This window comes from Macrotis lagotis, chromosome 1 (genome assembly GCF_037893015.1).
Source record: "Macrotis lagotis isolate mMagLag1 chromosome 1, bilby.v1.9.chrom.fasta, whole genome shotgun sequence".
NCBI classification, from domain to species: Eukaryota; Metazoa; Chordata; class Mammalia; order Peramelemorphia; family Peramelidae; genus Macrotis; species Macrotis lagotis.
The window spans coordinates 362,259,466-362,547,823 of record NC_133658.1 but is presented as its reverse complement, the minus strand read 5'-3'; the positions used below and the strand labels follow the sequence as shown (position 1 = coordinate 362,547,823).

Below are 288,358 nucleotides of genomic sequence, written 5' to 3'. Positions count from 1 at the left end.
TTTACAGAATATGGCAAACTGAGGCCTAAGAAATATAAGAAATTTGCTCAGCTTCACAGAGATAGTAAACATAGGTGTCAGTATATTTGAACCCAGCCACTGGACCACACTCCCCGCTCATGTTGTTTCTCTTTTTTTACTTTATTCTCTATTTTCTCTATTTTACTTTATTCCCCTTCATCCCCCCCCTCCATCTCGTCCCAAAATAGACCTGGCAAGACTTTCATTATCCTCTTTATTTCTTTCTCTTTTTTTTTTTAGGTTTTTGCAAGGCAATGGGGTTAAGTGGCTTGCCCAAGGCCACATGGCTAGGTAATTATTAAGTGTCTGAGACCAGATTTGAACCCAGGTACTCCTGATTCCAGGGCTGGTGCTTTATCCACTGGACCACCTAGCCACCCCTCATCCTCTTTATTTCTTAAATAGAATTAACTATTTCAATTTCTATTTGTTAGAATGTTAGATTGTAAAAGAAGCAGTGAGGAAAAGTGGAATAATATGCAGGAAATGAATTCTAATGAAATTGTTTGACTCTCTCCTGTACCTCTGCAGTTCTTTCCTCTTGGGCCTCAGTTTCCCAATCTATAGAATGGAGAGTTGGATAACTATTCTTCCAGCTGATCTTTTTTTTCCCCAGTTACATGTAAAGATAGTTTTCAGCATTCATTTTTTGTAAGATTTTGAGTTCCACATTTCTCTCTCCCTTATCTCCCTCTTTCCTAAGATAGCAAGTAATCTGATATACATATACAATCACGTTAAATTTCTGTATTAGTCTTGTTTTGAAAGAAGAGTCAAAACAAAAGGGAAAAACATGAGAAAGAAAAAACAAAAACACAATTTTATAAAATTATTTATTCATTTATTTATTTAAAAAAATTTTTAAAGTGAAAATAAATAGTATGCTTTGGTCTGCATTCAAACTCCATAGTTTTTTCTCTAGATGTGTATGATGTTTTACATCACAAGTCTTTTGATATTGCTGAGAAGAGCTAAGTCTATCATAGTGGATCATCACACATTGTTGCTATGTATAATGTTGTCCTGGTTCTGCTTACTTCATTCAATATCAGTTCATGTGAATCTTTCCAGGTTCTTCTGAAATTTACCTGTTCCTCAGTTCTTTCTTTTTCCCTACCTCTTCTTTTTTATATAAATATTTTATTTTCCAATTATATACAATATTAGTTTCTACTTATTATTTTTTGAAAGGTTTTGAATTTTACAATTTTCCCCACTCTCCCTTCCTTCCCCCCTCCCCCCACAGAAGGCAATCTGATAATCTTTACATTGTTTCCATGCTATGCATTGATCAAAATTGAATGTGTTGAGTGGGGAAAAAAAATCCTTGAGGAAGAAGTAAAATATTAGAGATAGCAAAATTATATAGTACGTCCGACAACTTTTTTTTTTTAATTGAAAGTAATAATCTTTGGTCTTTGTTTAAACTCCACATTTCTTTCTCTGGATACCAATGGTATTCTCTGTTACAGATACCCTAAAATTGTCCCTGATTATTGCACTGATAGAATGAGCAAGCCCACTAAGGTTGATCATCACCCCCATGTTGTTGTTAGGGTATACAGCATTCTGGTTCCGCTCATCTCGCTCAGCATCAGTTCATGGAAGTCTTTCCTGGTTTCTCTGAAATCCCAACCCTCCCAGGTTCTAACAGAACAATAGTGTTCCATCACACACATATCCCACATTTTGTTCAGTCATTCCTCAGTTGATGGACATTCCCTTGATTTCCAATTCTTTGCCACCATAAGCAGCTGTTCCTCATTTCTTATAGAATAAGAATATTCTGTCATGTTCATATACCACATTTTGTTTAGCCATTCCCCAGTTGATGGGCATCCTCTCAATTTCCAGTTCTTTTTCACCAAAAAAAGAGCTGCTATAAATATTTTGGTACATGTAGGTCTTTTTCCTTTTTTATGATTTCTTTGGGATACAGATCTAGTGGTGGTTTTGGTGAATCAAAGGGCATGGCCAGTTTTATAGCTCTCTGGGTATAGTTCCAAATTGCTCTCTAGAATGGTTGGATCATTTCACAACTCCATCAGTGGTGCATTGGTACCAGTTTCCCCACATCCTCTCCAAAATTAATCATTTTCCTCTGGCTGATCTTCTATAAAGTCCCTTGTAGCTCCAGCTTCTTATGTTGTAGGAGAGAGTTCTGAGAACATTCAAAAATTAATGATTTTAAGGAAATGTTGGTGCTAGAGAGAAAGCCCAGCCCTATTCTTACAAACCCAATATCACAATCTATCAGATGTAGCTTTTTTTGTGACTTTTTTTATTTTTCATTTGGGAGGCAGTTGGGGTTAAGTGACTTGCCCAAGATCATACAGCTAGTGTCAAGTGTCTGAGATTAGATTTAAACTCCTGTCTTTCTGACTCCAGGGCATATGCTCTATCCACTGCACTACCTAGTTGTGCCAGCAGCAACTGATTTGTTTTTGCCATGATATCATAATTTTGTACATAGTAATATCTTGAGAAATATGTTTAATTTTATTGAATTTTCTCTTTGTCTCTCTCTGAGAGCATCTTTGTATGTACCTTATTAGCAACCATATGAACTGGAACTAGAACTGAAGAAGATCCAGGACTGAAGGAAAAGAAAGAAGACTGGGTCTAGTTGTTATTTTCTTGAACCCAACTTTTTATCTATTATATCTATGCCTCTGTATAAACTATTCCCTAAGTCTAGGCCTCACTGCCTCCTTTTAAAAGTTTTAGTTTCTTTCAAGGTTCAGTTCAGGTGAAGCCCATGAAACAAAGTCTCTGGATTGTCCAGTTGTTGGCATTCTTTCCCTCTTGAAATTACCTAGTCTTTGCATGTTTGTGTGTGTGTGTGTGTGTGTGTGTGTGTGTGTGTGTGTGTGTGTGTGTGTATGTTGCAATACTCTAATAGAATGTGTGCACTTTGAAGCAGGTACTATTTTGAGAAAAAAAATTTCTTGTCTTCATATTCCTAGCACAATATCTGACCCATAGTGTGTCCTTGATGAATATTTATCAAGGAAGTTGAGAGAGGAAAGATAATTTTTATTATTTGAAAAAGATTAATTTTTAAAATGAATATTTATTTAATTAAATTGAAAAGGGGAGGACTAAGGAAAGGAAGTTGGTTATGCCTGTCTGGATGTTAAAGAAGTAAAAGTAACAACTATGGAACTGATATTTTCATTAGACAGTTCCCACAACAGTCCTCCCAGGGAATTGACTACCAGTACTACTAATAAGATAGAAAAAAGACTGAGGATCTCACATTTCAAGAAAGTTGGGGAGAGCAGAGAGAATATCATAGTATTCTACACAGTGTATACCACTGAGTAATCCTTGGCTTAAGCATAAACTGCTGTCTGGTCTCCTCTTAGAAGAGAATGTATAGGGGTAAGAAAAAAAAAAGGATTCTTCAATCCAAGTAGATTTTCTGGGAAGATGAAATATTCCTTAAAAATTTGAGATAAAAATGAAATTATCTCAATTTATATACCAGGAGGGGTAAATATCATGTGATTTGGCTTATGCTAAGACAAAATAGACATTTCTAACACCTCTCTCTCTCTCTCTCTCTCTCTCTCTCTCTCTCTCTCTCTCTCTCTCTCTCTCTCTCTCTCTCTCTCTCTCTCTCTCCCTCTCCCTCTCCCTCTCCCTCTCTCCCTCCCCCACCAGGAGAGACTTTGATTTCTCCCGGGAGAGAAAATAGGAGTTGGAGACTAGAAGCTTGACCATTCCACTCTCCTCAGAGAGAGAGAGAGAGAGAGAGAGGAAGTACTGGCCTAGAATTATAATGTCTCCTTAAATATTTTTAGTCTATGTAGGGGATATATTTTTAGGTTCTATCTAAATTCCTGATTGCTATTTCTTAATAAGGAAAATTCATAGTTTTATGGTGTTTTCTGAAGTTTGACTCCTTTCCCATCAGATGCCAGTCCCACAATGAACATAAATAGCAAATAAACCCATTTCTCTAAATTGAGAGCAAAACAGAAAACAGATAAAATATACATGGGAAAATACATACCACACAATATAGAATGAAATAGTTCTCTCATTACAATTATAGGACTCAGCTCAACCAGTATAGAGAGGGAAATTCCCTAACGTCTCTAGCATAGAAAGGTACCAATAAGGAAAAGATTCAGGTTCTATGTCAGCTTCTTCCCAGAGGGTTTTTTTTCTGAGCATCATAATCTGAAGGGAAATTGGGGTGTCACATCCTCTCTTTTAATACTGGAAGCCAGCAGAGTGCAGACCCTTCTTCTCTCCCAATCTAACCAACTCTGCCCACCCCTCACACAGGTACAGAACATTGATCTTCACTAATGAGGACATTGGCCATCTGGCTCAAGTGTTACATCTAGTTAGGGAATGGGGAATTGGACACTAAGCAGCATCCTATGACCATGAGCAGAGCAGAGTGGCCCTGATGTACTTCCTCATTTGGAAAAGAAACTGGGGAATCTGTGGTGCTATGTGTCAGAAATATCCTGGAGAGAAGTGGAATATGAGTGGACATTCTGTAACTGGTTCATCGAAGTGACTCTAACGGCAAACTTCAGAAAAGCCTCGAAAGACTTGCATGGTATGATTTTGAGTGATGCTGAGCAGAACCAAAAGAACAGTGTAATTAATAACAACAGTGTCAGATGATCAATAATGACATACTTAACTCCTCTCAGCAGTTCAGTGATCAAGGACAATTCTAAAAGACTTATGAAGGTGGCCCGGTGGATAGAGCACATAGGTCCTGGAGTGAGGAGGACCTAAGTTCAAATGTGACCTCAGACAATAATTAACTAGCTGTGTGACCTTGTGCAAGTCATTTAACACTATTGCCTTGCAAAAACAAAAAAGACTTGTGATGAAAAATGCCATCCACTTCCAGAGAAAAACTATGGAGTCTGATTGCAGACCAAAGCATACTATTTTTACTTTTTAAAACTTGTTTTATGTTTTCCCTTTTTATCATGGAATAAAACCTTTAGTTCTGATTCTTCTTTCACAACATAACTAATATGAATATATGTTTAACATGATAGTATATGTATAACCTATAACATTAATTAGTTTTTGGGGAGGAAGGAGATGAATGTTGAAAATTGTCTTTGCATGTAATTGAAAAAATTAAAAAAAGAAGTAATTCAAACTGCCTGCGACTATGTAACAGAATTGGGAGTACCTTCCAAAGGCACTGGGAAATTGGAATTTTAGCCTCTTCTCTTCAACTGATAAAATCTTCCTAGTATAAGTGTTTTGGTAAAAGAAGAAATACAGCATTCTGAGAGGTAAGACCTTGGTTCATTTCCTGCCTTGGTAATTATTCTTTCATTTTAGATGGAGGGACATAAGGCTGTGATCTTCAGAAGAATAAATCACTTGAAGTACAAGAGTCTGAGAACTGAGCACACATCTCATTTTCAGCCAGCCTTGCTTCTATGCCTCTAGGAATAAAAGCTAACCTTCAGGACCCTGTCCTAGCTGAGACAAGGACTTATCTGACAGGAAGGCTACATCTGGATATGAATCTGGTGAACCCTTTGCAATTGGAGAAACTTAAAAGAAGTCTAAACCTACTCTCCCAAGAAATCCAAGGGATAAGGAGAGTATGCCCCCAAAATGTTGGGGGAAAAGTTTATACATCTTTCCAGTCTTGTTATAATTTTGAAATAAATATCCTTTGTAAACTAATTATTCAACTGGTCTTGGTGTCCAATATCTGTAATCTCTGCTATCAGGGAAGCTAAGACTGGTGGATCTCTTGAACTTGGGAGTTTTGAATTACAGTGGACTAAGTTAATTGGATGGCTGCATTAAATTTAGCACTGATATGATAAACCCTTAGGAGTAAAGGGACAGGAGGTTGCTTAAAGAAAGTTGATTTGACCCAAGTCAGAAATGGAATGGTTTGAAGGTTCTGTATCAGTTAGAGTAGAATCAGGACCTTTGCTCTTCCAGCTTAGGCAAGATAGGATCTAAACAAAAACAAAAACAAACCCAACAACAAAAATTAATTGATATTAATTAGTTAAATTGAACTGGTGCTATAGACACTAATGGGTAATACTGGAGGAAACCACACCAGAATAAGAGTTAATGCTAATGGCATTAGAAAAGAGACCCAACTCCTTGGAAGTACTGTTAGAATCCCAGAAGGAAATTGCAGTTGATCTCACTCTGAAAGACAGGTTTGAGGTGTTAGTTTGAGAGTACCCAAATTAATTTTTTTTTTTTTAGTTTTTGCAAGGCAATGGGGTTAAGTGGCTTGCCCAAGGCCACACAGCTAGGTAATTATTAAGTGTCTGAGACCAGATTTGAACCCAGGTACTCCTGACTCCAAGGCTGGTGCTTTATCCACTATGCCACTACGCCACCCCCAAATTAATTTTCAACTTAATGTTCTATCAATCAAACTATCAAGGGGTACCTTATAGAGCTAGACAAAACAGTTATACAAAAAGTATTGTAAATGTCTAAAATCTTAATGTCTAAAATCTTAAATAAAATAATGGGGTGGGGAAGAGGAATGAAGAGGATCTTAAACTACTAGATCTCAAAATATATTCTGAAACAATAATCAACAAAACAATTTGCTTCTGGATAAAATTTAGAAAAAATGATTAGAGGAATACACTAGATAAGAAAATCCAGAAGCAATAAAATATCAGTACAACATCTGATAAACCTAAGAACATAAATTACTCAGAGAAAGAGTCCTTATTTAACTAGAACTTCTGGGGAAACTAGAGAGCCCATAGCAGAAAATAAATTTAGACAGGTATCTGTAATACCTTATTATAATAATTAGCTCATCTCAAGCCTGGGGGCAATATAATGGCTCTTCTTCCCACCCCATGTCCATTTGGTTTCTTTCTTTTTTGCTTTAGGGAGTTTATTTTTAGATGAAAATCTCTGAATTTAGTCTCATCACTAAGCCCCCAGTCAAGAAAATTCCTAACATCTATGCAGAGAATGGGCTCACCGACTCATGATACATTTAACCTAATTAGAGTTAACCCCTTGTCTCTTTGTGGTTAAGGAAAAATTCAGTTTCTGGTTAACATTGGAGTAATGAAACAATAGATTATGGTAGAGTTTGTGAACAGAGACATCAAAAGAGGAAACTGGGGAAAGAGCTGAGCTTTTCTTGGGACTTCCTTTAGCCTAAATCCTTTACTCCAAAAGAGTATAGAGCTAATCACATTGTTTTATTCTCCCTTCTCTTCCACAGCTCAGTCCCCGCTAAGCTACTATGATGCTGTAAATTAAGTACCATGCTAGCATAAATCTCTTGCATACAGATTCTCAGAATTTCTCCCTCCATTTTGAAATAGTTTCTTTCTTTATTCCCATAAATTTGAATCAATTCCTGTACAACTTGGAAATGAAATTTTTATCATAAAAACTTGCATATGGGGGGCAGCTAGGTGGTGTAGTGGATAAAGCACCGGCCCTGGAGTCAGGAGTACTTGGGTTCAAATCCAGTCTCAGAAACCTAATAATTACCTAGCTATGTGGCCTTGGGCAAGCCACTTACCCATGTGTGTGTGTGTGTGTGTGTGTGTGTATAAATGATGTTTCCCTTCTAGTTTTAATTGTACCAGTCTTTTTATGCAAAATCTTTCAAAATTTTATATAATCAAAATAGTTCATTTTAATCTTCTTTGATCTTCTCTATCTTCTTTTTTTTTTAGTCATGAATTAATTCTTCCCCTATCCATAGATCTGAAGGGTAATTTCTTTCTACCTATGCAAATATGTTTGTGATATCAACTTTTACATCTAATTCATTTACTTCTAGGGATTATATTCATATACAGTATAAGATATTAATCTATATTTAATTTCTTCTAGCCTGCTTTCCAATTTTTCAACAGTTTTTAACCAAATGTTAAGTTCTTACCCCAAAAGTTGGAGATACTGGCTACTGTGCTTATTTGCTTATATTTTTGTATATAAATGCTGTTCTGTATATTGTATAATTTACTTATTCCCCTGATAGACCTATTTCTTAACCAAAATGAATAGATCTTTGTAGTATAGTTAGAGATCTGATATTTGTGAGTACTGCTAGACCCTAGCTAACAGATGTAATTGCATGTTTGAACACTAATTAACTTGCCTATGCACCAAAAAGTAATATACCCAATAGTTTAGTCAGTTTATTTAGTCAAGGAATGTAAGGCTCTCTTGTTCATGGTCAGTTTAGAAAACTTGACATAACCCAGGCACAGCAAACTTTCCTAATCACAATATCCTTGTGACTGATGGGGTAAGGGTGGGGGATGTGTTGGGGACTGTTGTGTGTGGGAGCAATGTAAACTATCATCACCTGGTGTCCTTGAGCACCAGAGTTTTGTCTTACCAAGTGTCATGGGAATGGGAGTGGATTAGAGAATGGAAAGGTATTTAAGCACTGGTGTTTTGGTAAATCAATGGAGTACTTGGAAATCTTGCATTCCTTGTCTTCCTTGTCTCCAGCCCCTCCAAGTTCACCTGGGGAAGATTGAGGGAGTCTAGAAATGGGATTCAACATAAGAATCTAGGAAAGGGACTCAACATATGGCACCCGTAAAGGGACATAAAATGGTGTTATCTGAGTAAAGTCCAGAAGAAGGACATAGCAGATACAAGCAAGAGAACTAGGCAACATCCCAAAGTGGATGGACGCTGGAGAAAGTAACAGGTTGATTTGTTAATTAGGGGGCTGATTTTAAACAAAATGGAACCAGTGAAAGTGAGAAAACAATTAGGTATTTAACATTGAGTCTATGGCAGTGCCCCAGGGGATGGAGTTTCTTTTCAAAGCCACAGTCTGCAGCAGTCTGCCTGCCTGACCATGCTGTACTCTCTGGGACCAACCTGGGCCCTTGGACCTCTGACCAGCTACAGAGATCTTTCGTTGCTGACAGGGACTCTGATGCAGACTCTGACTTGGGCCTTGACCACTGACCACAGTACAGCTAGTTTCACTTTTCAGCCCACAGCTGGGGGCATCAGACTATTGCTCTGGCAGCAGAGGGCTGTGAATGGAACACTAGCTGTGCTTTCTGTGTGGAGAGCAAAGGTGTCACATGCTATTGGACATTTTGTAATGGTGTTGACTACTGTTTACAAAATGCAACAACTCCAGATTGTACTGTCAACATCTTAAGTAATTTCAAATGCTTTCTCTCATTCTCTGCCATTCCCACCCTCTGCAGAGGGAGGGGGGAGAGAGAAAGGAAATCTTCCTTGTTGGAACTTCAAAACTCAAACCATGTCTCAAAAAACTTATTTTAGAAATCAAGGGACCTCCGTGCCTTCTTTCTGGTTTGGGGAGGGGGGGTTGGGCAATGACTATGTTTTTCAATAGGTTATTGATTGGGAAGCTTCATGGTTCAATTAGTTAAGAAAAAAGAGGAAGAAGATTTTTTTTCTGGGACTAGAATATTTGGATTTTGTCTTTCAAGTGAAGTCTGTGCCTATGGGTTATATTTCTGTTGACCAGTCTTGATTGATTATGTGTATATGTGTATATTTAATTATTTTTACATCTCTCCACTGGCCTGGAGAGGTGGGAAAATGCTTCTATATTTTGAGATTTTGGTGCTGGCCAGGGTGTCCAACAATCTCATTTTGATAAATTTGAAATGCAAAAGAATTGTTTTCTGTGTTTGTGTTAGTGTCTAAATGCTGAAATAGTTAGGTAAAGTTAAATGTTACTCCTTTTAGTTTGGATTTTGAATTTCATTTCTTTGAAAGGTTTTTTGTTGGCAAAAGAAAAATTTTGTAATTTTTGTTTGTAAGTTGGGGATAAAATGTATTTCAAGGAATTTAGGAATATTGGTTTTTACCATTGACATTTATTTTTGAACTTTTGTTTACAACTTATGTGGAATTCATTATGTAATAATTTTTTTCAAAAAAAAACAAGAAGAGGGATATGTTAGGGACTGTTGTGTGTGGGAGCAATGTAAACTGTCATCACCTGGTGTCCTTGAGCACCAGAGTTTTGTCTTACTAAATGCCATGGGAGTGGGAGTGAATTAGAGAATGGAAAGGAATTTAAGCACTGGTGTTTTGGTAAATCAACGGAGTACTTGGAGATCTTGTATTCCTTGTCTTCCTTGTCTCTTGCCCCTCCAAGTTCACCTGAGGAAGATTGAAGGAATCCAGAAGTGGAACTCAACATAAGAGTCCAGGAAAGGGACTCAACAGGGATGCACCACAATCTGGGTCCCTCACTGATTGACTCCTGATTTTCCTAGAGTGTCCCTCCCACTGGATCCCTATGAATCTTCCCAGCTACAACAATCAGATATAAAATCAGAAGCCTAGAGCTCTGGGTTCTCAGAGTATACATTTCACAAATGCCAGTACTTCAGCTGTAGAATTGAAGAGCCAGGAAGCCGCATGCTTGCATGTCTGTAAGGAAAACTTTCTGATCCATAATTCTTTGAGTGCTTGTATTTCAACCTTACTCATTATCTCACAGTGCTGAGTAAGTATCCCTTTGAAAAGCTCTTTGATGTTAACTGGTTACATTTTTATTGTGCAATCACTGTATCAATCAGTGGTATAAGGGATATACATACATATATATATATATATATATATATATACATATATATATATATATATACATATATATATATATATATGTATATATATATATATATATATATATATATATACTTACTGAAACAGAATGGGGACTTGAGCAGATAGCTTTAGAGGAGCCCTACTGCTCCTCAGAGATACCCCTAGATTCCTGAAGGAGGGCAGCAGCCTTGCTCTGGGAACCTAACTTGTAGGCTCCCCTATGGGTTGGGAGAGTGAATCCAGAGTTCCACTATAAAGACATTCTACAATTCTACCAGGGACTCAAGTAAAGTCTTATAGTTTATAAATTTGATACATTTGCTTTCCCCTCCTTGGCCCGCTCTCTCCCCATAACCTGGAAGGCATTTATTTACTCCACAGTTTTTCAGATATCACAAACAATATTTTAATATTCACATCTGCCATTCTTTCAGTATTTAAAGCTATAGTTCATCAAGGTCAGATTACTAATTTGGATATCAATTCCCTAATATCCATTTTGTTTTTGAGCCTTCCCAGTTCAAAGGTCATTCTTCTTGGGAAAAAAATCCAGAAGCAAAATAAATTTTGAGCATCTCTATTCTCTCTTTGATATCAGTTATGACCATTCCATCCACCCTAGGCAGTAGTTTTCTTTCTTTGTCAACCCTCTCTCCTTTTACCTAATATAATTTTTTAAATTTTTAATTTTTCCTCATTTTCATATAAAAATAATTTTTAACATTCATTTTTTAAAATTTTGAGTTCCAAATTCTCTCCCCCTTCCTCTTCTTCTCCCTCATTGAGAAGGCAAGCAATTTGAAATGTTTATACATGTACAGTCATGCAAAACATACTTCCATACACCTAACATAGCAAAACAAAAACAAAATCTTTTAAACTCTTCCTCAACAACCTTTGCAGTACATGCTAAGCTCTAGCATTCCTATTCTTGCTTTTTTATTCATCCTCTGTTATCTGCCCTTGTCTTTTTAATATCTAAATTGTTGAACTTAGCTCCATTGCCTTGCAAAAACCAAAAAGAAAAGAAAAAATATCTAAGTTCTTGGGTTAATTCTCAATACATTGGCCTCTGTCTTTTCAAACCACTTCCTTTTTTCTTCTTAGAATTGTTTCTCTTTGGATCTTTAGATCCTCATTCTTGAGATTCCTAACCCTCCTGGGCTAACTCCCACCACAGAATTTAGTCCAAAGCAAGAGTGTGCTGGAACTAGATCCTACCATATAAGACAAGATTGTTGTACAGAATAAGCATTTGCATTCTCAGAATTCAGTAAATATTACAGATTAGGGCTTGGTTTTATTGTTTTGCTGATTGTCTAGATTTAAAAAAGTAATGGACAAAATGTTTATAGTGAGGATTAAAATTTAAAGTGTGTTGTACACATATTTGTTCCCCCAGGGAATCAACTGTTAAACATTTGCCAGTACAATATTGAAAATATTCTGCCTATGTTTCACTGAACACTACGAAATGTACTCTCTCAAAATTAAGGTTCATATCAGACTGAAGTCATCAGGAACATGTTGACAGGCCCAGTTTCAACTTTTTTCATAAGCTCCTCATATATCTCTTCTTTCTTTCTTTCTTTCTTTCTTTCTTTCTTTCTTTCTTTCTTTCTTTCTTTCTTTCTTTCTAAGTAATCTACTATATTCTCCAATTAAAATATAGCTTCTCTTTCTGCCTCCTTTGATCTTCACCCAAATGTTCTCCAAGATGTTGGTTCCTAGATTTATTAACATAAGTATGTTTTCCTAATATATAATCTTGCTAGGCCCTATCCTTTTTATCCATCCTGATTCTTTTGACTAAGACATACCTATCCAGGACCAAATTTAGTCATGGATCTCATCTCACCAAGTCTCAGTATGACAGAAAGAAAACTTATTTTCTTGAATTCATTTTGTTCATTATACTTTTTATACTTTTTTCTGTAGATGTGTGAGGCCACAGATGTGTTACTCAATGGGCAGCTAGGTGGATAGAGCACTGGCCTCCGCATCAGGAAGAAGGGAGTTCAAATCTAGCCTCAGATGCTTGCCACTTCCTAGCTGTGTGACAATTGCCTTGCATCCAGGGCCATCTCCTATCTTCCTGATTTATATCTGGCCACTGGACCCAGATGACTCTGGAGGAGAAAGGGAGGCTGTTGACTTAGCACAGCACCCCCCCCCCCAATCCAATTTGAGTGATTGTAATGGCACCCCCCCCATGTTGTGGTCTTCTTCAAAAAGGAAGGATGAACCTCATCACTACTTTCTCAAATTTTGCCTCCTTTGAGCTTCTGTATGTCTCAATTCCTATTCTTCCTGTTTCTATCTTCTCCCAAATATGGTAGTATAAGGTAAATGATTTGGGGTTCAGGTTGTCTCCTGGTCTCTATATCTTAATAAGACTGGGGTGCCCCAAGCTATATCCTCCAAAGACTTGAATCTCTTCCTATCAAATATTAGTTACAAAAAAAGACCATCACTAACAGTAAATAAACCCAAATAGCAAATAAATTCAAGCCTATAGCAAACAGAAATCAGAGAAGTTATGCAGATAAAAATATACCAGGTAATATACAGGATGAATGAGCTCTCCCACTGTAAGCCAGATATCATACTCAACCAAAAGAGTACCTGATAAATGACCCATCTTATCCAAGGGGACATTTTCTAAATTCTCTAGTGAATAACCTCAAAATCAGAAGATTTTGTTGAGGTGCTGGCTCTCCTAGATATCAGCTTCTTCCTGAAGTCTTTTCATTCTGAAAGCCAAACAGCAGAAGCAGAAGTCTCCTCTTCCAAGGTCTTTCCAATTCTCTCAGGGTTGAGTAATCAAGTAATAGTTCTCTCAGTCAGGGCAGAGAGTCATGCAAAATACCCAGGCTTGAACCCCAAGTTACATACTCATGCTTAGATAAGTGTGATAGAAGATGGGACAGTGGCAATAAGATGGAGTTTTCAGAAGACTGAAGCAGAAAAGATCATTTCAGCTGTTGGAGATGCTTAAGAAGAGGTCTGGGAAAACTTCATGAAAGAGAGGGTACTCAGGGGCAGCTAGGTGGCACAGTGAATAAAGCACCAGCCCTGGAGTCAGGAGTACCTGGGTTCAAATCTGGTCTCAGACATTTAATAATTACCTAGCTGTGTGGCCTTGGCCAAGCCACTTAACCCAGTTTGCTTTGTAAAAAAAAAAACCTAAAAGAAAAAAAAAAAAGAAAGAGAGGGTACTTGAGTGCAAATAGGAAGAAAAGAATTTCAACAGACAGGGATAAAGGAGAAAAGAGTTCCAAGTAAGGGGAACTGGATGAACAAATACTCAGAAATGTGAGAAGGCAGATCAGCAGTCAGTAACCCAGTTAGGCTCCAGCAGAGAGGGCTTGTAAAAGAGTAATGTGATATAAAATTGGGGTTAGATAATCAAGGACCTTAAATACAAAGCTAAAGAGTTTGCATTTGTCCTATAGACAATAGGGAATCATTGAATGTTCTTGAGCAGAGGAGTAACATGATCCGACTTATGCCTGAGGACAGATCATCATAGGATTTCGAGATGGAAAGGACCTTAAGGATCATGGAGTCAATCCCACCACCTGCCACCTACCACCACCAACCCCAATCCACTATAAGATGAGAAAACTGAGACTCAAAAAACTTAAAGGATTTGACCAAGCACACAGGTGAAATAGAGCAGGATTAGAATCTGGGTCTTCTGTTAACAAATTCAGCATTCTTTACATTATGCAATGCTATTTCTCAGTCAGTAATAAGATACCTCATAAGACAATGAGCTTCCCCTTATCTCATGAGGTCTAAACTGAATCTGACTGACATTTCCATCTTCATCCCCTCTCCTTAGCCAGGGATACTTTAAGGCAGTGATGTCAAACACAAAATAGAAAATGGACCACAGATCACTAATCTGTACACAAGGATTCCTGCTGCTGTGTATTGACTTAGTTTTAAAATATAGCATTCTCTATGTTTTTTTTTTATTCATTTTGTGAAATATTTCCCAATTACCTTTTAATCTGGTTTGGATCCCACTCAGGAATGTTGCATGTTTGTTTGATACCTCTGCTTTAAGGACTATTCTTATACTAGCTGAGAATTTAGACTAATGACCTTTGAATTCCACATATCCAGTTGTCTTATGCCCTGGCTAAGAATTTAGAGTAATGACCTTTGAGCTCCACAGATCTAGTTGTGGTATCCTATGCCCTGATGGTTATCTTCTTAGATTTATCTCCCCACAACATATCAAGAAGGATTTCCTAACAGTCATCCAATTATGGAATGACCTGCTTCATTAGAACGAAAGCTAGAGGACTGGATGTCAGGGACTTTGTGGGGCAGATTCATGCCTCAGGTTGTGGCTGGAGGGAATAGTCTCAGAGGTTCTTTTCGGTGCTATGAATTTGTCATTTTAAGAGATGACTAGAGAAACCCAGCCTGAGTTACATCTTCTTGGCTAGGTCATTACCTCCCTGAGTTCCAGTTTTCTTATCTATAAAGTGAGAGGGGTTGGACCATTCATAGAATGTCAGAATTGGAAGGGACATTTGTTGTTGAACAGTTTTAGTCTTGTCCAACTCTCTGAGATCCCCTTTGGAATTTTCTTGATAAAGGTACTGGAGTGATTTGCCATTTCCTTCTCCAGCTCATTTTACAGATGAGGAAACTGAGGAAAACAGTTAAATGATTTGCCCAGGGTCACACAGCTAGTAAGTATCTGAGGTCAGATTTGAACTCAGGTACTCCTGAATTTGGAACTGGCACTCTATCCACTGTACCACCCAGCTGCCAGGAAGGAACCTTAGAGTATAGACATTGACTTGGAAGGAACCTTAGGCTATACAATGAAGAATCTTTTTAATTCAATTTAATTTTAATTTTAATTTTGCATTCTCTCTCTCCCCCTCCCCCACCTCTCATTCTCTTTTTCCTTTCTCCCTCTCCCCTCCATTAGAAAATAAGAAAAATAAAACCTATCACATAGAACCATAAAGTTAGAAAATCCTTAGAACATATAACAATTGTATCTATTTTACAGATGATGAAACTGTGTTTTTCCCCAGCACTAAGGAGGTTTAAATAGCTTGCCCAAGGATTTAGTTAAATTTAGGCCTTCTGACCTTGATGCAAAGGTGCTTCCCTGGCCTAAAGATTTTGCAGACTTAGTTTTCCAAGTAGTGATTGAAGGGCCAAATGAAAATTTGCTTCAAGGAGGTACTGACCCCAGGTCTGCCTCTCCAAAGAAGGGCGCTCTTTCTTGCTGCCATAGCCTATGAGACAGGAGTAATAAAGAACTAGACTCTCCATGTCCCAGTGATGAGCTCAGAACAGGTTCTCTGGCAGAAATAATTATAATTAATAATAGTAATAATTCACATTTAGGCAGTCAATTCAATTCATTACTGAAAACATTAGGTGCCAACTATGTTTAACTATGGTGTGAGGGGTCAACTATGTGAGACTGGCATAGAGTGCTATTTTTTATAACGTATTTTATTTTTTAAAATAAAAACCTAAATTGATGACCAAGACAGGTGGCACCATGATGGCAGAGAGAAGCCAGGAATTTCCCTAAGCTCTTCAGTTTCCCACAGAAAGTCTCTAAACTTGTGACCAAAAAGTTGGATAAGGAAGTAGATGAAGCATGATAATCAATTCCACTGGCAAGAAAAAACTGACCTCAAACATTTGCTCAAGTGCCAGCTTTTGTTGTTCAGTCATTTAAGTTGATTCTGGCTGCCCTAAAATGCCAACTATGTGCAAACAATTATTATAGAAGGACGAAATACTAAGATAAATTTGAGGATCAAGAAGTCACCTCCTGGAGAGAATCAGGAAAGATTGTGAGAAGAGATCCCAAGAACTAGAGATGAGTGGTTCATTTAACAATAGCCCTATCTCTGGAATGCCCTCCTTCCCCCTTGGCCACTTGAATTCCTACCCAACCTTTAAAAAATGCCCAATTCAAAAGCCATCTCCCCCCCCCCCCAATTCCTCTCAATAATAACAACTTCTCCCACTACCTCCTTTAGCCCTTTGTTTTCTACCCCAGACATTAACTGGGTAGTCTTTTATATTTCAGTTGGAATGAAGATGCAATCACACTTAGTGTATTATTCTACTATTCTACATTATGATTTCTCAATCTTAAGTTTCTACTTCCTCTAGTGCCTGGCATAGGGGTTTTGAATATACTAGGAGTTTTAAAAGTGATTTTTGAAGAATGAATGAGACAGAGCAAAAGTCATTATCCCTATTTTACAGGTGAGACCCTAATTCCTATTCCCCTCCCCCTTCCCCTGTTGTCCCCCAATCTCCAAGACTAGCTTTTTTCTTTTCTGGAGTTCTGGCCAGCTGATCCCTACAAAGGAAGGAATGGCCCATTAGCTGGGAGAATAGAAAGGCCTGGAAGAATTAAATATCTACTCCCAAGAATAAGAATGGGGACAAAATGCCAGAATTTATCCCATGGCCTGAAGCAGAAATTGGGAAAAGCCTGGGCTAGGGGAAGAACAGGCCATTTCCACACACTTGAGTTGGAAGATAGTGTTTTTTTTCATAGATAATTAAAGTTTACGACTGCACTTAGACTTTTGGGACACCCTTTGTGTGTAGATATTTATATAAATATATTTACAATAATGTACATGTGTATGGCTATGTGTTTATACAAACACACATATATGTTAAGTTCACAAAGGAATGTGTTCCTCTAAGGGAATATATTCTTTTACCTGCTTGATAACAAGGAGAAATTTTGTCAAGCTAGGAATGAAATACGTTACACCCCCCCCTTTTCTAAAAAAATGTTGAGAATTGTTTTTACTTTCAACAAACTTTAGGAGTGTAAAAGAAAAATTTTAAAGATGAACTTAAATAGTATAATTTTAAAATTTATATTTGCATATATTATATATATACATATATATGTGTGTGTGTGTGTGTGTGTGTGTTCTCTCCATACATATACATGTATTATAGCTAGATAGATAGATAGGTTAAAAAAAACTCTGGATATAGTCAACAAAATTTAGTTTGAATCTTGTTTGTGAAATTTAGTTTTGGTCCTGGTAAGGCATGTAACCTTTTTATTTAAGTTTCTCAACTGAGAACTGAATAATACAATCATCTTTTTTTTTTTTGTATCCAGCATCTAGCACAAAGCCCTCCATGGAGCAGTGTTAAATTTCATTCATTCATTCATTCATTCAAAAAAAAAACCACATTTATTTTGAACCTGCTGAATGAAGGGCCCAATGCAAAATTTGAGAGAGAAAAAAGTTTAGACAAGAGCAATCTATAAGAGGAAAGATACTAGAAAGAATTGTTCCCCTTTTTGTCTTGTTTTCCCTGATAGCCTCTTATATACTTGATTTATTGATAGATCAGTATTAGATAGTGTATGCATTAAAGCCAGGCCTCCAAGGCCTAGAAAAGTCTGGCAAGGGTAAGAGCCTTGTGAAATGTGTGTGTTAAATTGAATTCCTAGAGGAGGTAGAATTTAAACTGGGATCTCTAGGGCTTTGAAGGATCTGTAGGAATTCAGCAGGAAAGAGGGGGTGGGTGGTAGGAATGCTGACTCCAGGGAGCAGTGGATCCATAGGAGAGCCCATTCTGGTTTCTGACAGCTGCCTCCGTGTTTCTATGTCCACCACCCAGCAGCCCAAGATGTCATAGGGGTCAGAGTGGTCTGGAAGGTTTCTAGTGGAAACCTCAGGGCTTAAAAAAAAAAAGAAAGAAAAAAATTTGTCTTTTTTGAGGGACAAGTCCTCTAGGCCCTGACTGGGGAAGATCAATCAAACCAGTCATAAATTAAGAAATCTTGATCCATGACTCTTGGAGAGTAGATCCTGGCTTTCCCTTATCTCTGGGTTTAAGCCATTTTCCTTTTACATCACCCTTTCCAATGATAAAGAACAGCTAGGTGGTACAATAGATAGAATATAGGGCCTAGAGGCAGGACAACTCATCTTCCTGAGTTCAAATAAGACTCTGATACTTAACAATTTTGTGACCCTGGGTCACTTCAGTCTGTTTTCCTCAGTTTCCTCATATGCAAACTACTCCAGCTTGCCAAGAAAACCCCAAATGGGGTCATGAAGAGTGGACCCAACTAAAATACCAAACATATGAACCTCATCATAAAGAGGTTGGTTTATTAATCTTTTTTTCAAGCATTAGGAAAAAAGTTAAGCCCCCCCTTCCCTCCCTTCTCTTTATTCCCTTTCATGCAGCTTGGACACACATAGTAGATAGAACACTGGGCCTAAAAGGTAATAAGCATTTATATATTATATATATATATATATATATATATGATTTATAAATAAACATTTATATAATCTATTATGTACAGACACAATGCTAAGCTATTTTTAAAAATATTTCATTTGATCCTTACAACATAGGTATTGTTAATATTTTACAGTTGAGGAAACTGAGGCAGGCAGGGTTTAAGTGACTTGCCCAGGATTACATAGCTAATAAATGTCTGAGGCCAGATTTGAACTCAGGAAGAGGAGACTGTACCTCAGGCATGGCTCTTTATCCACTGCACCACTTTACTGTTCATCAAAGGGACCTTAGAGTTCATCTCTATCAAGAGATCATAACCTGGGGTTCACAGATTTGTTTTTAAAATATTTTGATAACTATATTTCAATATAACTGGTTTTCTTTGTAATTCTATGTATTTCATTTTATACAATTAAAAACATTATTCTGAGAAAGGGTCTACAGGATTCACCAGACTTGCTAAGGTGTCAAGGATATCAATCTATATAGTTCATCTCTTTCATTAAAAAAATTATTTGTATCTTTTGTTTTAATAATAATAATTTCTAAACATTTATATAACACCTATTATTTGACAGATCCTGTGCTCAAGCATTTTACAAATATTATCTCATTTGATCCTTATTACAACCCCTGGAAGTAGGTGCTATCCACTTACCTCCTAGGGTTGTAATAAGGGAAACAGACAAACAAAGGTCAAGTGATAGCTAGGAAGTGTTTGAATTCAAGTTTTCTTGATTCCAGGCCCAGACTTTTATCTACTGTACCACCTAGTTTTGACATTACCTTCACTTCTAAATATATCTCTCCACCCTTCCCTGCCCAGTGAACCATTCCCCTGTAACAAGGAATAAAGAAGAAAGGGGGGGGAGTAATGTACATATACTCACATACATATGTGCATATATATATATGTGTGTATATATATATATATATATATATATATATATATATTGAGAGAGAGAGAGAGAGAGAGAGAGAGAGAGAGAGAGAGAGAGAGGTATGTCTATAGTATTCCACAACCATCACCATCTTTAAAAAGAACCTAGTACTTTGGAGCTATGTTAGTCATCATTATACAAGTTCAGTTTTATTTTATTTTACTTTTTTGCTAATGCTGTTTTTTCCTTTTCCTGCCAAGGCTTTCATTGTACAGATGAGGAAACAGAGGCCTTCAATCCTGGACCAAATCCTCATTAACTGTCAACTGGATTTATGCAATTCACCAAGCATTTGCATGTGCATAGATAAGTGTATTAAAAAAACAAGAACAAAGGAATATAGTTATGTAATCCACACATCCTGTTTACTCTATTAGATTGGGAGCTCCTCGTAGAGGACTGTTCTTACTCATCTTTGTTTCCTGTATAACACTCAGACATGGTACTTCATCTGAATCTCTCTTTTCTTGGTTAAAACTCTTTGAGAAAACTATCTAGACTCAAACAGAAGCATCTGTTCTTGCTTGCTTCTAAATCCTGTGCAATCTAACTTCCAATTTCATCATTCTTTTTAATATGTTTTTTTTTTTGGCAAGGCAAATAGAGTTAAGTGGCTTGCCCAAGGCCACACAGCTAGGTAATTATTGTGTCTGAGGTCACATTTGAACTCAGGTCCTCCTGACTCCAGGGCCGGTGCTCTATCCACTGTGCCACCTAGCCGCCCCCAACTTCAACATTCTAATGAAACCACTCTCTCCAAAGTCAACAATGAGCTCCAAATTGTCAAATATGTTGGCCCTTTCTCTGTCCTCATCCTTCTTGGCTTCTATGCAGTCTTTGACCCTGTGGATCACCATTTCTTCTTGGTTACTTTTTAAAGTTTTGGTGACATTATTCTCTCTTAAGTCTCTTACCTGTCTGACCAGTCCTTGGTTTTATTTGCTGGATCTTTGCCCTTGTCATGCCAACTCAGTGAGTATTCTTTCCTGGACTTTTTTCTCCTATCCTTCTACTCAGTTTCATTTGGTGATCTCATCAACCCCCATAAAGTTCAATAACCATCTCTGCACATGATTCCCAGATCTAAATATCTAGCTCTAATCTCTCTCTCTCTCTGGAGTACCGATCCCACATCACCAACTGTCTTTTGGACGTATTGTATTGGATGTCTCATAGGTATTTTAAAATCAACATGCCTAAACAATTCATTATCTCCCCCTCAACCCCTGAACTCTCTTCTCTTTCCAACTATCTTATTTTTGTTGAAGACACCACTATTTTCCTAGTCTCCCAGGATTATAAACTCAGGGATAATTTTTGACTTTCCACTTGAACTTACTACATATACTCAATCTACTGTCAAATCTTATTTTTTTGACCTTTAGTTCCCCCCACAATATTACAATATTACACAATATTACAATATTATTACAATAATCTTCTAATTGTTCTTCCTTCTTTAAGAGCTCTCCCCAGTCTAATTCATCTTCTACTCATCTGCCAAAATGATTTTCCATAAGCTCAAGTCTAATCAAATCTGCTACTCAGTAAATCCCAGTGGCTCCCTAATGCCTTCAGGATCAAGTAGAACATCCTGTGCTTGGCATGTAAAATTTGTTACAACCTCTTTCCTATCAAGTTCCATCCTTTTACACTTTCTTCTACTCATTGGAACCCATCATTTTTCACTATTTCCTTTGCTTGAAATGCTCCCATCCCTCACTCCCACATCTTACTTTGCTTCCTTTTTCTTTTTTCTTTTTTTCGCTAGGCAATGGGGTTAAGTGGCTTGCCCAAGGCCACACAGCTAGGTAATAATTAAGTGTCTGAGGCTAGATTTGAACTCAGGTATTCCTGACTCCAGGGCCAGTGCTCTATTCACTGCACCACCTAGCCACCCCTTTGCTTCCTTTTTCAAGAGACTTTTCTGGCCTCCCTTTTGCCTCCTTCCCAATGATTTTACCTTCTACCCACTTGCTATATAAATGGTGTATTTTTTATAGTTATTTATTTACATATCCCTCACATCAGCATCTAGGCTCATCATGAAGAATTTTTATCTTGCTTTTTTCCCCAGAACTTAACATAGCGCCTAGCATGTAATAAATGCTTAATAAATACTTGTTGACTAAGTGACTTGGTAAATGGCTAGCAATTTATTTTACAACAATAATTTATGAAATATTTATTTTCTGCTTCATGAAATGTTATATATTAGACACTAGAGAACAAACAAAATTCAAATGCAATGCAATCCCTGCTTTCACTCAGTTCACAATTCAGTAAGATAAAAAGATAGAAATATAGTTAAATACAATATAAGACATATATTTCAAAGGTACAAAATAATATGTGAAGCCTTGGGGATAAATTGGGCGGTGAGACTGAAGGAAGGTCAGGGAAAGGCATCTTTTTAAAATGCAAGAATGGGTAGGGGAAAAGTATCTCTTCTCTTTAGGCCTACTTGACTGGCTTACCACAACTTGCCCTTAGGTTGGCATGTGATAAGGGAAGCTCTCAGATAGTGATCTCTCATAACTACAACTCACTCCCTGAGTTGTAGGAGTAACCCCTCACTTAGAGAAATATACTGTTATTTACTCACTATTGCAGCTCCTGAACCCCCACTGGTGTGTTTACCATTTAAACAAATCAGTTAAGAAAATATCATTAAACCTTAATCATGAAACATTTACTAAACAAAAAGGCAAAAGTAAGACTAATAATAGTCCACCTATAAACCTGGATTACACTCTTCCAGTAAAGTACATAGTCTGAAGAGGAGAATGAACACAAAATAGTGGAGACCTAGAAGGGAAGCATATCGCTGGTCAAGATTGTAGACTCAGATGTTCTTGATCTTCTTAAATAATCTGCAGCACACATCTCTGTAGGGCCTCTCATCTTCTGTACCTCTATGCTCTCTGTCTGGTTGAAATGACTTCTCTGATAGGTGCTATTTTTTGCCCAATAACGCAATGATAAACACTTTCAGTGAAATGAGAGACCTTCAGGATGGTGGTTTGGCTTTGGCTCAGCTCTGAGGAAGAGTATTGGTACTCTCAGCAAAACAATTCGCCTAGGTCTGGAATCCACAAAGCTCTCCAGGTCTGCTCATTAAGTTCTAAGGGTCCCCCCACCCCAAGCCAGAATTGGTAGTAAAGAGAAGGCAGACGAATCTCTGAGGGAATTCCATCTTTCAAGTTTTGGTGACAGTCAAGGCTAAGGCAGCCTGACCTTTTCTTTCCCCAGACAGCAATTTAAACAGTGTGTGTGTGTGTGGGGGGTGTCTTTTTTTATTTCAGTCGGCTCTTTTAGCAGAGCTTTCCTCCACTTAGATTAGTTTCCAGCAGCAACTATATAGCCAGTGGTCTCAGGTCAACAGCTGCTTTTTTTCTTCTTCCTTCTTCTGTTTCCAGTAACTCTCTTCTGTCTTCATCCAGACCATGTTTCTCTCCCACCCTCAGCTTCTTTGCCTGCGTTGACCCAGATTCTATGATCATTGACTTCAGTCTCTCACTTAATTGCCCAGTCTTGCCTCAAAACAAGGTTTCCTTGTGTGAAGTGACTCAAATCTACTTCAGATTGAGAAGCCAAAATTCACATTTCTGTCATACACATCTTATATAGGCAGTGTAAAATTTTCCCACAGTTGTTGAAAAAGTTCTAATTATCAGAGTTTCCTAGCTATAACCTTTGGATGTCATATGTAAACAAACTGCTAGGAAACAAGACACTTTGACCACTGATGCCTTTAATAAATCCTTTTCCCCTAAGGAGCTGCTTTCCCTCAGGTCCTTTCAAAACTAATTGTTATTCCTCAAGTACTCTTTTCTAAGAAGAGAATTATATAGCCATAGAGTAATCAAATATATATCATATTCCAATCTTGCATTTGTGAGTATAGCAATAATACACATTACCAAAACACATAAGCAATATAAAATGATTACATAATGGCATATAAATCAATATAAATAGTGAAAATGCATTTCAATAATAAGAATAATGAATAATATGAAATTTAAGCAAAATGTAGTTTCAAACATGCACATGATGCACATAAAATTAAAAAATTATGTTTGACCATATTTGGCCAGTAATCTCTCCTGTTTTTCCTGATGTGTGTTTTTTGGTAAACCCAATCACTGGCTTAAATAGTTATGACACTAATCTTGACTTCCTGAATTTCAACATAGTTATTTATTACAACCATGCTCACAGATAGCTCAGTTTGGTTACAGTTCTCTATGAGTGAACTCCCTACAACCAGGGTCTTAGGGTCAAATGAAGTTTCTTCTTGGTTTAATGTTACCTCACCAGCTGACTTGGTATTATTTCTTTAATAAGCTTTTATTGACATTCTCTATTTTTTATAGTATCATATTAACCCATGTATCCTTTCCCCTATCCCTCCCAGAGTGGATATATAGCTATCTTATATGACAAACAGTAGTTTTTGAAGAGGAAAAATTTGTCGTTCAGTCATTTTAGACTCTTTGTGATTCTATTTGGATTTTTTTTTTTTGCCATTTCCTTCTCCAGTTTTTACAGATGAACTGAGAGGCAAACAAAGCTAAGTGATTTACCCAGGGTCACACAACTGTTAAATGTCTGAGATTCAATTTGTGTGTCTTACTGACTCCAGGCCTAGCACTCTTTCCACTAAGACACCTAGCTTCTCTAGGGGAAAAATAAGTCATTACATCTCATTGATACCTTAAAATAGTCCAAAAATCATGTACAACATATAACACCTCTGGACATCCCATCTCCATGAAGGAGTAGGTTGGGGTGTCTTTTCATATTTTTCATTCAAGTCTCACTTGATCTTTATAATTTCTTTAATCTTATTTGCATGTGATGGAACACTATTGTTCTATAAGAAATCATGAGGAATGGGACTTGAGAAAAGCCTAGAAAGACTTATATGAACTGATGTTGAATGAAATAAACAGAAACTGAAGAATGTTATACATACCAGCAACAACACTGGGTGATGATCAACTATGATGGCCTTTTCATTTAGCAGTACAATAATCAAAGTCAATTCTGAAAGACTTAAGATGGAAAATACCATTCATATCCAGAGAAGGAACTGTGGAGTTTAAATGAAAACCAAAGCTTATTATCTTTAATTTTTTTTAAGGTTTTGCAAGACAAATGGGGTTAAGTGGCTTGCCCAAGGCCACATAGCTAGGTAATTATTAAGTGTCTGAGGCTTGATGTGAACTCAGGTAGTCCTGATTCCAAGACTGGCGCTCTATCCACTGCCTGCCCCAAAAGTTGTTTTTTTTAAAAGAAGTTTTTTTTCTTCTGTTTGGATTTGATTCTTCTTTCACAACATGATCAACATAGATCTATGTTTATCATACTTACATATGTGGAGCCTACATTAGATTGCTTTCTGTCAGGGGGAAAGGGGAGGTAAGAAGAAAAATGTAAAACTCAAAAACTTGCAAAAAAAATTGGTGAAAACTACCATTGCTTGTCATTGGAAAAACAAATAAATAAAAATATTTTTAAAAATTTCATTAACTTTATTTTTGATCTTTTATTGAAATGATATCCTTTTGTGACTGTGATGCAACTGGTAGAGTTCTCTGAACTTTTGAAGGCAACAATATTCAGTTTTATCCTTATCAATATAATAATTTTTAAAGTTACTGTTTAGCTATATGGTTCAGCAATAGGCAAGCACATCCTTTTCCTAGGAATCCATTTATCTGACTATGCATTATTACTGTCTGAAAGCTTATAAGGAAGTTTGATTCACTCCCCAATAAGTAACAGATGGTTCTGGTTCAATGCTTTTGTATACCTCCTGAGCCTTCTCTGGGGTTTGTTTGGAAACTAAAAAAAATTACTTAATCGCTGTGAGTGCAACATGGTAGAACATAGCTTTCCACAGGTTGTGTTTTACATGCATATCAAAGTTTCTTAGCAAGACTGTGTCACCTAGATGAAGATCTTGACACCAAATATGAGTTGTTTCAGTCATTTTTCTGAGCTATGGTCACTGTTTGACAAATGAGCCCTTTTTCAGCCTGAGGTAATTAGGTGATAAAGTAGGTAGAGCACCAACAGTCTTGGAGTCTGAAGGTCCAGAGTTTGAATTCAGCCTCACATACTTGACATATTCTAACTGTGTGACCCTGATTGCCTGGCATCCAGGGTCATCTCCAGTTGTACTGATTAATATGTGGACAATGGATCAAGATAGTTCTGGAGAAGAAAAATGAGACTGATGATTTAGCACAGCTCCCCCTCCCTCAAACCCGGTTCACATATTTATCATGGCATCATCTCCTTCACAAAGGACAATGGGGCAGCTAGGGGGATAGAGTACTGGACTTGGAGTTAGGAGGACCTGAGTTCAAATCCTGCCTCAGACACTTAATATTTACCTATCTGTGTGACCTTGGGTAAGTCACTTAATTCTTTCCAAAAAAACCCCCAAACAAACAAAAGATGAAGGACAAACATCATTTTCACCCTAGCCTTTAATCAAAAAATATGCTGGCTATGAGCTCCACATCTTTTTTATTAGCTTCAGCTCCAAAGCACAAGTCAACCTTTACAAGTATAACAAAAAGAATAAACAAAACCAGAAAGAAGATTGCACATGGAAAATGAATTTTCACTACCTTTATGTTGCTTTTTAAATAGGTATATTCTGAACTTAACATGTTCATTTTTAAGTTTCCTTGATTGTCTGTATCTCTTGAAATTCCTTTTCTTCTATTGTATTATATTTTTATGCTACATTAACTCTTCATTCTTTTCTATTTTTACATCTATTGCTCTTCCTTCTCTCACTCCCAAACCCCTTCTATTAAAACAAACAACAATCTTGCATCAAGTAAGTATAGCCAAACAAAATAAATCTACACTTTAATTTGTATTTCTTAGTAATAGTAGTTTGGAGTATTTTCATTTTACAAAATCAGTTCTCTGAAGTTTCTGTCCTGTTCCTCATTCTCCCGTCTGGGTCAAGAGGAGAGCTGGCTAGGTAGTACAGTGGATAGAGTACCAGCCCTGGAGTCAGAAGTACCTGAGTTCAAATCCAGCCTCAGACACTTAATAATTACCTAGCTGTGTGATCTTGGACTTAACCCCATAGTCTAGCAAAAACAAACCAAAAAAACCCCCAAGAAGAATAAATAATCTTTCCTTTAGATAATAAATAATTTGAAGGGACCAACCATATTCCATCTAAGTCTTTTTCTTCAGGAAATAAGTTAAATAAAATTAGTTTAATTCTTTTTTTAATTAAGGTTTTTTTTGAAACAATCAAAACTCACCATTTCTTCTTCCCACTTCTCTTCACTTCCTTGAAAAAAGAAAAACAATGCATAGTAAACAAACATGCATAGTAAAACAAAACAAATTACCAAACATACCATAATAAAAAAAATTTTTTTTCAACCTGCATTTAGAGTCTCTCACTTCTCTCTTTGGGAGTGGACAACATATTTCATCATGAAACCTATAGAATCAAGTTGTTTGTCTTTACAATGTTGTTATTATTGTGTTCTCCTGGTTCTACTTACTTCAAGTCTTCAAAGGTTTTTCTTGAAACTGTTTCAATTTCATGATATTTTTAGACCATAATTTGTATAATTATTCCTCAGTTGATAAATATACTCTTCATTTCCAATTGTCACTACAAAAAAAAAAAGTCACTGTAGATATGTTTATATAGATGTGTTCTTTTTTTTCTTTGATCTCTTTGGCCTACTATTGCTATTGTTGGGTCAAAAGATATTTAGCTTTCTGGTGCATATTTCTAAATTGCTTTCCATAATTGCTGAACTATTCATAATTTCACCAACAATACATTAATGGTCCTGTATTTGTCATATTCATTTTTGTCAACTTTGTCAAACTAAAGGGTAAGAGGTAGAACCTCGGAATTGCTTTAATTTGTATTTTCTCTAATTATGAGTGATTTTAGAGTTTTTTATATAGTTCTTGATAGCTCAGATTTCTTCCTCTTAAAACTGACTATTTGTAGCTTTTGAATATGTATCAATTAATATTCATTTCAGCAGATGCTTCTGTGGCATAAACCTGAGGATTCTACCCTTTCTGTCACCTGATTTAGGACTACCTAGGGAACTCTGCTGTCAAATGATAGAAAGAGTCCTGAACTGATAGTCAATTTACCTTGAGTGTGTCATTTTCCTCTCTTGGGGTCACAGTTTCTCCATCTATAAAAGAAAAGAGTAAACTGCTTTTTCTTCCAATTCTGACACTTCTGTTCTAGACAGAGAGAACCAGCCCTCAAGGAAGATTTCAAGTAGACTTCAGTAGTCTCTTTCCCTTTTGGAAAACCAGATTTAAAGTTAACCTGTCGGAATTTACCTATAATATTAAACTTTTTAGTTCCCCATCTCCACCCATTGGGGCATCAGGGTCTGAAGGGTCTATCAATGCTTGTAGCAAAGGAGAAACCATAAGAATAATAGTAATGTAAATCCATTATTAAAACTCATTGGTATGGGAGCCTGAATAAAAGATGGGGTGTAGTTGGCAAGAACAGGAGAGGAGAACTCTTTAGATCTTCCAAGTCTATCCAGGCTCATAGTCTTTCAGATTTGAGGGGGGAAATGAATGACAGGATCCCCACTTCAGATTGCTGAAGGGAAAATAAGGCTCTGGGAAGGAGTCAACAGGAGAGGAGCTCAGTCTCCATCATGTCCTTATCCTCAGATTGCTACAATGGAGACTTCTTTCCTCCCCTTGGGTGAGATAAATCTAGAACTGTCTTTCTTGATTGAATGGAATTATCTCACTCCTAGTAGTAGAACTCCTTCACTCTAATGTTTGCTATATGTTCTCTTATATGCATTTTCTCTGATTTCTTTTTTGTTACCAATTTGAATAAATGGTATTATTGTGGAATATTTGGTAATTGATAAGAAAGGAGACAAATCTGGTATATCATAAAACTTGGGGTCCTGCTTCCCCCATTAATGAAACAGCAATCAGAAGTCATACTGAATCTGAAAATCACATCCCATAGAATAATAATATGTAAGGGAGCCGATAGATATGAATTTATCCTTGTACTTCCTTTCTTTTTTTTTTAGGTTTTTTTTGCAAGGCACATGGAGTTAAGTGACTTGTCCAAGGCCACACAACTAGGTAATTATTAAGTGTCTGAGATCGGATTTGAACCCAGAACCAAGTATGAAAATCAAACTTTATTCTTATCTAGTTAAGATTATTGCTTCATCATTCCTCCCACCAAGGTGATTGGCAACTATCTCCACATAGATACAGCACCCTCTTTCCATTCAAGGATTAAAATCAGAAAGGAAGCCCTTTCAATCTTTGAGGTGAATAATCGAGGAAGGAATAGATTGGGAACTCTTTAAGCAACCATTCTGAAATATTAATCACAAATCAAATATTGTTATTTTCTTCTTCAAAATTCATATATATGTTACCTGGAATTATCATGGGGTAAAAAAATACCCCAAAGTATTGGGAGAAGGGGGTTGGAGGAGTAGATCAATTTGACCATTTTTGATGCTTTATTATTCTGTAAAGCAATTTGGAAATATACATAAAATGTTACAACTCAACCACTATTAGGTCTAGACCCAAAAGAGATCAAAGACAGAAACAAAGCAAAGCAAAAATGCTTGTAGCAACTCTTTATAAAAGCAAAAAACTGAAAACTAAGGGGAGGCCCATCAATTGAGAAATGAATAAATTGTGGTATATGAATGAGATGGAATATATATTATGTTGTAAAAAAAATGAGAGCAAATGATTTCAAAAAGGTTTTGAAAGAGTTATATGAAATGATTCAAAGGGAAGTAAGCAAAACAAGGATAATAATTTATATATAATATCACTGTTATAAAAATGAACAATATTGAGGACTTTTTAATCAAAAGATGAAAAATGAATGAGCAAAACCAGAAGAACAATTTATACAAAAATAACAACTCTATAAAAACAAACACCTTTGAAGCCCCTAGGAACTATCATTAATACAATGAGCATCCACTATTTCAAAGGATTAATGATAAAGCACACTATCCATTACAGAGAATGATAGGAACACACAGGAATGGAACTGTGTGTATCTATGTCTATATACACACATTCACACATATACATACATGTGTATATGTATCTATATTACATGTATATATTTGCATATGGCCATTGGGAAAATTTTTTTTTAACCTATGCATAGTTGTTAAAAAGTAATTTGTTTAATTACATGCTTTCTCAATTGAGGGGGCTCCTGTAGGAAGGGAATTTAGAACTCAATGTTTTAACAATGAATGTTAAAATTTTTTACATTTCAGGGCAGCTAGGTGGCACAGTGTTTAGAGCACTGGCCCTGGAGTCAGGAGAACCTGAGTTCAAATCTGACCTCAGACACTTAATAATAGCTGTGTGACCTTGGGCAAGCCATTTAACCCCCATTGCCTTGCAATTTTTTTTTTTTACCATTTTACTGGGGAAAAAGAAAGTGCTAAATAGATTTTTTTTAAAAAGTAATTTGTTTTATGATTGTATATATTTATCTTATACCAGATTACTTGCTCTCATGAGCAGGAGGAAGGGAAGAGAGGGAAGTAAAAAAATGTAGAACTCAAAAGCTTACAAAAACATGAATGTTGAAAACTATCTTTGTATGTAATTGGAAAAAATAAAATAATATTCAACATTTTTCTTTTCTTTTTATTTTTCTGGGTTTGGAAGTTTGACAGGGAAAATAGATTTTTGTTAAATTCTTAAATGTAGAGAGGTATGAGAGAACTCCACTTATGGAATCTTGCCTACACTTTCAGATGAGATCATTGTATGGAGTTTTACTTCACTGTTTTATTTTGTTACAAGACCTCTCAGAAAGTGGAAAAATAAAATTTGTAAAGTAGAAACAAAACACATCAATTTTTTTAAATGAATGAATGAATGAATGAATAAAGCATCTATTAAGGGCTTGGTCCTGGCAAAGCCTCAAACTAAGTGCTGGGGATACAAAAAAAAAAAGACAAAAAAACAGTCCCTGCTCTCCAGGAACTTCCCAGTCTCATGGAGGTTATAGCATATACAAATCAGTTCAGCTGCAAGTCATATAGAAAAGTCCCATGGTCTTTAGTATGCAAAGCATACTAAAGGCAAAGCAGGCAGAAATACTTTTTCTTTAATATGATTGCCAGTGATAAACTCATATCAGTTTCTAAAGTTGAACCCTTTGACAATGCCCAGGACTCTGGAGGCAAGAACTTTCCTTTCTGTTTAGTAGCTGTGCCTGTTGCCTCTGCAGGAGCAATTGCTAGGATGTATCTATCTTCTAAGATGTGGCTTCCCAGGTTGCTTCTCCAATTCAGAACTAAGGAAAGATAGATGAGACCACACCTGCAGTGTGATACTGGGAACTACATTTTAGAAAGGAAGCTAATAAGCTTGAGTATTTCCAAAGGAGCATGAGGAGGAAGGAAGGAAGGAAAATAAGCAATTATTAAGTACCTGCTATATACTGTGATAATATTATCTTAATCTTATTTAACTAGATTATAGTTAGGGGGGACTAGAAGAGTTCATGTCACTTGAAGGACAAAAGGAAATGGAGATGTGAAAGAATTGGTTTTTTGGAGGGGTGGTGTTGGGTTAGACATGGTTGGCTGCTGTTCAGCATCCAAAGGGCATGTGTACTACAGAGTCCTTTTATTTCTCTGGTGATGAGCCAAAGTTAGTTCTATCTTTCCAATTCCTACTTTAGGCTTCCTTCTAGCAGCAGCCAGCACTCTATCCACTATACCACCTTCCATAAATATGAGAAACCAAGAATGGATAACTGTATAGATCTATCATCTGCCCTCATCATTCTTCTAAAATTGCTTTCTTGGAGATTTCCAATGGTCTTCTATCACACTGACCCCTGATACTTTTCCATCCATTCATATTTCATTCTTATAATAAGATGTAGGTTCAGGGTTATTATTCCTTGGTTTGGAGTTGTGGAAGGAGGATATTTGAATCCAACTCTATGACCTTTGGCAAGTTACTTAAACTACCCCTACCTCAATTCTTCATCTGTAGAAGTGCCTCTAAGAGCCCTTCCAGCTCTAATTAGTGAATCTCTGTTTTTCAAGGAAGGAACCCAAGGAAGAATTTGTTTCAAGTCACACAGTCAGTAGCTAAACAGGACTCCTGGATCCTCCTTCTATTATACCACTCAAAGAAAACAAGTAGGGGTATTCTAGTTCTCCCTTCTCTGCCAGGAGCCTGATATCTCAGTACAGAATCTGGGTCTTGAGTAATCCAATTCAATTTAATTCAATTCATCAAGGCTTTATTAAGCAACTGATAAGTTCTTGTACTATACAAGTCTCTAGGAATGCAAAGACAAAAAATGAAACAGTCCCTGATCTCAAGGAGTTTAGAGTCTACTAGGAAATGGGGAAGAATAGAATCAATTGACAAAGTATAAAATACATTTACAAATAAAAAGTAACTTGAGAGTGAAGGGAGAGCAGAAAGTGATCTACAATTCTCTTTCTTTCCATCAAAAAGGAGCCGCCACCTGAGCAGTATTCTAGAGGAAATGAAGTACCTTTCTGATGCTTTTATTGGAAGGAGTCTCCATCTCTCTCCTCACCCCAGTAGTAGATCTCTCTCTCCAAATCTTCCTTTTCGAGGAACCAGGAGAGCAATAAAACTCTTGAATCATTCTGAAGGCTGCCTGCATGCATTCTTTTATCATCCAGCCCCCAGTACCTCAAGCAGTGTGGCTAAAAGAACCCTGGATTTTTGAGCCTGGAGATCTGTCTCATTTCTTCATCTGTAAAATGGAGTTCAACTGCAGATAATGTCTAAAGTGCTTTCCAGGCCTTTCACCCAACCAGGTAGAGCTTATGTTTATTTTCAGTAGCACTCTGTTACCTAGATCATGGTTCTCAAGGATTTTGTAAAAAAAAAAAAAAAATTAAATTAAATTAATATAAAATTTAATTAAAATTTCTCCCCAATGAGCTGTTGCTAATATGAGTTATATTCAGTGGTGCTCTGGTCAGTTTCAAATCCTGCTTTCCTAAACTGTATGATGGGCATTAAACTTTAAATTTAATCTACATTATTAAATTTTTCCATTCTCCATTCCTTAAATCTAGGCAGTCAATAAAGTAACAAATCAAGCCCTGACCTGTAAATCTCTGAGGTTTAAATAGTCACATTGAAAGTTTAACAATTGATTTTCAGCAGCTAGATTGAGCTGGGTCTAGCAGACCCCTGATTAGATCTATTGATATTTTACATCATTTGAAATGAAAATGTCACAACTTTGAAACTTCAATCAACACAGTAACTAACCACAATTCCAGAGAAATCTTTGATGAAAATAGCTGCTTTTTCCTGGCAGAAACCTGACAATGAACTCAGAGTGCTGATTGAGATATATATTTTTTAGAGGAAATGACCAATACAGGAATTTAGTCTACATGACAATACTTATTTATAACAGGGTTTTTCTTTTTCTTACTTCCTCAATGGAGGATGAGGAGGAAGTGAGGGAGAAAGAATGCAGATTTGGAAATAAAATAACATTGAAATTTTAAAATATTGCAATATTATTATTATGAAAATAGTTTTGATTTCACAGACTTTCTCCCAAAAAAAGATCTTGGGGGCCACCTCATTCAGACTTTGAGAATCACTGACCCAATGATACTTAGGATTTAAAGATGGAAGAGATTTTTAATATTGTTTTGTCTAACTCCCTGGTTTTACAGATGACAAAAGTGAGGTAGTAAATGCTACAGAATCAGGGAATCTCAGAGATGGAAGAGACCTCAGAGGCCTGCTAGACCACCTGTACCTGAACAAGAATCACCATCAGAGATCAGCCACAGTTCATTTGAAGATCTCTAATGTGGGAGGTGGGAGGATGTAATTTAAGACTCGTTTTTCCTTTTGGGAGTTTTTCCATTTTTGATGGAAAGAAAGAAGAAAGGGAGGGAAGATTCATGAAATGCTAATTATGTGACAGCCACTATGCTAAAGGAAAACAAAGATGGTTCCTTTCCAGGGATGCTTTTTTTTTTTAACATGGAGCCCAAATCTATGTTTTAGTGACTTCTTTCCATTGGTACTATTTCTATACTTTCTGGAGAAAGACAGAACAAATCTAACCCATCTTTCACATGGCAGATCTCCATTTACTTTAAGACACCTATATGTCCCCTACCTTCCCCTCACTCCCTGTTTTCTTTTCTTTTCTTCAAGTTAAAACATCCCTTGTTCTTTTGACTGATCTGCTTATATAGCTATTGATTTCAATCCTCTTACAATCCTGGACCCCCCTCAGCTGAATTCTTTCCAGTTTCTTAATGTTCTTCCTAAAATGTGGTAGCTAGAATAAACACAATGATTCCTTAATGTCATCTTGAACAAGGAAAGGGTATACTAAGACCTCCTCTACTTAACTAAACTTATCTTTCTTTTTTTAATTCAATTTAAAAAAATTTTCAGGTCCATATTTTCTCTTTCTCACACTCTCCCCATACTGAAAAAGCAATAACAATAGAACCAGTAGTTGTTATTCAGTTGTGTCCATTCTTTGTGACCCGTTTGAGCTTTTATTGGCAAAGATACCGTCATGGTTCCATTTCCTTCTCTAGCTCACTTTACAGATAAGGAATTGAAGAAAACAGGGATCAGGTGACTTGCCCAGGGTCACACAGCTAGTGTCTAAAACCAGATTTGAACTCATGTGTTCATGACTCCAGGCCTGGGGTTGCATCCACTGTACCACCTAGCTACTTTAAATAAATCTCATTACAAACATGTATAGTTAAGTAAAGCCATTCTTTCACTGACCAAGTCCAAAAAAAAGTTTTGAATGTCTCAATCTATCCTCTGAGTCCTTCATCTCTCTATTTGAAAGTGAATAGCATGAAATTATACTTATCTTAATGCAGTCTAAAATTACATTAATTTATTTGGTTCCAGTCTTAGAATGTTGTCTCATTATATTAAAATACTCTAAAAACCCCTAGATATTCTTTATCTTGTTGACATAAGTTTATTTTTTTGATGAAGTTGAGTTTTTTGAGCCAAAGTCTAAGATTTTACATTAACATTCACCCCATCATTCTAGCTAGTTGAGAATATTTTGGATCTTGGCTCTCTTATCCAACTTTAAGTATTCCTCCTTGACTCTGGAAGATCTATCTCCTCCCATTAATTAGTTCCTCCTATGGCCTCCATTTTGTAGAGTAATCCAAGGCAACCTTGAGTCAATTTCTTTCACTATTCCTGCCTTCAGGACTTCAAAACCATGCTCCCTAATAATAATGTTCATTTTGGAAAAAGACTGTGACATCAGGAAGGTGATGCCATGATGAGCACATGAATTGGATTTGAGTGAAGGAGTGCTATGCTAAATCACCAGTCTCCCCTTCTCCTTCAGAGCCATCTGGGACCAGAGGCAGATATGAATCAGGATGACAGGAGATGGCCATGGATGTGAGGCAATCAGGGTTAAGTGACTTGCCCAGGGTCACACAACTAATAGGTAGTAAATGAGGCTAGATTTGAACTCCCTTCCTCCTGAATCCAAGGTCAGCCAAGGGGTGTTAGCCACTGCCCCACCTAGCTGTCCTATGCCATGCTACCTAAAAGAAACTAAGTTGAAGTTAGAGTTCTGGGACTGTTAGGATAGACCTGATTTCATATTCAGCCTCAGACACTCAATAGCTGGTGAGCCTGGGTAAGTCATTTAACCTTCATGGGCCTCAGTTTCATTAACCGACTTCCAGGACTGATATGAGGATCAAATGAGTGAATATCTGTAGTTAACACAGTATCTGGCACATGGTAGGTTCTTAAAGAATTATTATTCCCTCCCATGACCCTACCATGGAGGTACCTTCATGCTTCCTCTTTACTTTTCATCTCCTTTTTTAATGTTGTCTTCCCCATTAGACTATAAGTTCTTTTCAAAATCTGAAAAAAGAATGTTATAATTGTTTTTACATGTAATTGAGAAAACCTTAAATATTAAATTAAAAAAAACCTTTAAGTTACTTGAGGGCAGGGTCTGTCTTTGCTTTTTCTGGGTTTTGTATTCCCCATGCTTAGCATAGTGCTTGGCACATAATCAGCATAGTAAATCAATAAGTGCATCTATACCTTTATCCAAAGCACTGATAAAAATGTTGGGAAACAGGGCCAAGGAAAGATCCCTCAGGCACTTCCATTAAAGCTATCCTTCTAAGCTGACATCAACCCATCAGTCATTCCTTTTTAGATCTAGTCATTCAAACTAGTTCTAAATCTACTCACCCATCAAGTCCCATATCTCACCATCTTGTCCATAAGGACAGCCTAAGGCTTTTGTCAAATGAGATGCTGAAATTCAGGTCAACAATCTTGTATCTAAAGTATTCCAATGGTCTACAAGTAACTTCATCCAAAAAATAAGAAATGAAGCTAGTATGGCAAGTCTTTTAAAAAACAATCTTTTGATGGATGTCATGGCTATAATTGTGCTCCTAGAAGAGGCAGAGACTGGAAGATTTACTTTTCAGGGAGTTCTCAGCTGCAGTAGGAGCAAAGCCAATCAGGTGTCAACAACATGTCTGCTGCTAATATGGCTATCCCAGGAGTGGAGAAGAGCTGCCAAAGGAAAGACAAGCTGGTTAAGGTGAGGGAAACCTGAGCAAACCTGTGAGTCCTGAGGCCTTTTTAGTCTGGGTGAAATAGGGATACCTAGCTTTAAAATAAATGAATGAATGAAAGAACCAACAGATTAAAAAAAAAACCCTAGGTTTTATTGCTGCCTTTTACAACAATTTCTGGTGGTGCCACTCACCCCACAAATCCTGTACCCCTTCTGAATTTGAACCTTACTTTATAAGGACTATAGCAAGGATCTGCCATGTGGTTTGTAATCATGGAAGTGGAATGGCCCACAAAAAAAATTGTGAGACATTGGAACACAGGGCTACCTGCACTGGGTCCACTGGTCTAGAACACTCTATTTACTTTTTCTTACTCCTTCATAAGGATTTACCATCTGACGTACAGGGAGCAAAGAGGTGTAGCAGTTGAACTGAGGCTTCCTGGGCAGATGGTGTTTGGGATTAGAACTCCTGGATTGCCATTGACTGTAATCCAAACCTCTCCCAGGAGTGATCAAGGGGAGAGATCAGGCTGCCACCAAGGCTGAAGAAGCACCTGGATTAGTTTAAAGTGGAGATCAGAGCCCTAGAGGTCCAGTGTTCTAGAGACTATCAACTATAAAATTGACAGATAGCAACTAAGTGGCACAATGGACAGAGCGAAGGACTTGGAATGAAGAAGACCTGAGTTCAAATCTTACCCTAGACACTTACTAATTATGTAACCCCAGGCAAATTGCTTAATCTCTCTATGCCTCAGTTTCCTCATCTGTAAAATGGAAATAACAATAATGGCACCTGCCACATAGAGTTGTTGTAAGGGCCAAATGAGTTAACATATGTAAATGTGTTATAAAAATTATTTGAAGTTTATTTTTATTTTAAGCCTTGGGCTTCTAATCATCAAGACCTAAGTTCAAATCCAGACTCAGACACTTATTAGTTATATGACTCTGGGCATGTCACTTAATCTCTCTGCCTTCAGTTTCCCCAATTGCAAAATGGTTTGCCATGCTAACCAAAAGAGATAATATTTGTAAAGCTGGTTGCTTCAGGTCTGTTCCCTTCTCCCACCTTACAGAGAAACCCACTAAACAGATGAGACCAAGAGCAGGGAGACCAATTTCTCTTCCTATACTTTTTTAGCCTGGTTGGTTTATTCTTTGATGCCCAGAGCAGGAGTCTTGAACTCCCTTATATTCCCTTTCCACTATCTCTGGCAAGTACTTTGAGATCTTTTCAGGTATAGACTCAAGCATGGGATATTGCAGTCCCTTTCTAGTTGGTCTCTATGCATCAAGTCTCTCCTCATTCTCAAACTGATTTTCCTAAGATGAAGGTCTGACTCTGTTACCCCCTTATTCAATAAAATCCAGATTACCTTTAAAAGCTCTTTCTTCCCTGGGCTCCTTCCTATGTTTCCTGTCTTCTTTTCTCTATGCCCTCATTCCTTTCTATGATCTGATGACACTCATGTCTTGCTATTTTTTAACAAAATAGTTCACCTCCTAATCACAAAAATTTTCTTTGGCTGTACTACAGACCTGGAACTCTCACCTTTGTAAGGCTGACTTCCTTCAAACCCCAACTAATATCTTAATTATTAATTAAGATATTAATTAAAATTCCTTCTTAATCTTAGTGACTTCCCTCTGAGGTTATCTCTGATTGATCCTGTTTGTATTTAGTTTGTATATATTTGTTTGCATGTTGTCTCTTTCATTAGATTAGGAACTCTTCAAGTTTCTTTCTTTGTATCCCTGGAAATTAGCATAATGTCAGGCATACCTTAGGGATTAATAATACATGTTGACTTTATCTTCCAAGAGTGAGGAGGATAATCAGGAGGAAGTACAAGAGACTTTAATATAGGGACAGCTAGTAGTGCAGTAGGCAGAGCATCAGTCCTGGAGTTAGGAGGACCTGAGTTCAAATAAATACTTCCTAGTTGTGTGATCCAAACAGGTCTCTTAAAAAAAATGAAAAGAAAGAGGGGCAGTGATGTGGCATAGTGGATAGAACCTTAGATAAGAGAACCTGAGTTCAAATCCAGATTCTGACACTTGATTCTTCCTAGCTGCGGGACTCTGGGCAAATCACTTAACCCCAAAGGCCTTGCCAAAAAAACAAAAAAGAAAGAGATTGTATTGTAGAGGACTCCATGTGGAGAACACATAATTTTCCTTACATTTTTAATATATCTAATCAAATCTATGAATATGGAGAGGGGAATAGAGAGGGGGAAAATCCAGATGCAATAGGGAAAGAGAATTTCTATTTTTAAAAATAATTCTAAGGGTGCCATGTGCATTTTAAAAACTATAGCTCTAGGGGCGGCTAGGTGGTGCAGTGGATAAAGCACCAGCCCTGGAGTCAGGAGTACCTGGGTTCAAATCCGGTCTCAAACACTTAATAATTACCTAGCAGTGTGGCCTTGGGCAAGCCATTTAACCCCATTTGCCTTGCGAAAACATAAAAAAAATTAAAAAAAAAACCTATAGCTCTTGCTGGTGGCTTGGACATACCACCACCTAGTGGAAGACTCTGATATGTATCCTTTATGTGAATTTAGATAAGGGAGCTTGAAGCAATTTGGGTTGCTTTCCTTTTCCAGAAATTTCAGAATGTCTTATGGGTGCATCTACCAAGCATATAAAGTCCTCAAGTGTTATATAAGGAAAGACATTTTAGCAAAATAAACATAACAGATAGTAAGTGCTTAATAAATGCTCATTGACCTTTCCATTGGATAATATATATGACTGTCCTATTTCTTTGGAAAGAGGAGAAAGTTATAGCCTAAACTATTTTTGATGAAATGATGTTAGCTCTTGGTGATCAGTACATCCTCTTTAAAATGTTCATTAACCATCCCTTTAATAATAAGTTCTAGAATTTTAAGTCAATTTCACTGGTCTGTAGTTTGTGGATACTTTTAAAAAATACTTGGAAATTTGTCTTTTCCTAGAATTAAGTATTCCTGGTTTCCATGATCTTTTTAAAAATAAGTTTTTATTAATGTTTAAAATTTTTCAGAACACCATAATTTCCCCCATCCTTCCTTCTATTAGAGAGTTATCCCATATGACAAATAATATTTTTAAAAATAAAAAAATTTAAAATAGCAAAAAATATCAGCATAACTGATCAATATATTAGAAGTCTAAAAATATGTGTAATGTACAATAACTAGGCTTTCCATCTCTGCAACGAAGGTAGAATAAGAATGTCTTTTCATATCTCTTGTTTTGAACATGCTAATTTTTTATAATTTTTCAACATTTACTTTTGATTTTTTATTGTGTTTATTTTTTACTTACTTTATTAGTTATTATGTATATATTTTTTGGTTCTGCTTATTTCAGTCTGCATCAGCTCATGTAGATTTTTCGATTCTTCTGTGTAATCATTACATCCATTACTTCTTACGGCATGCACTAGATAGATAACAATATCCTTGACAATATTAAGTATTCCTGGGGGAAGATAATAATATTAAATAACATTTATATAGGGCTTATTATAGGTTAGGCATTGTGCTAAGCATTTTACAATTATGATCTCATTTGATCTTCACAACAACCCTGGGAGGAAGGTGCTATTGAGATAAGGGGATATTGGAAAATAGATAATGAGTTAAATTGGGTTTGAGAGGTTCATGGGACATTCAGCTTGAAATATCTAATAGACATTTGATGATATGAACCTTGTACTCAGGAGAAAGATTAAGGCTAGATCTGAGAGTCATTTGTGTAGAGATGATAATTGACCCTATTAGAATTGATGAACTTTTTGCAGGTCCTCTATCACATACCCCTATTCAACTTATCTCTTCCTACAGAATAGAGAAAATCTCTGGCCCTTCTCTAAAGAATGTATTGTTAACTTGAGAAAGTCCTAAGAAAACCATATTTATATTTACATCAACTTTTCTCATAGAAGCAAAGAACTGCAAACAAGGTAAATGTTTATTAAAGGAGAATGGTCAAGCCAATTCTACTACTATTGCTACCATAACAACATACAATAACTACTACTACTACTACTATTATTGCACATTTATATAACATTTTAATGTTTGCAAATGATTTGTCCAGAAATTTACCTAATAGGGGTCTGAGACCAGATTTGAACACAAGTTCTATACTACCACCTAACTGCCTAAGAAATGATAAAAATGAAGAATTAAAAGATAAATGGTGAGACAAATGAAAAAATACTGAGTGAAATAAGCAGGATTGTGTATAACAATATACACAAGGGCTAGTAGTTTAAATGGAATGAACAATAACAACAACAAAAATCTGAAGCTGAATCTTCATCCATCATAGTAATCCAGAAGTTTGAACTTAAAATAGAGTTGAGAAAATACCTTTTTTTGTGTGTATTTGGGGCTTAATGGAGGTAGACTGTTGTATATGCTGTCAGATTTGATTGACATGTTTGATTGGTTTTGCTGATCTGATTTTTTTCAAATTTTTGTTACTAGGGATAGTTTGCAAGGCAGTAGATAGAGGAAGGATATAGTCAGAAATGAAGGTGGTAGAAAAGGAAAATATCAATTTAAAAAAAGAAGTAGGAGCAGAGTTAGTCTCTTAAGATATCCTTACCTAGTGAATAGAGTTCTAAACTATTATCTGGGAGATCTGTACTTGCCAAGTTAATTGAAGCAAGTGGTTTTTCCTTTCTGGGGGCCATTTTTCTTCTCTGTTGAAAGAGGAGTTGAACTAGCTAGTCTCTAAATTTCCTTTCAGTTCTTTCAATCTCTTTCCATCTCTTTATATTAATCTGCTGAATAATTCCACAAATAGTTATTAAGAATATACTTTCTGGGGAGGCTAGGTGGCGCAGTGGATGGAGCACTGGCCTTGGAGTCAGGAGTACCTGAATTCAAATGTGACCTCAGACATTTAATAATTACCTAGCCCTGTGGCCTTGGGCAAGCCACTTAACCCCATTGCCTTGCAAAAACTAAAAAAAAAAAAAAAAAAAAAAATCTATTTTCTATAGAAATTTTTTCTTGGTACATGGGTAATGGAAAGATTAGAGAAGACACATGTTGCTTTCATAGCAGTCACAGTAGCACTTGAGTTGAGTCTAGAAGGAAGCAACTTCAACAGATAGAATTGGGGAGAGGGTCCTTTCCAGGCTTTAGGGATATCAAGAGTATGCTGCTAAATGTTTAACAATCAGCTTCCCTTTCTCCCTAAAAAAAAATATGTGTGACACACTTTTTTCTTTTTTTTTTACACTTTTAAGTGTAATCTGATTGATTAAAAATTTTCCATCACATTCTTAAGTCTAGATAATTAACAAAACTATAAATTAAGCCCTGGTTTAGAGCATTTGCTGATTGCCATGATGTAAATGCTTCCCTGATTGAGATCATAAACATAAGATAAAAAAATTCCCCAAAAGAATAAAAACTATACCCCACATAAAATTAAAAATATTCTTTGAACCAAGAATATGTAAAAACTAGCTCAGAATAACAGCATTACTGAGATGCCTTTGCTAAATTAAAAGTCCCTAAATATGAGGCATCTTAGTTTTTTTAGTTTTTTATTATTATTTTTTTTTGCAAGGCAAATGGGGTTAAGTGGCTTGGCCAAGGCCACACGGCTAGGTAATTATTAAGTGTCTGAGACCGAATTTGAACCCAGGTACTCCTGACTCCAGGGCCGGTGCTTTATCCACTGTGCCACCTAGCCGCCCCTAATATGAGGCATCTTGAGGAACATTCAATATGGAGTCAGCTCCCTCTCAGATCCACAAAGCTTGGGAGATGAAGCTTAGAAATTCTCCATGCTCACTTTTGCTGCATAGAGAATATATCTTGTGGAGGCCAAGGAGAAGAAAAGCTTGGTTCAATCTTTGGAACAGGAGGATTTAAAATTTAGGAAAGGAAGTGATTGATGATTTCCTGGGTAACCAAGGAGTAAGCTCCCAGATGCCAGTCTTCAAATCAGCTAGGGAAGAAACCGGGAAATATCTGTAAAAATGCTCAGAGAAAAATTACTCAATTAAATTGAGGCTAAATGTCCAAAGGAGTGGAATTTCAACTGATCCAGTAGGGATTAGGAAATGATGGGGTTACATGATAAAGATGTTCTAGGAGAGGGCAGACCATTGGCAGATAGTGCTTGGGGGCCAGAGTTTAAACTTAAAACTCTGATGGAATAGACTGGATGAAATGAAATATAAGAGAAAGGCCATATATAATCTCTTTTGGTATTCATTAGCTAGTGACATGGGAGGAGTTTATGTCAACTTAGACTTGAGGTTGACCAATCTTGAAGACTGCAAGACCATCATAATCACTTTCAAAATATTGTTGTTCTGGACAGCTAGGTAGTACAGTGGATAGAGCACTGGCCCTGGAATCAGGAGGACATGAGTTCAAATTTGACCTCAGACACTTAATAATTACCTAGCTGTGTGGTTTTGGGCAAGCCACTTAATTGCCTTGCCAAAAAACAAACAAACAAACAACCCAACCTAAAAAAAACAAAACCAAACCTAAAAATGTCATTTGCTCCCCCCTTATATACACATATAAATGCATATACATATAAGGATACAGAGAGAGAGAAAGAATAAACACTTTGACAAATTAAAGACCAAACTTGGAAAATATTTGAAACCTCGTCAATGAAGAACCTTAGAAAATTTAACTCAAAATTTCACAATTGACTCTCTACAGAGATAGCTCCAACAATAATATGGAGCTGGGAAAGAAAAGAATAAGAATGGAGAATGGAACATAGTCCATTTTCTCAGGAATATTGAGTAGCATAAAGGAAAATGGTTTAAGGAAAACCTGAAATGATTGTGGTACTTTTTCAAAGGATGTCATTTGTCAGGATTGAAAGTTTTTACTTTATTTGACAGTGGGGAAGATTTTTTGAGTGATGGGATTTAGAGAAAAACAGAACCTCCAGCATCTAACACAATGCGATGCACATATTAGTTATTCAAATGAATTTTGAGTTGAAATTAATTTAGTCCAGAGTTTTCCAGATTGTGGACATGCTATTTCGGAGTGGCACAAAGCAATGGACAAAATTATTGAATATTTTTAGTATAACTCCCACACAAATATATTCACTTCTTTCAGTGAAAACACAATTCAAATCAATCAACAAAACTGATATTAACATGGCAAATTTGTACCAACAGTGAGAATGAGGTGCAGCAATTATTTACCAGGGTATGTGCAAACAAGGTCAAATTTGAGTCAGCATTCTGTGCTTTATCAAAGATATGATCTACCACCCCAGGCTCATGACATAGATAGTAGTGTGTCATTATGCTGTTTGCTGCATTTCAAGGTAAAATATTTAAATTCAAAGATAAAAAAATTTGTGTAGAAGTTAAAAGTAGGGGCAGCTAGGTGGCTCAGTGGATAGAGCACCGGTCCTGGAGTCAGGAGTACCTGAGTTCAAATCTGGCCTCAGACACTTAATAATTACCTAGCTGTGTGGCCTTGGACAAGCCACTTAACCCCATTGCCTTGCAAAAACTTAAAAAAATAAAAAAAGAAGTTAAATGTACCAGAATCTTTTATATTTCATATGAATTTATTATGGTAAGTATAATATCATAATAAGTTAGTTTTCCCCTCAAAATGCAATTTTTTAAAATAGAAGAATTCAAGAATTACTAGAATTAATGATTTTAAATATTTAACAATCAATTTTGTATAATTATTGATTTTTATCTCTATTTTTAAAATACCCCTTTGGGTCAAATAAATACATGACTAGATTGAAGAGAAAATTTACAGCTACAGCTGAAACTTTAAACTTAAAGCCAACAGAGATAGTATAAATCATCAGAAATAGAGAAACACAATATAAAAAGTCCAAAGTTAGGAAACAACATTCACTATATTTATCATTGGGATTCCCAAATACTAATTGATAAAGAGAAAAGATCACACTTAAAAAGTTTCTCACATCAAAAGTATTGCATAATATAATATTACTTTGAAAAAGTCTCATCTGACAAGAAATATGGATGCTAGTTACTGTTATTAATATGACAAATCATATAGGAAGCAACTTTAGATGACTCCATTTATATGCAAAGGCAATTTACAGATGAGGAGATCAGAGCAATCATAGCCATATAAAAAATTGCTCTAAATCATTAATTATTAGAGAAATGCAAATTAAAGCTTCTCTGAGGTACCACCTCACACCTCTCAGACAGGCCAATATGACCAGAAAGGATAATGATCGTTGTTGGAAGGGTTGTGGGAAATCTGGGACACTATTACACTGTTGGTGGAGCTGTGAATTCATCCAACCTTTCTGGAGAGAAATTTGGAATTATGCCCAAAGGGCAACAAATATGAGCATACCCTTTGATCCAACGATATCACTACTGAGTCTATACCCTGAAGAGATGAGGAAAAAGGGTAAAAACATCACTTGTACAAAAATATTCATAGCAGCTCTGTTTGTGGTGGCAAAGAATTGGAAATCAAGTAAATGTCCTTCAATTGGGGAATGACTTAGCAAACTGTGGTATATGTATGTCATGGAACACTATTGTTCTATTAGAAACCAGGAGGGATGGGAATTCAGGGAAGCCTGGAGGGATTTGCATGAACTGATGCTGAGTGAGATGAGCAGAACCAGAAAAACACTGTACACCCTAACAGCAACATGGGGGTGATGTTCAACCTTGATGGACTTGCTCGTTCCATCAGTGCAACAATCAGGGACAATTCTGGGCTGTCTGCAATGGAGAATACATCCATATCCAGATAAAGAACCGTGGAGTTTGAACAAAGTTCAAGGACTATTCCCTGTAATTTAGAAGAAAAAAACCCAGATATCTTATTGTCTGATCTTGTTATCTCTTATACTTTTTGTTTCTTTCTAAAGGATATGATTTCTCTCTCATCACACTCAATTTGGATCAATGTACAACATGGAAACAAAGTAAAGACTGACAAATTGCTTTCTGTGGGGGGGAGGGAAGTAAGATTGGGGGAAAAATTGTAAAACTCAAATAAAATCTTTAATAGATGACTCCATTTGAAGATAATACACTGAGGAGAATTGTCCATATGTTTGAAAAGACATTTGCAATCAATCGAGAAACTATAATTTTCCTATTGTATTGCAGATTAAGCAACACATGTGGTTAAAGATGCTCATTTGATTACATACATAAAACATGTTATTGAAACTCATGTTAGAGGTGATTTGTTACTTTGCAAATCTATTGATGACAATGTCACATCAAGAGAAATTTTAGCTAAATGATTACTTAATGCAAGAGGGTGATCTTTGGAAGAACCTCTGGGCTTCCTGAGCACCTGAAGTTGAGGCATGGACTCACCCAAGAGAGATGTTGCCTTTGGAACTGAGCTAAATTTTGAGCCTCATTTCTTCCTGCTCCCCACTTTGACCAAAGCAGATTGGAGGGAGGGATTATGTCCCTGAGATTTGGGAGGAAATTTTTATATTTTGAATTATTTTTAAAACTTTGAATTAAATATCTTTTTTTAAATTTATTTTTATTAAAGATATTATTTGAGTTTTATAATTTCCCCCCAATCTTGCTTCCCTCCCCCACCCCCACCCCACAGATTGCACTCTGTCAGTCTTTACTTTGTTTACATGTTGTACCTTGATCCAAATTGGGTGTGATGAGAGGGAAATCATATCCTTAAAGAGAACAGAATTCTCAGAGGTAACAAGATCAGACAATAAGATATCTGTTTTTTTTCTAAATTAAAGGGAATAGTCCTTGTATTTTGTTAAAACTCCACAGCTCCTTATCTGGATACAGATGGTACTCTCCTTTGCAGACAGCCCAAAATTGTTCCTGATTGTTGCACTGATGGAATGAGCGAGTCCTTCAAGGTTGAACATCACCCCCATGTTGCTGTTAGGGTGTACAGTGTTGTTCTGGTTCTGCTCATCTCACTCAGCATCAGTTCATGCAAATCCCTCCCAGTTTCCCTGCAATCCCGTCCCTCCTGGTTTCTAATAGAACAATAGTGTTCCATGACATACATATACCACAGTTTGCTGAGCCATTCCCCAATTGAACGACATTTACTGGATTTCTAATTCTTTGCCACCACAAACAGGGCTGCTATGAATATTTTTGTACAAGTAATGTTTTTACCCTTTTTCCTCATCTCTTCAGGGTATAGACCCAGTAGTGTTATTGCTGGGTCAAAGGGTATGCACATTTTTGTTGCCCTTTGGGCATAGTTCCAAATAGCTCTCCAGAAGGGCTGGATGAGTTCACAGCTCCACCAACAGCGTAATAGTGTCCCAGATTTCCCACATCCCTTTCAACAATGATCATTATCCTTCCTGGTCATACTGGCCAATCTGAGAGGTGTGAGGTGGTACCTCAGAGAAGCTTTAATTTGCATTTCTCTAATAATTAATGATTTAGAGCATTTTTTTATATGGCTATGGATTGCTTTGATCTCCTCACCTTTAAATTGTCTTTGCATATCCTTTGACCATTTGTCAATTGGGGAATGGCTTTTTGTTTTAAAAATATGACTCAGTTCTCTCTATATTTTAGAAATGAGTCCTTTGTCAGAATCATTAGTTGTAAAGATTGTTTCCCAATTTACTACATTTCTTTTGATCTTGATTACATTGGTTTTATCTGTGCAAAAGCTTTTTAATTTAATGTTAATCAAAATCATCTAATTGGTTTTTGGTGATGTTCTCCAACTCTTCCTTAGTCATAAACTGTTCCCCTTTCCATCGATCTGACAGGTAGACTAGTCCCTGATCTTCTAATTTGCTTATAATATTGTTTTTTATGTCTATGTCCTGTAACCATTTGGATCTTATCTTGGTAAAGGGTGTGAGGTGTTGTTCTAATCTAAGTTTCTTCCATACTAATGAAGTAAATATCTTTATAAAATTAGTCCAATAGTGAATCTGGGAGTTGATCCAACTATTATGAGTTTTTAATTTATGTCTATAGAATTATTAAACTGCCTAAACTCTTTGACCCGACAATACCACTTTTAGGTATTTCCTAATGGATTAGGGAAAATAGCAAAGAACCTACGTATTCAAAAATATTTATAGCAGCTCTCTGTGGTAGTAAAGAAGTGGAAATTGTAAGAATCCCCATCACCTGGGAATGACTGAACAAGTTGTGGTATATGTTCATGATGGGATATAATTCTGCTATAAAAAATGATGAGCTCAATGATTTCAGAAAAGTGTGAGAGACTACCATGAAATAATGAAGAACAAAATGAGCAGAACCAAAAGAAAATACAGTAACAGCATTATTGTTTTAAAAACAACTTTGAGCAACTAAGCCATTCTGACCATTATAAATACCCAAATTAACCGCAAAGATCCTAGGAAGGAATATTGTGTTTGAATCTAGAAAAAGAACTGACATATATGTATATATGTGAGCCACTGACCCTCTAACAAATGAGGTAATATAGTCTGTTGTTGCTTGAGTTAATAGCATTAAAGAAAAGAGACATTCCAATCCATTCTTTTGTTTCTTTGGTTGGGTTTTTTGGCCAGGTAATGGGTGTTTAGTGACTTGTCCAAGGTCCCACACCTAGGTAATTACTAAGGTCAAATTTGAACCCAGGTCCTCCTGACTCCAGGGTGAGTGCTCTATCTACTGAGTCATCTTGCATAAAGTTCTTGGATAAAAGCAGGCTGAGGGCTTGAGGACTAGAGATGCGTGTTACATTTGGATTTAGAAATATGAATGAAGAGCAATGTACAATTTTTCAGTTTATTAGAAGAATAATCAACTTTATAAAAAAAAAACACAGCAAAATAGTTTTTCCTGGAAAATTGTGAATGGTATAGTAGAGGAAAGGACAGAGAATAGGGCATTTCTACATTGTTGTCAAACATACTGACTTTCTCATGCCAAAATACTTTGAATGGTAATTGAGCTAAAAAAAAAAGCTTGCCATTTTTATTCATGATACTATATAAAGCTGAAGTAATTCATTTTGTAACAAAACATGAGTAATTGATGGATTTTTTAAAACAAGTAGTCTTAATAAATAAATACAAGATTTTCAAATTCATTCAATCAATCTGTAAAGATAAAATAAATATAATAATGGAAAAGGAGCTATGACTAGCTAGTTTAGAAATTATTATTTTAATGTTTCCCAATTTAAAAAACCTGTTCTACAAATGAAAAAAGAGAAAGTAAGAATCCAATTATTAAACATTTGAATGTTCTATTTTATAGAAAATTATTTCAAAAATCTAGATATGTCTAAATTTGAATGGATAAGGAAGTCATTTAAAATGGAAAAATATGATACATTCTTACTCCACATGAAAAAAATTATTAATAGATCTGTTTTATAATAAAATGTTGAAGTAAGTGGACATGAAAAATCTTGATATGTTTTGAGTGAATAAAGAATTCTCTGATTCATCAAATTGAGGAATATAATTATTAGCTATTTCTTAATTTAGGAATATAATTAATAACTATTTGTTAATATAGGAAAATAATTATTACCTATTTGTGTGTCTTTAACTGTTATAAAGGTAAACTGTTTATCTTAATTAATAGACGAAAAAGAATCATGGCAACTGGGTGGTTCAATGAATAAAGCACTGATCTTAGAATCAAAAGGATGTCAGTTTAAATCTGGCCTCAAAAACTTGCCATTTACTAGCTGTATAACTCTGGGCAAGTCACTTAACTCCAATTGCCTCACCAAAAAAAGAATTACAAATGGTGATAGCATTAATGACATCAGGTCTTGGAAACTAACAAAACACAAACACATTCATATTATTGTGTTTATTATTTTGCAAATTATAAATGTGAAACTTTAAATAATTTAATCAAAGTATTTGCATATTAAAATTCATTTCTAGTATAAAATTTTTTTAGTTTTTTTTTTTGCAAGGCAAATGGGGTTAAGTGGCTTGCCCAAGGCCACACAGCTAGGTAATTATTAAGTGTCTAAGGCTGGATTTGAACCCAGGTACTCCTGACTCCAGGGCTGGGGCTCTATCCACTGCACCACCTAGCTGCCCCTCTATTAAAAAATTATAATAAATTCTAAACTTTTTGATAATTTATTATAATTTTCTTTAGTTAAAACATTATTTTTCAGTTACTTAAAGGTATTTATCTCACTGTGGTTTATTATATAGCAATTATGAGTAAGAAATATTTAAAATATCAAAAAACTTCATTTAATAAAAAATTAAGACAATTATTTGTGTGGGTTATTTTATTTGATAAGTATGGAGTATATATTGTGTATTATATAAAGTAGAGGCATTACAATTTTTTATGGGAAAAAAACTTGTAGAAAAAACCAAAAAGTTGGGGTTTTTTTAGGTTTTTGCAAGGCAAATGGGGTTAAGTGGCTTGCCCAAGGCCACACAGCTAGGTAATTATTAAGTGTCTGAGACACAGGTAATTATTAAGTGTCTGAGACCAGATCTGAACCCAGGTACTCCTGACTCCAAGGCTGGTGCTTTATCCACTGTGCCACCTAGTCGCCCCTCCAAAAAGTTCATAAACCACCAGTATGCTCCTTGAGAGTAGGGCCTGTAATGTATATTTGTGTTCTTAGATTCTTCTAACACAGGGCCTTTCACATAGATGTCCTTTGTTGAATTGAACTGATTCATACTTGTTATTATATTTATTTGTGTACAAGTCTTATTTCTGCTGTATTATCTACCACTATTAGGCATATACAGGAGACAAAGGATCCATAGCTATAAAAATATTTATAGCAGCTCTTTTTTGTGGTAGCAGAAATCTAGAATCTAAAGGAACATCCATTTATGAAGAAATGGCTAAAAAGCTATGTTATATGAATATAATGGAATGAATGGAATGAACTGTAATTGTGAAATGTGATATAAAGTAATTGTTTCATAGAGATCAAAGAATAGTTTCAAAATTAATTGGGAAGACTTGTATGAACTGATACAAAGTGAAGTGAACAGAACCAAGAAAAGAATTTATACAATGACAAAAGCATTATAAATAAAACTAACTCTGAAAGACTTTAGATCCAAAATCAATGGAATATCAAATAAAGATTCCAGATGACTAAAGATGAAAACATACTATCCACCTCCTGACAGAGAAGTAATAGATTTAGCATGCAGAATGAAACACACATTTTTGGACACGGTCAATGAGGGAATTTGCTTCGCTTGACAGTACATATTTGTTCTAAGGGTTTAGGGTTTACTTTTTCTTTTTTTTCTTTTTTCTGTTTTTCATTTGATTGGGGAAAATTGAGGAAATAAATACTAATGAAATAGTATTTAGAAATTTGCTATTAATTCTTTTATATTTGAAACACAGTTGAATCTGGACCTACACTGTTATGATTTGACTCTCCCCACCTCCTTCCCCAGTATTCCAAAGAGATTGGAAATTATCTCTCTTCTCTGCCATTGGCTAAAACTCCACCAGTTTGTATTCCTCCCTCCCCTTGTTTTTAGGGTACCCCAGTGATGAGCAGTTCAGTTACACTTAACCACTTAAAATAAGATTACCTTTTTACAAAGAGGTATATACAAACATTTATGCAATACTTTGAAGTTATAATCCTCAGACAGGTCACTTGAGGATCTGAAGTTTAAGAGAAATGTGGCTCACAGTTTAGGCAGATAGCATTAGTCTCACGAAGTTCAAGTCCAAAGCCAGCAGTGCCAACTTCTGCTAGGCTAGAGGCTTCTGTTGGGCCAGGGTCCAGGACCTGTGGGCATAGCTACTGTACTAATTGCAACATCTGGCCTGGATTTCTGGACTCTCAGTTTGCCATGGCTCATGGGGCAAATTGGAGACTCCACTCTCAGTACTTAGAGCAGAAAAGAAAAAAGACCCAGGACCATTTCTTGGGGCTACATGGACTAAGCAGGTCATGACCTGCTGGCCCTCTTCCCTTACCTTATGTTAAAAATCACTTTCACTTTCACCTCCAGAAATGAATTTAGCAAAAGCTATTGCTATTGCTGAGTCTGACTATTTTAAAGTTGCCAGTTCTTCCACATAGCCAGTGGAAAAAGGCTACCCCTTACCATGTGAGAGGCCAACACACATGCTCCATCTTAGGTGGCCTAGGCATGCATCAAACTCCCATTACATCTTCAATCTTGGCCTTTCATGACCTAGTTCCCAGATCATAGGGGTATGCTCAATTGCCAATATCTCTAGCTAATTTGACTACTGTCTGTGAGCCTTCTCTCAGACTGTTCCCCTCTAATAAAACATTTTCCCCATTTACCACCATCAAAATTCCATTCATTCTTCAAGGTTCAAGATCCAAATCAAAGGGCCACAGAATGAGAGGCAGAGCTAAAAAAAGAACTCTTGAAGTCATTTAATCCATCTTTCTCTTTTTTATAAATGAGTCAACAGAGACTTACAGAAGTTAAATGACATTCCCAAGATCACAGGTAATAAGCAGTAGAGATAGGATTTGAAGTCAGGTCCTCTTCACCTCAAACTCCATGCTCTCGCTACCATATTACTCCTCTTACTTCCTCCATGAAGTAAATCTTTCTGAATATTCCAGAGTTGCAATAATACTTAGGGTCCACAGCACACAAAATTACAATCAAATTAAGTTCAATAAACATTATTAATCTTATTCTCTGTGTATGGGAGTTTGCTCAGTACATGCTAGAAATACAAAAACAAAAATGATAAACAGTCCCTGACTTCAAAGACATTCTGTCTTGTAGAGAAAATAACATGTACACAGATAAAGTATAATATCAGACCATTCAAATTGGGAGATAAGTATATTAGAAGGTAATTTTAATTGAGAGAGAGAGAACTAACAATTTGGAGGACCAGGAAAGGAGTGATTTTGGCAGGAGGGGCACCAGAATTGAACCTTGAAGGAACCTAAGTATTCTAACAAGTGGAAGTAAAGAGGGAGTATATTATAGGCATAGGTACAATTTGGTGTAATGTCATAGAAGCCAGAGTTGGAACAGCTAATGAGACAGTTTGACCAATGATATCTTCTGACATTTATCACTCTACTACACATATGCATACAGGTGTGTATGCAGATATTACAGTGATCTCTTCATGTGGTTTGTAAATACTCTGTGCATATGAACATGTATGTATAAAATGCAGGTTGTATGCATATATATAGGTATTGTTACATATTTGAACACATATGTAATACATGCATGTATGAAGTAGGTAGGGGGTTTCTATACCCATCCCCATAAATTTAATCAATTAATTTAATCTTTAATTAATTGGAAAGGATTAAAATGCTTTGATCATTGAATTAAGACAGATGACCACATAGGACATATCCTGTGAGTGACTGAGAGAATCAGACATATCTCTGGATTGTTATATAAAAGTTAGTCAATTAGGAGGTATGCATTCTAGCAAGAAGATAGTCTAATACTAGAGGAATTTCAGCTAAGCCCCTAAGAAGGAATTATTTGAGGGGAAGAGAAGTTTTTCCTCCTCTGAAGTATCCTAGGTGACTAGGAGATATTGAGGACCTATTAAAGGTCCTATCCATGACTGTGACTGGAGTTGGTAACAGTAAACTAAGGAAATGAGAAATAATTGACCTTCAATTTTGAATTGGATATTTTTTTAAGCAGTGCAGAGTCTGAAGACATTATTAATGACATATGATGTTTTCCTCTTTTTTAGCAATACAAAAGAGAACCAGTCCAGCAGTAAATTGATTTGTCCAGGATAGAAGTCTTGTCTTGGGAAGAGTCAGGCCAGGAAAACAATTCATCCACCACCAATATCATATCACATTATAAACTTCAAAAATAAGAAGGGAAAAAGAATTTTCAGGGTCGGATATATTATCTATACATGAACTTCATTTATTATTTTACTTTGAGTTTGTACTTCTCTACTCAGGTATCATCTTTTTCTTTTTTTTTCTTTTCTTTCTTTCTTTTTTTTTTTTCAAGGCAAATGGGGTTAAGTGGCTTGCCCAAGGCCACACAGCTAGGTAATTATTAAGTGTCTGAGACCAGATTTGAACCCAGGTACTCCTGACTCCAAGGCCAGGGCTTTATCCACTAAGCCACCTAGCCGCCCCTAGCCACCTAGCCGCCCCTTTCTTTTTTTTTTAATTAAAGATTTTATTTATTTTGAGTTTTACAATTTTCCCCCCATCTTACATCCCTCCCCCCACCCCCACAGAAAGCAATTTGTCAGTCTTTACATTGTTTCCATGTTGTACATTGATCCAAATTGAGTGTGATGAGAGAGAATCATATCCTTAAGGAAGAAACAAAAAGTATGAGATAACAAGATCAGACAATAAGATATCAGTTTTTTTTTCTAAATTTAAAGTAATAGTCCTTGGTCTTTGTTCAAACTCCACAGTTGTCTGGATATAGATGGTATTCACCACTGCAGACAGCCCCAAATTGTCCCTGATTGTTGCACTGATGGAACGAGCAAGTCCATCAAGGTTGATCATTGCCCCCATGTTGCTGTTAAGGTGTACAGTGTTTTTCCACTTCTGCTCATGTCACTCAGCATCAGTTCATGCAAATCCCTCCAGGCTTCCCTGAATTCCCATCCCTCCTGGTTTCTAATAGAACAATAGTGTTCCATGACATACATATACCACAGTTTGCTAAGCCATTCCCCAAATGAAGAACATTTAATTGATTTCCAGTTCTTTGCCACCACAAACAGGGCTACTATGAATATTTTTGTACAAGTGATGTTTTTCAGGTATCATCTTTTTCAAAGGGAGAATATGACTTCTGGGAAAATGTTTTGTTATCAATTGTCCTAAATACCTTTTCAAAAAATAAATCATTTGACTGATTATCAATGGGAAACACTGGTGGGGCTCATGAAATACAGTACAAGCAACCAACACCCTAAAGTAAGTGATTGATTGATCTTTGAAGATCCTGACCTGTTAGTTCAAGTGCTCATTTGGGGAAATGGTCCCAGAGGGGGAAATCACCTAAATATTGATTTGTGGGGTTTTTTAAAATCCATTTTCTTTACACATTAATTCCTCACTACAACTCTGTATAGTAGGTAAGGCAAATGTAATTTTTACATTATTTACACATCAGGAGATTGTGCTACAGAAAGGTCAAAAGAATGCTGAAGGTGACACAACAAATTAAGATTAGATCGGAAGCTAGAACCCAGTTTTCCTGAATTCTAGCCTATTTCTTCCACTTTACCCGACTTCTTTCTAGCACCACAAAAACACCTCAATTCTTCCCCTAGCAAAGGTAAATGATCTGGGATGCTGCATACAATCTGTTGCTTTGGAGTTGAGTAGGGAGAGAGGGGCCAATCATAACTGTAATTACCAATCTAATGGCTTTTCTGTAGTTCTCATCTCTCTTGCCTTCTCTGCTTCATTTGATTCTATTGACCATCTTCCCTTCCCAGATGTTATCTCTTCTATCGACTTGCCTGACTCTTTTCCTACCTTTTTTGCTGGCCACTTCTCAGTCTCTTTTCTTGGCTCATTAATTATGGCATATCTGAAACTCCAGGTTCTCTGATGCAGTGTCATTCTCTCTCCTGATTTCCAGCCCCTCATTGTGAACTATCACCCAAACATTTTAAATCAGATATCTCAATGACTATCAAATGCAGAACTCAATATGCATATTTTTTTTTTGCAAGGCAGATGGGGTTAAGTGGCTTGCCCAAGGACACACAGCTAGGTAATTATTAAGTGTCTGAGACCAGATTTGAACCCAGGTACACCTGACTCCAAGGTCAGTGCTTTATCCACTACACCACCTAGCCACCCCCAGGACTCAATATTATCCCTCACCCCATTTATCTAAACAATTACCAAATCTTACTATTTCTTATTCTCTTGACATATGACTTTTTTTTTTTTATCACTTACACAGTCACCACCTTGGTTCAGGCTGTCAATTATGTTTCCACGGACTATTTCACTAATCTCCTATTTTGCCTCCTAAGCTCAAGTCTTTCTCCCTACCTTTTCTTCCACTCAGCTGCCAAAGGAATTTTCCCAAAGTGCAGGTTTGACCATAATCACTTCCCTACTCAAACAACTCCAGTGTCATTAGGAAAATATAAATTTTTTAGTTTGGCTTTTAAAGCCCTTTACAACCTGGCTACCTCTTATCGTTCCAATCTCATATTTTATTCCTTTTCCCACATTCTACATAAAGGCCATAGGCCTTCTCTTTGTTCCTTTTCTAAAGCAACTCATTTCTATGGCCTTTGCTTTGACCTCATGGAATATCTTACTTCCTTTAAGACACCAGTCAAACATCACCATCTACAGAAAAACTTTCCTGATCCCTCTGTATTCTCCCTCCTTATTTGTTCTGTATATGTTTATATATATTCTTGTTTATCTACCCCCCCCCCCAACTTTCTGAACTGGTTCTGACTCAGGACAGTCTCCTGGCTGTTTAGGCTCTATATTGAGGGAAAAAAATTAGGGACTCATTAGACATTCAATAGTTAATAAAAAGAGATTTATTTAACTATAGCTGAAGAAGGATATTCAACAAGGGAAGACAAAGGGGACACTGAATAATCTCCCTTTCCTGACTATCCATTGGGATCCACCAGCCAAGACTGCAAGTATCCAAATGATTTTAGGGATTACTTTGTATTCAGGTAGTGAGTAAGTGACATCAACAGTTTGAATTCTTAGTCTCCAGAGCCAAACAAATCTCCAGGAAAGTCTCAGTACCTTTTGAGGAAAAAAAACTGGCCTGACCTATAGGGAAGGAGGGGAAAGAGAAGTGTGGGAGGGGAGTAGGGGGAAGAGAGGAAGGAGGGGAAGTAGGACTTAGGACAGAAGTTCTCAAACTTATTGACATGGCACCCTTTTACCTTCTAAAAAACTATTTGAGAACCCTTTTGGACTCTTTAAAATTATTAAGGATCTGTGTGCCTTGTTTACCAAATACCTGACTTTTTTTCTGGAGGTTGTTACTGTAATTCACAATTATGGATACTTGAGAATTATATCAGGAATTCTTTTAACTGTTTATTTCTCAATCGATTTTTTTCTTTTTAGATTTTTCAAGGTAATGGGGCTAAGTGGCTTGCCCAAGGCCACACGGCTAGGTAATTATTAAGTGTCTGAGGTCGGATTTGAACCCAGGTACTCCTGACTCCAAGGCAGGTGCTCTATTCACTGCGCCACCTAGCTACCCTCTCAATTGACTTTTTAAAAATATATGTTGAGCAAAGTTCAATACTATTACTCATCATTGAGCATTTTGAAATTTTAAAATGGAGTGCAAACCAAATCACAAACCAAATAACATTTTACTATATTTTTTGTTCTTTATGATTTAAACATTTTGTGTTTATTTGCTTAGATATCTTTTGGTTTGGGAATCAATATATAATTTTGTATAATTAAACTTAGGTGGGCAAAATTTAATAATTATTTAATTGGTCTTTTATGTTATGTTTTTGATTGATAAATATTTCAGTTTTTCAATAAAAAATTTATAAAGGACCCCAATTAGTTGTTATATGAGTTACTTACAATAGAAATTAAAATTAATATAATTTTAAAAATTGTTAATTCATTTAAATTACTAATGAAGACATTACATGTTAACAAAATTAACAAAATTAGTCTTTTTTAAATGAAAAATAACTATAATTTCCAAAATGAAAAAATTAGTGTGGAGTGGCATTGTTTTTACATATTTTTGGAAAACTTTTAAATGCCTGGCTTAATAGAAGGAAGTTGGATTCTCATATCTGCTTTTGCATTCAATCTGTAGCAAAATCTTGTTTTCATTGAACTATATGAAGAAAATCAAACCTCATACAATGAGTTTACTTTCCAAAGTGGGGGGACAAGTACATATAAAATATATATATATATTATATTATTATATTATAAATTACAAATTAATAGATGAAGGAATGAACAGAATCATGTTGTTACATCTGTCCCTCAGGAAATAATAGGTAACTCCAAGGGTTTGCCCATAGACTTAAGAACTCCTCCTAATCATTGTTAGCACTCCAAATTCCATTTTACTTTACATTAATTAATTTTTTAAGATATAGTAAGAACCAGTTTATAAGCCTCTTCTCCAAAATTTCAGCACTTTATCACCTCTGGGGAGGTGAATAGGCTCAATTCCCACTTTTCATTGTTTCCACCAAGGTTAAATCCTTCTGGATTGAGTATTCATCTCAGCTTTTGCTGGACAGGGTCTTAAAGATCACTTTTTTTAGTTTTTTTTTTTTTTTGTAAGGCAAATGGGGTTAAGTGGCTTGCCCAAGGCCACACAGCTAGGTAATTATTAAGTGTCTGAGACTGGATTTGAACCCAGGTACTCCTGACTCCAAGGCCGGTACTTTATCCACTACGCCACCTAGCCGCCCCTAAAGATCACTTTTGAAGGTTATTTCTCAGAACATTGATATTTTGTTGGCTACCAACCCATACTCTAGAACACCTATAAATGAGGTACTTGCCAGATCTTTCAAAACTCACAAGGTTACCAAGGCCCTGTTTTTCCTTTTCACTTGAAAGGAAAAAGCAAATGGTTTGGCAGGAAAAGACCCTTCCCCTCATATCATTGTCTCTCATAGACAGCTCTTAAGAAAGAGGTCACACCTAGTCCAGTGAAATAAGAACAGCTAAGACCTAGGCCAGGTGTGTTCAACCTACAGGCCTACTTGCATTCCTTGATTGTTGTGTGGGTTGCCTTGTGTTCATGGAAGATGGGTTTTTGTTGGGTGATGTGGCCCAAAAGAGCCCAGGAAGAGGTTACTGGACCTTTAAAAAAAAGTATTTTTTTTTTTTGCTAAATGCCCATTATTCACTACCACCAATTAAACAGCAATAAAAATAAAAGAAAATTCTCATGAGCATTCACAGTCCAATAAATCAAATTTCCATAATGACCATATCTCAAAATTACATATCTTTCTGCCTTCATAACTTCACCAAGAGTGGACTAATGAATCTGTTTTTTTTTTACAGCCTTCCAATATTTATCATTTTTCCCTTTTGTGGTCTTTACCAGTCCAGTAGGTGTGGGTTAGAACCTCTGAAATTTTGATAAACATTTACCTAATTATTAGTCTTTTCTCTATGTTTTTTTATATGGTTATTAGTATCTTTGATTTTTTTTTGGCAACTATCTTTATGAACATGTGTCTATTATAAATATGAACCAGTTCCTTATATATCTTGTATGTGAGAAGTTATCAGGAAAACTCATTGCAAAGATTTTTCCTAATTATTGTTTCTCTTCTAATTTTATTTATGTTAAGGCATTTGTATGTGTGTACAAAAGTTTTAAAATTTTATGTGAGCAAAATTTTATATTTTATTGTGAGCAATTTTCTCTATAGTTTTTTTGGTCATGAACTTTTCCCATGTCCATAGAATTGAAAGATAATTTTTCTCTTGCTTTTCTAATTTGAGATATGAACTTTTATATCTAGCTCCACTTTGGAGCACATCTTCATGTATGGTATAAGATATTGGTCTAAACCTAATTTCTGTCATAATGCTTCTGGTTATCTTGACAATTTTTGTCAAACACTGTGTCCTTATCTCAGGAGGTAGGATCTTTAAGTTCAGTGAACATTGCTATGATGCTTGTTTGCTTCTATATGTTGCATCTTGTATCCCTAAACTGTTCTAGTGGCTGTTTATTTTTAAACAAGTACCAAATCATTTTAAAAATAACTACTTTATAGAACAGTTTGGAATTTGATATTCATAGGTACCCTTATTTCCTTCCCCTCCCCCTTATTATGCTTGAGATCCTTGAAATTTTGTTCTTCTACAAGAATTTTATTGTTATTTTTATGTCTTTGTAAAAAATTCCTTTGGTGGTTTGATGGGTACATGTTTGCCCTTGGATTTAATTAGATATTATTTACTATGTTAAAATAAAAGTCCATTTATTCCAATGGTTTCTAGTGCTTTTTTTTTGGTTTCTAGTGCTTTTGATAGAAATAGATGTTGGATTTTGACAAAAAGCTTTCTGGAAACTATTAATATAATCATGGTTTTAATTATTTATATGGTAAACATGATTTATTATTTATATAGTCTTCTTCATGTTGAACCAAACTAGAATTTCTGGTATAAATACAACATGGTGATGTTGTACAATATTTCTAATATGTTGTTGTAAAATACTTGCTAATATTTTATTTCAAATTTTTGGGTTAATGTTCATTATGGCTATTCATGTGTAATTTTCTTTCTCTGCCTTGTTTCTCTTTCACAAAGGGATCAAGAAAATATTTGTACCAGAAAAAAGGAGTCATAAGGATACCTTCTTTTCTATTTTTGTTGTTGTTGTTGTTGTCGTTGTTGTTGTTTTTAGATTTTTGCAAGGCAATGGGGTTAAGTGGCTTGCCCAAGGCCACACAGCTAGGTAATTATTAAGTGTCTTAGACCAGATTTGAACCCAGGTACTTCTAACTCCAGGGCCAGTGCTTTATCCACTGCGCCACCTAGCCGCCACCTAGCCGCCACCTAGCCGCCACCTAGCCGCCACCTTCTTTTCTATTGTTACAAACTGTTCACATTATTTATTTTTTGCATATTTTATTAAATTAATGTCTATATCCTACTGAGTTTGTAGTTTTTTCCTTTGGGAGTTCATTTGTGACTCATTCAATTTCTTTTTTTAAATTGAATTATATAAAGGGTCAGTTTTTGTTTGAATATTTTATATTTTTGTATGTACTGTTTTCTTTTTAATTTATGATTGTTTATAATGACAAAATACTTTCTGATCATTTACTTTTCAAATGTATGTTCTTTTTCATATGAACAATGCGGATTTCCTCTCTCTTTTAAAAATCAGATTATATAAAGGAGAGAAAGGGAAGGGGATTATTAAGTTGCCATGAAATAAATATTCCAGGTACTTAGCAGAAATTATTTCATTTAATCCTTAGCTAATTTTATTTGTTTTGCTAGGAATATTTAAAAATTTGCTATTTATTTATAAATTAATGGTCTTTTGCTTTTAATTTTATTGATCTCTTTAATTTTCACAATCTCTTTTGCTGAGAAATTATTTATTATTTTGTTGGGGTTTTTTTAGTTATGTACTCAATTTACTGATTTTTTCTCATTTCTGTTGATGAAAGTATTTAGAATTTTTAAAAGTTCCCCTTAGGAAATGTGTTGTAATTTTCATTATTGTAATTTTCTTTATGTAATTTTTTCTATTGTTTTTATAATTTATTCTTTGACCTACAAGTTATTTAGTCTTCAATTACTTTTTAAGAGTCCATTATTTAATATAATTATTATGAAAATGATCATAAAATAAATATTTAATATTTTTGTTTTTCTACATTTGTTTGGTGAGGTCTGTATGCCCCAATACAATGTCAGTTTTTGTAAAGGTGCTATATACAACTAGGTAGTATACAAATTCCTTTTTATTCCCATTCAGTAATTTTTTTTGCTTCTTATCCTCTTTTAGCATGTAAATAATTTATATCCACATATTTCCTTCAATTATACAAATATTACACTTTTCTATATTTCTCTTGATCCTTGTGTTTCCATTTCAAAATGTCTACTCGGTTCTGGTCTAATCTTCTATATTCCATTAAAAGTTCATTTTTCCTCTTGTAGGATTATATGTAGTTTTCCCAGAAAGGTTATTCTTGGTTATGACCCTTTCTCTTTTGGAATATTGTATTTTCAATTATTGTATTTTCCTCTCCTTTATAGTAGTTACTGCCAAGTCTTGTGTGAGCTTTACTGTGACTCTTTGGTTACTTGATCGTTGTAATATAATTGTTTATTCCTATAAATGGACTTTGCTGTGATATTACTGGAAGTTTTTATTTTAGAATTTCATTCAGGAGTTAACTAAAGGATTTTTTCTATATTGCTTTGACCTCTTGTTCTAAGAATTTGGGGCAGTTTTCATTTATAATATATTTTTTAGGTTTTTGCAAGGCAAATGGGGTTAAGTGGCTTGCCCAAGGCCACACAGCTAGGTAATTATTAAGTGTCTGAGATCAAATTTGAACCCAGTACTTCCTGACTCCAGGGCTGGTGCTTTATCCACTATGCCACCTAGCTGCCCCCATTTATAATATTTTCAAAAGGGATATAAAAACCTTTTTTTTGGTCATAATTTTTCAGATACTCTGATAACTCTAAGATTTTCCTCTCTTTGATCTTTTTCAGGTCAGTTGTTTATTACAGGAAGCTGATGGTCCAAGGAATAGAGTGCTGGGTTCTTGAGTAAGGAAGACCTGAGCTCAAATTTGTCCTCAGAACTAGCCTTGTGGCCCTTCCGGGCTTTAGTCTTCTTGGGACAAGCCCCAGGAGACTGGCAGCCTCTTCAAATATCTGACTTCTGGCTACATTGTTTCCTGAATCCACTCCTGACTGAAGTCAAAGCGAACTAGACAGAGATCTACCTTCAGATCCTGTACTGTGGAGTCTATTCATTGCCAACAGAGGACTGTGACTATGCCTGTCGTTGCCAAATGGATAGAGAAGAATTTTCCAAATGAGTTTGTAAAATTTATTGTAGAAAATTCACCTAAACAAGAACCTGGTATTGGGGAAGGTCAAGGAAGAGGAAGGAGAAGAAAAAGAAAAAGAGAGGGGAAGGAATCAAATAAAACAAACCAAAAAAGAAGACAGTTGCACATAAGATAGCCAAGATTCTTGAACAAAGAAGAAATAGGTAAGAAAAGTGTGTGGCCTTACAACTTTCAAGATTGACTTTAAAGAAGCACAGTTTTGTTTCTTTTTTGGCCCAGAAATTCTCCTGTGGTGCCTCTGTTAAAAGGGGAGGATACAAAACTATACAAAACTGCTTGTGTTTTTTTTAAATTGCCAAAGTCCAAAAAACTGGGGTAATCTATGTTGCTTATTCATGTAATAGAGATCTTCTTTTTTTTAATTTTATTTATTTATTTATTTTGAAATAGAGATTTTCTTAAAAAAAATTTTGGTCATAAAAAAGAGAACTAGCCTTGTTACCCTGGACAATTAATTTAACTTTTGTCTGTCTCAGTTTTCTCAATTGTGAAATGGGAATAGTAGTACCTAGGTTTCAGATTGGTTGAGAGGATCAAATGAGATATTATTTTGAAGGATTCATCATAGACCTTGACATAAAGTAGGTACATAAGAAGGGTTTGTTTTCTTTCCCCTTCATAACATTTTCATTAGATTTTCTTCCATTTCGATCTTTAAAATTGATATTTTTTATTTTCTTTATGAGTCTTTGTTTTCTGTCTGACCCATTTTAATTTAGCAGACATTTAGTTCTGCTGGTGAGATTTCTCTATTGTCTGTTCTAAATGACCAATTTTCTTTGTAATTCTTTCCTCCCTGGACATTCCATTTTGTATCTCATTTCATGTCTTCGGAGTAATATTATAATTTTTATTGCCAGGATTGTTTTTATTTCCATCGGAAGCTTTCTTTGAACCTGATGTGAGGTGGCTAGACTCTTTAAGGTTTGCCCCAGGCATCTCTTAAACCAAGCTATTTCCTAAGAGCATTCTATTTGCCTCTGTTTTCTGATCTCATCAGATTCCACCTCTAGATTAGAAAGGTGAGGAGTCTGTGTCTGGGTTAAGCTTCATAACTGAATGTCAGTGGATATGACCTGACTGGTCCTGAATATGGTGGAGAGGAGATCCTCCCTTCAAGGGATTCCAGGGCTAGGCTTTACTTGGGCATGTTTTCTTGATAGAGTTCTCAGAGGGCAGACCTATTCCAGGCTGGCCTTTGCCTAGATCCTTTCTCCTGCCCCCAGGGATGAGCCACTGGTGAACAGATCCCATCTGAAACTTTCAAGGGCTATCCTGTATTCTGCCTTCCACCCACCAGGCTTATCTATCTCAGGGTCTTCATAAGATTCCAAGGATGTTCTATGAATCTCTAGGGTAAAAGAGTCTACAAGTGATTCTTCTCATTTCTTTTCAAGATTGGTCATTTCCAATCCCCACTAGCGGATTTATAGTGTGCATCTGGGATAGTCTACGTCTTCCCATTATCAGCCAACCCTTTTAGAAAACTTCCACAAAGAGAGTCTCATTTTACCATGTGAGCAGACCAGAACCAGTCACAGAAAGCCCACTCATTCTCCATAGCATTCCCAAGGCACTTTCATTTCCCTACTCTCCTGGAAACAGGAAGTAGGTTCCCCAATTTCTCTATGTGAAGAAGTATCATTAGAGTTACTTAACACAGGCACCAGACTCCCATTACACACTCATACACATTAGGAGAATCAGGAAAGGATTCATGCAGCAGATGGTCTCTGAGCTGTATTTTTTAAAAATAAATTTTTATTAATATCATTTTTACATCTTCTAAATTTCCTCTTGTATTTTTCCCACTCCCACCCCCAGAGAACCAACCAACAAATATTTTTAAAAACCTGAGCTACATCTTTAAAGAAGTGAGAGTTTTAAGACATGTAAGATCCTTGAAGGAAGAAACTGGTTTGCCTTATTTTTGTATACCCATTGCTTAGCATATATCATCATTAAGCACTTAATAAATCCTTTTTGATTAGGTGAGTTGGAGTCAGATTATGGAGGACTTGAAATCTAAACTATGGAGTTTAAATCTTATCCTAATCTTATCCTAAGTGGCATAGTGAACAGAGGATGGTGCCTGAATTCAAGGAAACTTCTTCTTGAGTTCAAACTTGACCTCAGATATTTACTAGCTGTGTGACTTTGGTCACTTAACCCTGTTTGCTTTAGTTTTCTCATCTGTGAAACAATATGGGGAAGAAAAAGGCCAATCACTCCAATATCTTTGCTGAGAAAACCCAAATGGGATTATGAAAAGTTGGACAAAACTGAACCACAAAATTTTGTCCTAGAGGCAGTAGGAAGCCACTGAAGATTTTTGAGCTGGGGACATTGCTTTTTTGAAGATTAATTTGGAAATTATTTTGTTGGAATTGGAGAAGAGAGACTTTACACAGTCTCCTCCCCTCTAAAGGAGAAGGATGTGACTCAGGGTCACTGGGTGCCAGGACTCACTCCCTTATTCAATCAATCATCCTTATAAGTGGTTTCAAAGACTATGTTTCCACCTAATATCAGGAAAAACTTTGATTAATAATTTTAAAAAAAGATCTTATTAGGTGACAACTCTGGCTTAACATTTAGTAATACATATTATAAAACACTTTATACACTTCTCTCATTAGATCCTCATACACAAGTGTATGGGGTAATATTTTTCTCCAGGGTGTATGGGGTTCTCAGGGAGGATTAGCACCTTTTGGTGTTTACCTGCTCCCAACCCTCACCTGTGGCATGAGCCATGATCACACTCTGGGAAAACTTTCTCAGCAGTTGGTTTAAACCAGGTTTAGGATAACCTAACAGGCCTCAAATCCATCAGTGAGTTGGGGGATGTCTACCCCAAGCATGGGAAGACTTCTCTTGGTGGAATAGGCAGTTGAGAACAATTTGTTCCAATGGCCATAAAGGTGACTGAAGCAGGCAATGTGGAACGCTTGGAGCTTGGTCAGACATAGAAGATGCCAAAGCATCTTCATTATATCCTGGGTCATCAACAGTCATCCTGACTTCTGTGCTGCCATTTCACTTCAAGGATTCTGGAAAAGAGAGTGAGGATGACTTTGTGTAATTCTGTCTCATTTAAATCCAACTACTATCTGATTTTCTATTGTTAGAATAAAGGCTTCATCTGTGGGAACACTTTTTCAGGAAGACAACATCATCATTCTAGCACCTTCCCCCTTTATTACCTCTAAATGATCACATTTTAAAATATAGTTGTATATCTTGTTAGTATTTGGTGGTTCACATACTGTCTCCTCCCTTATGTTTTGCAGTCTCCTAGGGCAGGGATTGTGTTGTGCCTTTCTTTGAATCACTAGAGTACATTACAGTAGGCCTTTAATAAATACTCTTCCCAGCAGATAGAGCATAGGTCCTAGAGTCAGGACCTGAGTTCAGATATGGCCTCAGACATTTAATACTAACTAGCTTTGTGACCTTGGGCAAGTTACTTAACCCTCTTGCCTCACAAAAACAAAAAATGCCTATTTAGTGTTGACTAGTTGACTAGAGCTAAACAATATTTTTGTCTAGGCCAAATATGGGGATGTGAGGAACAAAGGGGAGATATGGCAACAGAGAGGATGGCTCATAATCCACCAGTAGGTAAAAACATGAGAAAAGAGGGACGATGGATTTTCATAAATATTCGGGTCAGAAGGAAGGTAGACTCCAGGAATGAGACCTGAATGAATATGCTGAGAATGGGTTTTATCCTAGAAGGTGGTGTAAGTCAGATAAAGATGAGGGGGAAAAAAAGACTATTATAAATACCCAATTAATTAATAAGGGGCATCCAGAAAAAGAACTTATAAATAGAAGTAAGTATAGAATAATTACATATATATATATATATATATATATATATTTGTGTCTAATGGTGGCCATCTCTTGATCAGGGTGAGGGGGTAGGGAAGAGAAGAAAAAAAGAAAATTTACATGATAACTTTGTTGTATATTTAACAGGACTAGCAAATTATACATAGTAGATTTTTTTATTTTTATTTTTATTTTCATTATTTATTTATTTATTTTTAGGTTTTTGCAAGGCAGTGGGGTTAAGTGGCTTGCCCAAGGCCACACAGCTAGGTAATTATTAAGTGTCTGAGACTGGATTTGAACCCAGGTACTCTTGACTCCAGGGCTGGTGTTTTATCCACTGTGTCACCTAGCCACCCTGTTTTTATTTTTTTTATATTTAATATTTATTTATTCTCATTTTGTACAAATAATGTTTTTTATACATTAATAAAATATTCTTGTTTAAGAGTATACAAAATACCCCCTCCCCCCAAAAAATATAGACTTGCTTGAGCGATAAAGTAAAGGGGAGAGAAAAAAAAATAAAAATTTAAAAAAATAATAGTAATAATTGTAGGTATAGCCAGGTGGTGCAATGGACAGAGCACCAGCTCTGGAGCCATGAGCACCCGAGCCCATATCTGGCCCCGTACATCCAACAATCACCCAGCCATGTGACATGCAAGCCACCCCAACCCCACTGCCCTGCAAAATCAAAAAAAAGGAAAAAAAAGACCCAAAATAAAATAAAATAGTAATAACAGTAGGGGTGGCTGGGTGTCAGACAGAGCATTGGCCCTTGAGCCAGGAGCACCCAAGTCCAAATCCGGCCTCAGACACCCAACCATCACCCTTCTATGTGGCCCCAGGCAGGCCACCCAGACCCATTTGCCCTGCACCCTCCCCAAAATAATAATAATAAAAAATGTGCTTGAGTCTTTGTTCCAACACCAGCAACTCTGTTGCAGGTGGATCACATTCTTTATGATAAGTCTATGGCAAAAGTTACTTCCATATTTTTCCACCATTGCCATTGCTGATCATAACTCCCTCCTTTCGTATTTCTCCACTACCATGTACTATATTTTCTCTCTCCTGTCACTCTGACTCTGCTGTAGGGTAGCTGAGTGGCACAGTAGACAGATCCCTAGCCCTGGGGCCAAGAGGCCCCAAGCCCCCATACCACCCCTTAGGCCCAGCATCCACCTGGCCCTATGGTCCTGGACAGGCCTTCCAATCCCAGCCCATTGCAAGAAGTAAAAAAGAAAATGTGTTATATCTGACCACTCTCCCCCCATGGTCCATCCTCTCCTCCTCCATCACTCACATCACCCCCCTTCCCCCTGTCCCCCCCTCCTTCTTACTCCAGGATGTCTATACCCCATTGAGTATATATGCTGTTTCCTCTCCTAGCCACCTCTGATGAGAGCAAAGCTTCCCTCATTCCCCCTTGCATTTCCCCCTTCCACATCATTGCAATAGCTCATTGTAATAAAGAAAAATCTTATTATATGAAATATCTTGACCTATTCCCCCTCTCCTTTTTCTTTCTCCCATTACATTTCCCTTTTTACTATTGACTCCATTTTTACACCATATTTTATCTTCAGATTTAGCTTTCTCCAGTGCTTCAACTATAAAAGCTCCTTCTACCTGCTCTATTAACTGAAAAGGTTCATGTGAGTATTATCAATGTCATTTTTCTATGCAGGAATACATGCAGTTCATCATCAAGTCCCTCATATTTTCCCCTTCTCCTCCAATCTCTATGCTTCACCTGAGTCCTGTATCTGAAGATCAAACCTTCTGTTCAGCTCTGGCCATTCTAACAGGAACATTTGAAATTCCCCTGGTTCATTGAAAGTCCATCTTTTTCCCTGGAAGAGGACATTCAGTTTTTTTGTTTTTGTTTTTTTTTAGATTTTTTTTTTCAAGGCAATGGGTTTAAGTGGCTTGCCCAAGGCCACTCAACTAGGTAATTAAGTGTCTGAGGTTGGATATGAACCCAGGTACTACTGACTCCAAGGCCGGTGCTCTATTCACTGTGCCACCTAGTTGCCCCAGAGAACATTCATTTTTGCTGGGTAGTTGATTCTCAGTTGCATTCTAAGCTCTTTTGCCTTCCGGTATATTATATTCCAAGCCCAACGAGCTTTTGATGTAGTTGCTGCTAATTCCTGTGTGATTCTGACTGCAGCTCCATGATATTTAAATTGTGTCCTTCTGGCTGCTTGTAATATTTTCTCTTTGACTTGGGAGTTCTGGAACTTGGCTATAATATTCTTAAGGGTTGTTTTTTTGGGATCTCTTTCTCCGGAGGATCGGTGGATTCTCTCCATTTCTATTTTGCCCTCTGCTTCTGGGATATCAGGGCAATTTTCCTGTAGTAATTCTTTGAAAATGATGTCAAGGCTCTTTTCCTGATCATGACTTAAAGGTATTCCAATAATTTTAAAATTATCTTTCCTAAATCTGTTTTCCATATTAGTTGTTTTTTCAATGAGATGCTTCACATTTTCTTCTAATTTTTCATTTTTTTGGTTTTGAAGTATTGATTCCTGATTTCTGGTAAATTCATCAATCTCCCTGAGTTCTATTCTTTGTCTGAAGGATTTATTTTCCTCAGAGAGTTTTCTCATCTCTTTTTCCATCTGGCCAATTTTGCTTTTTTAAAGCATTCTTCTCCACAATAACTTTTTGAACTGTTTTATCCATTTGACCTAAGCTGGTTTTTAGCATGCTATTTTCTTCAGCATTTTTTTGGATTTCCTTGACTAGGCTACTGACTTCATTTTTATGTTTTTCCTGCATCTCTCTCCTTTCTTTTCCCAGTTTTTCTTCTAACTCCCTCATTTGATTTTCAAAGTCTTTTTTGAGCTCTGTCATAGCCTGAGTCCAATTTCTGTTTTTCTTGGAGTCTTTAGATGGAGGAGCTTGTGCTTCTTCCATCTTCAGATTGAGTGTTTTGATCCTTCCTGAGCTCATATGCAAAATATTTCTCAATGTTGTTCCTCTTTTTTCTCTGCTTGCTCATTTTCCCAGCCCAAGCCTGTCTTTTGGGGTGCTTCCTGAGCTTTTGGGACACTCCCACAAGAATCTCAGTATGTGAGGCTCTGTCCTCCTTCCTGGTATGTGAATGACCATATCTGCTCCCCTCTGCCATGGGGCTGCTTCTGTTCTTGGATCTAGGCCAGCTGTGTGCCCTGAGGGCTGGGCTTCATGTGCTCACTCTGGCAGAGGTCCCCCTGCTGTTCCCTCAATTTGTGCCCGGTGCTCCCCAGGGCATAGGTCAGGAAACACCCCCCACTACTGTGAGCCATGGCTCCCAGCGCCCTGGGGTTTCCTCTGGGAGGCTGAAGTTTTTTCGCTCTGGCGGGCCACCCCTCTGGTGGACTGCCCCTCCAACCCCAGGGAGCAGAGCCTTTCTGTTCTTTTCCAGGTTACCTTGAGTAGGAGAACTGCCTTACTGGGTCCCTCTGTGGGTTCTGTCTCTCGAAAATTTAGTTAGAGTCCTTAGTTTTGAAGATTTATGAGAAAGCACCTAAGACATGATCTGTTCTTTTCGCCATCTTGGCTCCACCTCCCCTACATAGTAGATTTTAAGTATCATGTTCAATCATCTTTTTTTTTTTTTAATTCTACTAAGTTACAGAAATGCTTGTTTTATTCCATAAATTAAATATAATTGGTTAAATGAAAAATTTTAATAGGCTGAAAGACAAAAGCATGGGAGTGGTAGTCAGTGGAAGGATCTCTACTTGTTGGTTAGTGTGTCCCATTCAAATCTTAGAACCCTAGGTATCAGTACCCTAAAAAAAAATTTCTATTTCCCCCATTATTATTACCAGTTTATTTTAAACAATATTCTTATGAAAGGGTGGCAACAAGAGCCTTGAATAAATCCTAGGTGTATCCTTTTCAGGGTAATGATTGAAGAGATGGAAAGGGCAAATGATAGGTATTATTTTTTGTTTTGTTTTGTTTTTTTAAGGAAAAAGAAGTCCTAGACACACTCAAATAATTGCTCAATAGGGTCTGTGCCTAATTTCCATCTCATTCATTCAGCAAACATTTTCTTGGGCCTACTAATGCTAAGGCCCTTGTGCTAGGCACTAGAGTAAATACAAAGATGAATGTATTAGTTCTTGCCTAGAGGAGGAAATAAGCTATGGACATAGACAATTATATTAGAACATCCCTGCTCTTTACCAGGCTGCTGTTGATCCTGGTATATCCTGAGTTCTCTTCTTCCTAACCATAATTTTTTTTCTTCCATAAATGTTTATTTAATTAAATTTTCAATGGAAACTGATTTTCCCCCAGATAATATATCTAACATTTCAGAAAGAGTTCATTTCTGGTTTAATATTTCCTTCAAACTATACTATTCTATCCCTTTCCAGCTTAAACATCTGATGTTTTTTGTTCCAACATTCCATTTTCTAAGGTACCTTCCCACTCAATAATGGTTTTGATCAACTATAAGCCATATAACTCTATCTTCTGCAGTTTAAAGCTTTCTAAATTTCACCTAAATAAATTAGTCAGGGTAACATAGCAACCAATCACAAACAATTGAGTTTAGCATGATCTACTTTTATAGTAAAAAAATTGTACAAAGGTTGTAGTTTTTCATCATTCCTCTATTTAAAAATTTTTTTTTTCAAAAGAGCAGATGTTGAAGGGTACCTTTATCAGGGGAGCTGTTGACATATCTTTGAGATTTTGGTATCACTAGACATCTAATGGCCTCTGGAGGAACAAATTCAGGTATATGTGTCTTTCTGTACTTTTTTCCTCTTCTCATTTTTAGTTTCTCCTGATGAAGTACAGACCTTCGAGATCTGATTTTCCTCTGTTTTAGGGCTAAATTTTCGAGTTTTTTGTCATAATTTTTGTAATTTTTTTAGTTTTGGTTGGTTTTAGTTTTGACATTATGAATTACATTTTCTCTCAATTTTGAACCACTCTTGTTTCTCTGGTATAGATCTAACTTGGCAATATTAAATAATTTTTGGTTAAAAAACAAATACTAAAGATTTTTCCCTTGTTTCTCACTGTACCTACAGACTTATCTTTAAAATATATATCACAATCTTTCTTTTCATAGTGATGAAAGGGACTTGTGAAGTCATTGACTCTAAACATTTTCTTTTACAGAGGAGGAAATAGGATCAGAAAGGATAACTGACTGAACTTATGGGTTACATAGTTAATAAATAACTGAGGCAGTATTGGAACCCAGTTCTTTCTAACTCTAACACTCTATATACTACAGCATCTTGCATCTCTGTTTTCCAATTTCCCAAAAGGATTTCCACATCTTTAATTATTTTTGAACCAATCACTTCTTTCTGGACTCATTCCGTTTCCTGCAAAATGAAGGATTTAGGGAAAATAAAGGATCGCTGGTCCCTTTCGGTTCTGACATTTTATATTTTTATTCAATTCATTTCAAATATTTATTTGGCATCTATTCTGTACTTTCATATATTTTAAATGAGCAACTAAGAATATTGCAATCTATCATGTGCATGGGTTAATCGAAGTGAGGGAGCTGTAGCTGTCTCTCCCAGAGGCAAGCTGGAGTACATCTGCCCATTCCATGTACCAGAGGCAACCTTGAAGAGTTGGGTCATCTCTCTTCTTTCCTGCCATCTGTGTGAGCCCTCTGCTAGCTGTGTTTCCCCATTTGGTAATTCCTCATTTGCTTTAACCACTTAACATTAATTGGCCATTTTAATTTACTTATTTATCTGTTTGTTTATTTTTACAAAGATATATTTATTTCAGAGGCAGAGCAAAGACAAAAGTACCAAAACACCTCATCCACCTCTGGGGTAGGTCATACTCTCCTCAGTCTCTAGGGGGATAAACTTAAACCTTAGCTCAGTTCTTAACATTACATTTACCCAGGCAGGGGTCAAGCCCAGCTAAGGCTGCCAGGTGAGTCCTTCCATTGGACTGTGGTCCATAAGGTCACTTCAGAATATTGCTGTTTGCTCCTCAGAGCCTGGACTCTGCCCTGGCTTTAAAACCTGGCCTGGATTCTGATTCTCAGGTTCCTATGGATCAACCTCCTGACCTTTGGAACTCCCAAGATTGTAGACAACACTCCCTTTGGAAGGAAAAGAAGTGAAGGAAGAGATCAAGGTCTGGGGTTCATTGCCCTAGGGTACTCTAGCCTCAGGAGAGGAGGCTGTAAGACCTTTGGTGTCTCTCTGGGTGCTGTGGGCCAAAGTCACCAAATTCAGCCTAAAGACCTGGTTGATGCTGGCAAGCCTTTCAGAGGATGCTGATAAATTCTAGTTATAAGGTCAAGTGAAAACATATCTTCCTGGCCAGGGAGTTTGTCAATTGAGACAGGTTACAAAATGCTCAAGCCTACTCCATACATAGTCTCTCCAAAGTTTTCTCCTTATTTCTCTCCCTCCCAAATGGAGATTGTATCAGCTCAGCCAAGTCATCAAAGTGAAGATTTTTTTTAGCAGGTATTTGGAGGTTGGATTTGGAGTACTGTGTTCAAAGGTACCTCCCAGCTTGGTCATTTTTCTATTCTATATTCCTTCCCAAGTCCAGTATTTTGCAGTTCTAAGCTTTACAAGGTCAAGCTAGAGTTAGAACCACAAAATGCCAGTCCTGGAAGGGATTTCAGAAGCTTTTTTTAGTCCAATTTATTGGCCATTGTTCCTTCTCCCCTTTGGAAAGATGTTAGAGGGCATTAATCTAAAGGGGACCAATTCTTTTTTTTTTTTCCTTTCATAAACAGTCCAAAGAACAAGGTGAACAAAGAGTGTTGTCCTTTTAAGCCAGGAAAGGGTTCTTATTTTTTTTTTTGTATGTGTCACATATGACAGTGGAATCTATGTACCTCCTTATAATGTTTTAAATACATAATACAAAGAAAACTATATTGAAATACGATAATTAAAATATTTTAAAAAAAATTCATGGCCCTCAAAGAATCCGTGTTAAGCAGTTACCTTCTCCACTCAGCTTATAAAGGAGAGAGGTTGCAAAGAATAGGTGTAGAGACCATTGCTTTAATGAGTATTTTGAACAGCAAGTGAATTCACAGTTGGGAATCAATGGATCCTAGGCCCTTAAACCTTGAAACTTGTCCAAGGAGACACCTCAGGACACCTTCCCAGAGAAAGAGGATGAAACCCAGGAAATCCCTGGGTTCCCTGAGGCCTAGTTCCATGCTGCTTGGTAATGCCAGGGGAGAAAACATGAAAGGGTGGAGGCTCTGAGGAGCTTCCAAGCTTCCCTTTATAACTATTTATCTTCTATGACTAGGTGCTAATCTAAGCTGGGTTTTTTTTTTTTTTATCAGTGGGAAGAGTACAATTTTTCCCAGGCAAATCTTAAATTGATGACCATATTTTTGGCCCCACAAAATGAATATTTTTTTCTCAAAGTATACTTTATTTTTCTTGAATTTAGACCTTGAAAGCTATACATAGAGTTTTGTTTTCCTAAAGCAGCACAGCATAACTATAGTGGAAAAAAGCAGCAAGTTTGGAGAAAGGAATTTGAATTCTTGATCTGTTTCCTATGGGACAACTTATATCTCCTGCCCAGGCTGCAATCTGTTCATTCATAAAACAAAAGAATGATAGTAGGTGAACTACACATCTCAGATCCCTAGGCCCAAGCTGTGAAATGCAGGTTGTTTGGTGGTCAGTAAGCATTTTGCTAAATCCTGGGGTGGCAAAAAAATAGTCCAGGTCCTCAAGGAGCTCACATTCTAATGGGCAGGACAACCTCTCTTAAGGATCAACAAGGGAAAGGGTCACAATATACGTGCATCTGATCTTTTCAGTGATATAAAAGAGGGGTCCCAACATATGTGCTCACCTGATGTGAGGAAAAATGCATACAACATGCAAGATCATGGCAATGAAATCTAAGGAAAGGAACATGAGATCATTCTAATGCTGGATGAAAGAAAGGGATAATTATTTTAATAACACAAGAGGGAAAAGGTTCCCATGTATGACTGTATATGATCACTGTAGTGTTGTATTGGGTAAAGAACACACACACGACCATTTTAATGACAAGGAAAAAGGCAGAAACATGTGAGGTTACTCTGAAGAGGAGGAAAAGTGAGCAACTGGCATAGAAGGACTGTATGGTTGCTATAATGGCACGTAAGGGAAAGGAGGGCAGCACATGTGATCGTTTTGATGACACAGACACGAGGGAAGACGCGCGACCCGCACGGCGGTTCTGCTGATTATGATTATTATGGATGTATTCCATCTCTGTGGGAAAGAATCTCTAAGGCTGGCCTTTCTAAACACTGAGAAACAAGGGCCGCGGGCACGTGGGCGGCGCAGGCCCGGGCCCTCTCCGCCGCTCCCCATCCGTAAAGTGGGGACAAGGGCCCTGGCACGTGGCGCCGGGCCCAGCGCTCCCGCCGCCTCCACCAGGATCCTCGGGCCGCGGATCCATTCCTGACTTTCCAGGCACATGACTCAGCAGCGCCGGCCTCGGCCGGCCCCCTCCCCCTCCGCTCCCCTTCCCTCGCCCTCCCCTCGCGGGTCTCCGCGTGGCCCCGCCCTCTCCGCGGCTCTGCGGCCCCCGCAGCCCGAGCGGCTCCAGTGCCTGGAGCGGAGGACCCCTGGCGCGGGGCTGCCCGGGCGCTGCCGCCGCCGCCGCCAGCCGGGAGCCGGAGCCGGAGCCGGAGCCGGAGCCGGAGCCCGGGCCGGCGCAGGGCCCCGCCGCCCGCCCGCCCGCCGGGGTGAGTGCGTCGCTCGGGGCCCGGCCGGGTGGGATGAGCCGAGCCCGCGGCATGTGGGCACTGCCGGAAGTGGAGCGGTGCCCGAGTCCGGGGCGGCTTGGGATCCCGGGAGACGGGTCGGGGTGGGGGCCGGGCCGGGGGAGGCGTGTGCGAGGGCCGCTCCCCTCCCCGGGAAGTCATGGGAGGGCCCGCGGGGACCGCGCCTTCTGCAAGTCTGGCCCCTGGCGGGGCACAGGGAGAAACTGAGGCCCGGAGAGGGGGAGGAGCTTGGCCGCGGTGCCCGGCGGGGGCGGTAGCGGAGCCGGCCTCCGCGGCCCCGCCTGAGCCGGCCTCCGCGGCCCGGCCTGGGCCCGCGGTGCCGCCAGGAGCCTCCCGCCGTGCCCCCGAGCGCGTGCCGCGGAGCCGGCGTGGAGAAGGCCGGCGGAGGGGCGGCCAGCGGCGTGACCTTGGGCAGCGGGCCTCAGTTTCCTCGGCCATAGATGGCGAGAGCACGGCGGCAGCCCCGACGCCCGGCCGGGCCAGCGCTCCCCGAGGGCTGCCGAGAGCGGGAAGCGCTTTAGACGGGCCGCCGGAGCCGGGGCGCGGACCCGCAGCTCCCGGCCCCGGCCCGGCCCCGGGCGGACGAGACCCGGCCCCTTTCGCTAATCGATCCCACCTCCCCGGCCGGGCCCCTCCCCTCCCCTCCCCCCTCCCCCACGCGGCCCTTCTCACGCTCTCCTCCCCCCCCCAGATCAGAAACTCTCGGAGGGCAGGACCCCTTGCCTTCGGGAGTTTAAAACCTCGGCTCCGGGTTCGAGGCGGCGCCGAGCTCCTCCGCGGCGGAGCCCCCACGGCCCAGGGAGCGGGCGTCCGCGAAACGGTTAATCCTCTCCCCAGCAGCCTGCGTGCCGGGCGATGACTCCCCGGGCCGGGCCCAGCCGAGGAGCCAGAAGAGACTTTCACTACTTCCCCAAAGCCCTTGTTGAACTGCGGACCCCTTCTCCCTGCCAGAACCCCATAGGGCCTTTGGCTGAGTAAGTACTTTCAGAAAAGTAGAATTCCTCCGAGTTGCTCCGGGAGGCTCGCCATTAACCAGGCCCCCGGGGAACAAAGCTCCTTTTAACCGAGGTGGGGAGGGGGAGCGCTGGGCCCCCTTCCCCTGAGGAGATCAGGAAAAGTTGGAGCTGAACTGAACTCATTCATTCATTCAACAAACTTCTGAACGCTCAGTCTTAGGGGGGACCCTTAGTCCGGAGCTCTGTGCAGCTTGTAAGAGGCCATCGAGGCCTCTTCCTTTACAGATAAGGAAACCGAGGCAGAGGGTAAGGCAGCGGTGCTTGAACTCGGGCCTCCCTGACTCCCCGGGTCATTCAGCCCTGTGCCCCCCCGGTTTAGTTGTAGTTCATGTTCAGAAGTCACCGCCTGAAGTTTGTGATGTAAACCCTGGGTGCTCAATAAAAGCATTTGCTGAAATTAAGCCATTTTCTGTTGAAAATGGAATCTTATTATCTACTTGAACGGATTTGCTGGACTTCACATAATTTGTAGAAATTACAGTCCGAAGCATCGTAGAGTTGGGGTTAGAAGTTTAACAGCAGTAGTGGTAACTGCAGTCCTTTGAGGAGTGTTAGACTCAGCATGTGGAGTCTTTTTTTTTTTTTCATGTGGAGTTTTCTTGGCAGATACCAGAATGGATTGCCATTTTCTTCACTAGTTTAATGAGGAAACTAAGGCAGACAGGATTAAGTGACACAGCTAATAAGTGTTTCAGGGCAAATTTGAGCATTGGATTCTAATGCTGACTGTTCCTTCCCTGCATTATTAGTGAGTCTTTTGGACCTCAGTTTCCTTATTCCTTACATCCTGTTTTCTTATAAAGCTGGCCTAGAACTCTGGCCTTTGAGTAAACATTCCTTAACTCTTTTTCCTCAACCAAGCTTACTAATTGTGGAAGGCCTCGAGCTTTGTGCCCTAAGTGATAGAGTGAGGACTCCTTAAAGAGTTTGCCTAATAATATAGTTAAGACTCTGATACTACTTCCTGTAATCCAAAAGAACTGTAGCATCAAAGGCAGAGCTGGGAGATACTTTATGTCCCCAGTGGAGAAAACTTAAGGCCCTGAGAAATTCACTGTCTTCTATATATGTTTTGTTCTTGCTCATCTGTATCTGTTACAGAGAATGTCAGCTCTTTGAGGACAGGACCCCAGTGCTTGACATGTATATAGTACAGCTGTGTTAAGGAGTTCTTGTTGATTTGAATTGATTTACTAAAGATTTTGAATATAATGATGGGAACTGGAATTTGCACACAGGACCCCTGATTCCAAATGTGCTGTTCTGTAGGTCACCAACCATTTATTAAGTGTCTTCTGTCTTCTGTTTTGTTTTGTTTTTTTTTTTTTTGGTTACAAGAATAACAAAGGGGAAACAGTTCCTACCCTGAAGATGCTTATGTTCTATTGGAGGGAGAAGAGAGAGTACTTGCCCTTAGAAAATGAAATATAAAATATATACAAAGTAATTTCCTGGGGAAGGAATTGGGGGGAACCTGATAGGCTCTCCCAGGGAGGTAGGACTGAAGGAAGCTGGGAGTCTGATAAGGGGGAGGAGAGGAGGAAGGAGAGAAGTCTGTGTCTGGCTGGGGACATCCAAGGAGTGTGGAGAGAGTTAGTTGTGTGTGTGTGTCTCTGTGACTGTGTCAGTGTATGTCCAGTTTATCTAAAGAGGTGGTTGTGAAGGTGAGTTGTATAATAAGCCTTGAAAGGTCACCTGGATCATCACTGTAAAGGATTTTAAAGGTCAAACAGAAGTGTTTGTATTTTATCTTAGGTTAAAAAGCATCCATTAGAATTTCTTTAGCTGGGGGATGTGACGCAAGTCAGATCAATATTTTAGAGATAACAAGTTGTCATCTGTGTCAAAGATGGAGAATGGAGACACTGGAGGCAAGGAGGCCAATTTGGAATCTATTTCAGTTCGTTAGGCCAGAGGGGATAATGGCCTGACTTTGGGAATAAGAAGGAACCTGGTGTCAGATAGACTGCGGAGGTAGAATTGACAAGACTTGGCTACTGATGGTGAAGAGGCAGGTTCTGGCTGTCTAGATAGCACATGCTGACGACCTGTTTTCAAATCTGGATTCAGACACTTCTTAGCTATGTGACCCTGGACAAGTCACTTGACCTCTGTTTGCCTCTGTTCTATAAACAGGTATTCAACTGTGAAATAGTTTCTCAGCTGTAAAATGGTAATAACAGCATCTACCTCCCAGGGTTGTTGTAAAGATCAAATATTTGTAAAATGCTTCCCATAGTTCCCGGAACCTTGTTTTTTTCTTCCTTCAAGGATGATATCAAAGTTAAGAACCTGGGTTGACTGGAAGCACAGAACAGAAGTATAGGAGGGTGGGAGGGTTTTGGGGATTAAAGATAATGAATTGTTTTGGATACAGTAAGTTTCATAGGATCAGTTCAATAAAATAGCTGATGATGAGGAGCTGGGTTCAGGAAGAGAGACCAGGACTGTATTTGTGGATCTCAGAGTTATCTGCTTAGAAGGAATGATTGATTATATCATTAGGAACTGATAAAATCAGGAAGAGAATGGAGGGCCCAGGACAGATTCTTGGAGTAGATGTGTGGAAATGGTTAGGACAAAAATGATCCTTTTAGGAAACTGAGTAGAAGTGGCTATAAATCAGGCAGCATCTATTTATTTATTTATTTTTAAGAAAGATTTTATTTGTTTTGAGTTTTACAAATTTTGCCCCATTCTTGCTTCCCTCCCCCCACAGAAGGCATTCTGTTAGTCTTTACATTGGTTCCATGTTATACATTGATCTCAGTTGAATGTTATACATTGATCTCAGTTGAATGTGTTGACAGAGAAATCATCCTTAAGGAAGAAAAATAAAGTATGAGATAGTAAAATTACATAATAATATAATGCTTTTTTTTCTAATTTGATGGTAATAATCTTTGATCTTTGTTCAAAGTCCATAATTCTTTCTCTGGATACAGATGGTATTCTCCATTGCAGGGAGCCCAAAATTGTCCCTTGTTGTTACACTGAAGGGATGAGCGAGTCCATCAAAGTTGATCATCTCCCCCATGTTGCTGTTAGGGTGCACAGTGTTTTTCTGGTTCTACTTATCTCTGTCAGCATCAGTTCATCAAGCAATATTTATTAAACTCCTGTTAAATACTGATACTGTGTTAAGTACTGGACAGAAGAGAGAAGTGTTATGCAAATCTAAGGATGAAGTTTCTTTTACTTTTTTCCCCCTTTTGTTTTATACTTTTAGGGGGTTTATTTTGTATATTAAATCAATGGATTTAAGTACCAAGTGTTTGAATCCAGATTTGAACTCAAGACCTTCTGACTCTAGGACTGGTGCTCTATCCATTGCACCACCCAGCTGCCCTGGTCCTTTAGTTTCAAACTCTTCAACTGGGCAAAGTCTTTAGATTTAACAATTAATAAATCATTGATACCTGGGAAAAAGTTATTTCAAATGGAAGTGCTGCATTGTAAAGGTTGAAAAGTGAGGGCAAGTTTGAGGGAGGTTAAGTGGAAACAAGGACTTTCCCCTCATAGACAATTTTTTCCCTATGATCATACTGTCACAGATATAGAACTGGAAGGGACCTCAGAAGCCTTCTAATCTGACCTCTTCACTTTACAGATGAGAAGAGTGGAGAAGAGATTTAGGAAGCTAGCTTGGGGAGATTAAAAGATGAAGTGATTTTTTTTTTAAATTTAATACTATTTTATTTTTTTTCCAATTACACATAAAAGACAATTTTAACATATTTTTTTTTCTTAACTACATGTAAAGATAGTGTTTTCAACATTCATTTTTTGGTAATATTTTGAATTTCACATTTTTCTCCTTCCCTTCCCCCTCCCCTTGAAAGCAAGTCATCTGATCTAGGATATACATACACAACTATCAACTATTTTTTATTTTTGAAAGATTTGGAGTTCTTAATTTTTCTCCTTCCCCTCAGCCCTCCCCAAGACAGGAAGCAATCTGATATAGGTTATACATGTGCAACCATGTTAAACATATTTCCATATTAGTCATGGTGTGAAAGAAGAAACAGAACAAAAGGAAAAGAGCCATGGGAAAAAAAAACTCAAAGAAGTGACAGTACAATGCTTCGATCTACATTCATATTCTATCAGTTCTTTTTGTGGATATGGTTAGTATTTTACATCGTGAGGCTTTTGGAATTCCCTTGTATCTTTGTATTGCTGAGAAGAGCCAAGCCTATCCTAGTTGATCTTCACATAATGTTGCTATTACTATGTACAGTTGATCTCCTGGTTCCTGTCACTTTGCTCAGCATCAGTTCATGTAAGACTTTAGAGAGTTTTCTGAAATCTGCCTGCTCATCATTTCTTAATGCACAGTAGTATTCTGTTACATTCATACATTGCAGCTTATTCAGTCATTCCCTAATTGATGAATATTCCCTCTATTTCCAATTCTTTGCCACCGAAAAAAAAGCTGCTATAAATGTTTTTGTACATGTAGATCCTTTCCCCTTTTTTTGTGCTTTTTTTGGGATATAGGCCTAGTAGTGGTATTGCTGGGTTAAGGAGTATACTAAATTTGATTGCCCTTTGGCATAGTTCCAATTTCTCTCCAGAATGATTGGATCAGCTCACAACTCCATCAACAATGCATTAATTTCCCAATTTTCCTACATCTTCTCCAACATTTATAATTTTTTTTCTTAAGTGCTGGTTTCTTAAGGCTGGAATAGACTCAGGTTTTTTTGATGGCAAGCAAGGAATATATTCTTGGATAAAGATTAGAGAGAGGAGATATTTGTGAAACAGTTTAGTTTACTGGAGGAGATGGGAATAGATGAGATACAAATTGAGGGACTGTCCCTACTGAGGAAAAGATCCACTTCTGTAGCAGAGACTGAGAAAAGGAAAGAATGGGGGATGATGTCATGGAATTTTGAAATGTAAAGAGAAGGGGAGCTCATAGCAGATAGTCTCTTTTTTTCAGTAAAGAATGTATAGAAGTCCTCAGATGAGAGTGTGAGAGTGTGAGGGAAAGGATGTATGAAGGGGTAGAGGCTAATGTACCCTGTTCATTGATATGTAAGTTCCTGAGTTCTGGGGGAAACTGAAATTCATTCCCTGCCCTTAAGAAGCTTCCAATTTAATAAAAGAGAGTAGGTTACAGTACTCAGCACATACTAGAGGATTTCTAATTGTTGATTGATTGACTACCACCCCCAGACTAAAAAATAAAAGGAAACATACAATGCAAAGGAGATTGGCAGAAAGAGAGATTGGAAGAGAGAAGAGGAGAGGACAGATCACTTCTATTCCAAGCAAGTAGGAAGACTTGACCTGGGGAGGAGGTGACCCACTGGCTGAGCCTGCTGTGCTGCTACAGATATTTGGGGGACACAGAAATGGAACTTTAAGAGAGTGACTGTTGCACAGGTCAATCAATTCAATTTGGTGGAAAGACTGGGACTCAGACCTGACTGAAGCAGGATGGAATCATGGAGGGGACAACTGGCATGGCATCAGATCTTTCCACAATCCCCAGCTGTACTGCTAGGCTGGCTGTAGATTCTTGGACAATCCCCAACCCTTGAGCCTCAAGTTTCAGATCACATAAAATGAGGCATTGGAACCTTTCTAGAACCTCTATTGGCTCTAAAATTTCAGGGTCTGTAAAAGTTGGCAGGACTTTGTTATGATCTGTCAAGGAATTTGGACTGCTTCTCTGGGCTATGGGAAGCCATAGAAGATTGTGAAGCAGGGTTAGAGCCTTGGGAAAGTGAGAGGAGCAGTCAGCCTGTGTGGGATCCTGGATTTAGAGCTGAAGGAATCCTTTCTTAGGCCCCTTGTGGAGGCAGGAATGGTTGGGGAGGAGGCTGCTCAAGGACTCCTCCCCTCCAGTGGAATGAACTTGTAGCCTAATATTTTATTCAAGGACAAAAAAAAAAAACCCAGTTAGCTTATCCACTTGGACAGCAGGGCAGAACATTAAATATTAACATAATGGCAAATCTTTTCTATCTGAACCCCGTCAAAACAAAGGGGAATGAGATGACAATACCAACAGCAATAATAAATAATTCTTTGTGGCAGGGATTGGAATTGTCTCCTGTCCTCTTTCCCCAGTTGTTTGTCCTAAAGAATTCCCCATGGCTTTGAGGCTAAGGAAGGGGAACCAGGGAGGAAGAACTCTCCTTTACATGGGCCCAGCTCCTTATCGCTTTTCCCAAAGCATGGCTTTTTCAAGCACTTCTGCCCACATGACAACTTTTCACTGACCAGGGTCTATCCTGTCTCCTACACTTGCCTCCCCTCTGCTTCCCACTTCAAAATAAGATGGAGCTGTGAAAGACATCATCACTGATTATTAAATTCACCACACTCTCAGGGACTTGTCCCCTCTACATAAGATAGTTCTTTTTTTTTTGAAAGATTTTATTTATTTTGAATTTTATAATTCCCCCCCCCAGTCTTGCTTCCCTCCCCCCACCCCTCACAGAAAGTAGTCTGTTAGTCTTTACATTGTTTCCATGGTATGCATTGATCTAAGTTGAATGTGATGAGAGAGAAATATCATATCCTTAAGGAAAAAACATAAAGTATGAGATACAGCAGAATTACATAATAAGATAACTTTTTTAAAAAATTAAAGGTAATAGTCTTTGTTCAAACTTCACAATTCTTTCTCAGGATATAAATGGCATTCTCTGTCGCAGATACCCCCAAATTGTGCCTGATTATTGCTCTGTTGGTATGAGCAAGTCCATTAAGTTTGATCATCACTCCCATGTTGCTGTTAAGGGTCTACAATGTTCTTCTGGTTCTGCTCATCTCACTCAGCATCAGTTCATGCAAATCCTTCTAGGCTTCTCTGAATTCCCATCCCTCCTGATTTCTAATTGAACAAATAATGCTCCATCACATACATATACCACAGTTTATTAAGCCATTCCCCAATCGATGGACATTTGCTCAATTTCCAATTCTTTGCCACCACAGAGCTGCCATGATAGTTTTTTTTTAAAAAGCTTTAATTAAGTGCCTATTATATATGACTCTGACTTATTAGGTCCTAGGTATGCAACCCTGACCTCTCCTCCATCCCCCCCCAAAAAAGAAAAAGAATATCTTTTTCTTGGGGTGGGGGATGGGATAACTGTATTGTCACAAATTATTGGTACCAAGGATATTGAGGAAGGAAAAGTCAGTAACAGTTCACAATATTGTGATCTTGAAGGGATATTGTTAGCCTTGGTGCTAGGAAAACTTGAATTCAAATTGAGCTTCTGGGACTTCCTAGTTTTATGAAACTTGGGCAAGTTGATTAACCTCTCATCTATAAAATGGGATGGTTGGATTAAGTGGCCTCAAAAGTAGTTCCTTTCTAAGTGTATGATTTTTTTTGAACTGGGGTAGGGGTTAAGGGGAGGCCAGGCAAAGAAAGCTACCTAGAAAGAGGTGTCAGCTGACCTGAGCGAACCTTGAAGGAAAAAGATTCAGTAAGATTCTTTTTTTTTTGCAAGGCAGTGGGGTTAAGCGACTTGCCCAAGGTCACACAGCCAGGGTAATTATTAAGTGTGTGAGGCTGGATTTGAACTCTGGTCTTCCTGACTCCAGGACTGATGCTCTATCCACTGCACCGCCTAGCTACCCCAGAAAGATTCTAATCAATAAATGAACCTTGTCAGTTCTTCCTTCCTCAGTTCTTCTCCCCTTTCTCTTTCTGAGATCAAACAGGGCCACCTGATTATTCTAAGTCCCACTTTCTGGACTTTTTCAACTTCTCTGCACCTTTTAACTCTTCCCTCTCCAATGGTAGATTGGGGAAAAGCTCTGTATTTGGAAGTATAGTTATCCCTTCTGCATCCAGGGGTTTGGGACATGGTGCTCTCTCCATCTGGAAATTGGTCTTCCCTTCTCACTAGAGAAATCTGAATTTTTTCTTTTTCTTTTATGGGGTGTTTACAATACCTTATTGTAAAATTGGACTGATATTATACAATACATATATTATATCTATTTCTGAGTTTCTAAACTTTTTCTGTGTCCTCTGTTTTCCTCAGAACTCCTAAAAAAATTACCATTTAATTTCTGTACACCCAGATGGAGAAAGTCAAGATGTGGAAAGGATAACTTAGAAGACATGATTTCAAATGAATCTAAATACCTGTGTGTAGCAAAGCACTTCCCTCCTCCAGGCCTTTAGTTTCCTATCTTTAAAATGAAAAGGTTGGGGAGGGTGGACCTAAGTCTGATACAAAGAGCAGGTTGTTAATGATAGAACAAGGTTCAAAAAATGCATTGAGCTTTATTTGGCACAGAATATAAAACATGAACAAAACCAAAACAAGGCAAGAGAAAGGTAGGGTAGAGTGATAATAGAAAACTGGGAAATAAAGAGCTGACCTGGATGGGTAGGAGATAGGGCAGAGCAGTTGTAAGAGCCTCCTCCCTAGCCCTCAACTCACAGTTCCCGGGTTCCTTCTGTAAAGTACTGCAAGTGAATTCATATTCCAAACTGGTGTTACCCTTGACTACTTTATATATTTATTTCCCCATGTCCGAGACAATGTCTAGGTTTCTTGGGGGCTCCAGGGGCCTCCCAAAGGCTATTTTGTCATTTTTTTCTGTTTCATGGGGTGTCATGGCCAAAGTATTTATCACACAGTGCCTGGGTTTCTGTCCATGAGCTGCTTTGTCTTTATGGAAACTGAAGCTGATAGCTCTAACCATACCACAAAGCTTGTGTTTCACTGGGATGGCCTTGGAGAACCCAGGGCGACCTTAATACTAAGTTGGGGCATCAGAGCAGGTGCTCAATAAATGTCTGTCATCTTAAACTGAGTAAGAATTTTCTGATCCCCATAGAAGAGTATTCTTTGGGAAGAGAAGAATTGAGGAGTACATGGACCCTGTCTTAACTTCTCTGGGGAAGAGAGATTAGATTTCTTCTGCTTGTCCAGAAAATCAGGGCATATAGCTGAGGGTAATGGAAGATTTTGGCTCATGTTAGGATGTTAGGGAACTCTTCTTCAAAATCAAATCTGTCTAGAAGTTGAACAGCTGTCTCAGGAGGTCATCAGCAAGCATTTATTTAGCTCTTAATGTATACTAGTCACTGTTCTAAATTCAGGACTCACAAAGAAAGGCAGAAAAGATAGTAACTGGTATTCTAAGTGGGGAGATAATATATAAATATATAGGTAAATAGTGGAGAGAGGTTGATAGTATGTGGTCTGGAAGACAGTTCAAATCCTACCTCAGGTGTCTAATCTGGTGTATAACTAGGTGTATAATCTCTTGCAGCCTCTGTTTCTTCATCTCCAAAATGAGAGAGTTGAACTCAGAGGGTTCAGCCGTAATGACCATCTTAAAATCTATACAGAGGAACTGATAATCTGAGAGGGGAAGGCCCAAGCAGCTCCCAGGATGGTGAAAGGCCTGCTTCCCCAGGTGAGTCTGCAGGGAAGCTCCTGGGACCCAGGCACATCAGGAGGACCAGGGAAACCAAGGTCCTAAAATTCATGGGGGAGGGGAGGCTGTAAAAAACCTGTAAGTGGTCAGGTTATGGAAACTTTAAATGAGAAAAGAATTTTAAGTTAATCCTGCATGACATTAGGGAACCCTTGGAGCTCATTGAGTAGCAGGGTAACAAGAACTGTATTTTAAAAAAAAAATCACCATGGCAGCTGAAGTCGGGATTAGTCAAACAATCAACAAATGTTAATTAAGTGCCTATGAGGTGTCCTGTGATGGATGCATTGGAGTTTACTGTCATTGGAGACTAAACAACCACATGACCATTTAAAGCTATACAAATAGTAGTAGAGATTTAAGCTTGACTAGATAAACCCCAAGGTCACTTCTAACTCAGAGATTCTGTGATGCTTTTAACTGGGGTCTTAGATAATAGGGTCATTTGCTATTGACAAGGCCTAATTTCCTTGTTAGTCTTCCCCATTGTGGGGGGGGTAGGCAGCATGTTGGCTCAGAGGATAGAGCTTGGACCTGGAGTTGAAATATGGCCCCATACACTTCTAGCTGTGAGACCCTGGGCAAAAAACTTCACCCTGTCTGCCTCAGTTTCCTGATCTGTAAAATGAGCTGGAGAAGGAAATGGCAAACCACTCCAGTAGCTTTGTCAAGGAAAAACCCAGGGGCAGCTGGGTGATTTGGTGAATAGAGCATCAGTCCTGGTGTCAGGAGGACCTGAGTTCATTCCTGCTTCAGACACTTAATAATTATTTTGGTCTGTGACCTTGGGCAAGTTATTTATCCCATTGTCTTGCAAAAACAACAACAACAAAAAAAGAAAAAAACAAATTTGATTTTAAAGAGTCAGACACAACTAAATAACCAATTGTGAGGAAGTAGGGTAAGTAGGATTTAGGTTGTATTCAGAAATAAAGGTGCATTTAGGAAGTGAGAGACCAGGTATTTTTTCTCAGTCCTCCTGTTAACCTATCACCTCAGGCAAGTCACAGCTTCCACCCCCAGACAAATAAAAGGTTGAACTTGATGATGATGATGATGATGATGATGATGGATTCATCATCATCATCATCATCATCATCATCATGTCCTCTGTAGTCTCTTCCAGTTCTGACATTCTCTGTTCTGAGCTTCCTTCTGGCTATGGCTTCCTTCTATGCTCTGTGATCTAAGGTCCTGAGCTGATCAGACATTTATGTTCTAAGGGTGCTTCTAGTACTAACATCCTAGATTCAAGGATCCCTTCCAGTGGTAACAGTCTATGTTCTAAACTTCCCTGAGATCAAATGGTCTTTGTTCTGAGAACCAGTTCAGACATTCTTTGTTCTTAGGTCTTTTTTCAGTTCTACTGTTCTCTCTTTTATATGCTAACATTTTGTAAGGGCCTTCCTGCTACACCTTTGCTTTGTTGTTCTCTGTTCTCAATGTCTCTCATTCTTGTATTATCTGTTCTAAGTTTCTTTCCAGCTCTATTATATGTTCTGATTCCCTTTCTGTCCTGATAGTTAGTGCTTAATGCTGTGACTTTGTGTGCTCCAGGTTCCTTCTAGCTATGACATTTTGTGCTCCAGTTGTGATGGAGAGGGCAGTTCAATGTAGTCTTGACATCCACTCTAGGTTTAGGGAGAATGGTTTCAAAGGGTTAGAAGAAAGCATACATTATAACTCAGGGCCAAAGATTCTACAGGGGAATTTGGGTCAGAAGAAATGGAAAACTCAAGAATGGTATTCTGATGGCTCATAAGCAAATGATTTCATTTAAAGAAAGAAGAAGCTGTCTAAAGAGAATAATAACATCAACCAACTTAGAATCTTTTAAATGAATTTTTATAGTTTGTGTCTTTATATCACCTACATTTCTAAATATCTGTATTTCCTTTGCCTCACAAATGATCCATTGTAATAAAGAAGCAAAGAGATGGGCAAGTTCCTCAAAGCAGTTTAGCAAAACTAAATTAGGTCTGATGGCTGCTAGGAGGCAAAGTGAATAGAGTGCTGGGCCTGGAGTCAAGAAGATCTGAATTCAGACATGGCCTCAGACACTTTCTTACAAGTTCTGTGACTGAGGGCAAGTCACTTTACTCTTTCTTGCTGTTTTTTTTTCTCATCTGTAAAATGAACTTGAGAAAGAAATGGAACCCACTCCAGTACCTTTGCCAAGAAAACCCCAAATGGGATCATGGAGAGTTGAATAAAACTCAGTTGATTCAACCACAAAAACTCTACTTTTCTGTAATGTTTTATAAATGAATTTGAGATATGACTGAAAATTCGTTCTACCATTTCTGACGCATATGCTGTATTCCACTTTGATAGACTCCTTTTCCTTTTATTTTTTTTACAAACACCTGCATTGAATATGGAATCACAGATGGGTAATGGAGAATGAGTACAAAATAGTCACTTGGTCCTTTAAAAATGTTATTAGGAGAGCAAAAACTGCTGTTTGGCTGTAAGGGCAAAACACAACCTGAAAAGGCTTTTTAAATGATGTTGAGGACAACAGGAAGATCAGAGAAGGCCCAGGACTATAGCTAGTGTTAGGACTGTATAAAAGGATGATATTGGATCATGAAGACAAGGTGGGTAGAATAACTCAGTTGTTACTTTATCTTTGTTTCCACAGAGAAAGATGATCTTTGCATTGGGAAGGATAGCTTAAAAATGGTTAACAGGGAGTTTGTTAAAACCAAGGATATGTAAGTAGATAGTATTAGGGCAACTATTTGTCCTCAATGAATTCAAGACACTGGGCCCACTCAGATGAGCTACATTTGAGTTTGTTTTTTTTTTAATAACCAAACCAAACCACAAACTGGTGGCTGTTTTTGTTCAGCCATTGCCAGGAATCTGTGAGAAGTTTTGGATCATGGGAAAAGTTGCAGTAGGATTAGATACAGGCAAAAGATTGTCCTGTTTTCTAAGAATTAGAAAATTCAGATTTTAAGCTTGCTTGATGCCAGTTTGATTTCTGATAGCCCTTGGACATTATTATTTTAAATTTATTTTATTTTTAAAAATTCTTCATTAGCTTAATTTCCAGATATATTCCCTTTAATCCCTCATTTTAAGAAAGAATAAAAAAAAGTGTATGGGAGGGTAGTGGAAGGGAAATGGGCTGGGACTGGGGGGAAGCAGTTCAGCAAAACTAACCAGAAGATCAGTCAATCCTGACAGTATTTGCAACGTAAACCTTAATAAAGGTACAGTTTATGAGAATTTATAAAAGAAAGTAGTTATTAAAAACCAGCATTGTTTCAAAGAAGAGACGATTGAAGATCAATCCTACTTCTTTAAAAAAATAAACCACATATTATAAATTTTTTATATAGGTTTTTGGAGATTTTCGTTTTTTTAACGGCATAAATTTCCTCAGTTCCCTTCCCTTCTCTCTTTCTCCCCTCCCCTCTTTTCATAGGATTAGGTACTTTGGGGATGTTTAGGCTATGACAGTTGCCTGTCCATTCTTCAGGGAGATGAGAGGATGATGAGAGGGATTTGGAACCAGTTGAATGACCAGGTGCAGAGAGGGTAGCCATTCAAAGGTTGATACTAACTTAAGGAAGTGTCTGGTATACCGGCTTCCCCAGGGATACGTTAATTCGATGTTGAAGCTTAGAAGACATGTTTATTATGTTTACAGATGACATGAAACTGGGAAAGATAGTTAATACTTTGGATCTTAACTGGTTTCAGTAATATTCTGAAGCCTCATTGATATGGGCATTCCTTCCTTTGGTGCAGATTGAAACCTCTTCTTGCCTTGCCTCCATGTGTGAATCTTGTTCAGTCTTCTAGAAGCCTTCCTTTAGGTCTTTTCTCATTTAATAAGTATCACTGAAATCCAGTGGTTATCCTGTATTTTCCCTCAATCTCCTTATGAAATCAGGATACCTTCTTTTCTACTTATAAATTAATTTCCTATTTCATTTACTTAAATATTTTTTTGCACATATGACATTATGGAATTTTATTATGGTCTACTTGCGCCTATCCTGAAACTGACTCTTCTGATGTTAAAAAAAAAAATTGGTGTTTTTTATCAGGGAGCCCTTAAGAGTTAGTTGTATAAGATTCACATGGTCTTATTTCCCAAATCCAGTCTAGCCTACTTTTTTCCTCTTATCATTTCAAGACCCAACTCATATCTATATCTATATCTATATTTATGTGGGGCGGCTAGGTGGCACAGTTGATAGAGCACTGGCCTTGGAGTCAGGAGTACCTGAGTTCAAATCCAGCCTCAGACACTTAATAATTACCTAGCTTTGTGGCCTTGGGCAAGCCACTTAACCCCATTGCCTTGCAAAAAAAAAACGATATTTATATCTATCTTATCTATCTATCTGTCTATCTTATCTGTCTATCTTATCTGTCTATGTTCCCAAAGATTAGTTTTTTTTGGTACAATTTTTTTTCCATCTTTGAAAAATATATTAATTTAGGAGACTGGCCATCCTGCTGCATATCATAAACTGGATAACAGCCATTCTTCATCCATTTGTTTTATCTCGTTTGGCCTATTAGCCTGATTTCTTTGGCATAATCATGTATTTCATTGAAGAGGCCCTATAATGTTCTGGGACTTGCACTTGGCAAAGATGAGGTCATCAACAGATGTGAGCAGCTGGAAGACTTTATCCTCTCCAGGGAATCCCACTTTTATTTGGACCTTGCTTAGAATATCCTCTTTGACAGTGGTGATGCCTTTGGTGACATATCCTTGTTTTATGCCTTTTTTTTTGGCATGAATAATCAGATCATTGCTAAACAGTTATCTCTGATAGCATGGCTCTAGGAATCTTGAATGAGATATTACTTGCTGCATTTTTCTCTACATAAACAATAAGCACAGTAGGGTCTTATATTCTGCCTCCTAAAGATGTGGTCTGCCAGGGATAATTGTTTACAAAAACCTTTCTTTTACCTTCTATCATATTTTTCATCAAGAATACCATTAATAGGGGTGGCTAGGTGGTGCAGTGGATAGAGCACCGGCCTTAACCCTATTGCCTTGCAAAAAAGAAAAAAATACCATTAATCAAGATGAGAAATAGGTTGGTAGTGCCCAATGTCCTTTTAATCACCTTTTTTGGGGGATAGTAATATTGTCTCTGATTTCTTCTATTTTCTTCTATTATTAGGCCATCTTTCTTTCCTTAAGTGTGATGGATAATGTGAAGGATTGGGAATGAAAGAACCTTGGTTCAGATTCTTCACCTGTCACTTAACTTAATTGTATAACTTTGGGCAAGGTATTTAACCCACTAAGCTTCAGATCTTTAACTTAAAATGAGCAGGATCTGACTAGATGACCTTGATTTCCCTGTCACTCAAGATGTCTTAAAAGTAAACTTTTTTTTTAAGAACTTAAACTTTTTAAAGTGGATAAACCATTATTTTCCTTTCTCATCTTCACCACTCTAATTGAAAAAGAAAATGAAATCTTTTGTAACAAATATGCATAGTTGAACATAATAGATTTCTATAATGGCAATTGCCAGAAATGTTTGTCTCATTCTGCCTCTTGAGTCCATCACACATTTTTTTGTCAGCTGGTAGGATAGAAGTATTTTTCATCATTAGTCCTCTGGAATTGTAATTGGTAATCAAAGTTCTTAAGCCTCTCAAGGTCTTTTTATGGTGTTATTATTGTATAAATTGTTCTTCTGACTCTTCAGTCTAAATCTGTTCATATGAATTTTCCCAGGTTTCTCTGAAACTATCCCATCCCTTTTTTTATTTCTTGTGACATAATATTTCATTACATTCATATTTCATATTTCATTCAGCTGCTTCATGGCCACCCTCTTAATTTCTAGTTCTTTGCCATCACAAAAATCGCTCCAAAAAATTTGGTTTTTGTATATCTATTGGTATTTTGTCTCTTTCTTTGATTTGTTTGGAATATGGGCCTACTAGTAGTATCGATAGGACAAAGGATATGCACAATTTAGTAACTTTCTGGGCATTGTTTCAAATTGCTTTTCACAATGATTGGACCAATTTATCCTGTACTATTTTATAAAATTCCTCCATGCTTTCAAGACTATGTACTTTCCAGTAGAGATTTCTTTGGTATGCACTTGGTCTGGTTCAGCAACTCTTTTGGACTTTATCTTCTTAAGAACCATTTCTTTTGACTCAGTATAGCTCATTGGGGATTAAGGTGTGTGAGCTGAAGTGTGGCCGTTCCACTGTCATCAATGATGCCAATAGTTATGGAAGCACTGACAAATCTATTCTGTTTTCTATTTGTTCTGTTCTGGCCATTTTCACATAGAAATACTCTTAGAATAATACAACTTAGTGGGAACTCTTGCTTGTTTTTGTAGACTTGTTTTTGCCTCCCCTTTTCAGTTTCAAGGGATGCTTGTTGTCTTCTTCTACCACTGTCTTCTGGGGAACTGGATAGAACCCAGACCTTGAGTCAAGAGGACTTGAGTTCAGAGTCGGCCTCAGACACTTACTTGCTGTGTAACAGGTCTTACTTATCATTCCTCTTGCCTATCATATCTCTACTTGTCAAGGAGAATTGTATTTTTTGACAGAGGCAATTTCTGGGCTCTTTTGGTCTCCTTGTTTTTTACTTTATCCCATGAATCCAATGAAATGAATTGCTAGTAGATTTACTATATATACTTAGATTCAGGAAATCAGCTGTTTAAGTACTTATAGTATTAGGAAATTATGTAGGCAACAGATTTGAAAACTGAAGAAAACTGTGATATGGTGGTTTAAAAAATGCTCATGTGATTTTAAAGTGTTAAGTGAAGCATATTGGTAGAATGTAGTAGGACATTGATTGTCCTGCTGTCCTCTTCTCAGATGATTGTGTTCAGTTCTGTATTGCATTTTGGGAAGGACATTGCCAGACTCTAGAAAATCCAGAGGAAGGGTGACTTAGACTTTTGAGGAAACTGGTAACCATGCTGTTGGAATCCTCGTTGAAGGAACTCAGGATGTTTAATCTGGAGAAGAGAAGGCTTGGTGATTGCCATCTTCAAGTATTTACTAGACTGACTGAAGGACTCAGCACCAGAACTGTTTAGTTTGACCCAAGAGAGCAGAATTAGGAGCAGTGGCTGGAGAGAGCAGATGTAAATTGAATGTCAATAAAAACTTGTTGACAATCAGAGTTGACCAGTCCACAGGCAGTCCTAGTTGATAAACTTTGTATAGGTACTGTGCTTTCAGCAGAGGAGATACAAAAAGAGACAAAATGTAGTCCTTGCTCTCTTGGAGCTCCAAATCAATGTACAAATAAAGTATAAACAAGATAGATACAGGATCAATTGGAGAATAATTAATGGAAGGCACAGGAATTAAGAGGGGCTGAGAAGGGAAAGGAAAAAAATTACACAATAACTATCATATAGTTAAAAGGAATAGCAAGTTATACATAATTGCAGTTTCATGTATAATCACTTTTTTGTTTAGTATTATATTATACTATGTTCAGAAATGCTTGTGTTATTATTCCATACATTAAAAATAAAAATAAATTTAAATAAAGCAACAGAGGGATTGGGAAAGGCTTCTATGGAAAGTGATATTTTAGTTGGGACTTAAAGGAAGCCTTGAGGAATGGGTTGTTTCCAGAGTTAGAGGTTTCTCTTCATAGCATGTCTTCACACAAAGTGTGGATAATCACTTTCTAGGATGTTAAGGTATTGATTTTGGGGTCAAATGCAGTTCAGACCAGAAGTCCTCTTGAGATCCTATCCATTTTTGAGATTTTGTGATCTTTTATTCAGAGTTCTCCATAATCTGACCTTATCCAATTGCGAAGGTTTATTTTCCCTTACTTCTTCCTATCAACTTTGTTCTTCAGTCTGGGCAGTTTTTTCACTGTCTTATTGTCACAGTTTTTCTCAGGTAGAGCTAGATAGATAAATAGAGAATGTATTAAGTACTTAATAAATATCTGGGCTTTGCTAAACTCTTTGTATACAAATGGAAGCAAGCCAAACAGTTCCTGTGCTCAAGCTCAAGGAGTTTACATTTTAATGGTGAAAGATAATGCAACTAGGGAGCTCAAAAACTAGGAAGGTTCATAGAGGGAAGTGATGAGGAAGACTGCCCAAGCTTGATGTACTTAATTGCTTGATGTGAAGTGGAGGATTTAGGCATGACTGGTGAAAGTTATCCAAGGATGGTAGCAAGAATACAATGCCAGTAACATAGTGTAGAATTGAGCAGGAAGTTGAGTTTTTAAAAAAAAAATTATTTTTTACATGTTACATGTAAAAACAATTTTTAACTTTCATTTTTTGCAATTTTGAGTTCCAAATTTTCTCTCACCCTTCTATTTCCTCTTCATTGAGAAGGTACACAATTTAATAAAAATTGTATAAGTCCATTATAATCATATACCACAACTTGTTCAGCCATTCCTCAACTGATGAGCATTTTCTCATTTTCCAATTCATTTCCACCACAAAAAAGCTGCTCTAAATATTTTTGTATAGATAAGTCCTTCTTTCCCTAACTCCCCCTTTAAAAGCTCTTCTTAGGCTACAGATCTTGTAGTGGTATTGATGAAACAAAGAGTTTGTAGTTTTATAACCCTTTGGGCATAGTTTCAAATTGGTCCAGAATAATTAGACTAGTTCACAATTTCACCAACAGTACATGAGTGTTTCAGTTTTCCCACTTTCTCTCCAAAAATTTGTCGTTTTCCTTTTTCTGACATACTAGCCAATCCAACAGGGTTTTATTTGAAGTTTTTACATATAGGACAGAATTTGTTTCCTAATGTGTCTAATGAAGAGGTTGGCCTGGCAGCTCTCATAAGATCTTTTTAGCTCTAAATCTGGTGGAAGTGAGTCTATCCTCTTATTGAATGAAGCCTGAATTGTCTTCATGACATCTTTGGCAAGTATTGAAAGGCCTTTGTAAATTGTAAAGTGCTATATACACATAAAGGATTATTATAGTTTCAATTTTACTTCTCTTATGCCCTGAAGTTGTGGTTTCTAAGGCCGTTTCTAAATCTGGGCCTTCTAGCTCCCCCATTTATGGTTTTAAGTGCCCCATCACAACCACTCCATGCTTGTTGCTGTGATTGGATGCAGACACTGTAAGTCCACTTAGCCCAGTAATGTTAAATTTCTAGAGCCATGAGTCAAGCAAAGAACTTTTAATATTATTCTTTATTCAAACTTATAAATCTAATAATATGCCCAAGAGTTTCTTGGGGATAGGCTTGCCCACTATTCACTCTAAACTTCCACTTAGTTCTTTTTTTCTCAGCTGGGCATATTGGTAACCACTGATTGACTTTTTGCTTTTCCTCTAAGGGTACAAGCCTGGCAGTAGCAAGGTCTACTAGGATCCTGAGAACTTGGTTCTGATTTCATCTTGGTAACTTATAGGGAGTTTTACTTCTTAAGTTTCATAGGACTTTGTGCAAAAGCACTAAATTAAAAGCATTAAACATTAGGTCCTTGGTATGTGTATGCAAGTCAGATAGAGAGGACATGTATCCTGTTCTTAATTGAGGGGGATGTCAGGTACACAAATACTCTTGGAAGAAGAAAGAGAATGACCCTTGTGTAGATTGGGAAGTACTAGGAGAAACTTAACACTTCTGACTTTAATTGTATTGAAAAGGCTTTACTGAGAAAAAGTGTGGACCCTGAAAGAAGAGGGAGGTTTTTTCATTCAATATCATTGTTTGGGATAAGCTCTTTCCAGAAATCTAGATGACCTGAGCAGCATGGGTTGTGGGAGAGAGGTTGTTGTGAGAGTGAGGAATTCAATTTGGTGAGTAGTTCAGTTTGGCTGAAAAGATTCTGAGACTAGGAGGTGTGTGAGAGAAGGCTGGGTTAGAGCCAGCATTTTTGGAAGTACTTGACTGCAGGGATCAGAAAGATTTTTGTTGTAGTTTTTAGAAGTTAGCTACTGGAGATTGTTGAGTGATGTAGTTAACTAGTGTCTTAGGATTCAGAGGAAGGATCTTTGGACATCATTTAGGATAACCATTTCGTTTTACAGATGAGGAACCTGAGGCTCAGAGGAAGTAAGGTCACATATCTGAGTGGTACCTCAGGAACTCTTCCTGGAGTGGTGGGAAGTATGATCTTTAACAACCCTAACTGCTTTCAAATCCTATAATTCATGATTGACTAGGGCTAGGGAAAAGACTTTGGGGGGTGGGAGTGGGGTAGAAAGGATGAAGAACTTTGAATTGTGGCTTGGGGGAGCACAATAGACATGAATAAAGATATAAAAAATTCTAGAAGGTCACAGAAAAGAAACTTGGTAATTTAGACTAGGTAGAATATTTGCCATTGAATTAGGGGATAGAAACTCAACCTCAGTGGCATTGTTAAATTAAAGCCAAATCTACATCCCATAATCTGAGATATGGCTAGAATAGAATCTGCAAATGGGAGGATTGTGAGAACAGACAGTGCCAGAATCAGAGCCACCAGATTTTTGAAAGTCCTCTACTGCAGGGATCTTCATTGCACCCAATTAGGGGGAAAATCACTGGAGGACCAAGAAGTCCCAAGGTTTGAGTTTTGGCCCAGTTATTGACTCATTAAGTCAGTCTTGGGCAAGAGTTTTTCCCTTGGCTAGACCCAAGTTTTCCCTTCTTTACCCCTTGTCTCAAAAGTCTCTTTCATATCTGACATTCTATATTCCCTAGACCCTGCTAGCTCTGTTAGCCTATATGCCAAGGTCTTTTCTAGTTCTGATGCCATAAGAGTGAGCTCTCTGGACCTGGAAGGCACTTATGAGACTATCTCTTTCATTTTACAGATGAAGAAAATGAGACTCATTGAGTGTGGAGTGATTTGCCCCCAATTAGAAAATCATAGATCAGAAATGAATTTGAACCCAGATTCTCTAACTTAGGAGTCAGTGCTCTTTCCGTTGCACCAGACTGCCTTCGTCATCCTTTCTAGCTCTGGTTTTCTGTGGTGGGAATTGAGAAAGAAAACATTGCTTAAAAAAAATCCAATATATGTTGGTGTAGTATCTTTGAATGGGGAAACAGTGTCTTTTTGGGGGACTGGAAAATTGGGAGAGGATTCAGTGACTATGGGGGAAAAAATATCTGTTCAGTTTCTAACATATTAAGTTTCAGGTGTTTTTGCCACAGGGGAACATTCCCCAGAGACTCCTCTCTGAGAAAGGAGGGCCAACATTACTCATCTTTGGGAGCTCCTGAACAAGAGCTATGACATGCCTTAACTGGGAAGGTGCTCCAGGATTCAGGTAAGGACAAATGTTCTTCATCACCACCAAGGTAATGCCCCCAGGTGGATTTCCCAGGCCTGCAGTGCTGGAAGGCTCAGAAAAGAAGGGAGTTGTTACTTGGCATGTTTTTATGGAAAGGTGGTGGTTGACTGAAGTAGAGTGGGCTCAGACTTGGAGATTGTTCATCCTTGAAGAAATCTGTGTAGTTTGGATCCATGTAGTTTAGTGGGCCAACCCCCCCCCCCGTGTGTGTGTGTGTGTGTGTGTGTGTGTGTGTGTGTGTGTGTGTGTGTGTGTGTGTGTGTAGGAATACAGAAGGGAAGATAATCTTTGCCTTTATGGAGTTTACATTGTACTGTGGGTGTGGGTGTGGATACACTGTGTTTACTTCTAAGTAAATACAGGACTTGTACAAAGTAATTTGAGGGTGTTAGACACTAACAATTGGGGACATCAGGCAAGGTGTCCTGGAGATAATATTTAAGCTGATTTTTTTGAAGAGAGTTAGGGATTCAGCTAGCTCTGTTATAAAGACCATACCTAGTTTCAGGAAGATCTAAATTCAGTTTGACCTCAGACACTTAATATGTTGTATAACCCTGAGCAAGTCACTTAACCCTATTTGTCTCAGTTTCTTCATCTCTCAAGAGTGATCTGGAGAAGAAAATGACAAACCACTCCAGTATCTTGGGCAAGAAAGCTCCAGATGGGTTCTGGAAGAGTCAGCCATAATTGAAAAACAATTAAAAAAAAATTTAGAGATTCCAAGAGACAGAGCTGAGGTGGGAGAGTCTTCTAGGCATGGGGAAGTGCTGTGCAAAGATCCAGAGATGGCAGATGTGGCATTGTGTATAGGGAACTGCAAGTAAGTTAGCTGGGTTGTAGCAAAATGTATATGTGAGGGGTGGTGACAGATATTCAACTTCAAAAGAACATTGGAGCCAGATTGTGAAGGGGTTTAAGCTTAAGTTGTGTAGTTTTTATATTCACAATACAGTGGGAAGCCATTGAACTTCTTGAGGAGTAGAATAATGACATGATCAGACCTGCGTTTTGTGATATCCATTTGGCTATTATGTGAATGGTAGTGCACGGATTGGAGAAGGAGTCCAAACAAGCATGGATAAGGACCTGGATCTAGAGCAGTTGGACTGTGAGGAGAGAGAAGGGGTCGGTGGGGTGCCAGAGAGGTTGAAGAGATGGGGTGCAGATTTGATCGGGGTGTTGAGTGATAGTGAAGAGTTGAGGATGCCTGGAAGAACACAGAGATGCGAAGATGAAATTCACCCATTTCAAAAACCACCTACTGTCAAAATGACAGCCCCTCTCCTCAAGCTGCTTACATTCACATGTATTCATGTGAACCACATGTATTCCTTCCTACACCTGCATAAAAATCTCTCCAAGCAAGTCACTTCTTTGGAGCTCAGTTTTCTCCTCTATTATAAAATGTGGGTGCTGGAATATATGACTAATAAGGTCTCTTCTAAGTTTCTCTTACTTCTCTCTTGTGCAATTATTTCATTCTCTTGTGAATTATATAGTAGTGATAATAGAGTTTAAACTATATTATTAGACTGTGAGCTCTTTTAGGGCAGATTAAAAAATTTTTTCTGTATTGTTGTTCAGTTGTGTCTAATAATTCCTGATCCCATTTGGGGGTTTTGGCAGAGATACAAGAGTATTTGCCATTTTTTTTCTCCAACTTATTTTATAGATGAGGAGATTGAGGCCAACAGCTTTGAGTGACTTGCCCAGGGTTTCATGCAGCTTTTTAAGTGTCTGAGGCTAGGTTTGATTTCAGGATGAGGAGTCTTCCTGACTCTGGGTCTTACACTCTAGTCACTGTGTCACCTAGCTTCCCTAATCTCTAAATGTTCCTTCAAAGAAAATTAGATGTTTGTTATAAAGAAAAAAGAAGTAGACTATTAGTTAAAAGACTATTTCAACTTCATAGTATCATGGGATTTAGTGTTGGAAGGGATCATTGTCTTAATTACATCATTTTAAAAATGGAAAAACAGACCCCAAGAGATGAAGTGACTTGTCAGTAATTAAACAGGTAAGTAAATAGAACTGGCATTCAAACTTTCTAATTTTCTTCCTCCTAATTCATTGCATTAGACTATCTCTGCAAGTTGTGTGACTTGGGGCAAATCACCATTGAAATCCCATCTAGTAGCCTATCTTCTTATTTATTGGTGTTAGTCAAATAGATTAGAAAATTCATGCAACTTGACTTAAACTAGAGGGGCTTCGGTTAACTGTGTGATCCTGGATAAGTCACTTAGCCCTGTTTCCCTCTATTTCCTTATCTGTAAAATGAACTGGAGAAGAAAATGGCAAACCACTCTAGTATCTTTGCCAAGAAAACACCAAATGGGGTCATGAAGAACATGATTGAACAACAACAAAAAGGAATTCATTCAGTGAATATATATTAAGCTCCTGCTATTGGGATAATGTTTGCATCATCTCTTTCAGGATTATTGAACACACCCTTATGAATGTGAACCTCTCTTGCTGTGACTAGGAGCTCATGAATGACTGAGTGAATGAGTGAAGGAGGCAGCATTGCTGTCAGATTAAGTCAAATTTCTACCTCCCTGCTCAGGATCTAGTGGTCCCCAAGAAGCTTTGGTTCCCTGGGGGATTTGTTAATGAAATCCCTGACTAACTGGGAAGAAAAAAACTGAAGAGGTCAAAATGTCAAAGATGTCAGTCAGTCAGTAAATATTTATTAACTGCCTACTATGCTTTAGATATTGTGCTAAGTGTTGAGTGAAAACAATCCTGCATTATCGTCTAATGTTTACAAATAGCCATGTATGAGCAAGCTACATAGACAAAGGATAAGTAGGAAAAGCACTTGAATTAGGAGAAGGCATCCTATATAAAGTTGACTTTTAGTGGAGATTTGAATGAACCCAGAAAAGCCTGTAGGTGGAGATGAGGAGGGAGACCAAAGGAAGCATGGGAGACAGACAGCCAGAGAACCACAGGACACCATTGTCACTGGATCAAAGAGTTATGGGGGTATCTTAGTGGTTAGACTAGAGGGGGGGGGAGTTATAAACGAATTGGAATGTCAAACAGGATCATCTGAACAGACCTTACAAGGAAGTGCAATGCAGAATTTGGAAGGGAACAGAAAAGGAAGGGTGAAACTGAGGGTAAAAGTCAGGATTTAATTCATATCAACATTTTATAAACAATCATCTGAGGGGTGAATCATCCTGTGTCACAAAGCCAGTTAGTAGTAGAAGTAGGAATGATTTGAATTCAGGTTTTTACTAATTTTTTTACTAATCTTTTTACTAATCTTTAACTCTTTGAAAGCAGAAACTTTCTCCTCTAGTGCAGTAGTAATAGTCTTGTCAGAAAACCCCAGGGGTTTAAGCATTTAGAGCCCTTTATAATCTGACTCTACCTTATTGACTTATTGTACTCTAATACTGGCCAAAGGGTCTGACCAGGTCTACTTTTCTCCTTTCCTCAGTATTCTCAGTCTATTTGCACTTTCCTTCTCATTTGAATCCTGTGCACAACTCAAAGTAACCTACCTGCTACATGAAATTGTCTCATACCTTTCCAAAAATAAAATTACATCATATTCACATACAGTTTCCCCTGATAGATGATTGAATTTAAGTTCTTTGAGGGCAGTGTATTTTGTCTGGATGTCAGAGCCTAGCACAATAATTGGCCTTAGTAAATGTTTGTTAATCTGGTAGTTTCTGGAAGGAAGAGGCAGAATTATCAGGGGGGCAGGAACTATTTTGAAGTCATTAAGATGCTGAATTAGAAAAATGGGAATGAGTGCAACTATAACAATAATTCTCATTTATACAAGGTATACAAATTTGTTTTCCCTAAAACAACCTTATTGGGCAGCTAGGTGACCCAGGGGATAGAACACCAGCCCTGGAGTCAGGAGGACCTGAGTTCAAATCCAGTCTTAGACACTTAATAATTTATTCCCTGTTTGACCTTGGGCAAGTCACTTAACCCCATTACCTTGCAAAAATAAAAAAAATACCAAAACTTTATTAAGTCAGCATAAATATTATTTGCTAATTTATATTTGAAGCATGGAGGACTTACACATTTTTTTTCAGGGTCTCTTTAATCTGTTTTTTTTTTTTCAATTGGAAGTGCCTTGTCAAAGGTAACACAACTAGTAAAGGTACTATTCCAGTTATTTTAAACCCAGGGTTTTTCAGTTACTCCTCATCTCAAAAATTTGCCCCATAAGGTTATAGATTTATTTGTGATACAGGTACCTTGAATGTCTTTCTGTTTTATTGTAAGTTGTTGTCCAGGGACCATGAACCATAATAATAATAATGTTTGTCCTTCATTCTCCAAGAAGACCATGACTTCAGGGAAGAATTGATGCCATGACAAGTACTTGAATTGAATTTGAGTTGGGGGGGCTGTGCTAAGTCACCAATCTCACTTTCTCCTCCATCTGGGTCCAGTGGCCAGACATTAATCAGGACAATTGGAGATGGCCCTGAATGTGTGGCAGTCAGGGTTAAGTGACTTAGTGGATTATACAGCTAGGGAGTGTCAAGTGTCTGAGGCTGGTTTCAAACCCCAGGCCTTCTTCTAATTTCCACTGTCAGGGCTCTATCCACTGTGCCACTTAGCTGCCCTAAACCATGAGCCATAGAAGAAGACTGAGTCTGTAGAGTCTTGTGTGCTTTTACCCTCCTACTTCAACTCAAAATAGCTCCTTAGGGTCTCAGACTGGCAGATCTGAAAGAGAGCTTTTTAATTCATATAGTCTATCCTACTTCATGTGACAGAATAGGAAACTGAGGGCATACCAAGATGTGTATATAGAGTAGTCCTGTCTGGAAAGTTCTAATCTCTGCTTGGAATCCTGGTCTAGGTGAGTTTTGAGTGGAGTTTACCAGCTGTAGAAAAGCTCTAGTTCCATGGCAATGAAATATGCATTTGTGCCAAGCCCTATTTCAAGTGGTAAGGAAGCGGAGCAGTTACATTAAGATAGATAGGTGGTTGTTTTTAATGTGTTTGGGACATTCTTTGCCTAACCATTGAAGGCTTGCTGGAGGAGAGATTTTGAAAAGTGGATGGTTGTGGGTGCATAGCCAAGGAGGGGATAGATGAATAATAACACATTGCATGATTTTCCCTAGGGCTTGGGGGAGGGGAGAGAAGTTGTTTAAGGATTGTTGGGGGCTGAGTGGAAACCCAAGGGGGACTTGGAATCCTTCTAGGTCCTGAAAAAATCCTTAAACTTTAATTTTCATTTTAAAAGCAGTAAAGGAGGACTGATTCTTTGTGAAAACCATGAATCCTGGGGTTGGGGTGTTGGAAAATGCAGGCTCCTGATTATCCTAGCCCTGATTTGTGAGGCTTCGTTGAAGCCCATTTGGGCCTAGTTGTTACATAACTCGGGGAGTTCCTTGGCTGGAACCAGTGTCTCATCTCCCAAGCCTCCTGGGCCAGTCAAGTCATTAAAGTTGCAACGGGCATTAAGCCAGCGAGGCAGCCCGGCCGGTGTCCCCCAGCGAACTTTCCCTCCTTCCTAAGCAATTTTGGGTATGAGTGGGCGCAGGCCCCGGATGCGGTGGAGGGTGGTAGTGCCCCCCCCCTTTTGCTGTACTAAAAGGCAGCGGCGGCGAAGGCGAAGGCGAAAGTCGGTTCCCAGGAGAAGCCGGGCCCGGCCCTGCCCCGCCGCAGGGAGGAAGGCTGAGCTCAGGCTGCACTAGAGGGCCATCTGCATCAGCGCCGAGAACTGCAGCGGCGGCGGCGGGGGGCAGGCTCAGCCCGCAGCCTCCTCCCGGAGCCGTGGGGGCACCTCCCGGGACCGCACATGCCCTTTGTTTATTCGCCCTCTCGCCCCGTCTGGTGTCTGGGTGCATTTCGATCAAGTGCCGAATAATTAGGGGCCTCCTGCTGTCACCGTGGGCCGAATAGGCCAGGGAGGCGCTGGGGACCGGCAGGTCTTCTCCCTGGGTGGCCAAGGAGCTCAGGCAGCAGATCGCGGAAAGGGAGCGCGAGGGGGAATTAGGGAAGTGAGCAGTGCCCCATCTCACCCGCCCCTGGTCCCTGCAGACCCTAGCCCTGGAGAGCTGGGAAATCCACCCTGGAGGGACCCCCTTTGAGGCTTTAGGGCAGGAGAGAAAGAAATGTGTATGCGGAGGGTTAGGAGCCCCGGCTGAGAAATACCGGGACCAATACCCTGGGCTGGAGGAGGAGGAGGAGGAGGAGGAGGGTGGGGGAAAATGGGAGGAGGGAGACTCAGGCAGGAGGAAGGGAGCCGGCCTCGAATCTGGACCTTGACGAATGAGTGGGGGCGGGACGGCAAGGGCCCGGACCCCGAGAAGGACGGACCGAGACACGGACCTGTAGGCTTGCAGACACGCTTGCAGGCGGGCGGGCGGGAGCTATTTACGGGGAGTGGGACCGGTCGCCCTAGCTGCGGGGTGGGAGGGGTGGGGGATGGTCCCATAAATCTTCCCCTACCACTTCCCCAGGGTTGCCCCTAGGACGTGTGGGGGGGCGGGGCGGGTGGTCCGGACGCCCGAGGGTGGGGACCGCGGCCCAGGCCGAGCTGCAGGGTGGGGTAACCCGACCCAGGCTGCTGGGCGCTGCTGCACCACCATCAGCGGGGAAGGGGAGGTGGGAGGGGGGCATGGGAAGAGCCAGGCGGGTGTCTCCCCCCCATCCCCCCCCTCAGCTGCAGGGGGCAGCCGCCGAAGCCGCAGCCCCTGCCCCGGTGCCCAGCCTGCCGCCGCCCCGAAGGCCCGGCCTGAACTGGGGAGCCAGACTTTGGGGCTGCTCCAGGTTCGTTAAGGGAGACCAGCAGCTGCCTCCATTTTGTTTCCTGCTCTGCTGGGTCGGTGGTGGTGGTATCTGTAGCTATCTAGCTAATTGGGGGGCGCCGGAAGATCACCTGCAGCCGCCACATCGGGGGGGGCAGGCTTGAGGAGGTGGGGAGGCCCCCCCGGCCCGGGCACTCAGGTGGGCCCTAGAGCTCTGGGAGGGGGAGGGGACTGGTCCAGGCCCGGTGGGGGGGGGCAGGTGCCCAGTGGATGGGGAGCCCTGGTTGTAACCTAAGATGGAGGCCGGGACTGACGCGGGCCGAGCCGGGTCAGGCGGGCAAGAGGGGAGGGAGGGAAGGCCTGCGGGCCTGCAGGAGGAGGAGGAGGAGGGAAGGGAGGAGGAGAGGCGTGGGCCAGGCCGCAGCAGCGGCAGCCGCCGCCACCGCCGCCAGGTGCGGGGCCGGGGAAGGCCAAGTCAGGCGGCACCCCCTGGCACCGAGAGCCCGGGGGGCCGCGGGCAGCGGCACAGCCATGTGCGGCCGCAGCCGGGCCCGGGGCGCGGGCCCCCAGAGGTGTGCGGACGGGCCGCAGCCGCTCCTGCCTGACGTCGCCGGCCCTCACCGGGCTTCCGACGGAGGCGGCCGCCACCCCCGCCCGCCCCAGCCGGCCCTCGCCTTGACAGTACAGGGCCGCGGGGCGCAGTGGGCCCGGCCTCGGCGGGCCGGGCACGAGGAGGGTGGCAGGTGGGGGGTCGTCTGTGTAGTGGGGGGGGTGAGGGCGAGGGGCGGAGCTGCTTGGGTGGCGCCGTCGCGGACCGGCCTTCACCCGCACTGAACCCCAAGAGTGAGGAGGAGGGAGCGCGCTGGGAGACGAAGCCCCGGGGGCGGGAGAGGGGAGCACGCGCACACGCGCACGCGCGCTTAGGGGCCCAGCGCGCGCCGTGGAGGGTGGAGGAGGGTGGTGGTGGTGGTGGTGGTGGTGGTGGTGGCGGCGGCGGCGGGGGGGAGTGAGAGGGGCGGCAGGAGGAGGAGGAGGAGGAGGAGGAGGAACAGGCCGGGGCAGGTCGGGCGTTTGCTCGCTGCCTTCAGCCTGGGAAGGGAGAGGCGGGTAGGGGGAGGGGGCGCAGCGAGCGACTTCTTTCTCCCCATTCACCGCTCACCCCCTGCCCCCTACCCAGCGTAATGAGGTCAGCCCCCCTCCCCAGCAGCCAGGCCGGGGAGGGGGCGCCACGGGCGCTGAGCGGGGGAAGGCCGGCCCGGGCCGGGCCTGGCGGGGAAGATGGTGGCGGCCGTGCGAGGTGAGGGGGCCGTGGGGGGCGGGGCGGCCGGGGAGGGAGGGGGCCGGCCGAGCCGGGGGGGAAGGACACCCAGCCCTGCCCGGCCTGCCGCTGCGGCCGCGGCCGGCGCGACTCTGGCCCAGCCCCGCGGGCCCAGCCGGCCGGCCCGGGCCGAACCGAGCCGGCGGAGCAGCAGCGGGAGTGTGCCCCCCCCATCACTGCCAGCCGCGCTCGGGCCTAGCCGGCCCCTGCTGCGAACTTCCTCCCCTCCCCCTCCGCCGCCCGGGTCCTCCTCGGGCCCCGGGGCCCCGGGGCCCAGGTACCCAGGGCGGCCCCTCGGGCCAGGAGCGGGCAGCCGGGCCGGAAGGCCTGCAGCCTGGCAGGTGGGAGGTGTTGTGGGGGCCGGCTGCCGGCTGCAAAGTTTGCAGGCCGCTGAATATTGATGAGCGTGCGGGGCTCTGGGAAGGAGCGGGCTGCCGCGGGGGCTGGGGGCAGGCGGCACCAGCAGCAGCCATGTTTGTCAATCTGCAGCCGCCGCCGCCGCCGCCGCGGCCCCGGGTCCTCGCCGGGCAGCCGCGGTACTGGCCGCCGGGGCGCCGGGGCGGAGGGAGGAGGCCCCCGAGGACTCGACAACAAGGAAGGGAGAAGGGACGAGGGATCGCCCGCCGGCCTCCCGGCGGGGCTTTGCGGGGCATTGCAGGGTTGCAGCGCTATTGTGACTGGAGCTAGAGGGGGGGGGGTCCTTTTTGTGCCACCACACCAAAGCCCACCCCCAGCTTATGTTCCCAATTAGGGAGAAAAGTGGCGCTCAGGGCTCCGTTTGTCCTTGGGGGGCGCTGACTCCTTCCTTTGAGAACCCATTTCTAAAAATTTCAGGTTATTTTAATTTTTAGTTCAAGACCAATTAACCACCTCCTTTTTCCTCAGCACAAGAAAAAGCTGCTGTTGGGAGACCATGTGCAGGCATCTTCACGTACCCCTTTCCCCTGGGAAGATGGTATTACAGGTTCCTGAGCCCAGTTTGACCTGATGGACCTTTTTTTTTTTTTTTCCTTCTGCAGAAGTTAGAAAGGCTTTGAGGAGAGATGTAGGCCTCTTGAGTCGTGCTGCCATTTTGGAGAGCAAAGGAGACATGATTCTCTTCACTCTCATTGATTACCTCATTTTTGGTTTGCAGGTTGATGCTGACCCAGAATGGATCAGACCTGTGAACTGCCCAGAAGAAATCGCCTGCAGCTCTTTTCCAACACAGTGGATTTAGATGCCCCTGAAGAAAAGGACACCCCTTTCGGTAATGGTCAATCCAATATTTCTGAGCCTCTTAATGGGTGTGCTATGCAGTTATCGGCTGCCATTAATAGTGGAACATCCAAAATTACTTATGGACAAGATCCATCATCTTGTTACATTCCACTGCGGCGACTACAGGATTTGGCCTCCATGATCAATGTAGAATATTTAAATGGGTCTGCTGATGGATCAGAATCCCTTCAAGACCCTGAAAAGAGAGATTCAAGATCTGGGTCACCAATTGTTTGCACTTCCTTGAGTCCTAGTGATCCAAGAGCACTTGCTATGAAACAGGAACCCACTTGTAATGACTCCCCTGAGTTCAAGGTAAAAATAACAAAGACTGTCAAGAATGGGATTCTACACTTTGACAATTTTGTTTGTATGGAAGATGCAGATGCAGATACAGATATAGAGTCTGAAATGGACACAGAGCAGCCAGGCACAGAGGATGACAGTATAGACGAAAACTTTGAGAAAACAAGGCGAGACCTAACTAAGACAAATGCCACCTGCAATTACGAGCCCCAATCAGAGAATCATATAGAAGTGCTCATGGGAATTGAACAAGACAGCACAACAGAAAGTTGTGAAATAAAGTCATCAGTTTTACCATTAGCTCCTCCAAACGAAATGCAGAAAAATAATCAAAGAATTGCCATGGACAGCAGAATTGAAAAGCCAGAGCTTCACTCAGGCCCCTGTTCCCTAGGAGATACAAATATTACATTAGAAGAACAATTAAACTCCATAAATTTATCTTTTCAGGATGATCCAGACTCCAGTACCAGTACATTAGGAAACATGATAGAATTACCTGGAACATCATCATCATCATCATCATCATCATCTACTTCACAAGAATTACAATTTGTAAGCAGTTTTTGGTACAACTTAACATGTATTACAGACAACTTTAGGAACTGATAATTGCTAGTAGAGTTTCTGTTGTGTGTCATTTTGTTTTTGAAAACTTGGTCATTGTTGACAAGGAAAAATCTAATGTATTTTAAATTTAGATCTATATTTTCTTTGGGCTTGGTTATTTCAAGTGGTTTTTCAGATAAGTCGGGTTTAGTTTCAAATCTACTTGGAAAACAAAACTTAGAGCTTATGGTATACATTTATTTTAACTTTTTTTAAGTGGCTTGCCCAAGGCCACACAGCTAGGTAATTATTAAGTGTCTGAGGCCAGATTTGAACTCAGGTACTCCTGACTCCAGGGCCGGTGCTCTATCCACTGCCCACCTAGCCGCCCCCATTTATTTTAACTTTTGAAGCTAATACTGATAAGCTTCATTGCCTATCAGTGACACGTGCTTTTTTTTATTTGGTCTCCAATTTCTTAATTGAGTCACACCTTTATAGGAAAGACTGATTCCTTTTTATTAAGGTAGATAAGGTTGCTGTTGCTACACATAGAACTACATCTCTTTGACATAAACCAAAAGCTTCCAGTGCTCATCATTCATATTAGGTCAGATTCCTCTTAAAGTTCTTGGTTGCTGCTCTGAATTTCCTGTTGTTGAAGGTATGATTTTTGGAGACAAGGCACCTCATGGTAATTTTAATACTAAAGTAATTGATTATTTTAGTGCTTAAAAAATGAATCGAAAGTTAAAAGGTTATTACAGAATAGTCCAACTGCCATTGTGAAGACACTTTACACCTCAGTTTCCAAATCTGTCGCAAGAGGATTGAATGAAGTTTTGAAACTGAAAATTTCTTTACTCCTTTATACGCTGTCAATGATCAGTGTTACTTAAAAAAAAAAATTGCTTTGCCAGCAAGTGTTTCAGAAATAACCATTATGGGGAAAGGTTTATCATAAGATAATTTTATGGTGTGTAGTGATTCTTTGGGGCATTTGAAGAACTCTACCAAATAACTGAGCTGTCCTTTAAAGTTACTGAAAGAGAATGTGGGTGTGTCACTTTTGTTTCTGTTGATTCATATCTTAAGATATGTCTCCACTCTCCTTGAAATACTCTTTGATTCCTTAATGTGGCTTTGTGTATATGGGTTTATTTCTAACTACTGCCAATCTCTTTTGGTAGTGCTAGAGTATGTCTTGATTTAAGAATTTGAGATTTATTTGTTATTTAGACTTGTTGGAAATTGAGGCATATGAAATAATATTTCTTGGTATTCATTTAAATTAGTTGTATGTATTAGTTTTACCTTGATCTTCTTATAAAGCCTGCATGTAAGGCCAGAGACATGTTTTTCTTGAATGCATATATTCCTTGGAAGGAAGAAGAGGGAACTATTAGGAGTCATTTCAAGGAAATAACTCTCTAGGGTATTTTGTGTGTTTCTTTGTGTTTTGGCTTTTTTGGAGATATTACCAGATGTTATACATATTCTATTTGAAATAGCCTAAGCTTAAATAAATTTGGAAGATATGGACATTTTAAATGGAGACTTTAAATTGACTTGAAGACTGCTGTGGGGTTTAATGAAGATAATTCCAATCTTAAAGACTTTTGGTTCAAATAATAGGTGAATCAGGTGGTTCAGTTTTTATTTTTGGTCTTGATCTTTAAAAATAGAATTTTAAAAAATATGAAGTCAAATCAGTACCTTAGCATTTGGAATGAATTCTTAGGGAAACAGTATGTTATGTGAATGAATTGTTGCTTTCCTAAGTTGTAAAAACCATAGAGTATATATAGAGTTAGTATGGAAATTGAAGACATTTGAGGAAAAAAACCCTCAAACCAAGTTTCTCTTGTTATTTTGATTGTAAGAATAATGAATTGATTGATTTTCCAGGACACCTTTTTTTTTTCTTTCAGGTTTTTGAGCTAGGTAATTATTATGTGTCTGAGGCCAGATTTGAACTCAGGTACTCCTGACTCCAGGGTCATTGCTCTATCCACTTGTGCTACCTAACTGCCCCAATGAATTGATTTTCTATTTGAGTTTTTAAAAAATACACAGTAGTCAATTATCCCTGAGATACCCACTTCACCCAAGTTGGAATACCTGAAATTAGATTTTTAAGTCTCTCCTTCCCCAGCAGTGAGAATTAAAAGCTACCAATTAATTTAAAAAAGTACTGTCAAATATTAGGGATCACAGTATTGAAACTGAAGGGAACCTCAGAAGTTGTCTTTTCTAATAATTTTATATTTTATAATCTTCATCATTTTACAAATGATGAAACAGAGGATTAGAGAAAATGTGACAGATCACACAGAGAATAAGTGGCAAGGCTAATGTTTGACCCTAGATCCTTTTCTCTTTCCATTGTATCTTGCTGTTTCTCGAATGAATAACAATCCAGTCTTCTCATTTTACAGTTGAGGAAGTATCCCGATGCCAGTGAAATACTACATATCCTCAATCCTTGATGTTCATACTGAATTTTAGAGGAGAGATGATTTAATAAACTTAATTTACTTTTAAAACAGAAAGATAAATCACAACAACAAAAAGACATGATCACAGAGATGCTAAAATTTTAATTGAGCGCAATTTCTATTCCTTCCATCATTTTTTTTGAATATTCAAATATGTGGCCAAAAGCAGGTAGTTTCTTTTCCTAATTTATATTAATCTCTTAATAAGAAAGGAAATTCAACATTACTGGGAATTACAGGGTTACAACTTTAGTTAGAACATAACCTCAGAACCTATATTTATTATATCAGTTCTTACTAAATTCAAACTTTTTTAAAGTTAGTAATAGACACTTTTAACTTTTTCTTTAAAATATTTTAAGTATTAGGTTCTGTAACTAATAATTCTGAATAGTTAAACATAGTTTTTTGTTTGAGAAGTTATGATCAGGTTTCAGTGTGTGTGTGTGTGTATTTGGAGTAGCTATGTGGATGAAAGCATAGGCCCATTGAGCGTGTGTGTGTGTGTGTGTGTGTGTGTGTGTGTATGTACAATTTATTCGAGGTTTCTTTGTTGTGTTTTTATTCCTTCCACAGATGCAGATTACAACTTTTTCATGCTGTAGTTAAAATTTACTAGATAGTGTAATTGAACTGCTGTGATCAAAAAGTTCAGCTGATGGCCATCTTTTTGGACATAACTGTCTTATCTGAGGTAGGCTGGCCTTTGGATAATAGATATGGGTTATCCCAGGTCTCCGAAGTTGCCCTTGTACAACTTGTGCTTTGCTGGCATTGGCTTAGTGTCACCTCTATGGTTATGATGTAGTGGAACATGACTTTAGTGGAAGCAGAGAGTGTACCTACTGCTTGTGTGCACATCCATGCGCTGTGTCTCTCTGTTTCTCTCACTTTCTCTTGTCTGGCATTTAAAACCTTTTAGAACCTGGTTCCCATTGTCTTTAAGATCCGTTACACATTACTTTTCTTTGGGGTGTAGCCAAAATGACCTCCTTGCTGTTCTAACTTACACTGTTTTCTCTCCCATGTCTCTCTTCACTTCCACCTTTTAAAATCTCTAATTTCCTTTAAAGCTCACCTCAAGTGTCACCTCCTATGTGAAACCTCAATTTCTTTCAGTGCTAGTGCTTCCATCTCTTACCATAGGTTTTTTATATTTTTATGTTTACATTTTTTCTTAGCCATTAGAATAGAAACTCTTTGACAGCAGAGACAGAGAATAGAATTTTTACCTTTTTGTTCTTAAGGTATTGCTTAGTACTTGTGGTGCCTGGTAGATAAATACTTAAAGATTGATTGATACCAAGGTTGTTGTACAAATTCAAAATAGACAATTACTAAATATTATTTAGCTTTTATGTAGGGGTGAGTACTTTAATTGATGACCTGATTCCCACCTAAAAGATACGACTAATATGGAAAAGACAAGTGTCAGCTAATTGTATGATTAAAATACTGTATAATTTATTGCTAATTATTACTATTTTACTTTTGATTATTGGTACAGAGATCTCCTGTTACATATCAGCAACTGGTCTACAATTTATTGTCTTAGTGAGTTGCATGGGACCCTGCTTTCTAAGTCTTTGCTAGACTGACTCTCAAATTGTTTGAGTAAGACTATATTTACGGAGAAACTTGAAGAAAAACATCTGAAACTTGCAGAAGTCTAGGAAGACTTCATGGATGAGGTGGGACTTGAAATTGGGAATGGAAGGTTAGCTTAGGTAGGATTTGACTAGGTAGAAGGGATCAATAAAAACAGGACTCTGGCTTATTTATGGGATAGTGAAAAGAGCCTGATTATAGACCTGATGCTTTTGAATGTGTAATGGAATTAGATTAGGAAGGACTTCAGAAACCATGCAGAGGAATCATTTCATGAATTGGGAGCTTTATGTAAGATTATTCTGGCAGTGAGTGTAGAGAATGTATTAGAATGAAAAAAACCTGGAAGAAGTCATCTGGTCTCTTACACTGTAGGAGAAGGGATTAGGTTGAAACATCTGACTATGGGATTGATTGGAAATTAGTAAATTGATATTTGACTAGCTGTGTTAGTATTTTAACACAGAAACTAGGTGTACTCTTTTTTTTTTTAGGTGTACTCTTGTTAGATTCTTCTCTCCCCCGCATATTGGTAAGGAGTTGGAGACAAAAATGGATATGTATGAAGGATGACCCTAGTGTTTTCCAGCATTGGCTAGGACAATGGAAACAGAATGTTGAGGGAGAAGTGCTTTTTTGTTTACTAGAGGAAGATCAGGAATCTTAGACATATGATGGAGGCTTTGACATGAATTTATCCTAGTACTTTTTCTAATGAATTCTTTTTTTTTTAGGTTTTTTTTTTTTGCAAGGCAAACAGGGTTAAGTGGCTTGCCCAAGGCCACACAGCTAGGTAATTACTAAGTGTCTGAGACCGGATTTGAACCCAGGTACTCCTGACTCCAAAGCGGGTGCTTTATCCACTATGCCACCTAGCTGCCCCTCTAATGAATTCTGATAAAAAAAAAAACCTCTTAGTTTCCAGGTGTATTTTGTGATTGCTTATTGTTTGTTACATACTGGTGCTTTCAGCTCTGGCATTATAGAAGGGTTTAGATAAGTCCTTCTGCTTACCTAACTTCAGGAGCTTCCATAGAATCATTTATCATGTCACATAAGTGAGATCCTTTTAGGTCCTTTAGGACCTGCTTATTTGCAAATCTTGTTTTGTCAATGTTTGTCATTAATGATGATTGGTTATAATTCCATCAATAATAACAACAAACTTTGACTTCTTTCACTGAATCTTCTTAATTTATTCAACCTGAATAATTTGCTGTTTGACCCTTACTATTGGTACTTCTAGCATATTAGTGTCTCAACCTTGCGAAAAGTCTTAGGTATGAATATTGCACAAGCAGCCTCTGAATTGGACTGAGGTCCAGGAACAATGGTGAACTTTTTTTGTTGTTGTTGGAGTATGCTAAGTTTCCAATTAACAGGACTATTTTTGAAATTCTGTTAAGCCTGTTAAGGAGGTCCAAGGTCACACAGATAAGATTTAATAAGAGTCAGAGATGGATGGTAGTAGGTAATCATAATCGGATTCTATGTATGGCTGTAGCAAAGAACACTATTCAGAAGTTTCTATGAATCTTTGCAAGAGACTTTAAAATTCATATAGTACTGTACATATTAGGCTAAGCCTGTTAAGCCATTCAAGTTTTTTTTTAATTAATTTCTTCAAAAATACTTTTTTTCATAGATTGAGAAGTGGAAGAATTCCAGAGGTAGATGGCCTTACAGTCCAGCCCCCTCATTTTATAGATGAGGAAACTGAAGTTCATAGGAATTGTTTTGCTAGGGTTTCATCATGGAATAAAGTGCTAGGGCATAGCTTCAAATGCAGCACTCTTTGCAAATCTCGTAGAAATGAGGAAATCATATGTGTTTGTAAATTTTTCTTAATATGTCTCAATTTGTTTTTAAAATAAAAGAGTGTCTTTTAGGTGAAATGTAATTTTGTAAGGTTTCTGAATCCTCATATTTAGTAAAACATTATCACTCATAAGCATTACTAGAAGGAAAAAGAATTCATTTTAGGGGATAAACAATTACATTTGCACTTTGGATTAAATTAAGAATAATTACTGGTTATGTGATATTCCCTCACATCCCAGTAAAAGTGTAAAGGTAGTTTTTTTTTTGGTTTTTTTTTTTTGGCCATATTTTATGAGGGCCCTGTGTCAGCTCTAATTTCACCTACTGATGTAATTGGAGCTGTTCAGTTCTCCCTGGTGAAAGTAGGCAATGTGCAAGTTAGGTATAATCCAATGAAAATAACACTGGAGAAAACTATTTGCCTAATATTCATTGGGATTTTCATTTCAGAGGACTTCTCTGGACATGTCATAGTTCAAATAAAATGTTTTCTGATTTTCTTGATGTGTGTGTGTGGGTGTATGAAATATAATTATATTATGTTACTCTCTGAAGAATTAGAGAACAATAGGTAGATAATGTTCAATTTTTTAAACTGTTTCCAAAAATTGAACTTGGCTTTTCACAGAAATTTTTTTTAGTGTAATAATTATACTGCTAGGGTTTGATATTAATTAGGATTAAAGGCTAATATGTGTAGTGCTATATGAAATTCAAAGCCTCTTCCAAAGATTTATAGGAAACGTCTGAATAGTGTTCTTTGCTACAGTCATACATAGAATCTGATTATGGTTACCTACTACCATCCATCTCTGATTCTACTAAATCTTATCTGTGTGACCTTGGGAAAATTAATTCATCTTTCTCAGACTCAGTTTCCTCATCTGCTAATTGAACATTGAACTAATTGTCGTCTATGGTTCTTGACTATCTATGTTCTTGTGATCTTATGGTATATCTTAATGCCACTTTTAACAGTGTTAATGCTGTTTTACTTGAGTAAAACTCTTAATGGTCCCTAGGGAAGATTTTTTTTTCTTAGTTTTAATAATGTTTTTCAATGAATAGCTTATAATACTTGTGCAGTAATTCTGTTATTGATTTTTCAAACTGAGGAGTTATCAGACAGTGGCCTCCTGATTATATAGAACCAGTTATTACTCTTAAAGTGAATGACTAAAACTCAGAATGATATTGCAGAAGATAACCCTTATAGGCAGAAGTTTAAAAAAAATGACATGAACTTCATTAATCTGGAATTTAAAAAAACAACTTAGCAGAACTTTTACCCCTCAAAGAAAAAATACATTTTCAGGTTTTGTGATAGGGTCATTACCAATGAGAATTTTATTCATTTGTCTTTGAAATCTGTAATTCTGAGTATCAGTTAATTTGCTAAATGACTTCTGAGATTCGTTCCAAGATTTTTGAAATAGCTTCAGAATTTTCAAATAAAAATGAATTTCAGTGTAGTCTTTAGTGTTACATATGTAATACTGTTCTGATTTTTTGAAATTGGTAAACTAGGTATAATAGACTATTAATCAGAATATCCCATTTCCAGACTGTGCTAGATAAATTTGTTTATTATACTATATCTCGAAACTAGTTGCAGTCATTGTCTGAGTCTTTCAAGGAGTGAAATCAATATTTCTCTATTTCTTTGACTCATAATGCTAAAAATATTTTAAAAATTAGTTTGTAAGACTGAATTTTTTAAAAATAATATTTTGTTTTATTTGTTTTTTTAGTTACATGCAGTGGTAGTTTCTACTAATCATTTTTTTGGCAAGGTTTTGAGTTTTTTTCTCCCTTCCTCCCTTCCCCCCCCCTCCCCTCTTCCCCTTCCTTTAAGCAGTCTGTTATAAGCTCTACATTTATAATCATGTTAAACAATAGATCCATATTGATCATGTTATGAGAGAAGAATAAAACCCAAATGAAAGGGAAAAAAATGAGGAAAAAAATGACATAATAACTTTAAAAAAATTGAAGATAATAAGCTTTGGTCTTAATTTAAACTACCACTGGATATGGATGGTATTTTCCAACGTAATTCTTTTAAAATTATTTTTTTGTATTGCTGAAATGCATAAGTCCATCATAGTTGATTATTCCCCCTCCCCCACCCCCACCCCATGTTGTTGTTGATGTGGATAATGTTCTTCTGGTTCTTCTCATTTTACTCCACATCAATTCATGCAAGTCTTTCCAGGCTTTTCTGAAATCCTGTCCCTCATTATTTCTTCATGAACAATAGTATTTCATTACATTCATTTACCACAGGTTGCTTAGCAACTTGTGGTAAATTCCTCAATTGATGGACAACCTTTCAATTTCTAATTCTTTTGCCGCTACAAAAAGAGCTGCTATGAATATTTTTGTACATGGAATTTTTACTTTTTTTCTTGACCCCTTCAGAATACAGACAATAAATAGACTACAAATAGTGGTATTGCTAGATCAAAGGGTATGCACAGTTTTAATTGCCCTTTGGGCATCATTCCAAATTGCTCTACAGGAAGGCTGGATCAATCTTAGGGAATATTTTTTTAAAATTTTATTTTCTCTCCCTCAAACCTCTCCTTTCAAAAAGAAAAAAAATACTACTTGTCATTTCTTATGAAGAGCAATAATAGAACATTTCAGTGGTATAGTATAGTATAGTTATATAGTATAGGTATAGTATAACTATAGTTATAATAGTCATTCCCTAGTTGTTTTTTAATTTCCAGTTCTTTGCCATTATAAAAAAAGAGTTGCAAGAAATATTTTTGTTTAATAAGGATCTTTTCCTTTTTTCTTTGAATTCTTTGGGGTTTTAGGCCTTATAGTGGTAATGCTGTTTGTGCTGTTTAAAGTGTTTCATGAGAAGAGGATGATTTTAATTTTACTTAGAAAAATTGCTTATTTTTTTTATTAGATTACTGTGACATGTCCTTTAAGCTTTCTCAAAGATTTATTTAGACTTTATTCTGAGGGAGATAAAAATTGTAAATGATATTTCTTTTTAAAATTTTTTTATTTAAGGCAGTGGGGTCAAGAGTGACTTGTCAAGGTCATTTCTTGCCCTCTTAAGAATTTATTATTAAGTGGTGGCTAGGTGGCGTAGTGGATAAAAGCTAGGTGGCGCAGTGGATAGAGCACCAGCCCTGGAGTCAGGAGTACCTGGGTTCAAATCCGGCCTCAGACACTTAATAATTACCTAGCTGTGTGGCCTTGGGCAAGCCACTTAACCCCATTTGCCTTGCAAAAACCTAAAAAAAATTTATTATTAAAGAAGATTATGACATTTATATAAGTGTAACAGAAATTAGAATATATTAGCCAGCTACATAGTTGAGTAAATGAGGCAGAATGAATTCCTTCTAGCTGCAAAGAATCATGAAAAAGAAGTAGTGAAACAAGTATTCAAAGAATACATTCATCTCCTTTCCAGTAAATATCCTTTGGGTTACCTATAATTTTGAATATTCTGAGATCTTGTTAACAGTCATATTGATTTTTATCAGAGAATATTGTTAAAAAGTGTCATTAAAAAAAGTAGTTTGGATCATTGAAGATTATAAAGTTCCTAAAAGGTTTGCTCTCCCATTTATTTATTTATCTATCTATCTATCTATCTATCTATCTATCTATTTATTTATTTAGGTTTTTGCAAGGCAATGGGGTTAAGTGGCTTGCCCAAGGCCACACAGCTAGGTAATTATTAAGTGTCTGAGGCCGGATTTGAACCCAGGTACTCCTGACTCCAGGGCTGGTGCTCTATCCACTGCGCCACCTAGCCACCCCTCTCCTATTTAATCTTAATCCTAATTCATTGTTTATATACATTCAATTGCATTTGTTCATGATATATAAATTGGGCTTTGATTCTCCAGATATGTCATAATTTTGGCAGTTTCATCTATTTTTAATTTTTCTACTATTAATATTTAGGGAGCACACTTACAAGTGGAAAAAGTTTGAGTGGTGACTTGCCCCCATGGCTATATGTTGCTTTAGTAACAAATCATTGGACAAATAATAGACTATTAGCAGATTTTCATTCTGTAGCATTTTTCTGTATGAAATTTTTTTTTTCATATTTAATACTACTTTACCATAGACTTTTTAATAGTTAAGTTTAGGAAGGTTTTGCAAATTGTGTGAACAAAAATATTAGGCTTGTGTTTTTTTTTCCCCTTTTAAAAACCTTATTTTTATTTCACTTGATCAATTAGCCAGGTAGAAGGTTAAATGCATACATGAAATTCAATTCTTTATTGTTTATTTAATGTTGTGAGAGATTTGCTAGTTGACAACACATTTGAATTTTTTTGGAAAAATAAAATGTGTTTGAATTTTTGACTCTGTACTTCATATCTTAACTGATGTGATGAAAGAGGGCACTATGTTCATACCCCTTGGAAAGGTGGAATTATATCATTTAAATAGATATATGCTTTTAAACTATTAACCTCATCTGATCCTCAGTTTGCTTTTCTATAAAAGTTACTCTTCTACTTCATGGAGTATAGAGCAGATCAAAATTTGACAAACTTTTTTTTTATCTAGGAATCAGTCTCCTAATTTTTCAGATTTCATGTTTTAATATTTAATAATGTCCAAATATTTTTGTGAGTCGTATAATTAGATTACTGTATATAGAAAAAAATCTTGGAGGTTGAGTCTCTGTGTCTCTCTCAGGCTAGAAGTGAAGTGTCTATTTTCAGGCTTAATCCCACTACTAAATGGCACAGAAACTTTGACCTTTTGTAACCATAGTTGGTTTGTCCCTCCTTATATCCTTTCTCCTGTATTCACACACTCCATCCCAAGAGCCCTCCCCGTAATGGTACCAGACTGAATGGATACCTAATCCACTTTGCCTGCTGATGCTCAGAATTCTTGAGCTCTCAAGCAGTCTACTACCATCAGCAGAGATTACAAGCTACCATATTTTGTAGAAAAAAATTAGTATCTTAAATGAGTTTGAGTATTCTGACATTTAGATTCTCTATACATTGTTTCTGACTCCATTAAGAGAAAAATTTGTTGGCTTGGCTTACACTTGGATCAGAAGGATTGAGGTGGTAGTAACTGAAGTGTCACTTAAGAGTTTTCAGTTTTCAGGCTAAATTGTATCTTCCATTACTTTTCCTTTTTCTCCCTCAAAATTCCTTCAAAGTTAACTCACCCTTTACTAAAGCATCTGGACCTAACCCAAATCAACCATATTTTCTTGTTCTCTCTCATATACCTTCTCTTTGGGAAATCTGCCATTTCCATTATCTAACTCAATTCTCAAATAGTAGTGATTTGGTAATATTGATAGGGTGCCATGTACATCTGGTGACTGGAATTTTTTGAACCTTTTAGTAAGTGATGTTGGATTCTTTCTGACCATAAAATTCCATTCGATCTTTGTGTACTTTGATTAAATCATAAAGATCATATAGTGCAAATTTGACAATATTTTGCTTAAATTCTATAAATGGTCTTACAAAGTAATGATACCAGGTTTTTGTTTGCTTTTTAAAAAAAATTCAGATGATAAAATTCTTTTGTAGAAAATTGTTGTTTTTCAGGTAAAATTTCTAAATGTAAAGTCTTATTAAAAATATAAAGCATTTGGTTGTTAAAGTGGTATTTTTGACCTTCTCAAATCTGTTGTCTTCAGAAACATGCTTTCTTGTTGCTTCTATGAATAGGGGAAGCAGCATGCTTAAGGTAGGAAAAGTGTGAAAATAGAGGTCAGGAGAGAACTTCTGTTTGAATTTACCAAACAGTTTTTGTGTGATCATAGGTCGCTCCTTCTATTGAATGGAGATAGTGTGGTAACACTTGTACTACCTAACTCATTGAACTGTTTGATTGTCTAATAAGCTAGTATATATTATAAATATATATTCGTGTGTGTGTGTGTGTGTATATATATATATATATGTACATATATATGCATATATAGAACAGTTGGCAAATCTTAAAGTACTATATAGAGCTCTTATTTTAGTTTAGCAGGTGGAACAAGGGATTTGTATGGGATCCATTGTTATAATGAATGTCTTCTCAGCTTATAATTTTCAGAATGTAACCTCTTGGTTTGAAATACTACAGAGAGCAGTTGTATCCTTTGTTGTATCCTTTGTCATTTAAGTCTTATATCTATCCTTCAAGATAGTACAGAACACTGAGGGGTAGCTAGGTGGCGCAATGGATAGAGCACCGGCCCTGGAGTCAGGAGTACCTGAGTTCAAATCTGGCCTCAGACACTTAATAATTACCTAGCTGTGTGGCCTTGGGCGAGCCACTTAACCCCATTTGCCTTGCCAAAAAAAAAAAAGATAGTACAGGACAAGTTTGATTTTCTTTATTTTAGAAATGAAATTGGAACCTCTGAAGGCTGCAGTTTCTCAAAGGCATTGCCAGTTACTTCAATATTAAAGCCCAGATTTTCTTTAGTGTTTTTTTCCTATGAGATATTATTTTTCATTTTGACTTTTTCTTCCAAAAATTTATTTTGAAATTACCTTCATTTCTCAATATATCCTTTTCCCTCTTCCATTCAGAGAGTCATCCCTTATAATAAATACAGAAAAAAAGTTAAGCAAAACCAGTCCACAGTCACTTTCAGATGATGTATGAAGTGTTCTGCATGCCTAGCTCCTTAATCCTTCAGAGAAGGAAAGCAGGGGACGCTCTCTCCTTGTCTGAAGAGAAGTAGCTTTCTAATTGGGTTTTCAGAGTTTTACAAAATTCTGCTGACCAAAATTTAAGTTGAAAAATACAAACATTACAGAGATCTTCTTTTTCATGTAAATGAAAATAAGTTTTTTTAATGTCATATGATCTTCTGTCTTCAATAGATTATATTTTTACAAAGAAAAATGTTTTCAATATTGGTTTGCGGATTATCTATGCACAGGGTCAATATCATGTGACCTCTTTATATTGACTTAGTGTCCTTATACTAGCCATTATCAGACTAATGCTAACAAAAAATTTTGACAGTATTCTCTGTATTTTCCAAAGCTTTAAAACTCTTAAAAATTATAGCTATATTGTAGAGTATACTTTCTTCCTTTTTAATATTCCATTGAGGCATATTCACACTTAATAGAACAGACTGTTTAGCTCTCTTGCAAGTTCATAAGTCATGATACAATGGCAAGAGTGCTAGCTCTGGGCTCACATCCTATCTCTTATTCTTACTTCTTGTATGATTTTGAACAAGTCACTTAAGCTTCTTTTGGCTCAGTTTCCTTACCTTAAGGATGAGGTATTTGGACTAGATGATCTCCAGGGTTTCTTCTAGCATTAAATTAATGATCTGATTCTTCCTCTGAAAGAAATAAAAAGCCCAATTTACTGATGGTTTTTAGAGTTGTTCATCTCCTTAGAGAGCAGAGCTTGAATTCTCAAGAAGGCCATGTGAAATCCTGGGTTTGAATCTCTGTTCTGATATATTGGATATTTGACCTATTACATTATATGAAGAATTCATTGATTCAACAAGTTATTTTTTCTTTTTCTTTTAAAATGTTTTAAGTACACTTTTTGAAAATCCTTTTCACTTTACAGTTTTTTATTTTCTCACACCCTCCCCTCTCCTCTGTAACAGATCATTACAGTCAAAAACAAATCAACAAATTTATGGGTAAAAATGTATGCCTCATTCTCCATCTGTCATCTACTACCTCTGCTCAGAGTCCAGAGATGTGCTTGATCCTAACCTTTCCTGTCTTTGCATTGGTTAGCATTCTGAAGTCTTTCCTGTTTTCCTTTATATTATTAGGATCATTTAAATTGTTTTACTAGTTCTTCCTCATGCTTTTGTCAATTTATAAGTTTCAGACATGTCTCAATTCTTCATTTTTATCATTTCTTAAGGCACGATAATATTTTATTATATTCATATTCTACAGTTTGTTTAGCCTTTCCTCTATTGCTGGACACTCAGTTTCCCCTTCAGTTCTTTTCTATGATAAAAGTGTGTTATAATTATTTTTATACCTATGTTACTTTGATTTCAATGGAGTATATACCTATTATCAGAATCAACAGGGAAATATATTGCCTGGTCAAGAAGAGTTTATTAGGAGCTGCTAGTTGACACAGTGGATAGAGCACCAGCCCTGGAGTCAGGAGTACTTGAGTTCAAATGTGACCTTAGACATTTAATAATTGCCTAGCTGTGTGGTCTTGGGCAAGTCACTTAATCCCATTGCCTTTCAAAACCCCCCTCAAAAAAAGAAGGCATTTATTAAGGACATTTTGTATTTATAATCTGAGGGAATAAAAAGGACCCAAAAAAAGGCCTTGTTTCAAGGAAATGGGACTAATGGAGAAAACAAAACAACATACAAATCACTATATGTACAAGTAAGACATGTGTAGAATAAATTAGAGTTATTTGCAGAAGAAAAGCAATAAGATTAAGGAGGACTAGATAAGACTTTAGTGACTTTTTTGTTTTTCCCGAAGAACTGGACCAATTCACAACTCTGTATTAGTGTGCCTCTTTCCACAGGGCCTTTGACATTTACCATTTTCATTTTTATGGTTCTGATGAGTCAGTAAGTATTAGACACCTATTGTACAAAGAGAACTATGCTGTGTGATGAGGGACGAACAAACTTTAGAAAGACATTTGCTTACTCTTGTTTGGTCTCACAGTCTAATAAGAGGATGAAATACCAATTCAGATAAATACAATAATATTTGTACTACTTATCTCTAAAGATTGTTTTAAGGAAAGCACTTAAAATGATATTGAAATATAATTATCATTTTTTTATACTTGAATATTTAAATGTTCTGTGATTTCATTGTTTTGATTATTATTTGCAGTTACAATTTGCAACTCCTTCATGATTAGGTGGTGTGGTCTTGAAGCCCTATTTTTGCCAGCTTGATGAAGAACCTCTCTGAAATAAAACAGGCTTTTTCTTGGGTGAAAAATATATAATCTTTTAGCAATAAGACTACATTGTGATAAGACCTAACAGAATTTTTATTGTACTGGTAAAGTTCAATGGGAACACTTGGATTGAGACATGCTTTAGTTGTTAATTAAGTAAAGAATACTTTGAATTATTGTTAGTCCAAATTGGAGTACAGACTATCTGTATTTAATTAATAGCAGGTATGATGATAATTTAGGTAAGATCTATTATGCATTAGTTAATACTTTTACCTTGGATTATTGACTAATTTTTACCGACTAATATTATACTATACTTTTTCACAGCCACTTTAGTCCAACTTGATTTTTAAAAAAATCCAGCATTTATTTTATTTCTCTTCCATTTTCTCTTCCCCTGCCCCCAATTAGAAAAAAGTAAAGTACTTGTAACAAATATACTTAATGAAGCAAACCTGTTCTTTTGTGATGTCTAATTTATGAAGAGTTTAGATAACATTACAAAATATAAGGCACAAATTTTTGAAATCTTTTTTTTAGGTTTTTTTTTTTTTTACAAGGCAATGGGGTTAAGTGGCTTGCCCAAGGGCCACACACAGGTCATTATTAAGTGTTTGAGGTAGCATTTGAACTCAGGTCCTCCTGACTCCAGGGCTGGTGCTCTATCCATTGCGCCACCTAGCTGCCCCTCGAAGTCTTAAATGTAGTTGGAATGACTATTTGACTTGTATGAATTCTCTTAAGATTGTCAGGTTGTGTCTCATTTCATTCGTCTTTCACTTTTACTTTGAGAATATTTGTGGTTCAGTTGATAGCTTACTACACAAAAATCTGTTTATGGGCAGACTAAGAAATATTTGCCTGGTGCCTGCTTATATGTTCTGTGATAGAGAGCTATTACTAAGTATGTCTATCAAGACATCTTTCAGAATACATCACATTCTGTTGGTATTAATGAAGATTTTATTCATTAATTAACCAAAATTGAATACTTCCTTTGTACAGGGCTCAGGTGTTTTGTGAAGCTACATAATTTTTCCTAGTCATCCACATGTATATTTGCTTAGGTGCCTTATACCACTCTTGTCCTCTTGAAATTCACAATGTCGTTTCTAAAAACTATTTCAACCTCTAACTTCATCTGTCTTCTAATGATGTTATTAATATAAAAATTTTTGTTTTCTTTTCTTGATTTGTACTGTGGTAGGGAAGGCAGGGTAAAGTAAAATTAAGATCTAGATTCCAGCTTCCTCACTTATAAAATGAGATGAAAAATTGGGACTTTCATAATTTATAAAATAGAATTGATAATTTCTGTCTTGCTTCTTTCATTCAGTAGTTATAAGGATCAGGTGAGATAATGAATGAAAAAGGACTTTATCCCTATTAATCAAGATGTTTGGATACGAAGGCATTATTTGGAGTTTTTGCTTAGCTGTGAACAAAGTAGAAACTTGTGTTACATTCCTTATGGCAAAAATGTTCTAAAAATATATTCAACAAGTTGCTGCCTTAGTAAAGGTAATTTTAATTTAGACTTAGGGTTATAGAGTGATTTTAAGCTATCTTAACTATCAGGTAAATTATAGCAACATAGAGGACAGAATCTGAATCTGTAGTAACACTAGTAACATTCCTGAGCATATTTAAATTTGAGGTAAAAATAAAACAAAAAACAACCCCTGAATTCCTCTATTCCCTATGATATCTGTTTATTTTAGCGCCATTTGTTTTTTATAGTAGAATTGAAAAAAAATGTTTATTCAAGGATTTCTGTTAACCAGTGTTTATACCTAATAAGATTATAAAAATGGAAAATTCCAGATATCTGTTGGCTACCATTAAATGATAATTTTTTTTACATTGTCTCCATTTCCCATTATATTTGGCTGTACATACCCTTCCCTGCCTCATCTCTCTTAAAGATCTATTCTTTATAACAATAACGGAAAAAGGGGAAATGAAGCAAAAGTAGCCAGCATATCAACAAGTTGCAGCCTGTTGTGTAAAGTTCCATACCTAACCCCCCCCCCCAACTTCTTCAAATAAGTCAAGAGAGTATATCTTAGTATATCTTAATATCTTTTCCTTGGGGTCAAACTTGGTTATTCCATTTTGACAAGATTTCATTTCTCTGGTTATTCTTTTCCTTTTATGCTGCTATAATCATTATGTGTATTGTTTTCTTGGTTCAGCTTTCTTCATTTTGTACTGGTTCAGATAAACTTTTACATGCTTTTTTATAGTAACAACATTCATTGTTTTTTTTTTTGTAAATTTTATTTATTTAAGACAATGGGGTTAAGTGACTTGCCCAAGGTCACACAGTTAAGCCATTATTAAGCATCTGAGGCTGGATTTGAACTCAGGTCCTCCTGATTCCACTTGCTCTAAACATTCATTTTTTTTTTTTTTTTTTTTTTTGCAAGGCAATGGGGTTAAGTGGCTTGCCCAAGGCCACACAGCTAGGTAATTATTAAGTGTCTAAGGCTGGATTTCAACTCAGGTACTCCTGACTCCAAGGCCAGTGCTCTATCCACTGTGCCATCTAGCCACCCAACATTCATTGTTTGTTACAGCAGTCATATTGCATTCATTCACATACTACAACTTGTTCATCTTTCCTCATTTGATGGGCGTCAACTTTATTTCCATTTTTTTGCTGCTACAACTGCTGCTGTTGTTGTACATGTAAAATATGCATGATTTTTTTTAAAGTTATGAGAGCCTTCTGTAGATGTAGCCCTGAAGGACGTTTTTTCCCATGAAAGTATGAGGGAGTCTGGAAAGGATCTTGAGGAAAAAGTGAATTGTGTTTTAAAATGTGCAAAGCAGTGTGTTTCATTAATAAGTTTGTCATTTACTTTGATAACCTTTTTAGACACACAAGATTATAAAACATTGAATTCAGAAAAATTTAGAAATCATGCAGTAAGGAGATTAAGTGATTTGTTTCAAATGTTGCATTGCATGTAATTGCATTTGCAAAAGAGAAATGAGACTTGAATAGATACTGTTTTGAGGAGATATATTGTGAGAACTAATATTTTAGGGTCAATCTAAACGTGTTTCTAATTTTTCCTTGAGACGCAGAACATCCAACGTAATTTGGAGCCATTGATTCAGAACTAGAATAAAAGGTTCTAACTGGTAATACTTAAAGGAGTTAAATTTCTACTAATGACTTTCACTTAGTAGGAGTATAGCAAATTTTAGCCAGAATAATTAGACCTTGTTCTTTATTGACACTTAATGCTTTAGATTTAATTAATTTCATTAATGCCAAACAGTACTACAATGTTTTGTTAATCTCTGAGATTTTATTTTGAATTGTTAGTTTCAATATTATTTATCTATAGTGACCCTTTTAAGGGAACTTTATGCTTTATTGAATAAAAATTATTTTTGTACTATAAACAATTTGAAAGTCAAAACATAGGCTATATGTAACTTTTTTTGAGCAAAAGTAATTCTAAGCTGTTGCTTAATTGGGATATCACTTAATCCTCCCATTTAATTGTTGTATGGTTTTCTGCTCTAGGAAAGTAGGTTGAAGTAACTTGGTTGTTTCTATTTTGCAAAGTGGACTGTTAAAAGACATCCCTTTATGTCTCCTAATTGGTAAATAATAATTTTCCTATAGATGAATTTATAATTTATCCTTATTCTCAGATATTTATTTGTTGGCTCAGTATTGAAAATTTTTCCCTTTTTCTTTCCCTAAATGTGGTTTTTTTTAATCTCTTGGCAAACCTATTAAATTCATTAAACTAAGAGTTTTAAATTTATTTGCACATTTATCAAATATTAAGCACCTGTTCTTGGCAGGTTGGTGAGAAAAAGTTTAGATTAGGGAACAGTTTCTGCCTGTTTAGAATTTTCAGTCTAGAAAGTAGTTAAAACACAGAGAAGATAATCAATATTATGTATAAATCTATTCACAAATTACAAATCAGGAAGAGTTTTGTGGACAAAAGCTTGGCAATTTGATTTGAGCTTTAAAGGTTTATTATGAATTAAACAGCAAAGTTGGAGAAGAACGACATGACAAGCCTAGGAAAAGGTGGAAGTAAAGATATGTAGGTAGGAAAATGCAGTACATGTTCAGTAGGCAATGCATACATGTTCAAGGAAAGCAACTGACTAATAAAGCAGCATCTTGTGCCTGGCAGACAAAGGAGTTTAAAGTTTATCCACATAGGCAGCAGGAGTTGTTGAGGATTTTTAGAGCAGAGTTCTTAGATTTAGAACAGAGAATCCAGTAATTATCTAGTTTAACCACCTGATTTTAGATCTGGAAAAATGAGACTCAGAAAGAAGTACCCGAAACAGGGTCAGAATCAGTACCCAGGTCCTCTGACTCAAAAATGGCATGGTTCTTTTCACTGTACCACACTGTTTCTAACAAAATAATAGTTAACATTTATGTTGTACAGGATGTTTTGCAAAGGGCTTTTCTTCCAATGATCCTCTGAGAGAGATAGTTTTCAGGTATTGTTATCTCTACTTTACAAATAAACTGAGTTTCAAAGAGATGAAGTTACTTCAAAGAGATGAAGTTAGTTTTAGATCCAGGACATTATTTATATATATATATATATATATATATATATATATATATATATATATATATATTTTTTAGGTTTTTGCAAGGCAAATGGGGTTAAGTTGCTTGCCCAAGGCCACACAGCTAGGTAATTATTAAGTGTCTGAGGCAGGACTTGAACTCAGGTGCTCCTGACTCCGGGGCGGTGCTCTTTCCACTGCGCTACCTAGCCGCCCCATATATATTGTCTTTTGATTCTTTTAAGTTTAGTAATCTTTTCTCCATCAAACTAGACTTCTTTGACATGAGCAAGGTTTACTTATATAGCCATACCAACCATGGGTAAGAAAATTAGTATGAATAGCAGGATGAAGAAGGGTTCAATGCTAGTGAAGAGAGCACCAGGCCTTCATCAGATGTGCAGTGGTAATAATAAGTAGCACTTACCTTTTATGGTTGTTGTGTGGATCAAATTTGAGAAATATTGTTAAAAGCCTTTAGCAGTGTCCAGTACATAGTATATGCTGTTTGCCTTTCCCTTCTCTTTTTCCCCCATACCTAATTGAAGCTTCATTAAAAATAATTGATATATTTTGGTTTTAGATCACTATCATTCATAAATGTATAAGTACATTTACAAATGTATTCATAAATACGTTCATCTTTCAGTCAGCATGTTATCCCTTCTAACAAAGGTAGAACAAGTTCATAGAACTAAATAACACACCAGCCAATCCTGGCAGCATAGGTCCTATATCTTGGATATCAAATCTCTGTGAAGGGTGAACTTGCATTTTCTTATTTCTTCTTTGGATCATTGTAACTACTTTGTTTCAGATTTTCTTTTGGTGTTGGTAGTTCTTAGATTTATGTTACTATAGTTGAAATTTCCTAAAACTATATTGTTCTTATATACTCTTCCTAATTAATGGTTTCCCTACTTCTTTCTATTTGTTTCCTTAGGTACAGTAGTGTTCTATTGCTTTTTTTGTACAAAAATTTATTAAGGTATTGCTGAATCATTGGATATCTACTTTGTTTCTACTTCTTTGATACAAAAAAACCCTGCTGCTATGAATATTTTGGTATTTCCTTTTGGTATTTGGTATTTCCTTTTGTCTTTGACCTTTTTTTTGGCTAGATGCATAGTTGAGGGAAATCTTCATAAGGGATGCAGACATACATTAGTCATTTATTTTTAGCACTTGTTTTTCAGAATGGTTGGACCAATTATAGTACCACTACCAGTTTATTATTGTTTCTACTTTACCACCCTCCTTCCAATATTGACTATTTTCATCTATTGTCTTTTTGCCAACTTATTAGGTATGAAGTAGAACCTGAGTTGCTTTGATTTGCATTTCTGTTATTCCTAGTAAGGAATATTTTTTAATAGATTGTGGTTTCTTTTAGAACTTTTTGTATCCTTTGACTACGTGTTTTGGAGTATGATTTTTGGTTTCATGTATTTGTATTGCATAGCTTCAGAGCTGCAAAGATTTTTTTTCCTCCCTAATTAACATTTAAGTTCATTTTTTGCTTTAGTCATGCTTTTATAGCATTTTTGTTAACTTTATTGATCTTATTACACCGTATTATTAATGTGAGTACTCCCTTTGCCAGTGCAGAACATTATCTTATGTGCCCCAGTAAATTGTTTTTATGAGTTATGGCAAAACAAAAAAATTGGTACCCTCATGCTCAACCTTCTGATGATGAGCCTTTATATACTTCCTTTTGCTAGTCCTCTAGAGACAGTTTATGCTCAAAGTCATCATCTTGTAGGATCTGCTATAGGAAGAAGACTTCAGTTTAGGAATGTTTGATAGTTTTTGTATGAAAACAGCCTGGGGACTGCAAAAATAAGGGGGGGGTGCTAAAGCTGGATCTATACACTGAACAGTATAATTAATGAGATTTTTAAATTTAAAAGTTAATTTTAAAATATTCTACCCTACATATAATTTGTTCGCCTTAAAGTACTAGACTAACAATTGCATTTTAGACCTAGGGCAAGCCAGTTGTCCCAGTGTCTTTCCCTGTTTGGTTTCTCTTCTTGGATTCCTACTTCTCAGTCTTTAGCCTTTTCTTTGTTACCTCTATCATCAGGCAGAAAGTAGAACCCGTCTGTCAGTGTCTGTCCCTAACTTTCTTCTGCCATCATCTGGCTTTCCCATGTCACCTGATAATAGTTCCTGGCATCAGGAGAATTTAGGAATTTTTATCAATATTTGTTTCCAATTCCACACAAATTTCCCATGTCACTAGTCTCTTTAATGGGGCTTCTAACTTCAGAAAAATCTATATTAATAAAATAATTCCCACCAACATTGATAAGTTTTTTAAAATTTAATTACTACTAGAAATAGCACATTTAAAAAAAGTTTTGATATGAGTGACATTACAGCTAAACGCACTAAGATAATGAATTGCATACTTAGAATTGCACTAGACAGTAGTCTGGTTTCTTTAAAATTGATTTTCTTGACAAATTACGGTCTTATGGGGTTTTTAACCTCTGTAGTTTTCCTGAGTTCATCCCTTCTCTTTCCCCTCTCCTCAACTCCCTCTTTACTTTGTCTGCTTTAGTGTTAGTTGGTTGACTACAGAGACAGGTAGTAGTAGCTCATTACTACCAGTTTCATGGAGGCTTGGAGACCTTGGAAAAGTGAGTCACCTGGCCAGTCCTAATTTGAGATTTGAGTACTCCATGGGAACAAGATTAACCAAGGCCTGAAAATGGTTTAATATACTTTATATTGGTGATCCTCACAGTGTGTAAACTAGAAGTCTATGCTAAATCTTTGTAAGGCTTTGTAGAGCAGGCTGGAACTCCATTAGCAGCTTGATACTTCTTGGTGATGAGCAAATAGTGAGAAGCAAACAAATAGCAACAATGAAAAAGATTTCTGGTATGTTTCTTGTAAAGTTAAAAACTCAGCTGTTAATATCTTGCATTATAATAAAATCCTACACGTACCCAAGAAATTATGGCTTAGTTTCAGGTTCAGGTATCACAATGTACAAAATAAGATGTTAATGCACCTAAAACTTTTGTTGTAATAATTGTGGAAGAATATGATATTTTGGGACTCAATAGATTTGTTATGTGTGTGGGTAACAGAAAAGTCTGATTTCCCTTCCTATATTCTGGTACCAATGATAATCTTACAGCAACACAGGAGAATTGAATTTGCTAGCACTGTGATTTATACATCTGGTTGGGAATCTGTCAGCTGATTTAATATATGTAAAGTCCTTCAAAGTACTGGCTGTTCATATGCTGAATTGGCTGTCTTAACTGCAAGCAAAACAGTTTTACATGAATGAACATTTAAGAGGACACAGACCATAGGAATATAAGGACTCAATCTAGCTTTAATTAGTTTAGAAACTAAACTTCTTTTTAAAAAATCATTTTTATAAATATTTATTAGCCCTCACACTGTTCTGTTTTCCTCAACATTGAATGTTAAAAATGAAAAAAAATCCCTCTTAGTAAATATGCATCCCACATATAGGAGATAAATATTCTTTAATTTTCGACTAGATTCTTTTTCCTAAACCTAGTGACCCCTGAGAATTTTCTAAAGGTTCCACCATATTTTTATTCATAATTCAATCTGTGTGTTCCCTAACTCCTCTTATTTGAATACCTCACTAGGATCTAGGATAAACTCTATTTATTCAAACAGATGATAATCTCCTCCTTGGAGTTGAATCATTCTTTTTTTCTGGTTTCCTTTTGTATCTGTTGTCTTAGATTCCTCTTTAATCTCTGAGTCAGTCTGCCTGGGGCATTTCTTGTTTGTTTGCTAATAATGATATTTTTTAACCTTTGAATACCCCAGAAGGTACTTTTTAATTATATCAAAGATACCTTTTTAAAAATTTTAAAAAAATTTTTTATATCAAAGATATATTTCAGATTTTTTGTGTTTCCTTTCTGCACCAGTTAGGTCCATGACTTGCCGCTTCTTTTTGGACTCTTTTTTGCAAGGCAATAGGATTAAGTGACTTGCCCAAAGTCACACAGCTAGGTAATTAAGTGTCTGAGGATAGATTTGAACTCAGGTCCTCCTGCCTTAAGGGCTGGTGCTCTATCTACTGCCTTACCTTAGCTACCCTGGCTTGGCCACTTTTTAGATCAGTTTTACTATTACAGGAAAAGTAGGATTTATATCTCTGATGTAGTGCATATGGGAATAGTTATTAATTTCTTTTGTAGTTGTCTTAGACAAAGTAAAGATGGATGATAATTTATTTTAAAAAAAATACTAGAAGGGGGGCGGCTAGGTGGCATAGTAGATAAAGTACCGGCCCTGGAGTCAGGAGTACCTGGGCACTTAATAATCACCTAGCTGTGTGGCCTTGGGCAAGCCACTTAACACCATTTACCTTGCAAAAATAAAAATAAAAATAAAAAAAAAAACAAAAAAATATTAGAAAACCCAGATCCTATTTCTTATTAGTCATGTAATTCTTTTTTTTTTCAAGGCAAATAAATGGGGTTAAGTGGCTTGCCCAAGACCACACAGCTAGGTGATTATTAAGTTTCTGAGGCTGGATTTGAACCCAGGTACTCTGACTCCAGAGCCAGTGCTCTATCCACTGTGCCACCTAGCTGCCCCAGTCATGTAATTCTGATTGTCAGTTTCCTTTAGTGTAGTCTTCTTTTTCTCATCTGTACAATGGAAATAAGCCATTTTGTCTACCTCTTAGAATAGTTTTATAAAATAAATATAAAATGACTAGATAATTAATGAAGACCCAACTCTTCCAGTCCTGATTAAGGCTCTGTGGTTGAAAAGACATGAATTTGAAATCTAGGTAATTTGAAATTGAGGATTGATTATAATGTGAAACTGGTAAATGGTAAAAGGGAAATTTACAAGATCTTGATGGGTTTTTTAATTACTTGTAAAGGCAATTTTTAACTTCATTTAAAAAAAATTTTTGTTACACATTTTCTCCCTCCTTAGTTGACTGTCTCATCCCTAAAATGGTAAGCTATGTATATAAGTTATATATATGGACTGTCATATAAAATATTTCCATATTCATCTTGTGAAAGAATAAACAGAACAAAGGGAAAAAGCAAAAAAGATAAAGAAAATGAAAATAGTATGCTTTCTTCTGCATTCAGATTCTATTCAATTCTTTCTCTGAATGTGGATACCATTGTCTGTCATGTTCCTTTGGAATGTCTTCATTGTATAGTTGAGAGGAGATAAGTTTTTCTTAATTGATCATCTCACTGAGCTGCTACCTGTGTACAAAGTTTTCCTGGTTCTGATCTCTGTACTTAACTTTTGCATCCATTTATGTAAGTCCAGAGGTTTCTGAGATTCTTCTCCTTGTCATTTCTTAGAGCACAATAGTATTTCCTTACATTCACATAATACAACTTGTTTAGCCATTCCCCAATTGATGGACATCCCCCTCAGTTTCCAATTCTTTGCCACCATGAAAAAGAGCTACTATAAATACTTTTGTACATTAAAGTCCTTTCCCTTTTTTTATGTTTTCTTTGGTATTCAGTCCTATTTGTTATATTGCTGGATCAAAGGTTATACATAGTTTGATTGCCCTTTGGGCATAGTTCCAAATGGCTGTCTAGAATGTTTGGATTGGGGCGGCTAGGTGGCACAGTGGACAGAGCATTGGCCCTGTAGTCAGGAGTACCTGAGTTCAAATTCAGCCTCAGACACTTAATAATAATCTAGTTGTGTGGCCTTGGGCAAGCCACTTAATCCCATTTGCCTTGTAAAAACTTAAAAAAAATTAAACAAAACACTTGGATCAATTCATAACTCTGCCGGCAATGCATTAATGTCCTAATTAATTTTTCCATGATGTCTAAATTGTTTATCCTTTTCTGTCATAAGAGCTAATCTGATAACGTGTGAAAACTCTGCATTCATATTTTTTGACCATTTATTAATTGGAAAATGAATTGTATTCTTACAAATTTGACTCAGTTTTCTTTATAATTGAGAAATGAGGCCTTTATCAGAGATAGATGCTATAAAAATTGATTCCCAGATTTCTGTTTTCCTTCTAATCTGGATTGCATTGGTTTTCTCTTTGCAAAAACTTTGAATTTAGTGTACTTCAAATGAATCATTTTACGTCCCACAGTGCTCTCTGTTTCTTTCTTGGTCAAAAATTCTTCCTTTCTCCATAGATCTGATAGATAAACTATTCCTAATTTGCTTTTATGTCTAAATCATGTATGTATCTATTCTGAGCTTATCTTTTAATATTGTATAAGATTATGATTTATACCTAGTTTCTGCCATATTGTTCTTCAATTTTCCTAGTAAGTTTTGTCATTTAGTGAGTTCTTATCCCAGAAACTATGTACATACAAGAAATCCACATAATGACCTAGCCAAATGGAGATATCCAATATCTCGCTTTGAAACCCCAAGCATAGTTTGGCATAGGAATCCATACTTCTTCCCTAGGCATTCTGTCCACTTTTGGGACAAATCGGAATCTCTTAGAGTAAAAATCACCAAAAATGATACAGTCCAGGAATGATAGTGGTAGAGCTCATTGTGATAAAATGAGAAAAGCATTGAATTTGAATTCAAAAATATTCCAGTTTCTAAACCTACCTTCCTACTAAACTGTGCCACCCAAAAATGAACAAATCATTCAGTAAAATGAGAAGCTTGGATTAGGAAGTAGAACTTCCTTTCAGTTTTCTGATCAAAAGAATATTAATCAAAAGAATATTATGTTTTATGTAGTTGACATCTCTTAAATATGTTCAGAGATTGAATAAAACTTATATGAGGGTTATGCAAATATCAGAAAGTAGTATAAAATTCATAGGTATATATGATGGGACTAGATTTTGTGGACCAAACACAGTTGCTAGTTTTTTTAAGTGGCATATTATCTATTTATAAATACTGATTACCATTTTGTTACTTTATACAGTGGTTTCTAGAAAATAGCCTTGTGAAGTAGAGAGTACAGGCATTGTTTCCATCTTACAGGTAATGAAACTGAGGCAGTATCTCAGATTGAATGATTTACAAAAACAGAACTAGAATTTGTCTCCAGGCTTTCAGCAGATATTCTTGCCCTGTATTGTTCAAATCATGTGCTTCAAGCTCTTTTACCTCTGTGAGAAAGAAGTGGTGTGTTGGTTGGTAAAGAGGAATAGATTTGTAATCATTAGGACCTGGGTTAGAATAGCTTGTCATTCACCACCATTGTGACTTTGAGCTAGTCAATTTCCTCTTCCCTAAAAATAAGAGGATTAGGCAGCTCCTGCTGATATCACCATTTGGTGACACTACTTTAGGAGGGGTCCTAGTCAAGTGTCTTTATGAATGTTGCCTAGAAAAGATGGAGGCTTAGGAAGGCAGTGAGTTCAGAATCCTGGACTTTAAACTGGCAGAGGTCAGATGGTTTTATTTGGCTATCTTTTTTTTTTTTTTTGCAAGGCAATGGGGTTAAGTGGCTTGCCCAAGGCCACACAGCTATGTAATTGTTAAGTGTCTGAGGCTGGATTTGAATTGAGGTACTCCTGACTCCAAGGCCAGTGTTCTATCCACTGCATCATCTAGCTGCCCTTTATTTGGTTATCTTAACATTAACTGCAGAGTAAAGCAAATTCATGCTAATTCCTAGTCACATTGTTAAAAGTAAAACATGGTCACTTGACTCTAACCCAATACAAATATATAATGAAACAATTTTAAATATGAGTTTTTATCTTTTTTAATATAACAACAAATAATAAGTGTATTACAAAGTAATAGTTATAGAAACCAAGCATTTTTTAAATATATATTTTTATTTTGTTAAATATTTCTCTGTTATATTTTCAGAATTTTTAACATTAATTTTTTAAAACATTTGAATTCCAAATTCTCTGTTCCTTTTACCCTCCCCCTCCTATTTGAGAAGGCAAGAAATATATTGATTATTCATTTGAAGTTATGCAAAACATATTTACATATTAGCTGTGTTGCAATAGGAACCCCCTCTCCCCCCAAATCCCAAGGAAAAAAAAGTGAGAAAAGCATATTTCAGACTGCACTTAGAATTCATTATCAGTTGTTTCTGGAGGTGGATAGAATTTTTAATCATGGGTCTTTTGGAATTGTTTTGGATTATTATCTTTATCAGAATGGCTAAGCCTTTCTCAGTTGATCTTTGCTATAGGCAGTGCTGTTATTCTTTGCAATGTTAAGGTTTTGCTCACTTCATTTTGCATCAATTCTTGTAAGACTTATCCAGGTTTTTTGAAACTATCCTCATCATTTCTTATAGTTATAATAGTATTCCACATCACAATCATATACCCCAACTTGTTGAGCATTCCCCAATTGATGGGGGATCCCTTTAATTTCCAAATTTTTCTGTCATAAAAAAGAGCTGTTAAAAATATTTTTGTGGGGTGGCTAGGTGGCGCAGTGGATAGACAAAAACCTAAAAAAAAATTTTTTTTGTACAAATAATATCTTTTCATTTTTCTTTGATCTCTTTGGAACACAGACCTAGTAATGATAATCCTGGGACAAAGGGCATGTCTGATTTTATATTTCATCATAGTTCCAAATTGTTCTTTAGAATGATTGGACCAGTTCACAACTCCACCTACAATACAATTCCTATCCCAGTTTTTCCACCTCCCCTCCTGTCTTTGTTATTTTCCTTTTTTTGGTCACATTTACCATTCTGATATATGTGATATGGTACTTCAGAATTGTTTTAATTTGCCTTTCTCTACTTGATGGTGATTTAGAGTATTTTTTCATGGTCTATTCATATTTGATTTCTTCTTCTGAAATGATTCATATCTTTCAACCATGTATCAGTTGGGAAATTCATCTTATTTTTATGAATTTGAGTCAGTTCTCTATATTTGAGAAATGGAATTTTTATTTGTTTTGGCTTTTTTTTTGCAAGGCAATGGGGTTAAATGACTTGCTCAAGGTCACACAGCTAGGTAATTATTAAATGTCTGAGGCTGGATTTGAGCTCAGGACTTTCTCACTCCAGAGCCAGTGCTCTATATACTGTGCCACCTAGCTGCCTCTGAAATGAAACTGTTATAAGAGAAAATTGCTGAAAAATTTTTTTCTCAGTTTCCTTAGAAAATTTAAAAAACAAAAATATTACTGAATATTATACCGAAAGTTAAGACTATGTAATATGACAGAAATGTCATAATCGACATTTAAAATTACTTTCACAGTCTTTTTACTAAATCATTATATATTCCTGGTAGGTGAGAACTTTTTCCACATTCTCATTAAGTTTGTACATTAACATACTCATATAACAAATCATCCAGGAGGACCTGGGATGATGATCTGGAATCATTAATGCCCCAGAATGAGTAAAAACATATTGTCCTTGAGATAATTTTTCAACAGTTGTACAAAAATAACTTGAAAACAAGTCTTTAGATCATCTTTGGAAAAAACTATATCTTTGGTCACCCATTCTTTGTTATTTGATCATCAAAGAAGTGGAAGTGAACAGGGATTATAGTCTTTCAGAGTGAGAGGATTTGAAGGTGTATAAAAAAGATTTTATATTAATTTAAAATCACATACTATATTGCAGTATTTCCACATAGAATTGTTAGTAGGTGATCCTTAGACAGCTTAAATCTATATTGAATTTTGATGATTATCATATTATTTGATCCTCACAACAATCCTGAAAGTTAGGTATGATTATTATCTTCATATTACATATGAGGAAAATGATGCAAACAGGTTAACTGATTGGCCCAGGGTCATGCAGCTTGTGTTTGAGGTTGAATTTGAACTCAAGTCTAATGCTCTGTCCAAAATGCCACCTATATACTAATATGCAATGAAACTTAATTTTTAAGCAATTAGATCAACCAAGACTAATAGTAAAAGTTTCTTTATTTTTCCTATCTCTATTTTTCTTTCACTTCCTTAGTTGCATAAACTTGAAGATTTTGTCTAAATGACTGAGGATATACAGCTGCCCCATTTGCAAACCACAAATAGTTGATTCAACTTGGGTCTGTTTTGTTTATTCCATCTGCATATTTTGTAATATTCCTGAGAGCAGGCATTCTTACATTTTGTCCTACTGTTCAATTATATCAGATTTTTGTTCTGTTGTAATAAAGAGACTTTTTTTGTAGTGGCAATATTTTTTCCTTTTATCCATTTTATAAAGCACTCAAAAAATTAACACAACTGTTGATAACATGGTAGGCTGTAACATGGCACATTTAATGTATGTTGATAGGCAAGTGCAGACTGAAGAAATATTGACCATTTACTTAAGTGTTGCATTAATTGGATTTTGGCTCCTATTAAGTTCAACTTGATGTCATTTTATAATTGATATTAAATAAAATTTTGCATTATGGGAATACTCATTAATCATGACCTACTGGTTTATGAAAAATCAAGCACTTTGTTAAAATTCTGCATTGTAGTGATAGGAAAAGCTATATTTGAAGGTTGGCTTCAGGTTGTGGTGCAGCACATGATAATGACAGTTTCATACCCTTTGCAACTACTATTCAGCTTCTAAAGTGGGCTTCTGCATTAGTCCCCAATGTATAGGATCCCCATACCTCATCTCATCTAGAAAAAGAAAGCACAGATGCTTAGCTATTCTGGGCTCTTCAAGTTCTTCATTTTTTTTTTTTTTTTTTTTTTCGTTTTGTTTTGTTTTTGTTTTGTTTTTGCTAGGCAGTGGGGTTAAGTGACTTGCCCCACACAGCTAGGTAGTTATTAAGTGTCTGAGGCCGGATTTGAGCTCAGGTACACCTGACTCCAGGGCCGGTGCTCTATCCACTGTGCTACCTAGCTGTCCCTCTTCAAGCTCTTCAACATTACAATCATTGCACTTGGGAGAAAATTTTGACTTGGAGGTATTTAGTTATGAGATTCTCCATTGCTTCCTCAGTCAAGCACTTACCTTAGCAAGTCCTTTTCCCTCTCTGGAATTCATTTCTCCTAGTTATTTTAAAATAGCAATTCTCTAGGGTTCTAGACAAAGATAAATAATAATAAGTATAATAATAGGTATAATAATAAGTATAATAAAAGTATAATTTACTTTTTCAAATTTCTCTAATTCTGTTTTTTAGTTACTATTTTTTTATTTTTCTCATATAGCCTTCTTGACAATACTCACTCTGTTAGATTTTCTCTCCAGAATAGAATAGAATGGAGTTATGGGATGGGCAAAACGTCAAAGGAGATTTTGGATCCTGTTTCAGAAACATTTCCCAATAACTCAAATTTACAATACAGTTCCCAATAACTTAATTTTTGTATTTAATACTTAACAAGATCTACAGTTTCTTTGGTGAGAATACTTTACCCACAATTGTATGCATATCTCTTTAGAGGCATACTAAATGGTCTTAGTGTTAATTTGCTATCAGTTAGCTACCCTTTTGGCATTTACTCAGCAATGCTGACCCTTAGATTAAAACTGGTTCCATTTCAAGGCTACATTAAAAAAGTTGTTTTTGAGTTTAATGAGACTTACTAGGACTACTTGAATATTATATGGGAGCATTTAAGTAGGTCTTTAGGGAAAATATCGTAAATACTTTAATAGATAATTTTAAAAGAAAATGGTATAGGTGCTTATAATACTGGATCTAAAGTCAGGAAGAACTGGTTTCAGAGTCTACCTCTGACATTTAGTTATATGATCTTAATCACGTAAATGATTTAACAGTGCATATAGCACTTGTTTAACGTTGACCAATTGGATTATGGAGACCCCTCTTTTGTAAAATGAGAATTATGATACCAGTAATGCTTATCTAAAACTTCTGTGAGGTTCAAATGAAATGATGTATGTAAATTAAATGGCAAATTAAAGCACTTTTATAGTTTATTAATAGACTTTAAATATAATAAGTGATATTACTTTGTGACTTACTTTTTCTGCTATAGACATATGGGATTGCTCCATTAAATGGCCATACCATGGGCTTTTTATCCCATAGTAGTTTTGCAGAGGTAATGTGGATAACAAACAGTATGAATAGATATTTTGAATTACATCTCTGCTTCTGGATAAATAACTAGAAGTGCATTTCTAGATTATATTGAAACTATGTATTATGAGTGGTTAATTGGTTTTAGTAAAACATTTGGAAGAAAGTTTGAGAGTAAATGGAAATTCCATATATATATATATTATATTATATATATATATATATATATATATATAATACATATATATTTGTCTAACCTTTTACTAAATGATCCTGTTTAATAAAAATCAGGTATTTTAATATTAGACTTATCATTTGATAAAAATACTAATTTTTGACTAGTAAATGGGGGATTTCCTTATAAATGTGATAAAATATCAGTTGAAGATCAGATTAGAGGTCACCTTGGTCTTAACCTATCCTTGATTTACAGGATAGGATGAAGGAGGTTAAAATTGAAATTACCTGTCAGTCCTAAAATATTTCATTTCAAGCCTTTCAGTGTAAACAAGTAAAGGCACTTAGTAGAAATTACTTACCTTTTTCTAGGAGTTGATACAATCGAGAATATGTATATAATGTTATAGTAACAAAGTGAAGGTTTGAGCCAGATGATCTCAGAGGACTCTTCTACCTCTTACTATATGATTTTTTTTTTGTCTTACAAGACGAGTTGTTTAGATATAAAACTTTTATTTATAGTATGTTCATAAAATCAAGAGATTTCATGTTGGAATGGTTAGAGGTTATGGAGAGGACCATTCAAGACAAATAATACATTTTTAGAGCTTTGCTTGAAGTTGTTGAATGCTCGGAATCAAGAAATAACATGAAGCAATGTCTTGATACAGTGTAAAGTTTGTTGCATTTGTAGTTAGAAGTTCAAGAAATGAAATTAATTCTCTGATCTGTAACATAACTTTTATATACTTAGGCAAACTACTTAATCTTCCTAGACCTCAGTTGTCTCAGGTGTAAAAATGAGGATGTTGAATGACCTCTAAAATTTATTCTAGCTCCATGATCTTATGATCTAACTATTTCTGACCTCTTAAGATGTGCTGAAAGTAGTATGTCTCTCACTGCATATTGGCAAAAAGGTTGCAGTTCTCATTGCAAGTCCCCAGGATTGTAGTATTTTGATGATTCTTCCAAGTCTCTGCTGATCTTTTGTCCAGGACTTTCTCTGAAGAACTATGCTACGTCAGAAATTGGTTTAAAAAACTTGTGGTACATGGTGAGCTGAACTTTTAGATCTCTCCAGGAAATTGATACCTAGGAACTATTAATTCGTATTTCCTAATATTTTGTTAAAGTTAAAATATTTTATGGTAGAACAAAAATTCTAAAGCCATCTCATCTCTAATCTGATAAAATTCAATTTAGCTACAAATACCATTTTTTAGTGTCTGTTGATATTCTTTTCTATACTTGATAATCAGATTCTTGGAAAACAGGCACATTGATCTCTTGTAGGATCCATATTTGAAGCTTTCTTCCTTGGGAGGACTTACCAATGCTTTGACACCTCAGCAATATTTCCTTGCCCTGAGGGAGTATTGGAATTAGACTTTTGTGGAAGCATTGAAGCAGTTTTGGCTTAGGTTACTATTGTAGTTGAATTTTTGGGATTAATTAATGAATCTTTCTTGAAATGCTGAGACCAAAGATCATGTCATATGAGGGATCAGCTGATGAATTTTAGCCTAGAAAAAAAAAAACTTAAATGAGATATAAAAATTTTCAACTATTTGAGAGGTGTTTATGTTGAAAATTAATAAAACTTGATAGTTGGACTTTTTGGGCAGAACTAGGAATAGTGAATAAAAGTTATTGAGGCAAGTTTTGATTCAGTGATGAGAAAAAGTTTTTAGAATGATGGCTATCCCAAAGTGGCATGGTCTTTGTAAGTGTTATTTTCCTATCACAGTAGATCTTCTAGCAGAGTCTAGGTAACTATTACTTTTTGACGAGTTCTTTAGTTTGAATTTATGAACCTATATTTACTACCCTTTAGCTATCTTTATGAAACTCATTTCTGTCTGTAGTTATAAAAATATACTCATTTAAGTTTATTTTATTTTTTATGTTACAAATTTAAATATCAGTTTTATATTTTATTTTTACATATTTTATATAGATAAAAGTATTTATTTTATTTAGTTCTATGATAGCATTGATATCAGTATGCATTTTCTCATAGGGCAGATGAAGCTTTTCCAGAAACATCTCATTTTGTATGATCCTTATCTCTACATTTCCATAAATCTCCTCTATGGAGAATCTAGCAGTTCGTTGAAGCCCTATTCTGGTTCTTTTATTTCTTTATTAAAATAGTGTGTACTAATGTATGTAGTATAATGTATATAGTACTTGAGCAGCTTGTTCCAGTTACTTAAGTTTTTTTTTTTCCGTTTGTTTGTTTTTGCAAGGCAATGGGGTTAAGTGGCTTGCCTAAGGCCACATGGCTAGGTAATTATTAAGTGTCTGAAACCAGATTTGAACTCCTGACTCCAGGGCTGGTGCTCTCTATCCACTGCGCCACCTAGCTGCCCTTAGTTACATATGGTTTTATTAAAAATGAAAGAGAACTTCCAGTGGTTCTAATGGTTTTCAGTGTTTCAAACAGGAATGAGATACCTTCCTAAACAATGTTAAGATTTCCTTTTTAACCAAAAAAAAGTTATGTAGTGGTTTTTTAAACAAAATTAATAAATGAGAGACTTTAGAAAAATGTGGGGTTTTTTTGCAAGGCAGTGGGATTAAATGACTTGCCTAAGGTCATACTGCTAGGTAATTATTTGGTGTTTGTGGCCAGATTTGAACCTGGTCCTCCTGACTCCAGGTCTAGTGTTTTATCCACTGCACCACCTAGCTGCCCCAAAACATGTGATTTTGGGTCTATTTTTTGTGTGTTGACAGAAACCCCAGAGTTAAATTTTTAATGCTATTTTCTAGACTGGAGACGAGAAATCTAGAAGATGTTTGTTGGCTTTTTGCAGTTGTCCTATTCTTGGGGTGAAGTGGCAGGGTACTAGGGAAGAAGAAGCAGAGTAGGGAAGAGTTGAAAACCTGTGATTTTGGGGGGGAGGGGGGGTTTTAAAAAGCTTTTTTTTTTTTAAGGTTTTTGCAAGGCAATGGGGTTAAGTGGCTTGCCCAAGGCCACAAGGCTAGGTAATTATTAAGTGTCTGAGACCAGATTTGAACCCAGGTACTCCTGACTCCAGGGCTGGTGCTTTATCCACTGCACCACCTAGCCGCCTCAAAAAGCTTCTTGTCAGGAAGTAACTTCTGACACAAATCTATAGATCTTTTGTACATTATAAGTCTCTTTTTTTTTAAATAAAAGAAAGATTTTATTTATTTTGAATTTTACAATTTTTCCTCTATTCTTTCTTCCCTCCCCCACCCCTCCACAGAAAGCAGTCTGTTAGTCTTTACATTGTTTCCATGGTATACATTGATCTAAGTTGAATGTGATGAGAGAGAAATTATATCCTTAGGAAAATAAAATAAAGTATAAGAGATAGTAAAATTGAATAATAAGATAATGTTTTGTTTTGTTTTTTTAACTAAAGGTAATAAATAGTCTTTGTTCAAACTCCACAGTTGTTTCTCTGGATACAGATGGTGTTCTTCATTGCAGATAGCCTAAAGTTGTACCTATTTGTTGCACTGATGGAATGAACAATTCCATTAAGGTTGATCATCACCCACCCCCATGTTGCTGTTAGTGTTGTACTTTATAGTCTTAAATCAGGGATTTTTTTTTTAAGGATTTTGCAAGGCAAATGGGGTTAAGTGGCTTGCCCAAGGCCACACAGCTAGGTAATTATTAAGTGTCTGAGCCCGGATTTGAACCCAGGTACTCCTGACTCCAGGGCCGGTGCTTTATCCACTGAGCCACCTAGCCGCCCCTTAAATCAGGGATTCTTAATCTGAGATCCAGGAACGTGGGTTTTTTTTTTTGTTTTGTTTTGTTTTGTTTTTTTACAAGGCAACGGGATTAAGCAGCTTGCCCAAGGTCACACAGCTAGGTAATTAAGTGTCTGAGGACAGATTCAAACTCAGGTCCTCTTGACTCCTATTCACTGTGCCACCTAGCTGCCCCCCAGGAACTGATTTTGTTAAGAAGAAATTTCCGTAAGTATATTTTAGTGTAGTTTTTAGTTTCCTTTGCTATCCTATGCATTGTTTTATATGCTTAAATATGTTCTGAGAATGATCCATAGATTTCTGTGGCTTGCTATAGAATTGCCAAAGGGGTCTTTGGGAAGGTGGGGGGTGCCAGAACTCTGAATTAAAGAGTTTCCTAGGAGTACTGAGAGGGCATTGAGAGTTTTAGGGACTTAGACCCAAGATCATTTAGTTAATGTGTCAGAGTGGGGACTTAAATTCAAGTCTTGATTTTGAGATTGGTTCTGTATCTACTGTGCCAGCTTGCTTTCTTAGTCTTCTTTCATTCAAAGACAATGTGAGGATATGCTGTTTTGTTTTTTTTTTGGTTTTGTTTTTTTGGTTTTATTTCAGTCGACCAAAATCCACATTTTTGACCCTTTCCCACTTCCATTGAGGGAGAAAAAGAAAATTTCAAACTCCTAAAATGCTCTTTTAGATTGACTTGGGTAATGCCATGTCTTTTGGTCTTGATTTGCTCCCTCCAATTTAGAGAGAAGAAATGACATGGGGGCAGCTAGGTGGCACAGTGGATGGAGCACCGGCCTTGGAGTCAGGAGTACCTGGGTTCAAATCCAACCTCAGACACTTAATAATTACCTAGCTGTGTGGCCTTGGGCAAGCCACTTAACCCCATTGCCTTGCAAAATCTAAAAAAAAAAAGAAATGACTTGACCATTTCATATAGCTTTTCTCTAGTCCACATTGTGTTGGAAGGAAGGAAGAACGGAAGAATATACATTTACTATGCCATTTGCCAGGCACTGTGATATATTTGATCCACATTGGAATTTTAGAGAAATTAAGTGATATTCTCAGAATCACTCAGTTGTTACTTAGTTTTTCATGACTCTCCAGGTCCAGGGTTCTATTCCTGCTCCAGAATTGTGAGTAAACTTCAAAATGAATGCGAGACAAATATATTGTTAATAAACTTAGTAACAGTAATATCTTAGTTCTCTAAAGTTTAGAAAGTACTCTCTCTCTATATATATTACTTCTGTTGAATCTCACAAAAGTCTTTTCTACTTTTAAGATGAGAAAACTGAGCCTCAAAGAAATTGTGACCCCCCCCCCCCCATGGTTGCATATTTAATGTCAATGTTGATTTTTTTTTTAAGGCCAGGCTAGTACTTAGTTCTCTTTCTATTTTATTTCATCACAATTTTATTTTTTTTTATTGTATTGTGTTGTTTTCTTTCCTTATATTTTTGTCCCAGCTCTCCTGTCACTGTATATGGCACAAACAGATTTCAGTTCATCCAAACATACCTTTTTTATTTAGGTAATAAAGTTTCTGACATAGCTTTTTATTCTTTTTGGAGTCTTAACTCATTGTTATATATTGGGATTTTTAGGGCCTTAGACTGGAGGAGAATTATGACACATATTTTTTACTCCAAAAGAGATTCTTTTCTATTTAAAGACAAATGAAATAATAATATAAGGACTGATCATCATTTAATACTATATCATGTAACATGTGCCTTCCAGTGCTAAAGATTCAGAGGATGGAGATCTCCCTCAGGTAGGGAAGAAAGTAGGGAATCATTGCAAATCTTCAAAGAGGATACTCATACATACTAACATAAGTGTCCCCTAGGTCTCTAAGTTGGGCCATTTTCTTTTTCTTTCTTTCTACTTAGCTTGGTGAACTTATCAGGTCCCATGTATTAATTATTTTCTCTGCACTGATCATTCTTTAATCTAATTCTTCAGTCTCATATCTCCAACTATTTTTCACATCTTGATGCCTATCTGCTCATCTATACTAATTTGGGAACAGGATTTACTTTTTCATATAAAGAATATAATATTTTCCCATAAAGCATATTTACTTTAACATTGAATCTCTTTTCACCAATTTTTTTCAAAGCTATTGAGCCCTTTTGTCAGGGTTTATTTTTAGTTAAATTTTGCTCATGGGAATTTAGCTTACCTGAGTTTCTGCAACCACTATTTCTATTGTGGAGGATTGAGAGACGGTAGTAAGGGAAAAGGGGTCATTCTCCCTAGTGCTGGACTCCATCCTTCATTCCCTCAGGACTAGGCTCATGGCTCCAATCTCAGAGTTTTTCCTATTTGAAAAATGGACTTTGGAAATGAAAGTCGCAGATTTTGGCTCCTTTCCTAGGAATCTCTGAATTTTCTCCTTGAATTGGTACTTGGGGATTCTCATAGTTCTTTTTTTGATCTTTCTCACTGATCCAGTGGTTTCTAAGACTTAATATAAATAAAATATTTCAGAATTAATGTCTGTCAAATAAGTAACCTTTCTAAATTTTTTTAACTTTAAAGTAAAAATCTTCCTTTGGGAATGAATGACACAGGAAATAAACTCCTATAATAATTGTTGAAGTCATAGGATCTAGAGTTAGAAGAGACTTGGGATGATCTAATCTTAATTCTCTTCTCCACCCTCTGCCATTATTTCACAGATGAGGAAAATGAGGACCAAGATTGATTTGCTTTGCTCATAAAGGTAGTAAGGGTAGAGCCAGGATTTGACTAGACAGTGAGAGGTAATGGTGAAAGTTTCCTGGATTTGGAACCACAGGACCAAGATTCAATTTCTCTCTCTCCTGTGACCAGTGAAGCAAGTAGTCTCTTAGCCTTTTTGAGACTCATTTCATCTCTGAAGTCTCTTCTGCCTTTAAATCTCAGGATCTGATCACCTCTCTGCTAAGGAAACAATCAGTTTTGCTTGAAATCATTGAAATATGTGAATCTAAGAGATTTTCCAAAGATTTTGCCACATAGATGGCAAACAAGTCAGAATTCAAAACTCAGGTCCTCTGATTCTGTATGTATTGTTTTTCCTTCTAGTATAAAGTGCTGGTCATAGAGAAGAAGGGAAAAGAGAATAATAATGATAGGGAAAACCACCATTTTATTGCCTGTTTTATCTGGTTGCTTCTATATTGTCCTTGAGGGAACCTCTCTTCTTGGTCCTTACTTGACTTACCTTAGATCTTGGGAATCACTCCCTAAAGGTCTTCTGAACTTCCCATCCCTCCTGGTTTCAAATAGTACAATAGTGTTCCATCACATAAGTATACCACAGTTCATTAAGCCACTCCCCAGTTGATGGACTTTCACTCAATTTACAATTCTTTGCCACCACAAACAGGGCTGCTATGAATATTTTTGTACAAGTGGTGTTTTTACTCTTTTTCATAATTTCTTCAGGGTATAGACCCAGTAGTGATGTTGCTGGATCAAAGAGTATGCACATTTTTGTTGCCTTTTGGGCATAATTCCACATTGCTTTCCAGAAAGGTTGGATTTACCACATCCCTTCCAGCATTGATCATTGTCCTTTCTGGTTATATTGGCCAATCTGAGAGGTGTGACGTGGTATCTCAGAGATACTTTAATTTGCATTTCTTTAATAAGTAGTAATTTAAAGCAATTTTTCACATGACTATGGATTGCTTTGCTTTCCTCATCTGTAAGTTGCCTTTACATATCCTTTGACCATTTGTCAATTGGGAATGGCTTATTTTTTTTTAATTTGACTCAGTTCTCTGTATATTTTAGAAATGAGTACTTTGTCAGAAATGCTAGTTATAAAAATTGTTTCCCAATTTGCTACATTTCTTTTGATCTTGGTTACAGTGGTTTTGTCTGTGCAAAAGCTTTTTAATTTAATGTGATCAAAATTGTCTAGTTTGTTTTCAGTGATGTTCTCCGTTATAAACTGCTTCCTTTTCCATGAAGTTCTTGTAAATTTACTTCCTTCTACAAGAAGCCAGTTCTGCCTTTCTTTTGGTCATTTGTTCTGCTTTGTTATTCTATCTAAGTGTTGTTATCTCATTAAATTGAATTTCTTGAGAATAGGAATTGTCTTTTGCCTTTATTTGTATCCCCAATACTTGGCATGGAGTCTAGAACATAGTAGGCGCTTACTAAGTATTTATTTAGTGACTGAGGAAGTGTTTCAAAACAGCATTCTGTAGTGTTTCCATTCCATTCTACAAATATGTTCAGAGGGGAAAGATGGTAAACTGGACATTATCATGTAGAGGGGGTTCCTGAATAAGTCACTTTTATTTTAGAGTCTGATTCCAACACCATAAAGAGAAAAATTACTTCAGTTTTGCATTGAGGCACTGGTTCCCAGATTAGTTTGAAAGGAAAATTTTTTCAAAGTATTTTTAGGAATGATGAAACAGAGGGAGCTTGAGCATACCTGGACTGGCCTAGTGTACTTCTTGGGTCATAATTGGGACCTAACAGAGCTTTGATGGGTGCAGAATTTTCTAGTCCTCTTCCTTTACCATCCTTTCCTTTCCCTTAAATATAATCATAAGGTAGAGTCCCAAACAGGTCCCCACTGCTGACTATACTAAGTTGCATTGTCTTATCTGTTAGAGTTTTGGGAAAATAGTAAAGTTTTACAAAAAATAAGACAAATGGAGTATATTTTTGTAGTTTAGGGTTGGAAAGTAATTAGAATTTAATAACATAATGTGGGTTTACTTAGGAAATTACTGGTCTGTCTTAACATAATTTTCTGGAGATATTTTATTCATCTTTTGAAATTGGAAGGACCAGAATTCTCTTGTTAGAATGAAGAATAGAATAGATGCCAGCTTTGGTGCTAATTCTCTGGTGTGAGATTTCTCATACTTAATATTATTTTGTAAAAGACTAAATATTTTTTCTTTGATTTTGTTTAGAATTAAATGCTGGACCTTTTAAATGCATATGGCAAAAACTCTTAAGGAATAGAATCGGATCATTTGAGACATTATACTTTATTTGGTGGTTTTTTTTTAAAGTGATCATTAAATTTTTTTTGTTGTTTTTTGGCTAGGCGAGTTACTTGTCCAAAGTCACACAGCTAGGTAATTATTAAGCATCTGAGGCCGAATTTGAATTCAGTTCCTCCTGACTCTAGGGCCAGTACTCTATCAACTGCATAATCTAGCTGTCTCTCAAGTGATAAATGCATTAGGGCTTGTGCAAAGATATCTTGGTTTTTTTTTTTTAAATATACTTGTGCATGTTTACATTTATTACATTGTTGTACCAGTCCTCAAGTTTATATACAGAAAATTTTTTACCATGCCTGCTTCTATGAAACACCCTATATTTAGCCAAGTCAAGTATTACTTAATTATTTAAAATAGCTTATATTTAGATTTAATCATGCTATGGAGGTGTCCCTGAATTCTTGAAGGGTATGAGAGCTCTGGCAGATCTGATCAAGATGTAAATATATCTGATCAAGATGTAAATATATGGGGGGGGCAGTGGGTGTAGTTTGGGCAATTGGGATTAATTGATTTTCCCAGGGTCACAGAACTAGTAAGAGTTTGAGGCCAGATTTGAACTCAAGTTCTTGTGATTTCAGAAGTGATTTTTTTATATCCACTGCATCACCTACCCCTTTACATATGGTACTCATGATAAATTTTAAGTCCCAGATTAAGTCTGGAGAGCCTGAACCAGTTGGTTGCAAAGTGAAGAACTTTTTTAGTCCTTAAATCTACAAAGATGTAGAGTGGGTACATTTAATTCAAGGGTGGGAAGAGAGCAGAGGGCTGTACTGATGAATGAAATCATAGATCTTTGAAATATTGAAGTACTTAAAATTACTGTTATGAACCCAACACCAACATATATTGTTCTGTGTCACATAATTATCTTTTGAAATTTAAACATGGCAGGGTTATATTCATTCAGATTTTATTTTCAGAAGTATATTTCTTTGACTGTTATAAGATATCTTTGTCAATAAGATTTCCATTTTATTTACTTGCCCCTGTTCTGTTTATCCAAAGGGTCAACCCAAGAAAAAGCCTGCTCCTTTGAAATACGGGGTTGGACAACTTGTCTGGGCAAAATTCAATAGACGTCCATGGTGGCCTAGCAGAATTTGTTGCGATCCATTGATGAATACTCATTCAAAAATGAAAGGTAATGTCTGTGACTGATTTTAAAGATAGTTTTCTGTATACTAATGAATTTATATTAAATTTATTTATATAATTAAATGAATTTATATTAAATATATGATTTAATATATAATTCATATATAATGTATCGATTTTAATTAGACTTTTAGTTTAACAGATGAAATTTCAGTCATGAATGAATTTTATCATGGTGCTCTTTTCCCTCTTTTAAAAAATTTTTTTAAATTAATTTTTATTAAAGATAGTATTTGAGTTTTACAATCCCCCCCAATCTTACTTCCTTCCCCCCACCCCCCACAGAAAGCATTCTGTCAGTCTTTGCTTTGTTTCCATGATCCAAATTGGGTGTGATGAGAGAGCGATCATATCCTTAGAGAAGAGACAAGAAGTCTAAGAAGTCTAAGAAGTAACAAGATCAGACAATAAGATATCTGTGTTTTTCTAAATTAAAGGGAATAGTTCTTGAACTTTGTTCAAACTCCACAGCTGCTTATCTGGATACACATGGCACTCTACTTTGCAGACAGCCCAAAATTGCTCCCAATTGTTGCACTGATGGAATGAGCCAGTCCTTCAAGGTTGAACATCACTCCCATGTTGCTGTTAGAGAGTGTACAGTGTTTTTCTTGTTCTGCTCATCTCACTCAGCATCAGTTCATGCAAATCCCTCCAGGCTTCCCTGAAATCCTGTCCCTCCTGGTTTCTAATAGAACAATAGTGTTCCATGACATACATATACCACAGTTTGCTAAGCCATTCCCCAATTGAAGGACATTTACTTGATTTCCAGTTCTTTGCCACCACAAACAGGGCTGCTATAAATATTTTTGTACAAGTGATGTTTTTACCCTTTTTCCATCATCTCTTCAGGGCATAGACCCAGTAGTGTTATTGCTGGGTCAAACGGTATGCACATTTTTGTTGCCCTTTGGGCATAGTTCCAAATAGCTGTCCAGAAGGGTTGGATGAGTTCACAGCTCCACCAACAGTGTAATAGTGTCCCAGATTTCCCACAACCCTTCCAACAACGATCATTATCCTTCCTGGTAATATTGGCCTGCCTGAGAGGTGTGAGGTGGTACCTCAGAGAAGCTTTAATTTGCATTTCTCTAATAATTAATGATTTAGAGCAATTTTTCATATGGCTATGGATTGCTTTGATCTCCTCATCTGTAAATTGCCTTTGCATATCCTTTGACCATTTGTCAATTGGGGAATGGCTTTTTGTTTTAAAAATATGACTCAGTTCTCTGCATATTTTAGAAATGAGTCCTTTGTCAGAATCATTAGTTGTAAAGATTGTTTCCCAATTTACTACATTTCTTTTGGTCTTGGTTACAGCGGTTTTATCTATGCAAAAGCTTTTTAATTTAATGTAATCGAATCATCTAATTGGTTTTTGGTGGTGTTTTCCAACTCTCCCTTAGTCATAAACTGCTTCCCTTTCCATAGATCTGACAGGTAGACTAGTCCTTGATCTTCTAATTTGCTTATAGCATTGTTTTTTATGTCTAAGTCCTGTAACCATTTGGATCTTATCTTGGTAAAGGGTGTTAGGTGTTGGTCTAATCTAAGTTTCTTCCATACTAACTTCCAATTATCCCAACAGTTTTTATCAAAGAGGGAGTTTTTATCCCAATGGCTGGACTCTTTGGGTTTATCAAACAGCAGATTACTATAATCATCTCTTGCTTTTACACTTAGTATATTCCACTGATCCATCACTCTATTTCTTAGCCAATACCAAACGGTTTTGATGATTGATGCTTTATAATATAATTTTAGATCAGGTAGGGCTAAGCCACCTTCTTTTGCACTTTTTTTCATTAAGTTCCTGGCAATTCTTGACTTTTTATTTCTCCATATGATTTGGTTTAGTTCTTTATATTCCCTTGATTTTATCTTAGGACCATTTGACTTTTGTTTTGATGAAGATATATTCTATTGTAGTTATCATTTTCAACTTAGAATTTGGGCTCTAGTAGGAATCTTTTAATTTAGAAAGAATCTGCCTTGTTTTTGAAATAATCACTCTAAAAAGGTTTTAGTTCTTCAGAAAACAGCTAGCTACTCAACCTGATTTCCCCTGTTCTGCCTTTTTTTTTTAAAAGAGAAATGAGGAATAATCCAGTTTTAAAAGGCAGCATCAAACTTTTGCTTTCTTTCTATAAAGTAGTGAGTTTTTATCATTCATTTCAGCTAAATATAATCAGATATTTAGGAGACTTTTTAGAATGTCAGAGAAGGAAAGGACTCCAAATTCTAAAATATTAGAACTTCCCAGGACCATTTAACAGACTATTAGAATAGAATATCAAGGATACTGAAATTAAAAAGTAACAATAGAAAAGGAATCTTACAAATCATCTAGAATGACTTCCTCATTTAGGAAACTAAGACCTAGGGAAGAAGTGACTTTTCCACAGTCACATAGCTAGTTAATTTGCATTATGAAGATATAGCAAATGCTCTTAAAATCTACCGATGAATTTTACATGAATCCTGTTAATTTGGCTATTATTCCAAATGCTATGGAGATTTTAGAAAGCAGTCACTGCTGTTTGTATATGCAGTAGAGATTATATTTAAAATTTCATCACTTTTTAAAAGTAATTAAAAGACATACTTAGTTTAACTATTTTTTTTCATGTTTGTCATATTTGCATTTGAAAAAATAAGAGTAATTGATTCAACTGTCATTGTATAAGGTATCTCCTATTTAGGTCTTCCCACTTTGTGTTTCTATGAAAGTAGTATCTTTCCTGTTAGAGTTAATAAAATTGAAAACATGTCACTTTATAGTTTGTCCCTATTCTTCATGGATCACTGGATTATAGATTTAGATTTGAAAGGAGTATTAGAGACCATCTAGTACATTCCTGCATTTTTTGGATTAGAAATTTAACTGGCCTTCTTGAGGTCAAAGGAATTTAAAAAAGCTATAAGTTGTTTCCTTATCTTAGATAATAAATGAATGAGCATAGATTTTTAACACTAGGTAGAACCTTAGAGGGTATATCCAAATCGCTTGTTTCGCATATAAGACCTAGAGAGGATAAAAACTTGACTAGAAAAGTTAGTTAATGGCAAATCAAGGGCTAGATAGAACTCAGATTTCCTTATTCTAAACTATTGTTGCTTTTAATTCACTGTGCCATAACATACTGTGATGATTTGATCCACTGCAGTTATCTATTTTCAAATTGCTGTTGTGCCCTTGCCTGTTGCTTACTAATTGTTGATAGTCATCTGTCAGTTTAGTATATTACAAAGTAAGTAAAGACTTAATGCTCCTATTGATCACATGTCCTTGCCTTCTCAACTATACTGTGATTATAAGGGCATTAATACCTAGCTTTCAATTATGGAGATCCTTCAATGTTTGCCTCCTCCCCCTCCTTCTATCTTTGCTCCAAAGCCTAACCCTTCACCATTGCATTTGATTCTATTACTTTATTTTCCTACAGTTTCTTGCTCCATTTAGTATACCCTCTTTTTCTTTTGTGTCCTAACTCCTCTGGCCCTCTACCGTCCTACAATGTTTTGGCCTCCCCATAGTAATTAAATAAATTTTTCTTAGACCTTACTTGTCTATTAAAACTTGCATCTTATTTCCTTCCTTTTATAAACATCAAAAAAAATAGTAATTTATGTTCCCCTGCTTCTTCTTATTCTGACTTATTATTTGTTAGGGCAGTATAGTTTATTTAAATTTCTTGTCTGTGCCTCATCTCAACTTTTCTTATATCAATAATGCTTTCTCTGGGACTGATCAGTAGATTCTCATTGCCTATTTAAAAAAGTAAATTCTTTAGTTTGACCTTTATACCCTGTTGCTTCGCTGGTTTTGGACTTTACTTTTCCTATTCGTTGCACATACCATTGCCATTGTGCACTTGTTTTTTTGCCTATATACTTCTGGTTGTGAAATTTTTTTTTCCAATCAGATAGCTTCCTATTTCTTTTTAAATTGTTAATATTCTTTTCCATCCTTAAGGTTATGCCTTGAAGATAACATTTTATTAAAGCCTTTCACACCCAGTGTGATTCCTATTCCTCCTGTCAAACCAGAGCATATGTAGCACTGTCTTGACATTTGTTCCATTCTACTTTTTATTAAAAATTGTTTATATTTTTTGTTTTATCTATTACATTATAAGCTCATTGAAGCTAGGACCCCTGACTTACCATATTTACCTAAAAATACGACTGAGTCTTATATTAATTTTTGCTCCAAAAAAATCCACATTAGGGCTTATTTTCAGGGGATGTCTTTTTTTCACATGTACAACAATCTACATTTATTCATGTGCAAAAAAAAATCTACATTTTACCATGTCCATTCACTATCAAGTGCACGTGTTTTCTGGGGATTGTATTGGTCATTTGGCTGTAAGTTTCAAGTTTATCTGTTTTTACTTAGGCATTTTACCCCTCATCTAAAGGAACTCACTTCGGTATTTGAAAATATTTAAATTTTTATTATTTAAGTATTAATGTTAATGTTGTTATTTATTTATATCTAATTATAAATATTATTGTTTTGTAATTTAATATGTCATTGTGTATTGAAATGGATATACTGAATGTGTCCATCTGACTGATAGTCTTAACTGCATTTTATTTTTGGGGTAGGGCTTATATTATGAGCATCCTGAAAAAATCATTTTATTTTCCAGTTAGATCTTTTTTTACCCCCCTGGGAAAATAAGGTAATTATCTTTACTCACCAACTTCTATTGTGTTTTCCACATAGCATATATTCATAAAATATTTATGTAAATCATATTAGATAAACAAGAGACAAGATTTTGGGTAAGGTGAAACCAAAATATTATCTATGTTTACCTTATCTTTGTATTTGTTCATTTGCTCTATTCATCCTAAAATAATACTGTCTCTTTGTTAGTTCATGTGTTTTAGCTAGGCATTCAAGCCTATTCAGACTGACTTCAGCATATTTTTTCCAATTTCATTTCATTCCTTCCCTACATAGATTCTTAGCTTTAGCAAAATTAATTTGCTAAGGTTTTCCCTTGATTTGTTTTAAGCTTTCCTTAAGACAAGCCCAAGTCATTTTGGAGTGTCCTTTACCTTTTACTTCCTCATCTAATTCCTAGCCAAATCTATCTTACTCATTGAATCCTGTGCAAATTTAAGATAATGCTTTTTTTGTTTGTTTCAGTAAAAGATTTTGTGTATATTGATTGCTGATTATTTCTTATATTTGATTGTCTCACCTTCAAACTTTTTAATAGTGCAAAATATGTAGACAATGTAAGAAGAATCAATGTATTGGTCTGTTTGTTTATTTAATTTGCAGTTGAATTATTTTGACTAATATCTAAAGTACTATGTTCCTAGACAACTAAACTTTTCTTTGTTCCTAATTTTTTTGCTTTTGCTCATAATCTTTGTGGAATGTTTTCTTCCAATCCCCATCCTTTCTTTAGAGCCAGTGAAGTTTTACTTTGTTCTTTCTCATATGGCATTAATCGGTTGTATTCTACATTGTGCCTTATTTATGTGTAAATGTAAACTTACTTCAATTAATTGTTTTTCCCTGAAGTCAGGGAATCCCATAAATTCTAGTAAAGTAACTTATAAATGGATGTTTAATAAGTTGAATTGAGTATTTTTTAACCTTTCTCAGAAAATTATTTGAAAATTTTTTCGTAAGTGGAATTTTCAACCAATGATGAAGTTTTTGCCATTTTCCTCTTTCTTGTGCTTAGCATTCACCTTCTTGAGATAAAAGATATGTGTGTGTGTGTTTGTGTACATATATATATAAATATATATAAATAAATTATACGTATGTCTTTCACTAGTTTCCAGCCAGAGGCCTTATCGGCAGTACTATGTGGAAACCTTAGGAGACCCTTCTGAAAAAGCTTGGGTGGCAGGAAAATCGATTGTCTTATTTGAAGGAAGACATCAATTTGAAGAGCTTCCTGTATTGAGAAGAAGAGGCAAACAGAAAGAAAAAGGCTATAGACATAAGGTAAAGTCAAGGTTTTCTTTTTTCCTAATAGTTCTGATAGTTCCCTGCCTTTAGAAGTTTAGAAGGGTGGATATTTGCAGTAACCTTTAGGAAATGTTCTAAGACTTTTTGATATCCACATAAGTATCTGTGTGGAACCAGATTTAGCCTCCTTTAAATGGTTTTTTATTTTTCAAATATTTATGATTCTTTATCAGTATGATTACTGACTTAGATCAAAGTATCTTCATACTTCAGTAGACTATTTCAGAAGTTTATTTGGCCATGGAAATCACAGTTTCTGGCTAATTCTGGCATATTTTGCTGGTGCTTATACAATAGATATGTAATCAGTTACTGACTGCAATTACCTTTTCTAGGAGTCTTTTTGGCTTGAGTAGGATCTGTTGAGAACCCAAGGCCATCTAGATCTGTTCTGTTGGTTGTAACTAAAGAAAATTCAAGTCTGTTGAGATGAAAATAGGCATTTTGATATCCTAGCAACATTTTCCTGACAGTCCACAAGATGGAGACATTTTTCCATGATATAGGACTGTTTGGTCATCAAAATAAGAAAGATTGATAACATCTCATTTCATAAAATGAGTTTTATATTAGTTTTTTCATATATTTGTGTGTGTATGTGTATCTAGAAAGAAAGAAAGAACGCACAAGCATTTGAATGAGCTCTGGATTGTATAAGCCAATAAACAAACCATTTTAAAGTTGAGTGATCAGTGTACTAGCTCACTTTTTTAATAGCTCTTTTATATTATATATGTGATCATTTGAATGATGGATCTTTGTTGCCTGCTCAGCCCTTTTATAAAAACTGTCTATATCATCCCATTAAGATTTAAATTAGCCCTAAATCAAAGAAGTGAAGTTCCCCTGGATTATACTACTAGTCACTGTTAGAATCATCTTTGAATCTAGGTCTTTTTGACTTTAATCCTAGCCCTGTAACTATTATGCCATGTTGTGTCATATATTACTAGATGGTAGCAAAATACAAAATTTATCTTTAGATGTAAATTATGCAAAACTACCTAGGGAGTAGGGGCAGCTAGGTGGTGCAGTGGATAGAACCCTGGTCCTGGAGTGAGGAGGACCTGAGTTCAACTGTGGCCTCAGATGCTTGATAACTACCTTGCTGTGTGACCTTGGACAAGTCACGTAACCCTCTTGTGGTGCAAAAAAATAAAAAAAGAAAAGAAAAAACTACCTAGGGCATTACCACTTGGCATATAACTTGTATTTTCTCTGATTATTTCTGCTGGTGATAACCAAGTGAACAGCTGAATTTTTCCCCTTGGGACTACTATGACCTCCTCTTTCTCTCCCATAAATATTCATGAAATTTGATGTCTGTGCCCCAGTTGAAAAGTTAGCTGCGGTAGGTTAATTTAGATTTTTCGTGTGCCTTAACTTGGGAATAAAGCCATTTTTTTCACAATCATCATTACTCACATAATCTTAGCCAAGTCATTTAACCGCTTTAGACTTTAGTTATCTCATTTGCAAGAAGAGGGAGTTTGATAAAATATTCATTAAAGTTCTTGACTTACGGTACTGATCTTTTTCCTTTTGTCCTTAGTCCTTATGTGTAGATTTTTCTATGGTTTATAGCAAGTTGTGTTATTGAAATGCTGAAAAATAGGATTTCTCTTCTTTTTTTTTTTTCATGGTTTAAGTTATTTATTTCAATACATTCTGTCCCCACAAATTAATTAGAACTATTTTGCCATATCCACTGTGCAAAGGAAGACCCCAAGGGCATGCAGATGATGAGGTACAGGGACCTGTTCACTGCTGCATTCTGGCCAAAGTGCACACTGGCGGGCTGCTCTTGTTTGCTGATTGTTTCCAATCCAGATGTCCAAACAGTCTTTCATCCCCAAAGCAAGCTCAAAACAGTAGGTTCAGGCATTCCAGGATCTGCACCTCTCCTGAATCCCAGGTAGAGCATGAGGGGTATGAGTGGATGGTAAATTGGCCTCCCTGGAAGAGCTGCTGCAGCCACTGCTTGAACTCCTTGCTCGGCTTCACTGTGGTGGCGGCGGCGGGAAACCAGGGCCCCTGGCAAGCTTGGACTCCCGCGGCCTCCTTCCTAGGATTTCTATTCTTAATGATAACTTTCATCTTTCCATAAAAGTATATATTTTTGTCTCTTTGTAGTCATCATTTCCTCTGCTACCACAGGAATCTCAGAACCAGTCACTGATGAAATTAGTTTGAAAGAAATATCCAGGGCAATAAAGTTAGCTTTAGCAGGAGGCTCCCCTTGTGTTGGCCCCATCATGATCTCTGAATGCTATGGATAGTATTCCTGTTATGCTTCTTCCTTTCGTGATCATTTCAGCATTACATGGATTATATGGTGGAATAACTCCTTATAATTCACAGAAGAGTAAGAAATTTTGGGGGATTGTGGTGAATGAATGGAAGAGGCATTCAGATGTTTCTCTAAATATTTGGCATATTTATTATCCCAAGTCTCACTGTGGAAAGGACAAGTATGACAGGAGATGTATATAGCAAGAAATATATAAGAGAACCATGGAACAGAAATGATCCCTTTGACTTCACTGAATCAGTAGTATAAAGCATCTCCCTCCCCCTCACTTTGTTTTGTATAAGTAGAACTATAGTCTTTCCTTTTGGGTATGGACATAGCAACTTCTTTCTAGAGTTGATAAGCTCTGTAGCCATGGGAGAATCCTGTGGGGGAGAAAGAGACAGAGACAGGACTGAAACTTTAATTACAAATCTAATGAGGAACATTTAAAGATAATCTTTTTTTCTTTTTATCATTTAAAAGTAAAGTCAATATTTCAACAGTTTTTTTTTTTTTTTTTTAGATTTTTCAAGGCAATGGGGTTAAGTGGCTTACCCAAGGCCACACAGCTAGGTAATTAAGTGTCTGAGGTCAGATTTGAACCCAGGTACTCCAGACTCCAAGGCTGGTGCTCTATCCACTGTGCCACCTAGCCGCCCCCAACAGTTTATTTTTTTAAGAAAGATTCTATTTATTTTGAGTTTTACATTTTTTTTCCCCTAATTTCTGCTTCCCTCTCCATACCCTCCACAGGAGGCAGTCTGTTAGTCTTTACAATGTTTCCATGGCATACATTGATCTAAGTTGAATGTGATGAGAGAGAAATCATATCCATAAGGAAAAAAAAAGTATAAGGGATAGCAAAATTGCATAATAAGATAATGGGGTTTTTTAAATTAAAGGCTATAGTCTTTGGTCTTTGTTCAAACTCCACAATTCTTTCTCTGGATACAGGTGGTATTCTCCATCTCAAACATCCCAGAATTGTACCTGATTGTTGCACTGATGGAATGAACAAGTCCATTAAGGTTGATCATCAACCCCATGTTGCTGTTAGGGTCTACAATTCAACAGTTTTTGTAAGGTCCATCTATAACAATAGAAATTATCCATTTAATTCGTCCATTGTGTTTTCTTGAATGATGGTCAAACTTTGGTTTCAGAGATTTGGGTATTGCTATACTAGACACTTTTTCACTTTTCTTTGATGTGTGATCTCACCTTCTTTCTTTTTCTTTTCCCTTTCAAATTTTAAGGTTCCTAAGAAAATCTTGAGTAAGTGGGAAGCCAGCGTTGGACTTGCTGAACAGCGAGATGTTTCTAAGGATTTTAAGGTCAGAAAGCGTATCAGAACTTCAATGAAACTAGACAGTGAGGAAGATATGCCCTTTGAGGACTGTACAAATGATCCTGAATCGGAGCATGAACGAGTATTGAATGGCTGCCTGAAATCACTTGCCTTTGACTCTGAAACCTCTTCAGATGAGAAGGTGAAGCCATGCACTAAATCTCGAATCAGAAAAAGATCTACAAGCCTCAAAAGGACTAGTATTAAAAAAAGCGGCATATCATTTGAAACTCATAAGGAAGAAAGAAGGGAAAAGATTACAGAGTCTCTTGGCCTGAATTATCTTTCTGGTGATGTGTCTGATAAACAAGCTTCTAATGAACTATGCAGAATAGCAAGCAGTCTTACAGCAGCATCCAATAACTCCACAACAAACTACTTGTTTTCTTCACGTGGGAAAACTATTATGAAAAAAGAGTTTGAATCTTCAAATTGTGATTCTCTGCTTGGTTTGTCTGAAAGCGTTTTGAATCCAAGCAGTTCTATGGAGAGGAAAAAACCTCTCCGCAGCATAGTTCACAGTGCAAAGTCAACCCACCCATGCTATATCAGTGCTGGTGATGAGGAAAAGAGAAGTGATTCAGCCAGTTTATGGACCACCTCTGAGGATGAGAGCAGTGACAGTGATCTGGACCCAGTTGACCAAAGTTCTGAGTCTGATGAGAGTGCTGTAGAAATCAGTGGCTCTTTTGATAAAAGTGAAAGTGAGTTACCTTTGGAGAAAAATGAAAAGGTTAAGTATTCCAGGTATCGCACAAAGAACACTAGAGTAAAAGCAAGAAAGAAGTCTAGAAAAACTAGTTCACATCTAGACCACTTATTAGATTGTACTAAAGCTCCTGACCCTGGAAGTGAAGAATCTCAAGGTGCTGATTCTGATTCCAAAATGCCCATCATTGCTAGAAATGACAATCTTTCCACCAAATATACCATGCCACAAAACATTTCCCATGAGAATTCTTTTGTAAAGAGTGGTCTTACTAATCAACCTCTATTACAATCAAAACATAAACAACCTAAAGCCAGGAGTATAAAATGCAAACACAAAGAGAGTGCTCTTGCAGTAGAATCCTCTGTTTTAGAAGAAGATTTCAGTTTAAAGTGCTGCTCTTCTGATTCCAAAGGGTCTCCTTTAGACTGTGTTGTCAAAAGTGGGAAGCTTGATAGTCTAAAACTACTGAGCAACATGCATGAGAAACCCAGGGATTCTGCAGAAATTGAAACAGCTGTTGTAAAACATGTTCTATCAGAATTGAAAGAACTTTCTTATAGATCCTTAAATGATGACATAAATGATTCTGGTTCTTCTAAAATAAACAAACCTTTACTTTTTCCTTCTTCATCTAGTCAAAGTCGTTTGCCAATTGAACCAAACTACAAATTCAGCACCTTATTGATGATGTTGAAAGATATGCATGATAGTAAGACCAAGGAACAGCAGTTAATGACTACTCAAAATGTGGTGTCCTATCGTAGTCCTGGTCTTGGGGACTGTTCCAGCAGCAATGCTGCAGGTGGTTCAAAGTCCCTGGTTTCAGGAGGCTTGACTCAAAAGGCTGAAAAAAATGGAGATTGTATTCAGGACTCTATTTGTCAAAACCCTGCTGGGAGTGAGTCTTCTCTCATCCAAGACTCTTCCAGATCTTTAACTGGATTGCTTTCTAAGAAAAGAAGGCTAACAGCTTCTGGCAAACGTCGAGCCAACTGTATTACTCGGCGGAATTGTGCAAGATCCAAGTCATCCAAACTGCAGGATGGTTTCTTGGCACAAAGGGAAAAGGACATAGAGAGCAAAGATTTAAAATCAGAAAGGAAAAGGAAGTTAAACCAACTATCCAGTATGACCATTGAGACTGCACTGGGTGAATGCAAAGATGTTCCAGGATCAGTAAATAAGTCTCTAAGCAGCAGGTCTGCAGATTCCAAAAGAAAGCAGTCTCTTCAGTTAATGGAACATTTAACAGGTGAAGACCCTGCACATTTTTCTGATGTCCATTTTGATCCCATGATTAAAAAATCTGACCCTGATAAAAAGCCTGAAAAGTGCCCCTCTTTTGAGAATGGGGAAGTCTTAGAGCTGGACTCTGAAATGAACAGTGAAAGCTCCTTGAGTGATGAATCTAATGATGTAAACCATGTGGCACCCAAAAAGCGGTGGCAGCGTTTTAACCAAAGCAGAGCTAAATCCAGTAAGCGCATCAGTAGGTCTGGTAGGGAAAAGAACTCAAAGAGTGCCTTTGGGGACCTGCACCCTTGTGACTTTCTGCTGGAGGGGAAGGAGGGCCCAGAGGATAGACCTTCTAGCCCTTCAAAGGTGCTAGAGGAAGAAATTAAACAGAATTGTGAGGGTCACTTAGATATAGTTGTGCCACAGTTGAATGTGTGTGATAAGCCAAACAGTGATGGGCTGCACAGAGAATCAGGGCTTTCCAATTTTCCTCCACAGCCTGAGCTCTCCACACAAGGTAAGAGCTTTACAAGTGCATGACAAGTGGATTTGGGTATATTTTCTTGCCTTTTTATTTCTCTCTTCCCAGTGTTGTATCATAGCAGAGAATTTATATGTAAAAAAGTGTTTGGAAAGGTTAAGACGGGAAATTTTTCTTTAAGAATAAATAGACAAAAAAAATAATAAATAGACCAAAATATTCTAACTTTTAAGGAGCTCATTATGTACAACACTGAGGAATCTTTCTTATTTTATGACAAATTTACTTTTTTTTTAAATTTCTGTTTTTTAGTTGGTTTCATATAGTGGTTATCTTAGAGAAATATGACAAGGAAAGTACCTTTATCTGGCCTGGGATCAAATCATGATTCCATTATGAAGGAAGTAGCTTTTGAGTTTGACCTTCAAGGAAATGGGTAGTGACATTAAGAGATGCACTTGGGGAAGGGAATTCATTCTGGCCATGGGTTTTGGAAAAGCAAATAGATAGGACAGAATAAGAAAGGAAAAGAGGAGATACTCACTTTGACTGAAACAGAATATATGAAGGGAAGTCATATAAGAAAACTGTGAAATAGATTTTGTTGGATTCAATTCGTGAGATACCTTGAAGGATTATCCAAGGAATTTTGAGAAGTGATGTACAAATGATGTTTGTTTTCATTCTCAAAGAAGACTGACATAAGGGAGGTGATGCTATGACAAGCAAGTGAATTGGATTTGAGTAAAGGGGAACTGTGCTGAGTCATCACTTCACTGTCTCCTCCAGAGCCATCTGGGTCCAGTGGGCAGCTAATGGATCAGGATGACTGGAGATGACCTTGGATGTGAGGCAATCAGGGTTAAGTCACTTGCCCAAGGTCATATAAGTAGTAAATGGCAAGTATCTGAGGAGAGATTTGACCTCAGGTCCTCACTACAGGGCTTGATACTCTGTCCGTAGCACCACCTAAATGCCCAACATATAGAGTGATATGTAGGATAGATGACTGATAGTTTATGATGGGTTTTGGTTTTGAGTGGGGAAACTAAAGGTAGAAAGACAAGATAGGAAGCTAGTTTCTCAGCAAGTAGAAAGGAGGACTAGAAGAAACAGTCTATTGCTATTATGGAAACATTTTTGCCATCTGCGGTTTCCGGTGATTTCAGTGGATTTGTGCTTCTAAATTCCTAAGTCCTCCTGTTGGGAGGCATGAAACCTGTAGGGCAGTGAAGTTAATTTAAAAACTTATTTTTTGAGGGCAGCTAGGTGGTGCAGTGGATAGAGCACCAGCCCTGGAGTCAGGAGTACCTGAGTTCAAATCCAGCCTCAGACACTTAATAATTACCTAGCTGTTTGGCCTTGGGCAAGCCAGTTAACCTCATTTGCCTTGCAAAATCCTAAAAACTTATTTTTTTATTCTGGATTTAGATGTGAAAACAATTACTTGCAGAAGTACACAGAAAATTATGTATCATATTTTTAGGGAGTAAGAATGAATTGATTACATTTCTTCATTGAAAAATTAATAGAAACTTCTAAAATAGGGAAATTAGCCATTATAGAAGTTATGTGAGGAGATTTTTTCCTAAATGACAGGAGAAAAACTGGGAGAGAAAAGGATATGGTGCCAAAAGACAACTGCTATTTCTCCTGCTGTTACCAAACATCCCTCTCATTTTGAGGGAGTTTCAAAGTTTTATGTTTCTCCAAAACTGAGAATGAACTATGTTCTAATTGATCAGTTTCTTATAGGAAGAAATAGTACTTGGGCTCCTATTTCATCCTTCAGAATCCTGTTGAACTTCACTTGTAGTTCACACTACTGAATTTTAGTACCCAGTCACAGTTTTAAGTAATGATTACATGAGAAAATGTGGTTTTTGATATCCCAGATTTTAACTGAAGTTGAAAGGGTTCAAATATAGATGAGTGTACAGAGAAGAGAATAAATAACTAAAATAGTATATGTTGGCCTACCTTTGTCACCATCACAAGGACCTTTGCTTTCTCAGAATCACCCACCTTCCTAGAAGTTTACTTGTGACACAGGCAATAGTATAAGATAGAAGGAATGCCCTAGAGATTGTGACTCTCCACTACCCTGTTCTTATGCATTCCAGTACTTGTGCTCATTTGCCTCAGATGAACCTTTTTTGGGAGTTCTTGGTCTTAAAAAAAAAAAGATCTAGTGACAGGTGCATTAATTTTTCATGGTGGTTTTCAATTGGAAGTAAGAAGTCCACATCCGTAAAATAGTTTTCTATTTTAGCCTGAGTGTTCTTGTAGCAAAATCTTGAAAGGAAAGAGCAGTTTTTTTAGAGTAGTTATTTTTAAATTGGGTTTGAATTCATATTTATACAATATCATTAAGTTTTCATTTAGGCGGGACCTCAGGACTATGGTCTGACCTATTTCTGGAAAAGGAATTCCTACTATACCGCATCCACTGAATGATTATTTAGCTTTTGCTTTAGGACTTCTAGTGAATGGAAACTCACTGCTTATCCAGACATCCTATTCCACTTTTGGATAGCTGTGATTTTAAGAAATTGGCAAGTGTCTGAGGAAAGAATCAAAATAGGTTATTAAAAACATAATATGTGCTACCTAAATCTGCTTTTTTGCAGCTGCCCTTAATTCTGTCTTCTGGGGGCAAATGGAACAAGCCTTAATTTCTCTTCCACATGATAGTCTTTCAAGTACTATTATGTCCTCTCTTCTCCTCTGTCTTTCCATACACACACACACACACACACACACACTCACACTCACACTCACACTCACACTCACACTCACACTCACACTCACACTCACTCACTCACTCTTCAGTCAGCCTTCCAGTGAAATAGACTCAAAGAAAGTTCTTCATCGAACAGGTTGCACTCTAAATACTTTCCAGATTATCAGTAGCCTTCCAAAAATCTGATCCTTAGAACAATTCTACAGAGCTAATCTGATTGGGAATTCTGCTTGATAATTGTCTAGCTAAATAGTTTTACTTAGTAATAAGAGTGCTAAGCTTTAGTAGCTTAAAAATACACTGAGATTTTGAAAACGGGATAGGGCAAGAGTTTGGTTTTTTTTTTGTTGTTAAGGAGGAGAATCAGCTTTTCATTTTTCTAAATTATGAAAGGAGAAGATTGTAATAGTGAATACTTGAGGGACAGTGGAATTGACAGTGAAATCTATCAGTAGGCAAAATGCACTCTTCAGTCTCCCTCACTTTTCCTATTGAGAGATTATGTTTTAAGATTCTCTGTAAATCATTTTGCTGTAAAATTGAGAATTGTGTTACTCTACATATTTTTGTTTTGAAAGCATAATCTAAAAGTAAGCCACTATGTGTTTAGTTAAATTTAACAGGATGTAATTTTTGGAAAAATTTGCTTAATTTTGCCCTTTGGTTCATTTATATTTCTGTCTGAAACTTGAATATGGGAGTGTAGAATTAATATTTAGAACAGATATAAAAAGACTGCCTACTTGTAAAAGAATCAGCATGACATTCTCAAGTTTTTCAATTTGTTTTATAATTGTCCCCCTTTGTGATTTTTTTCCTTTTTTGTTCTAATTCTTCTTTACAAAATGATTAATATGGAAATATGTTTAATATAGTTATATAACTTAAATTACTGAGAAGGGGGAAATGGCAGGGAGGGAAAATATAGAACTCAAAACAGCAAAAAATGAATGTTAAAAATACTGTCTTTGCATTAGTTGGAAAAAAAATAATTTTTTTTAAAAGGCATTGGAGCAAGCAGAGAATCATGGAGTCATTCTTTTTGAGATGACTTTGAAAAATTAATGAGTACTCTTTGTGTCCAGTCATTCAACCGGTTCCACTTAATTTGTAGCCCTACATCTATCCCCACTATAACCCAATATCTCTCCAATCTTTTTCCAGACTAGTTTGTGAGACAATAAAAAACTTTGCCAAAATTTGGACAAAATTTATAACTCTTCCTTGATCCTTCTAGGTTAGTAACTCCCATCAGAAAAAGAAATAAGGATTACTTGAACTGTCATGATACTGCTTCCCTTTTCTAGAATTCTCTTAATTATGTTTTAATAACCTGTCCTATTTTGACAAGATTCTAAGTTAGATTCCTCCGCCTGTATTTAGCAGATTTGATTCTCCTCTTTTTTTTTTGAGGATAGTTGTGGTCTTTCAAAGATTTCTGAGTCAGCAATCAAATTTCTATTATTTCAGCAGCTGAGGATCAGCTCAACTTGAAGATTACTGAGATTACTGGGGATCTCTTTTAGCATTTCAATGCCATATTAGCCATCTTTGTTCTTTCCTTTTCTATTCAAAGTTTATTCTCTTTGGCCGAGTAAATAATCAAGTTAAGAAATGAGTAACATTTCCATCTCTCCTTTTATCTTGTCATCTATAATATTTCTGCTTTAACCAGTAGCATGCCATTTTGCTTTGAAGTTATGGTCCAGAAATCCAAAATTATTACTCAAATAGCCTAATTGGCAATTCACTTTCCAAGTATGTAATTTTCTTCTGAATTTCTTGATTTTATGCACAACAGTAAATAATCATTTGCTGTTTTCTTAAGGTCTTCATCTTACACCAGTCTGCAATCTTTAGCTTCCCTCTCACGGTTCCTTATACATTTTGTACATTGTGTAATATTACTAGCAAACCTAAGTAAATCTATATAAAAAGATCATGACTAAGTATATGTTGCATTGCACTTAGCCATTTTTTTTTTTTGCAAGCCAATGGTATTAAATGACTTGCCCACGGCCACACAGCTAAGTATTAAGTAGTCTGAGATCAAATTTGAACTCGAGTCCTCTTGACTTTAGAGCCGGTACTCTATCCACTGGACCCTAGCTGCCCCTTCTAATTTTTTTTTTTTAATCTGAGATTTGTTTGAAGTTCTGATTTATAAAACAGTAGAAATTTATTATGTTCTTTTGATTCTGCTTTGTTTTGGGGGGCTTGTTATGACAGTATCATTTGTATCCATGTAAGTCATTTGAAGTAGGTCACTATCTATCATATTGACAAATCTTAGGATGTTTTTTATTCTGTCTTGGATTTATGCCCTGAAAAGATAACATCTCTTCTTAGCAATTCAACAGTTATGTATAAATTCATGTTTCAGTAGGGAATCAACAAGCACTACTGATAGCTTTTATTCCTCTGACCCTTGTGAGACCTCCTATTTCAGCACCTATGAATCTACTTTTATTATTTCTAGGAAGAGGATAAAGAGCAAGCTGCTTCCTTCTTAGATTATGCACCTAACCCCATCCTCTTTTTTTTTTTTAGATTTTTTTTCCAAGGCAATGGGTTTAAGTGGCTTGCCCAAGGCCACACGGCTAGGTAATTATTAAGTGTCTGAGGTCGGATATGAACCCAGGTACTCGTGACTCCAAGGCCGTGACTCCAAGGCCGGTGCTCTATCCACTGTGCCACCTAGCCCCCCCCATCCTCTTTAAAAAAAAAATCATTAGGGGCAGCTAGGTGGCTCAGTGTCTAGAGCACTGGCCCTGGAGTCAGGAGGACCTGAGTTCAAATATGGCTTCAGACATTTAATAATTACCTAGCTGTGTGGCCTTGGGCAAGCCACTTAACCCCATTGCCTTGAAAAACTAAAAAAAAAATCATTAATAACTTTGTTTTTACATCACATTGATTTTCACTATTATAATTGCTGATTCCCCTACCTATCAAGGCTACTATCTCTTGTTAAAAAGAATAAAGCTCCTTCTAAATCCATCTACAATTTCACAAAATAAGCCAGATTTCAAATGCATTCCCACGTTGAAAGTAAAATGGGGAATAATTTTTTCTACATTTGTTCCCTTGGAAAATTTGGTCATTATAATTACTCAGCCTTCAGTTTTATTTTATTCTTCATTACATTTATGGGAAACAATTTGTTTAGCTAGTTTTAGTTTTCTTCTTAGCTTCAAGTGTTTAATATGCCTTCTATTCTTCTTTGGTACCTTCTTAGACCCTCTAGCCTCCTGACACAAGATTTTTGCTTCTTCACATACTTGTTCGGCTTAGGTTTCACAGAGACTTTTTTTTAAAGGAATAAGTTGATCGTTACTGATAAAGATAGTAAAAAAATTAGTATGGTGCTTAGCAGTAATAAATAAATTTAGCTGTGTCCTATTTTCTCTGTTAAATTGAAATAGAAATTGGTAATGGTTCATTTTATAAGCAAAAAAAATGCTTCAGTATTTTGTTCTATCATTAAGAATGAGATTTTTTTCTATGCCTTGCTTTCTTATGGATCCAAGTTACTTAATCTGGTACCTGCTTTAAATGGATGCATCAAACTGTATTTGAGCTAACTCAAAATTATAATTTAATTACCTTGTAATTACCTAGTAATTAAATTAGTTTTAAATTGCCATAAAAATTTCATGATTTTTCAGAGGTAAATATAATTTTCCTTAATTTCATGACATCAAACAATTGTCATATTTTTAACCAATTGAAATTTGCATAATGTGGTAACCTAGAAAACTTAATGTTAAAAAAATTTTATATAAGGGTTGGACAACCCTTGTCTAATTTTATCTAAGATTTGCTTAAAGTATTTACAAAATTGTTGTAATTTTATGTTCTTTTGGTTCTGCTTTGTTCATGTTGCATTACTTTGTTAATGTTGCATTCCTTCATGTTGATCTTTTCATATTTCCTTGTTCTTTCCTTATTGCACAGTAATTTTACATGTTCATATACTATAATTGTCATTTTTCAATTATTGATCATGTAGTTTATTTCCAGTTTTTTGCTGTTAAAAATAGTGGCGCTATGAACATTTTTGTACTTATAGATCTTTTTTGTGCCAAAATCATTTGATAAAAGCAGTAGTTGGTTTGCTAGATCTGGTGTGAACAGTTTTATAGCTTTCTTGATTCTACATTATATTCCAAAACAGTTGAAACAATTCACTGCTTCCAGTAGTGATATTCTTCTGTTTTCCTACATTCCTTTTATCAGAAAATGCTTTCATCTTTTACCTTTTTTTCCCAGTTTAATTGGTGTGAGGGGATAACTCAGATGTTAATTTTCAAGTAATTTGAGTATAAAGTGGTTGGGTAGTCAGATATAGTTCTTAATCTTATAGCTCTCTAGGTTTCATGTACAATTTGAATGTCACTTTTTTTGGTGAAAGTATTATTTATTTTGAATTTTACAATTTTTCCCCTTGTTCCCCCCCACCCCCCAACATAAGGAAGTCTGTTAGTTTTTACATTGTTTCCATGCTATACATTGATCTAAATTGAATGTGCTGAGAAAGAAATCATATCCTTAAGAAGAAAAAAATAAAATATAAGAGTTAGCAAGATTGCATAAGATAACGTGTTTTTTTTTTTTAATTAAAGATTGAACTCCTCAATTCTTTCTCTGGATACACATGGTTTTCTCCATTGCAAATACCCCAAAATTGTCCCTGATTGTTGCACTGATGGAATGAGCAAGTCTATCAAGGTTGATCATCACCTACATGTTGCTGTTAAGGGTGTACAAAGTTCTGGTTCTGCTCATTTCGTTCAGCATTAGTTCATGCAAATCCTTTCAGATTTCCCCTGAATTCCCATCCCTCCTGGTTTCTAATAGCACAATAGTGTTCCATCACATACATTTACCAGTTTGTTAAGCCATTCCCCAATGGAAGGACATTCACTTAATTTCCAGTTTTTTGTCACTACAAACATAGGGCTGCTATGAATGTTTTTGTACAAGTGATGTTTTTACCCTTCTTCATAATCTCTTCAGGATATAGATCCAGTAGTGGTATTGTTGGTTCAAAGGATATGCACATTTTTGTTGCCCTTTGGCACTTTCCCAAATTGCTCTCCAGAAGGGTTGGATGAGTTCAGAGCTCCACCAATAATGTATTAGTGTCCCAGATTGCCCACATCCCTTCCAACATTGATCATTGTCCTTTCTGGTCATATTGGCCAGTCTGAGAGGTGTGAGGTGGTACCTCAGAGATGCTTTAATTTGCATTTCTCTGATAAGTAGTAATTTAGAACAGTTTTTCATATGACTATGGATCACTTTGATTTCTTCATCTGTAAATTGCCTTTGCATATCCTTTGACCATTTGTTGATTGGGGAATGTCTTGTTTTCTTAAAAATTTGACTCAGTTCTCTGTGTATTTTAGAAATGAGTCCTTTGTCAGAAATACCAGTTGTAAAAATTGTTTTCCAATTCACTGTATTTCTTTTGATCTTGGTTACAGTGGTTTTTTTTTTCCTGTGCAAAAGCTTTAATTTGATGTAATCAAAATTGTCTAGGTTATTATTATTATTTTTTTTTTTTTTTAGGATTTTGCAAGGCAAATGGAGTTAAGTGGCTTGCCCAAGGCCACACAGCTACATAATTATTAAGTGACAGGCTGGATTTGAACTCAGGTACTCCTGACTCCAGGGCCTGTGCTCTATCCACCCTGCCACCTAGCCTCCCCTCTAGTTTGTTTTTAATGATGTTCTCCATCTCTTCCTTGCTCATGAACTACTTCCCTTTCCATAGATCTGACAGGTAAACTATTTCTTGATCTCCTAGTTTGCTTATCATATTGTTTTTTATGTCTAAATCCTGTATTCATTTTGATCTTATCTTGGTGTAGGGTGTGAGGTGTTGGTCTAATCTGAGTTTCTGTCATACTACCTTCCAATTTTCCCAACAGTTTTTTCGAAGAGATTTTTTTATCCCAATAGCTGGACTCTTTTGGTTTGTCAAACAGTAGATTACTATAATCATTTCCTGCTATGGATGTCACTTGTGATAGATATATTGTGCAAAGATTTTTTCCCAATCTGTTTTTTGTTTTGACTACATTACTTCTATTTGCGTAAAATTATTACATCTTTAAATAATTGAAGTAGTCAATTATATCTTATAAAGTTTACAACTAATTAAATTTGATCAATAACTATTTAGTTTTAAATGAACGAATGAAAAAGTATTAAATGATTAATGTTGTGTGTTAAGAATAGAAAAATTTAAATAGTCCCTACTTCTAAAGAGTTTTGATACTTATAGAGAGTTATGATAACAGTCAAGGTGACTATAGGACATAGAGAGATAAGACTTAGGATTTTAGGAGAAAATGATAGAACAGATGATAAAGGACTCTTGGTTTGGAGTTAATGACACTCTTCTCTTTAAGTAGCCAATTAGCCTGTGTGAAGGAGGAAAACAGGATAGCTTTCTGCTTTCTTGGCAGGGTTCTGATAAGGTGGAGGGAAAAAGGTAAAAACAAAGGAGGTAAGATTCCCCTAGTGATGACAACTCATTTCTGTAACTAACATTCATGTGTCCTTATCCCCTCATACTGCCAAATTGAATCCAGTGACAGTCCAAAACACCATTTTCACTAACCTCATCTGATTTGGAACATTTTGCCATTTGTTGTGGATGTTAAAACTTTTTCAGTTTGCTGAGAGTTTGGATTTGTTGGTTTTTTCATTATTTAAATCATTGTTTTTTTAAAATTCTACATTAAATCTTAACTCTTATGGTTTTCTGAAATCATTTTTACTGTACAGTATATGTAACATATAGTGTGTTCGACTATTCTTCAATTGATTGGCATATTTGTCATTTCTAGTTTTTTGCTGCTTCACTTTTGCTATGAGCACTTGAATTTGTGTCTTCAGGGTTTTTTGTTTTTTTGATCTTGTTGGAGCCTGTCTAGTACTGAAATTGCTAAATCATTTAGTATGAATAATTGAGTTGCTTTTTTGGAAGTGGGAATGTAGTATGAATCCAAACTGACATCCAGAATCTGGTGGATCAAACAGTTTTTTCTTCCCCTAACTTCCTATAACTTCTCCAACCTTGACTCCTCTGTTTTGTCATGACTTCTAATTAGTAGAATTTAAGGTGAAACCTTCTGAGATGCTGTAATTTGCATTTCTTCTATCTGTACCTGGAAAATGTTTTTGTTTGGTATGGTTTGCAAATTCTTTTATATTTAAATAGTCTTTTTTGTCTCTAGTGCTTTTACATTCCTTTAAAATTTTTCTTTTGATTAGTAATTAAACTTCCTTAGTAATTTGCATTTATGTTAATTAGTTCACACATTTGAATTGTAATAGTTTTCAGTTACCTGACTTAACTCAAAGATTCTTTGTTTATTCTTATTTACTCTTTGAGGTTAACATGCATTCTTTTTGCTTTCCAGTGCATTGCCTGATTTCTTTCTGTATCTCACTCTTTGATCTTAAATGCTATATGATATTCCATTATATAACTGACAGTTTGAATTATTTATTGTTTGGATATATAGATTGCTTCCAATTTGTATTTCAGTTTCAGTTTGTAATTACATATGCTACTATAAAAATGTTTTTGTGTAGTTGGTTTTTTTATGATATACCTTGGTAACATTTTCAGAGTACATGACAGTGGAATTAGGTAAAGGGGTATGATTTGATTGTTTTAGTGAATTTTTACTCTGTAATATCATATTACTCTCCAAAGATATCACAGATTTATGATATTTGACTAGCTTAACTCTCTTAATCTGCCACAGCCTCCCTTATATCTTTTATTATAAGATCCTTTTATATTTATTCCCTCATCACAGTTGTGAGAAAGAACTCATTCTTTCTCTTAACTGACTTTCATGTTCTTTTATACACTTGGAAATTATTATGAAATAAAGGATAATATGTTAATCTAAACCTATTTTTTTGCCAGTCTATTTACCCATTTTGTCACCAGTTCTTTAATGCTGAATTAATTTCCCTCTTCAGTGCTTGTTGCCTACTGAATAATTTACATACAACTTTCTAAGTTGTGCTTATCTATTCTGTGGTTAAACTTTTGTTATTTTAGAATCCTGAATCAAATAGGTTCCAAAACTATTCCTTTTTTAAAATTTTAGACCTGAGAGTAACAGAAATCCTCTTCTTTGAAATTTATGTACTTTTCTACTAATTCTATAAGAATCTCCATGGTAAGAGAACTGTTATGTTGTGAAATCTGTTAATTTGAGTAATATTATTTTATTGTATCAGTATTGGCTAAACATGAAAATTGAATTTTTTACATTTACTTGCTGCTTTTTATTTCTATGAAAATTGATTTGCAGTTTCATTTTTGTAAATCTTATTTGTGTCTTAGTGGTTTAACTCCCAGATCTTTAATTTCCTTCTGTTATGTGGTATTTATCCTTCTTTCCCAGCTAAATTTTTGCTTGGTTCATAAAAAAATGAAAATGAGTTTAGGAAACTTATTTTGTGTTTTATTCCTTTGACCAAAGCAATTTTTCTCAGTGTTTTCTCTTATTCCCTAGTATTTTTTTTACTTTAAATCATCATCTGCAAATAATTGTGTATATTTTAAATTTCTTTTTCTCATCTTATTACTGTATCTCTACTATATCATGTGATCATGCTTTCTGACTGTGGGCAACCTGATCTTATTTGAAAGTTTTAGATATTCTACTTTTTTTTTAGGTTTTTTTTTTTCAAGGCAAATGGGGTTAAAGTGGCTTGCCCAAGGCCACACAGCTAGGTAATTATTAAGAGTCTGAGACCTGATTTGAACCCAGGTACTCCTGACTCCAAGGCCGGTGCTTTATCCACTACACCACCTAGCCGCCCCAAGATATTCTACTCTTAAAAAGTTGTTAGTTATTGGATAAAGATGTATCCTTTTGCTATGGTAAGCAAATGGTTATTTCTTTAGTGTTTTTAGTTAAATGTCTTTGGTATAGTAGATAAATTGATTTGGAATCAAAGGAAACAATTCCAATCTTTGTTATTCCTTACTTTTGTATTGTTTGGAGCAAATCTGTTAAACTTTCTGAGCCTTATTTTTCTCATGTAAATCGAGAAGAACTCTTGAGGTCCTTCCAGCTCTAAACATACTGCATCATTGTTCATTTGTGGTCTCTTTAATCATAATGTAGTTTTCCTCTTTATCTTTTAAGATCAATTCTTGCCTTACCTGAAACCACCTCTCTTTTGGATTCACTTGATTATAGAATAGATTTTTGACTAAACTCAACTAAAGCATCTCTATCCTTTAGATCTGTTTTTTTTAATTTAATTTAAAAAAATTTCCCAATTATATGCAAAGATGGTTTTTAACACTGATCCTTTTGCAAGCCCCTTGGCAGTGAGCAGTCTGATGTAGGTTGTACATGTACAATCATGTTTAACATTTCTATATTAGTTATGTTGTGAAAGAAGAATTAGAACTAAAAGGGGAAAACACTTATGAGAAAGAAAAAAAAACAAAAGAGGTTTTAAAAAGCAAACATAGTATGTTTTCCTCTGCATTCAGACTCCCTTGGTTTTTTTCTCTGAATGTGGAAGGCATTTTCCACAAGTCTCTCAGGAATTTCCTTGATCACTGAATTGCTGAGAGGTTCTAATTCATCATCATTGATCATCTCACAGTTGCTGTTAATGTGTATAATGTTCTCATTGTCCTGCTCACTCCACTTAGCATCTATTCATGCAAGTCTTTCCAAGCTTTTCTGAAGTCTGGCCAGCTCATTATTTCTTACATTTCAGTGATACTCCACCACATTGATAACCTTAACTTGTTCAGTCATTCCTCAATTCAATTTCTAGTTTTTCATGTGCTTTTTAATATAGGATGGAATTTTAATAATCATTCCATTAGTATTCAAAGTTATGATTAAATTTGCTTTTCCTTACATTAGATTGTTTTTTTTTAATTTCTAATTAGCATAATGCTATACATGTTTCTAATTTTACTCCCTGTACTAACACAATCCCCCCTCCCAAAAAAAGGACCATAAAAAATTAACAGTTTTCTTTAAAACTTCTTATTTGCATTCAGTACTAGATTACTTTGGTTCTATTTCATCTGATTGATCAGTTTACATTTCAGTGGCCTCTAGTTTCATTTTTTATTAGAAAGAATCAAAATTTCTATCAATTTTGCAGAATGTCTTTTCTCTTGATGAGTTAGAGTTTTGTAGGATAATTAGTTTTAGGATTCATGTTAGTCTTTGTTTTTTGGTAGTACCTGCCAACCACTACTTTGATTTTTGTTCTCTCAAGAAATCTCTTGCTTTTTAAATTAGTAGTTGTTCTACAGATTACTTTTCCCTGCCTGCTTCTCAGATACTCTTCTTGACTATGAACCTCTGGAATTTGATGACTATATTTCCAGGTAAATTAAAATTAGGGTTTCTTTTTCTTCTGTGTTCTGCATTCCAACCTCTGCTTTTATCTCTAAGAAGTTTTAATTTTCTTGTATTGTTTCCTAGAAAGTGATAGTTACTTTTCTTTTGTTATATTATCACTGCTGTATAAAATCTTCTGTAATCTCAGATTATCTCATGAAGTCTCTAGGGCCCATTGCTCTTTTCCCATTACTTTTTACCCTAAAAGTATTGACCTGAGGGAGAGATACCTAAGCTCTCTTCATCCCTATCTTATTCTCTTTTTTTCTCTTCTGAGTTGTCATTGAATCCAAATTATTTGTCATTTGGAATATCAGGAAATTTGTGAATGGCAACCTTTAATCTATAGTTATAGTATAATGCTAGATGTTGACAGTCATTATAGCTACATGGCACAATGGGATAAGAATGCCTGACTTGGGATCAGGAAGATCTGAGTACAAATCCTGCCTCAGATGTTTTCTATTTTTGTCATCCTGGACAATTGTTTTATTGAACCATAAAATCATCTTTCTATTATGCCTTTGCTTCTTTTTAAAATTTTCTTCCATTTTTGGTTGTGTTTTTTCTTTATGTCTGAGCCATTTGACACCTGAGAAAATCAATTACTTTATTGAGATTTTCAGCCATATTTCTTACCTAGTCAATTTTTTTTTGTCATCTTAAATTCTTTCAGCAATCTTATTTTCAGTCTCAACAGATTTCAGGCCTTTTATATCTTACGAAGTTAAATCATGAATTTAATGTATGAGCATTCACTATTCCATAGTGTTAGTTGTGGCAGTTCTGTTTTTTTCCTTTTTTATTGCTTTCTCCTCACATTTTTAGTATCTGTTCACTGTTTTGCTTACTTATTTCTTTGGTAAAAAACCTTCCCCCAGATCCCTATCCATCTATTTTAGACCATTTGTTATTATATTAGGTAGATTTATTTTTATTTTCATTTTTTCTAATTACATGCAAAGGTAATTTACAATATTCATCCATTTAGAAGTTTATGAATTCCACATTTTTCAATGATCTTCCCTTCCCTCCCCTCTCCCCATGGCTGTGAAAATATATTAAGTAGATTTAGTTCATGATCATTCATTGTTTCATCTTGAAACAAGCATACCTTACTTTACATTTTGAAACAATCTTCATATTACTTCTAGTACTCAATAGTATTTTAAAAATACATTTTTGGATGCCTTTTGTATTTATTTCACTCATTTCTGGGAGTTAATGGAACATCTTTGTACACTCTCCATGGAAACAGATTAAAATATAATTGAGAAATATTTTAATAAAATAAATTAAATTGTTCAGTTTTGTCCAATGTTTTTTTTTTTTTTTTTTTGTGACTACATACACCATAACACACCAGTGTTGTCCATGGGGTTTTCTTGGCAAACGTAATAGAATGGTTTGCCATTTTTTTCTCCAGGAACACAATCAATTTAAATATAATAAAATATAAATAATTGTAAGTATGCAATTTTCTAAGTCAGTATGTTCCTGAAAGGATTACAGTTCCCATTTCTTTTTGAGTTTGTTACCACTGGCCAAGATCATAGGTATTTAAACTTCTCTTTTGTCATGAATCTTTAGGCAGTCTCTGAACTACCATGTTGAATCTTTCTCAGAAAAATGTTTTTAAAGGCTATAAAATAAAATATTGATTATATTAGGGTAGTATTAGCAGGGTGTGTGTGTGTGGGGGGGGCGATGATAGATCCAGGTTAAGAACCCTTGATCCATGCTTAAGCCATGTTTTCTTTTCTTTTTTTTATTGGTGTCTCTTGTCTTTTCATTATAATCATTGCCTACCAGGTCTCATATGGAACTAAAACAAAAATTATCTGATTTCCCTAAGTTGGAACTGAATTCAGTCTTTTCCCCCTTTAGAATGTTGGGAAATGTTAGGCATAATCTGGCAACCTTGAATAATCATACTGTTATAGAGTGAAACTAGTTATGTTAACAGTAATAATAGCTAGGTGGTGTATTATATAGTAGGATAAGAATACCTGCCTTGGAATCAGAAAGACCTAAGTTCAAATCTTACCTCAGCTGTTGAAGAAACTGATCACCCTTAAGTCTCAGTTTCCTCATCTATCAAATTGAGGTTGAGGATAGTACTGATGTCTCACAAGCTTGCTGTGAAGATCAAATTGAAGTATTTATTGCTCATTGAAGATCACTGCTATATGAGCTGTTGTAATGATATGGAAGAGGGGGGGAAGGTGAGGGGCAATGAGGGAACCTTCCCTCTCATCAGAGGTGGCTCGGAGAGGAAATAGCATATACACTCAATGGGTATAGACATCTAGAGTAAAAAGGAGAGAACTGGACGGAGAAAGGGGGAGGGATGTGAGTGGTGGAGGAGAGGGTGGATCGCGGGGAGAGTGGTCAGATATAATGCATTTAACTTTTTACTTCTTGCAAGGGACTGGGACTGGGTGACCTGTCCGGGACCACTGGCCAGGTGGTTGCTGGGCCTTAGGGGTGGTATGTGGGCTCAGCGCCTCTTGGCCCCAGGGCGCATGATCAGTTTGCTGTGCCACACAGCTACCCTACAACACATTTTAGAATAGGAACAGAGTGAAAGAGAGAAAATATAGTATATGGTAGTGGGGAGGTATGAATGGAGGGAGTTGTGATCAGCAACGGTGGAAAAATATGGGAGTAGCTTTTGTGATGGACTTATCATAAAGAATGTGATCAAGGCGGCTAGGTGGCTTAGTGGATAAAGCACTGACCTTGGAGTCAGGAGTACCTGGGTTCAAATCCGGTCTCAGACACTTAATAATTACCTAGCTGTGTGGCCTTAGGGGCAAGCCACTTAACCCCGTTTGCCTTGCAAAAACAAAAAAAAAGAATGTGATCCACCCCCAGAGCTGGTGGTCTTCGAATGCAGACTAAAGCACATTTTTTTCTCTTTCCTTTATTTTTCATGAGGGTCTGTAATGTATTAAAAAAAGACCATCATTTGCACAAAAATAAATTAATTAGTTAAAAAAGAGAAAATCACTGCTATATAAAATCCTAGCTATATTGATAGCTCCAACAAAAATAGTCAATGTGATTAACAGAAATATTGACTTTAATGTTTGAATTGCAGAATATATAAAAAAAGAATAGTGTTTGTGTTCAGGGTATGAATGTTCTTTCTAATAGTAAGAACTAAGTTAAGATGAAGGGAATGTATTTCCAGCGTGACTTTATTAATAATTCTGTTATTAGAGAAAGGAGACAGATCTTGGCTGTGGGATAGTCTTTTTTTTTTTAAGTTTTTTTGTAAAGCAAACATGGTTCAGTGGCTTGCCCAAGGCCACACAGCTAGGTAATTATTAAGTGTCTGAGACTGGATTTGAACCCCGATACTCCTGACTCCAAGGCTGGTGCTTTATCCACTACACCACCTAGCTGCCCCTATGGGATAGTCTTGAGTAGAAAATTAAGAAATCATACTTTGTTTCTCCTTTTTCTTATTACTATCTGAATAATATGTAGTGAGTGTTGGGAGAAAACTTGCTTTAGAATCAGATTATCAAGATTTGAATTCAGGTTCTGTGACCATCAGCAATCCAGTTCTCCTTTTGAAACTTTGATTTCTCCAAATTTGGAATAATGGATATGGACTAGTTAATCTTTATATTCTTTTCTATCTTCAAACCCTGTGACCTTTGTCAAGTTCTAGGTAAAAATAAATATGTAGTGTCTTTTGAGCTGCTTCTTTGCAAGAAGCACATGGATGCTCTTTTGAAACTTGTAGTCTAGTAAGGGAATTATGTCGGATACATGAAATTGTCATGGATTTTATGACAGGTGATGAGTTATAAGGTATACCTTCTAAAAGTTTTCTCACGCAAAGCTTAGTTTAATTATAACTCATTTCCTTTAAGGAGGAAAAATAAACTGGAGTGTAAATATCTTTCCAACCAAAGGGATTAAATAAAGGGAATATAGACAGCATACTGTGGTAGAAAGAATTCTTGATTTGGAGTGAGAAGACTTATTTAAGATCCTACCACAGTTTTGTTTTGTGATTTTTTTGATACCTTGTAGATGTCAAATGAAAAACCAATTGTCTCAGTTTACCCTACCTCAATTTTCTCTTATTTAATTAAGGAGTAAAATTATGTAGCTATATATTACAGTCCTTTCTAGGTATATGAATAGTATTTTAAAAATACATTTTTGAATGCCTTTTGTATTTATTTCACTCTCATTTCTGTTGAAGGAACATCTTTATAGTTGTTGAATAGGATCCATAAATTTAGATCTCTGAAAGAAGTCCAGAATGGTCAAGATATTACCCACAAAAAACAGGTGTTAAACGACAACTTGACATTTAAGCCTTGGATCTCTGATTTCAAATTCAATACCCTTTCTATTTTATCGCCTATGCTCTTATAGATTTTGACACTTTGTGTTAGACTTAACATTTTCCTTAGAGATTAAGGAACAACTTCAGTTTGTAATCCTGGACAAGTCACATATTTTCTCTTAGTCTCAGTTTCCTTTTCTGTAAAATGGGAATGTAATAGTATTTACCTCCTATTAACCTCACAGGGTTGTGGAATGTACATATTTTAAACATTTTCACTTATGTTTACTAAATTGAAAGATAGAAATTGTATTTAAGAGTTTTTTATTTTGGGAGTAATTTTTTGTTTTTGTTTTTGCTAGTTTTAAGAACCTAGAAGTAAGTGTTACTTAGTCCTGCTAAACAATTTTCAAACAATGCAGATCAACATCTTGGATTATGGAGTTAATTGTGCTTTTCTTTTTAACAAAAGTATTTCAAGGTTTCTTATCATTTGCATTGGTGTAAACTCCATCCTGAAGAAAAGACTATTTTAAGCAAAAGCATTCTTCATCATCATGTCTTAAAATATGTGTGATTTCATCATTTTGGGTACTTCTACCATTAAGCATACTTTATAATTCTCGCAACTTTCTACTAGTTTTATTGAATTTCTGTTGTCAGCAACACTTGATAAATATCACAGAACTTAGGGTTTGGAGATAGAAAAGAATATAAGGTTGAAAGAGTCTCTGTCCATCGTTTCAAACTTGGAAACATCAAAGTTCAAAAAGGAGAACTGACTTGCTGATAGTCACAGAACCTGAATTCAGATTCTGACAATGTGACTATAAAGCAGTAACCTCATATGTCATACTTACTTATGTTGGTCCTTATACAGCAGAATAGCATATCATTCAAAGCTTTTCCAATTTGTTCTGGACTTAGATTTTGTGTTATGTCTTAAAGAAAAAAGATTTTGTGGGCAGCTTGGTGGCACAGTGGATAGAGCACTGGTCTTGGAGAATCAGGAGGACCTGATTGTGGACTCAGATGCTTAATAAATACCTAGCTGGTGACTTTTGGCAAACACTTAACCCCCATTGCCTTGCAAAAAAATTAATAACAAAACAAAAAAAAAGATTTTTGTAAAAGGAAAAAAAAACCATCTGAAGTATCTTAATATCCTATAGAGCAACTTGAAAATAAAGGAAAATTTTTGCATGCTTTGGGAAATAGAGGGGATTAGGCCTTTCTCTACTTTGTTGCCCCCATTGTTGTTCAATATTGATTCTTTTTTTTTCCCTTTGCTCAGTTGCTCGCTCAGAGAAGAAACGTCTTAGGAAGCCAAGCAGGTGGCTTTTGGAATATACAGAGAAATATGACCAGATATTTGCCCCCAAGAAAAAACAAAAGAAGGTGCAGGAACAGTTGTCTAAGGTGGATATGTTTATCTTCACATCCTTTTTCCAACTATTCTTTGACATTTGCATTCACTAGTCTTGTTTTCATCCTCTGTGCTTTGCTGTTTTGTTTTTATTGCTCTTAGGTAAATTCCTTAAGAGAAAATGAAGCCCAGACTGCACAGTGCCAATCTAGCACTGATCTCCAGAATAAGCCAGTGGAAGAGAGCTCTTCAACCAAAGAGGATCCTCCTGTCCTTGAGAGAGAGGCTCCATTTTTGGAAGGACCAATAATAGGTCAGTCAGAACTTGGAGGTGGAAATGCAGAGTTGCCAGAACTGACCTTGTCTGTGCCAATTACACGTGAAATTTCTTCTTGGTCTTCGCTGGATCCAGAGGAACCATTATTGAAACCAAGTAAGGAATACCCAGAGTATGTGAGATGGAATGGAAAGAAAATTGGGTGGAGTTTCAGGAACCTTAAGTTTTATTTAGTCTCAATTCTACCAATTCACTTATCAAAAGACTTTGAACCTGTCACATGTGTTCTCTGAAACTCAGTTGCCTTATCTGTGAAATATTAGGGTGTTTGAGTGCTGGTCTTGAGTTATAACAATGACTTACATCAAGCAAGTTTAATAAAATATGGTAATACGTTTTTTGAACAAGATTAAAAGGTGCTGGTAAAGGATAAATAGATTAGGATGTTTTTGTTCATTTCAGTATTGTAATATATTGGTTGTATTTTTAAACATGTCTTGTCCAGTATGAATTGTGTTCAAATGAAAAACAGATATAGCAAAAAGGGCACAATAAAAAGCTGATGGCCATATGTGCTTTTTTTTGGATTCATTTGATAGTTTGTATTTGGGGATTAGTAGATATTTTCATCACCATTCAGATTGGGCAACAAGGATTTAAACATCAGTATATTGTAGTTTTAGTAGACTACATTTCCAGTTTAGGTTCTTTGTTAAGAATGTATTTATTTCCATTTCTTCTTCAACCTATGTACAGATTAATTTATCGTATAAAAGAAAATGAACTAAGAATAGATTAAATCATGAATGTGGTGCTAGGTATATAAGGTGAATTTAAATTGAAGCACTTGGAAAACCAGGAGCTTAGCTTGGTTTTGTTGTTGCTGTTGTTGTTGTTTGTGTTAAGCTAATAAAGAGATTATATTTCAGGAAATTATGAAAGTAAGCGTCAGAGGAGGCCAACAAAAAAGCTCCTTGAATCTAATGATTTGGACCCTGGATTTATGCCCAAAAAAGGGGATTTGACACTCCTAAGAAAGGTATGAGTCTTTCTTTAATCCTTAGAGTGAAAAATGAATCAAATGAGTTTTAAATTTACGAAATGAGGAAATGCACTTCCTCCCTTCTTTGCAGAAATGTGGAATTATTACATATACTCTGAGACATACTGAATGTTGGTTAATTAGCTGAACTTTTTTTTTTTCTTTTAAATTCTTTGTTGTAAGGAAAGACTCTGGTCAGGAGAGTGGTTAAAGAAATCATTCTTTTTTGGAATTGGCCACTCTTGTCCTTTTTGCCTCATCTCTTTTTTTGAATGTTATTTCATTTTATTTTTTCCAATTACATGTAAAAATAGTTTTCAACATTAATCTTTTTGTAAGCTTTTGAGTTCCAAATTTTATTCTTTCTTCATTACAAACAAGTAATCTCAAATAGCTTATGCATTTACAATCATGTTTAATATATTTCCATAATAGTGAAAGAAGAATCCAGAACTAAAGGGGGAAAAACAGGTTTTAAATAGTGAAAATAATATACTTTGGTCTGCATTCAGACTCCACAGTTTGTTCCCCTCCCTTTGGATATGGATGATATTTTCTGTAACAGATCTCTTAAGGATTGTCCTTGATCACTAAATTACTGAGAGGAACTAAGGCCAACATAGTTGATCATCAACACAATGTTGCCATTAGTGTATACAGCGTTTTCTTGGTTCTGCTCACTGAATTCAACATCAATTCGTGCTAGTCTTTTCAGGTTTTTCTGAAAACCACTCATGATTTATTACAGAAGAATAGCACTCCATCATCACATTCTTATATCACAATTTGTTCAACCATTTTTCCAATTGATGGGCATCCTCTCAGTTTTCAATTCTTTGCCACTACAAGAGCTACTATAAATATTTTTGTGTGTATGATTCTTTTTCCCTTTTTATGATCAGTTTGGGATTTAGATTAGCTGTTATTGCTGGATCAAAAGATTTTCAGTTTTTGGTTTTATTTTGCAAGACAAATGGGGTTAAGTGGCTTGCCCAAGGTCACACAGCTAGGTAATTATTAAGTATCTGAGGTCAGATTTGAAGTCAAGTACTCCTGACTCCAAGGCCGGTGCTCTATCCACTGTGCCAACTAGCCAAGCCCCCCAAAATTTTCAGTTTGATTGACCTTGGGACAGAGTTCCAGATTGCGCTGCAGAATGGTTGGATCAGTTCACAACTCCACCAACAGTGAATTAGTGTCCCACTTTTTCTCCTCTCTCTCTCTCTCACCTAACTAATCTCTGAATCAGTGTTGCCTCAGTCAAACTGTGACCTGGAAAAGACCTCACTTTAAAAAACCAAGACATACAGAACTATCTGCAGTTCCATATCTGGCCATTGGAGGAGAAAGTGAGGCTGGTGACTTTGCAGAGCACCCCTTACTTAAATCCATCTTGCTTGCATGGCATCAGCTCCCTGATGTCATACTCTTCTTTGAGAAAGAAGGACTAGGGGCAGCTAGGTGGCACAGTGGATAGAACACTGGCCTTGGAGTCAGGAGGACCTCAGTTCAAATCCAACCTCAGACACTTAATAACTGCCTAGTTATGTGACTTTGGTCACATAAGTAACAAGTCACTTAACCCCATTGCCTTAAATAAATAAAAACTTTAAAAAAGAGAAAGAAGCACAAAATAATATCAATTCAGAAATTAAGATGATGTACAAACCAAAAAAAAATCAACAATTAAAAGTTGAGAATCAATCTCTAAATGTTTCCAAATCCTTTTTATATATCAATTCTAAAGTTCCAGTTCTAGGCATCTTTCAATTAAATAGTAAATACTATTATTACTACAACTACTATTACTAGTAAAAGAATAAGTATATAAGGTAGTAGTTGAATCTCTCACAGTTAATATGAATAATTCATTTTGTGACATGGAATGATACCAGAGACCACAAAACATAGATAGCCTAATCTCAAAAAAAGATTGAGTGAGGGGCGGCTAGGTGGCGCAATGGATAGAGTGCCAGCCCTGGAGTCAGGAGTACCTGAGTTCAAATTCGACCTCAGACAATTAATAATTCCTTAGCTGTGTGGCCTTGGGCAAACTACTTAACTCTGTTTGCCTTGCAAACCCCCCCCCCAAATGAATGAACAAATTAATAACAGAAAATTTTCAAATATGGAAGGAGGGAATCTTTGTATTTTAAATATCTTTAACATAAATTTTGACACTCCAAATCTCTAGAACATTGAAAAATCCATAAGATTAAGGACCCTTCCCTAGGAGACAAAGAATTTGAGCTGTTTTCAAGAATGAAGAAAAGCTGTCCAAAATCATACAGTAAATTTTCAACATCACAAAAATTCCAAAGGAACAATTGGGCAGTATTTTTTCCATTAAATTCATCAGGCTTTCAAAGATGCTTAAGGGGGAAAAAAAAGGAAAAAATGAGGAAAATTTATTTGAGATGGACTTTAAAGAGGCAGACTGATTCACTGATGAAAAAACTTTGAAGTGATTCAGGTGCTCTGGAGAAAACCAATTTGACATTAGGTATGTTAAGTTAATCTGCTACTTACTACCCAGGGATTCCACTTTAGTAACTTTTGGGAAAAAAGACTTAATATGTTTACAGTAACATTATTTAGGTTAAGAAAAAATATAAAAACAAAATACATCTAAGAATTAAGAAAAGGCTAAACACATAATAGAATTAAATGTAATGTTTTAGTAGTGTGCTGTAAAGAATGATGAGTGTTATGAAGGAAGACTTAAGTGATCCAGAGTGAACAATATAGTCAATAGAAAAAGATACAATAATGACAAGAATGTAAGTAAAGTTGGGGAAAGAATCTCCCTAACCAACTGCTCCCAAATTAACAAAAAAAGAATCTGATTTTAGTACCATGATGTCAGTTTAATGCTACAAAAAGCCTTTTGTTGATGTTATTTATCACTTTTCTGGGATTGTCTCAGGGCTAACTTAAAGGCTTTAATTCCAGTTTTCACAAGAAAGTTAAGGAAAAACAACCAAAGCAGTGATTGCATATATGACTGTCTATGCAACATTTTGCTTTGATATGAAACACTTTCATACGGTTGTGAATATTTTATACTTTTTTTTTTAAGGTTTTTGCAAGGCAAACGGGGTTAAGTGGCTTGCCGAAGGCCACACAGCTAGGTAATTATTAAGTGTCTGAGACTGGATTTGAACCCAGGTACTCCTGACTCCAGGGCCGGTGCTTTATCCACTGCGCCACATAATGGCCCCTATTTTATACTTCTTTTGACAACCCTTTGATCATATGCTTTGAGCACTCTTCTATTGGAGGATAGCTATTAGTTTTACATACGTATTAATGGTTTCTATATCTTTTTGTATGTTTTTGCAAGGCAGTGGGGTTAAGTGCCTTGCCCAAGGCCACACAGCTAGGTAATTAAGTGTCTGATGCCAGATTTGAACTCAGGTACTCCTGACTCCAGGGCTGGTGCTCTATCCATTGTGCCACCTAGCTGCCCCACAAATGGTTTCTATATCTCATCAAATTCTCAGCAGAGAAATTTGTTATAAAGGTGTTTCTTCCCCCCATACAATCTCTTTTTTCCTTATCCTTAAATGTTTAGGGTTTGTGCACAACTTTTCAATTTCTGCCAAGTTTTCTATTTTATGTAATTGCCTTTGTCACTTATTTTAAAAAATCTCCTATTCCTAGGTCTGAAAAGTATAGAATCTGTTTTTCTTTTTTCTTCGTGGGTAGAATAATTTTTATAGTATTATTTGTATGTTGAGATTATATTGTAGAATATATATATATATATATATATATTATATATATATATATATATATATTATGATATAAGGGATTGTGGTATAAGCCTAATTTTTGTTAAACTCCTTTCTAGTTTTCCCAACAGTTTTTATTAAATGGGGATTTCTTGCCAAAGTATTTTATGTTTTCTGTGTCATTGAATTTGTTTGTTTATATTTCCCTCTTGCCCCAGTCTATTCCATTGATCTCTTCCTATCTTTTTAACCAATACCAGATGGTCTTAATGACTTCTGATTTATGGCATAGTTTGAGATCTAGAAGTCTGATCTTGTTTTTATCATTTCATAAATTTCCTTGGTAGTCTACTCATTTTTCTAAATGAATTTTGCTATTTTATCAAACTTATGGAAGGTACCCCTTTGTTAATTTGATTGCCATCACATTAAAACTGTAAGTTTAACTTTGGTAGCATGTCATTTTTATTATTTTGATGCAATCAATCCATGATCATTGAATATTCTCTCAATTTTTTTTAAGTTGTTCTTTCTTCTTTAAAGAGTACTTTGTAATAGTTTTTCCAAGTATTTTATATACTTTGGTAAATTTGTCAGATAATTTATTCATTTTGCAGTTATTTGGACTGGCATTTCCTTTTCTATTATTGACTCTTGGACTTTGTTAGCTAGGTATTTGTGAGAGTTTATTTTGTGGCCTACAATGTGGCTGAAACTATTTTTTTCAATTACTATCTTTGAAGGTTTCCTAAGATTTTTTTAAGGAAATCATCATGGGGCAGCTAGGTGGAGCAGTGGATAAAGCACCAGCCCTGAAGTCAGGAGTATCTGGGTTCAAATCCGGTCTCAAACACTTAATAATTACCTAGCTGTGTGGCCTTGGGCAAGCCACTTAACCCCATTTGCCTTGCAAAAACCTAAAAAAAAATCATCATGTCAGGTGGCTAGGTGGTGCAGTGGATAGAGCACGGCCCTGGAGTCAGGAGTACCTGAGTTTCAAATCCGTCCTCAGACACTTAATAATTACCTAGCTGTGTGGCCTTGGGCAAGCCACTTAACCCCATTGCCTTGCAAAAAAAAAATTAAAAAAAGAAGAAAATCATCATGTCATTAGCAAACAGTAGTCTTGTTATCTTCTCCTACTCTGTTAACTTTTTGTTTTTGTCAGAACTTCTACATTTCTATTACATAATGGAGGGAAGAGCAGGCATCCTTGCTTTACTCCAGGATTTAGTGGGAAAGCTTCTAGTGTATCTCTGTTGCATATGTTATAGCTTTTTTTATTTTTAAATAGTTAATTTAAAAAATTACATGGTTCTAATGTTTTGTAGGATTTTTAACATCTTTTTTATCTTTTTTTAATTTATTGTTTTTATTTTCATTTTGTACAATTTTTTTTACATTAATAAAATATTCTTGTTTAAGAGTACACAAAATACCCCCTCCCCCCATAAATATAGACTTGCTTGAGCGATAAAGTAAAGGGGAGAGAGAAAAAATTAAAATAAAAAAAATAATAGTAAAAATTGTAGGTATGGCCAGGTGGCACAATGGACGAAGCACCAGCCCTGGAGCCATGAGCACCTGAGTCCACATCCAGCCCCGTAGACCCAACAATCACCCAGCCGTGTGACATGAAAGCCACCCGATCCCCACTGCCCTGCAAAAACCAAAAAGAAGAAAAAAAAAGACCCAAAATAGAATGAAATAGTAATAATAGTAGGGGTGGCTGGGTGGCAGACAGAGCATTGGCCCTTCAGCCAGGAGCACCCGGGTCCAAATCCGGCCTCAGACAACCCAACGATCACCCTGCTATGCAGCCCCAGGCAGGCCACCCAGCCCCATCTGCCCTACCCCCCCCCCCAAATAATAATAATAAAAAATGTGCTTGAGTGTTTGTTCCAACACCAACAACTCTGTCGCGGATGGATCACATTCCTTATGATAAGTCCATGGCAAAAGTTACTTCCATATTTTTCCACCATTGCCATTGTTGATCGCAACTCCCTCCTTTGGTATTTCTCCACTACCATGTACTATATTTTCTCTCTCCTTTCACTCTGACTCTGGTGTAGGGTTGTTGACTGGCTCAGCAGACAGATCCCCAGCTCTTTGGCCAAGAGGCTCTGAGCCCCCATACCACCATTTAGGCCCAGCATCCACCTGGCCCTATGGTCCTGGACAGGCCATCCGATCCCTTTTTTCATCTTTCAAGATAATCTTGACTTTGGTAGTTTTTTTTTTAATATTACATTGATTGTTCTTGTAAGTTTGATCCATTTTTGCTTTTGGTCATGAATAAGTGATGTCTAGAATGAATTATTGTTGTCAGTTTAACAAGATATTTAAATTTTTTGAAATACTTTATTAATAATATTGGTCTCTGATTCTCCTGTGCTTTATTCTTCCTAAAGTTTACTAATTAATAAATACTGTATTTGTTTCATTAAAGTATGAGTGTTCCTGTCTTCCCATACCTCTTCCAACATTGATCTTCAATTGATTCCTTATCTTTTCCAGTTTGCAGTTTTCTAATTATCAGTGATTGAAACATGTTCTTAGTATACCTTTGGTAAACACCAAAGGTATTTTGGCTCTATGAGGTTATGTATCTCATTTTACATATGAGGCCTAAATAGGTTAAGTTATTGATGCTAGATAATCAGTAAAAGAAGTAAGCTTTGAACTTGCATCTCCTGATTCCAAATGTTATATTAACACAAGATAAGATATTGCTTTTATTTTCACATGGTCATCTAATTTTTGCAGTTCTTTAGATCTGTTTATAATCTTTAGCTCTCTCTCTAAAGGAATTGGTCAAATATTTGTGTCTATGCCCTTTATATTTTAAATATCACTAATACTTAATGCAAGGGAGGGTCATGGCTGTTTTTGTTTGGCTACTTAAAATTTCTTTTATTTTCTCATTGATTTTTTTTTCTTATAAAATCTTCCTTATTTTGTGTCATAAAATTATATGACTGTTTCTATCATCCCATAGTTCTTCCACCATTGACCTACTTTTTATTATTCATTTTTCCCAACTGACATCAGTTAGATAAGGCCTTTTCCATATCTAAATCTGGAATCCTACAGTCTGTATTAGCTTTTGTGATTCCATCCACTCCGTCTTGCCAAACGCCATCCCCATAACTATGAAGGAAATCCTTGTTTTCTTCTTTGTTTTCTGGTATGAGCTTTTATATGCTTAAGGAATATTCATTTAGAGCTTATGATATGTTATATAAAATATTGGTCTAATTTCTATTTACTAAAGAGCCTTAGAGTTTTGTAGTTATTCTTGGCTGATAGGAAGATATTCCCCTAATAATTTATGTTCTTATTTACTCTGTCATATTGATTTACATTTCTGTTTAAAAAAAGACTTCCAGACCTCAGTTTTGGTAATAACTTCTTCATAATATAGTATGAGGTGTAGTAAAGTTATACCCCTTTTATCCCTAAATAGTGAACGAATTCATTTGACAGAAACACTTTTTATTAGATACCCAAAATCGCAAACCTAAAGCTCAGTTTGACAGAGGAATATTGATGAAAAATACTTCCATGCAATAGAAATTTCCTCAGAAAATAATTCATTTTGACTGAGGTTGGATTGATTATAGGGGGATACAAAGGTGCCTCAACACTGGGAAATAGCCTAATTATTCCTGAAAGCAAAGAAACAATAAAAGCCATAATAGGAAACTCAGATTACCCAGATTATGCTATATAATTGTATGGGTTTTGCATAATCCCAAAGTCTGTATGTGTATCATGGATTAGAATTTTAAATCTGAGCACAGAATTGAATCAATAGGAAGGAAAGGAAAGTGTTGCATTTGGTAAATTATTTTGCAGTACTTTCAGTAAACCTGTTCTCCAGCAAAGCTTACCTTTTTAATGTTACTATTGTGATATCCTTTGATTCATAGCTATATTTCATCCCTATCTCTTAAGACACAAAATTGTGGGTTATCTAGGGGGTAATTGATGTGATAAATGTAATGTAAGTAAACTGAAACATAAGATTAAAGAGATGAAATTGTAAAACAAATAAAAGTGCACATTATTCCTCACATGGATCATCAGAAAAAAGATTACCTTATCATTCAATAAGAGTTGTACATTGTAGATGAATAACCTGAATATTTAATTCATATCCATGAAATGCTAGAATATCCAGATTAAGACCATGAAGCATTTTTGGCAGTCTACTGGTCTAAGAACATTTAGATCACTTCTGAATCTGTGCTAACAGAAGTAGTATATATGCACATGTATCTGGAATCCTTTTTTTTTTTTAATTTTTATTTAGGTTTTTGCAAGGCGGATGGGGTTAAGTGGCTTGCCCAAGGCCACACAGCTAGGTAATTAGTAAGTGTCTGAGACTGTATTTGAACCCAGGTACTCCTGACTCCAGGGCTGGTGCTCTATCCACTGCGCCACCTAGCTGCCTCGATTCCTTTATTTTTAGAAAAATGTTTTCTCATGAGTTGTTTAGGTTTTTTTTTTTAAGATGGATTAATAATCTGAATTTGGAAACCCATGGAATCTATTTCTTTCTGATATCATCCTACCATTGTTCATCTGTTACTGCCTGTTGTATTGACTTTTTTGTCCTTAGAGTAACAAGCTAGGGTATTGTGGTTGTGCAGGACAAAGCCTGTTGATCCCAAAGTCTTGAGTATTTGTGGCATAGGTATTCATTTGAAATTAGTATTTTAGCAAATATAACAGTAATTTTAGTATTTCATTTTGAGATCTCTAAGGTACTTTAAATATATTATCTGAATTTATCTGGATTTAATGAATTATAATTCCCCCCAAAAGTTCTACCTTACATTTTATAGAACTATCAGCCTGTCCGATGTACAGACAGTTATGTGAGTGCTGAAATCTAGAATTTTGCAGGTTTGTTATTAATTGCTAATACTTTCTTACTAGATTTATAAGGCAAGGTCCTGCTTTGAGTTTTTTTACTATCCTGATTGTTCTCCTAAGAGAACTAGCTTCCCATTTTTTTTTCTTCTTTATTAGGAGTACAGACTTTATTATTGGAGAGTTTCAGATTAAATTAGTTGAGCTCTTGGATTTTACTGATGAAGGAACTTTGGTGATAATTACCTCAGAAATCATTTTAAATCTAATTATTTTAAACCCAGTAATGCTGGATTTTGTTTATTCATTTAAACACTTAGGGCAGTCTTTCATTAGTAAAGTAAATTCCTCTGTTGATACTAAATTCTCCCATACTCATAACACTCAGAATGATGTTTATCTTGCTCCTATTCAGTGTTATAATACTGGTCGCTTGGAGAATGATATTTCTGGATCATGTACAACTCTCACATCTTTGGACTTCGGTGAAGGTAAGTGCTTTAGATATAAAGGGGGATGTTAATACTTCATATGATTCCTTTTTTTCCTTTATAGTAGTATTCCTTTTGGGGATATAGTATATCTAGAATTATTCAAGATAGCATAGAAAGAAACAATTGACCATGAAATGACCTTTCTATATTCTGCCTTTTTACATCATTTTTTTTCATGATATCCCTTACTTACGTAATCCTTTTTAGTAAAAAGAGATGGAAAATTTCAGTTAAAATGCCTGAAGTATGATTTTTGGTTATCTTTGAGATACATGTATAGGACAGAGTATTTATGATCCTGTTGCATGTAATTTAGTCAGTGTACCAACTCCTTCCTGTCAGTGTCATCAGTAAATAATTAAAAAACCTTACCTGAATGAAGGGAGCTGAAGTGAAGATAGACTGAGGTTTCCTAGAGTCAGCTCTGAACTTACCTTCTCTCCCCGATAGCCCTCTTACCTGCTTCCTTAATCAGATAGTTGTCTTTCTACTCTCTTTAGAAGAAGAGATTAGTTTATGTTTATTGCATATGTAGAATTGAATAGCTTTAGTTGCTGCAAAAATTCTTGAAACCAAATTGTGTAGAGTAGAATGTTGTTGATTCTATTTTTTTTTTTTTGATTGATTGAGAAGTCTTGGGAGTCGAGAAGAACTGAGGAGAACATCTGCCAGATAGATATAGAAAGCATCTATTGTGAATTACATTCTATGTGCTAGACATAGATATCTACCACAAGTTTGTGCGATTATAGCAAGTCACTTAACCTTTCAGTATTCTGAAGCCCAGTGTCTGGAAATTTTCAAGTTGCAGTGCAGTTGCTGATCTGAATTGTAAGAGACAGTGTCCACATGTAACCCATACACATGAAATTATAGTTTTAAGCCTGCCCCCCAAAAAAAGAAAGAGGAAAAGCTGTACAATGATGCGTAGTCAGATGTTGTCTTAATTGTTTCTTTAACTGACTTAGCTGATATTAATTTTTTTTTCTGGTATGATTTCTGTTACTATAGAATTGTAGTCTAGAACTATTTACTGTTAGAGTTGAAAAATAATTTAGAAGTTAGTCTAATGTATTGTGTTGTCCAGTGTGACATATCCTCTGTCTATCCAGTCTATGTTGGAATGCTGAGTTCTGTCAGCAAATGACTGCCCATTTTACCTTTTTTGACTAGCTCTTTGTAGAAAGTCTTTACCCATAAGAAGCAAAAATTACTTTCCAACAATTTTTGCGTATCATTCCTTCTAGGGTCAAGCAGAATAAGTCTAATTTCTCCTTTTCTTCATATCAAGTACTTCATGTAGCAAGGTTTTGACCTTACCCTGGTCACCCTTTTCTGCATATGTTCTATTTTGTCAGGATCTTATGTAATATGTAAAATGCCCAGATCTGAATAGTATTGCAGCAATAATCTGTTTAGGACTATTTACAAAAAGTTGCCTACCTTCATTTTACAACTTTCTCTTCTGTTACTCCAACTCAAGATCATGCTAACTTTTTCATTGCTTCTATTTATACTATTTATACTTTTGATTCATATTGAGCCTTAGATTCCACTAAATTTCAAATTGTTTGCTAATTTAATTAAAAAAATCAAAGCAGCCGTTAAATCTTGTTAGATTTAGGTCACTGTTCTTACCTTCCAAAATTTTTTTTATTGCTTGATTATATCAATCAATACTTATCATTTTCAATTTTTATTGGTATGCCATCTGTATCTCTTCATTCAAGTTATTGAAAAATTTTGGCCTAGAACATATCTAAGGATAAGTCCTGCCCCTCTTCTTAGGGAACTTCTTCCACAAGAACAGTGGATTAATCATCAGGCTTTAAATCTGCTTCCAGCCAGTGGTACTATTATCTAACTTATGGTTTCTTTATCTTCTTCACAAGCATATTTTGAGATACTTTGTTTAAATAACTCCCTGAATTCTGAGATTACTCAGTGATACTTTGGAGATGCTAATGTATTTTCATATCAGTATGTTAATACTTCAAGACTTCCTTTTTTTCTGAGAATTTTGAAAAAACTTTTTAAAATATCAAATTTTCTATATTCTAAAAGAATATAAAACAAAAGAAACATAGCTAAATACACACTTAGTTTTTAACAGAATTATTCTTTTTCAGTTTTATTATGTTTTTATTTTGTTACCCTTTAAAAAGAATCTTAAATCATAGAAATGAAAAAAATCATAGAAATGAAAAATTGAAATCTTAGAAGTCATCTGTATTAAAATCAGCCTGGTTAAGAATTCCTTCTACAATGTTGAAAACCACTAGTTATATATCCTCTTTTGGAAAGTTTTTCTTTACTCATCCCTGAATTGTGAATTTTAACTTTTCCTTCTTTGATTACATATGAGAGATTAGGAATTAACCTCTATGGAGGGCATTCTCTCTCTTTTTTTAAATTGATCTTAGAGATCTGAAAATGACACTAGGAATTTTTCCTAACCAATAAAGATAAAGAGCAGCATTTAGTATTTAGCCAATCTTCCATGTTCCTCATTATTCACGTAAAGAAGGTATGAAATAAATATGTTAATGTGTTTCAATTGTTAATACATTTCAATTGATCCTTATTAACCGTGTATAGAGAAATTGTCAAATCATTTTGATTTTATTCATCCATTAGCACAATGAACTGATTTCTTACCTATAAGGAGGTAAATAGTGGTTAACAGTTTCTTCTGTGGACATTTTCTTTTCTTTGTCATAGGTACAAATAAGGTCTTTGAAAAGCAGAGAAAAAGAAAGAGACAGAGGCACGTACCAGCACATTGTAAGAAAGTGAGAAATGAAGATACTTCTCGAGAGGCTCAAAACTCTGAGGTACAGCTGAGTTCTAGGCTATGTCCCTTCCAAAGGAATCTCCCCTTATCAATCACTTCTTTTCTCTAGTTTCCTTTAACAATATTAATAGAAAGAAACAGCCATGTAAAATATAGAATCCATTTGCATCAATAGTGTCATGGGATGGCAAGTGTGTGGCCTAATCATTTCTAAAGATCTAATCATTATATACTTTAGGTATTAGGATTAATTATACAGCAAAATTATCAATATTCAACCAGATTTTACATAAAATTTCATTTTAAATAGTCTTGAGTGGATTCTTACTTAAGTCCACTTGTAAGTCTCCTTATTAAAAACATTTCAGCCTAATTAAGACCTTCACATGCCAATTTTCCATATTTTTAAACCATTAAAGAATAGTACTAGTTTGGGAGAAAAACTAAATCTGAGTTTAAAATCAAAGTCCTTTCCTTTACATTGCATCAAAGTAAATTTGATGCTTTTAGGACTTTTTGGTATCATTTCAGGGAGTCCTGGAGGTCCATGCTAACAAACCTTGATAGAAGGACCATTACTTTCCAGGATAAAAAAGAATGAAATGCCCAGTTGGTGCATTTTTTTTTTTAGAAAACACTACTTGGAAGGAAAAAATAAATAATCAAATGAACTTAAGAATGTTTTCTCTCCCTTAGTGAAACCTTAAAATGGAACAGCTCAAAAAAGTTCCAGTGGAACAGCCTCAGAGCAGTTAGTGCCAGGGCATGAGGCGCTCACTACCTGCCCAATCACAGCAGGGTTAGAACTAACATTGCATGCAGTCCGCCCGCGTGATTGGCTGAACATCTGTAAGTGCTTATGGTTAGACAAATAGCAGCCCAGTGGGGTGGGGGTGGTCATATGGAAAGATACCAATGATCCAAGTTTGCTGGGCTTTTTTTTCTCTTTCAAGGGAGAACCAATTACTCCTGGGACTACTTCAAGCCCCAAAGATGCCATAGAAGAGAGTGTGGAACATGATCATGGGATGCCTGTATCTAAAAAGATGCAGGCTGAACGTGGTGGAGGAGCAGCTCTCAAGGAGAATGTTTGCCAGGTAGAAGTCTTTTGTACACTAAATATTCTTGCTAAAAATAGATCCTTAAAGAAGACCCTCTTACTGAAAAAAATGTGTTCAAATTGATTAATATTTGCAAACTACTTGCTGGCAGAACCTACTTTGACTGTTCTGTCTCTGTCCTGGTAGTTAAATGCATACTTTTGTCTCTTCTTTTTATAGTATTGATCATTTCTTTAAATGTTCTAATTCTAAAATACAAAAAGATTCAATTAAAATAACCAGGTGTAAATTAATGTTATTAGTCCACATTCAAAAGATTTTGTTAGGATTATTCTTTAGTTATATATTTGGCATGAGATCTAAACTAGCCAAGTTTGGTAAGACATCCTTGAAGAATTGAGTACCAGAAAAAAATTTTGGATACATCATATTTCTTTTTAGTGGACTAAGTTGGAAGATCTATAATATGCATCAGTAAGAGAGTATACTCATACAGACAAAATCTTGAATGGTTGAAGTTTGGAACAACTTTCATTAACCTGCTATTGCTTCTAATGCTTCATCATGATATGCAGACAATGCAGGATTCTTTAAACCAATGCATGGAAGTTCAAACTCTTATATGGCTTGCTGAGTTGAAAGAGTTTCAAGTATTAGCTTATAGTCCAACTGTTGTCTTATACAGCTAAAATTTAGAGCTTTTCTGTAGATTCTTGGCTATCTAGATAGTGAATTTTTTGGTTACACCAGCTATTAAAAGTCTGGAAGTGATTGCTATCTCATCAGCATAAGAAGAGTACTTATGGTGGCATGGATATAACCCTGAGCTCTCAGACAAATCTAGTGGAATCCATCCTCTCAGGTTCCCATCATGCTTGTCAAAATTCATCTATAAGCTCAATCACAGAACGGGTGTCTTCTGTCTAAGACCTAGATGAGCATAGAGAAACTCAGCACTATCAGGGTAGCCAGCCAGTGATGTTTTTTTTTTCTTTTTGGATCACAAGAATTCATGAAACAATTGACTGAGCTATGAGAGGAATTGAAATATGTATTACTAAGAGTGAAACCTGTACCAGTCATATTATTTTTAGTTTATTTGAAGTTATTTCTCACTGATGGCCATTTATCAAGGTTCTAACTTTAAATACTGTTCAGTTTGTTACTTTAAATTTTTCTATAGATGAATGTGCTTTCCTCCTAAACAGAACTGTGAGAAAGTGGGTGAGTTGTTGCTGTGTGAGGCGCAGTGTTGTGGTGCCTTCCACCTGGAGTGTATTGGCCTGACAGAGATGCCAAAAGGCAAATTTATCTGCAAGGAATGTCGAACAGGTATTTTGTGCACAGAAAATGCCCACCTCTTCTGTTGTAAATTTTGGAAGTCCATTTCTCTGGAGTTTCTTTTCAATGGACTATCCCAAATATTTTAATAAAATGTCGTATGATTTGTCATAGAAAATGTTGACAACCTAAGGAAAGTCATAGAAAAGTAAACTATTAGCAGTGTAAGGGATCATTGAGACATCATATCCCATGCCTACCACCTTTTATTAGATAAATATAAGCCATCACATTATTTTTTAAGTATAAACATACTTTCTGCCAAAATTGACAGTAAAGAATAAAGTGGGCTTATATTCTCTAACTTTTTTCAATTTATGAATGCATTATAGTTTCAAAGAGGGCTTATTTAGCAATGTCAGTGTTGAAGTGAACCTGTATTCATGTTAATACAATACCAATGGATTTATGAAGAAATAGAGATCCAGATTATTAACCATAAACTCAGATAACAGTTTGTCATCCAGTGATGGTTGTCTTGTGGTATAAAACCTTCACCACAAAAATATCCATTCTCAAGACTATCCTAAATTTTTATTTTTTTCAGATTTTTTTCTTCAGTTATTTACCAAATTTTGTGAGTAGTTTTTAAACTGCTTCAAACTACCACACATAGCATGACAGGGGAAAATATAAAGTTTAAAAAAGATTTAGTACTTTATTGTTTTTATTCTTTTAAAATGACAAGAAAATGACCAGTTCAAATTATAAGTAACTAAGGGCCTAACACATTCCAAGTTAACTACAAAAGACTAGTCCACAGGTCATTATTTTGCTTATTTATTTTTAGTTGATTTTCATTCACGGCTTAATAACCAGCAGCAAATATAAACGTTTAAATAACCAAATATAAAGAAATAACTTTTAGATGAAATCCACAGTGGATAGAATTTTTTTTCCACGACCAGAAAGGACCTAGGTTCAAATCCTTCACTTCTCCCAACAACTATTAACTGTGTGACTATCATTGTTATGTCTCATTTTCCTTATCTCTAAAAGGGGGATAATGATGCATACAATATCTATATCAGAATTATTATAAACATTAAAAGATACTATATAAAAGTAGCTTTCCTTTGTTTAGTTTTTTTGTAAGGCAAATGGGGTTAAGTGGCTTGCCCAAGGCCACACAGCTAGGTAATTATTAAGTGTCTGAAACCAGATTTGAATCCATGTACTCCTGACTCCGGGGCCGGTGCTTTATCCATTATGCCACCTAGCCACCCCCTCCTTTGTTTTTATATTCATAATATAAACACAAGTATGTGTGTACATATGTGTGTTTGTGTATGTATTAATATGTTATAAGCTTATACATTCACTTTAGCAAAGCAGTAACAAATTTGTGTTTCCTTTTCCTCTTTTAATGTTACATATGGGATTGGGGATGATTGTTTTGTTTCTTCTTCACTATTAAATATCTTTAAACTCTCTTATAAATTTTTTTTTATTTTTTTATTTTTTTTTAGTTTTTGCAAGGCAATGGGGTTAAGTGGCTTGCCCAGGGCCACACAGCTAGGTAACTACTAAGGGTCTAAGGCCAGATTTGAACTCAGGTACTCCTGACTTCAGGGCCTGTGCCTCTATCCACTGCGCCACCTAGCTGCCCCCCCTGTCTTATAAATTATTACACATTCTTATATATACCACATGTGAATTGAGTGTGTTCCACATTTTTAATACTCTTCATATACTTTTTATTGTGCTTGCCTCTTAACCTTGTGAGTAAAACACTTTTTAAAGCTTTATGCAGTATTTGAATGTCAGTTTCTCTGTGCCAATTCATATGGACTATGGTTATCTATTATTGCTGTACCAGAATCTATTTAGGTATTCCCCAATTATTGAACACATTCATTTTTTTATTCTTTTTTCTTTTTAGGTTTTTGCAAGGCAATTGGGGTTAAGTGGCTTGCCCAAGGCCACACAGCTAGGTAATTATTAAGGGTCTGAGGCTGGATTTGAACTCCTCAGGTACTCCTGACACCAGGGCTGGTGCTCTATCCACTGAGCTACCTAGCCACCCCACACATTCACTTTATTAAAAATTATATTTCTGGGGCAGCTAGGTGGCTCAGTGGTTAGAGCACCAGCTCTGGAGTCAGGAGGACCTAAATTCAGATCTGATCTCAGACACATAATAATTACCTAGCTATGTGACCTTTGGCAAGTCATTTAACCCCACTGCCTTGTAAAAAAATTTTTTTTTTCTGTTATAAAGCTATAAAAATTGATGTTTCCTAGGAATTCACACCTGCTTTGTGTGCAAAACCAGTGGGGAAGATGTCAAACGGTGTTTGCTACCTCTTTGTGGAAAGTTTTACCATGAAGCCTGTATACAGAAATATCCACCAACTGTCTTACAGAACAAGGGTTTTCGGTGTTCCCTTCACATGTGTATAACCTGTCATGCTGCTAATCCAGCCAGTCTTTCTGCATCTAAAGGTAAATTGATCCTGCGTTACTTGTATTCACTGTAACAAAGGTGAAAGGAAATTGACTGCTTTTCTTTGACTGGACATAAGTGTATCCCTTAATCCGGAATCTTTCTATTCCATTGACACGTCTACATTTTCCTATTTGAATCATTCACACATCTGATATAGTTTTAAAAGTAAAACTTCTGTGTGTGTGTGTGTGTGTGTGTGTGTGTGTGTGTGTGTGTATTTTTTTTTTGCAAGGGGAAGAAGAAAGGCTTATAATTTAAGCCAAAAAATTGAATGATAGATGAACTCAAATCTGTTGCTTCATTAACATAAGATCATTATATCCAATATTAATGTGTCTGTTTGGGGTTTTTTGATTTTTTTTTAACATACCTTACAAACTGATGTTATGTGATTTTTATATTTTTCAGTCATTAAAATGACTTCACATTCTTGATATTGATTAAGAGATGAGGTTGGAAATCATGAGGGCTAAAGTGTTGCCTAAACAGAAAGATTCTATATTCTTACCTTATATTAGTTGTCTTAATATGTCATATGAATCTGCTATCAGCCTGGAGCACCATGAGATTGCTGAAAAAACTTTGTGATTAATTTTTATCTTTGTGCTTTGTTATTTAGTTTTCTCACTGTGTGGCCTGAGTCATTTACATATATTATAGACTGTATATCATATTACTATTTACATCAAACTTGAGTGAGAAATTCAGCAAACCATGTGCCCAACTACTAAAAATACACAAAAGTGATTCTAGTTACAAAGGCTCTCCTTTGGTTAGACTGCTACATTACTGGTCCTTTTTTTACAGATACTTTATCTGTTGAGGGGGAAGACAAGTCCTACTTAAGGAGTTTTAACATTAAGTAATCCCATGGAACTTTCTACAGGGTAAAAACAAGGATTTCTGAGCCAGTTCAGACAATATCACAGAACTATTTTGATAGTTTCTATTGCTGCTAAAATTCATGGATATTCAGCTTTTTAGCTCTTTTGGGTCACATCATGCAACAAAACCTTGTCTATATGTCACCATATAGAGAATTTAATGTTTATTTATAACTTTAATGTAATCCTTATTGTAGTGAGTATAATAATAAAATGTGATAATGCCACATGAATGAGCTTTGAGACTGCATGTACCCTATGGATTGTAGTTTAGACACACTTGCTATAATATATTTTTAGTTATCAGATTGACCTTTTAAGTTAGAAAACTATTCATTTGTGTTTGATTCAAGTGTCTGTGTGTGTTTTGCTCTCGTACTGCTAGGTCGTCTAATGCGCTGTGTCCGGTGTCCTGTGGCTTACCATGCCAATGACTTCTGTCTGGCTGCTGGGTCAAAGGTCCTTGCATCAAATAGCATCATCTGCCCTAATCATTTTGCCCCTCGGAGGGGTTGCAGGAATCATGAACATGTTAATGTTAGCTGGTGTTTTGTATGCTCAGAAGGTAAGGCTTGGTAATGTTGTAAATTATATTTCTATTTCCCATTTAATTATGATTAATTGATAGATACCAGTCCCAAAATCTAAATGAATTTATTCAAATTTAAAAATTGAGCAAGGGGCGGCTTGGTGGCATAGTGGATAAAGTGGAGTCAGGAGTACCTGGGTTCAAATCCAATCTCAGACACAATAATTACCTAGATCTGTGGCCTTGGGCAAGCTACTTAACCCCATTTGCCTTGCACCCCCCCCCCCCAAAATAATAAATAAATAAAAGTTGAACAGGTGGGAAGGGGAGTCATGCTAATGTAGGTTGTAAGTTTTGAACCTCAGCAAAAGCTTCAGTTTAATAATTAGTTAGGGTTGACAGGAACCTTTAAGAGGAAAGGGCAATTGTCTAGGATATTTTCCAGCACCGTATGAGTTTAGAAAACTCCCAGCAACTTCCCTCTTCACTGGCCATCTAGTTATTTAGCCATGGAGGACAAGCATCAGTATGGAGTTTCATTTATCCAGGTGTGAGGTGATGAAGACCTGACCCTGGGTGGCAGCAGCATCAGAGGAGAAAGAGATCATGTATAAGAGATATTATTATAAAGTTAAAATTGACAAAAGTTGACAGCTGTTTGGATATAGCAAGTGAAAATGAGAAGTTAGGGTTGACATATAAGGTTGTAAGCCTAACTAACTGGAGAATGTTTATACCTTCAACAATGATAGGGAATTTAGTATGGGGTGGAGGTAAGGATTGGAGGGAAAGCTATTGGACTCAGTTTTGAAGTGTTGAGATTAAAGTATCTATAGGATATTTAGTTAGAAATGTCCAATAAGTACCTGAAGATGTGAGACTTGGTTAACAGAGAGGTTTATGGCTGAATAAATCATCAGCATGAGTTCATGAAGGTTGATGGCATCACTATATGAAGTATTGGAGGGAAGAAAACCCTAAAGAAACCTATGGTTATCATACTTGACTTGTTTGAAGATCCAGCAAAGAAGACTGAGGAATTGTTACTTGGAAAGGAGAAGCAGGACAGTGTAGTATTATAAAACCTAGAGTGTCAAGATAAAAAGATGATTGTGTCATACTGTAGAGAGTCAAGGACTGAAAAAGTCCTTTAAATTTGTCAATTAAGAGAACACAAATAACTCTGGAGTGATCATTTTCAGCTAAATGATGAAGTCAGAAACTATTCTGAAAAGAGTTCAAAAATGAAAGGTAAGGAACTGAAAGCCTATTGTAACCTACTTTTACTAGAAGTTTAGCCACAATAGGGAGAGATATGGAATGATAATTGGAATAAAAAGATCAATTGAAGATTTTTTGAGGATGCCTCCATCTTGTAGTCTCTAGCCTAGGGAAGCAGTCAGTAGAATGTCTATGATGGAAGATTAAGTGAGAGAGATGTTTGGTTTTTTTTTAGGTTTTTGCAAGGCAAATTGGGGTTAAGTAGCTTGCCCAAGGCCACACAGCTAGGTAATTAGTAAGTGTCTGAGACCGGATTTGAACCCAGATACTCCTGACTCCAAGGCCGGTGCTTTATCCACTATGCCACCTAGCCGCCCCTGAGAGATGTTATTAAAAGAGTTTAATCTGCTGGTGGAGTTGAGATGGAATATAATTACTTATGCTGTAGAGGGATTTGCCTCTACAAAGAGAAGAGCCACATCCTCATATGAAATGGGGAGATAGTAGTGGAAGACATCTGAATAAGAGATGAGAAGAAAAAGGAGCACCCAGAAAATGACTTTAATTTTTTTCAGTGAAATATGAAAAATTTCTCCGTTGATAAGACTGGAGTAGAAGAAGCCATGGGAGATTTGAGGAAAGATGAAAGTTGACTTTCAAAAAGCCACAGTGATGAGTGGGATTATGAGTTATAGTGAATCTAGTCAGCACAGTTTTTTTATTTTCTTAGTCTTCCTTCAGCAGCCTATGAGTAAGCACAAAGAGAGCAGATGGGAGTCATCTAAGATTGAAGCTCAGCAGGACCAAGGGTAAATAGGACTCCAGAGAGGAAGACAGTATAGAATTAAATTGTTTCACTAGGGGATCAAAATGGGGAAGGGAGGAGATTGTAGCCAGAGCCTAGGAAGGAACTGAGGAATGACTGGTTTTACATAGTAGTGAGGCACAAGAATAGATTTTAGGGTTGCAGAGCAGAGGGAGAGGTGAAATTTTGATCAGAGATAGGAATTTCAGGGCATGGAACTATTGTAAAGAAGATATAGTGGACACATCTATTATAGAGATCTTTTCTAAGATTTTAGCTACAAAGGGCAAAAGAAATTTAGAACGGAAGCAAAAAGGAAAGAACCAAGTGATTTTTTTTTGAGGATGGGAGAACATGGACATGTATGTATGTAGGCATTGGAGAAGGAATGAAAATAAATAAGAGAGTGGGAATGGTAGAGGAGACAGTATTTTGGAGGACATGGGATGGAATAGGATCACTTTAGAAGGTTAGGGGTATGAGCCTTGGTAAGGAGTAAGAACACATGAATAAGGTTCTGCTAAGACAGTGGAGGGAACAATTTAGGAGGAGCAGGAAGTTTTGCCAAGAGTCATTGTGGAGAGCAGAATAATAAATTGATAAGGGATATACAATTGGATTATATATTACCAGTGAGGACCCAGTTAATATTTTTTTTATAGTGGATTCATTTGGAACTCTTAAATTGCTCCACCTTAGTTTAACTTACCAGCATGTATGGGAGAAGAAATAGCTGATAACGTGAGTGATCCAAGGCCAAGACTTGGCAGGACACAATTAGTAATATTGCGGGGGCGGGGCGCTATAGTTTAGAGCAAGGAGGATAAGATAACTAAAGGTTAAAGACTAGGAAAGAAAGAATGCAGAAGAGGTGACCTGGGACAGAATTGAGGGGTCAAGGGTGTTAGAGGTCACAGTTTGAATGAAGAATAGAGGCAGAAGGAGAGGTAGAAAACCAAATAGATTGTGGTCAGATAAGAGAGTTGTGAGTGATAAGGATTTGATCATCTTTGTGATGACTTCAGTGAAGTTGAAGACTAGGCTATGGGACAGGATTAGCTTGAGGAACTGAGCTGTGAGAATATTTGAGAGTCAGTATGTAAGGAGTCCCTTTGGTACTAAGTAGTAGTACCACACTGAAAATCCAATCTTTGTTTCATTTCTTCCTTCACAAAAACTTTAGGTACTAAAAATCAGCTTCTTCCAGAATTGTTTTTCTTACTTGTTAAAATGAGGGAGTTCAAAATAAGCTCTTCGGTTTTGTTTTTGTTTTTAATTTTTTAAATTAATAAGATATTATCTTCTCTTCACTTTCTGATCAAAATAATAAAGCAAAACAAAACTTAATGTGTCTTGAAGTAAAACAATTGTTAGTCCAAAAAAATCTATGACTACTATATCTGTACCCTGAGTCTATAGGAGAAGTTAGGTAACATGTTTAATATATTCTCAAATTATAGTTGATCCTTGTAATCTTTCCTTTAAACTTTTAGATTTTATGATTCACTGAACCTACATTTTATGTATTAATACAACAGCATTATTAATAATAATAATAATACAGCAGCATATATAAAGATTTCTCATTTCTATATAATAATTATTCCTAGTTAGGTGTAAGGCTTAATTAAGAGAAATACAAACTTTTATGGCATCTTTTTTTTTAAAGTTTTGTTTTGTCCCTTTTCATTTTAAATCATAATCTTTCTAGAAAAATGACCTTTCACTTCAGTGTTGTAGTTAAGCCACATTTGTGGCACTGTTTGTTTTGGTTCAATATTTTCTTGTTATTAGAGAAGGTACTTTATTAAAAGAGAGGAAGATATTTTGTAACAGAAAAACAGTTGAGCCAAAATACCCAGTGTTCTGACTATATATAACACTATCTATGATGCTCTTTCCTACCTTTTTGCTAAGAAGAGGAAGTCTATTTATAGGACCATTATTAGTTTTTCACTTAACTTTTGGTGTTTTTTTACTTTTTTGTAATCTGATTCTTTTGTTTCTATTTATTTCATTCTACATTCATTCCTATGTAAATTCAAGGAGTCTTATGTTGCTCTAAGTGTCTCATATTAATAACTATTATTGTATAATCTATTACAGCCTACTCAGAAGCCTGACAGTTCAACCAAATGCTATAGCAGATAGTTGCTCTGTAGCCTATTGTTTTCTAAACTCAGAAATAAATTACTGGGTAATCATCTTTGCTTGTCTGTACTTAGAAAACTGGAAGCATTTGGCAGAAATAGGATTTATATCATCATCTATCTGCTCTTGTACATAATCAGTCAACAAGCATTTCTTTCATCTAGATCCAAGTGAGCACAACTATTTGTAAAAGGTTACATTGATATAAAAGGTCATGACTTCCTTGTTAATAACTTTTTTTAATATGTATGATTAGGGAGGAAATTACATAAAAGTAAAAGGCTTTTTGTACAAACAATAAGATTAAATATAAAGTAACTGTAAGGGGGAATAAAATGCTATGTATTACATGTCTGTGATAAAATGATATATGAAACAACATTTGTGTGGTGCAAAGAGCACTGGATTTGTATTCTAAGAACCTAAAACTTAATCCTGACTTTACTACTTATATCTTGTGCGGCCTGAGGCATGTCATTTTGCAGCTGCTTGGTCTTTAAAATGAGCATTGAACTAAATTGACCTCTTAGGTACTTCCCAGGATGTTATGTCAATATAGAAGACCAAAAGCCTCTCCCTTGTAGAAACATTGGAAAAGATAAAGAAGACAAGTTTTTAAATGAATTGTAATTAAATGACAATATGAAAGCATTTTCCTAATTACTAATAATGGAAATGAAAATGACATTCAAGTTCCCCTATTCTAATATCCTTTAAATTTGACAGAGAATCTTCAAAATGGAAATGTTCAAAGTTTAAATAGTCATGAGATAATAGTCCTGTTAATACATTGTTGATAGAACTGAGAATCAATCATAATTCTGGATATAAGTTTATAATTATGCAAAAAGAATGATAAAAATTATTAAAAACACTGAACCATAAATCCCATTACTATAACCACAGTGAGGTCAAAGATAGAAACAAAGATCTAAAATATTCATAATCTTGCTTTTGCTGATAGCAGCAAATTGAAAATAAATTGAATATCAATTAAGATATAATCCTGTTAACATAAGTGAAGCACACTAGTCAGGACTTAACGTTTTTTCTTTCTTTTATATCTTCTGCCTTTATTCTTTTTTTTTTTAGGTTTTTTTTGCAATGCAAATGGGGTTAAGTGGCTTGCCCAATGCCACATAGCCAGGTAATTATTTAAGTGTCTGAGGCCATATTTGAACTCAAGTACTCCTGACTCCAGGGCTGGTTCTCTATCCACTGCCCCACCTAGCCGCCCCTCTTATTCTTAAGAATAAAAAGAAACACATTTTCATAGCCATTTGTAATAACATAATTTATTTGAGGTAAATATTAGTTAATTTTCTACTCAGATTCTCTGTCCTAGTTGTTCTAAGTCTTTGGCCTTCCTTGCTGACACCATAGCCAGAGAGTTGGTGAGAACCATTGCTTTACTTCAGTTGTTCCCAGAAAGCAGATAGGACAGTCGTTTTACAGCCTTTCTCTATGTGAGGTATCTTCTACATAATCTTTTCTTTGAATGTTATAGAACTTTAGAATATTAGAGCTAGAAGGGACCTTGGATATTATCTATTGTGGACAAAAGAATCTGACAATGAGAGACACTTAATGAGAGACACAGAATCACAGAACTTCAGGATTAGAAGGGATTTCTATAAGTACACCTGACAGGTGGTCATCCAGCATTTCCTTGAAGACCTCAAGTGAAGAGAAACTTAACTATGTCCTTAGCTCATTTCATTTAGGTCTAACTCTAATTGTTATGAAATTTTCCAAATATTAAACCTTTATTTGCCTATAAAAACCACTGCTCCTAGCTTTGACTTTGAGGCAAAGTAGAATAAGTGTAATCCTATTTCATATAGAATCATAGATCTTAGTACTAGTTAACGAATATTTGATCATCCTCCCTTATTTTACATATTAGACAATTCAACCAAAGCTCAGAGAGACAAGAGTGAGAGATAGAACCAGAATGCTCAAATTGCATACCTCAAAATTCCAAATCTGTTGTTATTTCCATAGTAAGGTAGCTACCATGTTCACCCTGAGTCTTTTTTCCCCCTAGCTAAAGATCCTCCATTCCTTTAATCTATCCTTATACAGCATGTATTTGGTTTTTGTTTTGATTTTTACACAATAATTTTTTCCAATTACATTTGAAGATGGTTTTCAGCATTCATTTTTGTAAGAATCTCAGTTCCAAATTTTTCTCCCTCCCCCTTTCCCAAGAGAGCAAATATTCTAACTTAGATTATATAGGTACAGATGTATTAAACATTAGTCATAATATGAAAGAAGAAAGACTTTTTATCAAATTACCTGATGAAGAAATGTCAGAGAAAAGATTTGATCCCAAAATACTATCTTTCCCCACTGTAATCTGACACAGATTATTAGAATTCAAAAGAATTTTAGAGATTATCTCTTCATTTTATAAAAGACAAAGCTGAGGTCTTAGAGATACTAAATTATTTGACTTCCTTAAAGTCAGAGTCAAGATTCAAATCCAAGATCACTATCCCGAAAGTGCATTCTCTTCACAATAAATATAGCATGCTATTTCAGTCAGTGATTTCTTCAGTGCACCTAACTTTTAATTATATTCCAAGCCAAAAGTTTTTTTTTTTCCCTAGAGAAAAGGAAAAAAAAAGAATGAAAGCAGAAGATGTAAAAGAAGGAAAAATGTTAAGTCTGGTGACTAGTGTGCTTCACTTATGTTAACAGGATTATATCTTAATGGATATTCGATTTATTTTCAATTTGCTGCTATCAGCAAAAGCAAGATTATGAATATTTTAGATCTTTGTTTCTGTCTTTGACCTCATTGTGGTTATAGTAATGGGATTTGTGGTTCAAAGTGTTTTAATAATTTTATCATTCTTTTTACATAATTATAAACTTATATCCAGAAGTATGATTGATTCTCAGTTCTATCAACAATGTGTTAACAGGACTATTCTCTCACAACTATTTAAACTTTGGACATTTCCAGTTTGAAGATTCTCTTTTTCCTATCATTCTCCTTTTATGGTTCCCCATGTGAGGTTATTGTTAAAATTTGACTAAAGTCAGGACTATGAAGAACACTATAATTCTGGGTTCCCACACTGTGATGTAGTAGAATGAAGAATTCTTGGGCATTAAAAAACCTGTGTTTTAATCTCAGTTAACTGTTTTCCATTGCACCTGGGCTTCAATTTTTTATTGGAAATGAACATGGTATTTTCAGAAAACCATCTACCTGTTAAATCTTGTGATCCTGTGTCTCCCTCATAACAAAGTGCTATCTCATACATAGTAAATACTTAAGTTTTTGTTGAACTGGGTTAAATTGCTCCACAGAAATGAGGCCAGTAGGCTTGATAGTAGTTGCTGTGTGTTAGTGAAGAGATTCCTGATTAATACCAGTGAGAGAATTTTCAGCTATTATAATATGATGACTCCTTAATGATTTAATATATTATGTTAGAAATAATCACTGGATATGAAATTCAAAATATTCTATTCTTGTTCTACCATGAAGTAATTATGTATGGTCAGTCATAGGACCTCAATTTCCTTACCTGTAAAATGAAAGGAATGGACTAAATCATCTACTGTATCACTTTTTAATTCTAATGATCTTTCAGATGCAGGTATATTATCTTATTCAAGATTATTAGAGAACCTCAGAGTTGGAAAAAATATAAAGTTCAACTTATATGTCATCAGGAATCCTTTCTTTAGCATTTCCAAAAACTTGTTATTCATTTAAACATCACGTGCAAGGAATCATTTTCTTCCCAAGCAACCTATTCTGTTTTTTGTACATCCCTAATAAAAAAATTTTTCCTTGCTTTTAATTAAAATGTACTTCTCATTTTCCTAGATTCATCTTGAGACCAGCTAGCCACTGTATAGATAATTGACGTAAATGAGAATTGTCAGTTTTCAAAGTTCCATCCAAATACTGTACTTAATGGAGCAGCTAGGTAGTACAGTGGATAGTGCACTGGTCCTGGAGTCAGGAGGACCTGAGTTCAAATCCAGTCTCAGACACTTAATAATTACCTAGCTGTGTGGCCTTGGGCAAGCCACTTAACCCCATTTGCTTTGCAAAGACCTAAAAAAAAAATTCAACCATATATATATATATTATATATATATATATATATATACATATATATATATATACATATATATATATACATATATATATATATCTTTATTTTAATTGAAGTTTTTTAATTGAATAATTGAAGTTATTTTAATTGAAATTTTATTTTTCCAGTTATGTGTAATGGTAGCTTTTCAGCCTTCATCTCTTTGCACATTTGTGAATTCCACATTTTTCTATCCTTCTCGCTATGATTGTGAATAGTCTGGTTAAAGTTGTACGTTTACATTTGTGTTCTATTTGCATATTAGTCATATTGTGAAAATGGAATTAGAACGAAGAGGAAAGAGAAAACCATCAGAAAGGAAGGGGAAAACCTAAAAGAAGTTTTTAAAAGCTGAACATAGTATGCATTCATACTCCCTGGTTTTTCCCTCTGGATGTGGAGGGTAATGTCCATAGCAGGTCTTTCAGTATTGTCCTTGACCTCTGAACTGCTGAGAAGAGCTGCATCCATCATAGTTGGTAATCTCACAGTGTTATTCATATATAAAATGTTCTCTTGGTTCTACTGCCTTCACTCAGCGTCAGTTCATATAATTCTTTCCATGCATCTCTAAAGTACAACCACTCATGATTTCTTACAGAACGATAGTACTCCATAACATTCATATATCTTAACTTGTTCAACCATTCTTTAGTTAATGGGCATCCCTTCAATTTTCAAACACAAAAGATTTGATATAAATATTTTTGGTATTTGTTGTTTTTTGGTTTTGTTTTGTTTTAGGTTTTTTGCAAGGCAAATAGGGTTAAGTGGCTTGCCCAAGTCCACACAGCTAGGTAATTATTTAATGTCTGAGGTGGATTTAAACTCAGGTACTCTTGATTCCAGGGCCGGTGCTCTATCCATTGCGCCACCTAGCCACCCCCTAGTATTGGTATTGCTGGATCAAAGGGTGTTACCAGTTTTATTGTTCTTTGTGCATAGTTTGAGATTGCTCCCCAGAATGACTGGATTGATTTACAACTCTACCAGCAATGCATTAATGTCCCAATTTTTCTCTAATCAGTGGTGATTTGGAGCATTTTTTCATATTATTTCATATATATATATATATATATATATTTATAACTTTAATTTCTTCATCTGAAAACTGTCCTCATATCCTTTGACCATTTATCAATTGGAGAATGACTTATAATCTTACAAATTTGATTCAGTTCTCTGTTTATTTGTGAAATAAGTATTTTATTAGAAACACTGGGTCTGAAAATTTTTTTTCCCAGCTGCCTGTTTTCCTTCTAATCCTGGTTGCTTTGGTTTTATTAGTGCAAAAACTTGTTATTTAAAATAGTCAAAATCATCCATTTTGCAGTTTATAATATTCTATATTTCTTGTTGGTCGTAAATTTCTTCCCTCTTCATAGATCTAACAGATAGAATATTTCCTATTCTCTTAGTTGGTCTATGATACTGCCCGTTATGTCTGAATCCTGTACCCATTTGCACCTTACTTTGGTATAGGGAATGAGATGTTGGTCTATGCCTAGTTTTTGCCATAGTTTTCTAGTTTTTCCAGCACTTTTTGTCAAATATTGAGTCTGGGTTTGTCAGATAGTAAATAAAGTAGTCTTTTTTATCTTCCCTATTCCACTGGTCCATTACTCTATTTTTTAATGAGTACCAGGCAGTTTTGATGAAGGCTGCTATATAATATAATTTAATTTTAGATCTGCCACCTTCTTTTGCATTTTTTTCATCACTTTCCTTCAGATTCTTGACCTTTTGCTGCTCCAGATGAATTTTGTTACTATTCTTGCTCTGTAAAATAGTTTTTTGTTAGTTTGATCGGTAAGGCACTGAATAAGTGATTTACTTTGGCTGTAATTGTCATTTTTTTATTATTTTAGCTCAGTCTAACCATGAGCAACATGGTTTTTCCATATAATTTATATCTGACTTTATTTGTGTGAAAAGTATTTTGTTGGGATAGCTTAGGTGGCACAGTAGATAGAGCACTGACCCTGGATCAGGAGGACCTGAGTTCAAATTTGGCCTTAGACACTTAATAATTACCTATTTGTGTGACCCCCATTGCCTTGCAAAAAAAAAAGAAAGAAAAGAGTATTTTGTAATTGTTCATATAGTTCTGGGTTTGACTTGGGAGGTAGATTCCCATATATTTTATGCTGTTAACAGTTAACTTTAAATGGAATTTCTCTTTCTAGCCCTTACCCTTGGGCTATTGTTAATGTATAAAAATGCTGATGATTTATGTGGGTTTATTTTCCATCCTGCTACTTTGTTGAAGTTGTTAATTGTTTAAAGCAGTTTGTTAGTTGATTTTCTAAGGTTCTTTAAGGATACCATATCATCTGCAAAGAAGGAAAGTTTTGCTTCCTCGTTGCCAATTCCGCTTCCTTCACTTTTTCCTTCATGTTAAAACTAACAGTTCTAATAATATATTGAAAAGTGATAATAGACATACGTGTTTCACTCCTGATCTTATTGGAAATGCACCTAGTTATCCCCACTACATATAATGCTTCCAGCACATATATCTTACTCATCTGCTATGTGATTTATATTATAAGAAATATAAAGACAAAAACTCTGTTTAGAAGTTAATATTGTACTGGTGAGAAAACTATAGAAGAGTAAATTTAAAAAAAAAATACTTCTAAGTCATCTAAAGATGGAAGAGGCCAGAATAGAATAGTCAGAAGCAACAGTTCTTTGAACAATTTTAAATGGAGTTTGAAGAAAAAAATCTTTGTATGAAGTTTATAAGAGCAAAAATTACTCCTCATTTGAGTGGTTAAAAATTTTGAATGGGTAATTAATTCTCAGAGGATGAGATCTAAGCCATCAATAACTATGAAAAAAAATGTTCCATATCATTAATAATTAGATAAATGTAACTCAGCTTTTACCTTAAACCTGTCATGTTAGCAAAGTTGGCAAAAAAGGAAAAAGACAAATGTTGGATTGACTTTCGGGAAACAAGCACATTAATGCATTGTTGGTGGAATAGTGAATTGGTCTAATCAATTGGAAAAGCAATTTGGCACCATGACCCCAAAGCCAAAGTTGAGCATCATCTTTGACCTATGAAGGACATAAGAAATATTGTTTAAGCTCCTCTTTTGTGCCAGGAAGTAATATCAATAGGATACCACAGAGATATCAAGGACAGAAGAAAAGAAACATATCAAATATACTCTCTCTCTCTCTCTCTCTCTCTCTCTCTCTCTCTCTCTCTCTCACACACACACACACACACACACACACACACACACACACACACACAAACACATACTCACTCTTTCACTCTCATTCTCTACATCCACTTTTTATGGTAGAAGCCAAAATGATATCCATCAATTTGGGTAATGGTTCAGTAATCAATAATATGAATTCAGTGCTATAATTGCATTTCATAAATGGTTTCAGCTAGCCAGATACCCTGAGAGCTGTAGTCTCAACTCTACATAAGGGTGGCCTAGTCTGTAGAGTCACCTTTTCACTGTACGCAGCAGTGGAAATGGCAGCCCCCTGCATTTCTGAACAGCCTTTTAAAGGATTGTACTTCATAACTCTTGGTATGAGAAAGAAACTAGAGAAGATGTCCTAAAAATTGCTCACCCCAATCTGGCTTGTTCACCACAGCAGGTAGGGATCTGACTTTATGGTCAAAACATAAAAAAAATGCACCAAATGTTCACATGGACTATCTGTTCCTGACTTGTGGAAGAGCATTCCAAGCTTGTATTGGTTTATTCAGCCACAGTTGGACACACCTATAACTTGACTGACATTGTGGTGTCATTTTTGTCCTCTTAAGAGAGGAAAGGGCAGAAACCAACTGATATAAATGGTTACAGAGAGTTTTGTGAAAACTTTTTTGAAGTGATAAAGGGTTAAAGGAGGGACATCTAGATGGCACAGTGGATAGAGCACAAACTCTGGAGTCAGGAGACCTGAAATGAAATCAGATCTCAGACACTTAATAATGACCTAGCTGTATGACCCTAGGCAAGTTACTCTTTTTTTTTAGGGTTTTTTTTTTTTTTTTTTTTTTTTTTGCAAGGCAATGGGGTTAAGTGGCTTGCCCAAGCCACACAGCTAGGTAATTATTAAGTGTTTTTTTAATATTTTGAAAAAAGAAAACCAAACACTCAATTTTTAGAGATTTATGTAAACAATATTTCTGTTCTAAATAAATGGGAAAACGATCCATTTATTCAGTTCAGAATTTTTAATTGGGAAAATGGTGTTTTAAAATTGTGAAAGATAGGGGCAGCTAGGTGGTGGAGTGGATAAAACACTGGCCCTGGAGTCAGGAGTACCTGGGTTCAAATCCGGTCTCAAACACTTAATAATTGCCTAGCTGTGTGGCCTTGGGCAAGCCACTTAACCCCGTTTGCCTTGCAAAAACCTAAAAAAAAAAAAAATAAAGTTGTAAAAGAGTATTAAGCAGTCCCTAGGTGGTGCAGTGGAAAGGTATATACAGTTGGGAAAGCCTGAGTTCAAATGGAATTTAAACTGTCTCTGACATTAGCTTTGGGATCCTGAGTAAACATACTTAAGCTTATTGTATCTTAGTTTCCTCCTTTTTAAAATAAGATAGGATTCAATTGCTTCTTTTAGTTCTGAATCTATAATTCTGTATGTAGGAATGCAGAGGTATCAGATAAGCCAGATATTAATAGCATTTTTTGATCAGTTCTTCATGACTAAAAGTGTCTTTCCCAAGAACTGGAGAAACTTATTAAAAAATCTGGATCCCAGGGGCAGCTAGGTGGCTCAGTGGATAGAGCACTTGCCCTGGAGTCAGGAGGACCTGAGTTTAAATGTGGCCTCAGACACTTAATAGTTCCCTAGCTGTGTGACCTTGGGGAGGTCATTTAACCCCATTGCCTTAAATAAATTTTTTTTAAAAAAATCTGGATTCCTATTGACTGACGTAATGCTTTGTGGTTTTGAAACATGAATTCCTCTCTTCCCTCAGGGGGCAGTCTTTTGTGCTGTGACTCTTGCCCTGCTGCATTTCATCGAGAATGTCTGAATATTGATATCCCTGAGGGCAATTGGTATTGTAATGATTGTAAGGCAGGCAAAAAGCCACACTACCGAGAGGTTGTCTGGGTAAAAGTCGGCCGATATAGGTAAGAAAAATGAATGGAAATATTGTTTTAATTGTTGTGTTCTTAAAATAGCTGATTGAATTTTTCCCTTTCCTTATTCTTTAAGTTCTCTTTCAAAGTCCAGGTGTGTGCTGAGTGCTTTTCCCTTTGTATCATTCACAGGTGGTGGCCAGCTGAAATTTGTCATCCTCGAGCTATTCCTTCCAATATTGATAAGATGAGACATGATGTTGGCGAATTTCCAGTTTTATTTTTTGGCTCTAATGATTACTTGTGGACCCATCAGGCCCGTGTCTTTCCTTACATGGAGGGAGATGTCAGTAGCAAGGACAAGATGGGCAAAGGAGTTGATGGTACATATAAAAAAGGTAAAATATTGTTTTTGGTTGTGAGACCAAAGCCCCCAGCAAGCCAAGTGTCCTATTGGATTTACCATGAATCGAATATACCTAGTAAAAAAGAAGACTTCATTGTAATTAAAGCTGTAGTGATGGTGATCATGTATTTTAATACTTCACCCCCACCCCTACCCTCGCCCCAATGAATCAAATTCTTTAAAGGTTTTTTTTCATTTATTTTTTCTTATAATTTTCTCTGCTCCCATTCATTATACTTAAATCTGTTCATTTCTCCATTGTGCTGGAATTTTAAGGAGATATACTGACTATAGCAGGAAATCAGTAATTCTGGAGGTACTACTTTTGTGTATAATGTAATACATGGATTATTCCCTTAGCCTTTACCTAAATATCTAACATCTTTCTCTACTTGTTCAGAAGTGGATTTTAAGCTAGTTAAAAATAAGGAGAACAGGGATAGCTAGGTGGCGCAGTGGATAGAGCACCAGCCCTGGAGTCAGGAGTACCTGAATTCAAATCCAGCCTCAGACACTTAATAATTCCCTAGCTGTATGGCCTTGGGAAGCTACTTAACCTCATTGCCTTGCAAAAAAAAAAAAAAACCTAAAAAAATAAAGAGAACAAGCATTTACTAAATTCCCATTGTGTAGGATGGTGGACATCTCTCATTGCCTCATATTACCAAGCAAAAGGTTAATAAGTACAGACTCAAAAAAAAAATCTGGATCCCTATTGACCAGCGTGATGCTTTGTGTATATTTGTGTATACAAATATATGGGGTATACAAATATGTTTTTATATTTGTCTATAATTTGATCTTTGTGTATAAGTGCTTTTCTTTGTTGTTTTTCATTTGTTTAGCCCTCCAGGAAGCTGCTGTCCGTTTTGAGGAATTAAAGGCCCAGAAAGAGCTAAGACAGCTCCAAGAGGACAGAAAAAATGACAAAAAACCACCACCCTACAAGCATATCAAGGTGAGAAAAATTCTTGTAAACTTGGTATCTAGGTATAGACATCAAATATATCCAAACATTATGACAGTTGATTGTGTGTGCCTTCTGTTAGCAATAGCAGTAATTTTTTTTTAATCCATAAGACACATGATTAGAAGAGAAAAAGTGTTCCAGGCAGGGTAACATTGATAAAAATTTTAATATAGTGGTTTTGGAAAAGTTAGTTTACAAAAATTGTTGAGATTTGATTCAGTTTATATATTATTTTTTTAAATTTTCTTCAATTTATTTACACATTACTAAAGTATTCTTTTTTGAGTAAACGTGATACCCCTTCCCCCACAAAAATATAAAGCCTCTTGAGAAATAAAGTAAAAGAGAGAAAAAAAGTGTTTCAGTCTGTGTTCTGATACCATCAACTCTGTAGATCACTTTCTTTATCATAAGTCCATCAGAGAAGTTACTTCCATATTTTTCCACACTTGCTGGTGCTGATTGTAATTCCCTCCATCCATTCCTTCCCGCTCCCATCTGTTATATTTTCTCTCTCCTTTCACTCTGTCCCTCTTCAAAAATGTGCTGTGGGGCAGCTGAATGGCACGGTGGACAGAGCACTAGCCCTGGGGCCAAGAGGTCCCAAGTCTACATCTCACCCCAGAGACCCAGCAACCACCTGGCCCTGTGGTCCCAGACAGGCCACCCAATCCCACCACCTTGCAAAAAGTAAAAAAGAAAATGCGTTACATATGACTATTCTCTCTTATGATCTACCCTTTCTTCTATCACCTACATACCCCCTCCCCTCCCTCTGTCCCCCTCTCTCCTTTTTCTTCTAGATGTCTATACCCTATTGAGTGTGTATAATGTTTCCCTCTCTGAGCTATTTCTAATGAGAAGAAAGGTTTACTCATTCCCCCTCACCTTCCCCCCTTTCATACCATTGCAAAATCTACATGAAATACCTTTAATATGAAATACCTTAGCCTATTCTACCTCTCCTTTCTCTTACTCCTAGTACGTTTCCCTTTCACCCATTGACTCCATTTTTACCATGTATTATATCTTCAAATTCAGCTTTCTCCTGGGCCTCATTTATAAAAGCTCCTTCTACCCAAGAGAACCATTTTTTAAAAAATTGGCCCTGAATCTTGTTTGAATAAATGTTTTTATCTTCTTGGATATTAAAATAATAATGCTGAAATCAGACATTTATTAGTACTGTTAGTTTACACCTTGGGAAGAAGAATTTAAATATTGCTGAAACTGCTTGTCTAAAAGACTTTCCTCATGTATATAATAATCTATATATTCTGACTCACTGAATTATTGTTTGGAAAGTACTTTGTCGTCTGATAAAGGGTTGCAGACTGCCCAGCCAAACACATTGAAAAGTAAATATCTTCTTTTCCCTTGAAGTTATTGCGCATTCACTTTTGTAACCCCTAAAAAAAGCAAGTCACATGTAACAGTATAAAGAATATGTATCTAAGCCAATAAATTACAAAAAGTGTGCTTGAAGAGTATTAGGGAAGAGTTTCTTCTTCTGGGCATTCTCTAGTTCTATTAAATCAAAAATATAATCCCTTTTCCTTATAGAATTGAATGATTTAATTAGATTTATACAGATAAACAAAAGTGCTCAATTTGATGGAAAAGATAATAGCCACAAACTTAAAATCATGTGACAAATAAGGCATACACATACATAATAAAGATTGTTTTGAATATGGAAATATACTTTGGATTATGAAATATCTGAATGAATACTTTTATTTGAGATGTCTGGCTTCCTTTCAGTTAAATTTTCAGATGGGGGTGAGGGGAGGCAAGATTAGGGGGGAAATTGTAAAACTAGAAATAAATAAAATCCTTCTTTTAAAAAAATAAGTAAATAAATTTTCAGATAATAGAATTATCCAGGATGATAGTTTTCCTGCTTTGTTCATAGGTTTAGATTCCAGTTTTGCCTCATACAAAAGCACATAGCATGTCTAGGAATCATGAAGAGCAAGGGATACCCACAAATTGCTAGTGGAATTGAAAATCTGGAGACTAATGATAGTTTGCTCTAAAGGTAGAAAAAAAAATCAAATCCTTTCATCCTTTAACCCCATTATTTTCTGGAGATTTCCTAAGAATGTAATTAAATTTTCAAATATAGTACCATTATTTGTTTCAGAGTGGTGGGCCTCAAAAGCAAGGTGTCCATCAAATGGAGAGTAGCCAAATAAACTTTGACAGGTCAAAAGGTATTTGGACCTTAGTTTCTCATCTGTTAAATTAGAGGTTATTTTTCTGATATTTTTGAACAACTTATGTAAACATACTAGAAGTTGTCTTCAGTCTACATTCCTAGATGTCAGGAAATCATGAATCTTTTAGTAAGCAAGTTATGCCTAGCTTGTTGTTGAAGGAGAAGAAATTATCTGATTCCTGTCTTCCTTCTGATTCTATTTCAATAGGTGAATCGTCCAATAGGCAGAGTTCAGATCTTCACTGCAGACCTATCAGAAATTCCCAGATGTAACTGCAAAGCTTCAGATGAAAACCCCTGTGGCATCGACTCAGAGTGCATTAACCGAATGCTTCTGTATGAGTGCCATCCCACTGTCTGTCCTGCAGGTGGGCGTTGCCAGAACCAGTGCTTCTCAAAACGCCAGTATCCTGAGGTTGAAATCTTCCGTACATTACAGAGAGGCTGGGGCTTACGGACAAAAACTGATATTAAAAAGGTAAAGGTTATTTTTTTTAACAATTAGAGGAATGTTCTTCAAGTGGGGGGTAGAAATTGCAGCTTTTCCTCCTTTACTTAAATGTCCTATGAGTCTTGCCTGTTTCCATCTCATTTCTCTATTTGGACACACCAATAAGGGTTAAGACTAATCTAAATACTATACAGAAACATGCAGATAATAGTTGCCAGTCTGTTTATTCTATATATGTAGGGCCATGGTGTCAAACTGAGATGGAAATAGTGGACATTAAATCATAAGGATCCTTGCAGGTGTCACTTATTGACTGAGAAAACTACCTTAATATTATCTATGTCATTTTATTTTTATTTAGTCAAATATATTTCAATTATATTTTAATTTTCGAATTACACTTTGGGAGTCTTTGTTGACCACTTGAATGAAGCCCATGTTCCACAAATTTGATATTTCTACTGTAGAGGTTTCCTATGTGAAAGTATTCATTGTAGTAATTCAATTCCGTAACATTTATTGACTAACAGCAATGTGTAATTAGCAGTATTGTCTATGTACTTATAGTTTAATAGCTATGAAGAGACTGCTTATGGATCTGATAAAAAATACAATCTTTCTGCAACATTTAAGTAAGCATTTATGTGATAAACAACTGAGATAAGAAGATTGGTAAATAGGCCCTTTTCCTTAGGATGTGCACATTCTTATAGGAAATAACATGTACATAAGCATATTCAAGATATTCACAAAGTGAATGCAATGTAGTTTTGCAGAGGACCTTAATGTTTGGGTAATAGACACTTGTTGGGGTTTTTTTTGTTTTTTTGCTTTTTAGATTTTTTTTGCAAGGCAAATAGAGTTAAGTGGCTTGCCCAAGGCCACACAGCTAGGCAATTATTGTTTGAGACCAGATTTGAACCCAGGTATTCCTGACTCCAGGGCTCCTGCTTTATCCACTGTGCCACCTAGCTGCCCTAATAGACACTTGTTAGAGGCATCAATTGAATGGAGTCTTGAAAAAATTGGTTTTTCAAAGTGGCCGTGGTAAGGGAACACCTTACCAATGTAAAAGCATCGAGATGAGTGGTGGATTGTCATCTGTGTGGAACAGCAGGCTAGTCTTACTAGACCAGAAATTGAATGGAGTAGCACAAAAAGGGACCAGATTGTCAAGATTAAAATATTCAGTGGAGTAATAAATAAAGGAGGAGTCATCGATGAAGATTAAGTAGAGGGACAGCATGGTCAGATTAGCATTTTTCAGAAATTACATTGGAATAGGGAGAGTAAGAGTAGAAAGTAGAAAAGCTCTTCTAATAGTCCCAAGTGAGAGGTGATGAATGCCTCAACTAAGGCTGTGTGAGTAGATAGATGAAGATTGTGAGGCATGAGTTGCTGTGGCTAAAAAAACAAGTTTTGACAATTTAATTTGTGTGTTTGTGTGTGTGTGTGTGTTGTAAGAATGAGAGATTGAGAATAGTAAGGGCAGGTAGGTTGCGCAGTGGTTAGAGCACTGGCCCTGGAGTTGGGAGGACCTGAATTCAAATGTGAACTCAGACACTTATTAATTACTTAGTTGTATGACCTTGGGCAAGTCATTTAACCCCATTGCCTTACAAAAAAAAATTTTTTTAAAGGTTTTGTTTTTGTTTTTGTTTTTTTAGGTTTTTTGTAAGGCAAGGATCAGAGTTGAACTGGTTCCCTCAAAGGGAGGAGATCCTAGTAAAGTAAAATCAAGGTTAATGTCCTGGCTACATGCTTAAAGGAGAAGAGAATAATTATCTTTGGGTGGTCAAAGAAGAAGTTTAGGGGGAATAAGGTATAAGAGAGATGGAATGATAAATTCTGATCAGATAAGGGAATTTAAATTTCTTTTATGAGCAAATGAAACTGTAATTATAATCATAATTCTATTCAACAAGCACTTAAGTGCCTGTTATATACAGAACATAGGACTAAGTTTTAGCAATATAAAGTTGACGGGTAACATAATCTCAGCTCTAAAGGATTTTCTACTCTAATAAGGAATTATATCCAATGGGCTGTGAGAAATTAAGATTTTTGAACAGGCATGTTATAATTGCATGACTTGTAAATTTAAAAAATTTTGTAGAAAGATGAATTATAGGACTGAAAGATTACTAGAAGTAGACTACCTAGATGATTTTACTATTGACCTTGTATTGAGTGCCTGAATTAGGATGATAACAAAGCAGAAAGGAAATGATGGAGGATGCAAAGGGACAGCAGTTGAAATTTGTTAGTTGGTGTCAGTCACATGGGTGAGGGAAGAGTCAAACATTTCTTATGCTATAATGCTGAATTCTTTTTTTTTTAGGTTTTTTTGTTGTTGTTTTTTGCAAGGCAAATGGGGTTAAGTGGCTTGCTCAAGGCCACACAGCTAGGTAATTAGTAAGTGTCTGAGACCAGATTTGAACCCAGGTACTCCTGACTCCAAGGCTGGTGCTTTATCCACTACACCACCTAGCCGCCCTAATGCTGAATTCTTACAGTGACTATTCAAATGGGTATTTTACCAGCAAAAATCAAAATACAGGAAGAGGGATAATTTGAAATTAAACTATCAATCTTCCACCTATTTTGAGAATTTAGAGAGAAAACGAGAAGAATCCTATAGAATTCCCTACCTTTTAAGGAAAGAATAAAGAAAGCACTGACACAAGATAACTTTAAATCTAAGTCATATCACTAGATGACAATGGAGGTTTTATTTGTTTTTTCTTTGATTACTGTCTTCAAGATATTATGCTCAAACTATTTACTTAGAATACACATAGATGACCAATAATTTTGTGATTCTAGAGGATTGGGGAGGAAATAAATTTCTCAGAGAGATATCCTTCATCCTTTCATTGTAAAGGGAAATAAGAAAAATTCAAAGTTAATATTTTAAAATCTACAAGAAGTTAGTGAAAGAAGGTGAGGATTCTTGAAATGAAAGGCACTTCCTATGTTTTGTGCAGATGAAATTTTACTGTGGTCTCTATCTTTCCAGCAAAATCTAAACCCTCAACATCCATGATTATATAAGTAATGCCCCATATTGCAAACGTATCCTGACAGTGTTAATATCCTGACAGTGTTAATATCATAATGTGAAAGACATGTTTCTGTGAATTGTCTATGAAGATGTCAATAAGCTTTCATCAAGCCACCCACTTTTGAAGTGGATTGATTAATAAATACTTTCACTCCTCCTCTTCATCCCACCCCACCCCACAACTTGATCCTACCAAAAAACATTAACAATAAAATCTAATCTTCAACATCTATGGTAAGTAAAGTGATGAAGAGTACAACTCAAGTCTCTGGATCTACATAAGTCAATTAAGGACCAATTAGTACATACCTGTAATACTAGGCCACAACTCCTCTGGTAAGGGTACCATCTGGTTATCTATATTCTTACTGCAACGTAAAGAGAATCACAGGTGAATTTTTTTATGGAATTTTCTTCTATTGAGGATGTTCTGTTTTTTTGTTAAAGGGTGAATTTGTAAATGAGTATGTGGGAGAGCTAATAGATGAAGAGGAGTGTAGGGCCCGGATCCGTTATGCACAAGAACATGACATCACCAATTTCTATATGCTCACTTTAGATAAGGTAAGTAATAAAAATGTCTTTTTTGCATCTCACTATGAAAAAGTCAAGAGAGTTGAGACTAGTATGCCTCAATCTGCGTTCAGACTTCCATCAGTTCTTTCTCAGTCTGTAGATGGCATTTTCTATCACGAGTCTTGCAAATTGAATTGTTGTTAAGAACTGAAAAGAGCTAAATCCAGTCATAACTAGTCATCAAACCATATTGCCTAAATGGTGTTCTTCTGGTTCTGCTCACTTCACTTTTTTTTAACTCATTCTTAGTCATCCTTTTACCAGGAGTCAAAGAAGAATCACTGAAAGTGAGCAAGAATAGTGATGACAGCTTTTTTCGTTGAGCTACCCTGAATCTGCTTTTTATTGGCATATGCCAAATGATAGGAGAGGGCTGAGTGACTTCTTTTAAGACCCTTCCATCTCGAAATCTGTGATGTGATTTCCTTTCTAATGTGTAACATTTACTTTGCCTTTCAAACTGCTTTACATCCATTATTTTGGGTCTTTGATTAGAATAAGTGAAACTCTCACATTTTACAAAAACTCTCTGTTTTTCCCTTATTTATGGTCTACATGCAATCCAATTTCTACCTAAAAAGAAATAGAATTAGATTTGTAAGGAATTTCTCAAGAAATCTGGCTTGATTCCCGCCCACACACACAAAAACAGTACAGGAATTTGTTTCATTTGACTATTCTTATTTGTTACAGGGTAAATTTGTTTTTCTTTTGGTTGCGGGAGAGAAGGCAGATTTTTTTGTTAATTGAAAAAAATTAATTTATTTTAAAAGGAATGTAATATAATTAAATATTTCATATTACATGAGGAAATTAAAAACTTGGCAGGGTGAAGTATATTGATGAAGGGCACACAGTAATTTTTTCCCAGAAAAGGGGCTTTATTCACATGGTTCAAATTAGCAGACATTTCTTTATGTGCAAAGAATTGTGCTTAGTTCCCATTGATACAGGACAGAAATGAGACATTTTGCTACCTTTTTTGGAGTTTACATTTATCTGGAGGAATAAAATACAATGTGCACAAAAAAGTAAATAGAAGATAATAATGAGGCAGTTTTTTACAATTTAGTGAACAGATTGATTGCTGCACCTAGAGTCAAGAAGACCAGTGTTCATTATGGTCTCAAAGTCATTTCACTTCTATCTATGTCAGTTTTTTCATCTATAAAATAGTAATAAGATGGGAGGTGGTCTTTTTTTTAAGTTTTTGCAAGGCAATGGGGATAAGTGGCTTGCCCTAGGCCACACAGCTAGGCAATTATTAAGTGTCTGAGGTAGGATTTGAACTCAGGTACTCCTGTGTCCAGGGCCAGTGCTGTATCCACTGCACCACATAGCTGCCCCTAAAATGGTAATAAGAATAGTACCAACATCCCAGGTAGATATGAGGATGAAGTAATACTTATAAAGCTTTTTCAAGGCTGTGAATGTTAGGTATAATATAAGAAGGTAGAAAGAACTTAATTCATCAATTCAGCAAATATTTTGTTTTATGAATCATTGTTTTGGGAAAAGTTTTATGAGGAAATTTCCTTTCATCTCTGCATCCTGTATTTCTAAATAAATTGGAAGGCAACATGATGTACTGAAATGAATGCTGCCCAAAGATTCAGGCTCTTGGTTTGAAATTCAGCTTCTGTTATTTAATAGCTTTGTAAATCCAGACAAGGTATTTCTTTCTGTGCCTAATGTAAAAAATGAAAACATGCATTATTACCTTTCTTTCGACATTATTGTGAAAAAGCACTTTATCTCTTAAAATAGAGAAGCAGAATAATTTACTGGATATAACACTGGGATTGAAATCTAGAATGGTTTTGGTTCATACCTGTCCTTAGATATTTCCTAGTTGTGTGACAAGTCATTCGCTCCCTTAGCCCCTCCTCTATTTATTAGATATAAGTGCTAGTACTTACTTCACCGAAGACTTGTGAGGGCCAAAGGAGTTATGTTTGTATATCTGTCTGTCTTTCTGTGATACTTAATGTCAGGTGTGTGTGTGTGTGTGTGTGTGTGTGTGTGTGTGTGTGTGTGTATAAAATACAATTAGAAAATGTACAAGTGCAGTATAAACATTATTACCAACAGCTCAAAAATAAGGAGGTAGTGCTATTTTTCTTCTTGAAGTAATTATTAAAATTAAACTATTATTGAAAGTTTTTTTAAAACTATGATTACAGGACCGGATTATTGATGCTGGTCCCAAGGGAAATTATGCTCGGTTTATGAATCACTGTTGCCAGCCCAATTGTGAAACTCAAAAGTGGTCTGTGAATGGAGATACTCGAGTTGGCCTTTTTGCCCTAAGTGACATCAAAGCAGGTAAGAGGGCAATCTTTAAATTTTTACATTAAATAAAAGAATGTCCACCTCTGGGCGGCTAGGTGGCACAGTGGATAAAGCACTGGCCCTGGAGTCAGGAGTACCTGGGTTCAAATCCAGTCTCAGACACTTACTAATTACCTAGCTGTGTGGCCTTGGGCAAGCCACTTAACCCCATTTGCCTTGCAAAACAAAAAAAACAAAAAAAAAAGAATGTCCACCCCTGAATAACTCATTTAATATTACTTTATTAGTGGTAATGCAAATGAGTCTTCAGTATATTGATAGCAAAAATGGCTGGAATCTCAGACGTGCAAGATAAGTCTTTCTAGTACAGTTATATTATGGCTTATATTAATACAAAGGGGAAAATAAATCTTAAATAATGGCCTATCCATATCTCTAATTCAGATTGGTCTCCTTAGAAAGAGTTCCCTCAGCATATGTGCAATTATTGAGTTTATCCAGCCTTCAGTGACTGGGAAATCTTAATTAAGAATTCTGGGAAGAAAGGCTAAGTTTGCCCCCTTTTCAATCATTATTGACTGCAAAAAGCAGTAGTCAGAATAAAAAACATAGAGCCAAAAGGATAAAGTTTTATTAAGCACTATTAACCTATTGACGTTTCATTAAGAATGTGGCTCTTGGTTTTCCTCACAAGATAGTGTATTCATTTCCTTATAAATTCGTGATACTTCCCAAACTTCCAAAGGTTCCATTTATCTTGGGCTCATAATACCTTCCCCATAGGAAACATTTTGTCCAGCAAATGAATCAACATTTAAACAGAGCACTCTAGGAATGTTTCTTTTTCACCTTAAATGAAGAAGGGCAAATAATGGTATTCATGGAAATCATTGAAATTAAAACAAAAGGATTATTTATAAAAATGCATCTGTTCAGGATGGCTAGGTGGCACAGTGGATAGAGCACCGGCCCTGGAGTCAGGAGTACCTGAGCAAATCCTACCTCAGACACTTAATAATTACCTAGCCATGTGGGACAAGTCACTTAACCCCATTGACTTGCAAAAAAAAAAAAAGAATGCATCTATTGGTTCTTGATTCACTTTGACTACTTCTGTCTTCAAGTTCAATATCTTGACCTGAACTCATTTTTTCATTCACATCTCCATCCTCTCTTTATTCCTCCCCCCTTCCCCAATTATCTTCCCATTTCCTTCAACTTCCTTATTTCTTTTTGAGGGCAGATCCTATCACCCATATGTGAAATTTGGAATCATTCTTTTTTTTTCTCCCTGAAGGTAATCCTGACATCCATTTAGTCAGTAATTCTTATAGTTTCCTCAATTTCTTTCCACTCACCTTGCTACCACCTTAATTCACACCCTCATCACCTCTAATTTACAATATTATAATGACTTCCTGATCTATTTCCTTGCTTCTAGTCTCCCCAAATCCATATTTTGTACAACTGCAAAAATTAACTTCCTAAGCTGAGGTATGATTCAAATCCCTACTCAAAAGATATGAGTAGTTGCCTCTTCCTGTAGAATCAACTGAAAGCTGCTTAGTGTTGCATTCAATGTCTTTCACTTAACTCTGTATCCTTCCAACTGATTTGTACGTTTTTTTCACTACTATATATTTCCTAGAGTTATTGTGGCTATCAAATGGGATGCACCTTTGTAAAATTCTTCATTAATTTTACATAGGCATGCAAATGGATTATGCTTGTTGTTCAGTTACTCATCATTGCAACCAAATTGAACTTCAGATGTCATCTCCTGCCTCTCTGCATTTTTAAAAAATACCTCTAGAATATATATAGAATCCCTTTTTTTCAAGGATGTTTATTTATCCCTTCTACCATGAAATGCTCTCCTCCCTCTGCCAGTTAAAATGTTAAAAGGGTTCTCTCCTTCCTTGATATTCTAGGTCTTTCTTTTGACCCTATTTCATGTGACTGCCTTATGCTGTTGAGACCAGATGACTCATGCATTTTCAAGTTATAGATTCCCAAATTTACAGATTCCTGATTAAAGTTATTTCCTCTCATTATTTTTGTCTCTATTACTATCTATAACTAAAATCCCTTTTTATATAAACATATACATATATATCTTTTGAGGCAATGGGGTTAAATATCTTGCCCAAAGTCATACAGCTAGTAAGACAAGTGTCTGAGACCAAATTTGAACTCGGGTTCTTCTCATTACAGCACTGGTGCTCAATCCACTGCTCCAACCTAGCTGCCAACCAGTATTTGTTTTTAATGAAAATATTCTATTCTAATTGGAAATCTCCTGACAGATAACAGGTACTAATAATAAAATGTCATTTTATTCCTTTTTTTTCCTTCCCAGGCACTGAACTCACCTTCAACTACAATCTAGAATGTCTAGGGAATGGAAAAACTGTTTGCAAATGTGGAGCACCAAACTGTAGTGGTTTTTTGGGTGTCCGGCCAAAGGTACTACCTCCCTATACATTACTTGCCTTAATTTATAGTAGTACTATTAGATTTCATAGGGAAAAAAAGATATTTTTGCTTTGAGTTGTTTACTAAAGAATGAACCTTCTTTCTTAATAACTTGAGTTTTTTCCCTGACTTCTAATATGATATCTTATCACTTCCTTTTGTAACTGCTTCACAGTATCATATTATCTTCCATTTTAGTTAAGTTCATTTGAATTCTTACCATCTTAACATGAGAAAAACTGCTGTTAGTTAGCATTTAGATAGTTTTCTCTGCTACATTTTACATTTTGTCTGCCAAAGAAAAACCCAATTTGTGTTTTGTTTTTTTGTTGGGTTTTGGGTTTTTTTTGGTGTCTATGAACTTAAAATAAAGGTGGGGAGTTAACAGTGAGTGGAGCTGGATATAAAATGGTTAGGATCAAAAGTTGTATACAATTCATGATAATATAGATTATCTAGTTTAACTTCCTCATTTTACTGCCGAGATGCTAGGTGGGAGGGAAATTGACATTTGAAACTTTAAAAAAAATTGAGGTGACTCTCTAAAACCTTGCCACTTCAGGTCTTCTTGATTGTATTTGTCAAAAACTAGTGTAGGTAGAGATTCAAAAACTAGTGAAGGTAGAGTGTTGTGAGATAGAAAGTTAACTTGATTACTGAATTTCTAAATGTTCTTTTTAAATAATTAGAATAGATTTGGTACTTGTATAAAAAATATGTAGAATAAATATCTAATTGCCACTAGTAGCTTACATTACTAATGCAACTTATGGTTTACAAAGAACTCTGCTCAAGACAGTCCAGTGGAGAAAGTATATTAAATTTCTATTATTTTATTTTATAGATGATAGAATTAAAGTACAGAAAAGATCCTGTCCTCAATTAGCTGAAAGTGTAATTGGAAGTAGATGATACAACTTTTTTGGGATTGTATATAATGAGGTATTAGCAAGGCATCAGAAAATAAAGTAATCCGTTTGTATTAGTTTTTGATGGTTTCATGGAGATGGTAGAACTTGAGGCAGATACTGAATGATGAAAGTCTGACCTAAAGTACAATAGCTAGCAACTTCTCTTTTTTTTTGTTTTGTTTAATAGCCAGGAGAAGCATCTTCATTTATACATTACTTGGTTTAATTTTTTTCCTGAACAGACATGAATTAGATAAATATAGGGTCTAGTAGCTAAAATATTGATCTTAGCTGATATAGGACAATGAGAATTCTAGTTGGTGACTAGGACCTCAGAAGTCATCTAGTTTAACCATCTTATTTCACAGGTAAGGAAACTGAGATCCAGAAAGGTTTAGAACTTGCCTATCTGTATATAGGTAATAAGTAGTAGACCTTGAATTTGAAATCAAGTCTAGTGAATCCTTAATTACCCCAGATAGGATGTTTTTCTGGAAAGGATGCATATAGCATGAGCCTGAATTGAGGGAACCAGTGGAAGAGGACAACAATTAGAACATGGTTTCTGTTGGAGACTAAGAACTGATCTATCTAGGTCAAATTACAAAATTCAGGGTTTCTTAATCTTTTTATATGTCATGGACCCCTTTTCCAGTCAGAATTCCATGGATCCCTTCTTAGAGCAGTGTTTATAATTGCATAAAATATACACAGAATGACAAAGAAAAGAGCTGTTTTGAAATACAGCTTAAAAATTGTTTTTTTAGTTTCATGAACCTCTGATATATAATCATTGAATTTTGATTAGGGTGTTATCTTAGATGTTACCTAGTTATTAAAAAATTTATAGATGAAGAAACTGAAGCCCAAAAAGTCCAAAGTCATAAAGGTAATAAGTAGGTAAATTTTAATATCATGGTCCTTTGATTCCAAATACTGTGGGCAAGCCACTTAATCCCATTGCCTTGAAAAATCTAAAAATCTAAAAATAAAAAAAAAAGTATTTCATATATTGGAGTGTCAAGTGCATGGAAAGCCTTTGTGAATGAAAATTTTTATTTCTATGACCTTTTTTTTTCCGGCAAGCCAATGGGGCTAAGTGGCTTGCCCAAGGCCACACAGCTAGGTAATTATTAAGTGTCTGAGGTCGCATTTGAACTCAGGTTCTCCTGACTCCAGGGCCGGTGCTCTATCCACTGCGCCACCTAGCCGCCCCTCCATGATTCTTAAAATTCTGTCCTTTTCATAAGAAATTATTTTGGTTGGGCTGCTAGGTGGGGTAATGGATAAAGCACCGGTCTTGGAGTCAGGAGTACCTGGGTTCAAATCTGGTCTCAGACACTTAATAATTACCTAGCTGTGTGGCCTTGGGCAAGCCACTTAACCCCATTTGCCTTGCAAAAACCTAAAAAAAAAAAAGAAAGAAAGAAATTGTTTTGGTTAATGTAACTTAAAAAAAATCAATTCCTTGAAAATATCAGAATTGAGTGTCTTGTTCAGATTTGTGACCATCAGTCCTTTATATAGGTATCATTGTTTCTCTTTGCTATTCAGGTTAACTAAGAACAAAACAAGTGTTTTGTTAGGGATGAGTGTTGATTGAAAAATCTCTTTCCCATAGAATCATCCCAATCCCACAGAAGAGAAATCCAAGAAACTAAAAAGAAAACAACAAGTTAAGCGCCGATCCCAGGGTGAGATTACAAAGGAGCGAGAAGATGAATGTTTCAGCTGTGGGGATGCAGGGCAGCTTGTATCCTGTAAGAAACCAGGTTGTCCCAAAGTCTATCATGCTGACTGCCTCAATTTGACAAAAAGGCCTGCAGGTTAGTACTGAACTCACTTCATAAAATTTGGTACTACTATTGGCCATCCAGAACAGAGTCTACATCTAAGACTTCATATTTGCCACAGACTGGAAACATATGAAAGATGAATTTTCCTATATAATGCTAACCACAAGAGGAGAGAAGGCTTAGTTGTAATTTAGACTTTTTTTTCTTCAACTCATGAAATTATATCACCATGTATGGAATTCTTGTTTGTTAAAATAAGAAAAACATTCAAATTCGATCTCAGACATTTAGTAGCTCAGTGATCCTGGCAAAATCTCTTAACACCATTTGCCTTTAAAAAAAAAAAGCTCAAAAGATAAAAGGAAAATTATAAAGAATATGTAAGTTTGGAGTCAATTATTCATCATGAGAAAAATTTCTCAAGAAACATTGAGAGATGAGAAGCAAACTAAAATTGTCACCAGACACCATGGTTGGAAAATAGGTAATAAAAATGAGATTATGAATGATTTATTTTTCTAGGAACTAAAGAAAGAGAGGTACGTTCCTTTTTCCATAATGAAGTATTAGATAACTTTGATGTTCTTATCCTATATGGCCCTGGGCAATTGAATTTTAACTTCATCTGTACAGTATAGGGAAATAATAACACTGGCTCCTGTGAAAATAATAGCACTTGGACATATCTTACAGAGTTGTTTTCCAGATTAAATGAAATTTTCCTAAGATTACATCTGCCCCAGAGTTAGTGGGTAGCAGATTAGTGGTAGAGTTAGAACTAGATTCCAGGGCTTTTAATTTTTGGCTTAGTGTTCTTTCAGTTTTAACATAGATGCCATTCCTTACCTGAGTTTATTTTTATTCCTGGAATAAGAATTGATAAGTAACAGTGAATGACAGGATCCAAAAAGAATTTGTAATTTAATTGGCTCAAATGTAGTCTTACATTTGGGATCAAGTAATCAACTATAAACAAGTTCACAAAGTTATAAAAGCAGTTCGTTTGGGAAAATACAGTTATTTTTAGTATACTACATAAGAATGAATCATTACTGTGATGTGGCAGCAAAAAAAGTTAATCTTAGACCACATTAAATAAAATATAGTTTTTGGAATGCATGAATTTAGTATTATGGCTAGTATTATGTTCATTTATGACCGTCACATTTTATGAAAATTAAGTCTGTCTATGGAATATTAAGATATGAGGATAATGGAGGTTCAATTGGAAATTTACAGTGATGAGCCAGAAGAGATTTAGAAGGGACAAGACCTGGTAATAGGCTAGTAACAGGATAAAAATTGTAGAAGGGCACTTTTAAACTGGATATAAAGACAGGTCTTCTTAACAATTCAGTGCTGTACAAAGGCAGAATTGGCTGCTTTATGAAAGATAGAGGAAGCTCTTCCTCTTTAGAAGTTTTCGTGAGGCAACTGAATGACCATTTGTTAGGGATGTTATCTATTTAGTCATAGGATAACATTAAATAACCCGAGACCTTTGTCATCCTTGAGATTTTGGAACAGATATTATTGGTGTCAGGGAATGAGACCCAAATTACAGTCTCAAAGGAATTGATTCTCTTGGGAAGAAGTTCTTACCTTATGTACACTGGAGTCGACAGGAATATTTATCAATTTTTTTTTCTGCCATTAGTTTTTAAGGTGATGAGTTTGAAGAGTCTTTGCCAATAGTTTTGGCATTGGTGGTACAGTGAACTTGCCATGCTGAAGTATATGCACTGTGGACCTGAAGGCCATTATTTTTCCAGTCATTCAGTGGTTCCCTGCAAGCACGGGAAAGTAGAGATCTTTGTGGAGAGACCAACAGGAGACCCAACATGTTTCACTTGGGTGGCAGAGGGAGAGTGCAACAACACGGGGAGAAAAGATGAGAATAAAATGCTGTCCATCAGTCAATCTTCTATGCCATAAATGCAATGAAGATTAGGATAAACCCATCAGCTCTTTTTTTAAGAGCCTTCAGTCAGGTTATTTTGCACCTAGAAAGAGTGATCTTTGCTACCAAATATGTAGCTGATTTCCTTATTCTACTGGTTGCTAAGTGAGGAGCCTTATGATTTAATGATAATTTTTATTTCCTGTACATCTTCCAAAATATATTGTTTCTGTAGCACAATGATTAAATCACTGTTTACTGGGATCCTTCTTCCCATTTTTGTTAACTAGTTCTGTGTAAAATATTTTCTTATCTGAATTATGTGAATTATGGGCTTCCCCATCATGGGTTGATTAGAATTAAAAAAATTTCAATGTGGGCAGGTTCCTAAGCCACGGGTATCTATTTACCTATTTAATAATACATTGCTATTTTTTCTCCTTTTCAGGGAAATGGGAATGTCCATGGCACCAGTGTGATGTTTGTGGAAAAGAAGCTGCATCTTTTTGTGAGATGTGCCCTAGTTCCTTTTGCAAGCAACACCGGGAGGGAATGCTGTTCATCTCTAAACTGGACGGTCGCCTGTCTTGCACAGAACATGATCCATGCGGCCCCAACCCTCTGGAGCCTGGGGAGATCCGTGAGTACGTGCCTCCCCCTGTGCCGCTGACTTCAGGTGCAGACACTCAGCTAGCAGAGCAGCCTTCTGAGATTCCTGCTCAAAGACCCCTGATGGTGGACAAAGCCCCTGGGGCCGTGGGCCAAAGGCTCCAGCTGTCAGAGAAAGCCCTAGTAGGAACATGTAAGAGGCCAATGTTGGCTGATAAACCTCCTGTGGTGCCTGACTCCACGCCCCAGTCACCAGATAAGAGCCCTGGAGTATCAGGTCCAAGACCTCAACCCTTAGAACTAGGACAGAGGCCAGCAGACACTTCTCTTGTAGTGACCAGCCCCAGACCTCAACTGTCTGACAAACCTCCATTGTCAGGCCCCAAATCCCCACCATCAGTCAGGTCCTCAGTAGCAGCTGGCCTCAGGTCCCAACTATTGGACAGACCTCTAGCTTTAGCTGGTCCACGGCCTCAGCCTTTGGATAAATCCTTGGGTTCTCTCAGTTCGAAGTCTCAGCAACTAGATAGGCCTGTAGTTACTACTGGACCAAGACTCCAGGCCTCAGACAAGTCCCCAGTTACAAATGGTCCAAAACCCCAGACCTCAGACAAGCCCCCAGTAACAACTGGACCTAAACCCCAGACCTCAGACAGGCCCCTTGCCCCTTTGGGTCAGAGACTCCCACCTGCAGAAAAAGTGCTGTCAGCTGTGGTCCAGAACCTTGTATCTAATGAAAAAGCACTAAGGCCTGTGGACCAAAATACTCGGCCAAAAGATCGAGCTACTATGGTTATTGAACTGAGTCCTCGTCAAAAGGAACGAGCAACTTCACCTCTTGAAATTACACCCCAGCCCACTGAAAAATTACCAGTGCTGGAGCAGAGTCCCTGGCCTGTTAACAAAGCACTGGGACAGATGCCTCGGGCGGCTGAGAAAATTCACCCTTCTGAACCAGTCCTCCAAGCGTCTGGAAGAGCTTCAGCCCCTGTGGAACACGGTTGGCAGGCTGGCAAAACACTGGTTCAAGCCAGACTGATCCCGCGGCCCCCTGCCAAGGGTTACTTGATTGAACAGGCTCCTCGGACCACAGGACGTGCCCCTGTGTCAGTGGAGCAGAGCTCTGGGTCCTTCGGCAAAACCTTAGCCTCAGCAGAACCCATGGCTTCATCCCCACAACCCCCTGGGCTTGCCACCAAACCACCACTGATGGTGCAGTCCCTTAGGCCCCTTGTCAAATCACCAGACCTTGTTCCCCCAGCAGAGAAGCGGTCAGCAGTGACCGAGCATCCCCCATGGGCCCTGGGGAAGTCCCCAATAGGGCCTACTCCCTGGTCTGTGGGCAGAGCACTGACTGCAGCCAAGCTGAGCCCTGGTCCTACTGGGGCAGACCAGCCACTGGCACAAACTTGTCGATCACCGGGGAGCCCACAGACAATGGCACAGACTTGTCGGCCCCTTGACAAAGGGTTAATCAAACCACCAGACCCTAAGCCTGAGCAGAGTGCAGTACCAACTCTTAACCAGACCCCTTCCACTCATGAGCCTGCAGAGTCGAAACAGAAGTGATGATAGGCAATGCTGTGTGGCCAGACAAGGTTTGCCCGCTGGGTGTTGTTTGGGGAGGGAAGTCTTTTCTTTCTCTCTCTTTCTTTTTAAAAAAAAAACAAAACAAAAAAAACCCTTTTCCATTGTCATCCTTCCTATATTCCCCAGCTCTCAGAAATTTTTGTGATATTAGCCAGTGGGGGTGGCTTGAGTTATCCATGTACCAAAATCTAAGTGGGGACCCCCCCCCCATGAGGAGACAGATTGTGGTCCTTTTTCCTTCTTTTTACACATGGTAAACTTGAAATAAAAATTCCACTCTGGATTCAAGCATGGAATTCAGTTCCAGTGGTTAGGTTGGAAAGATAGTGGGACTTCCCCCATCCTTTGGAGGGGAGGGAGCTTTTATTTGTGGGGCTTGGGAACATCCTTGAAGAGAAAGGAGTGGCCTTACATTCAGCTCCTAACATTTCAAGAACCTTTGGCCAGGAAGGAAATGGTTATGTTAAGGTGGGGCTCAGCTCCACTGGTCTCCTGCATTTTGATGCTTCCACCCCAGAAGTGGTTGTGTTTGTTGTCTGAATAACTGCTAGGGATGGGTCATCACACGTCCGGGTCCACATAGAGAGCTTACTTCACGTTCCATTTTTAAGAGGGCTGCAATGATAACGCTATAACGGGTTGCCCATTGGGCAGCTGCTATTTCTGTTCAGGCTAGGCCAAGCCCTCAGTTTTTTTTTGTGAACTTTTTAGAACAGGTTGGTGTGCCTCTGCATGAGTGGCAGAGGAGCTGGACTTATGAAGAACAGCAGGGTCTCTTATTAGAGCACCATCATTGAACAGGCCTTCCTCCATGCTCACCGCCAGCAAACCCTCAGGTGCTTTGGAACTCCATGTGTCTTGGGCTAAGTCTCAGTGGAAGGAGGTTTGCCAGGTTACCAATGAGCTCTGCATCCAAACCCAGTGCAGGGGAATTAACTGCTTCTGCAGGTTCCCTCTACGTGTTGAACTAAGACAACCATAAGGAAAGGAGCCTGTTCATGTACAAGGAGGCCCCATGTACTTCCTTCTTTCTACACTAGATGACAGACTTCATCCAACTCTCATCTGAGAATAATTTTGCTTTCTCTTATGAGAGTTTTGCTTTGCTGACTGAGGTGAGAACTGTATCTGGTCCCACGATTTGGGACTGAGGAGCCCCCAGAAGAACCATGACTGGAGGAGACAGGCTAGGCAACACCTCTTTGAAACTGCTGATCATCTTCCTGCTGCCCTAGACTGGGAACAGAGGGACTGGGAAAACTGTTGGTGCTACCCTTCCCCGTGGTTAGCCCAGTTCACCGACTGCCAGCAAGCAGTGCTGTTTGGCCAGTACTTACTCCCTTTCCCTCAATCCTCCCTTACTCATAACAAACATTACCTCTGTGCTTTGCCAACTGGAGAAGTCTTTAGCCAGTAGGCGCTGTCCAGGCCATTCTGTCTCAGCAATGGCTTTTATACCTGTTAGCATTCTATTCTCTGTCCTAACTCGCACTCTAAAGACTTGTCCCCTTGGGAATTAGGGACCCCTTGCTATGTGAATTTACCTCCTTCATTCCAGGAAGGGAAAAACAAGTGGACATTGCAGGGAGCTGCTCCCTAAAAGAATAAGCCTTGTTTTAAAACTGCTCTCCAAGGACGAGACAGAGTGGAACTTCATTTCTGAATCCCAGACAGAGGGTTGAGGTCATTCTTGTATCTCCCCTCTATTCTGAAGCATTTGGCACCCAAAACTGATTTCCCTCCTTATAGAATCCTATCTCTCCAGGCCTCTTTGGCTAGACTGCACATCACTTTGGAAGACCCAATGGGCTTTAATCTCTTATTGGTTGGTCCTGTGGATGTGCTGCTAAGTTTCCTTTCAGCAGCAATTGGGGGAGAAATGTTGTCTTCCCCCCCCCCGCCCCCCAAAAGACCTCATGAAGGAGGAGAAAAATCAAAGCCTTTTTATTTCCTTTTTAAAAATAATTTTAAACCATGAAGATATATTTTAAAAAAGAATCTACCCAGAAACACTGAGGCGCTCAGTATGTTAAGTATTTATCATGTGTGAGAAGAATAAATATATATAACTTACATTTGTAGGGTCTTCTCTACCCTTGACTCCCAAGATTCTCCTAGATTGTCTATAGTGTTGATTCTGTGCTCACCCCATCCCCTTCTATCCTCTGTTTCCCTTGCACTTGTAGTTGTTAACAGAAAGGAATCCATAATGCACTGTTGGAATCTATGTTTCACTGTTGTGTGTTTAAAAAAAAAACAAAAAAATCAAACAAAAACTTCCCTAGCTCTTCGTTTCATGAAATAAACTGTGAATATTTTTGGTGCAGGCTATTTAAAAATTTTTTTGGTGGAGGAGTCTTAATTTTAAAGACACTTGTCCTATTAAGTAGTATTGCTAAATAAGTCGGGCATATGTCAGAAACTTTGGCTAGACTCAGGGGAGTGGAGCAGGCATGCAGATCTAAAAGTGCAGGACCCTAGATAGATCCTTGAGTGTTTTCTGTGGATAAACCTCCTCCTTTTGACAAGGTCTCACCATCTTCCTCCTAGACATCCAGGTGAGGGAATCCTAGTTCAAACTTATAAGAGCCTTTGTGGGCTGTGCCTAGTATCTGGACAGTGCTTTCTTTGAAGTAATCTTCCAGGAGGCTTCTTGGAGAGCAAAGCACAGGTTTGTGCCTGGGGTGGAAAGCAGAAATCACCATAGGATGGTTCATGACAAGCAAAAAGTACCTATAAAATTCAGAGTAAGTTTCAGATCAGTATTGGGGAAAGAATAAGTTGAAATAATTTTTAATCTGGACAACCCATTTATAGAGTTCCTTCTAAATATCAACTTCTGAGGAGGAACTGAGGACCTTGAGAGCCCTCATTGACAGATAAATGTACCCTTAAAAAATAGTAAAGCTTAACAGCGGGGTTCAAGACTGGGATGGGATGGGGATTTTGATTCCTTGAACAAATACTTAAAAAATTTCCAGTCCTATAAGTGTTCCACACCAATCAAACTACTGGGGGGGGGGGGTGGCTCTCATTACAACAGAGCCTTTTTATACTGGTCTTTAAAATCCCAGTTTCCTCTCCTGTCACTGAAACCTTCCCATTGTGATTATCTTTCAGTACTAATAATGGTCATTGAAGCACCCAGGAATTGTGAAACAAAAATTCCTCTAGAAACAAACTTAAATTATTGTTTGCTACTTCACTGCTGAAAAGTTAGAGAATGGAACTAAGGGAGTGGGAAGGGGTGAGAAAGAATAATCTTGAATTTTCTGAGCTAGAAATTAGTGCATTAAATTGTGTCAGGGATTCTTTACAAAGGTAATTGTAGGTGAATTTTCCCAAGTGCTGAGACCTAGTAGACATAGGTAGTAGAATCATTTTGGAGGGCAGCTGGAAAAAGTACCCTTCCATTGTGACACCCTTTACACTAGCATCACCTTTGGCAGAGATGAGGAGAGGACTTGGGTGAGTTAACTGTATGCTCTGATCTACTGCACTTTTTGTACAGGTTCCAATCCATGGCTTCCCTCTCAGAGGCTCTCGTTGGAACATTATGATCCTGACTCGAGACCCACCAGCCAAATGACTGAAGTTGACTTTGTGATCTCTGCATTTCTAATTCCTGCTGGCTTGGGTGCTCTCTAAAGTGACATTTAAAGAGGCTAGTAATGGGAAAGGTCCTGCGGTTCCTGCATACCTTTTGGGTGGTGGAGTGATGGGGTTGGAGGGTTGTCTTACCACTTGTAAAACAGTGCCAGGCCCCTGCCAGCTGTTCAGTGTTTTCTGACATTCCAGAGTTGTAGAACTAAGTGATGAATATATGTGGCTTTAATTGGATGTGCCTAATTATTCTTGACTAAGCTTCTTAGGGGTCAACCAGTCCAGAGGTTGCATTAGTGTGATAAATCTGCATAATAGTTAATAGTTAAATCGCATTGTACACAAAAATTCATCTATGGTGCTATTTTCCTCATACAAGCACTGCCAAGGGGGGATGCAAAAGATGGGCAGATGGTTTAATAAAGAAATTCCAGTGCTTCCTATTAGGGGCAAGAAACTTGATACAAAAAAAGCATTTTCTTTAGGTTGAATTCATGTAGGCCAAGTGGGGAGGAAAAATAAGACATCCCTAAAAGTTTGCCCTCATCACCATTGGAGCTGATACCAAGTTATCAAAGAATTTAGAGCAGAGGATAAGGTTGAAATGGGACCTCACTTGTTCTAGCCAGTGTGTTTCTCAAGATGCCCACAAAAGGGAGGGTATACCTGTAATTCTCCTAGAGAACAGATTGGTGTGATCGCCTTCCTTAGCCAGAAAGTTGGGGTCCTTCTCTCCCCCCTCCTGAATGAGCAGCACGAAGTCAGTGTCTTTTATCTTTTAGACCAAGTGTGACCCATCTAGTAGCAGAGAGGGTTGTTTGGTAAAGGGCAAGGTTGGGGAAAAAAATAAACTGGTATTGAACATAGCATGAGCATAAGAATCTACTTTAAAATATCACTCTGAGGAGAAATGTTGGCTAGAAACAAAAGAAAAAACCTTTCCTATTCTCATGTAGTATCTTCTCACAGTGCTTTCCATCCCCTACTCTGCTACTTAAGTAGGGGCTTAGAGATGGGCACTGATGCCTCTGGGCCTTAAAATCTATTAGAGATTCCCCCTGCCCCCCAAAGCCAAGTGAGACTTTGTAGCTTCCTAAAGGAAATAGTGTGGCCAAAGGCAGCTCTCACATGCAATTTTGGGGTGTGCTGGGCTAGGAATGGGCCTGGTCTGCACTTGGTGTTCTGGTGCTTGGATTGAGTGAGTGTGTGTGTGTGTGTGTGTGTGTGTGTGTGTGTGTGTGTGTATGGGGGGGGTATAGCAGGTGTAAAGGCACACAGAAGTTTGTCAAAGACCAGCTTACTCATCACAGCTCTCTAGTTCTCACTAGGGTCTCGGTAAAGAACACGTTAAAAGAAGCTGACAATAGAGATCTATATATATAGATTATATATATATATATATATATATTTTTTAGGAGAGGGAGAAGGGGAGGAGAGAAAGTCTTGGACCATTGCTTAGTTTCTTTTTGCTCCCCTTAGACTGTCGGCTGTCTGTAAGTGAAATGAAAAAAGGGGAGCCCTACTCTAAGAGCCCCCATGATATGTACTGTAATTCTTTGTAAATAGAAGAAAAAAAATTACTGTAAAGTAAAGTTTAACTTTACTCTTACTGCCCTGGCCCTGTGTTTTGTCTTACTACATGTGGGGTGACACATTAGCTGAGAAAAAGAGGGATGGAAATACCCAGGGCTTAATAGACTAGTGTTGTCAGCATTGGCATAGTCTGTCAGTCTACAACTAGTGGTTATGGTTTCAGCTTTGCTACATTAGGTACCTAGGCATCAATTGTGTCCAACACCATGTTTGGCACCAAAAGGTAAAGTTTGTACAACCAGAATCAAAGTGTATAGAGAGGTGCAAGCAACATAACATTTGGTATTGGGAGAGGAAACAGCAGATTTGGCTAAGATGACTTAGAATTGGACTTTGAAGAATGAAGAGGAAGTCAACTTTGAGGATTTGGTTTACAAAAAGGAAGCTATACCCATAACCACTTGTATTCCAAATGGTTAGTTCACTAATGAACACATTTCCTGAAGGTTTGCAACCCCAAGACTTGTATTTAAATTACATTACAAACAGGTCAGGATTACAGACTGGCTGCTGACATCTCTCATCTTTGAAAGGGCCTAAACATGCCCTATAGCCCCATCCATTTCTCCTTAAAATCACATAGCACCACAAGATGTTAGGGTACTCATCCCCTAAAATCAAATTTAAGTACCACAGGGTCAAGTAGTCAGCATTCCACTGGCCTCCCCATTGGGGCCCAACTGCATTTCCCAAAGTACAATCAGGCTGAATCGAGTCCCTTTCAGTCAGCTACCTCATCATAGAAGTTAACTGCTGCTTCATCTAGGAAGAAACTAGAGAAAGGAACAAGTTCATTAGGTCAGTCAAATCAGGACAACTAGGTACTCTGGCTACCTAATCTGTGCTCTATGGTCCTGGCCTCAAGTAAGGAGAGGAACAACCTTTTTTTCCCCTTTAACACAGAAGGACCTTACCTCCTTCCTCAAGAAATAGTAAGGAACTGGACCGAATATCAGTGGGAGGGTAGGGAGGGACTTTATTTACAAGGCAGAAGCCACTTAAATCATGTGCAGAGGTACAAGCGCTGCCCAGCAAGTAGCAAAGAGCCGAGAGTCAGAACTGGCCATTTCTCCCTTTTCAGTCTGCTGCTGCCTCTGATCCTCGGCCAGCACAGGCAGGAGGTAACCATCCCTTTCTGCCTCTGGGGCTTGTGGGTAGCTCAGACAGCCCCTCACCCAGCAGAGAATAGGTAAGGATCCAGCAGAGGGCCCCTTCCAGGTGACAGGATGGCTCTCAGTGATGGCAGCAACTGTAGAAGAAGGTGTTGCCCTTCTGACCCAAGTCAACAACTTTGTCCTCTGCAGAGAGAAAGAAGCAAATATTAACCCCTCATCATCAAGAAACAACAGAATCACTATTCAGACCATTATTCTAAAATCTTTGAGTCTGAATCCTAGTTGGCCATTTCTTATCTACATGAAACAAATTATTTCAGGTTTCCTGGACCTCAGATGGCTCTAAAATGAGGGGACTGGATCAGCACTAAATCATAATCAATGGACCTCACCTGTCATCAATTGAAAGGCAGCAACACTAACATAATCTTCTGCCACCTTCTGGAACAGCTCATCTAGGTAGTGGAATAAGATGATGTAAGAAGGTAGCAAGGAAAACTAGCCACTGACCAGTTAACTACTCCCAACCAGATTTTGCCCTCCCTATCTGACCCACTGTGCAGTTAATGGATCCCAGTTGAGCAAAATAATCTTTGCATTTCTGAACATTACATTTCCTTCCATCTAATTCCTGGGCCACTGTCTGCCTTGCTACCTCCCTCTCCTTAAGTTTGGCTTTTCCCAGACTGACTGAAAAGAAGTCAAGAGACCTAGCCCTTCCCAGAAAATACTCACCCACACTCTGACCAGTCTTGCTAGATGTCTCAAAAAGCTGAGCTTTTATGTCTGTAAACATACAGCTCAGAATAAGCAAGTAAAGCTGGCTTGCCCATGTCATGCCCTTCCTGGGATGAACACCCAGCAAGAGGATAAAAGCAGTAGGGCTGAAAGATTGCAGAAAAGCCAAAGAAATGGGAACTTCATGTAGTTCACCTTCCCACCCTCCCTTTACTCATAGGGCATGAGTTTTGTTTCCAGCCCCCTTTAACCTCAGGGGAAAAGAGGGACAGAAAACCGCAACTATCCCCACAGACACTGAAGAAAGGGAATAAAAAAAAAACCTGCCACTTTTAGGATCAGTCTTCTGTGGCTCCCTCCCTCCCTCCCAGCACTTAGAGAACAGTAGATACCATCTGCATAATCTTGGACATCATGGAAGTCAACCCGGCGCAGTCTCCGATCTTCCTCCAGAAGGTCACTTTTGGTGCCACATAAATAGATCTGACAGCTCTGAAGTGGGCACAAGTCAGATGTCAGTTACTACAGCAAGTTACTATTTCCATTGCCTAGCTAAAGAGAATGATAGTGATGATTATCATAGGTACTATAACTGCAGCAATTTAAAGCTACAAAGTGCTTTTCTCACCAACACCTACACTCCAGGATTACAATGAGTAAACAACCTCACAGACAAAATAACTTGTCCTTGGTCATCCAGGTAATAGTGTAAGAATCAGCACTTCAAGTCTTCAATCTTCTGACTCTAGTTACCTTTCTTGAGATCCATTAGTATAGTGATTAGATTGCTGGGTGGAAAAGTTAGGAAAATATTTTTTTCAAATCCTGTCACGGACATTTAACTGCATAACCACATGCAAACCAACTTAAGTCTCAATTTCTTCATGAGAAATGGGAATAATACACCTATGCCTAAGAGGTCTCTTGTGAAGCTTAAATGAGACAAAGCACCTTGTGAACCTTAAATCATTTCAATATCAGTTACTATTTTTCCCCAATACTATTTAGTGACTCTCGGGGCAAGCAAGTTACTGACCTCTCCCTGTTAGTGGTTGTACAGGGTCCTCAAGGATGGAAGGCACACTTACCTCCTCTAAACTCTGAAGCTCCTTCACCCAGAATTTGGCTCTTTCGAAACTGCTGCTGTCAGTAAGATCTGGGAATAAAAAAGTACAGAAGGGACCAGGAAAAATTATTTAATGTCCACCTCCAATTAAACCATAACTCATGAAAGCATGAAGCTTTGGACCCAAGGTAGGGGTCGATAACCTTACCATAGCAGACGATGGCTGCCTTAGCACCCCGATAATAGATTCGACTCATGGCTTCATAGCGCTCGGAGCCAGCTGTGTCCTATAGAGAATTAGGTGAAAGCTCAACCCTGGCCCCTAGCTTGAGAATAATTTGGACAAGTACCCTCCCACCCACAATTCCTAGGGATTAGAGGGTTCAGAGAAGCCTGCATTGTTACAGATGTTCTCCAATTCGAATATTTCAAAGTACCTCCGGAAGTAAACACCCTCGGGAGGCCCCTCATTCAGTGGAGCCAGAAAGTGTAGGTGTGTGTGTCCCCATCACTCACCCAGATGCCGAGGGTCACGGTCCTGTCTCCTACAGACATCACCTTGGCCACAAATGCTGCCCCAATGGTCTGCATGTGGGGGGAGGAGACAGTCATCCCCCACTTCCCACCTGCCCCCTTGCACCATAACCAATCATGCCTCCACCCCCCACAGTAGTGGGGCTTTTTCACTTCCCATTTCTGTGACCCCCCAATAACATAAAGTGAGACCCGGCGAGGGGAAGCGCACGGCTTATTCCCCCGGGGTAAGGGGCAAAGGCTGAGGCTGGATCCGGGGCGACGGCTCGCCCTGCCCCCCGCGGGGCGCACCCCACTCACATTCTGATAGGGCCCCACCAGGAAGCGGTCGTGCACGTATCTCTCCACGAGGCTGGTCTTGCCCACGTACTCCTTGCCCAGCATCACGACCTTCACGTCCACGCGCTGCCCGCTCATGCTCCCGGGGGCCCGGGCCGGGCGGGTCCGAGGCGGGGCGGGGGCCGAGCCGCTTCACCTGCGCCAGACACGGGCGCGCCTGAGGCCGCGGCCGGGGCCTCCGCTGGGCCGGCGCCCCCTGCGCCGGGAGGGCCGGGAGGGCCGGGGTCCGCGGCCGGCGCCCTCGCCCGTCCCCCACGCCCGGCGGCTCCCCCGAGGGCCTGGCGGAGCCGCGTCCGCTTACCGGGGCCGCATGCTCCCGCTGCTCCTGCCCCGGGCCCGTGCAGTCCCGGCACCCCGAGACCTCGGCGCTGGGGGAATCCGTGGGGAGCGCGGGGGGGGGGGGAGCCGCGCGCGTCACGTGACGGGCGCCGGATGTGCGCCGGGAGGAAGGGGCGGGGCCCCAGAGCCTCGGGCCGCGGCCGGAAGTGCGAGCGGCCCGACACCCCCTCATGGCGGCGGCGGTGGCGGCGGCACTGGCGGTGGCGACGGCGGCGGCGGAGGCGGCGGCGCCGGTGGCGGCTCTGGGGCGGTGACGGAGAGCGCGACCCCGGCGACCCTTCTGTCCTCCCCCCACCCCTCCATGCTGCGCGCCCCCTGACGCAGCCCCGACCCCCGCCGGGACGATGGTGAAGTACTTCTTGGGGCAGAGCGTGCTCCGGAGCTCCTGGGACCAAGTGTTCGCCGCCTTCTGGCAGCGCTACCCCAACCCCTACAGGTGAGCGCGGGCCCCCGCCCCGGGGAGGAAGCCCCCGCCGTGGGGGCGGCCGGGGCCCTGGGGGCGCGCCCTGCACCCTCCCAGCCCCCCGCCCGGCAGCTGTGGGGGAGGGGCCGCCTACCTCCGGCTGAAGAGCACCTTCCGCGCCGGGCGCCGCCTCCCGAGTGGCCCCGCGGCCGCCGGCCCGGGAAGGGTCGCGGGGCTTGGAATTTGCCCCGGGCTCCGGCCCCACCCCGACCCGCCCGGGCCCTGGGAGTGAAGCGAGGCCGCGAGCCGGGGCCACCCTCCGCCGCAGCCGAGCTCCGGAGCTTCCTCTCTTCTGGCCCTTCCTTCGCCCAGACAGGATGACTTGAAGAACATCCAGTTGACTTCCCTTTTTTTTTTCTTTTTTTTTGCAATAAAATGTCCAGAATTTTTCAAATTTGAAATGACAACAGCATTTTCACCGTGTCATATAGGAGACTGAATGCCCAAACAGAATGACTTGAAAAATGTTGAATTAACTTCATTTTTTTTTTAATATTCCGAATTAAATAAACATCAAAGAAGAACTTATTTTCATTTCACTTGTATTGTAGAAACCGAATCTTCTCATGGAGAGAAGTACTTTTCTTTTTAGGAACTTAATAAATTCATGATTTAGCTTTCCAAGCTGACTTCCTTTGTGGTGTGTTTTCCCATCCAGCAAACATGTGCTGACAGAGGATATTGTGCACCGGGAGGTGACTCCTGACCAGAAGCTGCTGTCCAGGCGACTTCTGACAAAGACCAACAGGATGCCCCGCTGGGCGGAGCGTTTCTTTCCTGCTAATGTAGCCCACTCGGTGTACATACTCGAGGACTCTATCGTGGACCCACAGAACCAGACCATGACCACTTTCACCTGGAACATCAACCATGCCCGGCTGATGGTTAGTGCCTCTTTAGCTCTCAGTCACTTAGAGGAGGAGTCAGAGGAAAGAAGAGTGAAAAGTAATTTGTAATTCTTGACCTGCCATTACTTTGCTGTATTGACATTTGGAAAAATCACATTGATGTCTCTCTGCCAGGGGTCCAGTCTTTTACCTCTTTTGGACCTTCTTTGCCCAACAGAAACCTGTCCAGACCCACAAACAGAATTCAGAACCCATTCACGAATACAGTGCAACCCACACCACCAACAAGCAACTGCAAATTAGAATAGCGCAACAAATTCATGGCATTGAGAGTGCCACAGCTGCTGGACCATAGTTCTCTCCAATGTAAACTGCAGCCAGTTAGATTTGATGACTTTTAAAGGTCTTTCTGCCTCCAATAGACTGAGTTTGGGCAAGTGACTAAACCAGTTTCCTCATCTGTAAAATGGGAACAAAATTGTCGTGTCCCTTCCAGGGTCATGGGGATCAAAGGAGGTCGTAATTCTTAAAGCCCTTTGGTCCATAGAAAAAACACGTAAATATTTGCTATTACTATAGGGTGATGAGACAGACTTGTTTTTCTTACTATATTTGGCTCTAGGCCCTGTAGAATCTCGTTCTTCCATCTTAGGGTCTAGATTACTGAATACTAGTGAACGTTTCTTTTTAGGTGGTGGAGGAAAGATGTGTTTACTGTGTGAACCCTGAAAACAGTGGCTGGACTGAAATCCGAAGAGAAGCCTGGGTCTCCTCTAGTTTGTTTGGGGTTTCCAGAGCTGTACAGGTAACCTGACCATTTGGTGAAGTGCTGAAGGTGGTAACATTGAGGGTAGAATCTTTGATTCTTCCACAACTCTGAGTACCCTAAATTGGGAGACATGGGTTAAGGACCAACTCTTCATATCCTCTTCCTTCTTGTCCTTTCAGGAGTTTGGCCTAGCTAGATTCAAAAGTAATGTGACCAAGACCATCAAAGGCTTTGAGTACATCTTGGCCAAACTGCAAGGTAAGAACCAAGGGATTTGAGTTTGGGAAAGAATAGGATGTAGGTTCCAGTTGCTCTGAGTATGGGGACTCCAGGAAAGAAAAAATTTAAAACAGCTCCCCACCTCTACCCCCCCCCCCCCCAAAGAATGATGAATTTGGAATTATGTGAAATATGACCTTGGTGAGGTGACCTAACCTTTCTCATCCCAGTTTTCTCATTAGTAAAATTACAGATTTGGAGAACAAATTTGAGGTTCCTTCTAGCACTCAAGCTATAATGGAGGATAAGACTGGTACTTAAGCCTTGCCCCTCAGATTTGTGGCACCAACCACCCTCTAGTGTGCTGCTGCAGAAGAACTTGAATCAAGTGAAAGTCCCAAACATAATTTGGGTAATATGATGGAAGGAGCACTGGACTTGGAGTCAGAAGTCCTGGGTTCAGATTCTTGATTTTACATTTCCTAAACTCTGTGACCTTGAACCAAGGCCTTTATCTTCTCTTGAATCAATATTTCTTTATTGTCATATGAAACTGGATGAGAGCTTCAGTGTATCTTCTATCTGATATTTTGAGATAATCTTTTTGCAGGTGAAGCTCCTTCTAAGACACTTGTTGAAACGGCTAAGGAAGCGACTGAAAAGGCGAAGGAAACTGCCCTGGCAGCTACAGAGAAGGCTAAGGACCTGGCCAGCAAGGCGGCCACCAAGAAGCAGCAACAGCAGCAGCAACATTATGTTTAAAGGAGTCACCATACTGCTTTTCCTACAACAACAACAAAAAAAGCCCTGCTGCCCTCCCAGATTGCCAGTTCCCAAGGCTGTGAGCCTTTTAGCAAGACCTGGCATTGGTCCCAGAGCCCCAGTCCCTGAGCAGACCATCAGCACAATGCAAACCCATAGACAATCCAGCTCTTGTCCTTGTTACCCACCCAGTGTCCAAGTTGTAATTTATCATTAAAAATCAATTTTCAGTCCTACCCTTGGCTTATGGAGCTTTCTGAGCTTTGGGGGTATTAAATAATCCTTCCAGGTTTATGGTGAAGTTTCCCAGCCATCAGCCTTGAGCCCTTTCTTTGTAGTCTTGAGGAAATGACATGGTCTACAGGCAAACTTAAGAAAAAATTTTTTACTGAAAATACTGAATGGTGTCTGTGGAACTAGAGCCAGAATCTGAGTTACAGCTCCATCCCACTTTAATGCTACTGGTCACTTGGGTGCTGGGCACCAAACCGACTTAAGCACAAGATTTGCATCCCAGTCCTGAAAGGAACAAAAAATAATGCTGTAAAAAATTTACAACAAGAAAACAAGTCTAGGCAGGGAGCAACAGATTGCCTCCACATCAGCCCTTTTGTCAAAGGCTGCCTTCCATAACCTCTGATGGGGAACAGGTTGCACTGCTTAATGAGTCCCACAGCTCACTCCTGTTTCCCCCCACAAAACAATAAGCTTCAGTCTGTGCCCACATAAGAGAAGGAATGGAACTGAGGCTAGTTAATATGGCTTCAGCAGCCTCTGCAGTCCAATAATTTTCTGCTTTGCAGGAATGCCCAATATCTTGAGGGATGCCAAGCTGAAACCCACTTTAGTCAACCATTGCCAGGTCTGTGGCAGCTCCTCTGGCAGGCTGAGCAGCTTGGTACAGCCTGGAGAGTGGGAGAGCTATCTGCCTTCTTTGGGCAGCAAGGGTCATAGCCAAGCACTGCTGCTATGAGAGTAACTGTGCTCCTGGCCTGTGCTGAAACCTCGAAGCAGCTCAGCACCACCCCCGAACACCAGGCTTTCCACGTCCACCTCCAACTCCTCTGTGAAGAGACCAAAAAAAAAAAAGTCAGGTCCAAGGTCGCTGAGAAAGATAAGTCTAAAGGGTGTAGATATCAGGCCAGTATACTTTAGCCATAGAATGGAAGTGTGTTGGATAGACTAGTTGACCCCAATAAAAGCTTTGGCAATGACCCAAGCTTTCTAGGATCCACTGCTTCCTATTTAGAAAATGGGGAGATGATCAGGTTGCAGATTGATTCCATAATTTGAATCAGGATAATGGGAATTCACTAACCTTGGTCAGTATCAGAACGCTCTGAAGAGAGACCAGAGGAATCCAAGCTATCTACTCGAAGACGCTCCCGCTCCCCAGCTGGCCCCCGAAGCTGTTCTAGCCTCTGGCGCAAGCTTCGCTGTTCACTTCGGAGCCTATCTTTGAGCCTTCGTGCCCGCTGCTCCTGTTCTTCCAATTTCTGCAGTCACAAGAAGTAATGAGTCAGCCCTTAGTGCCAGGCCCCTGGTGGTAGCTCTGAGCCATCATCCCTACCAGATGTTGGTTTGCCCAAGTCATGCCCCAGCCTGTGGCCAAGTCCCATATCCAGAGATCCTGAGAGTTGCTGCTTTAAGACTCGGAGAGTTCCCACCTGCATTCACTGGGAAGGAAAGGTGATAGGGAAAATAAGCTGAGGACTGCCCCACTTCCAGCCACCTCAGGTTGGCTCCTTGAAACATTGCACGTGAGCTGATTGAGCTTTAACCTTTCAGACCATCTAAGGTGACAGTCTTTGGTAAGCCTCCACCTAGATAGGATCTATACTACTCTTCACAGTCAATTTGGGGGTGGAACAAGGCAGATCTGGGCCTGGACCCAATCCTGGTAGATAGCCCTATTATTATAACCTCCTACCCTTGACAAACTGCCCTGGGATTTTTAAGAGATATGATGGAGGGTAGGATGGAAAGCTTCTGCCCATGTTCATCTCTTCTCCCCCAGGAACAATTTAGAAGAAGACCTGTGGCTGGAAGACAAACAGAAAGACAGCAAATGGTTGTCCTGTTTCCCTAGCTTGTCATCCTGGAGACCTTCCTGTACCTAATTTCTCCCATAAAGTGAAGTGGATTCAATTTTATGGCAGGAAGGGAGGGAACAGACATTTAAGGGTACAGGAAATCAGTGAAGGTAGGAAAGTATAGGAGGGATTAGAGGGAGAAAGGTAGATAGTGGAAAAGTGAGAGTATGTAGTAGGAGGCAGCTCTCTGTTACATGAAACTGGTCAAAGGATGTCCTTTACATTTTTTTTTGGCTTGGCTTTTTTTTTTTTGCAAGGGAAATGGTGTTAAGTGACTTGCCCAAGGACACACTTAGGTAATGAAGTCCTCCCGAATCCAGGGCCCATGCTCTATCCAGTGTGCCACCTAGCCTCCCTCCTTTACATTTTTGGACCTTAGTTTCCCCATCTATAAAATAAGGATGTTGTATGGGTTCTCTGACAATCAGTAAATCTGAGCAAATGTTGTTCACATCAGGTTAATTTTCTGAGTGACAACAATAGGTTTGGGGAGCTCAGGTCACCACACTAGCTGAGGTAGTCTTTAACCAACACTTGGATCATTTTTAGTTCTCATTGGTTTCCCAGGGTTTTCTGGGGCTAAAGCACTCTCCAGAAAGACCTAGACTAGGTTGTCTTTTCAGATGTCAAAAGCCAACTGGCTCTTCCATGAAGTTCCCTCACCAGAATGACCTGCTCTGGCCCTTCCTCCTTGGAGATCCTTATTTCTTAAATAGCACTTATTTCTTCATTTTTGTGGATCTTCCTGCACTACTGCTCCCCAAAAGTTTGAAAGCTTGAAGTTAGGGATCTTGTTCCTTTGTTATATTCCCAATGGGGCTGGACACATAGATGGAGGAAGATGATTTAAGGACTGTGATGTCTTGTTACTAGACAAAAGGATTCCAAAGAATTATACAGGTAGAGTCAAGAAGAGTGGGATGAATATCCATAGTGCACCCCAGTTTTCCTAATCCCATGAAAGCAATGTTTTGTACATACTACAGGACATGCTTAATAAATATCTATTGAGTTAAAATTTACCAATCAACCAATAATACTTATATTTGGGGTTTAATATGGATTTATGTTACTATAGGCAATGTAAAGGAGACATCAGGACATCAGAAGATAGTGCTAACTTCAAGACACAGTGTAACTAACTTAAAAAATACAAGAGAAAAAGAATTTATGGAGAAATAAAGGAAACGTGAGAAATGCTTTTTATAGTAAATAGTTTTCACTTGCATGCTTCAAGCTAATATGATAGTTCAGAAGAGAAAAAATGAATAGGTTAGACTGGATGGACTTGACAAGTTTTCCTGGAAGGACCAGAACTTTAGTTGAGTCTTTTGAAGATGAGTAGGATTTGACTAGGCAGAGGGAGACAATTCCAGACAAAGGGATCAGCATAATGAATTCTTAGTATGTTGTAGAGACCTGCCTAACTGGAACCAAGATGAGGTATAAGGGAAGAGGAGAAGGGGAAGTTAAGGAAGTGGTTTGAAACCAGATTGAGGGAAAATTTATAAACCCAGACTGAAAGATTGGCACTTGATGCAAATAGGAAACAGGAACCAGCTTAAGGTTTCTGAGCAGAGGCAGAATGAGGTTGTCAAATTTGGACTTATTCTGTAAAATTTGGCATCCCATACCATGAGCTTTCTCTGGGCAGGCAAGCAGGCAAGCCTCCCCATACACCCAACACTTCTAAGGTGTTAACTGATAACTAACAAATGAGCCAATGAGATAGGACTTGGATTTCAAAGAAGGAATCTTGTGTCCTAGAACCTGAGATCATCCAGACCCAATATTTTGGAGGAAAAAGTGAGGTGCAGAGAAGTAAAATCCCTTGCTTAAGATCACATAGAGAAAACACTAGGTCTCCTAGCTCATCACTATCAAATGTACTATCAGAAACTGCTGACTTTGTAAGTGTAACCCTACTTTGGTGCTTATGTATTTTTTAAAAGTTATTGTAAGAAAGTGTGGGGTACTGGAAAGAACAGAGGACTGAAGTGGGGCAGATGTTTAAAGACTTTTTGTAGTAGATATGGGTGGAGCCAAGGTGTAGAGACCTAGCTGAGCTCTCCTTACATTCTTTTTTTTCACAAGGCAAATGGGGTAAAGTAGCTTGCCCAAGACCACACAGTTAGGTAATTATTAAGTGTCTGAGACCGGATTTGAACCCAGGTACTCCTGACTCCAAGGCCGGTGCTTTATCCACTGTGCCACCTAGCTGCCCTCTCCTTACATTCTTGTCCAAATAAATTTTAAATAATGCCTCAACTTAAATTCTGGAGCAGCAAAACCAAAAAAAGATCAAAGAAAGACACAGAAACTGGTCAGAAAGAGATTACAGAGGACCCTTTGCTGTCACTGGGGGCAGCTGGCCTTGATTGGCAACTCTATTGCCCATTTGTAGTTCTGGATCAAAGTTCCTGTGTAGAGAAGAATGCTTGTGATCAGTCACAAGGGAAGAAGGGAGCTGTTCACAGTTGACCTACAGACCAAGAGGAATAGTTACAGGAGAGCAGGGGCCCTTCTTGGGTAAAGATCAGAGTGCAGATCAGGAAAGCAGTGACTACATCTCTCCCAAGATAACACCAAATCATGGAAATACTAAAAATTTGCATGCCCTCAGAACTAGCTTTGAAAACCACAGCACAAAAAAAGCTTGATGTTTAGTACAGTGCCTCCCCAGCCTTATGTGAGCACAGTGCAACCTTAACATAAAGTCAAGAAATAGATAGGAAAAATAAGCAAACAATAACAGCAACAAAATTGAATGTAAAAACTTGCTACAGTGACAGGGAAAGCCAAGACACAAACTCAGAAGAGGATAAAAATGTGACAACTACAAGTAAAGGCTCAAAGTAAAATATTGATTGGACTCAAGGTCAGGGAGACTTCCTGGAACAATTAAAGAAATAAGACTGGAAGGGGAAAAATTGGGGAAATTATTAAAAGAGAATTAACAGCTTGATAAAAGAGGCAAAAAAAAACCTGAAGAAAGTAGCACTTTATAAACAGAATTGACTAAATTGAGAAAGAAGCACAAAAATTCCCTAAAGTAAATAATTCCTTAAAAAATAAAACTGGGCAGGTGGAAGTTGACTCCATGAAACTTTAGGAAAAAATAAATAAGTCAAAAGAATGAAAAAATAGAAGTGAAATTCTTCATTGGAAAAATAACTACCTGGAAAATAGATCAAGGATAGATAATGTAAGAATTATTGGACTACCCAAAAGCCATGATCAGGAAAAAGATCCTAGATATCATTTCAAGAAATTACAAAGGAAGACTATTCCAATAACTTAGATCTAGAGAGTAAAATAGAAATTGAAAGGCTACCTACTAAATTATCTACTAAAAGAAATCCCAAAATTAAAACTTCCAGAAATATGATAGCCAAATTCCAGAACTTCCAGGTTAAGGAGAAAATATTGCAAGCAGCCAGAAAGAAATAATAAAAAAAAGAAAAAATTAATTCAAATATTGTGGAGCCATAGTCAATATAACACAAAATTTAGCAGCTTCTAAAGGAGCAGAGGGCTTGAAATATGATATTCCAGAGGGAAAAGGAGTCAAGATTACAACTAAGAATAATCTATTCAGCAAAATTGGTTATAATTCTCCAGGCAAAAAAAAAAAAAGTAAATTAATGAAATACAAGACTTTCAAGCATTTCTGATGAAAAGACCAGAGCTGAAGAGAAATGCCATCAGAAGACTCAAGAGAATCATAAAAAAAGTAAACATGAAAGAGTAACCATATGGGACTCAATAAAGTTAAACTGTTTGCTCCTACATAGAAAGATGATACATGTAACTCCCAAGAACTTTATCATTATAAAGGCGGTTAAAAGGAGTCTACAAAGAGAGGGTATGAATGTAACTCAGTTATGTTGGGATGAACTTAAAAAAATAAATGAAGGGTTAAAAAAGATGTATGCAATAGAAGAAAAAGAAAGGAAGACTTAAAATGGAGAAAAATATCTCACAAAAAGAGGTATGCAAGGAAGAGCTTTTATAGTGGAGGTGAAAATGGATAGCAGTAAGGGTTCAGACAATGCTTGAACATCATTCCAATCAGAATTTATTTACAGAAAGAATATACATATATGCATATCCACCTCCAGAGAGAGAACTGAACTCTAAGTTCAAATTGAAATATTATTTTCTCACTTTCTTAAGATTTTGTTTTGCTTTGCAATATAACTAATATGAAAATATGTTTTGGGTTTTTTTGTTTGTTTGATTGGTTTGTGCAAGACAATGAGTTCAGGTGACTTGCCCAAAGTCAGCACATGTCTGAGGCCCCATTTGAACTCAGGTCCTCCCAACTCCAAAATCAGTGCTGTATCCACTGCAACACCTACCTGCCCCATAAATGCATGGCTTCACATGTATAATTGATATCATTTTCTTGCTTTCTTAGTGGGGGGGGGGGATGAATGGGAGGAAGGAAGAGAATCTGGAACTCAAAATTTAAAAAGAAAATGTTTTAAAATAATTAAATAATAAATTTTTTAATGTGTGAAGAGAAAGTTATTGTAAGAAAAGTGTGGAATATTGGAAAGAGCATAAGACAGAAATGAGGCAGATGTAAAATGGAATGCTTCCCATGGAAGACTGAGAAAAGTGGAAGAGGAAATGATCTGATAGGAAAGAAATGACTAATAGAAAGTCAGTCACTTTCTCTGGTACTCACAATACCCCTCCATCCCAACCTCACCCACCGAATTCTTCTTTATTCTTCAAAGTACTAGTTAATCTAAGGTTCTGGCCCACATTGGATTATAGGACCATTGATTTAGGGGCAGAAAGGAGCTTAAAGGTCATTTAGTTCAAACTTCTTTTTCAGAGAAGGAAACTGATAGCCAGAGAAATTAAGAAACTTGTGAAGGACCTCACAGCTAAGGAGTAGCAGAATCAGGATTCAAATTCAACTACTGACTTCCATTGTACAATGCTGTCCTCCAGCTTCCTGAAAGGGAGAGGAAGGAATATCCAAAGTCTAGGGTAAGAAAGTAACATTTCCTTGGCATAACAGCCTAGAACTATGTTTTGTGTGAAGGGAATTTCAAGTTAGACTTGAATTAGACTTGAGCATGGAAGCTATGGAAGTAGTATGGAACTGATTGGCAAGGTCCTCAAATGCCAGCTGGCAAAGAAATCCAAAGTTCCTGATGCAGGATTTGACTAATTCAACAGCAATGTGAGGGATAACTTGGAAGAAAAAGATAGTAGATTCAAAATGCTCTAGAAGGATCTTGCTGTAATCCAACCAGGGGGTAACAAAAACTGAGACAACATGGTAGGAGAAAAATACATAGAGGAAGTGGTAGGGGGCATTTCAGAGGTAGACTTAGCAACACTTGGAAACTAATTAGACAAACAAGGTAAGAAAGAAGGAAGAATCAAGGATGACACAAGGCTTTCCAACATGGGACTCAGGATAGGAAGTATGCTGACCAAAACTATGAAGTCAGAAGGAGAAACATTTTTTTTTAATCTATGGGTTTGTTTTGAACAAAGATCAGCAGTTCAGTTTGGGATAGATTACATTTGAGACACACAGAGAATATCCAGATCTGGAACTCCCAAAAATAAGAACTCAGGGTTAGAGATAGAGAGATTTGAGAGCTGTTTATAGAAAAATAACAAGATTTCCAAGAAATCTATAGAAGAATCAGGGCTAGAACTTTGGAGAATGCCATCCTCAGGGGATGGTATAGGAAAAGGTTCATAAGATTTTAAATGAGATGGAACTTTTGAAATCACCAATCTTTTCTCGTTACAAATGAGGAAACAGTACCAGGAAAGATGATTAAGTAATGTCTAAAGTAACTAAGGTCACATAGGTAAGAAAGAGCAACATATCACTGAGGAAATTGGAGTTAGGGTTTGAATTCCCACTCTGATGCTTAAAAGGTAAGAGGTGATGGTTGTCTATCTACCTTTACAAACCTGTTTTTTCAATTCTAAAATTTGGGAAATAATGTAGTCTTCATAAAATGTATTAAAAACTCTGATTAGATGTTCTAAAAAAAGATGTCCTAAAAAAAGCTTTGCAAACTAAATACCATTATCCATAATTATTATAGGTGGCAAAACTGAGGCTCTTCTTGCTATAGATCCAATTTCTTTCATGGCAAGGAACAAGTCAAGGCAGGGAATTATATCAGTCATGGAGAACAAGGAGAATGTGTGAAGAAATGTCTCTAAAGACAAGGTAGGAAAAGGTAGCCATAAAGACAGGGTAGTCCACCATGTCAAATGGAACAGAAGGGGCAAAATGCTTGAGCTCTGTTGAAATACCACTGAATTGGTTGTTTAGGAGAGTATTGGTGACTTGTAAAAGAAGAGCATCAATAGGGAGTGATGAAGATGAAAACCACATTTGAATAGATGAAAAAATGAATGAAGAAGTGGCAAAGAATGGAATGCATCATACATAAATGAGGTTTTTGTGAAATTTAGCAGAAAAGAGAAGGGAGAGATAGAATGGTGGTTAGAGGAGAGAGAAGGAGCAAGGGAAGGCAATTTTAGGATTGGGAAGACCCAAACATGTTTTAGGGTAATAGGAAGAAGCTAGGGGAAAAGAGTCATCTTCTATCTCACAAATCTATTGGAACAAGGTCCTGGGGTAGGCAAAAGATGATAGTACCAAAGGGTAATTAATACACTCCTATGGAATTAATTCACTAAGTATGAAGCATTTAGTATATAAGGGTACCTGCTATTTGAGGTATAGGATGAAATGTGGCTACCATGCTACATTTAGTTAGGAAGATCAGATTTCAAATCCTAACTGTGAACCTTTATTAGTTTTGTGACTATGTTTGAGTCTTTTAACCTCTCTAAGCCTGTTTTCCTCTTCTGTAAAATGAAGAGAATGGATTCTGAGATTCCTTCCAGTTCAAATATATGATCCTTTGGGCCAGGCATTGTAACAAGCACTGATCATCATATCCTTCGTAGGCTGAGAACAGCCTACTTGCTATTGTCTAGATTCCCATCTGGTGCCCAGAAACAGACTGCTTCCCATCTTCACCTTCCCCCTCAATCCCATGTCTTGGTGCTCACTCTTCTTCATCTGCTATATAGAATCCCTAGCTATTTTTGTCTTGGGCTAACTAGAAAGGCCTTCCTCCTATCTATCACTCCAGGCTCTTCCCATAGAATCTCAAGGATTCCCTTAATACATCCCCAAATGTACTCTCTAAATCAGGAATCATTTCTACACTACCTCCTGCAAGTATTCATCTACACTCTCTTTGAAGACTTCCATTGGAACAGACCCCTGTAATCTCCCAAGGCTATTCCATTGTTGGTCAGCAAACTGCTCCTCTGCAACTTCTGTCACTGGGGCAGAGCTCAGGAGCTAACCAACACAGTCTATTGACTTCCCCATACCCTCCCTTTGGACATTTAAAGATAGTCAGCAAAACACCACTACTCTCTTAAGTCTTCTGCAATCTAAAAATTCCTTCAATTTATAGTCCTAGGCAGGATTTCAAGTGCCCTTTCAATTCTGGTCTGTTTATTTGTGTTCAGTCATTTTTCAGGCATGTCTAACTGTTCATGACCCCATTTGGGGGTTTCGAGGAAAAGATACTGGAGTGGTTTGCCATTTTCTTCTTCAGTTCATTTTACAGACAAGGAAACTGAGGCAAATAGAGTTAAGGGACTGCTCCAGGGTCACACAGCTAGGAAGTATCTGAAGTGAGATTTGAACTCAGGAAGGAGTTCAATCTTCCTTACTCCAGACCTGGCACTTTATCCACTGTGACTACTAACTGCCCTTTTCCTGGTCCATCTTCTTCTAAATGAATTTTTGCTTGTGAATGTCCCTCCTAAAATGTGGTGCCCCAACCTGGAAATAATTCTTCAAGTCTGATTGTTCTAGTGTACCGGGAAACCACTGACTGCCTCACTAATGGTCCTAAGGGTATAAGGAGTCCTGAGAGGTTTTTTTTGGGAACAGTCCCATGACACTGCTAATCCATGTTAAGCATGTTAATTCTTGCCTAGATAAATCTTACCTTGTTCAGGATAATTTTGGAACCCAATGAAGGATTTTATATTCACCCCTACCAAATTCCTATTAGATGAAACTTTCTGTTCAATTCTCCCATGGAGACAAATGTCAGTGCCATGACCTCCATTTGTCCAAGTTCATTGACAATATGTAAACATTGTATCTGCTCCAGGACATGATCCCGATTTCTTCCTGTTCTGTCTATATCACAAGGGCTTGGACCTATAGTGAGCCTTCATTGTATGCTTCTAACACCAAGAAGGAAGAATATGATAAAGGAAGGAACGGTTCTGAAGCCCAAAGAGGAGTAACAGCCCCCTAATAGCAGTGATTCAGCCCAGCAATGATATTCCTTGATTAAGGTCCACTTGTCTCTGGACCTCTATGTCCTCCTCTGTATGAAAAGGTTAGACTAAACAGTCTAGTCCCCTTTAATCCCTTCCAGCTAGCACATTCTATTGCATTATGATGGCCAATGTAATACCAGAATTCCAAAACTCTCCAATAGTTAGGACCCTTATCCTCAGCAAGAACTGCGATTCAGGCTACCCCAATAGCATCAAGGTTCCTCTTGTCCCTGATCTTCCTCCCATTAGGAACTGGACAGAGCCCAGTCAGGTTCCATGTCTTCACCTCACCTGGATATGAAGACGAGCCCGGCGCAAAAGGCTCAAGGTGGTGTATCGGGCACATTCTGTGCTCAGGGGCATCTGTTGTTTCAGCTGATCCAAACAACGCCTCAGCTGGGCCCTCCTGTGGGAAGGAAGAACATGAGCAGGCCCTTTAGGGAGGGGATTCATGAGCTAGGGGGCTTCCCCTACCGTGGAAGGGGATGGGGAACAGCAGGAAATTGCCAGGCTCCAACTGGATCAAGCAGGAAGCCCAGGACTATTTCCTATCCAGCAGCATCCCAGCCTAAGGACTGCCTCCCCTGGTTCAAGGTTCTCCCCACCCTGGATGATAATGATGTGATGATGGTGATAAGACAAAGGGATATAGTAGGACCAAGGTTCCTTGGCTAATTTCCTATAATGCTACAATCCCAATCAGAAAGGGATTCTAGAGGTTAGGTAAGCCCAGCCTCATCATTTTACAGAGAATATTACTTTTATATAGCTCTTTCCAAAGCAGTTTCTTCACAACCACCTTTTGAATAAGGTGGTTCTAGTAAAACAGTTGTCCCTGTGTTAGAACCTAGATTCAAAAGGACAAAATACAAGGCTCACTCTGGAATACCTGCCCTGCCTCTTAATGGGGGAAGGAGATTCCCAGTTTTCATCTGTAAATGAAGAGTCTGGACCAGATTCCCTTTTGACTTGCTTCTAGACCCATAAAAATGATTCTATGATGTCACCCTACCTCTAGGGTAGTCCTCCCCACCTAGATCCCAACCCAAATCTCCTGGCCTTCAAACCCCTGGAGAAATTTTGGGAAAAGAAAAAAAAACATTTTGGGGGGGCAAATGAGGCAAAACAAGGAACCAGATCCTTCAGATTCACCTGTGCTTCTCCAGTTCGCTGTGCACGGATCTGAAAGGCAAGTGAAGGGGTAAAGGTGAGGCAGATGAGCAACTACTCAGAACCCTGTTTCCTTCCTCTCCCCCCCAACAGGAATTATCTAAAAGATTAAAAAAAGGATCACCTAAATCCTCGTTTTACAACTAGGAAACTGAGGCCTTCAGTTATTCATAAAATTTTATCTTTCCCCAATCTCTAAAGATTCCAGCATCCCAAGCACAACCCATCCCCTATGGAGGCCAAGTCTGAAACTAGGTCACCTGTGGGCGCCCCCTAGAGTTAGAACGGGACACCCACTGCACAGCTGAGTAGACTGAGGCCAGGACCGGCCAACTCCACCTCCTGCCTCCCCTCCAAAACCCAACCTTCACCTTAAACTGTCCCTAGGGGCTTTGGGTCTCCTCCTTCCGCGGTTTACTGGACCCAAGTTGTGAGTAGGGCACAAGGAAGCATAGCCGTGCTCTGCCTCTGAGGGAGAGAGTGTGTTCAGAGACTGTTAGAATTAGAAGACACCTCGAGATAACCTTATTTTACAAAGGGAGAAACTGGGAACAAAATTTAAATGGTTTTCCCCAAATCACAAGGCAGATTATTGGAAATCTCTAGATTGCCTTTGAGCCCCAGCCCCCTGAGTGGGGGGCGCACTGCTGACTATGGAGAATGGGGGGGGGGAGGCTTTTGGCGCCAGGTCCTCTTTCCCTCCTTCCCAAGCTGAGCGGGGGTCAAGCTGCGATCGCGAGGGAAATGAAGCCTTGGCAGGAGGTCGGAGAAGAGCCTAGCGGAGCAGACTGGAATGGATTGAAAGGGGAAGGGGCAAAAAGATGCTGTCCCCGCCCCAGTCCTGATCTCGCTGGATCCAGGCGGGCCAGCCACTCAATGAAGTGAAAAGATGAAAGCAGAATAAGTTTAGCTTGAAAAGCAGGCTTCCTCCCACCCCTGGGCTCTCCAATCTGCAGACGCCCAGATCTGATCCGAGGGGAGCGGGGCACACAGGGAGGCCCAGGGTGGGGGATAACCGGGGGACCAAGTTTCTTACCTCGTTCCCTCCGATCCAGGTACTCAGCCGCTTGCAGTAAAACCTGGATGCTGCTGGCGCCCTGCTCCATCGCGGCCACAGCTACCTGCGGGCGGGCGGGGAGCCGAACCTTGGGCCTGGGGTGCGGGTCCCTGGCTGCGGCGGCGGCGGCGGCACTTTTGTTACAATGTAACTGACACGGCGCAACAAACACACAGCAGGGCTCCGCCCCCTTAGAACGACCAGCGCTCCTCGCCCCGCCCCTTTTGGAACTCGCCCGGGAGCTGGCGCGGGTCCTGGCGCCACCTCCTCTTCCATCCGCAGCTGGGAGACCCTCCGGCAAGGTCCAGGCAGACCCTAGTGGGCTGAGCTCTGGACTAAGTTCCCATGATCCCCCCAGAGGAAGCGTCTCGTCACCCCCGCCTCGTCGGAGGCCCCTAACTCATGACGGCTTCAAGAACTCAGAGACAAACTACTCGTATTTTACAGAAAAATCTGAAGCTCTGGGAAGAGTGTGAAGAGGGGCGGGGTTAGAGGAGAGGGAGGGAAGAAGGAAAGGGAAGTGACAATTCCAAGGTCCCACAGGGAAAAGGAAGAGCACCGATGGTCAGAGGGTAGGCAGTGCTTGTGGGCTCAGGATACCTAAGCAGAGCTCTCATGCCGGACTCGTACAGATAGATCCCTTCTGAGAGTGCCCTCGGCCCCCAACTCTCATTACCCTGGCCGATCCCAGAGATGCAGAGATGCAGATCATCAAACAAAGGAGAAAAAGAAGGCCCAGTCAAACTGGGGTGTAGTGACGAGCTCTGAATGGGGGCCCAGTCTGACGCGTTCTGCGCCTCTGAGTCAGTCATTTTCCTCACTTTTCTCAGTCTTGCCGGCTCTGATTGTCTGGTTTCTGGGACGGGTGAGCCTAGACTCTGCTGTCCTCTTCAGACCAGGACACCACAGACTCCTGTGTCACTGCAGGTTACCCAGAGCTCATCTAGACCACCACTCTCCTCAGTCTACAGATGAGGGAAGGGAGCTTCCTGGCTCAGAGCCTCACATCCAATCAGTGAATATTTCTCGTCCCTAGCACAGCAGTAGGGGCTGTTACTCCTCACACCCCGGGCATGGCGCCTGCTGTGGACTTCCCCATCCCGCGGAAGCTGGAAGGCCCCGGGTGGGAAGCTTTCAGAGAGAAACTCGGAGGTCATAGGTACGGTGTGAGAATCCCGGCTGGACTATGCCCCGGAGGCCTGGTGACAGCCTCCTCCTCCAGCTGTCAGGGTCCGGAGCAGCAGGACTCTACACGTGGGCACTACCAAAGCTTGGCCGGCACTTTTCATCCCTGTCATTGGCAGGGAAGGGCTTACGTCACTCGGCCTCACCCTATGGGCGGGGCTCTCGTGCTGCCTTTATCCCATTAGCTGACTCGAGCTTCTCCGTCCCGCCTCCTTGGCAAACAAATTCGGGCGGGAAAGAGCAGGTTTCAAATTTGAAAAGGGGGCAGGGCTGGCAGCCAGGACACCCCGCCCCGAGGCCGCAGTGCGCAGGTGCCAGATGCTCCCTTCCACCCTCTCCCCGCGTTGCCCGAAGCCGGCTCCTCAAGCCAGCAGACCTGCCAGCTTACCCTGGCGATGCCTGGGAGGACCTACCCGCCCCAGGAAAGCGCCTGTCCACCGACTGCAGGGAGTGCCGGGCCAGAGCTCACCCTGTGCCCCTGTCACTGCCCCTACTAGCCTGGCTGGCTCATCGCCCAAAAAACTCGAGGGGGTGGGGTGGGGATTTGGGCTCAACCAGCAACATGCATTTATTAAGCACCTACTGTATGCTGGGCACTGTCGAAGGTGCTGGAGGAAACAAACAATGTAGCAGTCCCTGCACTCCAGGAGTTTGGTACACATAGACACAGATATAAAAAAATAATTGCAAGGGATAAGGGTGAAGGGGCAGCTAGGTCGTCCTGAAGTCTGGAAGATCCAAGTTCAAATCCTTCAGATATATATTAGCTGTATGCCTCAATGGAGAGAGCACTGGTTTTGTAGTCACCAGGGTGGGATTTCAAATTCTAATTCTGACACTTCACACTTGGCAAGTCACTTAACCCTGATTGCCTTTCATCTCCAGTCAACCTGACTCCTATCTGGCCACTGGAGCACAAGATGGCTCTGGAGGAGAAAGTGAGACTGGTGACAGCACAGAACCCCTCACTTGAGCCCAATTCACTTGCTTGTCATGGCATCATGAAATATCCAGAAAAATCAGTTTGGCTCCTTCCCGGAGATAATAAAAGGGAATAGGGTGTTTTAAAGTCAGAAAGATAGGAGCCAGGCTTTAAATAGATAGGCTTTAAATCCTAAATAGAAGAGTTTGTATTTGATCAGGGAAATAATAGGGAGCTAATGGAATTTCTTGAACTTAGGAGAAACACCATTAGATCTAAGTTTTAGGAATTTCACAATTCTGATAACAAATTGTAATGAAGAGAGGCTTGAGACAAGGAAACTGATTAGAAGTCCAGGGCAATAGGCCTTGGTCCAGGATGGAACTATGTGAATAGAGGGAAAAGATTCAGAGATGTGAAAATAAACACAATATAATTTGGAAACTTACTGATTTGAGGTGGGTGTCACATCTAAGGTGGGTAATAGAGAGTGAGAAGTTAAGTATGACATGAAAGTTGTGAGCCTGTATGACAGGAAGGAAGGGGGATGCTACTTCATAGACCTGGTCACAGTCTCATTCTATTTGCTTAACTGTTCTTTGTTGTGAAGGAAGGACTCAAGGGTGGAGGAACTATAGTTCTAGAAATGAGTAATGCAAACAACAAAAGGCAAACAAACACTTTAGAAAAAAAAATCAAGGGTCAGAAAATGACCATCCACCAATGAGGGGAATGACAGCAAATTGTAGCATGTGAATGGAATAAAATGTTATTGCACTATCACAAATGACAAATGTGACTAATCCAGGGAAACCTGAGGAAAATTTTCTCAAATTAAAGAAGAGAGAAACAAGCAGAACAAAAAAAAATAACATATACTGTGATTATATTAGAATCAAGTAGAGCCCAATGTTGTGTAATTATTATGACTAATTTTTCCCCTAGAGAAGAGATGAGGAAATGTTCCTCTTTCTTTTTAATTGGAAAGATGAGGAAGTTGGGGCAGTGAAGTGTTGTGTATGATGTAAGATCAGGTTGCTGGGTCTGGTTTAAGTGTTTTTCTTTGTTACAAGGAAAGGCTCTAGTGTGGGAAGGGGCAGGGAACAGTATACTAGAAATAAATATGCTCTAAGAACATAAGTCAACAACAAAGGTTTTTTTTTTAAAGGTCATACTAGTGTAAAAGAAGACTCAAAGATCAAAGATTTAGAGCTGGAAGGTGACCTTGGAGGCTCTCAGGTCCAACTCTTGTTTTACAGGTAAAGAATTTGAGTCCTAGAGCAGATGAGTAAGTTGCCCAGGTTCCATTAGTATTTAGGAAGGATTTAAATTCATGGCTTTCATAACTCAAAGCCCAGATCTCCATTCAGTATACTTCCTACCTGCTCCCACCCACCCCCTCATTTTTTTCCTTGCTATATTATGAGAAAATTTAATCAGATCAATATGACAACAATAATGTTTAATTTTTATTGACATTTGAACACATTAATTTTGTATAATAATTGACATTTATACAAATAATAGTTGCATAGAATGCATTTCCAAACCATGGCAAAGAAGGTTAAGTGACTTGCCCAGAATCACACAGCTTAGTGTCTGAGGCCAGATATGAATTCAGGAAGATGAGTCTTCTTGACTATCAGACCTTATATCCTCTTCCCCAACTAGCTGCCTTCATTACCAGGTACAGAACAAAAATTGGGAATTATTGTTTGCCTGGTTTTATCAGGCCCCCAACCACTTTCTCCTCACACTCAATAGTCTAACCCAATAGTCTAACCCCCATCACCTTGCTGCTGCTAATCTGCTATGAGCTGGGACTCACAGTGTTTCAACTGGGTGTCAGAACAAGGAAGAAAAAAGAGTAACCTTGAGCATCTTCATTCCCTTTCATTTGTCGGACCCCCCCATTCATTGCCTGTTTGGCCACAAGATAAGAGTCTAAGTCCACTTTGAAGAATCTCTGTCTTTAATTAAACAAAATACACCTGTGAACAAGAGGAACCATAATGCTTTTCCCCTTTCCCCCACCAGGAAGGCAGGAACAGATGGGCTAGATCAGGTATTCACAAGCCCAGACTGGCCACCATAAGCACTTCTAAGTGCTCCCAGAAAGTGAGAAGAGGTTCCTAACTGCTCCCCTCCCTGCCCCACCACTAACACATACATAGGTACAGAAATACCTAACCATACTTAACCAGACCCTCAAGCCAGACCCAGAATACAGGTTGTTAAAAGGGAGTGAGAGAGTTGAGGACTAAAAGATAGATCCCAAGAAAACTCAACAGGAAGGAAAGGAAAGAGAATGAGCATATCCTGGTCTCTGCCCTTTTTTGATCGCTCCTGGTGTGCTCACAAAGCTTGTGTAGGAGCAAAGAGAACAGCACCCCTGAGAATTTTTGAGGTTGGGAAGGAAAGAGTGCCTCCAATCCATAGTCTAGGGGCCCAAGGATCATCCCTCACCTGGGAATATGGCAGGGAAGTTTTTCCCTGCAGATTCAGGCTCAATCTGTCCTCCCTGGGACATCCAGCATCCTGGATAACCTTCCCAGAGGCTTTTAGGCCTCCAGAGTCCTCAGCACAGAGCCTGATCACAAACAGGAACAGTTCTATCAACTGGCCCCAATGGCTGGTGCCTGGGAAAGAGATGTCAGGAGCAGTCTGGGATGACATGGGCATCATAACAGTGGCCACACACTCGCACAGGCTTCATGTAGCCAAACCAAGGCAGAGGCACAGATTTGGATGAACATCGTGAACAGAAGATCTGGAAGGTATGGGAGGAAGAACTTATCTCCTCAGCTCTGTCCTCTATCCATGCTTCTAGGAAGGTCAGTATCAAGAACTACAGGAAGGCCTGCACTTACTGCCTCTACCCCAGCACTAAAAACCACCTGAGCATCACAGAATCATAATTTTGTTCCAGGGAGGGAAGCTGAGGTACACTAATTCCTCTCTGACCTTCCTGGGTAAAATGAAGGACTTGGACCAGGAGAGCTTTAAGGGTCAAGTTCTTGAGTGTTCAAAAGCCTGAGAAGTGGGCCCAGGAGTCATCTGTCCCTCTCCCTCCCCAGCATGCACCCTTCTGCATCCTCTCCCCTCTACCTGTTCCTTCCCTCTACCATCCAAGTCATCTACCTTTCCACAACTCCGGCAGTGATGCCTTCGGCGAATGAGGCTAAAAGGACTCTGGCAGGCAGTGCAATGAAAACAGGCCTGATCTGGGACCCAGGCAGGAGGCTCTGTGAAGCAAACAAAAGGATGCATCGCTGAACTGTCCCCTCTGGACATCATAGCAACAATGGGTAAAATACCTTTGACCTACAATATGGGAGCACTGAAAACCATGTGTGTGTGTGTGTGTGTGTGTGTGTGTGTGTGTGTGTGTGTGTGTAGATAGACACAGAAGAGGAGCCCATTAAAATTTCCCTGGAACCACTGGGGCTGAGCCAGTCTGCAGGGGCCCACTTGAACCCAACATACCTTCTCGGCCATATTCAACACACAGGGTACAATCTGGCAGAGGAGCAGCCAACCTGCTGCCTCCTTCCTGTGCTTCTTTCTCTTTGTTGGAGTCACAAGGAAAGAGGATGCAGAGATCAAAATAAGATTGGGAGAATGGAACCCAGATGCAGTTCAGACTGCAGACAAGATTTGGGTTTAGCCAGAGACCTCCCAGGGAATCACCCTCCAAGTGACTCAGACAATACTGCTCTGTATCATGGACAATCGCAACAAGCTAGGGTCATAGATTTTGAGGTGGAAAGAACCTTAGAATTCATCTCTGATGATGTGGGAGGCGTAGCTTGGTTACTATATTGGGTAAAACATTAAACTTGCAATCAGAAAGACCTTTCAAATTCCATCGTGGATACTTTCTAGCTTGCTGAATCTTGGCAAGTCACAGAATGCCTCAATGTCTCAAGGTCCCTTCTTCCTCTTAACTTTGATCTAAAGATCCTTTATTTAACACTTGAGGGACCTGAGACCCAGAGAGGTTAAATGACTTCTCTAAAGTTACATAGATGGTAAGTGACAAAACAGGATTTGAATCTGGATCTTCTGACTCCAAATTAGTGCTTTCTCCCCACTTCTTGTAACAAGAACAAGCCCTCTGTAGCTGTAGGGACTCTCACCTGGCCCAGGCTTGGATACCACCACCATGAACACCATATGCAGGATGGTTCGAAGTTCACTGGCAAAATTGGTCTGCAACTGATCAGCTACACCTAGTGGAAGGTGCAACAGTGATTCCCCCCCCCCCCCACAGTGCCCCACCTCAAGCCCCCTCTAGGGCTTTGGGAGGTCTGGTAGAGATCTATTCAGACTTTGTCCAGGGTTTAGCCCTTTCCCTCCTAGTCTAGATCTGTTTCCCTATCAGCTGTGTTAATTATACAAAGAGCAAGGACTTACCACATACAGGTGGGCCCAGGCACCTTACCCTCTCCCATTCTCCAACACGTCCATGTTAAAGATCCCAATCCTGAGCTTATCTTTCCCCTTTCCTCTACTCCAGTTAGCAGAGACAACACCAAAAACAACCTCACCTGAGATGCAGACAAAAAGTGAGTGGAGCATGTTTTGAGGGCTGGGGTAGCTGGCCCGAAGTGCCTTGCCCATCTCTGCCTGAAAGGACCTGTCCCAGGAAGAAATAGAGGTTCAAAAGGGTTACTGTCCCAAAGTCAGTAGGAGAGGCTGCTGGAAGAAGATGGCTCCCATAAATCTCCCCACCAAACCACGGGGAAAAAAATGGAACTGGAATTGGTTGGGATGGCATGAAATGGGGAAAGAAGGGAAAGGATCACCACATACATACATACATGCATGCATGGAACAGAGAGACCCAAAATTCTGAAATTTCAAAACTAAAAAGGAATTGAAAATTCAACTCCCTCACTTTCCAGATAAAGATAAGGGAAGGGTCTGAAGCCAAGTCTTCTAAATTCTAGTCTGATAAGATTCCTAAGAAGACTGAAATAAGAATCATTCTGAGTCATGGCCCAAGCCTGAACTGGGACCTGTTTGGGTGGCAATGGCCTTGCTGGCCTCTGGGAAATCCAGATCCTGAGCTCTAGGGTAGGGCTAGAAAATTTCTTTCACTACAATCATACTTCCTGACTGAAGGCTTACCTGGCAGTCACTGGATAGTACTGTCCAACATATTGGTGGGCACTATATCTTCTGAGCTCTTGACTCCTTGGTTCTTTTGAATGCTGGACAATGCCAGAGGATTCAACTTCAGTGAGTACTGGCCTTTCCAACAATGGGGGGCAGGTAGCATCTCCAGAGTCAATCCATGGGAAGGAGGTACCTGACTTCCCAGGTTCCCAGGTTTCCAGACTCTCATTTGATGCTTTTAAACCCTGATCTAGACAGCTAAAGGTTGGGGCCTGCTTGAAGGGCAGATATGGGGCAGCTTGAGGGAGAGAGATCTCTTGTTTGGGATCATCTATGGCCTCCCAGGGGGCATCTGCCATACACAGGCTCCGTTCAAGTACGAAGAGTTCATCAGCTGATAAAACAATTAATAGGGCTCTGTGGAGGAGAGGGGTCAAAATCTGTCATAGAATCCATGTCTGTCTACCTGGACCCTATCCCACCCACCACAAGATCTCAGAACCTCCCCAACCAGACCAATGGGAACTATCTCCATTTCCTCCCTGCTTACTGGATCTTCTGCAAAAGGCTTTGAAAGGGACTGAAGACATAAGCTGTAGCACCAGGTGGGCTCAGGTTCAGCGGGCCCTCAGGATGGATGAGAAGGCCACTGTGGAGCAAAGGATATGCATTAGGGCCTTTCCCAGTCCTTGACATCAAATCCAGGCCCTGATGAAATTAATATAGATAAAAATAAAGTTCTAAACGAAGGTTAAAAAACTTTACTGTGCAAGGATTGGGAAGTGGGAAGGAGGAAAGGAATGTTACGATTAGAAAGAAAGTTTATTTTTAAGACACTAAGGTCTTAGAGAATGACAGGCTCAGTGAGTTTGCAAAGTATGTTCAAACTTGTGTTCAGCTCATGATCAAATCACAGATTAGCAGAGCCATAATGAACCTTAAAAGATCACCAAAGTCTACGCCTTTCCTTTTGAGTTGAGGGAAATTGAGACAATAGAAGGTAGGTATAATAGCTAGTGGCAAAGTTAAGACTTGAAACCAGGCCTCCCATTACTATATCTGATACTTTGTCTATTGTACAATGCTGTCCATTCTAATGTCCAGAACAAGGAATGTTAGGAGTCTGCTGTTCTCTTCCCTGTTCAGAAAACATCAGAAGTAAATATGTCTACTTGTGATAGGCACAATTTGGGAAACTCAAGAACAAGCTGTACCCAGCTTTTCCATAACCTGTAAAGAGCTACCAAAATTAAGGGGAAATTAGAACCATGTCATTTTATTTCATAGATGAAGAGCTGGAAGAGCCCTTGAAGGCCATCTAGACCACTCACACCATTTTGCACATAAGGAAATTGAGGTAGAGAGAGGATAAGTGACTTCCTTAAGGTCATCCAAGACATTGGCAGAGTTGTGATTCAAAGCTGGGTCATCTGGTTCCAGATCCTTCCTAGGAAGATCAGTCAATTGAAGAAAATGGGGACATACAGTTGGAGAAGAGGAGGTTTGGGGAATGGGGCTGGGAGAATGATTTGAAAGACTGTCATATGGAAGAGGGGGTCATTCTTGTTTTGTTCCATTGAGCCTGGTCATAGATCTTCTTGAGGTTGACAGGATAGGAATTCAGGACAGATGCTGCAGAGAGGCAGATTTCAAATGAAATATAAGGAAAACCTTCCTAAGAATTACTTCATAAGTAGAAAAGGTAGCCTCAGGAAGTAATGATTTCAGAATTCCTTAGCACTGAAGACTGCCCTCAGACTGAGGGGGTGACCTTTCTGTAGCAAGAGGCCCAAACCCCTGATTTTACAGATGAGAAAACTGAAGACCAAAGGAAGAAAGCAACTTGTCCATGATCAGTGACAAGATTCCTACTTGCACAAGGGACAGGATTTGTTGTTTTCTAAGGTAGTTTTCAGCTTAAGATTCTATGAACATGTCTCCCCCTTCCATTCCCCTATCCCAGAGATTAGCAGTAGCCTTGACCCTAGATTCCCCCACACTTAAGATGAGTCCCTGAAATCCCTGAGGCCTGATTTCCCTCACCTGATGATGGCTAGGCGAGGTATGGTCAACATGAGACTAGGTTCATAGCTGTCAATCATCTCCTGGGTTAGGTAGCCAAGTTCCAGGGCCCTGATCCAGAAATAAGGTAAGAGAGATGTGTTGAGTTCAGGTATAGTTTGACCTGATCACCTCCTGCCCCATGAGGGTCTACCTCCAGGGGATTCTTCCATAGCAGCTTTGTAGCCCGGCCCTCCTGTATCATTATCTAGGCCTTTTCCACAAGGCTGTTTACCTGGCTACGGTCTCACAGAAAAGTACGGCCACTTCCTGCTGTTGCTCAAGCTCCTCTGGGGACTTCATGGGGGCTACCACTGCCACATAGCTGAGAGGGAAGAAGCAGTGATGGTCACATCCATCCTCTTCTAGCTTTCCTAGGGTAGTGAGGGTAGCAGAAGTCTGCTCTGCTGCTGGTCCCATCTTTCCTCACCCTCATGGCCCATAGGTTCTCTCAGATCAAGGTGAAAGGCAGAAGGCAGAATCTCAGATAAGGAACTGAGAATACAGTACACCCAAGAGTAGATACTTCCTGTTCATATTTCCCAGCCCCAAATCTGTCCCATATCCTTAACCTTACTTGAACTCAAAGTCAGCAAAGAGGTTGTCAAAACGAAGCAGGGCAGAACGCAGAGACTGAGAAAAGGGCTCAGGACGACCTAGACTCTGCTCTCGAAGAAGAGCCCGAGCCTGCTCCAGGCTCAGCAGCAGGTCCCGGGCTAGAGGCTGGAGCAGCTGCTGGGTAGTCTCATCCACTTCCACAAAGGAGCCAGCCACCAGACACTGAAGGAACACAGGGTGCTAGACTGCAATAGGATGGATCAGAGGTCCCTGGGTAGGGGCTGGGGTAGTATCAAAGAATAATGAGCAGGGGAGGGAAGGAAGAATAGCTAAGCCTGGAAGCTCTTCTCTTAGCCACTGAGAATAATCATATCAAGACTTGTAAGGATGTTGGACCAGATTAAGACCAACCAGTGGGAAGCTCTGCTGGGCTTGAAAACGATGAAGCTGACAGCTAGTTTCTACTGAGGGAGCTGAGATTCCAACCTTGTATATAGGGTGGTCATACACTGACACTAACCTCAGCAGCAAAGAGCACATGAGAACCTAGGTTCACTCCCAGCAGCTCCTCTGGGAATTTGACAACATAGTCCCGAGGCCTTCGATCACCAGACAGGTTCTCCTCCATTATCTGCTCCATCACTGCCAATAGTTGCTCCTAGGGCACCAGGCAAAGGGTTAAAGTTTAATCATAACCTCCTAATCCAATCCAACCTTCTCACCTTGAGATCTAAGGATTTGGAATTCCCATACCCAAAACAAAACTTTCTTTCTTCTTCCTTCCACTGGCGAATCACTCTTGCACTCTCCACCCCTCAGTTCAGTCCTTCCTTACTCCTTCCTCAAACACCTAGCCCAGTGCTTAATAGGGAAAGTAGGAAGCATATCATCAAAGAGCCAAATGGCTTCACCAGCACCTAAGCCTCTGGGTTGAAGGCTGTCAGATACAGGAGAAAGATTCATAGACTGGGAGTCAGAAATCCTGGGTCTGAGCTCTAGCTATTTATATTTTATTTATATTATCTTGATATGTCACTTCCACTTCTTAAGTCTCAGTTTCCTCATCTAAAAAAATCGACTAAATGATCTTTTAAGTTCCTTCCCGGGGCTAACATTCTATTAATTGCTGAACACCCAGCCCCTCCCATTGAGGTCCTGTTCCTGTTCCTGTCCATGGTGCTACCATCCTCCCTGTTATTACTTTTCTCCCCTTCAGCTCCTACATCCAGCTATCAAGTCCTGTTTCTGCCTCCATAATCCTTAGTACAGATTCTTATCAATTTAAAAATAAACTTATTGATATTTTTTGCTTTTATATCACCTTCATTTCCAAATATATTCCTCATTCCCTTCCCATATTCAACAAGCTATGCTTTGTAACAAGAATTTTTTTTTTTAGTTTTTAGGTTTTTTTGTTTTTTTTTGTTTTTGTTTTTTTTTTAGTTTTTGCAAGGCAGTGGGGTTAAGTGGCTTGCCCAGGCCACACAGCTAGGTAATTATTAAGTGTCTGAGGCCAGATTTGAACTCAGGTACTCCTGATTCCAGGGCTGGTGCTCTATCCACTGTACCACCTAGCCATCCCTGCAACAAAAATTTTAAAAGTTGCCAATAGAGGCTCTGCTCATTAGACAAAATATCAACTGAGTTTGATGGTATAGGCAATATTCTGCACCTTTGCATATTTCTTCCTTCACTAGAGGAAGGAAAACCAGTTAGAAGGTTATATTGGCAATTCATGTAAGAGATGATAAGGTCAAAGAGTATGGATAGTTTAATCACTTTAAAAAACCCCAATGTAATTCCTCATTGATCCAACCAATTTTGAATGCAATTATGTTAAATTTAAATTAATGTTTTAATTTAAATTAAACATCCAATGTTTAAAAATTAAAAAGAAAAAAGGGATGTTGCAGCTCAGTGGCACAGTGGATAGAGCACTGGATCTCTTTTCTAGGGTTGTCTGTTATTATAATTGCACATCATCCTATTTTGATCCTTTTAATTTCATAATCATACTCATTGTGTCTGCTCTTTTCTTGGTTCTGAGGTTTCTATAGTTCGTTCATTCTAGATCTGTTCATATAAGACTTCCCATGTTTCTTTTAATTCTTCAGATTCATCGATTCTTGTGACCTATTAGTATTTCATTATATTTACATATCAGTCTATTTAGCCAGTCCCTAATCAATGGGCACCTACTTTATTTTTTGTTCTTTGCTAACACACAAAAAAAAGTCATGTGATAAATATTTTGGCATATATGAGACCTTTCTATCTTTGACATATATGCCTAGCATATAGAATGTGTCAATTTTTGTTATTTTTTTTGCAAGGCAATGAGATTAAGTGACTTTCCCAAGGTCACACAGCTAGGTTATTATTAAGTGTCTGAGGCTGGATTTGAACTCAGGTCCTCCTGACTCTAGGGCTGGTGCTCTATCCACTGTGCCACTGAGCTGCCACATTCCTTTTTTTCTATTTTTAATTTTTCAACATTGCATGTTTAAATTTAAACATAATTGTATTCGAAATTGGTTGGACCAATGAAGAATTATATTGGGGTTTTTTAAAGTGACTGAACTATCCATACTCTTTGATCTTATCATCTTGTACATGAATTGCCGATTTAACCTTCTAACTGGTTTTCCTTCCTCTAGTCCCTTTTCTCCCCAATCCATATGACACAAGCCCCTAGGGGGAAAAAAATCTGCCTGACTAGTCTTAGAGTTAGACAGAAGGAATCAAAGATGGCATAGAAGGGGCCTAACTGATATTGAGGGTGGGGAACATACCTGGCTAGCATGAAGCTGACTCAACAGCACCAGGTAGTGCTGAGGGTCTTCTTGTACATCAAGGCAGATGATTTCAGTCACCACTTGTGTCACCCGTTCATCAGCAAAGAAAAATTGAGCCAGCAATCGAGGATCTGACCTCTGGATAGAAAGGTGGGAGTTAGTTCTGAGTCAGTATCCCTCTGGGAGCTCCTCTCAATACTCCAGTTCCTGGAGACTAGATCTGCAGTTCTCCAGTTCTGCTAGTTACTACCAATGTGACTTTGGGCAGATCACTACACCTCTATGGACCAGATGACCCCTAAGGGGTGCTAAAGATAGGATTCCTTGTGTTAGGGCTCAGCACGGGTCCCCATGTGGATGAATGACATCATATATGAAGAAATTTACTCCAGCTAAACAAACAGAAAACTGATTATAGACATAGTAGTCATTTTAGAATCAATTGTCTGTGAAGTCAGATCACTAAATACTTGCAAGAGTTCATTTAAACAACAAAACAAAAAATGATAAAGTCAAGCAACTTGAACATTTTAAACACAATTGCTATCTCTAAAACTCTGAGGGTCCTAGAAATAGAGAAGACTGTAGACTCAACTTCCATGTCCATTATCCACGGGCTTCTGAGCTCCTAACTGAACCACCTCTTTCAGTTTCTCAGTATGAAGGTAAGGAAGAGGGTGGGTTGGGAAGGAATATACAGTTATATAGTGCTAAGCATGTTACAAATATTTCATTTAATTCCATTTTCCATTTTACAAGGGAAAAAATGTAGACAAATAGAAGTTAAGTGACTTGCCTAGCTTCACACAGCTGGTAGACAGTTTGACTGTGTAGTGGTTAGAGCACCAGCTCTGGAGTCAAGAGACCCCGAGTTCAAATCTGTTCTCAGGCACTTGACCCTTACTAGCTGTGTGACCCTGGGCAAGTCACTTAATCCTGATTGCTTCATATTCAGGGTCTTCTCCAGTTATCCTAAATCATATCCAGACAATGGACCCAGGTGATGTTAAAGGAGAAAGTGAAGTTGACAACTTAGCACAGAATTCCCTCACTCAAATCCAATTCATTTGCTTGTGAAACTTCCCTAATATCAGTCTTTTTTTGGGAATGAAGGACCAACATCATCTTCAGTTTGACACTGGATTTAAACTCAGGTCTTTCTGACTCTAGGTCCAGTGCTCTGTCCTAGATGTCTCGCATTAGGTTAGGACATAGATAAAAGACTGAGAGGCTAACTGTATACCATTGATGAGAAGTAGCTTGGTGGCCTGGCTAATAAACTTTGAGACCTGGACTGGAATCCTTTCTTACTTTATTTGTTTTATGACTATAAGCAAGTCTCTCAGTCTCTCTGAGACTCAATTCTGTGTAAAATGGAGATAAGATAACATCCCCTATGGTAGCTGCCTTACAGGGTCACAGAATATGGTCATGTCTGTAAAGTGCTTTGAAAACCCTAAAGTACCACCTAAGGGTTAGTTTTTATTGGACCCACCCTAACTAGAGATATCTTTACCTTGATCTCAAACTCAACATGCCTCAAAACTAATTCATTACCTCTCCCAAACCTCTTTCTAGTCTTTCAGGATAAGGGGTTGGGGGGGGGGGGGGATTAATCTACTCATTTTGTAATTCTATCCTGAGGCATAGTTGTCCAGATTGTAGAGTGCAAACTCACCTTCAATGAGATAGCTAGCCAGCCCCAGACCATATTTTGGGGACAACTAGGCACCACAGTGCTGAACTTGAAATCAGGAAGACTCATCTAGTCTTCAACACTTGCTAGCTGAGTGACCCTGGGCAAATCACTTAACCCTATTTGACTCTTTCCTCATCTATAAAATGGATGAAATGGCAAACCGCTCCAGTATCTTTGCCAAGAAAACTCTAAATAGGGTCATAAAGAGTTAGACTGAGTTAGACCACTGAACAACAACAACTAAGACCACCTCTCACATTCCATCTACCAATCCACTATGGAAGTAAGCTCACATCTGCCCTTCCATCTATGACTCAACTCCCTTCTCTGGCCACAACTCCCCTTTGGGTATTGTTTTCCCCAGTAGAATGCAAGCTTCTAGAGGTTTTAGAAATTGCCTCACTTTTGAATTCAGCTTAGCACAGAAACAATTGCTTATTAAACTATTAATTTATTTATTCAAAAGCACTGCCAGTCTGTCTCCCATGTTGAAAACTTTGATGTTTATCTTCAACTCTTACATTTTGCCTTACTTCTCACATTTGTTCAGTGACCAAGGGCTGTCAACAAATCAAGCAACATCTTTCTTCTCTCTATTTCTGCTACCATCACCCTTACTGTTACTTTCCTGAACTTTTACAATAGCCTCCTCAAAGTCTCTGCCTCCTTTTTTCTAGGGTGTACTGGAGCCAGCTTGAACCAGAGAGCCGATTGTTTAATTTCCAATGCAAGCATATGTGACTAGGCAATCTACAAATGCTACAAATCAGTATTTCATTTATAGTTTGTTTGATTGTCTAGACTTACTAAGTGATGGAGAAAACATTAATAATACAGATTCAAGTTAAAAGGATGTCATGTGCACATTTTTCAGTGGACTGTTTGTTAAATATTTTTTCACAGACCCATGATAACTATAAAATTGATTCAATTCAACATGCTTTTATTTGGCAACTCTAAGTGCACACTTTCTTAGGCATTGCTATTACAAAGAAAAAATGGGACAGTTTCTTCCCTCAGAGAGTTTATGCTCTCTTGGAAGGTTTATGCTCTCCTCGTCTGAGGAAAGTTCAAACTCATTTGACCTGGCATTTAGAGTCCCACAAACTGGTACCCGACATAGCACTTGCCTCCAAATCCACTATGGTCTTGCTAAATTGAACAATTCTAGCTAAAAAATGTCATTCCCTTTCTTGGTTTTGCTCACTAGGCTACCTAGATTTCATTTGAAATTCACTCAAGAAGTATTTATAAAGTCCCTCCTATGTGCCAATGATGATATTTGTCCTTCATTCTTGAAGAAAGACCATGATATCAGGGAGATGCCATGACAAGCATATGAACTGAATTTGAGTGAGGAGTTGCTATGCTAAGACGCCAGCCTCACTTTCTCCTTCAGAACCCTCTGGGTCCAGTGGCCATTTATGAATCAGGATGACTGGAGATGGCCCTGGATGTGAGCCAATCATGATTAAGTCACTTGCCCAAGGTCACACTAGGTGGTGTGATGGATAGAGCACTGGCCCTAAAGTTAGGAGAACCTGAATTCAAATCAAGCCTCAAATACTTACTATCTATGTGATGGGCAAATCATGTGCCAATCCAAAACTAGAGACTGGAAATATAAAAATTCAGCACAATAGACCCTCCCTTCAAAGCCCATCAAGGAAAATAATATATACTTATTAACTAGACAAAACACATTCAAAAGTAAATATAAAAACTTTTCAATATAGGATGGAAAGGTATTATTAGTAATTAAGGTTGGGGCAGGGAATCAGGAAGTTTATATATCATTTCCCCTTATTATCTGTTAAATTTCTGCCCATTCTTTAAAGTTCAAATCCAAGACTACTTCCATGAAATCTTGTTGTATAACCACTTTTTAATTTTTGATACAATGTGGTGCAGAGGATATAACACTGTGGCCTGGCCCCATTCAGAGAACTTGTCTTTGATTCCTGGCTTTAGAATCTGACTCTTGATAGCTAGCTGCATGACAACCATGGGCTAATCATTTAGCCATTATAAGCCTCATTTTACTCAGCTATAAAATGAGAATTCGAATACCTGTTATACCTATTTCACAGCACTTCAAAAGAACTAGTGTAGATTGAATATTATTTATTGTTCACTCAATCAATATACATTTATTAAGTGCCTGATATATTCCCAGCATTGTGATAATTATGGGATATGCAAAGAAAAGCAAAAAACACTGAGAGATTTAACATGATAAGGATTTCCATGAGTTTGGTCTTAAAAATATTAATTAAATATGTGTTAACCTTCAGACATTGTCCTATTAAAGAACAAACTTTAACTTCCAGAGTTTGACCTTAAGAAAGAGCAAAACAGAATTATTAATATTTTATTTACTTATTAATATTAATATTAACATTTTATTAATATTTATTAATATTTCTTTAAGTTTGCTGATTTCAAAGGCATGCATGGGAGCTCTGGTTTGAGAACCAGACCCTCAAAATGGAATCCTAATCTGGAGTTTTTATATATTTTGACTATCAAAAGTCAGGATCTGAAAAGACACCTCTGGCTTGTCCACCAATCAAAAAAAGGAAGCCAGCCCCCAATTTAGGATGGGGTGGAGCAGCTAGATATCATACATTTCACCAAAAGGAGAGCCTTATCAGTGATGTCAAAGGCTTCCACAAAAGTAATGTGACTCTTCCCCCACTAGGATCTCAGCACCCAGTGACCCCAGATATCATAGGATTAGAAGTCCTAAAGACCTCCACAAAGCACTGGGGGAATCTCTCCCCCAGTGAACCTTGATACAATGAGATTAGAGGTCATAAAGACCTCCACAAAACAAAGTCAATCTTTCCCCCAATGACCCTTCATACAATGAGGTTTGTTATTAGAGGTCAAAAATGCAAACAGTTCAGTCAGTAAACTTAAATTTATTTTTAAAAATAAGTTTTTATTGATGTCTTCTGTTTCTCTCATCATAGTTATCCTAAGTATCCCTCCTTTTGCCCTTCCCTCAAGCCATTCCTTACCTTAGAGGGAACAATTTTGACGGAAAGGCAAAGACAGAAATGAGATTACAAGAAGTTGAGGAGAAAGCTGAAGCAAAGATTTAGGGTTAGATAGCTTTTTCAGTAAATTTTTCCATGAAAGGGAGGAGGAAAAAAAAAGGGATAAGAGTGAGGAGATTGTTAACTTGTTTGTATTAGATGTTAAGGAGCTGGTGGAGCCAGAGAGATTGAAGATGTATGGGGCTAGTACAGTCACAGTCTGCCTTCTGAGTAACAAAGGGCTTCTCTGAGAGACTTTATATCTGACTTTGTCCCTATTATTTATTTATTTTGGGTTTTTTTTTATAACATTTTTATTTAAATAAGTTTTTATTGATATTTTTGACTTTTTAACTATACTATAGTATCCCATATACTCTCCATCTCCTCTCTATCCCTGAGAGCCTTCTCATATAACAAATAGAATTTTTTTTTAAAGAGAAAAAAACATCAGTACAACTGATCAATACATTGAAAAAGCTTGAGAACATGTGCAATGTATAACATCTGTGGCTCTCCCACCTCAATGAAGGGGATCTTTTTATGTCTCTTCATTTAGGTTCCACTTGATCTTTCCTTTTTTTTGGGGGGGGGGGAAGCAATTAGGGAATAAGAGTCTTGCCCAATTTGTAAGTGTCTGAGGGTAGATTTGTACTGGAGTCCTTCTGACTTCAGGCTTAGAGCTCTATTCACTAACCCACCAAGCTGCCCTTGAGTTCCACTTGATCTTTATAATTTTGTTATATTTATTTTTTATTTTGGAGGTGCATAGCATTTCTTTACACTTACATTGTAGTTATTGTGTCTATTATATAGTTTTCTTGGCTCTACTTCACTTAATCTAGATCTTTCTGTACTTTTTTGTATTCATCATATGCATCATTTCTTATAGCAGTCCTTTTTTTTGGCAAGGCAGTGGGGTTAAGTGACTTGTCCAAGGTCACATAACTAAGTAATTATTAAGTGTCTGAATCCATATTTGAACTCAGGGCCAGTGCTCTATTCATTGTGCCAACTAACTGCCCCTCTTGTAGCACTCAATAATTCATTACAGCTACCACATTTTATTTTGCTATGCCCCAGGCAATGGGCATCCACTTTGTTTCTAATTCTTAACAATAACAAAAAGTGCTGCTATAAATATTTTGAAGTATATAGGGACTTTTTTCTTATTGATAGCTTCCTTAGGGTATATGCCCAATAAAGGAGTCTCTAGTTCAAAGGGTAAAAAATTTTAGTCACTTTATTTAATTCCAAATTGTTGTCCAAAATGATTATACCACTTCACAGCCTCACCAAAAATATATCGGCTTGCCTAAATTTCTACAATATATCCAACAGTGACAATTGATATTTTTTGTCAATTTGCAGGGTGTGAGGTGAAAGAGCAGAGTTATTTTGATTTGCATTTCTCTTATTATTAGTGATTTGGAATATTTTCTCATGTAGCTGTGATCTCTTTGCAGTTCTTTTGAGAACTATTTATTCATATCCTTTGACCATTTATTTATTGGGGAATGGCTATTAGTTAAATATGCACATGTGTATATATGTGTGTATATATATATATATATATATATATATATATATATATATATATGTTTAGTTTATATATCTTGAATACCAAACTCTTATCAGAGAAATCTGATAAAAGATCTTTCCCCCATTCAACCACTTTCTTTTTATCTTAGATGCATATTGCCTATACAGAAGTTTTTCAGCTTCAAGTAATCAAAGTTATCTAGTTTATCTTTTGTAATTACCTCTATGTCTAGTTTAGTTAAGAATATATCTCCTAGAATACTATCTGTGTCCAGAGAAAGAATTGTGGAGTTTGAACAAAGACCCCCCCACACAAAAATGTTATCTTATTATGTAATTTTGCTATCTCTTTTATTTTATTCTTTTCCTTAAGGGTATGATTTCTCTCTCAACACATCCATTTTAGATCAATGTATATAGCATGGAAAGAATGTAAAGATTAACAGATTTCCTTCTATGGGGTGGGGGGGAGGGAATCGAGATTAGGGGAAAAATTGTAAAATTCAAAAATAAATAAATAAATTAAAATTTAAAAATATATCTCCTACTCATAGCTGTGAGAGATATATGATCTATTTCTTCTAATTTTTTTAGTATAACAATATTTAGTATTGAAATCATGTATCTACTTATAATCTATTACATGGTTTAAATTCATCTAATTTCTGCCAGTTTGTTTTATAGTTTTCCGAGCAGTTTTTATCAAATGGGGTGTTTTTCCTAGTTTTGCATTTTTTTAAGATTTTTATTTTATCAGATTATTGAGCTCTATTGCTTGTTAATCTCCTTTACCTAGTCCATTTATCTGTCTCTCTATTCTTTAACTAATATCAAATGGTTTTAATGACTGCTGCTTTAATAATATAGTTTAAAGTCTGGAAGTGCTTATATTTCCCTTCATCCTTGCTTCTGTTTATTATTTCCCTTAATATTCTAGATCTTTTTGTTTTTCCTTATGAATTTGGCCAGATTCTATAAAGTGTCTTCTTGGAAATTTGGTTGGTATAGCGTTAAAAGTACGAGTTAATTTTGGCAATATAGTAATTTTTATTATATTGGCATGACCTAGCCAGGAGCACTGACTATTCCATGCTTCATTCCCATATTTATTGGAAAGAATTCTAGTATATCTTTATGGCGTATGATGCTTGTTCTTCATTTTAGATAGATGTTTTTCTATTAAAAAGGTCCCTCTATGCTTATATTTTGTAGGGATTTTAAGCATATGTTGCCCTTTGTCAAAGCTTTTTTTAATCAATTGAAATGATCATGTGACTTTTTAAAATGTTTTGTTTTTTTAATATTAGCTAATTATTTTCCAAATTTTGAACCACTTTTGCGTTCCCAATATAAATACCAATCATAATGAAAGTGTAACTTCATTTACCTCAGTTTCCCCATCTGAAACATAGGGATAATAATAGCATCTTCTTCCTAGGGTTGTGGAGATAATCATTATAAAGTACCTGATACATAGCAAATACTATATAGATATTCCCATTCTACTTTTCCCAGCCTTATTACACTTTACTAAAATCTAGTCAAAGTGTGCTCTTTGTTGTTCCTCACAGTTGAAATAGTCTCCATGCGTTTGTAATGGCTGTTCCCAATGCTTGCTGTACTTTGCCACCATCCCTTCTGGGAATCTTTATTTTCCAATACCTTCTGTATGAGGCCCTTGCTGGTCCTCTGACCTGCTAGTGTTTCCCTTCTCTGGGTTTATTTTACATATATTTTGTTATATGAACAGTTTTGTCTTCCTCCTTAGAATGTAAATGTCTTAGCACAAGGCTTATTTCACTTCTATCACACTCTGAATAAATAAATAAATGCTTATTGATTGATTGCTACTTGGGTACAACCTGTAAGTCCCAGATTACTTACATGCTTAAATAAATACAAAATAAACAGAAAGTACTGGGGGAAAGGGAAAAGATTACTGATCTAATATAAAAGGAAGTATGTTAACAAAGAAACAGATGGCATAATGGGATAGGAAGGAAAAAAAAATTAAAACCAGCCCTTGAACTTGGGAAGCTAACATTCTCCTAGGTGAAGCAAGAAAGTACTGAGAGAAGTAAATATGAAAAGTAATTTGGGAAGCTCTTCAGTTGTTTCGGTTGTGTCCTGCTCTCTGTGACCTCAATTTCAGTTTTGTTTTTTTTGACGAAGATACCAGAGTGGTTTGCCATTTCCTTTTCCAGTTCATTTTAGAGAGAAGAAAACTAAGGCTATCTTTAATTTGAAAAGTAGAGAACTGAGGGCCTGGAGATCCCCAAGGTCTCTGGCCCGGGTTAACAATTAATTTGTATCCTAAAGTGAGCCAAAGATTCTTTTTTTTTTTTTTTTAGGTTTTTTGCAAGGCAGATGGGGTTAAGTGGCTTGCCCAAGGCCACACAGCTAGTTTGAGTGTTTGAGTGTTTGAGACCAGATTTGAACCCAGGTACTCCTGACTCCAGGGCCGGTGTTTTATCCACTGTGCCACCTAGCCACCCCAGAGCCAAAGATTCTAAGAAGTTGGGTGATGACGGGGAGAGCATTCCCTGATTTGGCGACATTGTGGTTGCTGACACTAAGGTAGGATTGGAATGTTATAAAGGGGGAACTTTGATTAGGCCAGTTTAGTGGGAATGAAGACCTGAGTCCAAATCCAGTACTAGCGGTGTGACTCTGAGCAAGTCACTTAACCCTATTTGCCAGTTTTCCATCTGTAAAATGAGCTGAGAAGGAAATGGCAATCCAATCCAGTATCTCTGCTAAGAAAATCCCAAATGGGATTTAGTCAGATATGATTTAACACCAGAAAGCAAAGGGCTTTTAAATGCTAGAGGAGTTTGTTATTTTGAGAGTCACAGAATCTTCTTGGGAAGAAAACATTTGTATCTTAAGAGATATCAATTTGGCAGCTATGTAGAGGACAGAACGGAGAAGGTAAAGCGATTGGACACAAGGGAAACCAATTAGGAGACAATTTCAGTACTCCAGGAGAGAAGTGATAAGAAAATGAACTGGAGGCTGAGGCTCAAGGAAATTAATTTGCTTATAGTCACACAGTAAATTTCAGAGTTTAGGATTTGAACCTAGTGATTATGAAACCATCATCAGTACCATTTTTTTTTGTTTGTTTTGCAAGAGAATGGGGTTAAGTGACTTGCCCAAGGTCATGCAGCTAGGTAATTATTAAGTATCTGAGGTCGGATTTGAACTCAGGTACTCCTGACTCCAGGGCCAGTGCTCTATCCACTGAGCCACCTAGCTGCCCCTCCTAGTGCCCTTTGCACTGTATTATACTCTGTTGTAAATGAATGAATGAGGGAAAATTAGGGAAGGGCTAATTTCCTAGTGAGGAGATGCACGGCTAGTCTCTAAAGCCTTGAGAGGTTTCTTTCAAACCCTAAGGGGCACAAGCTCTGACTCATCCCCGAAACACCTCCATTTACTCCACCTCCTCATACTCTTTGGAAAAACTGCTTTCAGAAGGAACAGGACTGACTACTTGGGAAGGGAAACAAAGGGCTAACCCAGAATCTTTGCTTCTGGGCAGGGAGAACCAGCCAGGTGTTCTCCAACACCCTCCAGATTCCTACTAGCAAAGGGGCTAGTTGTCCCCTCCAAGGCGAGGCAATTCTCACTCAAATTCTTCGTCTTCCTCTCCCCATTTACTTTAATTCCTTACCACCTCTTCTGTCCTGGGATACCTTCTGGACTGGTGGCATAAACCCAGAGTAGCCTTTCGATTCCAGACGCACCCCCACCTTCCCTCAGAGCTCCAAGACAAGACACTCACACCCAAGAACTACCAAAGTTGGCCTGGCACGGCTCACTCTGCCTACCCCTCTTCCTCACGCCCACCAATAGCTCCAATAGGGAGGGCAGGCTCCTCTTCAGGAGCCGGCAGGGAGGGGTGGGTGAGGCAGGGGGTTTGTTCCCTTTTTAGAAAGTGTCTATAAAGTACGAGGAGAGAGAGGGTCTGGAGGAGGGAAAAACTGGGAGGGACCTATTTGTTTGCTGGCGGGGATCCAGACGCCTCCCATTGGGAAGGGCAGGGGGAGGAGAAGAGGCAGTTGTGGTCCGGGGGAACTTAGGGCGCATGGCTCCAGGAGAAAAAGGATATGAATTAAGGGGACTTACCTTGGGCCGATTGAACCACTTCCTTACGGCGGCCGACAGCATGACAGGACCAGGCAAAGGAGCAGCTGCTGAACCTCACCTAGGCCGCCTCACCTGGGTGGAGCGGGAGCTCGTCTTGGCCAACCCCCACCGCGCTGCGCACCCAGCCCCGACTGGCCTGCGGTGGGCTGGCCCTGATGCAGGAGGAGGAGGAGGAGGGGGAGGGGGAGGAGGTGCTGGTTAGAGTAGGACCGGGAACCGAGGTCACCTACTCTACCCGCTTCATTTTCACCTAGGAGGGAAACCTAGAGGAAGAAATCTTGCCCTAGTAAAGTGACAGAGACAGAGCTAGAACCTCAGAGTCAAAGCTCAGGCTCAATTCCTCCTCCCCTTTCCCCTTGGGACTTGGGGACCTCATCTGTGAAATGGAAGTAATAACTCCTGGACTACTTAGCTTCCCATTAGACGTAAGGAAAAACACTGTAAAATTCCAGAGCATTGAAGGCAGTGGTTGTTAGGGCAGCTAGGTGGCGTAGTGGAAAGAGAGTTGAGCCTGGAGTCAAGAAGCCTCTTCCTGAGTTCCAGTCCTACCTCAGACACTAGCTGTGTCCTCCTAGGCAAGCGCTTAACCCTGTTTGCCTCAGTTTCCTCATCCGTAAAATGAGTTGGAGAAGGAAATTGGCAAATCACCCCTCAGCGTCCTTGCCAAAAAAACCCCAATGGGATCGCAAGGAATCCCACATGACTGAACAAGTTGCTATTATATACTGGATTATTCTCTGTTAAGCAGCTAGCTTTTTTTAAAGGTCTCAGTATATGCCAAACACTATGTTGAGCCCTGGGACTAAAAATAAATGCAAGAAAGTAGCCCCTGCCTTCAAATATCTCTCACAGTCTTAATGGGGGAGACAACATAGAAACGGCTTTGTACAAACAAAATATAGATAGAATAAATTGAGGGCTAGTAGGTGGAAGCTTCCAGTAAGCCCTGCTTTCAAAAAAGGTTGACTTTTTTTTGGGGGGGTACCTCATTCAAGGCCCCATCTTATCTTTTCAGACTTAGGTCCTCCACGTAAATATTTGGTTCTCTAGGTAAATGCATCCTTGTCTTTGGAGACATTTTCTGCACCTGAAAGCTCATATGCCACCTCTTTCTTAAAAGCTTCTCTGATTCCTCAGTTCCTCATCTCTTCTCACCACAACAATGTCTGCCTTTGGCAGGTAGACTTTATCACCACCTACCCTTTATTATAGTTGGGTCTGCATCTTAACTTCTTGGAAGCATTATGGAATCCTGGAATGAGCAGTGGCCTTCAAGTCAGGAGACCAGGCTTAGAACCTAAGTTCCATCCACCATTCAGTAGCTGTATCTAAAGAAGCCATTTAATCCCTCTGATTCTGTAACTTCATCTGTAAAAAACATCTTTTAAGGCTCAACTCAAGTGCCATCTCCTATCAGAGACTTTTCCCAATACCCCAGCTTTAGTGCTGTGTCCTCCTTCAAACAATCTCCCCCCCCCCCCCAGGTTCTAGTTCAATTCCATAGGATGGAAGTTCCATGAGATCAGGGAATTGCTTTTTCACTTGTCTTTATATCCCCAGCACTTAGCACTGTTCATAGCTGTAATTAACTGAACAACCACACACCAATAAATCAAAGGTAAATTAACAAAATTATAAAGAGCAACTGAGACAGGGAATGAAGAGATATGAGAATTCACCCCCACCCAAACTATCCCTTAAGGGAGGTGGAAGGCCCCAACTCATTGCACATGTTTTTAGACTTTCACAGTGTACTGATCAGTTGTAAAGGCTTTTTCACCACACTATAAAATTATTATTTGTTATAGGGATGGCATAGATACATGGGATACTATGGTGAGGTAAGAAACAGCAAGTTTTTTTAATTCAAAAATTAAAATGAAAAAATTTAAAAGTAGGTTCATTGTTCAGTACAGGGAAACTCTGGTAAAAAGTTTTGCTATCAATGTATACCAGCACTTCTAAACAATTTATGGTCTTAGTAAGTTGTCTAGGAGGATAAGAGGTTATCCAATATGTCAGAGGTGACCTCAAACCCAGGTATCTCTGTTTCTGAGGCCAGTTCCCTTCAATTATGTCTTACTACTTATCCAGGCTTTCTATTTTCCTCTGTGTCATGCAAGCTATAGGAACTTAATAAAATGCCTATTGGTCTTGAAAGGACTACTATTAGCAATAAAAGGAATGAATGCTCCAGATTTCTGATTAATAAGAGAAATGAAAATCAAAGCAATAGACAATCAGAAAACTAACAAAGATGACAAATATCAGGAATAACCAATGTCAGGTACATCATGGAGAGGCAACTCTGACTTTGTTGGTGGAACTATCAATTGGTATAGACATTCCAGAGAACAATTTGGAATTATGAAAATAATTGGAATTTGGAATAATGAAAATAATTATGGAAATATCCATACCCTTTGACTCAGATGATCCACTGCTAACTATATGTCCCCCAAAAGATTACTGACCAAAAAAGATCACTTATATAGTAAATATGGTATAAATAATTGTATACTAAAGTTTTTACAATAGTAATTTTTGTGGTAGCAAATATAAAATCTTTCATTTGATTTTCAAAGCTCTTTATAACCTGGTCTTTTCTTAGCTTTCCAATCTTATTACACCTTACACCCCTCTACTATGCTGTGATCAAGGGACATTGCACCACTTGATATTTATCAAACAAGAAACCTTAAATCTTACTTTAATCATTTTCACTGACTGTCCCCCATACCTGGAATTCTCTCCTCAGATTTATCTGTCTCCTAGCCTCCCTGGCTTCTTCCAGGTCTTACCTTAAATCCTACCTTATTTAAGAAACCTTTTCTCATTCCCCTTAATGCTAGTGTTTTTTCCATATTACCTCCTTTTTATGACTATAGATAGATATAGATATTTTGTTTGCACCTAACTGCATGTTGTCAATTCCATTAAAATGTGAGCTCCTTGAGATCAGGTATCACATATTTGTCTTTCTTTGTATCCCCCCAACCACTCCTCCCCCTCTTAGCAGTGTCTGGCATGTTATAAGATAAATACAAATAAATAAATATAATTTATTTAATATAAATAATAAATGCTCGTTGTCTGTTGACCATTCAGACTGACTCTACCACTAATTTATATTACATGATCTCAGCTGCGTTCTCATTACTGATAGACAATCCTTCTACACCTCCCTAAATAACTCACTATATCCACTCACCACAGTCACTTTTCCAGAATTTTTCCTTCCTCCTCAAAGCTTCCATGGCTGTCCTTACCTCATCCTCTCAGCTGAGAATTGTGACTCATATTTTACTGAAAAAATTGAAGACATTTGTCAAAAGCTCACTCTTCACTCTCCACCCTGACCTCATATCACCCAGATGTCTTCTGCCACTATCTTCATCTTTACTCCAGTCTCACAAGGTCCTTCTCCTTTCCAAGGCACAAGAGATCCCATTCCTACCCTGACTTCTCCACCACATTGTCCTCTCTATCATGCTCACTCTCTTACTTATCCTCAGTCTTTTCTTGTCTACTGACTGCTTTCCTACTGCCTATAGATATGCCCATATCTTCCCCATTCTCAAAAATCCTTCATCTGATCTTTCTATCCTTACCATCATCTCATATTTCTCATGCCATTTGCAACTAAACTCATAAAAGATTGTCTATAAAAGATGTCTCCATTTTCTCTCTTTTCACTCTCTTCTTAATTCTCTTCAATCTGTTTCTGAACCCATCATCAACTAAAATTATTCTCTCCCAAGTTAACAATGTTCTCTTAAGGACCAAATCCAATGACTTTTTCTCAGTTCTCATCCTTCTTAATCTTTCTTCAGTCATTGACACTATTGATCATCTTCTCAATATTCTCTTCTTTCTAGATTTTTGGGATATTACTATCTCCTCATTCTTCTCCTACCTATCTGACCATTCTTTCTCAATCTTCTTTTGCTGTATCTTCATCAGGTCATTTCTTTTCTTCTATACCATTTTTCTTGGTGATCCCAATTACTCCCTTGAATTCAATTATCATCTTTTTCTTAATGATTCTGAAATCTACTTCTCTGAAATCTAACCTCTCTGCTGACCACAGTTTCTCATCTCCAATTTCCTATTAGACCTCCTGAATTAGATGTCATGAAGATATTCCAAAACAGAATTCATTATCTTTTCTCCCAAACCCTCCCTTCTTCCAAACTTTCCTATTGTTATCAAGGGCATCACCATCCAGTCCCTCAGGCTTAAAAACTTGGTGTCATCCCAAAAATCTTGCTCTCTCTCATTCCTATAGTCACTCTTTTGTCAAGTATATTTCACCTTTTCAATATTTCTCATAAACACTTCCTTCTCTCCTCTAACACTACTCACTTCTGGTTGGGCTGTCTGCCACAAGATCCACTTCAGTTTATCCTCCTCTCAATTACCAAAGTAATTTTTCTTAAGACTAATCATGTTGTTTCCCTAGTCAAAACACTCCAGTGGCTTCTTATTACCTCCAGGGACCAAATATAAAAATCCTCTGGTATTCAAAGTCCTTCATAGCCTAACTCCCTATACCTTTCCAGTCTTATTGCACTGTATAACTTACAATAATTTTCTAGAGTTCTAGGAATACTCTTAAGAGGTTGGAGTCACTTTCTGGTGACCCTCAAGATTATTAATTTACATCATTTAGTCAATGAACCTTAAGTAACTTTTAGAAAGAGCTATTTCCTAGGGTGGTATAGAAAGAACAGTTGAACAAAACAATTTCATCCATCCCCCCAAAAAAGTCTGTAAAATACTATCCTGTAAGCATGTAACTGAATCTGGGAGACTTAGAAATAACATGTGGCAAAGGAATAACTCAATAGCAACAAACATTATATTCCAAGCACTATGCTGAGTACTGAGGATGCAGAGAAGGCAAAACATGTTCCCTGTCCTCAGAAAGTTCATATTCTAATGAAGTGTACAATATGCAAACAACTTTGTTGTTCGGTTGTTTCAGTCACATCTGACTCTGGGACCCCATTTGGAATTTTCTTGGCAAAGATACTGGACTTCATATTATTTTACAGATGAGGAAACTGAGGTAAATAGGATTAAGTGATTTGCCAAGGGTTATATAAGTGAGTAAATATCTGAGGTTGGATTTGAACTTAGATCTTTCTGACTCCAGTCCCAGCACTCTATTACTGAGCTACCTAGCTGCTCATGTAAACCACTGTGTGTATATATATATATATATATATATATATATATATATATATATATACAGTGGAAAGGTAATCTCAGATGGAAGAAGTGCAGTAGGCATTTGCCTGGATGGGGAGATTAGGGGGAGCTGGAAAATCCTTATTCTTTTTTAAAAGATCTAGACTTGTGATTTTGTTAATGTAAGGACTTTCACCATAAGTAAACCTTTCCCACCAATGCAGATTGACAACTGTGTTGTTTAGAGATTTGCTTGAGGTTCTGAGAAGTTAAGTGACTTTCCCAAGGTCATATAGTCAGTGTTGTCAGGTGTCAGTCTGTTTTGACTCCCAGACCCACTGTCTGTTGGTTATGCCATGCTGCCTCTCATTATATGACATGTTTTTTTAAAAACAATATCTCCCCTCCAAAGAAATCAGGCTTAAAAATAAATGAAGCTCAAGGTGACATCAGGACTGCTTGTTCAAGTGCTGGATTGTGTAGATAACAAAAAGCAGCTGCCAGTTAAGAATGATGACAAGTAGGGGGCGGCTAGGTGGCGTAGTGGATAGAGCACCGGCCCTGGAGTCAGGAGTACCTGGGTTCAAATCCGGTCTCAAACATTTAATAATTACCTAGCTGTGTGGCCTTGGGCAAGCCACTTAAACCCCGTTTGCCTTGCAAAAATCTAAAAAAAAAAAAAAAAAAGAATGCTGACAAGTATTCCAAAATAGTCAAATTTATTACCATTTTTCTATTTCTAAAGTGTCATTACAGAAAGTCATAAAGGAGCTCATCCTGTGCTCATTAAGACTATCAGAGAAGTATTTTTCCTCTGGAATTCAGATCTTCATGGATGATAGTTTTTTTTGGTTTGTTTTAAAATAAGACTATGTTTGATTTGTTATGTAGCTCCTTTGCTCATTATAGCTTTTGTTCTTCAAACTTACCTTTGTTTGAGTTCATATAATTTTTTTTTGTCTTTAAAAAACAGCTTTTTCTTACACCAATGTCACAATTACTCTTCTACCATAGGTTTTTGTTTCTTTTTAGTGTTTTTCTTTTGAGCAACATTTTTTTCCTACTTAGGAACAACCTGTTCCTTTTCAGGATCATCTCGACATAGTAAGGTGAATTCATGTTGGGCTTGATTTGGCCATAAATATGCCTCTTTAAGAGTCTACATTCAAGAGACAATTGTTTAAGTAATTTATATTTCATATCTAGTACTTATGAAAATTACCTTTTTTCATGCAATCTTTCTGAGCTGTCCTTTTTCATATTGTTGAATATTGGATTCAGTATTTTGGCAATTTTTTTCATATTTATTGTTTCTGGTATTTGTATTTTTTTTTTTTTAGATTTTTCAAGGCAATGGGGTTAAGTGACTTGCCAAAGGCCACACAGCTAGGTAATTATTAAGTGCCCGAGGTCAGATTTGAACCCAGGTATTCCTGATTACAAGGCTGGTGCTCTATCCACTACGCCACCTAGCTGCCCCTGGTATTTGTATTTTTACAGCTTATTAAACAACAGAGCTAACTTTTCTGTACAATTTATTAGTAAAATACATTTTCCTTAAAAAAAAATCCACATTCAAATTCTTTGGTTTCATGCACATGCAGCAAGAACTCAGTATTCTTTCTGGGCCAACAGCCCTCTGTCTGTGCCCACTCCTGGGCATACTTCTGCCAATGCCAACTTTCTGTGGTTGGAAAGGAATATCTTTCAAATACCTAGTAGCTTTTTGGATATGCATCTCCTTGATGACTCTGATAGTTCTTGGGGTGCAGTAAATTCAGAATTTGAACCCTTTGACTTTCACTATTGTGTAGGGTTCTCTGAATTAAGCAAGTAACTCACAACTTTAAATAGTTATTTAGAGAAGCCAAAAAGAAGAATACTCTAATCTTTGAGGTATATTTTTAACATTATTCTTTTCTAACATTAGTTTCTTACATATGACATTTCATAAATGTTAATTCCGGAGATTAGTGTCAATATTTCAGACCTTTGGTAGAAGGATTTCCAATAATGAATGATCATCAACGGTAGTACCCTTTTTCCTATTGATCACCTTTCCACCAGGACCTTGGAGATACTAGAGAATATTTCAGCCAGGTCCTGAGGGATGATTTTGGCAGTGGGGAGAGGGAGGTAACAGGACTGGATTTCTGTGTGAGCAGATGGTAACCTGAACAGTGCTTGAAGTGAGGGTAGAGAATATGAGGAAGGAATAATGGATAATAGATGGGAAAACCTCTTCTTTCAAATAATTTGTTTGTACTGATAGGTTCATGGTCTTTAACACCTTCTTAGAGATTTGTATTAGATAGCAGAGTAGATAGAACACTGGACCAGGAATGAAGAAGATGAGTTCATATAGAAACTCAGGTTAGCTGCATAACATTAGTGCAAATCACTTAAACTTCTATTTACCTCAATCTAGCTGACTGTTAAAGGGGGATTAACAATAGTACCTATCTCATGGAGTTGTGAGGATAAAAATGATATAATATCTGTGAAGCACAGTACAAATCTTAAAATATTATATAAATGTTAATTATTATTGTTATTTGTTGTTGTTATTATTAACTTGCCAGCATTTGGCATAAAGTTATTATAGATGTAGTTATCATACTTTTTTCTTTTTTTTAAGGGTTTTTTTTTGCAAGGCAAATGGGGCTAAGTGGCTTGCCCAAGGCCACACGGCTAGGTAATTAATAAGTGTCTAAGGCCGGATTTGAACTCAGGTACTCCTGACTCCAGGGCTGGTGCTCTATCCACTGTGCCACCTAGCTGCCCCCAGTTATCATAATTTTGACAATACCAGTAGAGAGAAGTAGAACAAACAACCACTGACAAGTTTGACATCAGCATGCATTCCAATCGCGATTTGCCATTTTTTGACCACATCTTGACCTAGTCAAAGTTCATTCTGTGGAAACTGATTTCTATCCTCTGCTTCAATTTTTTCACCTTTGTGGAGATCTTGGACTCAGGAAATCTTCCACAAAGGAAAGAGATGTAGAGTTGTGCAACACAACTGGAAACAAGATTGTTCTGTATCCTGCAATTTTCTGGTTTTTGATGCTGTCAATTATCTTCTCCTTGATTCTTCCCTCTATGTTTCTAAGACATTGTTTTATTCTCCTTCTCCTGCCTATCTGACTATTCCTTCTCAGTCTCCTTTGCTAGAATTTCATCAAGATCATAATTCTCTTAAACATGGATGCTGTACAGTGCTCTATCCTGGACCATTTTCTCTTCTCCAACTATGCTTTTTCATTTTTGTGATCCTATTAGGTTCTATGATCTCAGTGATCATACCTATGCTGATTACTTTCAAATCTACTTATATCACATTAGCCTCTCTCCTAACTTCTACATTCACATCTCCAATTACCAATTAAATATCTCACTGTCCGATAGATATTGAAACTCAATATGTCCAAACTCTAACTCAATATCTTTCCCTCAAACCTTACCCCTTTCTGAGCTTCATCATCCCATCTGTCACCTAGGCCCCAAACCTTGGTATCATCTTTAACACTTCACCTACTCTTACTCTCCTCTCTTGAACTCTGTCAATTTTACCATTTTTTAATGTAAGAAGTTCAAATGTCTTTTGTTTTTTTTAACTTGATTATTTTTATTTATTTTGTTAAATATTTTCCATTACATATAGGAAAAATTTTAGGAGGCAGAGCCAAGATGGCAGAGAAAATCCAGGAAGTTACTTGAAACTTCCCAGTTTCCCTCAGGAACAACATTAAATCAATCCTCTAAACAGATTCTGGAACAACAGAACCTACAAAAAGACAAAAATAAAACAATTTTCTAGCCTATGATAATGCAGAAGGATTTCAAGAAAGGTCTTCCTCACTTGAGTAAAAAAAGAGCATAGCCCAGTGCAGGTAGGGTGCAAGCAAGCCAGCAGAGACTCTTAGTCA

The 288,358-nt window shown here is 37.7% G+C and overlaps 5 protein-coding genes and 1 pseudogene across 21 annotated transcripts; 2 read left to right on the top strand and 4 right to left on the bottom strand.

The window, feature by feature from the left end:
* Positions 1 to 75,413: 75,413 nt before the first annotated feature.
* Positions 75,414 to 235,969, top strand: NSD1 (nuclear receptor binding SET domain protein 1). 12 transcript variants are annotated; one of them, XM_074212296.1, is made up of 24 exons: positions 75,414 to 75,616; positions 96,225 to 96,340; positions 105,573 to 106,558; positions 147,879 to 148,014; positions 153,845 to 154,017; positions 157,591 to 160,147; positions 178,882 to 179,006; positions 179,116 to 179,386; positions 180,160 to 180,269; positions 189,303 to 189,378; positions 192,103 to 192,215; positions 193,129 to 193,272; positions 194,445 to 194,568; positions 196,822 to 197,022; positions 198,296 to 198,475; positions 211,710 to 211,866; positions 212,008 to 212,213; positions 213,067 to 213,179; positions 215,621 to 215,890; positions 219,375 to 219,491; positions 221,687 to 221,828; positions 224,155 to 224,261; positions 226,803 to 227,007; positions 229,326 to 235,969. In XM_074212296.1, the coding sequence occupies exons 3-24, from the start codon at positions 105,590 to 105,592 to the stop codon at positions 231,053 to 231,055; spliced, it is 8,226 nt and encodes a 2,741-aa protein (XP_074068397.1). In that variant the 5' UTR covers positions 75,414 to 75,616; positions 96,225 to 96,340; positions 105,573 to 105,589; the 3' UTR covers positions 231,056 to 235,969. The 12 variants fall into 12 exon arrangements, with proteins under 12 accessions (XP_074068397.1, XP_074068396.1, XP_074068394.1 ...); XM_074212295.1 differs by having other exon boundaries at positions 96,210 to 96,340; XM_074212293.1 differs by having other exon boundaries at positions 84,926 to 96,340.
* Positions 155,888 to 156,138, bottom strand: LOC141506298 (mitochondrial import receptor subunit TOM7 homolog; annotated as a pseudogene).
* RAB24 (RAB24, member RAS oncogene family) lies at positions 235,874 to 240,452 on the bottom strand. 5 transcript variants are annotated; one of them, XM_074212308.1, is made up of 9 exons: positions 240,366 to 240,452; positions 240,026 to 240,200; positions 239,708 to 239,776; positions 239,400 to 239,478; positions 239,214 to 239,281; positions 238,518 to 238,617; positions 238,123 to 238,173; positions 237,780 to 237,842; positions 235,874 to 237,570 (listed from the first exon to the last, which is right to left on the bottom strand). In XM_074212308.1, the coding sequence occupies exons 2-9, from the start codon at positions 240,140 to 240,142 to the stop codon at positions 237,506 to 237,508; spliced, it is 612 nt and encodes a 203-aa protein (XP_074068409.1). In that variant the 5' UTR covers positions 240,143 to 240,200; positions 240,366 to 240,452; the 3' UTR covers positions 235,874 to 237,505. The 5 variants fall into 5 exon arrangements, 3 of the variants coding, with proteins under 3 accessions (XP_074068409.1, XP_074068410.1, XP_074068411.1); XM_074212309.1 differs by lacking the exon at positions 238,123 to 238,173; XR_012473729.1 differs by having other exon boundaries at positions 237,535 to 237,570; positions 237,780 to 238,173.
* Positions 240,453 to 240,547: 95 nt separating this feature from the next.
* PRELID1 (PRELI domain containing 1) lies at positions 240,548 to 243,700 on the top strand. Its single transcript, XM_074212311.1, has 5 exons — positions 240,548 to 240,839; positions 241,525 to 241,750; positions 242,406 to 242,519; positions 242,663 to 242,741; positions 243,313 to 243,700. The coding sequence occupies exons 1-5, from the start codon at positions 240,748 to 240,750 to the stop codon at positions 243,462 to 243,464; spliced, it is 663 nt and encodes a 220-aa protein (XP_074068412.1). The 5' UTR covers positions 240,548 to 240,747; the 3' UTR covers positions 243,465 to 243,700.
* On the bottom strand, positions 242,913 to 256,266 carry MXD3 (MAX dimerization protein 3). Its single transcript, XM_074212312.1, has 6 exons — positions 256,137 to 256,266; positions 255,472 to 255,568; positions 255,083 to 255,112; positions 254,222 to 254,336; positions 244,783 to 244,960; positions 242,913 to 244,528 (listed from the first exon to the last, which is right to left on the bottom strand). The coding sequence occupies exons 1-6, from the start codon at positions 256,204 to 256,206 to the stop codon at positions 244,413 to 244,415; spliced, it is 606 nt and encodes a 201-aa protein (XP_074068413.1). The 5' UTR covers positions 256,207 to 256,266; the 3' UTR covers positions 242,913 to 244,412.
* Positions 256,267 to 259,747: 3,481 nt separating this feature from the next.
* LOC141505953 (lateral signaling target protein 2 homolog) lies at positions 259,748 to 279,343 on the bottom strand. 2 transcript variants are annotated; one of them, XM_074212305.1, is made up of 13 exons: positions 279,213 to 279,343; positions 268,797 to 268,937; positions 266,525 to 266,662; positions 266,024 to 266,226; positions 265,682 to 265,771; positions 265,429 to 265,518; positions 263,936 to 264,034; positions 263,398 to 263,802; positions 262,815 to 262,903; positions 262,404 to 262,496; positions 261,751 to 261,831; positions 261,406 to 261,509; positions 259,748 to 261,034 (listed from the first exon to the last, which is right to left on the bottom strand). In XM_074212305.1, exons 1-13 carry the CDS (start codon positions 279,252 to 279,254, stop codon positions 260,918 to 260,920), a joined length of 1,692 nt encoding a protein of 563 aa, XP_074068406.1. In that variant the 5' UTR covers positions 279,255 to 279,343; the 3' UTR covers positions 259,748 to 260,917. The 2 variants fall into 2 exon arrangements, with proteins under 2 accessions (XP_074068406.1, XP_074068407.1); XM_074212306.1 differs by lacking the exon at positions 261,751 to 261,831.
* Between the last annotated feature and the right edge of the window lie 9,015 nt (positions 279,344 to 288,358).

Coding starts and splice junctions, on each gene's coding strand:
- NSD1 (XM_074212296.1), top strand. CDS start 105,590: ATGGATCAGACCTGTGAACTGCCCAGAAGAAATCGCCTGCAGCTCTTT. Junction 179,387..180,159: donor GGAACCATTATTGAAACCAA/GTAAGGAATACC, acceptor ATTATATTTCAG/GAAATTATGAAAGTAAGCGT. Junction 227,008..229,325: donor TTTGACAAAAAGGCCTGCAG/GTTAGTACTGAA, acceptor TCTCCTTTTCAG/GGAAATGGGAATGTCCATGG.
- RAB24 (XM_074212308.1), bottom strand. CDS start 240,142: ATGAGCGGGCAGCGCGTGGACGTGAAGGTCGTGATGCTGGGCAAGGAG. Junction 238,618..239,213: donor AGCTTCAGAGTTTAGAGGAG/GTAAGTGTGCCT, acceptor TGCCCACTTCAG/AGCTGTCAGATCTATTTATG. Junction 237,571..237,779: donor TGCCTTTCAATTGATGACAG/GTGAGGTCCATT, acceptor TTCTCTCTGCAG/AGGACAAAGTTGTTGACTTG.
- PRELID1 (XM_074212311.1), top strand. CDS start 240,748: ATGGTGAAGTACTTCTTGGGGCAGAGCGTGCTCCGGAGCTCCTGGGAC. Junction 240,840..241,524: donor CGCTACCCCAACCCCTACAG/GTGAGCGCGGGC, acceptor TTTCCCATCCAG/CAAACATGTGCTGACAGAGG. Junction 242,520..242,662: donor GGGTTTCCAGAGCTGTACAG/GTAACCTGACCA, acceptor TTGTCCTTTCAG/GAGTTTGGCCTAGCTAGATT.
- MXD3 (XM_074212312.1), bottom strand. CDS start 256,206: ATGGAGCAGGGCGCCAGCAGCATCCAGGTTTTACTGCAAGCGGCTGAG. Junction 254,337..255,082: donor AGCGAACTGGAGAAGCACAG/GTGAATCTGAAG, acceptor TCCTTCCCACAG/GAGGGCCCAGCTGAGGCGTT. Junction 244,961..254,221: donor GGGCTCGTCTTCATATCCAG/GTGAGGTGAAGA, acceptor TTGTGACTGCAG/AAATTGGAAGAACAGGAGCA.
- LOC141505953 (XM_074212305.1), bottom strand. CDS start 279,254: ATGCTGTCGGCCGCCGTAAGGAAGTGGTTCAATCGGCCCAAG. Junction 264,035..265,428: donor CCTCGCCTAGCCATCATCAG/GTGAGGGAAATC, acceptor TTTGCTCCACAG/TGGCCTTCTCATCCATCCTG. Junction 261,510..261,750: donor TGTTGAATATGGCCGAGAAG/GTATGTTGGGTT, acceptor TTTGCTTCACAG/AGCCTCCTGCCTGGGTCCCA.